General features: G+C 40.7%; 22 protein-coding genes, 9 long non-coding RNA genes, 2 other non-coding genes and 2 pseudogenes across 52 annotated transcripts; 16 read left to right on the forward strand and 19 right to left on the reverse strand.

Annotated features, from left to right (window-relative positions):
- The first annotated feature begins 3,381 nt into the window (after positions 1 to 3,381).
- On the forward strand, positions 3,382 to 26,440 carry LOC130701312 (uncharacterized). 2 transcript variants are annotated; one of them, XM_057523285.2, is made up of 9 exons: positions 3,382 to 3,492; positions 8,713 to 8,835; positions 21,229 to 21,282; positions 21,456 to 21,540; positions 22,274 to 22,533; positions 23,323 to 23,484; positions 23,632 to 23,766; positions 23,848 to 24,193; positions 24,824 to 26,440. In XM_057523285.2, exons 3-9 carry the CDS (start codon positions 21,274 to 21,276, stop codon positions 25,024 to 25,026), a joined length of 1,200 nt encoding a protein of 399 aa, XP_057379268.1. In that variant the 5' UTR covers positions 3,382 to 3,492; positions 8,713 to 8,835; positions 21,229 to 21,273; the 3' UTR covers positions 25,027 to 26,440. The 2 variants fall into 2 exon arrangements, with proteins under 2 accessions (XP_057379268.1, XP_057379267.1); XM_057523284.2 differs by lacking the exon at positions 3,382 to 3,492 and adding an exon at positions 4,017 to 4,150.
- Positions 26,441 to 32,617: 6,177 nt separating this feature from the next.
- On the reverse strand, positions 32,618 to 34,532 carry LOC130701322 (uncharacterized; annotated as a pseudogene).
- Positions 34,533 to 35,262: 730 nt separating this feature from the next.
- LOC130701328 (uncharacterized) lies at positions 35,263 to 40,182 on the forward strand. 4 transcript variants are annotated; one of them, XR_009421916.1, is made up of 8 exons: positions 35,263 to 35,945; positions 36,740 to 37,012; positions 37,086 to 37,212; positions 37,333 to 37,450; positions 37,563 to 37,725; positions 37,834 to 38,000; positions 38,091 to 38,953; positions 39,023 to 40,166. XR_009421916.1 is itself a non-coding variant. In XM_057523302.2 (4 exons), exons 1-4 carry the CDS (start codon positions 37,992 to 37,994, stop codon positions 39,214 to 39,216), a joined length of 408 nt encoding a protein of 135 aa, XP_057379285.1. In that variant the 5' UTR covers positions 37,877 to 37,991; the 3' UTR covers positions 39,217 to 40,182. The 4 variants fall into 4 exon arrangements, 1 of the variants encoding a protein (XP_057379285.1); XR_009421917.1 differs by lacking the exon at positions 35,263 to 35,945 and adding an exon at positions 36,558 to 36,665; XR_009421915.1 differs by lacking the exons at positions 35,263 to 35,945; positions 36,740 to 37,012 and having other exon boundaries at positions 37,077 to 37,212; positions 39,023 to 40,167.
- Positions 40,183 to 41,495: 1,313 nt separating this feature from the next.
- Positions 41,496 to 42,777, forward strand: LOC130701344 (uncharacterized). Of its 2 annotated transcripts, none has more exons than XR_009004003.2 (5): positions 41,496 to 41,633; positions 41,689 to 41,796; positions 41,859 to 41,951; positions 42,012 to 42,147; positions 42,214 to 42,777. It is a non-coding gene; the product is annotated as an uncharacterized LOC130701344 (long non-coding RNA). The 2 variants fall into 2 exon arrangements; XR_009004004.2 differs by having other exon boundaries at positions 41,698 to 41,796.
- A 1,779-nt stretch (positions 42,778 to 44,556) lies between these two features.
- Positions 44,557 to 45,272, reverse strand: LOC132088410 (uncharacterized). The gene is made up of 3 exons (XR_009421963.1): positions 45,090 to 45,272; positions 44,892 to 45,008; positions 44,557 to 44,814 (listed from the first exon to the last, which is right to left on the reverse strand). It is a non-coding gene; the product is annotated as an uncharacterized LOC132088410 (long non-coding RNA).
- Positions 45,273 to 46,503: 1,231 nt separating this feature from the next.
- Positions 46,504 to 47,007, reverse strand: LOC130701350 (uncharacterized). Its single transcript, XR_009004009.2, has 2 exons — positions 46,723 to 47,007; positions 46,504 to 46,643 (listed from the first exon to the last, which is right to left on the reverse strand). It is a non-coding gene; the product is annotated as an uncharacterized LOC130701350 (long non-coding RNA).
- A 116-nt stretch (positions 47,008 to 47,123) lies between these two features.
- Positions 47,124 to 65,331, reverse strand: LOC130701283 (serine-rich adhesin for platelets-like). The gene is given in 14 exon segments (XM_057523243.2): positions 47,124 to 48,726; positions 48,788 to 48,960; positions 49,049 to 49,152; positions 49,265 to 49,320; positions 49,423 to 49,579; positions 49,652 to 49,982; positions 49,985 to 50,033; positions 50,773 to 50,805; positions 51,267 to 51,486; positions 51,634 to 52,194; positions 52,723 to 54,021; positions 58,523 to 58,648; positions 58,949 to 59,158; positions 64,873 to 65,331. Coding segments are annotated over 14 exon segments (3,759 nt in total). The 5' UTR covers positions 65,300 to 65,331; the 3' UTR covers positions 47,124 to 48,713.
- Positions 65,332 to 72,668: 7,337 nt separating this feature from the next.
- LOC130701323 (calcium and integrin-binding family member 3-like) lies at positions 72,669 to 75,302 on the forward strand. Its single transcript, XM_057523297.2, has 5 exons — positions 72,669 to 73,283; positions 73,379 to 73,413; positions 73,541 to 73,658; positions 74,057 to 74,204; positions 74,610 to 75,302. The coding sequence occupies exons 1-5, from the start codon at positions 73,233 to 73,235 to the stop codon at positions 74,831 to 74,833; spliced, it is 576 nt and encodes a 191-aa protein (XP_057379280.1). The 5' UTR covers positions 72,669 to 73,232; the 3' UTR covers positions 74,834 to 75,302.
- Positions 74,943 to 79,910, reverse strand: LOC130701292 (mucosa-associated lymphoid tissue lymphoma translocation protein 1 homolog). Of its 2 annotated transcripts, XM_057523258.2 has the most exons (11): positions 78,759 to 79,910; positions 78,538 to 78,692; positions 78,305 to 78,456; positions 78,069 to 78,246; positions 77,745 to 78,003; positions 77,514 to 77,673; positions 77,247 to 77,439; positions 76,867 to 77,173; positions 76,569 to 76,776; positions 76,042 to 76,476; positions 74,943 to 75,980 (listed from the first exon to the last, which is right to left on the reverse strand). In XM_057523258.2, the coding sequence occupies exons 2-10, from the start codon at positions 78,681 to 78,683 to the stop codon at positions 76,073 to 76,075; spliced, it is 2,007 nt and encodes a 668-aa protein (XP_057379241.1). In that variant the 5' UTR covers positions 78,684 to 78,692; positions 78,759 to 79,910; the 3' UTR covers positions 74,943 to 75,980; positions 76,042 to 76,072. The 2 variants fall into 2 exon arrangements, with proteins under 2 accessions (XP_057379241.1, XP_057379242.1); XM_057523259.2 differs by lacking the exons at positions 74,943 to 75,980; positions 78,759 to 79,910 and having other exon boundaries at positions 76,026 to 76,476; positions 78,540 to 78,681.
- A 937-nt stretch (positions 79,911 to 80,847) lies between these two features.
- LOC130701287 (breast cancer anti-estrogen resistance protein 1-like) lies at positions 80,848 to 98,368 on the forward strand. 2 transcript variants are annotated; one of them, XM_057523248.2, is made up of 8 exons: positions 80,848 to 81,001; positions 93,445 to 93,588; positions 95,069 to 95,395; positions 95,695 to 95,978; positions 96,218 to 97,376; positions 97,581 to 97,802; positions 97,859 to 98,116; positions 98,194 to 98,368. In XM_057523248.2, exons 1-8 carry the CDS (start codon positions 80,906 to 80,908, stop codon positions 98,353 to 98,355), a joined length of 2,652 nt encoding a protein of 883 aa, XP_057379231.1. In that variant the 5' UTR covers positions 80,848 to 80,905; the 3' UTR covers positions 98,356 to 98,368. The 2 variants fall into 2 exon arrangements, with proteins under 2 accessions (XP_057379231.1, XP_057379232.1); XM_057523249.2 differs by lacking the exon at positions 80,848 to 81,001 and adding an exon at positions 88,110 to 88,545.
- On the reverse strand, positions 84,647 to 84,719 carry Trnar-ucg (transfer RNA arginine (anticodon UCG)). Its single transcript has one exon. It is a non-coding gene; the product is annotated as a tRNA-Arg (tRNA).
- Trnar-ucg (transfer RNA arginine (anticodon UCG)) lies at positions 84,828 to 84,900 on the reverse strand. Its single transcript has one exon. It is a non-coding gene; the product is annotated as a tRNA-Arg (tRNA).
- A 432-nt stretch (positions 98,369 to 98,800) lies between the features above and the next one.
- On the reverse strand, positions 98,801 to 102,160 carry LOC130701309 (zinc finger CCCH domain-containing protein 15 homolog). 3 transcript variants are annotated; one of them, XM_059497266.1, is made up of 7 exons: positions 102,020 to 102,160; positions 100,155 to 100,413; positions 99,887 to 100,086; positions 99,696 to 99,815; positions 99,420 to 99,626; positions 99,232 to 99,351; positions 98,801 to 99,171 (listed from the first exon to the last, which is right to left on the reverse strand). In XM_059497266.1, the coding sequence occupies exons 2-7, from the start codon at positions 100,243 to 100,245 to the stop codon at positions 98,926 to 98,928; spliced, it is 984 nt and encodes a 327-aa protein (XP_059353249.1). In that variant the 5' UTR covers positions 100,246 to 100,413; positions 102,020 to 102,160; the 3' UTR covers positions 98,801 to 98,925. The 3 variants fall into 3 exon arrangements, with proteins under 3 accessions (XP_059353249.1, XP_057379263.1, XP_057379262.1); XM_057523280.2 differs by lacking the exon at positions 102,020 to 102,160 and adding an exon at positions 100,616 to 100,802 and having other exon boundaries at positions 98,801 to 99,168; XM_057523279.2 differs by lacking the exon at positions 102,020 to 102,160 and adding an exon at positions 100,616 to 100,801.
- LOC130701291 (protein white-like) lies at positions 101,444 to 104,466 on the forward strand. Its single transcript, XM_057523255.2, has 9 exons — positions 101,444 to 101,592; positions 101,774 to 101,978; positions 102,041 to 102,453; positions 102,523 to 102,603; positions 102,666 to 103,154; positions 103,220 to 103,351; positions 103,422 to 103,650; positions 103,735 to 104,117; positions 104,193 to 104,466. The coding sequence occupies exons 1-9, from the start codon at positions 101,512 to 101,514 to the stop codon at positions 104,292 to 104,294; spliced, it is 2,115 nt and encodes a 704-aa protein (XP_057379238.1). The 5' UTR covers positions 101,444 to 101,511; the 3' UTR covers positions 104,295 to 104,466.
- Positions 104,467 to 104,762: 296 nt separating this feature from the next.
- LOC130701318 (dorsal-ventral patterning tolloid-like protein 1) lies at positions 104,763 to 106,689 on the reverse strand. The gene is made up of 6 exons (XM_057523292.2): positions 106,408 to 106,689; positions 106,112 to 106,317; positions 105,892 to 106,047; positions 105,650 to 105,826; positions 105,340 to 105,514; positions 104,763 to 105,274 (listed from the first exon to the last, which is right to left on the reverse strand). Exons 1-6 carry the CDS (start codon positions 106,511 to 106,513, stop codon positions 105,099 to 105,101), a joined length of 996 nt encoding a protein of 331 aa, XP_057379275.1. The 5' UTR covers positions 106,514 to 106,689; the 3' UTR covers positions 104,763 to 105,098.
- A 134-nt stretch (positions 106,690 to 106,823) lies between these two features.
- On the reverse strand, positions 106,824 to 109,201 carry LOC130701310 (uncharacterized). The gene is made up of 7 exons (XM_057523281.2): positions 109,002 to 109,201; positions 108,788 to 108,934; positions 108,626 to 108,721; positions 107,943 to 108,026; positions 107,604 to 107,857; positions 107,388 to 107,526; positions 106,824 to 107,326 (listed from the first exon to the last, which is right to left on the reverse strand). The coding sequence occupies exons 1-7, from the start codon at positions 109,089 to 109,091 to the stop codon at positions 106,913 to 106,915; spliced, it is 1,224 nt and encodes a 407-aa protein (XP_057379264.1). The 5' UTR covers positions 109,092 to 109,201; the 3' UTR covers positions 106,824 to 106,912.
- Positions 109,202 to 109,433: 232 nt separating this feature from the next.
- Positions 109,434 to 111,285, reverse strand: LOC130701305 (G2/mitotic-specific cyclin-B2-like). Of its 2 annotated transcripts, none has more exons than XM_057523272.2 (8): positions 111,101 to 111,285; positions 110,886 to 110,999; positions 110,566 to 110,814; positions 110,378 to 110,506; positions 110,164 to 110,316; positions 109,933 to 110,097; positions 109,646 to 109,864; positions 109,434 to 109,577 (listed from the first exon to the last, which is right to left on the reverse strand). In XM_057523272.2, the coding sequence occupies exons 1-8, from the start codon at positions 111,200 to 111,202 to the stop codon at positions 109,434 to 109,436; spliced, it is 1,275 nt and encodes a 424-aa protein (XP_057379255.1). In that variant the 5' UTR covers positions 111,203 to 111,285. The 2 variants fall into 2 exon arrangements, with proteins under 2 accessions (XP_057379255.1, XP_057379256.1); XM_057523273.2 differs by having other exon boundaries at positions 111,110 to 111,198.
- A 1,561-nt stretch (positions 111,286 to 112,846) lies between these two features.
- On the forward strand, positions 112,847 to 116,414 carry LOC130701290 (solute carrier family 15 member 1-like). Its single transcript, XM_057523254.2, has 16 exons — positions 112,847 to 113,011; positions 113,093 to 113,171; positions 113,244 to 113,385; positions 113,465 to 113,484; positions 113,559 to 113,622; positions 113,696 to 113,970; positions 114,066 to 114,148; positions 114,218 to 114,385; positions 114,445 to 114,690; positions 114,750 to 115,010; positions 115,075 to 115,178; positions 115,240 to 115,395; positions 115,463 to 115,604; positions 115,668 to 115,796; positions 115,860 to 115,967; positions 116,027 to 116,414. Exons 1-16 carry the CDS (start codon positions 112,979 to 112,981, stop codon positions 116,201 to 116,203), a joined length of 2,187 nt encoding a protein of 728 aa, XP_057379237.1. The 5' UTR covers positions 112,847 to 112,978; the 3' UTR covers positions 116,204 to 116,414.
- A 382-nt stretch (positions 116,415 to 116,796) lies between these two features.
- LOC130701289 (solute carrier family 15 member 1-like) lies at positions 116,797 to 122,499 on the forward strand. 4 transcript variants are annotated; one of them, XR_009421934.1, is made up of 17 exons: positions 116,800 to 116,974; positions 117,102 to 117,157; positions 118,307 to 118,385; positions 118,453 to 118,594; positions 118,660 to 118,743; positions 118,803 to 119,077; positions 119,182 to 119,264; positions 119,695 to 119,862; positions 119,936 to 120,181; positions 120,239 to 120,499; positions 120,569 to 120,672; positions 120,746 to 120,892; positions 120,948 to 121,089; positions 121,156 to 121,284; positions 121,348 to 121,455; positions 121,531 to 122,175; positions 122,239 to 122,499. XR_009421934.1 is itself a non-coding variant. In XM_059497247.1 (16 exons), the coding sequence occupies exons 1-16, from the start codon at positions 116,947 to 116,949 to the stop codon at positions 121,783 to 121,785; spliced, it is 2,307 nt and encodes a 768-aa protein (XP_059353230.1). In that variant the 5' UTR covers positions 116,797 to 116,946; the 3' UTR covers positions 121,786 to 122,499. The 4 variants fall into 4 exon arrangements, 3 of the variants coding, with proteins under 3 accessions (XP_059353230.1, XP_059353231.1, XP_057379236.1); XM_059497247.1 differs by lacking the exon at positions 119,182 to 119,264 and adding an exon at positions 119,495 to 119,577 and having other exon boundaries at positions 116,797 to 116,974; positions 121,531 to 122,499; XM_059497248.1 differs by having other exon boundaries at positions 121,531 to 122,499.
- Positions 122,500 to 122,576: 77 nt separating this feature from the next.
- On the forward strand, positions 122,577 to 125,624 carry LOC130701299 (glutamate receptor ionotropic, kainate 4-like). 3 transcript variants are annotated; one of them, XM_059497252.1, is made up of 12 exons: positions 122,577 to 122,682; positions 122,762 to 123,205; positions 123,351 to 123,440; positions 123,499 to 123,655; positions 123,716 to 123,822; positions 123,902 to 123,989; positions 124,058 to 124,216; positions 124,284 to 124,446; positions 124,513 to 124,742; positions 124,811 to 124,945; positions 125,013 to 125,161; positions 125,227 to 125,624. In XM_059497252.1, exons 4-12 carry the CDS (start codon positions 123,545 to 123,547, stop codon positions 125,504 to 125,506), a joined length of 1,422 nt encoding a protein of 473 aa, XP_059353235.1. In that variant the 5' UTR covers positions 122,577 to 122,682; positions 122,762 to 123,205; positions 123,351 to 123,440; positions 123,499 to 123,544; the 3' UTR covers positions 125,507 to 125,624. The 3 variants fall into 3 exon arrangements, with proteins under 3 accessions (XP_059353235.1, XP_059353236.1, XP_059353237.1); XM_059497253.1 differs by lacking the exon at positions 122,577 to 122,682 and having other exon boundaries at positions 123,040 to 123,056; positions 123,112 to 123,205; XM_059497254.1 differs by lacking the exons at positions 122,577 to 122,682; positions 122,762 to 123,205; positions 123,351 to 123,440; positions 123,499 to 123,655 and having other exon boundaries at positions 123,722 to 123,822; positions 123,884 to 123,989; positions 125,227 to 125,623.
- Positions 125,625 to 128,959: 3,335 nt separating this feature from the next.
- LOC132088394 (uncharacterized) lies at positions 128,960 to 133,378 on the forward strand. The gene is made up of 3 exons (XR_009421941.1): positions 128,960 to 129,075; positions 130,240 to 130,329; positions 133,355 to 133,378. It is a non-coding gene; the product is annotated as an uncharacterized LOC132088394 (long non-coding RNA).
- On the reverse strand, positions 130,424 to 166,495 carry LOC130701286 (hemicentin-1-like). 2 transcript variants are annotated; one of them, XM_057523246.1, is made up of 14 exons: positions 166,342 to 166,495; positions 148,978 to 149,110; positions 144,461 to 144,672; positions 144,252 to 144,362; positions 140,501 to 140,704; positions 136,924 to 137,075; positions 136,062 to 136,206; positions 135,797 to 135,927; positions 135,205 to 135,364; positions 132,480 to 132,782; positions 132,089 to 132,365; positions 131,646 to 132,019; positions 131,429 to 131,580; positions 130,424 to 131,336 (listed from the first exon to the last, which is right to left on the reverse strand). In XM_057523246.1, exons 1-14 carry the CDS (start codon positions 166,430 to 166,432, stop codon positions 130,947 to 130,949), a joined length of 2,835 nt encoding a protein of 944 aa, XP_057379229.1. In that variant the 5' UTR covers positions 166,433 to 166,495; the 3' UTR covers positions 130,424 to 130,946. The 2 variants fall into 2 exon arrangements, with proteins under 2 accessions (XP_057379229.1, XP_057379228.1); XM_057523245.2 differs by having other exon boundaries at positions 148,978 to 149,113; positions 166,342 to 166,491.
- LOC130701311 (alpha-(1,3)-fucosyltransferase C-like) lies at positions 141,654 to 144,022 on the forward strand. The gene is made up of 4 exons (XM_057523283.2): positions 141,654 to 141,865; positions 141,954 to 142,163; positions 142,229 to 142,357; positions 142,424 to 144,022. The coding sequence occupies exons 3-4, from the start codon at positions 142,244 to 142,246 to the stop codon at positions 143,525 to 143,527; spliced, it is 1,218 nt and encodes a 405-aa protein (XP_057379266.1). The 5' UTR covers positions 141,654 to 141,865; positions 141,954 to 142,163; positions 142,229 to 142,243; the 3' UTR covers positions 143,528 to 144,022.
- A 12,920-nt stretch (positions 166,496 to 179,415) lies between the features above and the next one.
- On the forward strand, positions 179,416 to 198,093 carry LOC130701335 (mitogen-activated protein kinase-binding protein 1-like). Its single transcript, XM_057523309.2, has 22 exons — positions 179,416 to 179,629; positions 185,648 to 185,739; positions 186,595 to 186,808; positions 187,480 to 187,695; positions 188,030 to 188,212; positions 188,383 to 188,679; positions 188,787 to 188,987; positions 189,369 to 189,550; positions 189,812 to 189,965; positions 190,140 to 190,274; positions 190,401 to 190,604; positions 190,712 to 191,336; positions 191,488 to 191,591; positions 191,814 to 191,885; positions 192,110 to 192,214; positions 192,324 to 192,439; positions 192,546 to 192,770; positions 192,844 to 193,147; positions 193,439 to 193,634; positions 195,360 to 195,479; positions 195,879 to 196,039; positions 196,110 to 198,093. Exons 1-22 carry the CDS (start codon positions 179,534 to 179,536, stop codon positions 197,067 to 197,069), a joined length of 4,962 nt encoding a protein of 1,653 aa, XP_057379292.1. The 5' UTR covers positions 179,416 to 179,533; the 3' UTR covers positions 197,070 to 198,093.
- Positions 197,954 to 199,116, reverse strand: LOC130701342 (troponin C-akin-1 protein-like; annotated as a pseudogene).
- Positions 199,117 to 199,392: 276 nt separating this feature from the next.
- Positions 199,393 to 200,053, forward strand: LOC130701332 (uncharacterized). The gene is made up of 3 exons (XR_009421964.1): positions 199,393 to 199,626; positions 199,697 to 199,879; positions 199,942 to 200,053. It is a non-coding gene; the product is annotated as an uncharacterized LOC130701332 (long non-coding RNA).
- A 3,517-nt stretch (positions 200,054 to 203,570) lies between these two features.
- LOC130701345 (uncharacterized) lies at positions 203,571 to 206,886 on the reverse strand. Of its 2 annotated transcripts, XR_009004005.2 has the most exons (4): positions 206,760 to 206,886; positions 204,581 to 206,684; positions 204,304 to 204,461; positions 203,571 to 204,225 (listed from the first exon to the last, which is right to left on the reverse strand). XR_009004005.2 is itself a non-coding variant. In XM_059497137.1 (2 exons), the coding sequence occupies exons 1-2, from the start codon at positions 206,793 to 206,795 to the stop codon at positions 206,346 to 206,348; spliced, it is 375 nt and encodes a 124-aa protein (XP_059353120.1). In that variant the 5' UTR covers positions 206,796 to 206,886; the 3' UTR covers positions 204,471 to 206,345. The 2 variants fall into 2 exon arrangements, 1 of the variants encoding a protein (XP_059353120.1); XM_059497137.1 differs by lacking the exons at positions 203,571 to 204,225; positions 204,304 to 204,461 and having other exon boundaries at positions 204,471 to 206,684.
- Positions 206,887 to 208,057: 1,171 nt separating this feature from the next.
- LOC130701343 (uncharacterized) lies at positions 208,058 to 211,218 on the reverse strand. Of its 3 annotated transcripts, none has more exons than XR_009004001.2 (9): positions 211,115 to 211,218; positions 210,262 to 210,326; positions 209,855 to 209,935; positions 209,616 to 209,783; positions 209,461 to 209,531; positions 209,068 to 209,351; positions 208,625 to 209,011; positions 208,247 to 208,505; positions 208,058 to 208,164 (listed from the first exon to the last, which is right to left on the reverse strand). It is a non-coding gene; the product is annotated as an uncharacterized LOC130701343 (long non-coding RNA). The 3 variants fall into 3 exon arrangements; XR_009421882.1 differs by having other exon boundaries at positions 209,068 to 209,221; positions 209,290 to 209,351; positions 209,855 to 210,326; XR_009421881.1 differs by having other exon boundaries at positions 209,855 to 210,326.
- Positions 211,219 to 211,782: 564 nt separating this feature from the next.
- LOC130701347 (uncharacterized) lies at positions 211,783 to 213,537 on the reverse strand. The gene is made up of 3 exons (XR_009004006.2): positions 213,373 to 213,537; positions 213,194 to 213,269; positions 211,783 to 212,522 (listed from the first exon to the last, which is right to left on the reverse strand). It is a non-coding gene; the product is annotated as an uncharacterized LOC130701347 (long non-coding RNA).
- A 60-nt stretch (positions 213,538 to 213,597) lies between these two features.
- Positions 213,598 to 214,374, forward strand: LOC130701374 (keratin-associated protein 6-2-like; the record flags this gene model as incomplete). The annotated part of the gene is made up of 2 exons (XM_057523331.2): positions 213,598 to 213,877; positions 213,941 to 214,374. Coding segments are annotated over 2 exons (714 nt in total), but the record flags the coding sequence as incomplete, so codon positions are not given.
- Positions 214,375 to 216,590: 2,216 nt separating this feature from the next.
- Positions 216,591 to 218,776, reverse strand: LOC132088378 (uncharacterized). The gene is made up of 5 exons (XR_009421907.1): positions 218,572 to 218,776; positions 218,375 to 218,509; positions 218,156 to 218,287; positions 216,758 to 216,912; positions 216,591 to 216,679 (listed from the first exon to the last, which is right to left on the reverse strand). It is a non-coding gene; the product is annotated as an uncharacterized LOC132088378 (long non-coding RNA).
- Positions 218,260 to 218,794, forward strand: LOC130701327 (protein suex-1-like). Its single transcript, XM_057523301.1, has 2 exons — positions 218,260 to 218,292; positions 218,362 to 218,794. Exons 1-2 carry the CDS (start codon positions 218,275 to 218,277, stop codon positions 218,755 to 218,757), a joined length of 414 nt encoding a protein of 137 aa, XP_057379284.1. The 5' UTR covers positions 218,260 to 218,274; the 3' UTR covers positions 218,758 to 218,794.
- Positions 218,795 to 219,691: 897 nt separating this feature from the next.
- On the reverse strand, positions 219,692 to 224,123 carry LOC130701315 (DNA repair protein RAD52 homolog). Its single transcript, XM_057523289.2, has 8 exons — positions 223,982 to 224,123; positions 223,871 to 223,920; positions 223,660 to 223,805; positions 223,449 to 223,600; positions 223,194 to 223,382; positions 222,721 to 223,129; positions 222,505 to 222,606; positions 219,692 to 219,741 (listed from the first exon to the last, which is right to left on the reverse strand). Exons 1-8 carry the CDS (start codon positions 224,006 to 224,008, stop codon positions 219,692 to 219,694), a joined length of 1,125 nt encoding a protein of 374 aa, XP_057379272.2. The 5' UTR covers positions 224,009 to 224,123.
- Positions 219,911 to 220,720, reverse strand: LOC132088387 (uncharacterized). Its single transcript, XR_009421928.1, has 4 exons — positions 220,561 to 220,720; positions 220,396 to 220,478; positions 220,067 to 220,351; positions 219,911 to 219,995 (listed from the first exon to the last, which is right to left on the reverse strand). It is a non-coding gene; the product is annotated as an uncharacterized LOC132088387 (long non-coding RNA).
- LOC130701331 (uncharacterized) lies at positions 221,774 to 222,390 on the forward strand. The gene is made up of 3 exons (XM_057523304.1): positions 221,774 to 221,826; positions 221,894 to 222,047; positions 222,114 to 222,390. Exons 1-3 carry the CDS (start codon positions 221,812 to 221,814, stop codon positions 222,290 to 222,292), a joined length of 348 nt encoding a protein of 115 aa, XP_057379287.1. The 5' UTR covers positions 221,774 to 221,811; the 3' UTR covers positions 222,293 to 222,390.
- Positions 224,124 to 224,415: the final 292 nt, after the last annotated feature.

The raw sequence follows: 224,415 nt of genomic DNA on the forward strand, positions 1-224,415 counted from the left end.
ATGTAGAATGTAATCCTCTTTTGTACAAAACGTCGACGACTATTTTCAGTGGAGAAAAAAACAAACATAGAGGGTCGTCGTTTTGGGATATTTGCTATAGGCTGACCTTCTCCATCGGGGACTTGGTTGATGTTGTGTGGGGGAGCTGGTTCGAAATAGCTGCTGGTACCATATAACTTTGTTTAGTTTCCTTCATTTTTTTTTTTTTTTTCATCAGTTTTTTTGGACGATGATGATTGCTATTTGATGGACCCAGTCCGACTTCTTATATCTATCCTGTTGTATGTTATCTTTTCAAGTATATATATATTTTTTTTCTTTCGGTATCCGGAAGATACAGCCCTTCAGGATGTCGTAAAAAAATGCGTGTAGGAAAGAAGAAGGAAGTAGTTTGCGCTATATCCTATGGGCCAAACACAGTGTACAATCATCTCTTTTGTTTCTTTTACTCGTCGTCGTCGACGACATCCGAATCATTCCGGATGGCCCGTTCTTGTTGATTCCATGGCCTTTTATTCAAATTGTTGATTTCTTCTTTTTTTTTGCCTCCATCAAGAAAGCTTTTTATATCTATACAACATCCATTTCAAAGTATTCCGAGAAAAGAAAGGTTTCAATCGAAAATATTTATTTATTTATTTTTTGCATAAATTTGAATCAAAAAAAAATATATGACGGCTATAAAGTACACATCGACGCGTCTGTAAGTTTGCGCGCTTCCAAGTCGGCAATATTTGTTTGCAAACTTTTGAGATTTGATGAGCGCCAACAGTCTGCCAAATGAAACTTGATAGATGAGGGCGGACGGGGGCGCCGATGCTTCATACACAATTGAAAAAAAGAAAGAAAAAGATTCGATTAACCCTCAGTAGATCGGTCATCTTACGTCCATACGTAATTAGAAGGACACAATGTTTCGAGTTGCGTGTTCGTTCGTAGTTAAAGTTACATGAAATAATTGAATGACGGCCCGTTTGGCGCTGGTTAATCAGAACAATCAGAGTCGCAATTGTAATGATTAGCCTTTTTAAAGATTGATGGGAGATCGTCTAAAAACAGCTACTTATCGTGTAGCAACTTTGGGTCTGGCCAGCGCAAGAGATAACTCGTCCAAAACTTGTAATTATTGGGTATCGTGTAATTGCCGAAATGTATCGATCTTGGGTTTAGGCCATGAAACAAGGAACAACGAACCAACCCTGTTTTAACGAGTTTGACCCGTTTGCTCGTTCGCCAGTGGTGACCTGAAGCTAAAATATCCGATTTCAAATGTAAATAAACGGGGATCACGTAAAGGTGTAATAGCCCCGTCATTTCTTTGCAAATCGTCGCTTTATTTTTTCTTCCAAATCCCAATGTTATTAAGCGTGACCTGAAATTGCATCGTAAGCCAATAGTTTCGTTTTGACGTTTTTTTTTAGCTCGTGTGTCTCACACAGTTTTTATGCATACGTAATTGGCCGTGTAAAAAAAAAAGGGCACATTCTTTTTCGTTCCTCGGCGTTAGTATTACGTTTTAAACGATTGCCGCTCACGAACGAGGTGCAACTGCATTAAATTGTACGCAAAGGCAAATGTCTATTGCGACGTTGGAACTGTCGTAATTTTGTTTTTCACTATGTAAACAGTGTCTGGCCAGTTGGCTGGAGGCATATTCCAATACGTCCGGCGTTTGAACGTTCGTCTGTTTGGCGTTCGGGACGTTATTATGCTTACCTTGTTGTTCATGTTCGTTCCTTTTCGCGCGTTTGCTATTCGTAATTGGCTACGTGCATAATACGTATTGTACTTCTCCTTGTGTTTTTTGAACGCGAGCAGCTGCCCTTTTTCGTGCATTCGTCTAACTGTTGATGATTTAACGCGAGTAATAAGAAAATCTTTTCGGGGAAACTTGGCGAAGTTCTCGGAATGGTTTTTTTTTTTTTTCATTCTACAGTCTCCTTCATGGCAATTAAGCCCTTGACGCATGTCGCTCAATTCTTTCGAGTAGGATTTGAATTCTTCTCATTTCAATCCTAAGCTTTTTGTTTGTTAAATATTAATAAAAAGAGAGGAGACTAGATTAAGTTCTGGCTTAATCAACATAGTCCCATTAATGCGCTCGCATCATCGGTCTTCATCAAATGTATTTTCTTTTTTTTTTGCCCGTCCCAAAAAGTTGTGTGCGTACAGTGATGCGCTGTAATAACGTAGCATCTACCTGGATATTGCATGCACAGGGGGTTCTCCATCCCATGTCCAAAGAAAAACTCTTTTTTTTTTTTTTTTTTTTTTTTTTTTTTTCTTTCCAAACATCTACAGAGATATATTATTTATACGATCAATCAAACTCTGCTGTATATGAATGTCATGCGTCTGGACATTCTCTCGTTTTATGCACCGGCCGGATCGTTTCTATTCAACGTCCGTGTTTTGTGTGTGTCTAGTACATAAATAGTATTGCTATTTAGAACGTATATGCACACCTTAAAAAAAATAAATAAATAAAATAAAAGAACGTACAATTTTTTTTTCTTTTTTCGGGATACGTCGTATTGCGGAACCGGTTGACGTCAAACTGTTTTTTGTTTTCTTTTTTGGGTAGTGGGGGGTTACCGTGTCTCGAAGCCACAAACAATTTTCGTGCAGCGCTTTATGTTCTTGCGGTCGATTTTTATTTTTCGCCCACGTTAAGACAAATTCCGGTCACAAAAGTCCATTGCTGGCAGGTTTTATCCTTGAAATTGGAGAACACCATCAAATGACTAGGTGGACACGTAGCTCAACTTTTCATGAGACGCACATCGATTTCCAATGCAACATTTTGATGCCAAGTCATCCCGATAAGAAATAACTCATTCATCTAATGACAAAAAGAAAAATTCTATTTAAGATGATTGGATTTGTTTTTTCTATTGTTGGCTAAATCGCCCTGAAGGCGAAAGTTTTTCGTGTTGACTCGATTTAGCGAGTCGGACTCACCACCAGATTTTTTTTTCTTCTTTCTTTCTTAAGGAGCGACATTGCCACTCGTCAATATTGACATTCGCTTTAGAAACTGTTTAGTATTGGGCTCTTGTTGTTGCTCTCGAGAAAACGCTGTTTTATTTTCGTGTGTGCAGTCGGAAGTCGTTGAGTGTACCGGACTCACTTGGCTAATCTCGGTGGCACCAATCATTTTTTTTTTTTTTTTTTTCTTATCGTTTTTTCGGTTTAAATTCAATTTTCTAAACTTGAATGCTAGCTTTTAATACATGTGTTATTGATTAATTTAACAATGATTTTTTTGACGAACCTTTCTAAATAGTTTTGTATTTTTTTTTTCCCTTTTTCTTAGGACCGAAGTTCATTTTTCCTGGTCAAATATTGAAACGAGAGACACGCCAATAAACGAAGAAACATAAACGCTGGGATTTACGGAGAATCAAGAAATGCCTAAATCAACAGCATCCAATTCCAAATGTTCCAACATCCAGATGCGGTTTTCATAAAAAGAAAAATGAAAAATAAAAGGTGAGTCTGCGCACAAACGCGCAATTTTCTTTTTTTTTTTTTTTTTTTTTTTTTTTCCTCCCCTCTACGTTTGCGGAGATAGGCACAAGGCCACGAAAATGTTGGCCGGGACGATGTTGATCATCCACCCGGCCCTGCCCCCTTTCTCTAATTCTTTGCGTCCTTCCTCCACCTTTTTTTTTTTCTTTCTTTCTTTCCCGTTCAGACACACGTGGGGGGAGGGATGTATCCGACTTTGGGACTTGTAGTAAGGGGGTGGGGTGAGAAAACGATGTACTACGAGACAGTCGAAGGGATCACCAGTCGCTTCGTGACTCTTGTGCATAACACAACGTCCCGCAAAAGTTTTCTTTTATTTGTTTTGTTTGTTTCTTTCCTATTTAAAGACGACGGATTTTTGCGCCGGATGTCTACCAACTTTATTTATTGATCAATTTAAAAAAAAAAAATAAATAAATACCCGCATCTTTCGAGAACCTCTTAATGTGCGCGTGTGTGTCTTCGTTCGTTGTGGCTTTGCAGAGCTAAAAAAAAAAAAAGAAAATTTATCGACGGACTTTCGGATGAGTCGGACGTTAAGTGCTGGCCATTTGACAGCAGTACCTTGTCAACGAATTGTGTTTTTTTTTTGTTGTTGCTTTTGGATTGTCCTTAACAGGTCAGAGAAACTTTTTATTATTTTCGAATGTAAGGGGAAATGTTGAATAGAACAAGGAAGTTTGCGACATGTCAAGACGTCAGAGAGATAAATAACAAAGCAATTTCCATTTGAAAAGTTTTTGTTTTTCTTTCTGGGGAGGGAGAAAAGTCTATTGGCTCTTGTGATGACAACTCGACTTTTGATTTTCGAAAAGCAAACTCTTTTCCTGTTTTCCTCCGTTTTTCTTAATTTTGCCATAACTGTCAGTTTGTTTAATTAGGAACTGTAGGCTGTTTAGTTTTCATTTCCTTTCTTTTTTTTTCAAGATATCTGTCCTTTCTTGGCTTATTATAACGGCGTGACGTGTAACTTTGGAAACGTGTTAACACGCTTGTTACCCCCTTATAATGAACTGGAACTGCAAATCAATCGTTCAACGTTTTCTTCCACTCAATGGACGATATTCTTCCCACCCCCACCCCCCTTTTTTTTTAAATCCAATCTTTCAAGTAAAACATTTTTTATTTTCTCGACTTGTTGAACGCTTCATTGATTTGCAAATATTCGAACCTCTTTTCGATGAATGTATCATTGTTCGTTCGAGGGATTCACGTCATAACAAACAAATAATCGGGGCTGTATGTTTTCTAGAGACGGTTGAAACTTAACCAATCCACTTGATGTTTATTTTGCCCTTTATTATAACGAGCGTCGTTGTAACATCAGCCAAGTAAATCAGCTTTTCCCGCACACGACAATGAACGAGAACTTGCCTTGTACGGCCATCATTGTAGGCTCCCGCGTTCAATTTTTATTTTATTTTTTTCGCCATCGGCTTGGGCTTTGTTTGTTTCTTAAAATCCTTTCATGCCTCGAAGGGTTTACACGTTCGCGCATCACGCGAATAATTTTTAAAAATAAAAAAAAAAAAGAAAAGAGTGGGGAGGAGGTTCATCCGCATTCGTATTCCTTACCGCAACTAACGTAACGCTCTTGCCACATTAGCAGTAAGGGGTAGGGAAAAAAAGAAATGAGTTACAAGTGCTCCCCGAAGAAGAAGAATAGTTGCTTGTTATAAAAGTACTAGAGGTCGTGTTTCAGATGCTCCAATTGTACTTTTTTTTTATTATTATTTGTTTCTTTATTATTCAATAAGAGGAACGGGGGAAGATTCTATTGATTCGATTTTGTTTCGTAACTTTTGACGGGTAGATGTGTTCACAGTTTTAAAATGTGGCATGTATAGTCAGAGGGAAACCGCGCAATGCGCATTTTGATTTTCTTGTTTGGACTGATGACTATACCTGGACATTCTCTTTTTTTTTTGCCCTGGACACCCTTCAAGTGCACGCCCAAATTAAGCCCTCATTCCTTTGTTGTGCGGGTATGTGCTGGGATTTGCTCGGTGTCTGTTTAGACATTGCGGATATTATGCGCTCAGCTGTTGGGAAAACAAACTCGCGCTAAATAGCTACACGCGAAAGAGTTTGTTCATTCTTTCTCCATTGCGAAATGGATTAATTCGCCATTTTGAGAAAAAAAGACGTAGGAGAAAAGAAAATTGAATCTACAACAATTTGAATTTCTCGCTTATTAGCTGTTCACCTTGATAGGGGGGGGGGCAAGTTTTGAGAAATTCAATCGTGCAATTCACTTCGTCTCTTGTGTTTGTGTCGTCTTCGCTTTGATTTCACTAGAAACGTCGTTTGATCGCGCAAATCACGGAGCCCACTTAGCACCGTCTACCTTCCATCCTCGCACTAATGGCAATTAATCGTCATCTGCTTGTTGTTTATTCTACCCCCCCCCCCCCCGCCTCAAGCCGAAGTCTCTCGGATCTTCTTGGTTTCTTTCCCCGAGAAAAACATCAGAGACATTGTTAGCATAGAGTCACCTGGATCAATATGGCTCACGGTTCAACTCCTGAACGGGATGGTCTATAGATTTTTTTTTTTTTTTTTTTTTTCAAAAACTTTTTTCCCGCTCTTCGTGCAAGTTGACCAGGTAAATAGAGGTGCGGTCGTTAATCAAATGGCGCGCATGGGCGGATGTACTTGATTCTTTAAAAAAAAAAGAAAATTTGGGCCAAACAAAAAAAAATGTTTTTTGGTTAAATTTTTTTTTTTTTTTTGAGTCAGCGTGAACCACATATGTCACTCTCTTTTCATAACGTGAGAAATAGGGAGGGCAAAAAAATGTTATTTTCAATTGACGTTGGATGACAGCAGAGAAATGGAAAGCTTTTTTTTTGTGTTTGTGTGTGTGTGTTCAACCCTCACGCGGGATTTTCTTTTTTTTGTGTGTGTGTGTACATATGTATAGGGGCGTGGGTGAAAGAAACTTGCGTGCGGCTTTTGTTTCCACAACCACACCTATATAAAACACGTAAGGTGGTGTTGGGGAAACAACAAAAAAAAAACAACAACAACGAATTGGATATGCGTGACCGTGATTTTTTTTTTGTTATGCCGGTCAAAGAAATGTAACGCTATCATTTGTTTTTTGTTTTTTGTTTTCGTTTTTCTTTGGCCAGTTTGATTTTTTGATGATTACGAAGTTCAACTGTCACGAATGGCAAAGTTTTCTTTTTTTGCTATGCAAAAGCCGATTATCGAGTTATTTGAACGATAATTGGTTCTTGCTGTTAAGGGCCGCTTTTTATTACCCACCGTGTTGCTCGGCTGTCCTTTTTTTTTGTTGAATTCTTCTATTGAATAGGCAAATGTGTTGGCCTACTATAAGATGAATCGAATTTTTAATTATATATATTGTCTGATTGTATTGTGGGGGGAGTTGGGGGGGGGGGGGTTATCCGTGGAATTGATAATGAAAATGGGACGAGCGCTCAGTTTCTCGAAACTGCTCTTGTATACACGAGATCAGCATACCAAACGAGGCTTCATTAATATTTTAATAAAGCCAATCTATTTTCCAGGAAGAGGGGAATCTATTTTGTTGCATTAAGAAGAAAGATAGACAAATATTTTAATTGAAAAATTGCCACACATTTTCTATTGCGGACATTTTATATTCACATTTATATGACATTGAGAAAATTGCGCAAAATCAAACAGATTATATATACGCTTCGCACATAAAAAAGAGGGGCGACATTCCAAACAGCTTTTATTGACACTTGTCAATACTTTATTTCGACCTATATATATATATATATATATTTGTTGTACACATTTTTCGTTCCACTTCGGGATTCGGATTTATTTATCAAGTCAAATGCACTGTACATGTAACTGGCATGCGACTTCTTATATATTTTTTTTTTAAACCTCTCTTTCTCACTTTTTATCTGTTATTTTAAAGTTATTTTTGAAATCCCCGCGCTATCTATCACTATTCCGAACGTGTTCCATATTGTATCCATTTTTTGTGTGTGTGTGAAGGGGGTGACATTCGCTGGTGCCATGCGTTGGTGTGGATTTTTATCGCATATAGAGAGAGACACACACACACACACACGCACATACATACGTTGTGATAAATCCCTTTGGTAGGGACGCTGTCAGATTTAGAACAAGGCTTCCGCTTCTTATTTTTCATTCTTTTAAACCTTTTCTGGTTTAGAGGCTGCATATGGTAAACGTGGTGCGTATACCTGGAACTGGGTCGCTCCTAGCGAGAGGTAGACTGAGTATCAATGTCGCTGTTGGTCGACATCAATCACGCACAAACTGTCAACGTTCTGCGCAAAAAGATGCAGCCAGGCGGAAGGCCCCCCTTCCCTTATTTTATTTTATTTTATTTTTTTTGTAATGATTACCGACTTGATTTCGTACAATTCGTCTTCCTATTTATTTTCTACATTTTTCCACTCGTGCAGTTGTTTTTAGCTGCTTGCCAACGAGTTTAACTGTTGTCGTGAATGGAACACTCCAACGCATCTTGTATTACGTGTCGCAACTGAACCGACATCGGGGATTTTGTTCGTTTCTTTCAGACAAAAACGATGATTGAGACTTGACGATGAAAATGTTTTAACCGCTTTCTTTTTGATCGCCTTTTAAAATGTCGAGGTTTGCAACGTCCTTTTCGAAACGAGTGGAATGAAGCGAAATATTTAAAGAAAAAGAGGGAGGGGCGGATTAAGATGACCTGTTTAGTGGCGCCATCGTGATTTTATTGATGTTTCTTTTTTATTTGTTGTTCGTTCTTTTGCTGCGTTTCATCTCTTTCTGGCAGTGACATCTTGATGACGTAGCGTCTCGTACACAGACACAAACACACACACACACACACAAACACCACTCTGTTTGATTGCAGGGTCGTTGGGACAGTTGGCCGATTTTTTCCAGACACGCCATTCACATGCTTTTAGATTGACTCCTATTTCTCTGATGTATACATGTAATCTAGGCATCGTTTGTTGGGCTAGTGCGTTTCCTTGCCCAGCGTGTATGGCGTATTGGGGTACATATGAATTAGTAGCGATTTGGCCTCAACAATTATCAACGATTCAATGCTCACGTGCGTTTGCCCAATGAATAGTCACCACGATACATGATTTTTATTTATTTATTTATTTGATTTTATTCTAATTGCTTGTTTGTTTTTGATTGCATTAGGTCGGACCAGTGAACCGTTCAAAAGAGATCTCAACAGCGGCCGTTCATCAAGACGTTTCGACGAATCGGAGAGCTTCAATCGCCTAGCGGATGCGTCCGCTTCTGGCTGATTATCGGGACCAAGTAAGTGTCAATAGTTGACTATGAATATTTCATTTGGCTTCATTCACATTGCGGACGTTTCCCCCGAATTCCTGCAATCGAAAACATATGTTGTAATCATCATACCATCAATTTGGTGAAAGCAATGTTGCCGTCCATTTTTTTTTTTTTTTTTTTTTTTTTTTTTAATCGTCCGAAATCGGAACAATGTACCGCAAGCATTCAGGGCCTTTTCTTTCACAGTCTGACGAATGGTCAGTTTCTTTTGATATACAGTATATATACAGTATATATATATTTTTTTCTGCTATCATTCGAGCTTATTAAAATAGGGTTTCCAGTCTAGTCACGAAAATGAGATTGGCCTTCAATTTCGTACCGGCGTTGCATTTACTCGACGACCGATTTTCCTTGTTGAACATTTCTAATCCTTTCGATATACATATATCTACCTCCTATTCATACTCGGTATACATGCACTACACGTACATCTTTTTCCAGGGTTTTTAATCCTATTACCCGATGGAGGTTACAGCTTACTCGCGTTTTATTTCTCTTTCCTAAAGTCTCTTCATTTTCTTTTTTTTTTTTTTTTTTTTTTTTTTTTTTTTTTTTGTTTGTTTGGAGTGGGGGCAGCAGTTTCTTGAAGTCTTTTCGCTTATTATAGAACAGACATCTCTGGAGGGCGGCCGAGAAATCTTGGGGGTCCCCATTATTGGCGGGTACGTCGGTTGCTTCCCAACATCATCATAGGCCGACAATCAATCAATACACTTGAGAGGCACATACACGTACAGAGGGCGCGATGTACGTGGACGAGCAAGACGGAACAAGAGCAGAAGGGAGGGGAGGGGGGGGGGGGAATAAGAGGAAGAATCCCAATTAGTCTTTTGATGATGTGTCTTCGTGCAACTTGCTCTTCTATTTATTCCGCTCGGCCTGGTCGTCAGATTCTAGCGCCGTATTTTTTATTTATTTTTTTTTTTTGATTTCTTTTGTTACGTGGAAGGGGGAGGTACATCTTCGGAGACGTGACATAGTCGTCGTTTGTTTTCCGTCTAACTTCTCCAGCGAAAATGATGAGAGAATTCTTTTTGTTCTCGTTAGTGATGGGGTTCTTCATTTGCGTATTGGATTTTGCCTTTGGAAATGCTTTTGTTAATGGCGAAAAGATTTTTGCGGGGCTATTTTCATTGCGATTTCTGAGGTTCAAGCTGAGCGTACACGCGCGCATTCGAATGGGAAACAGGTTTTTGCGATCCAGCGTTCTAAGTAAGATCTCCCCCTTTTTGCCGTCTGTCTTCATTTTGAATCAAACGCAAGTTTACGACGCCGCCCAAATGGAAGCAGTTGTGCGCATTGAAACTCCATTAGTGTCAGACCTTTCCGCAGCTCGGCGCCTGGGATGCACGACGCATTTCGTAAATGTAGAGTGGATTATCTCATATGTACGGTCGCCTTGTTGTTTGCTATTATTATTATTAAAAAGAGCTGCACGACCGGGAGATGAATAGAGCTGGCGAAATTTCTCGCTTCCAACCCATCTGCATTCCCGCGGGTTGGGTTGGATTTAAAATTAAATGAGGCTAGTCACGCCAACTACGAGTCCTTTGGTTTCGCCTGCGTGAGTCGAGTCCATTTTTTTTTTTTCCACAATGAAAATTCTTTGCACGTGTTATCGAATTCAGTTTGATGTGGAAAGGCCCTTTTTTTTTTTTAACCGTAATTGCTTCATAGTGTAGGCAAAGTTTTGCACGTTTTTAAATTTAAATGATTTTTTTTTTCTAAAAGGCGAACGCATTTTAAAAATACCGAGAAAAAAAAACCCAGGAAAACGTGCAGAGCGTGGCATTTCCTTTATTTTTTTTTTTTTTTTTTGTCTGGCCTCTTATGTGACGCCTTCATCTTTTTTTTTTTTTCTTTGCTTCTTCGTGTCTTCAATAATGGCGTTGATGATTGCAAGCAACCCTCACTTCCCCCTGTCTATTTGCTTAGCGACAATAGGTCTTAACTGATGCGGAAATGGGGAAAGGGAGAGCCGGCTGCCAAAAGATTCCCTTCGATTTTCTACTGCACTAGATCGATTCAAGTCGAGTGTATTTACCTCCCAACTTCTCTTTCCTATATTTTTTCCCAAACTCGTTTTCAATTTGATTTTTTTGCTTTCAAAAAATCCTTGCCACGCTTCATTTTCGCCCATCATCGCAACTACGTGATTCACAGATAATAATTCAGGGCGTCCAGTTGATGGAATTTGTGTCCGATTCTGCATAGTAATCGTCGAGTTTCACGTTAATTCGTGTTAACTATTGCCAGTTACAGCATTTCGTTGGGTATACAAACGTTGTTGGGGGGGGGGGGGGGGGTTTCAAATACTGCGGCGTGCTGGGGTTTACCTATAGCCGGATTGGGAATATAAACCAACCTGTCTTTTCAGTTCTCCCTTGACAGCATTAAAATGAGACTCACGCGACACCGTTGCGTGATGATATAGTCTCTCCTTGTGCCTCTCTTGCTTTTCTTTTTCGGGACGAATGAGAAACCGTCGTGCATCGCCGGTTTAACTTGGTAAAATAAAGGGGGGAGAAGTGACGTTCAAAAAAAAAAAAAGATAGAGACTCGGCACGAGGCAACAACAGAGACACGTCAGAAAACCATCGGCACAGTAGGATGATGATGACCCCTTCTCTCTCTCTCTCTTTAAAAAAAAAATTCTTTCGTTAACTCTGTGATGTCTTTGTAAAAGTCTTTTACAATTCAAAGTCTTGCCATTTGATGAAAGAGCTGTAGAATGAAGGCTGTCCCTTTTTCCCTTTTTTTTTTTTTTTGATCACATCTAGTGCATTAGCTTGATGTTGTTCCGTAAGTTCGGCCGTAAAGCTGGCCCTTAAAACCGAGGTCGCCTTTTTGAAATAGCCAACAGGCCAACTATCACGCACAACACGTCGTCCCGCATTCAAATGCGGGAGCCTCATTACATTATCCGCAAGCCTTTTCTGGGAGGGGAGGGGGTTAGGTACTTCTGTCTTGCAAAAGTTGGACCGTCGCTGTTGTATCCATTAGTTGATCTTGTCTAATGTGTTTAGAGTCTCTCCTTTTGCCAGCTGAAAAAATGTAGGCTTTTGTTCATCAAAGTCGGCTCAGATTTCTAACTACACAGCTCGTCAAATGTCAAATACGTATCATGTGACCTTTTGCAAATGGCCCTCTCCTTCCTCGAGAAAAAAAAATGAGTTCTATTACGAAACGAACGAAGAACTGAGTGAGGGGGGTGGAGTGTACATGTTTATTCCTTCCTTCTGAAAAAGAGGGTTACTTTATTTTTGAGATTTTTGATGCTCAGTGCAGTAGAACTGGATGGAGGCAAAGGGAGAAACGTGACGTCTGAAAAAAAAACACACACGCTCTTGGCTGCGTGTATATCTAGTACGTGACGCGTGTACCAAACGGATGTTTTACTACGTCCAACTTTGTGCGAATGGTCTTTTTTTTTTCTGAGGCTGAAAGGACGACTAGATCATTTAAAAAAATTCTATTGAATTGCAGAGATTCTAACCGAATCGACTTGCATTGGTGGCATGTCAAATACTACTAACGCACCTTTTCTTTTTGCTTTATATTGGGAAAGAGAAGAAGCTCATTAGAGACTAATTGAATATTTTCATCTTACCTGGGGCAAATAAAAAAAAAAGAAAGCGAACCATTAAAGGGTGAACAATTATCAAAATGGGGTGCGCCCGTATAGTGCGCATTTCGTTTGTTTTCTTTTTTTTTCAATGCGGCGATGCTTCTTTTTTTTTTGTGTTACCTACAAAAAATGAAGAGAGAGAGAGAGAGAGAGATAATGCGTACAGCTATTCAAAAGCTCGTAACGCACATTGTACGCGCATTAAAATGACGACGTCTATATACAACATGGCATCGCATTAACTGTACCGACATATAGAGAGATAGAGGGAGAGAGAGAGAGAGAGACTCCACCTGAAAAGGTGCGCCACTAACCTTCGCGTACTTTGACGTTACCCTTCCGCCGCTTCGGGTATAATTGATTACACGCGGCACATCTTTTGTGTTGTGCTTGTTTCCCTTTTCTTCAATGGCAACGGATGCGTATAATAATCAAACTCGAATCAAAGCTTTTCCTTCATAGCCCGTGGCTCCCCCCCTCATTTTGTTTTGCTTTTATACCTGGCGCACGAAGAGATGCGTGAAAGAAAAGAAGACAATGTTGCAGCGTATAGATAGAGAGAAACAATTGAATTAGCTACCGGGGCATTAGGTATTATTGACCATGATACGCAGTGTCATTACATCCGTTAGCATATCCGTTTGTTTCTATTATAATCCTAATTCGTAAAGCTGCTGCCACTGTTTGTTTGTTTTTTTCTGTGGCCCGTCCCCTCTGTACATTTGTACACGCTCCCGCTCGAGGTGTCGTCCCTACTTTATCGATCGTTTTATCCTCCCTACTTGCCTCTTTTTTTTTTTTTTTTTTTTTTTTTTACATTGCATCTTATAAATAACAAAATATTCAATACTTTATCCTCGTCATCGGATATGCAAAAGAATTTTCTCGGAATTTTATTCGATTTTATTTGCATTTGAAACAAAACAAAAACACGTCGTGTTGTTATTTTTTTTTTATTTGGAATTTGTTTTTCGTTTTATGTTGAAGTCAGTTTATTAAAGTGGGGCGAAAAAAAAAAAAATTTAGGACCGGATGATGTCGGAAACAGGCGCGTCTAATAACCGTCAGAATTCATCGGCCATTGAGTAGACAATTGGAACTTTTAGAACTGAGCCTCCCAACACTAGACGATAAAAACAAAAGAGTCCAACGTTATACCCTTTGAATTTATGCACGTTAAAAAAAAAGGGAGGGGGAGGGTAACGACCGTGACGGGCGCTGTCCGCTGAGCGTGAGTCTATTGGGGAACTGCATTGCGACGGCCATCTCTCTTTTCACATTGTCCATAGATTTTTTTTTTTTTTTTCCGAGGCAAGGGGGGCGGGGGGAAATAGCATCAATTGAAAATAGCTTTTCAGATAGTCGGAGGCTCAGCAGCCTCCACTTGTACATCCACTGGGTTCGATTGAAGTTTGATTGAATGTACAGTATGTCAGTTTGTTCGACATCTATTCTTTTGCAATGAGGTCGCTATACGTAGCGACGGTGATGCGCTCTGAATTCAAAATAGGCCCCGCCACTTCCAGAAACCGATGGAGACGGTGGGCCCCGCATTTCGAATCGTCTGACGAGATGCTATCGAGACCTAACGGGCCAATCTATAGCCACAAGGGAAACTTTTCTCGCTCTCCTTTTGATGTTATTCACTATAAATATATATATATATATATATATATGTATACGCAGCTAGCACCTACATGTAGACATTGGCTGATGTTATCATCGACGTTCATCACACGCCCCGAAGTTTCCCCCTTTTTCTTTTTCGCTCGTCTTGCCGAATCGTGCCCGATTGTATAAAGATGTTATTTTGCTACGTTTTTTTTTTTTTGTGTGTGTGTGTATGTGCGCGGCGTGGAAAGATGAATGGCATTTGTTGAACAGTTGTTTTTATTAAGGCAAAAAAGAAAATGAAATTTTCTAGGCACGTGTTAAGGTTATTATTATTGCATTTGGATGAGAGACAAAGACAGATTGACTAGCAGTTTGTACTATCGCCATATTTTTTCTATTTCATTTCGTTATCTTTTTTCGTGTTATCGTTCAGTTTTTTTTTTGTTTTTTTTTGTTTTTTTTCAAACGAAATGTCTGGAATGTCAGAGAATAAGCAAATGCCATTGGTTCTTCTTTCAGCTGCCAATCGCAGCGCGCGACAGATTCATCCGGAAGCATGTTATGCGATTCATAACAACTTCTTTCTTTCTTTTTTTTTTTATTTTGAAAAAAAAAAGAAAGAAAGAAATTCCTTTGCCTTTTTTTTTGTGTGCCTGTCACTGTCGTAATAACGTGGATACTTTCAAGCTTTACCGAATCCGATTGTCAAAGACGAGCACATTTAGTCAAAACGAAGTTGAATCGATTGAGACGGCTGAGACGGGCGCAAAATAGCGTCAGAATAGCATAAAGATTGTGGGTGTATCAAAAGCGACATTTTAATGCCCTTTTTTTTTTTTTCTTTTGCTTCAGTTTTTTTTTATTTATTTATTTTTTTTTTTTTGCCTTCTTCTTGACGAGAGATGTGAGAGTATGGGGCAATATCAGTTGCAGCAGAAGAGGGAGGAGTTGCATAAAATGCTTCAGTTCCCGCTAGGCAGTAAATAGAGCCTGGCCCGCGTCACGCACAACACGCGCTGTTTAATAGGTACACACACACACACACACACACACACACATCGATGCAGCAACGGTTTCGTCTATTCTTGGTAAGCGTGCTCGGGTATGGGGCGAAATGCATAACAAAGTAGGGGATGAAGCAGCCGACGTTGCAACGAGATCTGACAGATGCGTGAACCGAAGGGAGAGTGGAGGGCGAGAGAGCAGTGAGCACAAGGAGTGTGGGTGTGCAGCCATAGGCATTTCCACACGAATTTATTTACTGCCCAATTTGGAAGCTGCCATTTTCAATCAAGTAGTTTTCATTTTGAAACGCAGCCAAAACTTTTCTTTGTTTTATCCGTCCCCATCGTTTCTCTTCTTTTTTAAATATAAATTTCGGGAAGGGAACATGATTTAGATGAAAACGGGGGCGTTTATGTGGGATTGACGAACGTTTCGTGAATTGATTTGCGTCTCAGATTGATCGTTTTAGTCAAGTATTATTTTCTTTCATATTGATTTGTTTCGCTTTGTTTTTCTTTTCCTCACTTTTCTCTCTACGTCTCTCTCTCTCTCAAAAATACGCACATGGCTCTGTAATAAAATCGAAAAAAAAAAAGTGAATGGGGGCAATGAAAAATTCGTTTTTTTTTTTTTACGAGGCCATTACAGAGCTTGGGCGTTCCGGGGCCAATCGTCTACGAAATGGAATGACGATGACGGGCAGAAGAAGATAAAAAAAAAAAAAAAGTATTTTTTGAAGACATAGACCAATTTTCTCCATTGGGGTAATGACATCCATTCCGATGATTTAAGAGCAACACACGCGATGATTTCTTTTTTTTTTTCGTTGGGGGGAGGGTGGGTGACCTCTGTCTCGGCTTTTTGGGGAAAGAAAACTGCTATTTATAATGACGCCATACCTTTGATACAAACGGATGAGAGCTGATAAATTTCGAAGCGTAGGCCCCCACCGCTTCTTGTCAATGCAATTTGTCATAGACAGCGACGAGATACCGTGTCCTCCTGTGGTTGTTATTTCTCTAATCAATTGATTCATTGCGAAAAAAAAAAAAAAAGAAATGCAATGAAAAAATTGCTCTTTTTCTTTGCGTCGTTTGTACGATTTAGCGTTACGATAAGAGCGTCAAGATCTAAATCGTCGTTGAGGGGGAGCTCATCCTATTGTTTCGTTTGACAGTCCCACAAGACGATCTTAAATAGAGAAACTTTATTTATTTATTTTATTTATTTTTTTTTCTTATTTGAAAATTTTGGATTTTTGACGCGTTGATTTCGCTATCGTTATACGCTCGCGTACTCAAATAGTGTTGTTGGAAACAATTGGATCAAACGGGGAAACGACCGAAGGCTGTTGTGCACGTTCTTCGTTGTGCCTATGGCTCCCCGTACGTTTGTTTAGAGATTGGCGATGGGTGTGAGCCGATGAAAAACGAAAATCAAAGAGACAAGGGTTCGCGCCCGGAAGGGTGCCAAAGCGGATGGATACACATCGATGAAACTACTGGAGGTGGGGTTGGATGGGGGGGGGGTTGGGAGTACGAGAGGAAAAAGAACGGAAACTATTCATCACGGGATGGGCTCCAAACGTCCCTCGAGTAGGTACAGAAAAGGCCGATATATCCCAACAGCCTCATAGAGACAGGGTGTGGCGTCGTCGTCACGATGAGGATCTTGATGTAAGACGTTTGGATTTTTCCTTTTTCTGAATGGGACTATAGAGGCCTGGAAAAAAAAAAAAAAAGTCGGCCGGAATCGAATCGCTAGAACACCCGAGGCAAAAGGAAGCGGATCCGCTTGATTGGATCGGGCCGATCGTCTGATCTACTGGATAGAAAAAGCCTTTCGATTCCGCCTCTGCTTCTTAACTGGTTAATGTTAAATGGATATTTATATATATCTATATATGTATAAAGAAAGAAATCATTTTGATTTCTTATTTTTTTTTTATTGGGTTTTAAACGTTATGTCTATTCACGGATTAACCCTTTACATAGTATATACATCCCGAGTTCTGCTAACTAATTTTTTGTGTGTGTGTGTGTGTGTGTGTGTGTTGGCAACACAATTTGAGATTGCATCTTCTTTTATAGATGCACGTCTATAATGCATCCTGCATGCTGTTTCACATTGATTTTCACTGTTGGGCGTTCGATCTTTCCCGTCGGATGGTTAGCATCTAAAGGTTACACAAAATCGAACACGGCGCATCAAAACGCACCCCCCCCTTTTTTGCGTGTGTTTATAATTGGCTAAAAAACAAACAAACAAGTTCAGTCGATTTTCTGTAGTATATCGGAAATAAGAGAACTGCAAAATAGAAGGAAACAAGTAAAAATGCAAGACGCCGATCGTCGGAGAGCATACACATTGGCTAGTGTACGTGTACATAGTAACCTTTAAACAGAATGAAATTGGCTATTTATCGCGCACGCACTGCATATCAACGCCCGATTTGAATTGCGCAATCTAATTCTCGAGTCGCCAAATTGTTTGTCTCAACAGCCCCGTTACGCTGTACGCACTTCAAAGTTTCAATCTTTAGTGCTGGATTAGCTCTTTGAAAAAAAAAAATGCGTCCAGCTTTTTACCCTACGCGTCCAAAGTTCATCTCATTCATTATGCAACACGGGCCAGTCTATTTTTACGTACCCGACTTCCTCGTTTTGTCGACTCCATTCCCCCCCCCCCCCCCTTTTACATTATTCAATGCGAATTGTCTGCATTTTGTGTAGCTAGATCGTACCTTCTTCTTTTCAATCAGAGAGATCTTGGAGACAACTCCCCGTTATAAATCTGGGATTGCATCGAAAAGCATGTTTTATTGATTCACTTGGCTAGGAAATTGATGCCAAGAGACTTAATCAATTTTCTATAGGTCATGGCCTACGTAAAAGGCAAATAGATAGGGGTATATATATATAGCTGTTTTTATAGGGAGGGAAGGGGGGAAGCATTTACGAGAAATCAATCGTTCTTTATCTCTCGTGGAGTTGAGGTGCATTTCGAACAACAACTTTCAACTTTGCTCGCAACGAAGCCATTTTCTTAAACATTGTTCGCTTTTTTTTTTTTTTTTCTTTCCCCTTCTTATTTCGGCCTGGTCGTTCTTTTGCCCCCATTTTTCTACCTGGATACACTTCAACGACACGCAAGCGGGCCATATGCGTATCAAAAAGACACAGATGGGGCAACATTTCGATAATTGGTTTATTTTCTCTGGCGAAAAAGAAAAAAAAAGGGGGAAGAGCTGCCAAGGGCCATGGGCTATCAGCTGCTTCCCTCGTTCACTCTAACGCTTTACAGTAATTTGATTTACTTTTCAAAAAAAAAAAAAAAAAAAAAAAAATCGAGAGAAATGCCAAATAATGATTTAAACGTTGTGTAATTTTACTTGAATCATTTTCTGCTGGATGTGGTCTATTGATAAACAGAATGGAGATTTGCCGAGTTCTTTGCTTTCTCTTCTGCAGGCCCGGTCTGCGAATAATGACCTGCAATAAGAGGCGTGTATTCTATAGGCCCCCGTGAACAACAATGGGCTATGTCTGACATTCAAATAATGTTGGAAAACCCATTTCCATCCGGAGAGTAGTCTTCGTTTTTTTTTTTTTTCCTTCTTTTCATCATTTTTTTTTTCTCCCTCCATTCTTTTTTTTTTCCTATTCCCTATTTACTGTCTGCCTACTTGATATGTAGTCTTGATTACATTTATATACGAATACGCCAAGACGTTGGGAACGCTGTTTTATTTGCAGCCTGTGCCTTTTGCGGAGTCTAGAACGTAGACCTTCTTTAAAAAAAAAAAAAAAAAAAAGAAAGAAAAACACATGAATAGATTTTGCAGCTATACGAACGTCGTATCATAGCGAATGTTTTCGAAAACAACGATAAGGGAAGCTCGTACGAAGGTAAAGGATGTTTTTTTGTTTTTTTTTGCGAAAGATATAGTGGAAGATGGGTTTATTAACAATTTCGTGGGATCGTTGTGGACTAGCTGAATATCCATAAAGCATTTGAAACTGTTGCAATGCGTACATGGGGTTTGTTTCCTAGTATGGCGTACGTGTGCATGAAATTCAAATGCAATGGAACTGCCCGTTTTAAATACGACGTTGCATCATCTGAAGAAACAAAAACAACAATACAAAAAAAAAAAAAATAGTCCGTCGTGCGTTCGATAGATTTCACCGAGTCGCCAGGTTGGCTATTTTGAAAAGACCCGAATGGAAACAGAATTGCAATTTCACGGCTTTAATGAAACAAGTAGCGAATTGTCATTAGGGGTCGCAAAGGATATGTCTCTGTGCTCGTGGGTGTATGTTGAATTTGAAATATTAACAAGAAACGCTAATGAAACAATCCAGTTCCAACATTTCCCTTCGTTTCTATTTTGGATCCGAAATTGCACAGCTCTTGTGGCATTGATGGTTTAAATTTGTAAGAAGTATCGATGCGCAATGTCCTTGCCAACAGCGAAAATGTGCTCACCCCCCTCACGTCCAGCAGACTGGACAATGTTCCTATTTTTAGATCGAGGTAATAAATTCAATCTTTTTTCTTTTTTTATTTCCTTTCCCGATCACGACATTATCATATCGTTCGTTCACTGTAAAAAGAAAAGAAGCTCTGCCGCTTATTTCGTATGGATCGTAGAGTTTAAATGGAATATTCAATTTTTCTCATACGCGTACCACAATTCTATGGCGCATAAGAATCGACATTCAACAGTCACCATTCAAATTTCCGGTCCCCTTTTTTTTTTTTTTTTTTTTTTCTTTTTTCGTTTGATGTGTGGTTTCCTTTTGGTGTGTATGTGTGTGTGTGTGTGTGTGTGTGTGTAGAGGATTTCAAAAGGAGGAAGGCTCTAGTCAAACGACATATCCGATATGGAAATCGGACCAACAAAAAAAAAATTGTTTATGCATATCTCTTTTTTTTTTTATTTTGTGTGGCTTTTTCAACGTGAAAAATTGGATTTCAACCAATGGTCTCGCTAACATGTGGGTGGAGATTCAAGGGGAAGAAAATGGGGCGTTGTTGCATGGGTCCTTTTGCTTCTGGCACAGCAGGTATACATAGAAGTACACTGAAGCTTTTTCCCTTTTTTTTCCCCCCTTTTCGGTACCATGGTTACTGAGTGTAAACTGACTTTGTTCTTCTTTTGTTTCGGTGGTAGGTGAACGGATGGGTCGCTTTATTTATTTTTTTGTTTTTCGTCCATTGGCGGACCGAGATAAGCTTTTACACTGCGTATATAAATGCTGGTGTGCTGGGTATAAACAAGAGCAACAGCTAAAAACATAAAAAGAAACCTTCTTTCTCGTATAATCCTGTTGCTCTGGCGCATTGTATCAAATCTTTTTGTGTTATCCAGCGGCGGAGGGGGTTTGGCGATATGCGGCCAACATCGTTCCCCGTCTTTTGACCGCATTCACGCTTGCATTAGTGGCTGGCTTCTATTTCTTCGTGATGCCTTTTGTTTCGCTTAGATACAAGGTCTCCTCTTTTTGTTTTTCACCTAATATCGTAGTCTTTTCTATTAAGTAATAAGGATTGGGAGTGGAGGGGGGGGCGGGAGATGACAGGCGGGCAGGGGATCGTGAACAAAAGGCAGGTGAACGAAATTGAAATACGCCCTGCAAGAAAAAATCTTAAATTCTTTTCCGGAGGCATTTTTTATTTATTTATTTTTTGAGGGTAGAAGGTTCGTTTGAAATTGTTTGTTGGCTTTCTGGCGGATGAATAGAAGAGATGATCAAATTTGGATGATGATCAGCAAGACAAAATGTTGGGTTCTTGATTTTGTATTTTACCGTGGCATTTAACGGTCGTGTTTATTTGACGGAAACGATATAGGCTAGTACAATGTCAGGCCATCATTATTGTAAATAACTGAAATCAAACGTTCCTATTCGCTGTTTATATTTATATCGGTTATATTGCTTTTGCGATTTGATTCCCGTGATTGGGATTGCGCTGAACCGTCGGCAATTTCGCAGAGTGCATTTTTATGTGCATTTATGTCTCTGAAATTTCAATGCCATTACTAAAGCATTTTGCATTGCTTTTTTTTTTTTTAATCTAAAATTTCTCTTTTTTTTTCGCAGACGGTCGTGGATGGATTGTGACGCGGACGACAACCAACAACCACAATGAACCAGGTAACGTATCCAATGCCCTCCTCTTTTACGTTATTTATCTTCTTTAAAAAAAAAAAAAGGATTTCTGTTGCGTAGACTTTGAAAAACGTCCAAACATTAGTGAATTAAATCAGTGCAAAAAAAGTCATTTCCTCATTTGTTCAATATCCCCCCTTTTTATTTCGACTTGGCAGCGGTTCCCGATCCGACGGTTGTTTACGATGCCGTGGCTCCTGATGGCGCTCGCTTTTCTTCTAGTGGCCACCGCTTCCAATCGCGGTGAGTACGGCCTATTTTGTATAGCAACTAACTACGTGATTAGGAGCTAGTTATGTTTTTCCTTTAAATGTCGCATGTAACGCGTACCGCGACTGTGTCATAAACAGCTGCCTTAACGACTTGTACGGCTGCCCTGGAAAGTTTCTTTTTTTTTTTTTTTTTTTTTTTTTTCGGCTAGACCTATCGGACGTGATGTCATGGAGGCTCAGACGAGGGGAAATAAACCCCAAATCTACAGCTGATGACATGAAAGGTCCGGCCTCGGTGACTGTATGGTTCACCAATGGGCAAGGGCTTTTCGTCTTTTTTTTTTTTTTTTTTGGCAATAGGCTCAGATGAGCAGGAAAGATTTCCTGCCCAGCTTGTTACGTGTTAGAAAAAAAAAAAATGCTCATTCGTGACATGTTGCTCCGCAGTGGACTTTCATAACGACCTGAGGCAAAAAAAAACAAACATAGACACAAAGTTCTTTTGATCACCTAAAGAGGCCGAATTCTGTTCCTTTTTTTTTTTTTTAGCGTAGCAACGGCAATAGAAGAGTTTGGCCTTCGGTCCGGTTGTGCCTATTTGTATCTCTTCGTTAGTTTTAACCTTTTTTTTTTGCCCCTCTGTTTTGTTTTTGTTTTTTGTAGCCAATCTATGTCAATTTAGCTTTACTTTATCCTTGATTGCAAGGGACAATTTTCGCGTGTAAGCTTTTATTTCATCTGATTTGCGTTCTGTTTTGAAATAGAACGAAGTGGCACGCATCAGCAGATCGTTCGCAATAATCATCACCACAAACGGAACGGCAATTCCACGTCGAGAAATGCCAGCGTGAAACGGTCTGCTGTGCAAGCAGGGACGATGATGAAATCCATGTCACCAGTCGCCGACTCGGCGCCGTACCTCGCCAGCGACGACGTACCCCCAAAGGCGATGATCTCCGTTCAGACGTCGCTCAACGGCAACATCTTTATGCATTGCCTAGTGGACACTAGCGAGGACTTTCAGGTTGGGGTCTCTTTCATTTATTTTCTTTTTATTTATTTATTTATTTTTTATTTTATTTATTTTTTTTTTTGGCAAGTTGGAAACGTATACCTTGCGGATCGTAAAAGCTTTTTGGGAGGGAGTGTAGTCCATCGTTTGTTCGCCGATAAAGTAATTGGATTGCGTTCTACCTTCGGTCGTGTCTTGTGTGCGCGTTGCTTGTTAACGTCAGTCGCATCTGTAAATGCAATCCGAAAGGCAAAAGTGCAACTTTACAGAGATAGTCTGAAAGTAAAAGAGATGACGTTAGATCCTTGCCCCTTTTATATATATATATATATATATATATTTTTGGAAACAGAGAGCGGCGAGGGACCAGCTGTTGGGATACAATTAGACAATATGGGCCTTGTAAAATAATACAACCGTGGTCGAATTGGCCATCAAATGTCTCGAGAGGACTGTCACGGTGTCAAGTGGTAGAAGTTTTATTTTATTTTTATTTTATTTTATTTTTTATTTTTTTGCTACGAAAAGATCTAAAACAAAAATCGATGTTGATGTAACGTCACATAACATTACGTTGCATCTATGTTTGGGTTATCCATCCATGCTGATTTTCGATGCGATATTTGCATGCGTGCGCGCTTGCAAGACGGACTCGCAGGATGTATTCGATTTTAAGTGAATTTAAAATTTAATGGCGCTATAAGAAAGCGTTCGATTTCGATTTGTGTTGCGTTGTCTGCTTTCTTGCATCACGGTTCAATGGATAAAACGTTTCACCGTTGATTCTAATTTGTTGTTTAGGTCTCGTGGGTGAGGTTGCCCGACTGGCGAATCGTGGCTTCTGGCCGGCACATCTACAACAAGGACGAGCGGTTCCGAGTTTTGCACGCAGAAGGGACAGGCGAATGGACCTTGCAGATCAAGTACGCCGCCCTCATCGATCAAGGCCTCTACGAATGTCAGGTAGGTTTTTGTGCACGTAAATACCAACCGATAATCAACGATTTCGCTCCAACATTGCCAACGTTTGCGGCGAAATGTGTTGCAATTTTTAAGTGTTGTCGAAAGCGGATTCAAATGTCAATCATCAAATGATCAACGAACTTTAAGGTATCGACCGAAACGGGCATCAGGATTTTTTACTACAATGTCAGTGTCATCGTACCGGACACGTCCATCGTCGGTGGCAGTGAATATCACGTCGACATGGGCAGCGCCATCCAGTTGACGTGCATCATCAGAAATGTAAAAAATAGATACATCGCCCATGACGTTCTTATTCATTGGCCCATTTTATTTGATGTTTTTTTTTAAACCATCGTTTAGATTCCTCAGGAGCCACAGTTTGTCTTTTGGTATCACAATGATCGGATGATCAATTATGACTCGATGGCTGACAGCAGCAGCAGTTCCAAAACAGCGATGGACGCTGCTAGCAGCAGTTCGCCGTCCAGCAGCCGGACAAAAGCCAGGGCTCGTCCTCGAGTCGAGGTCGTCACCGAGATTGAAAGCAACTTGATGATGAACGGCGGCGAGCAACAGGAAGATGCAGCGGATCGAACCGTCACGAGCCAGTTGACAATACGAGACGTAACGGACGCCGACTCGGGCAACTACACGTGCTCTCCCTCTAACGCCGAGCCGGCCAGCACCATGGTCTACGTTTCAGAAGGTAATACTTATCGAAGTGATTGATGTGTTTCATTCTATAGAGACAACGCGCATTCAGATTGTTACGTACAGCCAGGCGTTGAGTTTAAAAAAAAAAAAAACGTCGTATCGCACGCATGAAATGGTCACAGTTCTAGCAATCTTGGACATTGGAGGTGGGCAACTGTAAAACAAAAAGCCGGGCTTTTTTATTTATTTTTTTTTTTTAAGGATTTAAACCTTTTTTTTTTTTTGGAAGGCCGCGTGCATATCGAAGAGATGTAGATCCGCGTCCACTATGTACATTTACAAGTTAGTCGCCCAGCTCTTTTGAAGCGCATCAACAATTAAGCCCCGCGAATGAACTAGTAGACGACAACACAACGCCCGAAATATTCTAATGGACGAGTTTTGCCATCCTCGTGTAGCGAGGCTTAGTCGAATACTGTGAAAGCTATTTTCAAGTTGTGATGCGTGGTAGAAGTGGTTGGAAACGGGCGTGAAAAAAAAAACAACAACAACAAAATATAGTGGTTGGAAGGGGGGGGGGAGTTCATCCATGCATGATGCGAAACAGTCACGGTCGATTTTGTCTCTCTCTCGCCGTTGTTGTTGATTTGTTTTGGTTGTGCTTTTGTCGGAAAACGCGCAGGAGATGATGCTGCTGCCGCTATTCAAGTGAGTGTCGGAGAAACGACTAACGTCAGCGATGTTGTTCCAGCTAATTCAGCCGTTTCAGCGGCTTCGTCGCCCATTTCTACGGCGTCTGCCGCCACCTCGTCCGTCACGTCGTCGCTTGCCGTTCTCGTTTTTTGCTGCCTGACGTTGGCCAATTGTCACATCGGCCGAAGATGATTCCCTTTATTTTTGGCTTCCGAAAGGATGGAAACGATGGAAGATAATACCGTACCAAAAACGTCACACACACACACACAAAAAAAAAAACAAAAAAAACAAGTAGAAAATATTGAAGAAAAAAGATTGAAATTCAATATTTTCCCGCTTGGCGGTGGTTTTCCCGGGCGAGGGAAAAGAAGATTGAAGACAAAAGAATAGCCTACCGGGTAAACATACAATTACAATCGAGGGATTTTATTGTATGTGTGGATTTTGATCGTCCATTCGAATATCGGACTCTCGGGCTGTCTTGAATGCCAGTCTTCTCCTCTAATTGATTTCAAAGAGATATTTATAAACAAGTATATTACATAATTATTCATTATAATGCAAGTAGCATGGGGTTGCGATCCCTCTGCTGGTACATGTACAATCTGGTGTTGATAGACTCAACATTTCCTTTCAGTTGCATGTCAAAACCAAAACTCACTGCTGTTCCCATTCGTTCTGATTTGTCATCAATGCTGAATCCCTTTTTGTTGTTCCCCACTAATTGGGATTCCATTTATGATATTTGTTTGTCTTAATCTTTTTCGAAAGATAGATCCACAAAATATGTTGGTTGACTGATTGGGGTGATGTGTGCAATGTTTCATGAATCAGGTAATTTTATTTTAACCTTTATTTCTTTTATGTCGTTGTGGTTTTTCTTTTCTGTTTTGTTTTGTTTTTACAAAAGAGAAAAGAAAAGAAACAAACAATGTATTATTCGAGCTCAGAGCTATTGTAGTAAAGCATGACATTTTGTTTACCCCTCCTAAATGATGGGTAGGTAAAATAGTCTGTAACTAACTACTTTAGTACCTGAGGCAACTGCAAAAAAAAATACTCGTGTTCAAAGATGGCTGAAACACTTGCGTATTGTAAATTGACAAATACTTTGTTTTCGTAACGTCGTTAATTAAAAAGAATGGACCGGCTTTTTTTTTTTTTTTTTTCACTTCATCCAAAGTGACTATATTCAATTTGTTTCAGTTTTCAAATTCACTGATTGAATTGTGCTGATTTAACATACAAAACTATAAGGATTATAAACATATATATTTTGCTTTCTCCAATCTTTGATTTCCATGTAAACAGTTCACTACCCCTTCCCTGCTGTTTCCGAGACGTTTGTAATTTCTATTTTTTTTTTCTCGTTTTTATCACATGTTCATATTTTCATATATTCATTTCTGTTCATTTTATTTCATTTATTTACTTAAATTTTTTTTTCCTTTTTTAAGTTTGCCCTAAAAAAATGTGAAGACCCGATCACACGTCTCAACAGCGCGCATAATCGTCATTATCTGTGTATCTGCTGCGTGACGGTTGTCAAGTGCGGAGCAACAGCCAATACATTCTGACGTTTAAAAAGAAGAACAAAAGAAAACCTGTTGAAGATGCAAAAAGAGAATCTAAAAAGGCCTTCGGGTTTTTTTGTATTGCGGAGGACACGTCATCTAACGTTTAGTTTAAATTGGCCCCCGGAAATTCTGACCATCGGCGAATTCGATAGGAAATGGGGTAAGTTTGAAATTTTTTTATTTATATTATTTTTGGCTTGGTGAAACAACAGCTGATGGGGCAACGAACCTGTTTGCCTCTTTTGCCGTGGGATATGTCGAATTCATTCTGGCCATGTTTTTATTTGTTTTTCTTGGTCCGGCGAAAGGGTTTTTGCGTTGGATCGATATCTGCGTGCTATACCAATGCCGGAAAGGGATTTCATGTCCAGCTGTTTTCCTTTTTACTTGCCTGTCTTTTCCTCTCTGTCGTGCACACATTTTGAAGTTATTCAGGCGCTTCCATATTTTATTCTTTTGCCCATCAACAAAAAAAAAAGATTGAAGTTTGAGAGCGAACCGAGTCTTCTATTTTCCTATTTGATCGATATTCCGGTAAAGCATCTAGTATTCAAAGTTCCCATCGTTACTGAAGAATGCTGAGATACTTGCTGAGAAGAATAACCGGTAACGAGGCATGACAGGCTTTTACTCTCAAAAAAAAAGGGGGGCAAAAGAATATGAAGGCGCGTACGTTATAGACGTTGCCCCCGTGCAATCGTGAGATAGCTATAGCGCGATGGATAACAATTCATCAAAGACAGGTTACCGTGTCCGTTTTCATTTGATGCAGTTTAAGGTTTTTAACGCTTCGTGCGTGAGAATTGCTCCCTTCAAACCCGAGGAATTTATTGAGCCGTATTGAGAAATTAAATTTTTTTTTTTTTGGCATCTTTGAATGGCCCTGCAATTTTCATTTTTCGCTAGGTGATAGCAAACATTGAAAACGATTTGATTCTGTTGCCTGTTTTCGATCTCGTGCGGATTCTATTTCTTAGAATAGAGCGAGTGGTTAGCACATTTTGTTTTGTCTTTCGATCAATAGCGCACTAGCAGATGTTGAGTGTGGTGCTGAACCAATTTTTTTTTTTTTCCTCCTTCTTCTCTTGTCTCTTTCTCTTTGTTTTCTCGACGTTGCGCAAATGGATGGATAGCGATAGCGCTGTTGCTTTTCTTTAAATTGAAAGCAGAGGAACAAGAACTTGTCGGGATCGATATGTAATCCGCAATAGCGCGGAATAATGGCGAGGCAAAGGCGAGGCAATGAAAGAACGAGAAGGATTAACTTTGCAGCCAAACGAACCTTTCGCTCTAAACATTGATTTACACATTGCTTGCAGAGTTTGTATTTCCGCGAACGAATATTTTCATGCGGATGTATTTGCGGGGGGGGGGGGGGGGATGGGCGATCGAACCAGATGACGTAAGAAAAAGAAAAAGGAATGACATTGACGTAAAGAAAAGGGGGGGGGGCAGGAATCCGTCATCTTATATTCAACGCAAACTGCTGGATTGAGTGCGGCCGGGATTGGATTGCCTAGCAGTTGCCGCGGTGTGATTCACCAGTATGGACGCCCCAGATTTGTATTACATGGTCAACAATAAAAGTCAGACAGTGAAAGGAGGAATAGCTCAGAAATGGAGGAACCACTTTTCCTTTTTCTTTTTCCTTAATTTTTCTTTTTATTTTTTTTTTTTTTCAAGCGAAGAGAGTCGCAGCAGCGTTCTGTTCTTCACGCGACTCGCCGTGACGAAGCGGTACTTTTATACGCTATAGCTCTCCCCTAATCTTTCACCTCTCCCTCCGACCGGATTGAAACTATTGGCCACGGCTATAATATGTAAGGAGGCCGAGGTAGAAAGAAGCACATCCGTTGTTCGCTTTCGCATCTGTAGAGATCAAAGACGCTATATATATACACATACACACACGGTAGCATTGATATATAAAGGCTGCATAGAGGACAGGATATAGTCACAAAAAGTCTTACATATCCTGCCCCCCCCCTTTCTATCTTCTCCGGTGCACAGAGTTGGGTAGTAGACGGAAGAGCCAACAGAAGCAGAATAAGTTGTGTCACCGCCGTCGAGTGAAAAACGAAAAAGAAGAAATCAGATCTTTATACTTGAGCTTATTAACTGAATGGATCGATTCGGGCTTTTCAGACCTCTTTTCTTTTTTCCTTTTCCATCTATGTATGGCCGTAGATGTACAAGGTACGTACTCCTAGCCTCGATTCTATTAGACATCTAGCTGGTCTGTCTCCACTCTTCTTGTTGTCGTGCTCCGTATTACATTAGGTTCGACGTAGGCCAACTACAATGCCTTTGTAATATGGAGCTACTGATCAAAACTCTATTGCGGAGCACTCGTGACGCAATCAGTGCAAGCGGAGCCTTCACTTTCTCCTCATTTTGAATTCCCTATTTGTAATAAAAGTATGAAATTAATTGCCGTGCGGAGAAAGAAAAACATTTTTTAAAGCTTTTAGTGTTTGGCAAAAAAAAAAAAATGCTCTTAAAAATAAAAAAAAAAGGAAAACACGATTATTGCCTAATGTCAACCGCATTTTTAGTTTTTCTTGATGGGTTTATTTCAGTTAATTGTCATTAGAGAGGAAAGCGTGCGGGGTCACGGTGTCACCCTTTTTTTTTCACGACTTGATTTTTCGTTTTTGACTGCGTCGAATGCACGTGTTCCCTGCTTTATTTAAAAAAAAAAAATTCCCTTTTTCACCAATTAATCTTCTATTGGAGTCGACAGAAAAGCTAGTAGCCTCATCGGGGACAGCGAGATCAAAAGGGTGACTTGACTTAATAGCCGTCTCTATACGGCGGCGTTTCGCGTGTTGCAGACACCGTGACCCGAACGTGGGAAACGCGCACGTCAATCAGAAAATGGGGGAAGCAAAGATTCTTTTACTTGCCTTTCATGTGTTTTCATTAAAGCGATTTTCGAATTTGCAGAGTCCTACCTTTACACGCCAAGTAGATTTACTCTCAACGCGCAAAATTGGAAGCGAAATGTTCCGTTGAACTTACGCCCCCCCCCCCCAAAAAAAAAAAAGAATGCTTTGATAACCAACGAAAAGCTACGTTTGTCTCTTGTCTGTTTTCGTTGTAGCGATTTCATCCAACTAAAGTACATGCAACTTGTTGTGTTTAGTTTTTGGGATCAAACAAACTTTTGGGAGGGAGGCGCCCAGATTTAAATGGAAAAAAAAAATTGAAATGTAACGCACGCGTCGGTACGAACTCGCATCCCAATTGGGTCAGCAACTTCGCTTACTGTCCAAATTTTCGTTATTATTATTTTTTTTAACTATTAGAAAAAGGGGAACGCTAGGGAGGGTCAATTAGATAGTTATGTATCTACGTGTTGTTATCCCATCGTGATTTCAGCCAATTATGCTGTTAATAATCCGATGAAACATTGTCCCTTTGTACCTAACGCCAGTTCATTAGTCCGTACACGTAATCGAAGCGGACTAAATTTGTGCGTGGCCGTGAGAGGCCGATCATACCAAACATTCCAAGTCGATTGCAAGTGGACGCATAGGATGCGCACCGCCTTCCATCGATTAGATTCCTTGCGACGTATCTTACGTAGGTATTTGCCAGAGAGGCACGCCAGACCAGTCTTCGTTGTATGTAAAATATGCGGGTTTTATTTATTTATTTTTCTTTTTTTTATTGGAAGCTGTTTTCGCGTTCGGTGTCCTTGTGCCGTCAGAGACACCATCCATAAGTAAATCGATAAAAAAAAAAAAAAAAGTGGAATGACGTTTTAGTAGAATCACCAAGTTGCATGTCGTCAGCAAAGAGTCAAAGTTGGAAACAATCAAAAGACTTTTGTGTGTCTGCCACTGCTTGGGGTGGACGCAGTTCGTGCTTACTCGTAAGGTCATCAATGGTTTTTTGTTTGTTGTAAATTGAAATTTTATTGGGCCGTAAGGGATCGTCCTCTTTTTTCCTTTAAACATACTCAAATTCTTACGAACTCGTATTGAAGCATACACGTCACAGCAATTACTGTAATCAAGAATTTTAGAAAAAAGAATGTTTAAAAGCGGCACATGCGCGTTACAATTTGGATTGCGTCCCTTAATTGCTCTGGCGCTTTTCATCAGATGCACAATCATTACTGACTGATGCTTTCTGCCTTCACGAAGTAATAACGGATGGGAAAAAAAAAAGTTGTCCGTCTTTCGTGTTATGTAGGTCAGCGATCTATTACGTTTATTAGCTTCATTGCAAGCGCATCTTTATTGAGTCTACAAGCGTAAATACTTCATAACTACGGCCTTTTTTAATTTTATTACAAAGTACAGACGCAATGGTTCATTACCTTTTGTCTAAAAAAAATATATTTTTTTTTCTTTCTTTAAAGAAAAAAAGAAAATTTCCGTATGTTTTTGACTTGCAGTCGATCGATCTCTATCCCGCCCAGTCATCTTGATAGGCCATTGCTGGCCAGCCCATCAGTAACATTGACTTTTAGGGCTGGGTCTAAACACTGAAAGTCTGGTTGTAAATGGTCCCTATTAAAATGGGGAAACGCATTAGTGTGTACAAATAAGCGTGAAATAATTAGAATTTCGGCGCCTCTGTTAGCGAAGTTACAGGAAAATGTCAATATGTAAACACAGCGGCCTACTTCGTCCAAATTCAACCCCACATATTGAATTTCCCACGCCTTGTCCGGGACCACCACATTTCACGAGGGGTGTTTGTTACACAATGCGCAACAAACAAAAAAAAAAAAAAAGGGAACATGACACACGGGCAGTAATGGCATCCATTATGCTGTTGAGCCGTTTCCCTTCCACCCCTCCCTTTTTTATTTTAAAGCGGATTTCCTACTTTCGGAGATTTTTTTTTTTTTTATCCGTTAGATTGCACAACAGTCGCTAGTGATGGGCCTGTGCGTGCGATTGAATAACGCGCGCATTATCGCGGCGTACGCAACGATTAAATCGAGTTGAGAGACCGTGAAAGGCGCAGCTGTTCCGATGTGATCGGTTCCGAGAAATCGAATCAGTTGCATTCCCTTGCATTTTTTTTAATTTAAAAGAAAAGAAAAAAAAAACTGACGACATCGAGCCATTGTTCGTCTCCGTAAGCCCTTCCGTGTTCTTTAACATTTTGATGACTGACTAACAAAGTGGGCCGTCCCCGGCCCCGTCTGTGCGTTTTCGCACGGATCAGCAGGTAGTCCGCTGTTGTTTGGACAGTTTGTTTAAGTGAAGGATAGGCCAATCATGATGATGACAGCAGCCGCCAGCTTAGTTTAGTTAAAGGGCATAAAGGCAACGCAAAAAGAAAAAGGGTAGATGCGGGAGAAAAAGAACATCCGTCACGGTCGGGTTTAACGAAAAGAAACAACACGCACACGCAAACCGGACACGGTAAATAAGGAAGCCTTGTGTCCCCCCGCAAAAAAAAAAAAAAAAATGAAAGCCCCGAAGGGAAAGTAATTTTCTATGGGAAAAAGAAAAAGCTAGAGGAGATTTGTCATTATGCGAAATTATTCTGCAGACTTGGAAGTTTAAATATTTGAAAAAGCGGAAAAAAAAAAGAAGGAAACGCGAATGGATGGATGAATTATTCGGCTTGTATTAGCGCGTATAGTTTTTTTGCATAGTGTATGCGATTGGGTTCTTTCCTTTTTTCGCTTTTTTTTTTTCTTCTTCTTCTCGAATTCACTGCGCCATTTCCGAGCCGTGACGTGATCGTAGGACGAACGTTCAACGGTTTTGAACAGAGGCCACGCTGAACTTCCTTCCATATCTTATTACCATATTTAAAAAATAAAACTAAAATGCATCGAAATAGGAGCAACGGTTGTCGTGACGGGGAAATCGAGTGTGTGTTTCACGTTTTGATTCTTTCCATGGCGACATGGCGATGACGCGATGTCGTGCCTCTCCCCTTGAATGTCGTTACTTCTCTTGATTATTTTCACTTATGCATTTGTCACTCGACCTCTAGTGAACTAGCCGAACGAAAAAAAAAATCGACACGCGTCGTTTTTTTTTTTTTTTTTTTTTTTTTTGGATTGAGGCATTGTATTTTTTCCAATTGAAAATGTTCTTTTTATTTATGTATATATTTTACGTGTAGCAAAATGATGTTAACAGCCATCTTTACGGTTATTCGGACTGTGTTTTTCTCCCTCTACGCTTTTACCGTTGAGTGGACGCTCGATTAGAGAGAGAGCGATGTTCTACTATAATCGCAACATGGATCATTGAGTCTGACAAGAAAAGTAAATCATACAAACACAAGAAATGGGCGAATATAATGCACGTTGTTATGTAGGCAGTTGCATCTTTAGAATCGCTTCACTTGGCGATTTAAAGAATAAAAGATAAAAAAAAAAAAAAAAAAGAATTGGGAGAACTTAGTAGAGCCATCGTCTCACTCGGCAGTTTGTTCAATCCATTTTGTTTTCTCGACGTCGCAGTGACATAATCTTTCTCCATGCCAATCCCCCCCCCCCCCCTTTTTTTTTTTTTTCTCTTTAAACGGCTGTAAAAATGGGGCTTGTCATATTTGCATACAAGTATTTACGTGGCGTAGCTCAGAACGACTTGGCCAATAGCCAACGATGGAACTCGACGCAGACTAATGCTGACATTATCGATATAAAAACGGGATGAATCGTTCCAACTGCGCCCATTTCGCTATTCTCTTGCGTTTCCGGTTTCCCGTCGACGCACGTTAAGTGTTCCATGACAGTATCGATAGCGCCCTGGAAGACGTCGACGCCGTTCTTCGAGCAGTTTTGAAGAGTCCCAACTGCGCAATTCGTGTGGTTCCTCAGTGACCTTTAAAAGAAACGAAAGAAAAAAAAAATCAGGTCGCGTTCATTGTTGTTTTCTCTTGATGAGTTCATAAAGATGTTGATGACTAACAGGCAATTGCGCGCGTTAAAGAAATCATTTTCCTCTCCGATATTCCCCAGTAATTAATATTTCGATGAGTGTCGGACGCCTGTCCGCTAGCCCGTCCAGGGAAGCATCGTGCCAAAAGCCTTCCGGGTCGTCTGATAAAACATTGAGGGAATCCTTGTTTGAAAAATTCTTGACATTCAAAACAGCAGAACAAAAAGAAATGCAATTATTGATCATGCCGTGAATGCGAACGTGTGTTGCCTCACCGCTCAATTTGGAGCCGCTGTCCTTACAAAAATATTCGAGTCCGGCGTTCAATCCCGCACCGACTGCATTAATATTTTTCTTTTGAATTTCTCGACTGCCGCCGCCGCTGCACGATTCCACGGCTCTGATTACTGATTCAAAGCATTTGCCAACAGCCGAGAGGTCACTGTACATCCAGTATTAACAAACGTTATTGATTGTCATCCAAACTCGCGACATATTTTTTTTTTTTTTCAAAAATTCTAGGCACAAGAAAGACCGGGGGCACGGTGCATCACCGGAAAGTAAGGGCATTTGTTTTTTTGTTTTTTTTCTTATCGGACTTATCGGTTGGTCGTCAAGTGGTAATACGTACTCGCATATCTGTTTGACGTAGGCGATATCCGGAGAAGCGGGGCTGAACCGTTCATAAGATAAATTTCGATCGGTGATGCAGTCGGCAGTTCTCTGCGCGGATCGTGGAAAAGGGCAACACGCGTTCGATTTCGAGTCAATAGCAAGCAACAGTATCAGGTTATGATTCATGCACGTATCATCTACTGTGTACAGATAAAGCTGACCTTGAGCGATGTAGAGGCATCGGGGCAATTGTTGATCAGTTCGGTAAATTCGTCCTGGACAACAGCACCAAACAACTTCTCGATTACGTCTGCCAACACTTCATCTGTCGGCCAAGATCAAACGCCATTATCAATTCACGCCAAGTCGTGTAGTAGTCAATGCGAAGTTCGAGAGTTGATAGAGGACACGCCAAATAAAATGATTTACCGAGATAGAGTTTAGTTGAATCCAATCCAGGTGTCAGCAAGGCGAGCAGCACGAACAGGGCGTGGAAAACATCGAATCCGCACTTCATGTTGCGATCACAGTGTTCGTAATAATGTGGGAACCAACTAACCAAACTGAACAATCCAACTCTTTGTTTTTTTTAGTATTAATTAGTTTTACTGGCGTGCATCGGAGCTGAACGGCGGTTTCACTCTGCTGACTGGTTCGGTTTCTACTTGGGTCGGGTTTGGCTCGGAAAAAAAAAAACAAATAAGGATGCAGTTTTTCGTCTCTGGTTCCTTAATCTCCGCCCCTCCGCCGCCTTGTTTGTTACTTAAAAAAAAAATTTTCGTGTATATATTTTTTTAACCGCACCTTTGCGTTACCCATCGTTTCGTTTGCTATCTTACTAGGAACGCTATCATAAAGCCGCCATTTCCTGATGACGTTATTTTTTTTTTTTTTGTAGCCAATTGTGATGAATGCTTCATCACGGCCGTTTGTTGGGCGCTTCGATTTTGTTTAGTAAAAACAACATCATTTGGGTTTCGAGCATCCCACGGATATGCGCGATGGATCTCGAGAGATTTCTCCTGAAACTTGCCACTAAAGACTCGTATTTACATGTTCTTATCATTTCCTGTCGGTTCTTTAGTGACAACCTATCATTCTCTCGCATCTCCAAACGGGGATTGTTCGCGTTTCTTTTTATACAAAGAGGAGAGTCAAATGTAAATCCAGACGTGGTCGCACTGTTAATGGCGATACCATAGCGTGTTGGAGATGCGTTTTGGCAAGACATCGCTGCTGTTTCGCTCGTTTCAACATTATTCTAGAGGCGCCTCAGTCAAATTAAAGGCTGAAAAAATATCCCCTTTTTTTTTTTTCTTTTTTTTTTTTTTGTGTTTGTGTGTGTGTGTGTGTGTGTGTGTGTGTGTGTGTGTGTGTGTGTGTGTGTGTCCCCCCGTTCGGGTGTGATATTGATGGCTTTATTGCACGGAAGAGAAGGGCGATCCGTTGTTTGTCGCGACACAGGCAACATCGTAACATTCAGCGACCTCCTGTTTCTGACCTGCTTTTCTTGCTTCATCCAAATCAATTTTGGAAACCGTCCCAAAAATGTTTCAAAAGTCCGTTTTTATCGTTTCTCAACAGTCGACTCGAGTGCCCTGGCAACGGTTTAAGTTATAAAATTGAAGCGGGGAGGAACGATTGGTTCGTGTGAACCAAAGAATAGGGATGATGTACTTGTACAGTCGATTGCAGTTTAATTTTAGCGCAAACTTCATTTTGTATACGTCTCGTCCCCCGAAAGTCTGGTCGACTATCCTTGTTAATATTAAACTGTCGCCCTGACTCGTTCACCGCCCATCCCATAAGTCTGCGTATACGCGGACCTGGTGATGATGGCCATACCATCACCGAATTAGACTGCACGCACTGTGTGGGTGGTATGTTTCATTCAGCACGCGACCGCTGGGGAAATCTGGAAAGCAGATGAAGTTGTTCCACGCGTAAAGAACAAGGTAGACAGATTCGATTTTTGCGCAGTAATGGCCGTCGAAGATGGAGATATCGTCATCGTCCCGATGACTGAAAAATGAGCCCATGAGTCACACGCGTACGTAATTCCAAAAGCCTTCTTTTTGTATAGGGGAGGGTGGGCGCAATTGGAACACGCGGCAATTGAAACAAAAATTCTACCACTTAAAGTATGTAAGAGATTTTGTTTAAAAAATTTGAACTAACGGGAATTAGGGTTCTACATTTTTAGAAAAAATTGGAGGCTTTAGAATCTAAAAGTTTTCGAATTATCCCAGAAAATTGTTTTTTGACTGTCCATTTGTTGTTTTTTTGCAGACAATTTTTTCGTTTTCACACTGAAAACGATGGAGAAAATCATTAAAAAAGGTCTCCAATCATTCGTCATTCATTAAGCTATAAGTTGATCACATTAATTTTTTTCTAGCTTAACTTTATCATCTATAAAAATTAAAACTCCGAGAAGACCCATGGTCGGAGCAATTGGAACACCCTATTCCAATGAATGAGTATCCCTGATTCTGAGATATCGTCATTTTAGTTTTTTCCTAAAACGCGGGAGCTCTCTTATGGGAAAACCCACGTTTCAATTGCCCAGACGCCCTGTTTCAATTGCCGAGTAGAATTGGCAATTGAAACAACTTGGGGTACCTCCGGTTTTTTACTCATAGCACATATTAAACTTTGCCGAACCCACCCAAAAAAAAATACTGTTATGTAGCTGAGATAACTGGCTACAAATCTATATATTTTTTACTTTACTTTGACGATTTTTGTAATCGTACGGATCAAAAATAAGGTTTGTGTTCCAACCACGCCCACCCTCCCCTACTTAACAATAAATAAAAACAAGTTTAACGTTAACATTTACAGGACCCGAATTACACGAACAAATGATGACATGCAAACTAGTATGCAAAGTAGCAGTACTACGAAGTTATTGTTGTAGCTTGCCGAAGGCCCGCTCTCATTAACGGTGTGGATCTTACTGCCACATTTGGTTTCATTCATGATGGTGTTTAATAATCCTCGAACGATATCTTTGACGGTGCTCCAAGGGTTGGTGCACTGCTCAAACACTCGGACGATGCACTTGTTACTGTCTTCATGAATCCTTTGCACATAGCACCCCGTTAAAAAAAGATGGTAAGTGTGATATTGATTAGTTTTTTTTTTTTTTACTCTAATTTGTACCTGCAATACTCGTTCTGAAAAATAGAGTCATTTCCTTGCAGTAGAGTGAGGAAAGAATGTCGCAGTTGAAAGCAATCAAGGATGTCCGTGTCGTGCGGTTCCTTTAGACACTCGGTGCCGCCCCCAGCAACGAACGCTAGTGATGCAAATGGGTAAGAGCTTTCAATAAGAGGTGAAGACGAAAAAAAAAGTCTGTGTTTTAAACATTTGCTACGTGCGAACGAAGAGCCAAAATGTACTTACTAACGATGCGATCTCCGTCGTCTTGGCAGGCGTAGTTCAGCGCGCCTGACAACGCGTATCCAAGCGATTGTAAATCGTGATCGCCCTGGACGGCCGTACAGCCTTTGAGTGCCACAATGAACGACTGAATGCATTGCTCAATGTCTGGTATGTGACTGTTTATATATATATAGCAAGGACACATTTATTTCGACCAGTTCCATGTACTTTATGGAGCCCATATCTAACTCTATATGTGATCTGAATACTTATTGCATAGGCTCGTAATGGGCGCATCATTCATGTGCGTTGTCGTCCTATTGCCGGACAGAATGCGAATCAGCAGGTCATCGCTCTGCTTCTCGATCTGATCGGCGAAAAAAATCCTCTCCAAACAGACGCCGGTCTGGGCCCATTGATCCTGCGACCATGACACAGTAGCTGTATTATTTATTTCTTCCTTTTATTTGTCGATATATGTATGCACACGTTAAAAAAAATTTTTTTTTTTTTCTTTCTACTGTGTGGTCAATGATGGTACCGGCAAGCAGAAGAGCCATAATCGAATAATGTAGTACCTTGACGCGGCGCACTGCCTTCGATCCGTAGTTTTGCATGCACCGACGTAGGAACGCATCAACGTCAGAATAACTTCCAAGCGGTTGCACGGAAGCGACCGAGTTATTATCCAACGTATCACCAACGCCTAATGTTAACCGTAAGGAAAATTTAATCTGTAAAATCGATCATCGCTCTCTCTCTACCTATTGAATGGTTTAACCGAAACTTTTTTTCTATGATTAAATAGGATTGCCCGTTGTTTGATGGAGGAAACCACAAAACTGGATACGTGCTGGCCTCTAGCGATGCCACTAACATCATCCCACAAGCCATTTGTTTTGCTCCAACCCAAAAGTTGGTTCAGTTGATTGCAGTTAACTTTCATTACTTGGTAATGAATTTCGTTATCGATTTCACGTCTAAAGTGAAAAGCAACAACAGCAACCAAAAAAAAAAAAAATAATGTTCTGACCGTGATTTGCAGCCGAAGCGAAACTGTTGAAAAGTAGAAAGTTCAATCCTAATGGCACGCACATTAATAATGAGCACGAGATGCGTCCCATGACGATCGGACAGCGAAAACAGTCGACTAACTGACTCGCTTGGCACTCCGTTCCCGACTAGTAATTGCGGCTTGACGTCAATTGAATTGTGCTGTGATGGCACTAATGCGGATTTGTTGTTCCGTACCTTGGTGCGGTGGTGGCCACTTCCTACCGGAAGACGAACTTTGTAACGTCAGAGCTGCTCCAACGATTCTTACAAAGAGGATATGGAGGATATTTTTCCGAACTATATCGGGTCTGCTTGCTACAGTTTCGAAAAATAAGCAATGCGGCGTTCTTACTTGCTTCTTGTTCGTGAATGGGTAAAACCAGGAGTTACGGATGCACGTCTTCCTGTTGAGTTTTTTTAGGGCATTGTTGTTTAATTGATGGGGCGAAAGAGAAGGACAAAATGAGTCTAGTTTTCCTTGAAACTTTGAGCATCAATAAGCGTCTGCATGACAATGTCTTAATGTTTTGTTTTGCAACTGTTTTGAATCCCAGGTCACACGATCCTTGGGTTCCCATGTTCCCTTTTTCGGAGTTCCGTTGTACCTTCAGAACAGTAAGTACATTGTCTTTGCAATAGATTCTTTAATTTTATAAGCCTAAAGTTTTCCATTGTAATGTTTAGTCTTGCGCATCCATGGCCTTTACCTACACCGAAGTCCTTCACCAAAAGAGGCTTTGAAATCATTGGCTTTGGGCAGTGCCCTTCGTTTTAAGTATCTTGACATGCTGCTCTTACTGGACGCCAAGACGAACAGAGTCCCCACGATTGATGCAGCTAGGTGCAGACGCCAATCTAAATATTTCCATGTACGTTAGATGGTCAGCCTGATGAATGAGTTTGCATCGAGGCAAAGTTTTATTTGGTTTTTAAAAACACACTTTCTAGTGCTCCAAAGTCCCAGCTGCAAGGGACGTGTCCAGTCCTTGTCGGATTATTTCTTACCAAAATGCGGAAAATCTTTCTAGAAAGCGACTCGACGTAGCTAGTGGCCCCATTTGCTAAGGTGTCAGTTTCACCTTGCTCTTTTGGTTTTCTATCTTAGTCTGCTATTGGTTTTTCTATTGTTGTTGTTCACCAGAATCCAAATGCTGCACTTCTTTTGTGTTACATTTCTCACATGTTCCATATTATTTCGGACGAAGGTAATTTTTCCCGGCTTGACGAATCGATATCAAACAGCTTGAAGCCAAGCGTGACACCTGTCTTCGCTGAAGGGTGTTTCTCGGATAGCAAACAACAAGTAACTCGCTGAATAGGAACAGTTTTGAACTTTGAAATTTAATCTAACTTAGACCGTACTTCAATATTATTACAAATGCGAAAAGATTGCCTTTAAATTACGAAGAAGTGCTGAATGTGGCACATGTACGAATCGTGAATTAAAAGGAGAGCGTCGACATGTGACGCTGAAACTCGCTCACTTCATTGACGTTATGGTGAACAGTCTACAAAGCGTATTATTAATTTACCGAAGACCACGTTACAATATTACTACAGGTGAACACAGGTAATCTTTAAACTACGAGGAAAAATAGAGAAAAATGTAGAATGGCTCCTGGCTCGACGGTTGAATGAAATGAATCAAATTACTATGTCTCTTATTTACAATTTTTCTTTTAGCTCCGAGTCTAATTCAAATGCGTAGAATATGCATAGAATAGTACTAAGTGTTTCCCGTACTTTAATTTTTAAAAACTTGTACTGCCATTAGGGACAAATCTCCCTCCCGTAATTACGACATAAGCTCAAAAATTAAACGCTGGTTCTGAATAAAATATTAATTTTCCTATTATTTAAGCGGTTTTAAATTAAATCAAATCGCCTGGTTTCCCACATCCACCTTTAGTATGAATAACTCATAGCAATATATTGGTTTTTGAAAAAATAAATTTAAAAACAGGAAAAGTCGGGCTTATTTTGTCGTCCTTATTTTTAAACCTGTGTGGAAGGGCTTATTTTGTCGTAATAAACCTGTCTGAACTTTTTCTCGCTAGATGGCGATACGGGATCTATTGTTTTGCGAGAAAATTTCTCTTATGTTTGTGTTCCATAGCTGTGTGGCTGGAACGAAGGTTGATGGTACGAGAATTGGTGGGATCAAACCCTGAGTTGCCCTGGTGAAATCTTGGGCATCACCAGTAACGTTTTGGCTAAAATGAAGAAATCCGTTTCGATGTTGGCTTCGGTAAAAGCAAGACTTTTCAGGTTTCATATTTTAAAGTTTACTTTGATTTCGACCATTTCTTCGATGTATTTTAGTATGAGGGCGAAATCACTGGCGTAAGTGAGTTCATCATTATGAAAAAACCAATGTCGATTAGAACTCGAGTTACTTTATTACCACTTCAGCGCCACCTGATATCCATGGGGCAATAGCAAGTTTCGGCACTAGAGGACCGTGGCCTCCACAGGGTACTAGGCGTGAGTATATCTAGCGACTCATCCTGAGACTGTTTCTTCTATAATTATAAAAGACATCCTGTGCATCTCACCAATTGAATTCTGAAATTACCTAATAGATTAATATCTTCAAGCAAGGATCAGTTTCAGGATTTAAAGCCTTCAGCAATTACAACAATAAGCTCATATTTAAATTGTTGTCCAAAATTTCTACAACCATGACTTCTTCCTAAAACCTATGCAGTATGATATGCTTGACAGGTGAGTGTTACACCAACATCCCATATATACCAATTATCTGCCTTATTCCAATTTATTTCTTTTTTAGGGGACAAGCATAAACTATGCCATTTCCACATGTGAGACACATGGAAATGGCCTGGCAGAATGCATACACCATTGTGCTTGCTCATCTTGGCCTTCCCTTGTGTTGTCACCATAGACGAGTTGCCTTGCTTTAACAGTTGTACTGAAGAAGAATTATTAGGCAAAATATTAAAAGGTGATACCATATTGTGTATGCTCCTGTTGATATGTTTTAGAATGCTGATGCATAAGGAGAACTCTCTGGAATTTGTTATCAAGCTGGAAAGGTTTCAAAAAAAAGTTACATACAGGTAACAGCTCATTAATCACGTCAGTATGCTGGCCCAAAGTTAAATTAAGATTTAAATCCTATTATAGATTGTCACATCAGTGAGCAAGGTTCAGTTTAGGGATTGAGAGCCCTCAGCGACTATAACACCTAGCCCATATTCAAATTGTAGCACTTGATTGCTGCCACTGATTCTTCAAAATGCCTATCTTGTATGGAATGCTTGACAGCCAAATGGTACTCCGACGTCACATAAATATCAATTGTTTACTTTATTTACATTTATTAAAAGTTTTTGAAGGAATGATTTAAACAAATGCCAAAGGTGAGACATGCTGGAAAAGCTTGATATGAATGTGTAGACATAGTTTTGGAATTCAGAGGTGCAGCCGGCTGTTGGGTAAAACTTCATTTAAATTTTGTTTCAATTCAATATGTTTTAGTTACTATTTGTGTGATTAGGCAAAGGATTGCGCCATCCAGGCAATGTGGATATTCTGCCATGTACATGATAAACCAAGGATTCTTCGTCAACATGCAAGATGTTACTCCCTGGTAATGCTTTTCTGCTGAGTTTGCTTAGTTTTCTAATTTTAATTGTCAATGTTGTATTAGTAAACTACTGTTGGCAGAATAGCTGACACATTGGGAAAACGGTTATGGCAAGTGCGATGAATAAATCACCATAGGTCAGTTGTCTTGCCTTCACAATTGCAACGAAGATGAATCATGGAGTTAAAAACATTAAAAGGTGGTACTATTTTAAATTTTTTAATTTTTTAAATTGGTGTTTCGCTAAGTGCTGATACATGTGTAGAACATGCTGGAATTCATGTCATCCTGGAGAGGACTAAAAAAACGAGCTTTATCCACGAAGCAGCTCATTAATCATGTCCCAAACGATTGTCTGCGTCAGCCAGCAATCTTTCAATGGCTAACAAGCATTTAATAGTTTTGAAAATCGCGGTTTGCACTCCCTAAGGCGACATTCCTTAATCCCACCTGTCAAAAGATTTGAATGCAACCATTTTCTATTCTGAACTATCGCCTACGAAATTCTTTTTCCATAAAATGAGGTGATTTGAGGTTATAATGGAAATTGTCGTCAAGACTGCTGAGACCATGTACCTTCTTTACCTTCACGTTTAGTGATCAAAACAACCAACTATGTAACCTTTCTTTCTTTTTTAAGGTGCATGGAACGTCCAATCGGAAAGCCCATGGAAGGTCTCTGTGGCCAACACGAAAGGTTCTCCCAAACTTTCGTATTCAAGTTTTAGCTATGGTGATCATTTGCAACTGCATAGCCTTTTAGAAGCTCCTGCCAGGAAGCTACAGGAATATGGCAGATGATGAATTTATGTACCATGTAAGCGATATCAATAAGAACGTTTTATGCTTATCTATGTTTTATTTTCTTAATTTAGATTAATAGCAATAGTGAGCCTGCAAAGGTTTCTGGTTGGGATGTGATGACGAAAAGTTATAATAATTTAAAGTACGGAATTGAATTTCCCTCCATCAGTCGCCTGTGTATTCCCGCGTATTACGGTATTAATTATTTAAAAATTGAAGTGCATATCTGGGCTCCCTTCTTTTCTGAAGCCCCGTTTCCCCTTGACTCATAATAAGCCCGTAGGGGGTCATGCCCCTACTGTACGGTATATATAAAAACAACATATACCGAGGTTTGGAGGGCTCTGGCCGGAAAGGGGACGTGGGGTGCCGCTTCGTCCGATGATGTGTTCACGGAGGGTGACGTGGCTGCCCACAAATCCGAACTAAAGGTTAATCGCTCCTGTAAAAATGTTCCAAATCTTCAGCTCTTCTTCCGGCTTCTCTTAGCCAATCACCGGGTAATCTCCCCGGTGGGTCAACAAGGCAGTGTCTCCCCCTGCCTGGGTTGACGGCAACTTTTGAAAGGGCTATTGTGCCTTTTTAAAGTTGCAAAAATAATTGTGAAGTGCAGAGTATTGTCAATAAATTTTTTTTTATAAAATTTTTTTTGCAAAATTTGTTACTTTCGTTGTCTGTGTTAGCTGTGTTCACACATTACATTTATCAACTTTTTTCTTTGTGTTTTGCTTTATTTGTTTTTGTCACCTTTGATGGTAATCCTTGTTTCCATTGGTTTATCGTTTATCTGTAAGTATTCAATTATTATTTATTACACTCTTTGAATTCTTCAACTTAGATTCAAGGAACAACGTGTAACATCTGGATATTTTTTAAGGTAATTTTGTATTTTGTTTTACTCGTATGAGAACCGATCCCCAGACATTCAGCGTGCAACGCCGATGCTCAAACATTGAGCTACGAGATATATCTAAATATTTTATTATCGCATATCATATGTTATCGTCTAGGATGTTTATGCAGTCTTTCACAACTATATGTTTATCTTTCTATTGCTTTCATAAGGTTCATAGCTCTGTGGTAGAGCCTTTAGCTGGGTTACCTGTTACCCTGGGTTCAAACCTCAGTAGATGTGTAAAAATGAAGTAGAATAAATGTAGAAGAGTATATTGCAGAATTGCATTTCAGTTTTATTCTAAGTGTAAATGCAAGTCCACAAGTGACTAGAAAAAAAAGCCAACTTAAAATCATATGATTCGTGGCTCATTGGTAGAGCATCGGCGAGGTATGCCGAACATCCAGGGTTCGATCCGTGGATAATAATAGAATGCTTACAGATAAACGATAAACCAATACCCGTCACCTTACCATCAAATGTGACAAAAACCAATAAAGCAAAACAAAAAGAAAAAATTGATAAATGCTAACACAGACAATGAAAGAAACGAATTTTGCAAAAAAATTTTATAAAAACAATTTTATTGACAATTCTCTGCACATTACAATTATTTTTGCAACTTTAAAAAGGCACAATAGCCCTTTCAAAAGTTGCCGTCAACCCAGGCAGGGGGAGACACTGCCTTGTTGACCCACCGGGGAGATTACCCGGTGATTGGCTAAGAGAAGCCGGAAGAAGAGCTGAAGATTTGGAACATTTTTACAGGAGCGATTAACCTTTAGTTCGGATTTGTGGGCAGCCACGTCACCCTCCGTGAACACATCATCGGACGAAGCGGCACCCCACGTCCCCTTTCCGGCCAGAGCCCTCCAAACCTCGGTATATGTTGTTTTTATATATACCGTACAGTAGGGGCATGACCCCCTACGGGCTTATTACGAGTCAAGGGGAAACGGGGCTACGGAAAGGAAGGGAGCCCAGATATACACTTCAACTTTAGAAAAATTTAATACCGTTTTAAATGAGAATGTGAATAAGTATGGAAACTCCATGTAGTGTATCCAATCATTATACTTTGTTCCAGACATTCCCCCAAACAAGGAACCTTTTGAGTATGTAGGAGTTAACCTTGCTCAACTCCGTTTCGTTGTAGAGAAAGTTGCCCTTTAGAAGAACAATTCAAGAATTAAATGAACGCGTATTTTTTGGTACGACTTTTCAAATGTTATCCAAAATGTTACCTTAAGCTTTTGTCATATGGAATTCTCTGAACCTATGAAAGCGTATGGAAGTGGCTTCCTTTCATCACTGCCCTTGCTGCATTCTACAAGACAAGGTCTTCCAGATGAAATTGGAATCTGCACGGTTTTAAAAAAATAATAAACATTAGTTATATATCATCTACATATTCCCGCTGATGAACAGATATTCTTAATTACGATTGCTGCAGTGATTTTGCCGAAACTGGATGCTATTGAGCTGTTCTTCCGATTAAGCCGAAATCGTCGGTGAGATACATCGAGGAAGAAGCAGGAGCTCCAGAAAGCCCAACCTTATTGAAAATGTAAGCATTAATATTTCTGACAAAAAATTAAGCCTGTTATAGCTTTCCATTTCTGATAAGAGGCATTCCCAGTATGATCATAATCATTCCCTATTTAATGAAAATGTGTTACATAATTATATATAGTTAGAAAAAACTTAATTTTTACTTACAAATTCAATTGTAAAAAGATGAATCTGGTTTTGAAAGGTTAATGCATAAACCTTAAGACAATCCTGGAATAGTTAAAAGATTAATTTCGACGTTTTTAATTGAAATAAATTTAAAAACATGTTCCCAATTTTTTCTTCACAAAACTTTGCGTCGTTTACCGTTGCCTTAATAACTTGTCACCCTCTAAAAGCAAATAATACCTGGGCAGTTTCCTTGTATATTGATATTGATGACAGCTCGGCTAACAGTTGGTAAACCCTGAAGCAGGATGCAAGTTGAAAAGCAGTTATATTGCAGAAATTGTAAGAGTACCTTTTAGGACGACCATAGGCCACTGTTCCTTGAGGTTCCGCATCACACTATACATCAACGATTTTACATATAGGGTGGGTTTGACAATGATATCATTTCGCTAGTGCATTGTTAGAAACCAGTTTTTTTTTTTGTCTTTTAAAGTTTAGATGTAGAGGCAATTATTTGGTATGCATCAATACGAGATACTCTGGGACAGCATACTGACATGACTAATGAGCTATTACCTGTATGCAACTTTTTTTTGAAACCTTTTCAGCTTGATAACAGATTCCAGAGAGTTCTCCTTATGCATCAGCATTCTAAAACACATCAATAGGAGCATACACAATAGGGTATCACCTTTTAATATTTTTCCCAATGATTCTTCTTCAGTACAACTGGGAAAGCAGGGCAACTCATCTACGGTGACAGCACTAGAGAAGGCCAAGATGACAAATGAGAAAACCAGCAGTATCAGATTTCTATCAGTAGTCTTTTTCCTAAAACAACATGAATGATTAACATCAGGCAACTAAACAAACTCTGTGAAAAAGCATTAACAGATGTAAAATCTCTAAAGCCAATATAGAATCTGAGGTTCCTATGTAATAAAACTAGGCAAAAGAGTTTTCACATAGCCAGATGGCAAAATCCTGAAGCACAGTTACTTTAGAAACCTTATATATATTAAGTTCCAAATCTGTAAGCGAAATGGTATATGCATTCTGTCAGGCCATTTCCACACGTCTCACGTGTAGCATAGTTATGCTCATCCCCCCAAAAAGAAATAAATTGGAATAAGGCAGATAATTGGCATATATGGGATGTTTGAGTAACACTCACCTGTCCAGCACATCATACTGCATAGGTTTTAGGAAGAAGTCATGGTTGTAGAAATTTTGAACAACTTTTACTTTTTAGAACAATGGTTCAAATGATGTCCTGGGGAGGCAGCACAGGTATAGTAGTTTGTAACCTAAGTCTTAGTTTATGAACACGAATGAAATTTTGTCATTGCCAAGCAGATTAAACAGTAATTCAGGTATGAAGAAAAGCATTACCGTTCATTAAGTTGATTCCAACAACAACTATGACTTTTCACTATTAATTTTAATCCCTTATCATTCTTATTTGTCTGTCACACTTATAACAGCATACTTCACACGTGCAATCAATGCAAAAGATTTTCTGTACGCTCTAATTGATACTGGATTGATCTTTCTCTTGTTACCGGAATTCTGGTTCAAACAGTATTTATTTTTTTTTTTTCAAAGGTTCACCGTTACCTCGGAATACCGGCATTGTTTCACTAACAGCTGACACTAGAAAGAAGATGATGCACCAGAAGATCGTGCAACATTGCCATATCTCACAAAACACCGAAAATTAATTACAGTTCCCTACAAAAAACTGGCCCCCTGACCGGTTGGACTATCAATCCCTTGTTGCCGATTACAAGAACTCAATCGATAATTATTGTATTTCAATTTTTTCTTCTTTCGTATTAAAAAAAAAATTATTAAAAAAGAACACGATTCAATTTTCGCGCCGTAAACGGGCGTGATGGGGATCGGGGGTACTGTTGATTGGGCTGGCGACCGACATGTAGTAGAAACTTGGGTGAGTCACTTGAACACATCTACACGAGCGGAACAACAAAGCCAGCAAGAGCATTATTATTATTATTATTATTTTGTATAGAAAGGGAATCAAGAATAGTGGCGAGCCAAAACAAAAATTATATCGCGGGACTGGGGCAACTCGATGAAAAGGAACAGGCTAAACATAATACTATGCGGGTTTATCCATTTTGTTTTCAAAGTTTGGGATGGATGGGTTCATTCGTTCACGACTGCAGAGAAATTTTAGTAGGATGAATAAAGGAGGAGGGAATCAATAGGGAACGGGAGAAATAGACTACGACTTTGTACAATGATTGCGGTCATTCGGAGCGAAACAAACGTCTGTACAATCATTTGTAAAAAAAAAAAAAAATTATTTGAAAAAAAAAAGGAAGAGGAAAATCTAATCAAAATCGAAAGTGAATTCAGGTTTTCATTTTCCTGCATTTCCCCAATACAATCGCAAATATATATCTCTTTAATATAGATCAGGAGGATGGGACAAGGGGCAGGGAACACTCGTTGATCTCAAAACCCGAGTTTTCTAAATTTTGTTCTCTTTTTTGTTTTCTAGTTTTCGGCGAACTGAATTATTATTATTTTTTTTTGTTTGTTTGTTCCAACGCTAGGAGAAAGACAGAAATACAAGGGAAAGTGTAAAGTAATAGCAAAAAGGGTGTGGCAGCAGCAACAGCAGCAGCAACAACGAAAAAAAAAAAAAAATAAAACGAAAAATATCTCATAATGGAATGGAAAATGGCGTGTGCGTTTTCGCGTGCTTTTAACATTACGTCACCCCGTTTTCCATGGGAAGACGGGCGAAATTAAAAGCCACGAGAAAACAGCTGGCCTTCACGAAAGGAAAGGGAAAAAAAAAAAAAAAAAAACACAAAAATGAAGAATTGAAAACATTTGCCAAAAAAAAAAAAAAAAAAAAGACAAAATAATCAAAGAGGATCATCAGACGTGGCTTACACACCGCCGTTATGTTTTCTCAATTCCAACGTACGATAAGCAAAGTAAATATGCATCCGGTTTTGTTGAAGAATCCCAGGCACTTCGATATCATGTCATTTTGTAGTAGCCGTGCGCGAGCAAAATTCCATCAAAACATTCTTTGTAGGTCAACAAAAAAAAAAAAAAAAACGAGCATCTTCCGCGTGCTCAAAAAAAAAAAACATGACGGTCAATTTTGTTGCTAGAAATGAAGGGGAGCAAAAAAGAAATAGGCGAAACAATCGGACATACTCCTCCCCCCCCCCCGCCCTCCACGGCCTAAATAGAAGCGTACGCAACGTTCACAATCACTCTCTACCTCTCACACACACACACATACACAGGCACACAAACAAACACGGCATTAATATTTCTCCCATTTCGTCCAGTCTTATTTGCAAGTATCACAGAGTTCGTCAGGAGGATCGGACAACTCATTTGTGGAATCTGCGCATCAAGAAATCCATTTAGAATTCAAATTTAAAAGTTGGGTTTTGAACGTACTCACCTTATCATGTAAAGACTATCAACATGAACCATCATCTCGGTGCTCTTGAAGTCATTGAGCTCCTTGCGAATTGCGGCCTTCTCCTGGGGTGTAAGCCGTGTCCATGGCCGATCGGCTCTACGGTCATAATCCTGAGCGTCGGCCACTTCGACGTAGTCATTGAAGCGTATGATCTGTTTTGACAAGTCACATTCAACTTTGTTTTGCTGGGCAGCAACGACAACACATTTCTGATTAAAAAAAAAAACAAAAATTACATACCTTTCTAGCTTTGAGTTCTTCGACCGTTGGCCTGAAACTGAGTTTACGAAACAGGGTCATCTTCTTCTCTTCCCTTTCTTTCTTCTCCTCGGCCGGACTGGTTCCTGTTTCATTCCCGAAGACGAATGAAAAAAACAAACAAACAAACAAAACAAACAGCGTGTGCATCCATTAGATAATGTTTCGTTCAAAATTTACATGAAACAAGACACTTGCTTTTAAGGATGTTGCGCTCTTCCAGTTCCTCTTGCGTGGGTCGAAGACTCAGTCGCCTGTTTCAAAGACAAAAAAAAAAAAAAAAAAAAAAATAAATAAATAAATAAATAAAAATACAATACGAGAAGATAAATCATGAAACAAGACTGGGTTATTACCTAGTCAGACGGGCGCCGATAGTCTCACGCTGCATGTGTCGCTCCCTCTCGGTTTGTGCGTGCAAGATGCCTCTCTCGATCAACTCCTGGCGATCGGGTCTCATGGCCAACTTGAGCGCCAGACTGTCCTTCCGGGCTATCCGCGCATTCAGCTTGGCTGTGATCGTTTTCCGTGTCATGTCATAGTGTTGCGTTTTGCCAAAACAACTTGTTGTATCGTCTTTGTTACCTTCTTCTGACATGTTCTCTTCGTCGTCGTCGCGATAGAGGATCGGTCCGTCCGACTCATCTGAATCGTAGTCGCATTGAACGGGCGCCGTCACCGCTACGGGCAGGTAAGTCGGCCTCTGGCCTTTGGCCGGTGGTGGGGGAGGTGGCGGATGGTGATGGTGATGCGAGGCTGGCGGGTTATGATGGTGATGGCTGACCGCGTGGCCAGCGGCCGCCGACAGTTCTCGGTTATTGTTGTCCGACTTGAGCTGCATATTGTGATTGTGGTCGTGAGCTGAACCGCCATTAGAAGCCGCACCGTTGTTTGTCGTGCTATTACTGTTGCTATGCTGCTGCTGCTGCCACCACCCAGGCTGATGCCGAATCGTAGCGGTCGCGTGCTATTTTGTTCCACCAAAAACCGGCCCACAATGAAAGGGAAAAAAGAAAAGACAAAAGAAAAATGTGATCATTAGGACATAATTCATCGTTTCAGGAAAGACACCCACACAGCAAAAAGGAGAAAAAAAAAAAAAAAAAAAAAAAAAAAGGGCGTCAATAGCAAAATCCTTCCCCACAAAATGGTCGTAAAAGGAGACCAACAAAAGAAAGAAATAAAAGAAATACAAATTAAAATGTAAAAAAAAAAGAAATCTACTAAAATGGTGCACGTAACAAACGAAAAATGAAATTCGGCAGCAAGTAGAAGAACCGCGAGCAAAAATAAAAGATAATGGGAGCTCGGCCAAATCAGCACCGTCAGATGGTAACCCAACGTTAAAGGAAAAGAGGGAAAAGGAAACAAAAAAAAAAAAAACGTGCAGGTGGCCATGAAGTTGGCCAAAAACGGGCAATCCTCGACTAGAACGATGCGAAAACCCCCAGAAATAAAATATGAAATAAGACAAGATGGGGCCGTGAGTTGGCATGACGGGAGTTTGGGATAATTGCAATCAAAGCCAAAACTGAAGTGGGGGTTAAACACACACACACACGCAAAAAGAGAGAAACGAATAGGGTCGAAATAGATAGGAGGAAAAAAAATAAAAATAAAAAATAAAGAGTACCATAAAAAATAAATAAAATAAAATAAAAACAAGAAGAGATAAGTAGATGCTAGTCACGTGCAGGGTTAAATACCTGAACCGTATCCTCTGCCTTAGTGAGAGCCGCCTATTTACCGTTTCGTTTTTTTTTTTTTTTTTTTTTTTTTTTTGTTTGTTTGTTTGGTTATTAACACAATGTTTGTTTTTTTGTTTGTTTTTTAACGGTAGAGGAGTGAGGACAATGAGAAAAAAAAGGAGAGAAAGAAAAACCACGGGCATTAGTTTTGCATATCCAGTTAAAGACGAAAACATCGGAAGCACCAAGAGAACCGACGATACACACCACCACCACCACCACCACCACCACCAAACAAATACAACCATTTCTTTTTCAAAATTCGATATCAACATGAAAATAAATTTTAAAAAGAAAGGCGATGAAATTCTAGTTCATTACTGGAGAGAGAAAAATAAAACAGTTATTCTTTTCTTTTCTTTCTTTCTTTCTTTCTTTCTCTCTCCTTTCGTTTTGGATTTGTCCGACATTGTAAACATAAATTGCTGATGGTGAAGTCGTGTTTGTTTTACCTGGCTGGCGGCGGAGGTGGCGGGGGTTGATCTTGTTGCCAGGCGACACCTCGACCTCCGTGCGGAGACGAGTCCTGCGTCGGAGTGCCGCTCGTCGGCGTTGATGGCGTCGACGGTGAATTACTGACCGACGATCCCGAACCCGACGGCTTCTTCAGCGCCGATTTCAGTGGCTTGGCGTGAAGCGACGGCTCTTTAGGTCCCTGTGCTCTCACCCAATCTAATTGTAAAAGAAAAAAAAAAAAAAAAATACAATGATATAAAAGACACTGCACTCGTTCCGGTTCATATCCGATCAAAAAAAAAAAAATGTCCCATTGTCTAGTTGGACGAAAGAGGGGCTCTCAAATGTGGGCGATGTTCTTACTTGCTGCTGGCGGTACGCCTCGTTCACTATCACTATCGTCGACGCTCTCTTCTGGAACGTCGTCATCCTGGAGGTCGGAGAGATCGTGTCCGACGTTGGTCAAAAGGTTGGGCGAAGAAGAAGCCACAGCGGGTGGTGCTAGATGAGCCAGGTGGATGCCGTGGGTGGGCGGAGGAGCCGAATGAGCTCCACGAGGAGGTAGGACAGGACTTGGGGATGAAAACATTGGCGGCGGAGGAATAGGTCCGATCTCCGTGACGCCAATTGGAGGTTCTGGAAGGTCCGTCATCAGGGCTTGCACCGAGTGATGGCCGGCCGATTGCGACGCTTCGGCCGACGACGACGTGACGGCCGCCAGCTGAACGGTCATGGCGTTGACCGGAGATCGATTGGCCGGATGCGATCCGACCGTGATGGTCGTTGAAGTCGTCACCGTCGTGACACCCGACGCCGAGTTGGCCGACGTCGTTGTCGTCGTTGGCGACGCCGTTGCCACCGTGATTAACGGCAACGTTGCCGCCCTTCCAGGCAACTTGGACATGACAGATGGCGAACCGGAACCTGAATTTGTTTTTTGTTTTTTTTTTAATGTAAAAAAGAAACCAATTTAAGAGATGAGAAAAAAAAAAAGAAAGGAACAAAGAACAAAAGAAGGAAGAAAAACACAATGGGAATTTCGAGTGACGAGACACACAAGACACACGCGTTTAATAACGAGACGCTAAACGCGTAACGGTTTCGCCCTCATCTGTCGGCTAATTGGATATCACACAAAAACAAGCTCTTTCTTTTATTCTTTAGAAACATTAAAGAAAAATGCCAGTCCATAAATAAGAAAAAAAAAAAAAAACATTTTCGAAATGAAAAAAAAAAAAAAAGCGTTGAAGCTAATGTCTACAGGACAGGCTGATTGCATTCTTCTTCGAATTTTAATACAACAACAAAAAAAAAAAAAAAAATGAACGACCAAGTGGATTCTACGTTACCGTCTCTCGCAATCATCGCTTAACGACAATGGAATGCACCTAGCCGACGAATAAAAATAAAAAGAAGTGGGTGGGGGGGGGGGGAGGGAGGCCACACACTCACCTTGGAGATGCTGCGCTTGACTGTTGCGTTGAGCTATTGACGTGACGACTTGTGAATAAGCGGAAGACATGGACATGGTCGCTGCGGCAGAGGTCGTCGATGGGCCGCCGACCGACGTGGGGGCCGAACTGGACGACGTCGTTGTGGTCGTCGTCGATGCTGTCGCCGTCACGGCCGAAGCTGCCGGAGACGCCGACGAGGAGCTGCTGCTGCTGCTATTGAACATCATCTGCGTCGTCGTCGTCTGGCGCAGTTGCGTCGGCGGCGTACCGGCCGACGAGGAATGCCCCACCAGGGCCGAAAGGAGGCCGTGTCCGGGCGCCATTCCAGCCGGTAAGCTATTGGGCCGGTTGCTGCCCGATCCGGCTGCTGTTGCTGTTGCTGTTGCTGCAATTGGGAAGGTGGTGGTGGTGGTGGTGGTCATGGTGTTGGACGAAGAGGAAGAGGAAGGTGGAGCGGGAGGAGGAGGAGGAGGAGAAGAAGAAGAAGAAGTAGACGATGAATCGTACGATTGCGAATGATGGCCGATGGTGCCGGGCATCAGAGGTCCCGACGCCAGCGCGGCGTTCAGGCTGGCGGCGAACGATTGCGTAATGCATGCAGATGAGGCGCTGGACGTGCTGACGGCGCCACTCGTGCTGGTCGTGGACGTCGCCATCGTCTGGCTCGTGCTACTACTGTTACTATGGTTACCCGTCGTGCTGCCGGACAAAGCGCTAGCGGCCGAACTAACGGCTTGTTCGCCGGACGCGTGAGACGGGCTGGGCGGGGCGCTGCTGCTGCTTGCGTTGCTATCGACCGCGTCAGAGTTGGACGCGCTCGAAGCCGACGGATGATGGTAGGAGCGCAACCATCCGCGCGCTTTGGCCGCCCCGACCAGGCCCGTTCCACCTGTCCGTTTATTCCAAGCGTATGAAGAAGAAGAAGAAGAAGTGGAAATGGAAGTGGAAGTGGTTTTGGGCGAGGCATTGGATGATGCGGGAGGGGGGAGTGCGTTGGAAAGAGGCGAAGTGACATGCAACGAAAGCGGCCGCTGTTCGGACGACGAGCTGGACGTGCTGGACGTGGTGGATGCGGTGGCGCTAGGAAGGCAAGACATGGATGCAATAGCATTGGCAGGCAGCGATTGATCCGACTGCTGGCATGGCTCAAGTGCGCTAGAGGATTGCGAACACCTACTACTGGCCGCTTCGCTGCCGGACGCCGTCGTCGATCCAGCACCCGAGTAAGGCTGATAGCCACTGTCAATCGACGACGAATGGCTCTCCTCCTTCGTCCGCTCCTTGTCTCGTTTCGATTCTGTCGAAAACAAAATCAACACGTCAATTCAATTGAGCAATTGGCTAATGCAATAACAGGATAAAGCTGTGCGCCTCCTTCATCCTTTTCATTATTAGACTCTTTCTCAACATTCGACATCAAGGAAAATATTTGTTTGCTTCGTTTCCTCGCCTTCGGCGGCTCCTTCCGGCCGTTCACGACCCAACCGTACGACAGACAACGTTTGCGTCTAAGTAACTGGCAGATCAAACCGAGACACGCGTCCCGATTCACGTTACAACTTTCCTGTTTTAACGAATCTCTCGTCTGCCTTCGTTTGAAAGGGAACAAAACAAAACAAAAAAATGGCACGCATTAATAGCCAAGTTTTTACGCAAGCCATTCAATCATATTGTCCATTATTCATGAAAAATGAATAAATAAAGAGGAGAACGAACGAACAAACGAACGGAAAAAAAAAGGAAAGGGGGACATTGTTTCGTGCGTCTGGTCACACACAAACATACGCCGAAAGGCAGTTGGTGCTCGCACATCGTCATCGATTGTTTGCAAGTTAGATATTCTTACACACTGCCGAACCGGGATCGTGCCCGAGCATACGATTCCTCAGGGAAATACGGTTCTACGATACATTACTTAAAAAAAAAAAAAAAAAAAAAACCACACGCAACTGGCACATGCCCAGACAAAACTTAAAAGTGAAGACAACAAAAAAAAAAAAAAAAAAAAAAAAATTGACTTTGAAAAATCCTTTTCTGTGTATAAAAAAAAAAAAATGGAGCCCTAACATCAAGCGCAATTTTTTGAAAACTAAATAATAATAATACTCGACGTTTTGGATACTCGAAAGACAAAGGAAGCGTGAAATAATAACGAAGAAGAGGAAGCTCAAATACTTAAACAGTAATAACAATAATCGGTTGCAGAGTGATCGATGGTTGTCCGCCTTCAGAAAAAAGAAATTAGAAAAACAAAAATGCACGAGACTTGCAGCGTCGATATATGGCCGGTCTGGATGCACGCAGAACGCGTCTAGCCGTCGCAAATCGATATCGAATGACTTGGAGGAATGGCGGCGGCCATTGGGCCAACACCAACTTTCTCCTTTTTTATATTCAAAATAAAAGATCCAATTCTTCGCGCATACAAAAAACAAAAACGTTAAACGAATATTTTTCCAAGAAAAAAAAAAAAATTAAAAAACAAAACAAAAAAAAAAGGTTTGGCTCTTTTCGACGCCTTCTGCTCTCGTTGTGCGCTGGTCTCAAGTCATTTGGAACGAACTGAGCGGACTGGACCTCCCCCACCCGTCGTTAAATGTTTCCATTTGGAAAAAAAAAAAAAAAAAGAAAAAAAAAGAAAAAAAAGAAAACATCGTTCATCTTGATGTGCATCGGACTGGAGCCAATTTTTTTTTTGTTTTTTTCTTTCAAACGAGCTCCTGGCATTTAGGCCTTACATCAGCTATAACCGACATCAGTCCACCCATGTCGACACAAACCCGTTCCTAGTAAAAATAGGACCCGGGCTGGACTTCCCAGAGATCTCCCCGCTGGAGAATTCCGGTTGCACTGGAATATAATATGCTCACTTTTATATTTTTCATTCCCCCCCCCCCCCTCTGAAAAAAAAAAAAAAAACTTACATCATTCCTAAAATATTTTTTCTTTACAGTAAGTCACCAGAGGAAATTTTAAAAATAAAATGTCTCACTATTTCATTCGAAATAAAGTTGTTCCAGCAACTTTTGATATCGGCACAACTTTGAATCCCCGCCCCTTCCCCCCCTATCGTTTTTTCCTGTGTGTCAGTCATACTGGTTTAAAGTATTAAAACGTAAGGCTTAATGGATCGATGCATTAAGAGTATTGTGTGTTGCCTTTGTCACATTTGCTTTTTTTTCGTTTTTTTCACATCGAATCATGTCGTCGCAACTGTCAATGCCCTGGCTGACAAATTGAACATGAAAAAAAAACATGGAACGACAATAGTAGACGACGGATTTCTGTTTCCCTGAGAACGACATGACGGCCAGCAAAGCGAAAACAACAATTCACGCTAGGCTAATGAAGCGTTGCAAAGATGGCAGTGCAATCTCTTAAAAACATTCAAAATCCACGATCAGGTAAAAAAAAAAAAGATTTTCATTAAAATAGAAATCTGCTGCGCTATGAATCGTTTCTTTTTTTTTTTTTTTACGTTTTAAAACGGCCACCAGAGGAAGACAGCAAGTACAGCATTTGGGGCGACGTGGCAGCGCTGATGGCGGCGCACTCATCTGGGCTGCAGTTTGCCGGGCAGCCGGAGCCACACTAGCGACAGCTGGCCGTTCAAACTCGTTTTCACGGCTAGACAAATGCCACCACTTCATCGCAACGGGACGGAGAGCGGGGATGATGGACACACACACACACACACACACACACACAAAAACAGGACAAATCCGAAAAAATTAGAATTTTTTTATAACATCGAGCAGCTTCCCGACCGACGATGACATCCATGCAACACGCACAATGCGCATTGCTGGACGATGACGACGCTAAGGGATCACACACACACACACACACCCCTCCCCCGCAGACACTAGGACGGGGCCAATTGTTTCGTCGGTGTGTTCCTCTTGGCAAAAATGAATAGATGACGAAATTCAAAACAAAAAAAAAAAATCCACACACACACACACACACCGACTACCTTCCCTTTTGAAAATTATTGCCCGACACACTTTTTGATTTCGATTGGAATGACAACTATGAGAAGATGGTGAACATCAAATCACGATCTCTTTTTTTTTTTTTTTCTTCCAAATTGTCCAGCATCACCGCCCACTTTTGGCTAAAGAACTTGTTCGCGATGATTCAGTTTTTTTTTTTTTTTTTGTCGTTGTTGAGAGAGAGGGCAGGGGGAGGTAGAATTCTTGTCGGGGCGTCGTCACCCTGGCCGAAGAGAAGCGAAACCAAGCACAAAATAGCTGACTGTTTGACAGGCGTGTCGTTTTGGAACACAAAAGAAATTACATCCAGGAATAATTTTCTTTTTTGATGTGTGTGTGTGTGTGTGTGAAGTTGTTCAATCTGGGTCAAAAACACCAAGATCCAAGATATTTTCTTGTCTTCTTGAAAAAAAAAAAAAAAAAACAAAAAAACAAAAAAACAAGAAAGACGGACGGGAGGGTGGCCAAGGCACCGGTGCCCGTTATGATGCAAAGATGCAGAAGCAAAAAAAGGCAGCACTGCGGTAGCAAGTCACGTCCGAGCAAAGAACAGACTCTCAACTGGATGTATCCTGCGCTCTCCTTCTGCTCCCAACTTTTTATTCATTACTCTTCTTTTCCTCCCCTCTCTCTCTCTCACTCTCTGCCCGTCTTTCTCTCTTCCATCCGTTCGTCTCTTTCTCTCTCTCCTCCCAACATACAAAAAAAAAAAAAGAAAAAAAAAAAAGAACGAGCGCAAGCGCAGCAGATTGCCCTCCCGTTCGAATGGAAGCAACGGGAGCACACCCCTCCTCTCTTAACCAAGGCGATCAATCACGAACATCCTCTCTTTTATTTCAGTTAAAAGGAAAAAGAAAACGGGGCAACTACACAGCGCCAACCCCCCCCCCCCCCTCCATCCTTCCGCACACTCTTTTGTAATGTCTGTCTCTCTTTAAGTCAATTTCGATCGCGTTTGATCGACACAACGAATGAACCGAAACTCAAACAACCGCCCCTTCCCCCAAACCTTTGAAATAATCTAATTGCCCTCCCCCCATCAAATGAGCCCATTCTATCAAAACACAAGGGGGCGTTCAGGCGAAACCAATTTTCGTCCCAGCGTTCCAAAGTTTTTTGAGAAAAAAAAAAATAAAAGTTAACAATCGCTAATAAGTGGGACCGTCGTTTAGTTGGGTTCTCGTTAAGGGGTTCGTGAAAAGACAGGAAAACAAACGAGGGCGTCTTCTTTCGTCATTTTCTTTTGGGTTTTCGCGAGTTGGCCATGCGTTACGAGAACAAGCTATTGGGTCAGATTCCTCCTCCCTTCCTGCCCTTCCTTCGTCAAACGACGTAACAACAGTGAGGCACAATTGCGAGAGATTCCTTGCCTGCCCCTTTGGCAAATTGGCAAACGTTGTTGTTATGATAGCGAAATCAACTGCGCCCCCCCCCCCTCTCCCTCGATCAATAACTTGACTTCTAATTCGCAAGCAGCTAAAAGGGAATGAATCAGAGACCCAAACTGATTTTTCCCCCGATTGATGCGTTCCTATTGACGACCGTATTAAAACTTGGGAATCGAATTCGAGAATTATTCAAAAGCTTTCGCTCTCTCCTCTTTCTCAAAGAGCATAAAAAGCAGGATTTTGTGCGAATAGAAAAAGAGAAAGATTGGTATCTTAAGGGCGACATCATTCGTGACACAGAATACGCCAAGACGGGCACGCCCCAAAACGTCCCGAGGATATCCGGAGAAAAGGAAGTTCTTAAATAAATAAAAAAAAAAAAAAAAAAAAAAAGAATGTCGTTTCAATTTCTTACCGGCAATTGTAGAAAGTGTGTTGGATGCGTTGGTCGGAGATGTCGCATTAGCCAAATCCGGCAATAAAATGCCCTTTTGAATGAGTTCGTCGCGGTGAGCTCTCATCGACATTTTCCTTTCGAGCGCTGCCGGGCCAAAAAAAAAGACAAAAAAAGACAAAAAACAAACAAACAAATGAATTCAATTAAAATCATTAAAGTCTAGCGGGGATCGTGTGCAACGTGATTGGACACCTTAGATCATTGCCCTCTGTTCCAGGCTTTATGGCCCCCTTCAAAAAGAGGGAAAAGCCAATCAGCGAGCAACGATGCGTGCGTATATAATATCCACGACATCTTGGAAGCTGGGTAGGAGGGAAGGGAGGGATTTAAAAAAAAAAAAAAAAAAAAAAAAGGCAAAAGGCAAAACAAAAGAAAAACATATACTCTGCGAGACGCTCTCCAACTTGTCGGATTTTCGCCGGACGCGCCATTTCCACGGTTTGAAGAGGCGGGAGAGCGAGGCGAACTTGGACTTGCTCCGTTCCAGTGGCAGGTTGTTCCAGCTGTTGATGGGCGTCGGGACGGGCTGACCGCTGCCAATGCCCGTCACCCCGCCGACGCCGACGTGTGTCCCGTTGCTGTGAGAATGGCGACCTACCAACGGAAGGAAATAGAATTAGAATTGAATCATTTTTTTTTTCTTTTTTTTTTTTTTTTAAGCAACGACAATACAACACAAGATGGTTAACACATTGCGGCCAGACATTCCGGTCACGGACCAGCCGTTGTTTCTTTAAAAAAACAAACACAAAAAAAAAAAAAAAAAAAACATTACCATATAATTTATATCGACTTATGAAAAGAATGGGGCGAGAGTTGCGGGAGGGCGGGTTGCAATTGCCGACCATGGAACCAACAACAACAAAAAAAAATTGGACGGTGAGGACAACAACCGCCGATAACGGTGGATATATTTTAACGTCTTTCCCTTTCTGTGCTCGTGTGGGGTGTCTAGTCATTTCTTTTTTTCCTTTTGTTATACAAGTGGCCAAAAGAAAAAGAAAAAAAGAGAGCAATAACTGGACGGAGTCGTGTGAAAATGGCCTGTGGCTTTTTTCATCCCTCCATTTACTTGAATTCTCTTCGTCGGCCATTAAAAAAAAATGAACATTTTTATTTGGCCGCTAAAGCCGGACAGGAAGACGATCAAGAGGATTCACCACCAACATACCAAAAACATGGCAAAGGTTCTTACATCGCTATTTTAAGTTGTGCGCGCAAAAACGAAAGAAAGAAAACAAAAAAAAAAAATAAAAATAAATGCAGACAGAAATGCGATTTGGTTAGAGACGCACGAAAGAATTCAGCCAACATGAAAAGGAAAAGAAAATAAACAAATTTCATTTCTGTTTACAATCGGAAACGGCCAACTATTGGAATTGTTTTTGATTGTTTCTTTTCGAAGAGTATTAGGTTTTCCAGCATTGAATGAAAGCCGAGTCAGAGCCGTTTGTAAATCTACACGCAGCAAAAACAAATACGGGAGAAATATTCACGCACGACAAACACAGACGGGAAAAAAACAAATGCCGATCAAGCAAAAACCTATCAAATAGGGGGGTTTCTCATGTCAGGAAAGATCAACGGGGAATGCTTTTGAAAAATATGCGTGTGTCTATTTGACCTTTATTTCGGGGCTCAAATGCACACGCTTTATTATTACACAACCGGCAGGCATGCCACGCCCTAACAACCCGAATTTGAATGTCATACACGCTTAGTGCGTCACACCGGAATAGGATCTCCTGTTGTTGTTTTTTTTTAAATCCATATTTAAAAGCAAAACAAAAATAGAGTTCCAATCAAATGAGAGCATCGTTCATTTTTGTTTTTGATGAAGCCGAGTCAAACTCGGGTCACACGGCGCACGGAAGACGACATCTTTGAATTTTTACTGGAACGCAATGCCAACCGATGCCAATCGCCCCTTCCCCCCCCCAAAAAAAAGATGCCTGAATCATCAGACTACCATTTCCTTCTTTTTATTTTAATAAACAAAAACTGGTTGGTTGGATCTCTTATTTCGGTAGGTGGAACGAAGGGTGGCGTGTAAAAATGGGTCGAATTCAACGAGCTCTTTGTCAACTCCTCTTTAAAAAAAAAAAAAAAAAAAAAAAAAAACACACACACACAAAAAAAGTCGCACACTTTACGACATCTTCTATCGTGCGTGTTCTTTTTGTCGAAAAGATGGAAGCGCACCATAACGAGTTGGAATGCAAATTCAAACGCTTTGATAAGTAAAAACCGGCTCCGATTCAAGGTGGGAAAATAATTTTTTGTTTTTCTTCTTCTTTGAAATACAGAATTTCCTCACTATCCTGGCCAGCCAATAATAAAAATGATAACAAATGTCTAGTAAAAAAAAAAACAAAAGAAGGAAGCCATATTTTCGGTCATTGTTTTGATGCCAGGGTGAACGAAAGAACAATCGAGTTCGCTTCTGCTCCAATTATCCCATTCTTTGAAGAAAAAAAAAAAAAAGGCGTTTGTGTTTTGACCCCGTATTCTTTTCAATTGCCATCCATCCGACGGCTCATTAATATTTAATTACAATTGCGAGATGGCGACATCCAATCGGAAACAAGAGAAGGATGGCCACGAAAAAAAAACATCGATTGATCGAAAGACCCGAAACTAAAACAAACAGGGAGGAAAAAAAAATGCGCAGACGAACACGAAAAAAACAACAAAACAAACAAAAACAAGACAACCTTGGAATCAGCGAAACCAAACCGAAAGAAAGGCAACACGCACGAAACATCTTCACAAAAAAGAAAATAGAATGAATTGGCAAAAGAGAGAAACAAGATGAAACGGAGAGAGAAAAAGAAGGAGACTTGTTTCTCTTTTCAGAGATCAAGGTACAAAACCAGCAAAAAGAAAGAACACGGGGAGGTGAGAAAGGTGCGCCTCGTGACCCTGGCCTCCTCCTACTCGCCGAGCCCACTCACACATCACGTCACACACGAAATATCTTCACAACTAACAACAACAACAAAATGCAGATACGCAGCAGCAGCAGAGGAAGAAAAAGGGGGGGGGGGGGATTTTCATCTCGAAAAGACGAGGAAGAAGAAGGAAAAAAAAAAAAAAAAGGCCTCAGGTGATGTAATCGCTTCTTCCTGAAACAGATAGCCACGGAGGTCGATACGTCTACGATGAAGCAGAAAAAGGGGGACGTCCAAGACGACGTACACGCATAACTAGTCAAAATTCGTGAGTTACATCCAATGCGCGAGAGCGGGTCCGTGAAAAACCGTGAAAGGCTCATTTACTTGGGTCGGTAGGAAATCACGTGAACCGTCAAACGTTGACAGCATTTCGTAGTTGGATAAATCCCCCCCCCCCTCTCTCTCTCTTCGTGCAATCATTTGCATTTTTCAGTTGCTCTGACAATTTCGCACAGTCCTCGTTTTATCCGAACCTTTATTTTTTCACGAAAACTAAAAGCGCTTTCTTGCGTGAAACTCTTTATGTAAAAAACAAAACAAAAAAACAATCCAACAAGGCCCACATAAACGAACTGTCAAACAGGCAACCAGTTATTTTTTTTTTTACGAGACAGAACGAAACCTTGGAATTCCGATTGGTTAGATTACGTAATGAATCAATTGCATCTATCCCGTATAACGAGCGTCACGTGTTCTTATCGAACAAGACAAGACAGACAGACAAAAAAAAAAAAAAAAAACATACGATAGGTAAGAAACGGGCAATGGGTTGCCAGAGGTCGATCCCGCAAAAACAACAAATGAAAGTGGGTTTCGCTTAAAGGCCTCATTTCGCATGCATAAACGAAAGAAAGCGAAAAAAAAAAAAAAAAAAAAAAAACAACAACATGACGTCCTATTTCAAGTGAACACGATGAAATCACCTACTCGCGTTTATTCAGGAAAAGAAGTTCAAAAAAAAAAAAAAAACAAATCCCGGAAAGTTACGAAAGGTCCGCCTTTGCACGGACACGAAAAAAAAAAAAAAAAAAAAAAAAACAAATCCCGATTGATTTGTTGGGAAGAGGTACCAATGAACGAACGAGATGGTCCTCCCTTTTTGTTTCGTCGGGGCTTCTCTCCTTGGACAAACACTGGACAGCAGAGGAACAAGAAAAAGAAAAGGGCGAAATAACTGTGAAGGCACTGGCGATAACGCCAATCGATAAGTGGGCAGCTGTGCGCTCAATAAAAACGTCATTGTCGGAGATAAAAAAAAAAAAAAAAAAAGGGCAAGCCACGAAAAACAAACAGTAAATCGTGAGTTGAACGCGTTACTTCGAGGGGGTAAAAACAAATGAAACGCGACGGTATATAGCGAAAAGCAACGGTACAAAGAGAAAAGGTTTTGAAAAAAAAAAAAAAAGAAAAAAAAAAGAGAAGCTCCAGCTATGCACAATGTCTAGTTGTAGGAGGTACAGCCATGAGCCACTCCTTGTCCTAGGGTGTACGAGTCCATTAAAAAGTCGTACGGCTTTTTTTCTTTCTTTCATTAGTTATTATGATTACCATAATTCTATTCCGAAAAAAAATGAAAGCACACGCAAAAAAAGAGACACGCAAAAAAAATGAACTGACCACAAGATTATGCTCGTAACCTTCACGAGCTGAAACGTTGAAAAGCCATAAGATTTCCCTAAACATTTCAAATGTCTTTTAACCATTTACATCCAATTTGTTAATTTCTTTCTCATTTCACAATGTCGTCGCAATCAACATCGTGTCGTTGGCCATTCGACACAAAAAAAAAATAAAATAAAAGGTTGAACGAACCCGTATAATCCGGCAAACCTCAATTTTCTTCCAATAATAAAACAAGACAAAAAAAAAAAAGATCCCAAGAAAAAATAAAATGATCAAACAATAAAAAAACAAAATCGCCATTTATACACACACACACGGGTGGTATAACGTCATACGACCAAAGTATACATTTAAAAAAAAAAACAAAAAAAAACTCTTGACCAATAATATCCAACATCGTTTGAGGCCAACTGTTTTGCTACGTTCTGAACAATTTCGTATTCCAGTTCTTGCGTGAATGGCCAGTTGCTACTTGGATCTGCCGCAAGGCAATGAAATAATGTCTCAAGCCTCAAATGGTTAGATTTTTTTTTTTGTGTGTGTGTGTGTGCTCCCCCCCATTCCTCCATCGACATTCTAATTGACTACGCACATTAAAGGCTAACCACCAAAAGAGTCTGAGAGAAAAGAGGCAAAAGGAAAACGAACGATCCGTGACTCGAGAGTTGGAGGACCTCCACACACACACACACACACACCTGAATTACCACGAGAAAGTACACACACACACACACACATAAAACGATGACAACGGCGAGAACGACGCTTTTCATTTTCGGAGACAGAACGACTCGTTTAATCGCAGAGAAAATTTCGAAATTGAAAGTGAACTTTTTTTTTTCTTTCAAGAGGAAGGATCGCAGAATTCGACCTATTAAATATCGAAGAAAGTTTTGAATTTTTTTCTCCTCTACAACGAAAAGTGGGGGAAAAATTCGGTCGATTGGGTCACGTGGGGACGGCCAACAATAAACTTTGAGGAATCCATCCCAATAGCCTCGTTTTCAAATCCAAGAGAAAAGGCCTGAGATAAGACAAAAAAAAAAGGGGGGGGGGGGGGGGAAACAAAAAGAAAAATAAACGAATCGTCCGTAACGATGGCGTTTACTTGTTCAGTCACAAATAAAAGAGGGAGCCATTGCCAATGGTTAAAGTTATCGACCGATTACAACAGCACTCCCCCCCCCCCTTCTTTCTTTCTTTCTACACGATAACAGCTTTCAAACACAAAATTAAAAGTCTTGGAAAGTTTTCCTTTTTCTCTTCTACTAAATGGCCTTAGATTTTAAAACTTGCAAGGTCCATGTTTTCTCCGAAACTCCAGGTACAAATCACAGTGATTTTTTTTTTTTTTTCGTTCTCCCCCCCATCCGAAAACTACCCCCGAACGCCATCGGACATGTTTAGTCTTTCTCTTTAAAGGGCGGAACCGTCCCAAGTCCACAGGTTGACGGGAGGGTGGTAGACCAAACCGAATTTTCCAACGTGATTTACTGACATCCACCTAGACGGGCCCCTATAAAGTGAAGGGGGTCTAGGGCCTTTCTTCAACTAGACACGACGATCATTAAAAAAAAAAGGGGGAAAAAAAGAAGAGGGCCGTCTTTTGTCCAAAGTTTGTGTTTTCAAATCGATGGTCTGCCTCACCGTTGGAATCTCCCATTTTCTTCCCCTCTTTTTTTTTGTTTCTTTTTTTTGGTACTCCCTTCGATCTGCTGGTTGTGTATATACCTTTCACTTTGACGGGCGGGTGATGTAGGAAGTCGACTAGAGACAAGGAGGAGGCGATGATCTGACGCTTCTCCTCGAAATTGAGGTGCAAATAGTCGAGAGACTGCGAGTGCAGGTGCGAGTGATGGTGACTATTCGAATAGTGCTGATTGTTCGAAATGATCCGGCTCTTGTTCGATTTGACCGGAGACTGTTGGTCGTTGCCGGCCGGACTGCTGGACATGTTGTTGCCGTTGTTGGCGTTGCGTCCGCCAGCGCTGGGCAACTGCTGTTGCTGTCCGTGATGGACATAGTGGATGGGCTGAGGAGCCAAAGACGACGGCGGTGGGGGATGATGACGGGCTGCCCTGATGGTGGCTTTCATTTTGCCCGGACCTGGCCCGGCTGACGATGCCGAAAAGTAAACGCCCGTCACCTTCAGCGACATCCCATCCGCACACACGAAAACTTCTTCTTTTTTTTTTTTTTTCCAATAAAAAATGCGCACCAAAATATAAAAAAAAAAAGGGGGGGGGGGGGACACAAAACACGAAACGAAATAAGAAAAGGGAGAGGGCAATGCTCCAATCAAATTCCCAATCCGAAAGAATGAAATAATAAAAAAAAAAAAAAAAAAAAGTGTTCTCTTCTTGCCCGCTGGATGCGGTTGGAAATTGAAGAGCGTGAACGTGTGACGGCCTGACCGGCCGATTCCAATTGGCTAAACAAGATCCGAAAACAGACGGTTGAATTTTTTTTTTTTTTTGCGCACCCCAAACCGCAAATGCGGACTGTCCCAAACGAAATTCACTTCTATTCAATTAGGAAAAAATAAGATGAAGAGGCTATCGCTGGGCTGGGCAGTCGCACAATGTAAACATTTCCTCGCCCGTTATTCCAGTGTCAAATCAACTTCCTGCTTTCATCATTCTTTTTTTTTTGGGGGGGGGGGGGGGAGGGTATTCTTTTTCACACGAATCGCTCAACAAAATAATACACGTCCGTCAAAGAAATGCACCCACTTGAAAACGAAAAATGAGTCCGTCTGTTTGGCCGCTCTCTTGACGGTCAACTGAGGAGCGACGGCCCTACTCGTAGGCATTTTGATGCCAGAGCTTAAAGTTAGCACTACACACACACACACACACACACGACTTCCATGTATTACGGGGCGGCGACTACTCAACTCCTCCTACTACACACACATGCACGCGCGTAGCAAGACGCAAAAGAACAAGACGGAAAAAAAAAAGAGGAAAACATACGAGTGTGGAATTTCGAATTTTCTTCTCTTCCGAAAATAGAGACGAAAGAGAAAATGGATGAAACCGAGCAACGAAGAAGAAGACGAAGAAAGAAAAGAGATAGAAGAATGCGTTTTATTTCCCGCCAGGTTTTGTTGTTCCTATTCCATCCAGAAGGGGAGGGAGGAGGAGGCCAGTGGCTGAACCCTCCAGGTATATATACGAAACGCTCACCTGTTGCTTTAGCCTTTTTTTTTTCACTTGCGCATCCTCCTCCATACACTACTACTAGCTCACAACAACAACAACAAACCTCTTCTTTTTTTTTTTTTTTGAAATTTAGCTGATGTGGTGGCATGCGTCAATCTCTTAAAAAGACTGAAATATGTTACCATCATATACGATTTCTTTCGTTTAAAAAAAAAATAAATAAATAAATAAAATAGACCTACCCCCTACTATACTTTGCCTTTAGGGAAGACACTGGCGAGACTGAAAGAGAAGAGAAAATAGCTATACTTTCATTGACAAGACACACAAACCCCAACACTACCAACGCCCCAAAGGTCCATCAAAAACGGGAGAACTGGACTTGATTTCCTTACGCCTATTGCGCTATGTCTGACCGCTCTCCGTTATGACTGTTCTACTACCCAATCATCATTCGGAATAGGGAAAACAAAAATTGAACGCTTTAAACTTGTACATTTTTTTTTTCGTTTTCCTCCTCCGCTCGAAAATTAAAGGCCCCAAAGGCTCTGAAGAAAGAAAAAAAAAAAAGAGCGGACTAAAGAGAACGCCATTATCTTCGCAGCTTCGCGTTTTCATTTGGGACGGACATTCTTCTATTTTAAACTCGTCGATTTGATTATGCCATAAAAAAAAAAGAAGAAAATGCAGGGCCAAAAAAAAAAAAAAACAAAAACAACAAAAATGTCGGCCGCAAGTGACGACAACGCTTGCAGAAAAACATGGAGACGATATAACCTTCTGCTCTTTTCGTAAAGACGACGCAACTGCGGATCGAAAAAAACAGATAGAAAATGGACAAGGGAAATCACTCGCCCGGCCTTCCACGGTCAAGTGGCGCCAGGTAGGTAATGCCCACTCTAAAAAAAAACAAAAAAAACATGTCAGATTTGAACACGAAAATGCGATCCCCCAAAAAAAGAGTTCAGAGGATTCGAGATGTTTAGCTCTTACCCAAAACCAGCCGAATGCAAAATAGTTATTTACGACGCACGGTGCGTCCAAAGAGACGGGCAAACGTTTGAAAAGCAGCAAGATAAAGCGAAAAAGTTAAGTGAGGATTGAATGAATCGATGAATGAAAAGGGGGAATCAATGACGTAAAAAAAAAAGGCGAACGAGCAAATCCATTCGTTATGTGTTTTCGACACAGTCACCTGCTACGTAACCGAAGAGTGGCCCGCACTATGCCAAAACAATACGCAATCAGCATTCCTTTTTTTTTCCTCTTCTCAGAATAATAACAAACACAGCCACTCAAAAAAAAAAAAAAAAAAAAAAGGGTAATTGACGGCCACGACGGACAACGCCGGCCAGAGGGGAACGTTTTTAATAATCAAAGAAAATCACCATCATTTCGTTTCTTTTTATCTTTTACGCTTCTGGCATTTCTCAACATTTTTTATTTTTATTTTAAGGCAAGAAGAAAAAAAAAATAGGGGATCCAAAAATTGTTTGGCAGGTGGCCGGCAAAAGACGAGAAAACGTAGAGGAGGCAGGAGGCCGCCCTGGGGGCTCCTCTTTTTTTTTTTTTTGCTACTCCGGCTACTACGTGTAGATATACCTGGTAGGTGAATGTGTCTCATCAATCCAGAGGCTTCAGATCACTAAGAATCCGTAGGAAGGCCCCCATGAAGAGCAACGTATAGCCAACAGCACGAAAATTAGGAAGAGGAAGAAAAAAAAAAGGGCCTATTTCGGAAAGTCCGGCATCTGGCCAAATTCGAGTTTTAAAGCTATTCGAAATGTCAATTGAACGTAACGCACGAAAGTGAGTACGAACCGATGCGAAGGTTAAAAAACAAACCCCGTAGACGGTGATGTTTCAATTTCTTAGCTATTCGTTTTTTTTTGGTTTTTTTTTTTTATATTCTTGGCCATACACATCATAGCACTCCCGCCGGTACGCAGCAAAAACGGAGGATAAGAAAAGCAAGCCATCAAAGTACCAGCCCGATTTGTTCAGCGAGCAAAAATGTGCAAATCGGGAAGAGGGGGGAAGGGGCGCAGCCAACGTCGTCGTAGATATTGCGTACACTATTGTATTTTTCGTTCGTTTCGTAAATCACGCGCACGCCATAACGAATCGATTTCTTCTTCCCTTTTGTGGGGGGGGGGGGAAGGTAAGGTGGGAGGCCTTATTCCCTTTTTTGAATAACAAATTCCGGCAGTCGGTGGCGCGCACGTGAAAAAAGAAAAGAAACTGAACAAACTGCACGGACAAGAAAGAAAAAAAAAACCAAATAATAATAATAAAAAAAAAAAGAAAATACTTTGGATAGCGGCAACGTAACACAAGTTGGGGCCCATTGATTGCATGCGATACGGTAGCTCCGACATCATCAAAGGCGCTATGGCAACGTTATGCGCACCTCTTTAAATCCAAGAAAGCTAACAATAACCTCTTGGTAGATATAGAGAATTCAGCGGGGTCTTTCTACGTAATAACAATAACTAAGAAGTCAGAAACGACCACCAAGAAAAATGTTGTTTTAAACATGTTTTTAAAAAAAGCCACTTTTCAAAATTGAAAAAAAAAAAAAAAAAAAAAAGATTCCATTTCTTTGAAACATGTCAGAGAAAATGGTTACGAGTCAAACTTTCTCTCTCTATCTCGTGTGTACCTAATTTTTGTTGTTGTTGTTGTAGTCGTTCAAACAAAACCAAAATTCTTTTCAAATTAAAATCCAACACAAGAACGAAGAAGGGGGGGACTGGCGTTCTCTCTCCATTTCCCACCTCTCGGTCAAGTGAGCGCCGTGAGAGAATGCCACCTGAAAAGACGAAGAAAAAACCCTCTCTCTTTTGTTTTGTTTTTCTTTAAAGAAAATAAAAAAAAAAAATAAACATTGTATACACTGGCAAGAAAGTTGGAATGCTGATATCCAGTGACGTGCTCCGACTTCAGCTCATTCCATTCGCCCGACCCCCCTCTATTTTCCCCCCTTCTTTTTTTTTTTTTTCTGAACGAAACAACACTGTGAGAGCGAAACGAACTACAACATAGTCATTTTGTTGTCCGAAAAAAGATTTTTTTTTTCTTCTTCTTCTTCTTCTTTTCTTCCTTAACCAAAGAGTAACGAATCGGAAAAAATCCATTTTTTTTTCTTCTTCGCCCACCTCAACAACATGACACGACATTCTCGCCAGCGGGAGACACACTATACGTAGGAACGTACCATTCGACCGCTTTTGACTTCAGCGCTGGACAACCGGATTAACAAGGAAGAATTAGAAAAAGAAAAAAAAAAATGATGAACAAATGACTACTAACGTCCTACCAAATCTGCGTCATGCTTTCAAAGTGTTCGCTCCAAAAATAAAAACGAATCGGATTGAATAAATGAATGCGACAGTTTGTTCACTGGTTCAACCTCGGCATAATGGATCAAGAGGATTGAGTAGCGTGATGGGGGGAGGGGAACAACAATAAGAAAAAAAAAAACGCTTCATCAGAAAACAAGTCTGTTGACGTCAATCGAAACGAAAACACGGATGTCTTTTTTTAAACGCAAAAAAAAAGAGAGAGAGGAAAAAAAAAGGCTCCGAGCCATCGCAATGCCATCCGAGGCTCATTATTTATTCCACCTGAAACGGTACGAGATGGTAGCAAAAGTGACCAGTCGGGGTGGATGCAGATTTCGGTTATGCATAATCAAGCGTCTTAAAAAGAAAACAAAAATTTGATGGAAGTCAAACAAAAAATAAACTCCAGGTACAAGGTTAGATGTGCTGACCTGTCCTTCCGAATGGGACCTGAACGTTATCGAAATGATCTTCTAATTCTACAAGGGGGAGAGAGAGAGAGAGATGAGGCGATAAATTCGTTTTCTTTTTTTTTTTTTTTGTACCACTACCCCCCCCCCCCCATCCATTTTAATATGGTAAGTGCGTGCTGGTGCATGTATATCAGATAGCTTTTCTTTTTTGAGCGATTGAGACAAAGATGAACGAGGTAGACGCAAGTCCAGCGGAGCAGCAAATATTGCAGTTCTTTTTCCCTTTCTTTTTTTTCTTTTTGCCGATTGATTCCATGTCGTGTGGACTAATAGAGTGAAACCCAGAAGTTTAAGAAAGAAAAAGAAGGTCAGCTATTCCGCCTAGGAGGCGGATTCCGTTTCAATCGGTAACGGAAGTCCAACAACAAAGAGAAACTCGTTTGCAAGTATTTATGGCTGTCGTAGCAATTGAAACGAAAATAGGCCGGCTATCGCATAGTTCAAAATCAAACGGCGCGTATAGAAAAAGAAATAACCAGGTTACCTTATCGTTATCGAGTTACTTTAGAAATTTGTAGTGGAACGACGAAAAAAAAAAGGTGAACTCCTTCAGGCGGAAATCGAGAGAAGGAAAATGTTCGACATTATCGCACAACGGGACGCTTACGGTGTGAAAAAAAAAGGGGCAAATCCTTCTAAATAGAGGAAGGAAAACCGAGCAAGAAGGGAAGGACTTTCTTAAAGGATGGGCCCGAACCTAACACACACAAAATTTCACACGGTCCTGTGATTAACTGCCCAACAGCGGACCAGCGGAAGTGCAATTCTTTGGTTCTCGGTGGCATACACATCGTAACCCATCGCCGTTCTTGCAAGTGATACCGTTACAGTCCAGAAAAAGATTGTTGTCGAAAAAAAAAAAAAGGCACAGGTCGATATGAAAACAACAAGGTGGTCCGTTTTTAGCTCCTCGCGGTTGCATTTCATAAACAAATGGCTCTTGCCCTACGCTCATGCGAAAAAAAAAAGAAAGGCTTCCCAAGTTTCTGACAGCTCCCTCCTCCCGTTAACTCGGTATCGCTCATCGCCTGGTACCGGTTAAGTAAAACAAATAGAGCTCTCTTTTTGAAACTGATTTTTTCCACATGGACGGGCAAGCGGCCGCATTCCGTAACGTCAATGTCAAAAACTAAAAGGGACCCCACTCAAAGTCTAACTTTGGCTCTGCCAAGGGTAGAAAGCTGGACTGATATTTTCATTATTCAGAGTGGGCAGAGCTGCTTGGGTTTGGCAAGAGTGATATCAACTGGTCTCTAGTGGCTGTCTGACGTCGTAAACGGGCTGTGTGGCTAAGGTAGTGATAAGCACTCTCCCCCCCCACCCACCCAAAAAACAAACAAACAGAAAATCCGAGCAGTTACCTTGGCTGCCATAATTATATGATTCGGTACACTGAAGGACTGATAAGCTCTGTCTCAATGGCCCCACAGAGTAGTTTAAGAAGAGATTCAAGAAACTATTTCTGTTCCAAGGATGGATAGGGAAAAAAAAAAAAATGACGTCTGACCGGATTTCTTCTGATTGGAGCGCCTTCCCATTTTCTTTCCTTTAGTCACTTCTCTTTCTCCAGGTGCTGACAGTGTGTCTAATTGTGCACTTCCAACTGAATCTGCAAGAACAGGGATTGCAAAAAAAAAACAAAAAAAAACAAACAAAAACAAAATTTAAAAGCAAGTCGGAGCACATCTGACAATTCACGTGCTGACATCTAGTGAGTGCTTTGCTAAACAAAGATAGTGACAACAAAGCTAACCTGCCATAATATTTTCAACAACACACAACTTGATTTACTCGTTTTGAATTACAAATTGTATCAACACCAAATGAACGGCCTAACTCTAATCGACACCTGTCACCCAAAAGACGATCTACAACATGTTGTGCTGGTAAAGGCTAGGCAGAAACACACAACTGTTGTCTCTAGGGACTGACAACACAAGCCCAACATTCACTGCAACACAAAGACTAGTAGAAAACACACGAGTCAAATCGCAGGATGGAAGAAACTGATCTTAATCTTTTCTCCGACATGAAATATTTTCTATCTGCCGAGTTCTGAACACCCACCACCCTCCGCATTCAACGAGTTGCCACCCACTTGATTTGGAAACACTGTTGGATGACAATAGGGAAACGTCACTGGGGGCGCTTACTCATCCGTCCCATCGCCAAAACAGACACGACCAAAGCAAAATCAACAGAAATTATTTACCCAAACTTTCGTTGGAAGCTTGAAAAGTCATATTCTCGTCGTCCAACGAATTGGTTTCACTGTTGTGTGCGTTAGAATTGACGCCAGGAGACACACACGAAATAGCGTTCTCCACCTTCTCACTCTCGGCCATTTTGAACCTGCTGCGTTGCCATATCGTCTGAAAATCCAAACAAATCCATTGTTGCTATTTTTCCCTCCAATTTCTCTCTGTGAAAGTTGTGATTTGAATTGTAAAATAAAACACCAAATAGCCTTTAGCACCTAACAAATAAAAAAGAAGAATCAATACCAGTCACAAAAATAGAAGTTCTTGTAATGATACTGCTTTTTGGTACAATACTGACGATGTCACGGAATGGCTGTCCAGATGTTCTCTCGATCTTCGAAATCGTGCAGCACGATGGAGGCCGTCTGCAGTCATGTATTGATCCGCCAGTTTTCGATAGAAATTTTACGCTGCTAAATAGCACGTCATTCAGAAGTGAAAAGCAAAAGAAATTCTGCTGGTTCATCTACATTCATACGTTGAATTCTATTATCCATTGGCTGGGATAAAGTTCTGTTTCGAAACAAGATCACAACGTTCTATACGTCGAGGTTTGTGGGACACGAGCAGTCGAAGAGTTTATCGACGTCGTTGCTGGTAGTAGAGAGTGCGAGGTATCTGTCAGTTGTGCCTTTTGTGTCGTTTGGCTTCACAGGCGTGGTAGTAAGTTTTTTTTTGTCAATAAATGGCGAAATGACGTGGGGGACACACCCATTCAGGATTGGGGCTCGCCGATTTCAGTCCCACTTTTTCTAGTTTCGTTCACAAGTTGCATCCAAGCGAGCTGTTCTGCTGGTTTCAAGTTCTACATCTCGACGAGATCGTGCCTCTAACGTATCAGGACTGGTCATGGGTAACAAAGTGGCCACGTTCTCCGAGCAACAACTCGAGGATTATCAAGTAATTTCTTTGTTTTGCTTATTTAGATAACGTAATTCACAGCATGTGCTTTGCATTTTCATGTGTTTACTATGGCATTTGGCTGCAACCAAAAGGATACGACCTTTTTTAGCCGGAAGGAGATTTTAAGGTGAGCCTTTAGACTTAAAAAGTTTGCGACCTCGTTTATTTGTTTATATCCTCTCTGACCACATGGGGGGGCCTTCTGTTTTTTTGTTTTTTTTTGCGTGTGTGTGTGTGTGTCTTTGTTCGTACAGAGTGCACCGCCGCTTCCGGGAGTTGCAGCCGGAGTTGGTGCCGCGAACCATGTCGATGGAAGCCACCCGGGATCTACGATTGCCAAAGAGTTTGATCAACACATTACCCGAGCTAAAGGTTCCAAAAGCTCCCTTTTTTTTTCTTTTTTAGAATATTTATTTTTCTACTACGATGGCCATCAATAATCCGACAGCTTTGTTACCCGGCTTGCAGCTGGATACAAGTAAAAAATAAAGTGTGCACACCAAGTATCGATTTTAAGATAAGTCCCACGTTGGGTGCGGTCCTAACCGTCGGGGAAATCAGATTTCTCATTACTCTGTATATTGTTTGTGGCTACAACTAGAGGCTAGGTTATTCTTCTGGTTTGTTAGTCGATGTCACGTCAACGGCCCGCTCTTTCTGTCTTCATTTCAGCGAGACCATTCACTAGTGTTAGTGGCCTGTTCTTGATGGCCGCTAACCTCAATGAAGCTCGTTCCTTTTCATTATCATTTTCTCTTGTTGGGCGACAGGAAAATCCATTCCGTGACCGGATCCTAAAGGTGTTCTCGAGCAACGGATCGGGCGACTTGTCCTTTGATGATTTTCTCGACTTGCTTTCCGTCTTCAGTGAGCACGCACCAAGAGAGCTCAAACTCCATTACGCCTTCCGAATTTATGGTACGTCTCTTCTCTCGACTTTGGTTTACTCATAGGCTTATTGGACGTCTAAAGAGGCTTTCAATTGAGTAACGAGACAGACATCGACCATGTCGGCCATCTTTAGCCGATTCAAATGCGCATGCACCGCAACAAGCGGCGTCCAATAGCCAAAAAAAAAAAAAAAAGCAATGAAAAACGAGATTGTAGCGTGTCTACTTGAATTACACGTGCCGCAATTTACCTACTGGAACACGTAGGGGGAAAAAAAAAGCCGTTGAAATGTTGAGTACGCAATGCGCGTGAATGAATGAGAACCTGTTTAAAGCAAAGTGGAAAATCCACACGTATTTCGTAAAGTTGTTTTCTCAATCTGAAACTTAACGACGAATGAAATTCGTTGGCGGCAAATTCGTTCCACGACAGATATGGATGGCGACGGGGTGGTCGGACCTGGGGACCTTAAGGCGGTGATTGGTCGGCTGTGCCAGCACGAACGCGGACTGACACCCGCCGAAATAGATGCCGTCGTCGAACAAATTCTGGATGAAGCGGATGTCGACTGCGATGGCCACCTCACGGCTATGGAATTTAGTCACGTGGTGGCGCGGGCGCCTGACTTCGTCCAAACATTCCACATTCGTATATAATTTATTACGTCATCATCACTCAGCGGTCCATCTCCGATTACATTTGCAAATGAATCCGGATCTCGTCTTCTTTTTTTTTTTTTTTTTTTTTTTTTTATTGTCGCAAATATTTTTCTCTCCTCGTTCAAGTTTGCCATGTTTCTTGTTCTTTTTTTAATGTTTCAGCTTCGGCTGCAAAAACCTTTTGTAAAATTTCCTAAAATTTATGCACCGTTTCTTGTTTCGAAAAATTCCAGACGTTTTTTTTAGCTGCATTCTTTTTGAAATGGTCTTGTGAAACCAGGCACCGAAATTGACGAAGACGTTATCATCACATTTTATGGAAAATAGACCCAGAAATTTTTTTATTGTTAGATTCGTCCATTTCTTTTTTTTTTCTCATTCTCGGGAATGACGTCGTGCAGTATTTCCATCTCTCTTTCTTCTTTTTTCGTACCGCAAATCTGAAATACACTTTTCTTTTCCTGTCGTCTTTTGAAATTAAACGAGCTGGCAACGTACGTTATTTCCCGAAGAGGGCCTTTACCGATTGGCTTTTATCGGATCGGCGAGAGTTCAAAAATAAAATTTTTGATGCGTAATTATCGTGCGCCCTACACGGAGCGGCCATAAAGCGCAGTCAGCTACGACGCAATAACAACTTATAGATACCGACGGCACAGAAAGGATAACAAAAGAAAGAGAGAGAAAAAAAAAGCGCAGGGCGGCATCAGTTGCGGTTCCTTTTTTGACGAGATTCTATCAAATCACAGCCTAGCCGATGGGTTTGAAGTCATAGCCGCGACTTCCTCGAATTACTAGACCTGGCTCGTGTAAATAAAGCCGTGGCACACGCACGCCCCCTGTTCCGCGCCATGAAATCTACCGGGAAATGTGTGGGTTGCAGAGGCGTAGACGACACTACGCGTCCAACAACAACATTGGGTGTTGGACTGACTAATGGTGAACTATCACGCAAAAAAAAACAACACAGCCACCGCCACCCATTCCTCATCCAACGACCGGGCGGAAAAGAAAACATCATTCTACGCCAACGCGCACAAATTACTGACTGCCAAGGCGCGACAACGTGGCACGATCTTCGTTATGATTGGCAGTAAAGACTTGGAAGCGTCTTGTGCATCTTTCCACGAAATATATATTGGATCTGTATACAATAACAATATAAAGAAAATTAAATTCGTAACCTGAATATGAAAAAATAGTACTTAAAAACGTTTAAGGAATGGCTATGAACAATTATAAACTGTTCGTCGAAAGACGTGCTTTGGCAATAAGGGGCTGCCCCAGATGAACAACGATCCGTTCGTTAGGACATTCAGCAACCTGAAGGTAAATCCTGGCGTCTTCCTTTAACGTTTGCAACTTGTGAATCGTAATTGTGCACTTTCTTAGATCCATTTCGTGTTTCACTTCCAGTATTTCAAGCGTCGATGGATAAATGAACGGTTGAAAGGTGATCATTTCGTAGCCTTCTACTGCCAGTTCAATTTTCAGACCGTTGCTGAAGCAATCGTCCATCAAGCCGAAATGGATGTGGATGAGGACTACGTTGCAGTTGATGTAAACGGTTGCAATTTGTTTTTGTGGAAGCTCTAACCAACTTTTAGCCAGCAGCTGGCAATCATTCCAAAGGCTGCCCCCTGGTTAGAATAAGAAGATAAGAAGTTAAGCTATCAACCGTAGTGGGTAGAAGAAATTTAATTGTAAAAACATTTGAATTAAGACAGCTGACCGACAAGGCTGTCATCAATCGGATCATCAAGCGACAACGGTTCGGCTAAACTTGAAAAAATTACAGGCATTTGGTCCCTGGCTTCAATCGGTATCTCTAGTTTGGAATGTCGTTTGAGACGCTCGAGCATATCAGTTACCAATATATTTCTTTGTTCCATTTCTTTTTTCAAGTATGTCATAAATATTCCATTTTGCTCGTAGCCCATCTGTCCAAATAATTGTAGACAATGTGAACGTAGAATTAATAAAGGCAAAAATGAAAAGACAATTAAAATGAGAGATAAAGAATGTGATACCTCAAATGCATTGCTGTTTTCTGCTGTTGCCCAAGCCATCACTAAATTTGAACGCGAATCTCTAGGTACTTGCTGCGGTAACTCGGCTGTGATACGCGGATTTAAGCGTTGTTGAGGAATTGTGCGACACATGTCTAGAAGAACAACCAACAATTTGGGATTCTTTTGTTGGATTCGAGAGATTATCTCGTTCCCGTCAACCAAATCTTTTACGGAATAGTCGAAATCCATTTTTACGTCAACTGGCATCAGATAATCGAAAAAGTAATGGATTCCGTGACCGGCGAAATACACGACAACATAAGCACTATGGAAGAAGAATTTAATTTTATCAATGTCTAGCTCAGATAAAGAAAGTTGGGGTCACAATAAAAATTTACCCGGGTAAAAGTAGTTCGCACAGACGGTCGGCAGCATTAAGAATTTCAACCTTGCCGAGATTACACAGCGAGATAACCTCAAAATCCATTTTGTATAAAATGTCGTGTAAAGTTTTCACGTCAGCCCTTACTTTCCTAAGGCCATGACTATCGTATGTCCAGTTACCAATGAGTAGCGCTTGTTTCATTGATGCTGTTTGGTACCAAGAAAACAAATAATTTCAATGAAGTTTTTTTCGATTTAAAAAATGGGTTATTTCTTCATACCACTATGTCGTGGAGAATAATCCGTAAATGCTCCTGGATGGTACAGGGATGTTTGGGATGGTTTAATTTCGACACGTGCTTCCCTTGTTAGCGTTTTGCCTTCCGAATTTCTCGCCAAGCACCTATATACTCCGGAATGATGGAGCATTGTGGAACTTATCTATTAACACAAAGAGTGTTGAGTCCTGAAAGAAATACTACATCATACAAACAGGCTATGATTTTCATTACCTGTAAAGTACATGAAACTTCCTCATAAAGGGGAAAATCGTCCTTGTACCATTGAAAATCAGGAATTGGATTTCCTTCGATTCTGCATCTAAGTTCGAGGCATTCCCCTGCTTCTATCCAGCAATCCTGAGGCTCCGACACGACAAACGGCGCACAGTTTTCCAAACTCACCCTCGACGGAATGGTAGATACTGTTTGAAAAGAGCCATCTCTGCACCGTTGGGTAATTTCACATTTGTAGAATCCGACATCGGAATAGCTGTATTTTTTATTTGAGATAATATTTACTAGGTTATAACAACTTTTAGAAAAAAAAACTTAAACCTGAAATTGGGGATTACTAATAGGTTTAGCGTTGCACCATCTGATGACATTGGAGTATCATTGAAGAACCATTGGAATGTCGGTCTGGGAAATCCAGAGACTTCACAACCAAGTTTAACCATAGTGTTTATTTTCACCAAACTTTCCTGTGGTAACTGATTAACTATCTCAACTGGGACTAAATTCAAGGAAATCATTTATGTTTTTTGTCTGTAATTTTATAAGCAAATATATACCTCGATCTTTGAACAGGTAAAGTGGTTCATACATGTGACAACTCTCCAGAAAATAGGTGAGGATTTCAATAGTACACTTCAATCTGCTGAATTTAGAAAATAGCTGAGCACTGGTACAGTCTCGTTGATGGGTAATATAACCACCTGGATTCCTGAGGGCATTTCAGATGAAGCAAGAATTGGTTTTTTAATTAGTTTGATAACATATGGAATACTATTTGTGTTGAACAGACACTTTTGCCATGGCGAAATCCAGCAGTTCCCAGGAACGTCCTTCCCGATCCAACCATGAGCACAGCTGCTGATGAATCCCTGGATTCAATCTTTCAATTGGTAGCGAACCATCTGATGGTACAGGTGGTAGAGGAAACCGTAGCATTTTTCAAGTCTGTAACAATGTTTTAAAAAAATACTGCTATTAAATGGCTCACTTCTTTTTTACTAGTCCAAATACCTTATTGTCACCTGTTGCCTTGTTTTTTCTAAACTCAGATAACTAGTTACACCTGACCAAATACATAGAGGTCAATATTACTTTAGAATACATTAAAAGTAAAGTAACATGTGACATGGGGTCTCCTTTTTTAAAATTCCTTTTTAAGTCAATGGTCCAACAATACATAAATTGCCCTTCAAGTTTTATTTTGGCGATAAATAACACTGTAAAAAAAAACCTTTGATCAGCAATGACATCTGGTGATTAAGTATTGAAACCAAAATTCGTAATTCGATAGTGAAAAATGTGAATTTCTTGTAATAACATTTTGGCTTATTCAAAACAGGATGTCGGGTCAGCAACTAAATCAGTCGCAGGGTTAAGAGGACAAACAGATTTTATACGATGGCCATGCAACGAATGCATTCTGTCCATAGATTACAACCTTCTTGACTGTCGGCGACAGCTGCTGTTCTCATCGGCAGCATTATTTATTCACAAATTTTCTTTAAACAAAATAAAAGGAAAAAAAAAATGCATATGATATTACCCAAATAAGGTTCAGCATGGCGTCGCTTGGACGCTCTCATTCTACGGGTAAAAGCAGAAAACAAAAATTGGCAGCTAAAAAAACGGTCGTATAATCGCTGAGGCGTGGCAGATTACCAAGACGAGTGGGACGAAAGCTTTCACGATATACATTTCGAGATAGAAATAGCCAGCAAAGCCCGTTTCCTCGAATTCAACTCAACTTTTTGGAGGGAAGGAAGCTGATTGATTTAGAGCTTTTGACCATTTCGCCAAGAATTCCCAAGTCTTTCTTCTTTTTTTTGACGCATTCATTTAAAATAAAGCTGGCAAATGTTTGTCGAAAGAGAAAATAAATTTTCGGGACTCTGCGATCTGACGTTTGTCCAATCGGCTGGAATTCATAACGTCTATTTTCTTTTACATTTTGTTTATATTTTCGTTCCTTTCCAGTTACCACATGGTGATGAAAGCTTGTAAGCGGTTTTGGCGCCATTTGGAAAGTGCCGGGAATGTCTTCCATCTAAGCTGGGCAATTCATCATCTCTCGGTCATGGACTAACGTCAGCCAAAACGGACTCGGCGGACATGTCGGTCCTCGTGCGCACTCCATCGATGTTGGTGGCATCTGCGCGCATGTTTATAATCTTTTTCTTTTTTTTTTGTATGTCCTTCTTCCTAGTTATGTTTCTTTTTTGCCCACCGAAATTGGAGTTACCAACGACATTCTTACGTGTCACAAGAATCCACAAGTCGTTTGCAAAAGGCCATCCAGGCCCCACAGGATGAACGAGCTTAGTCTTGAGCTGCATGAACGTGAAAAGAAACCATAATGCTATCCCGACCTTGTGAACTTCAGACATCCACGACACTAAAGAGAAGTACCAGTGGTAGCAAACAAAAGCTTTTGCTTTGGATGAATCGTCAGACAAAATTCCATTCTACACGAACAGAGAGTTATTCCTCCTTTTGTTTTTATCTTTTCATTTTTTTTTTTCTTGCTTAAATACTAAAGGAGGAACAAAAAACAATCGCAGTCGTTGCCGATAAAGGAAAGCACCTTAATTAGCGAACACAACAACCTTGCGCGTTCTACCATCTTTTTTTTGTTTCTTCTTATTTCTCTTCTTGTTTTCGCCATGCTGGAGGTCTTAATAAGGACCGTACGACGTTGTCCATACTTAATGTTTAATAGAAAAAAAAAAAAAAATTCGTTGTGCTTATCTGATTTGATTCGCAATCAAAAAAGAAAAATTTCCAACTAAATTCAAATCCGGCAGAAGCCGGTCTCTTCAGTTCCGCATGGCTCCTACTATAGCGAAAAATGGAACCAAAAGAGGAAAAGAAAAAAAAGAATAAGAGAACCGATTTGTTCAAAAGCCAACTCCACTACCCATAGCTGCTTCACTCTTTTGAGAGAAGTCCATCCGGCAGTGATAAGACACCACTTCTTTTTTTTTTTTTATTCCGCGTACGTGATCGTGTACAAATAAAGTGATACACAAGCCAATTTTCTTATACAGAGTTAAAAAGAAGGAGAAAGAGAAAACATCGTCTCGTTTCAGTAAAAAAAAAAAGCTGGTTGGGAAAAAAGTTGAACCACTTCACATCGAGTGTAGAAAGCGAAACGAAAAATTATGTCTTTTATCGACGGAAGTGTCCAGACTGCTATAGCCAGAGGCCAACTGAGCGTCTCCAGCATACAGGAGCAACCAGCTGACTGGAAACGATTGGTAAACTTCAATTTTTTGTTCCTTCTAGCACAGTATTTTTAAGAAGAACATTTCAAAGAGGAAAAGATTGGGAATTGTTAACTATGTATACTACCTATAAGCAATATTCAAATACGAGGCATTCCTATACGGTCTCGTCAAAGAAACGCCTATTTTTTGTTGAATAATCCAAAAGATCCGGGCCATCAGTAGAAGGGGCGCGCTTTGCGGAGTAAAGTGAGAAGCTCTTCAAGTCTCAAGGTCTATCGTATCACTTCACTTTACTTGTATTTGTTTTTTTGTTTAATTCTACGCTGTGGTGTAAGTGTTGTTTTTTTCCCGTGGTTGTTGTATGATTCACGAGCCAGTTTGAATTACTTTGGGATCGGGGAACCAAACCCATCGATTATGCACGGGGCTGTGTTGCTTATAATCTTTTTAAAATCAACAGTTTCATAATTTTTTATGTAGTGTGTGTGTGTAAGGCAAATTTGACACTCGATCGTTTAGGCTACTAAACGCAGTTGTACAAAGCGAAAACATACGCACACGCACGCAATTTTTTGATACAATGCGTTACGATGATGACGCCTGACACTGCTGACACACCGACCGAAAGCTCGTGTTCTTACGTAATAAGGGAAGAAAGAATGAAGAGTAAAAAAAAAAAAAAAAAGATTTAAAAGACAAGAACAAGATGGAAAAGATGCAATGATAAGAGGAACGCGCTAGCGGGAAAGGAAAAAAAAAAATCTGTACGAGGCAAGTTTTGAACACGGGACCCCCAGACGGCGCCTTCTGCTCTCGCTAACTCATCATCTTGTTGTAATTTAAATAGTTTTCGATAGGATGATGAGGAACGTCTCGCCGGTAGGATGGAAAGAGAATTTTAAAATGGGAAACTTGGTGATTTGCGATACGAGTAGTTATTATCCAAATGTCTCGTCCATCAATTTAATGATGAAACAAATTCCGAATTTCTCAGCAGGTTAAAAAAGCGGCAGCTCGTCATGAATCGAGAAACAAAAAAAGTTGATTGTTCGACACGTTTAGTAAAACAGCTGGATGACACTTGAAATGGTTATTACACCTACGATCATCACTCAAGAACGTAACGAACCCAAAATAACCAGAGTTCCTTTCTTACGTAGCGTGCGTCAAAGTTAACACAATTCTTTCCTCATTAAATTGTTATCTTGGCGGCGCATTAGCCAAGCTCTGTTAAACCTGTTTCGTTTCCGCTCGACCTTAAGGTTTACCTGTATTGCGTCGTACATAATGATAACGTACTGAGCGCATTACAGACAGTGTCGCGCAGCGGCGCGTATATCTAAACGTACCCTTCTTTTGATGATAATATTATCTCGTTATGGGGCAACCGACTTGAAAAAAAAAAAAGAAAGGCAATTATGCGTATGATAAGCTTTCTTGACCATAAAAGTAGATCCGCATGCAAATCCTCAAAGCGGTAAATAATACAGTTTAATTTCTAGTTTGATATAAGTTACGTCGAGGGCAGCAATTTCAACCGAAAAAGCCGCGGATAATGATAATAATTTTTGTTTTGCTTCGTATTCATTTCAATATTTGTGTGTGTGTGTGTGTGTGTGTCGAGATCCGAAAGGATTAAAATATTTTACCTCCCCCTTTTTTTTTTTATGCCTATAAGTTATGCTGAATAAGGAAATGATTGAGAGCGGGTCGTTCAGTCTCTTTGGCAATGAGATTTCTTATGAATAGACACGCGTAAAAAAAAAAAAGAAAAATAAGAAACCGGACTTGCATCGATCAACCCGCAAAAAACAAACGGCAGACACAATCGCTGGTGAATGCGAAAAAGGACAAGGTGACATCGTTCCCCGCATGGACGGCATGCAGGAAAACATACGACGAGACACACACACACACACACAATACTCTTTACATTGTCAAACTGGCTTCCTTTCTTTTCATGTTTTTTATGGTATTCACTGGCGACACATGAACCGTCTTGTACCCGGAACTGATACCGACCCTGGTTGACTCTTTCCTAGTTTCTCTCTATAAGGTGTGACGTTGTATGCCCATTCTGTACTACGACTACTACAAGCGCGCTCACGCCGGATTATTATGCGCACATAAAGCCAAGAGACGGTCAAAAACGGATGGCGAAACTTGATTTGTATGGATTTATGATTGGTGACAAGCGCGCACAAACAACAACAAAAAATTGTGACAAGCTTATTATGAATAGAAAGAATGGTACACCTATTGTCGTGTTTTTGGAGTTTAAACTACTGCTTGACGAACTGCGATGGGTGCGAAATGTTGTAGTGGATTTAGAGAGGGGGAAAGTCAAGAGGTGGAGCTATTAGAGAAATTGCAGCTATATACAACAGCGGTAGGCTGGAGCCCTATTCCGCATGAATATAATGGACAGCAACATTGATCACGCAACTTTTAGGAACTGGACAGTGGCGCCATGACGCATTCCTCTGACCAAGGAGAACAAAAACAAATCTGTGTCGTTATTTGTTATTGTTGTTGTTGTTTCTTATAATAAGATTCTTTTGAGAGAGAGAGAGAACGGAAAAAGTAAAAGGAAAACAAATATTAAACTCGAATTTTGTTTTTCTTTTGTTTTTACGGGGTTATGTGTTTTCGGGGCCTCTTTCGGCATCGGTATTTTCTACAGAGAGAGAGAGAGAGAGAGAGAAAGTCAAGTTTTGTTTTCACGCTACCCTGGGATATTCAGCATTCAAGTGCTCTAATCGCAGATTGAAATAGACGGAGCGGAAGGGTGGGCGACGTCCGAGAGATGTCCGTAGGACGACGGCTCCATCGATTACAACTGGTTAGACACGCAAGACAATGACCAAACAGTGACAAAACTAAAATAAAAGAATTGACGACGACACACACACACACACACACACACACACAAAATCGTTTTGAAAAAATACTAAAGAATCACAGCAACTAAGACAAAATCAATTGGCTACCAGACGGGAACACCTGGTTTGATAACAAATCACGGCCAAACAAGTTTGACCAGATTTTTGTACAAAACAACAAAAGTAACAGTTGAGTGGCGGTTGATTCGCTGTCTCAACGTAGTCTACTAAAAATAAATAGGCTAAAGTCTCTCTGTTTGTTTTTAAACCTGAACTTTGTTTTCAAAAATTATCTTTATTTGAATAAAGTGGGAAACGTGGGCCAATTAGATTAATATTGTGATGTGAAATTGACGTACGCAGTGTACACATTAACGTCGAGATAAGGCACGAAGAAGGAAAAAAAAAACCTACGTTGAATTTTTGAACGCAAATCGATACACCTCAACAACACGAAAATTATCCTAATGATGGCAATTTTGAAAGAAAAAATTATAGCTTGTAAAAGAATCTTTCGGAATCTCGCTTTTATAAATATGCAAACAAAACATTTAAGAATGTAAAATAAAACAGCTGCCTCAGAAAAAATAGACCATGTTGGTATGCGAACCGACGGCCCTCTCTATTGTTAATTCGTTGAGGTTATTGGGCACGAATACAAAATTTAAAAAAATAGTAATTAAAAAATTGTTTAAAAAATTAACGTAATTAAGGAACTTTTAAAATATATCTAAATGTTTAAAATGTTGCATGAAATGATGAAACCGAAATGTAAAAAGATCAATAAACACTTCGACCGTGGCAGGACTCGAACCTGCAATCCCCAGATCCGAAGTCTGGTGCCTTATCCATTAGGCCACACGGTCATACACAAAACTTCCAACTACGGCAGGGAGTTCGAGTCCTTTAAACATGTTTGTTCAAAGCTAAACAATGGTAGAGAAGTGGAAAGGACTAAAAAGAAATCTGGCTATCGACCGTGGCAGGACTCGAACCTGCAATCCCCAGATCCGAAGTCTGGTGCCTTATCCATTAGGCCACACGGTCATACAACAATTTTGCTAAACTATTTCGACACTCAAGAACTCAATTTTTTAATTACTCCCTCATCTATTTAAAGTGTAGTAGAATGTTATAACAAGCAACAGGTTTGCAAAATGTGTGCCTAACAACCAGGCCAACTTTTCTCCTCACGTCATGGGTTGTTTGTTTAACAAAACAAGAAAAGAAACGGAAAAACGCCGACGATTTCCTTACGACTTTTCAACATTAAACAGAACGTCTGTTCACGATCCAAAAAGAGTGAGGACGATTGAGAATCAAGTCTAAAGAAATTCAACGAGTCACGGTGCCTGAAAATCTTGAGATAGGCTTCTACTAGATTCACCTTGGCAATTCAGTCGCCGTTGAGACGCCACTAGAAAAAGAAACGTTCGTACACTTTCATAAGAAACCATTTTTTATGCCCATTTTTTTTTTCACGACTGATACAGTGTTGCCCTTGTACTGCTGTTAGATACGTTTTTAACATTGAAAATGCGCATCCCCAGTCACAGAACGCAATTCTCGACATAACTCACGAACGAGGACGGCAGGAATCCCGACAGCCGACACTATTATCTACCTCCAAAAAGGGACTTTTCCTTTTACCCAAAGAACTTCCTTTATACGCGTTTTCAATGACTTGATGATGGAGTGATTTTTTTTTTTTTAAAGATGAAGAAAAAAAAAAATTAAAAAAGGACCCCGGGATTTTCGTGTCAATCAACAGAACGGACCCGTGATTTACCATCTGACGCAATTATTATTTTTTTTAAACCGTGAAATGAGTCGCCCTAAACAGAGTCACGTTCGGAACCAATTGGAATTGGTGACGGGCGGTCACATGCCGCCTTTTTTTTTGTTTTGTGTTCAACGAGGCCAAATGATGAAAAAAAAAAACAAAAACAAAAGAACATTCAAAACAAACGATACGTAACACTTTTTTTTTTCTTTTATAGAGCAATGAAAGTTCAGTATATCGAACGCCATTTTCCAATTAGCTCCGCACACAATGGGCGCGCTTCTCTTTTTTCACTTTGATCGACCTTAATTGAAAGTGATGACGGGCTCCTTTTGATCGCTTCATTTTTTTTTTTTTTTTCTGTTTCGCCTCTTTAGGAAAACGAAAGAAAAAAAAATCTTGTGCGTTTGTGTCGAGCAATTTGCAGCTGGGTCAAGTCTGGATAATTACCAATTCGTGTGTGTTGTGTGTATGTTGGTATTATACATTGTAAAGAATACCTGGCCTTCATTGCCTTTCTCTCGAGGCCGTTTTGACCACGCAAGCCATGCCCACCTATGGGCAATTCAAATAAAAACACAAGCCCAACAAGATGATGTACAAATAAAGAAAAAAAAAAGACGAGGAAAACAGATAAAAGAAAAAAAAAAGAAAATGGAGGGAGGGAAAAGAAAAAAAAAAAAAAAGAACGGGACCAGCAATGGACCTCCACATGTCGTGCATTATTTTTTCATAAAAGGCCTTCGCCCTGACCACTGATAGAATATGCATGTAGATATACATTTCTTCCTCACACATGCAAATCAGCTACGGCAAAGAAAAATAAACAACTGCTGCAATAAAATCTGATTTTTTTTTTCCTTTGAAAAAAAAAATTTTTTTTTCGGGGGGGGGGGGGGGGTGGAGGGAGAATAAGTTTTAAAAAGGAGCGTTTTGGGCAGGTCCCGATAGCTTCTTCGCGTGAGAAACTTATCTAGCGCCGTTTCTTTACCATGGAGAGCACGGAATGTCTTTCTAAAAGGTATTTCCAGTCAGAAGAAAAGCACCAACGGAACAAAACGGAGGGGGAAAACGAGGACAAAAATGCAAAAGATTGGGACCGACGTGCTGAAATACGAGACGAATTTTTCAGAGTAGGGACACTCTGTTCTTTAGCGAAACACTTGACTCTAGACGTTGTGTTTTCTGGGGGCAGAGCCTGACAGCGATGGCATTTCAATTTGGCGCATTTCTCTTGTCTTAAGTGGCTCTTCCCACGTCAAGGAGCTTTCTCCCGTCCAGTTCACAACTGGACAATTTCTTTTTTTTTTTTTTTTTTCTTTACGAGAACAAATCATAACGGGATGACACCCGACCAAAGAGGAGCATCGTCTTGATTACCAAAGAGAGAAGCAACGAAGCAAAATGCAATTCTTTAAGAAATCGGAGCTAGTAAAAAAAACAAAACAAAAATGAAAGACAACGAACTTTGAATGGTGTCATTTGTCTTTATAAAGGCCTTTTTTTTTTCTTTTCTTTTTAAGAAACTCCTCCCACATTTTTTCTGGTTAAGTACGGAGGCACCCGGGGAGTTCAGCAAAAGTCAGAAAAGGTCAACTAGACGATAGAGGGGGGTGACAACAATCCGGATGTTATCGCGTCTTTTGGGCCGATGCTTTTCCAAGAACATCTTTGGCATTTTTCAAACAATTTCTGATCGGAAAAAAGAAAAGAAACGTGTTTACATCCAAACACACACACAAAAAAATTGGGCGTAGAGGATTCTCTTTTAATTTTCTCTCCTTTCTCAAAACAACTTGATGGGTCGGACGCCAAGTGACCGACTCTCACGCAATCCTTTGACTGCGGGTGAAGCGAGCGGGTTTTTTTTTTTTTTTTTTTTTTTTTTTTTAAACACAATGTTATTACAGACAACTGGAACCGACAGAAGGACCCCTCTCTCATCAGACATGCATTGAAGTGGTCAGCACTGGAAGTGCGACGAAGCAAACGCTTTCGCCCCAAAGCTCTATTCTTATGAAGCTTGACGCCTTCGTAATTAAATCAACCGACATTTTTGTTTGGTTTTGTACGACCGAAAATTTCATACAAAACACGATCTGAGGATATCGTTAAACCTGCTCCGATTTGCGCTCGACTCCCAGTATAGGATACTCGGAGTCGAGCGCACAGATAGAGAACATGGGTAGTTTCCACATACATGAAGAAGAAGAATACCAGTTTCTTGCCGGCCTTTTTATAACTGGAACCCCAGTCGAGTCGCTGAAGCCGTGCTGTTCACACGGACTTTTTTTTTTACCTCTCTCGAATTTCCCCACTTTTTTTTTTTTTTTTTTACATAAAAGAAAAACTCAACAACAACAAAAAAAAAACTATTGTGCGTGTGTGTGTCTTTTCTCTTCAAGTGTCTACAATTACCTTTTAATGGATTTTTTTTAAGCCATTAAAATTAGACAAAAAAAAAAACGGGAAAACTGTTCATTTGAAAACGATAACGAGAGAACTGTGCTAATTTTAGTTTCTTTTTGTTTTCGCAAAGCGGATATTTCTAAACACAGTGAAGTGTTGCTTGTAGAGTCGAAAGAAAAAGGAACCAAAAAAATGGCACACGCAAACGTTCCGGAAGAGTGAAAATTCTCTTCCGTATCGATTTTTTTGTCCGTTCCGTCCTGCCCTGCCCACTACATCGAGTGAGTGTTTGTAGCGTGTGCGCGCGCACGCAAACAGAACACGTACCGGAATTGTGAAAAACAAAAACAAAAAAACATAAAACTCGGCGAGAAGATCCGTTTGACATCTTTCGGCACGTTAAAAAAAAGGGGGGAGAGTTCTCCTTGTTTATGAAAGACGTAGAACGGAGGAACCAGAGCATCATGATGTTTACCCATAGAACGGAGCATTTTGCAGGCGTAAGTATAAATAAAATTCCTTTTTTTTTTTTGCGCTGTATATACACACACCCAACCTAGTCCGTTTTGTACGCTACGTATTTATATAGTACTGGACATTGGGTCACACATCTGGCTCGCGCCATTTTCCTAAGTTCTGGTTTGCCGAATGAAGAACATGTTTTATTCTTCGAATCTCTTTATCATTTAAAGATACAAAAAAAAACTTGAAAACTGGGCGAAGAGAATGCGCTTTTCTTTGTCGTTTAGCCCCCCTCTTTGGCCGTGTAGCGTTACACCCACTTAACACACAACTAACGCCAGCGGGGACTTTGCCCGGCAAATGGCATTCCGTCATGCGATTTTCTACAGAATGCTTTTCTTTCTTGTTGATTTTTTCGAATAGCATTGAAAAAAAAAATATCATCCTCTTGAAACAAGTACAGGGAGAACACACATTTTTACTAACCTTTTAGCATGTCGTTGTGACACACGCAAAGCAAATCCTAGTGACTTGGCTAGTTCCGGTGCAAGGCAACAGGGTAGGACGATAACGCAGAAAAACTTTCCCCCCTTTTCTTCTCTTAGAAAAATTGTGACGTCACTTCCGTTTGCTGATTCCGCCCACCGATTGTTGTTGGGCTGGTTCTCTGAAATCCTGCCAAGTAAAAAAAAAAAAAAAAAAAAATCTTTAAATCATCATTCTCCTTTTTTTTTTTTAAATTAAAAATTTCTAATTTTAATTCTAGACGAGACATCTCTTGAATAACAATGAGATACCATTGGTCCCGAAAACTAGTTTTTCTTTTTGGAGGGAGAGGGGGGGGGAATGAAAGAGGTAACAACAAACCCGTGTTTTCCTACAGGGAATCCGCTATTGTAGCAGTTAATTCCTTTAAAAACGTTTCACGACTTCTTTCTTTAACAGCCATTGTGCTTATGGACCATGTCTATTTTGTTTTTTTAGTACGGTGTTGCGACAGACACGCAACGAGGGTGAAGGAAACGACCTGATAAATACCTGGATGCCTTATTTATTCCACGCCACCTGATCGCTCAACAATATGGAAGGGGAGGGATCAACTTTTTTTTTAAAAGAAAAAGAATTTCGTTTTTTTTTTTCTTTCAAAAATGGAAGCTTGTGGACATGTGTGAAGATGTTTGGACCACAGCCGGTCCCATTGAAAAGCTATAAAAAGAAAAAAAAAATATATATCCCTCTTCCTTTTTTTCTAAATAAATGTTCGCCTGGAGCGTGATAGTATTCAAAAGAAATTGGAATACAGTTTAGCATTCTACCTTCCGACACACGTCGGAGCAAAGTCGCAGAGAAATGACGTCAAAAATGTAGAAAAAGAAATAAAAAGAAAACTGAAAAGAGCTGCGTCGTTACCGCGTGATATCAAAGTGAAATGGTTGACCGTGAATAAGTGGAACACGTCCACAATCATAACAAAAAAAAAACTATGAAAATTTTCTTGAAGAATTAAATACAAATTCTTTTAATAGGATTGTAGAGAGACATGTTAAAAGATTGACTCGATTACAGTCAGGTTTCGGGACTCACGAAAAATCTGGGAAGCGAAAAAGTCGGTCAAACAACAACACCTTTAATTTTTGGCCAAGAGACCTTGCCGTCAGCTAGGTCTCGAGTGTTTGTTATCCTACTTTAAATAATGACGGGGGTCTTAACATTCACTTGGCACAGGGCAACACGCATTTCGTTTCTTTTATCTATCCAACCCCTTTCCCCATACGAACAAGTCCTTGTCCCAGCAAAATCACGGCAATGATGATGTTATTGTCGACCAAAGAGGTGGGTTGTCGAGTCATCAAATTTCTGTAAGAAAAACAAGATTCTTCATGTCCACCAGAAGGACACGAAACGTTAGGGGGGTTTCGGATGACAAAAGAGGGGGGGGGGGACCATTCCGCTGGATAAAACGAATCCATACAGCACACACACAAAAGGTACGTTATTTTGAAAAGAGAAGGGGGGGGGGGGGGGAGTTAAAAAAAAAAAAGTGCTTTCTTAACATAAAATTGTTGGAAGGCTAAGAAACTGTTGACCTTTTCCTTATGTTAGGCGGTTAAATTGACCCCATGGGTAATTTATTAGGATTCTCCGAATGTGAATTGTTCCAGCTGGGATCGTCAAAACAGATGACGGAGGGGTCACCCCAAACCTTTCTGATTAACAAAGAACATCCTCCTCCCTCTGTTGTAAATGTGTTGGTCAGAAAACGGAATGCCGACGACTTTTGGATGTTTTTCTCGTGGGAGCACATGCCGCCCTCTTTTAAGTTTACCTTTCGGTGGTAAATCTTTTGTGGATGCTGTGTGTGTGTATATATACAAATTTGAACGAGCCCCATGTTTTTTTTGGGGTGGGGATTCCGGAATGCGGACAGCAAATGAATTGGGAAGCCAAAGAGGGTCGTATTCAGTTGTGTCCGGGAACCGTATTTGTCAAAGCTTCGTTGTTCAATCAAAGTTTGAACGAACTTCTCTACTGAAACGGCCCTTTAAAGGCATTTCTATCCTTGTCTCATCATTTCAAATTATTGAATTTCTTTCGCGCTTGAAAAATTGTCTTTTCTCTTTTGGCTTGGATCCATCGCCGAGACACACAAGTGACGTCACTAAAGAAAAATCGACTCTGGAAAAAAAAAAAAAAATAGAGGGGGGAGTGTGTGTCGTGTCTCGTTTTTATCTTTAAAGTCGGAAGAAGAGAAGGACTGACTGAGATGAATGACCTGTTTGAATTTTTTTTTTCACCGCCAAAGTGTTGACCTCGTCTTCTTCTATGGAAACTGCCCATTTTTGCCTACGTGTCTATAAAATGTTTTTTTTTGTGTTTTTTTCCCCAAATTCTACTTATCTTTGGAACACTTTTCTGTTTTTACTGGTCACCGGGTTCTTGTCTTTAGAGCGAAGGCGAAAATGTACAAACAAAAGTTGTTGACTATCAAAGGTGCACAAGGATTTTGCCTTATCTATACGAATATAAGATAAGATCAATCGAGTCCAGTGGGGCGAGTTTAAGTGCTCCGGACGAGTTTTTTTTTATTATTTTCTTTTATCACCTTCACGTGACAATTTCTACACTATAAACCGTGGCCATTTTTTTTCACTTATCTCGTTCAATGTAACGATGATTTCATACCCTCTGTCACGGCTATTTGAACAAAGATGCAACGCTGTTTCTATGCGGAAAAGATTTTTTTAAATTCTTGAAACGGTGGGGGGGGGGGGGGGGGGAGAAGAAGGCGAGAAAAAGAAAATCAAAAAAAAATTTTCATGTAAAAGAATACGACGCTCATGGGACTTTGTTTGTAAAAACATTCCCAGCAAACACCCACCCGATTTTTGTTGGCCCCCGAAAGAAATGTTTTATACAGTAAGGGCTAAACGAACGGCGGTCCAGTGTTTGACCCCCCATCAAGAAAGATGAGCCTTTTCTTATTCCATCGGTGTCCTCTTGCACAAAGTCGGGTTCTTTTCCCTCTCCCTGTTCTTTTTTTTTTTTTTATTCCACCCACACTGAATTGCTTTTTGGTGTAGCCATAAATAAAAATTGTCCACGGGATAAAAAAATGAAATTATTGGAGGGCCCCTCTTTTTTTTTTTTTTCTAAAAGTTCACACTATTATACAACCGTGTACAAATTGTGGCCGCTTCACACGAATTGATTGGATGTCAGGGACCCGTTTCGAATTCTAAATAGAAATGACAAACATTTTAGAACGTGAGGGGGAGGGCGAAGGGAACTGAGGGGTTGAAACAAAAGAGCTTTCGGAAATCAAAAAAGGTAACCGCCATCAAGATTAGTGTTGTTTCTTGAATATTCATTGCAACAGACAAAAAGAAAACAAAAGCCCTCGCTTAATAACAGGGAAAGAAACGTTTTCTTGTCTTTTTGAAAACACAAAAATGTAGGAAGATTGAAATCGCCAGGGTAGTTGAATAGCACTAACATAAATCACCCAGGGTGCCTTTGAAATCGAAAACGGGCGATTTGATCTCTTTTTCCCCATACAAAAAAAGAAAACATCGTTCCACACAAGAATCTTTGCTCACGCCGTGAATCCTCTACACAATAATCGTGATCGTGTAATCCAATCATCCCACCCGAATACGATGATTTTTCTCTGTTTTTTTTTCAATAACATGGCATCCATTTGTTTTAAATCGTTTTTTGGGGTTTTTCGATCGAAAGTTATGCAAAACAGACGTGTAAACAAAAAATGGCCATGAAGTCGGAAATTCCCAGTCAAAAGGAATGAGATAATACACATGCTATCAATAGGTCAGCATTCACTCAACTGAACTGCCAACATGGCTGCCTCATCAAAGTCTAATTAAGGTAAAAAGAAAGGTAGACAGGGGGTTGTTTGCTGGCGCCTACACCTTATTTGGTTCGGTCTAAAAAAAAACGTGAATCGTTTTAACAGACTCGTGGTTTTTCTCAACCCTTCTCGTCAAATGGGAAAAAAATGGCTCCCGACAGGGGTTCCTTTGTCGTGGGGTTAAAATGGAGGGAAAACAAAGCCACCCCTGGGTTTTACATTATGTGGTCTTGTTTTTTTCTACTGGGTTTATCTTTTTCTCTCTGAATTTTGTTAAGTTTGTTTTACAAATCTTACCTCGTGATGGGGATGCTGCAACATCATCACCTTATACGATAGAGCACACTGAGAAAGACATGTGGCGTAGCAACACAGACATGGAGAAACATGTGATCGACGAGTTGTGTGCGATTGGCATCTTTACGACGAGAACGCCGTCAGAGTTGTCTATTCGTTTTTAAAGTTTTTGACTTTTATTTGGAATTCCCTTGAAAGACGATGATTTCCTTGAACACAAATAATAATAAAAATATTGATTATTTTCTTTTTGTTGTGGAATGTTTTGAAACAGAATTGCGTGGCGAGGGCCTTGTACGACAACATCGCCGAGACGCCCGACGAACTCGCCTTTCGCAAAGGAGACGTCCTGACCGTTTTGGAACAGAATACGAGCGGACTGGAGGGATGGTGGCTTTGCATGCTCAGAGGACGCCAGGTAAGAGAACAAAACTGAATTATCTCAGTAATTATAATTATCATAGTTCGGTGACTCACTGTTTAGCATTTGAGTTTGGAGAGGTCGAAACAATAACAACATGAATCAATTTTGAGATGACAATCTAATGGTTGGCGGTCTAATATGGTGTCGCATTTGTTTCATTAAGGTCATGTTTTGTTAAGTCCTTGCGTTTTTCGTTTCGTTGTTCTGCTGAACGGCACCAAATAGGATAGGAAAACTATCAGACGAGGGAAACCTATTGCGTAGAAAAAGAAACAAAGATTACCAGACGCAGTGAAACACAAAAACGAAACCTGTCTGTAAAAGTCTTTCGTGTCCGTCCGACAGTCGCCAACTGATTAATCACCACACGCTACACATGTGAAAAAGGAAAAGAAACGAAACAAAAAAGGGGCCAACCAAAGGCAAAGATCTCCTTCCTCTGTTTGTTTTTTAGGTCCATAAGAAGAAGCCAAAGGTGATGTCATTCACTCAGTCACTCTTTGTCTCTTTTGGGGTCTCCGTCCTTCTTTTATTTTTTTTTTCCCTTCTCAGAGTTCCAATTAAACGGCAGCTGGATCGCAGGTCATTCTTGAACATGATTCATTTCGACTTGAGAATCTGATGCGATCCCAGGGAAATCTTTCTTGCTCCATCACCCTGCTGCTCTTCTTTTGGCGTGTTAGATGCCCCCCGTGCATCGTGTCCCAGACAAATATACAGTGACTAAAGAATTCGAAACACTTCTGCCCGAAAAATTCGAGAAACAGGCACGTTCGCATTCAACTTTCTTCCCTCACAGATGAGCTTGTAAACGAGCAGAATTGTCAAGCTAAAACGGGAACGGCCTGCTCTGTCGGGGCTTCTTAAATAAAACCCACATAGAACAAAGGGAAATCAAAACTTTTAAAAACTAAAGTGAACTTTTGGGTTGTTAACGTTTTCCAACTCTTTTTTTTCTTCTTTCTTTATGTTAGCATGTGTTTGTTATAGGATTTCTACGTACTATGTACTTGTACCGTTAGGAAATAACTTATGGTGAAATGTCTCTCTTCTTGTGTCGACCCCTGCCGCTCAATTAAGAGAGGCAGCTACCATAAAAAATAGGAAAGGCGTTATATAGAGTTGTTGTTCTATACTCTACACCGATACTAGGAAGAGAGAGGGGACGAAAAGAGAAAACCATTCAATGATCGTTCGGGAACAATATGACAAGCCGCTTCCGTTAGCCATCAAGTCCGCCCCCAATAGTGTGGTAGATTAAAATTAATGGGCTCGCCCTACACTTAAATGGGCGAACACATCATCATCCGCATTGAATTCGAAGGGGGAGAAAATACAAACGTCAAAGCTTCCATTACAACTGGCATCCGTTCCAGCCGAATAGAATAAGAATTTACAGCAACGCTAAAAACCACAGAAATCTTATTATTTTTAATTGAATTTGTTCGCCTTGAAACATCTATGTGTCCAACAGGGAATTTGCCCAGCCAACCGGCTGCGTCTAATAGCCAGGGTGTACGACACTGGCGGCGGAGTATCCGGAGGAGTCATTGGGGATTTCAGCAATGTTTCTTATCCGGCCGCATCATCACCTGGGCTGAATAGTAGTGGTGGAAGCAGTTCGAGTAGCAGCTCTAGTTCCAGTAGTAGCAGCTCATCAAGTTCGAGCAGCTGCAGTAGTTCGTCCAGCATCGGCGGACGGATCCCTCAGCAACAAGCCAAAACAGGAATGCTGAGCGCTGCTGTCCGGGCCCAAAAACAAAAGCAACTGGACGCAGGCGATGAATTCCGCACTTCAAAGGTGATTTCTTTTTTTTTTAATTTCTTCTTTGGCATTAATTCGTTTTTATGGCGGCAGTTTGAAAGAAGCCTTTTTTTTTTTTACTGGATCGATTCGTTCCAGACTCCTTCTTTATCGTTGTGGACAGATGCATACAAATGTTTTACACACACAAAAAGAAAGCAAGGCGAATCAATACTGGCCGACGAACCGATGGGAATTTGAACAGCTGTGTCCTATTTCAGGCCAGCTGGGATAATTTTCATCAGGATACGTTGTAAAGATAAAAAATGATGCTAATTGCAGTTTTGTTTTTCAAGTCGGTGGCCTCCTTTGGTACACGTCCAGGAAATATCTTTGTCTATCCAACACCAGTCCAGCATCCAGATGCTTCACAGGATTGCTACGATATGCCCAGATCTTTACATCAAACATTAATCCGGCAAGAATCGTCCAACTACCAAGAGCCACGTTCACATCGTCCTTTGCTGTCTACACAATCGTCCGTACCAGATGCAGCCATGTTTGCTGATTACGACGTTCCACGACCACACAACCCCGTCAGTCGAATGGAGCCGCTTAGGACGTTATCCGTTGATAGCAGGTTTGTTTTTCCCCCCCTTTCTCTATCTCAAAGATTATGCCGTTCGTGACCAAAAGCATTTGAATAGACGTCCTTCGTTGCCCATTACGATCCATTGTTTTGCATGAATAGTTAATCGATGATGCTATTAAAATGTCTTAACGTCAAGTTTTTTAACGATCAAAGTACCAAATGGATTTTCTTTTCTAGATACTTACAAGTTAGAGAGATTCATTCTTGTTTCTTTTTTTTTCAATCAGCTGCGAATACGATGTACCTCGTCCGACTATGGAGACTTACGATACGCCGCGCTTGGTGGCAATCAGCAACAATGGCCCGTGTGGAGGGTCGTCCATCAGTCCCCCACCTTTGCCGTTATCATCGAGTAATACGGCAACAACACTGGGAGATGAATACGACATTCCCATCGCAGCTGGATCAGCAGCCGTAGCCACCCGTTTTCAGAATCGCAGTGGCAACAACAATCTGTCAGACAGGTCCAGCGGCGTATCGCTCTTCTCGTCTGGCAGCGGTTCCGACGGCTCCTCCGCCATTTCCAGTGCGAACCGATCCGTCAGCTCGGAATCGCTATCGTTGTCCAGCGCAGTGGGCCGCATTTCTGGCCGGTCTAGCCGTTCCAGCATCATTGATCAACAGCCACAATCATTTGAACTCTATGACGTCCCAACTTCCAACCACCAGGTAGTCAAAGAAGCACTTCCAGCCAGTCAAGCCATTCAGGAAGAGGTTTACGACGTGCCGAAACCGGCTGCGGCCGTCGTGCCAGACGAAACGCTTTACGACGTTCCACCACCAACAGTCACGTCCATCATGGAAGACAACAGCGGGCTCGTCTACGATGTTCCACCGCCTCGTACGATGGCTGCATCCCAAGAACACAACCGGATAATAAGTCACCCGACTCCTTCTGAACAAGGAGGTGATACTTATGATAGCCCAAAACCGTTATCAGCTGACGGGACGGATAAGGTGTCCAGCGCTCCCCTGCCGCTGCCATTAGACGCTGCGCTAGATACTCTTGGTAGGCTACACGCGGAAGTATCCAGTGCTATCACCAACTTGCAGAGCTTTAGTGAAGCGGCATCTGGTGGTGACTGGACTGAGTTGCAGCTGCGTGTGCTCCGGCTACGTACCTCCCTCAAGGAACTGTGCGATTTTGCACGTGGAACAATCGGAAATGCATCGCAACGAATCAAAAATGGACTCGGCGATGAAGGTGTCACCATCCGATTGATACGACTCATAAGGCCGCTTCAAGATGCCAACACCATCGTCCAGAAAAGTTCACAGAGTTGGACGGATCTCTTTACCACCCGGCTGGGAACCAATAACGAAAACGAAGCAGAACTTGACCAGCTGTTGGCTTGTTGCCGCAACTTGGGCGATGATATGCGACAGGTAATGATCGTTACCCATCAACTCGAGCGTGACTTGAGTTCTTAACATGGCCGTTGTTTCACAATCGTAAATGTTAGTTTGAAAGACAAGGCCCCACTAGGGGAAACGGAAATCGGTTTACGTTCAGAGAAGCAGAACCGACATTTCCTGTTTGGAATAATGGAATAATAATTTTCTTTTTTCTTGTTTCTTTTCTTCTCATAGGTCGTCGTGTTCATTCAAAGCAATGGCCATCTTCTCTTTGACAAAAATAAAGGACAGGCTGAAATAATAAATGATGACTATGATTACGTCAATCTTGAATCGAAAGCAAAAATCGATCAAGAAAACGAAGAGGTTAAACGTACCTTACCACACGAAATGAAAAGGGGTTTCGATGTCTTGGTTGCCCAGTCCGAAGATTTACCTGTGTTACCACACGATAAAGTATTACAACTCACCAGAAAAAAGCTATGAAAAAAACTTAATTTCTTTTTTTGTAGGTCAGCGATAATGACCGGAACGTGGTGGAATTCTATGGAACGCAAGCCGAGACATACGCCGTTTATCTGAGCAACGCCATCGATGCCTTTATTTTGACCATTGAGCACAATCAGCCTCCTAAAGTGTTTGTAGCTTATTCCAAATTCGTCATCCTCAATGCCCACAAGCTGCTCTGCATCGGCGATACCGTTCACAGGAACGTCGGCAACGCCAAACTCAAAGCCAGTGTCCTAGAACGATCCAACCAACTCTGCCAAGTTTGTGTTCAAACAACTTTCTCAAGTGTTGGCGCTAAATTTAACTTGTCCCTTTTTTTCTCCTCCTCGATTGGCAGGGATTACAAACGTGCGTTCAGAGCACAAAAAGGGCTGGCAAGGAGTTCCCAAGTGTTGCTGCCGTTCAAGGAATGCTTGACTCCATCGTGACCGTCTCCAAATTGGCGCAAAATCTTAAAACTTGTTTAGTTCAACCTACCATTCTAAATGGTTCAAAATGAACAAAATGCAAATTTACACATATAAAAAACAAAAACTTGTTGGAAAGGGAAAGAGAACAGGGCTTCCACTATGTTGGACCAGACCACACACATAGCACAACGTATCAAGTTATTCAAGTGACTGATGCAAACAGTCTGTCTTATAATCATTTTTTTTTTCCTTCTTTGTGTTCGCCAGGCAGCTCAATTATTATGTATGCAGTGACTCCGAATCTTTTTCATTATTGTACCATATAGTTTCAACACAATTGATAATATCTTTCTAGTCTGTTATTTGTTGGGTGGTCGACACATTTGCTGCTACATCGCGATTGAAGTGTGATTCGTTCAAATTAAGTTTTTCTTTATTCGTCCTTTTTTCTTACCAAATTTTGATTTGAAAAAGGAATGAAATATTTTACCTACCCATATTTTGTGTCTTAATCTTGTACAAGATAATAAATGGTGAGCTTGTCTTCACATGTATTGGAAAAGAAAAAAGAAAACAAAATTTTTTACTTCCCAATTACCGATTGTAAAATTAGTTTTCATTCCTGTTGCATGAAGGAATATGAAGAGTCTGTTGTATTTTTAGTCGTTGACGTCCAGTTCCTCCAGTTCATCTTCGAGGTCGTCAAGATCGTCTTCATCTGCAAACAGGTTTTCGTCAATAGGTACGCCACCCGCTGCTTCATCAAGACATTCGGCATCGCCATTTTTAGTCGACTCTTCAACATCCACGAGTTGATACTCACGGGAGGCAGGAGCCACTGTGCCTGAGCCATCAACGTCAGTGCCTACGCAGGCAAGAGCGTTCAGATCCAACTCACGGTACTGCTGTTAGATTTAGAGAACAATTAACACACCTGTTTACACAACAAAAATTAAACTCAATACCACTTCACTGTCTTCCTCCTCGTTGGGAAGATTAGCCGTATCAAAGGCTTCATCACCATCCTCCATATTGTCATCCCGGGCTAAATCGGGATTGAAGGTAAACATCTCGCGACCGGAAATCTATGAATGATAAACATTGACACGTCAGCTTAAAACGTTCTAGAACAGTAAAGAAAAACGCTACGTACACCAACAGATCTTCCGGCCTTGAAAGCTGCTTGCTTGCGAGTATTTTCCTTGTTACTGGACTCTTCACGTTCGCGTAATTTTCGTTTTTTCCACGCCAAGAAAGTCTCAAGCGTTACTTTGGTCTGCTTGGGTCCCAGAGCAGCACGTTCCTTTTCAATTAAGTCTTCTAGCGAAATTTCGTCTTTCTTCTCCTCTTTTTTCTTGTCCTGGTTATTAAATAAAAACATGCACATTAATTATTGTTCAACTTAAGTCTCCTAAACGACAGTATTAACCTTCTTCAAAACGAATCCGGGTGGAAGCGCGTGACGGTAAATGCAGGATTCGCCTGAAGGGCACTGCCAAAACCAACCGTATTTATTCTTCTCCACGGCGTCTAAGAAGTGCTTGCAAATCTGCATTCAAAGAAAAGCATGATACCGTTCAGAATTAAATATGCTCTCAAGCATACAGATTAATACATTACGATATCTGTTTTCGTCTTTTTCTTGTCGGCTTCAGCGTGTTTCTTCTCGACAACTTCTTTGAGTTTTTCTTCATCCCAATCCTCCGAAGTTCCGTCTTGACCATCATCTCGAACGTCGCAATACAAGCTTCTCTTTTCAGCTTTGCGTTCAATTTCCAAGTCGTGGGAAAACTTGCAACGATCACCTTTCCCACAAGTTCCTGGTAACAAGAATAAAAAATTATTAATGAGTTGTCAGGAAACCTTGTATAAAATTACAAAGCTTCACCTTGCTTGAAAAACGCACACAGAATCGATTTCGGATCTGCTCCTTTTTCCACTTTTTGTACAGGTTGCACAGGCTTGAAGAGATCTTGCATTTCCTTTTGTGCTTTCAATTCAGCCTCTTTCTTTTCCTTCTGCAACCTCTTTTCATCTTCAAGTTTTTTTGCTGCAGCAGTACCACCACTTTTCACTTGCTGTTGCACTTGGGCAATGAACTTTTGATTTTTTCCACCCTTCTTGTTTTTCAACCCAAATGTTTTATCCTGCCAAAATAATAGTTGAAACCAAATTCAATAACCTTGTCCTACTATATTTATGAACATACACAAGATGGTATCTAGACAACCAAAAAGTTTATATATGTTCATAAGCTCATATATCAAAACTGACAATGAAGCAAATGGAAACTATGTCGGCACGTATTAACCATGTTGTTAGGTATGAAACCTTTTACTGATGTCTTACCTCAATGATTTTTTCTTTTTTCTTGTTTTCAACTTTTGCTTTACTAGCGCCAGAGTTCGTTTTTGGCCCCATTGTATGTCAAAATGATTGGCACTACTTCGAAGACCAATAAATAGTGCAGTAAAAAAAGATTTCCACGAGAAATCAACCACACGGTTAGCAAAAGCAGACAAATGTCGGAAAGAATCACAGGGGAAATAGAGAACTAGCTGCCATCTTGCGGCCGTGATTTTAAAAACTTTAAAACGATTTCTTTTTGTCATTGAAAATTGTTTTAATGTTATATTCAAGAATAATTACGCTACCATTTGCATTTAACGGTATTTTAAATCACGCAAGTCATTACCAATAAACTGATACATTGAGAGGAAAAAAGTAATGTCAGCCCCCATAAAAATTTAGCATAGAGTTTATCCACGACGTTGCTTTTACGTTATATAATTAAGGTAAATTAGCGCCGAACGATATTGCCTCACCAGTTTTTTTCTGAATTTAACTACGTTTTCCGTAACATCTTAACGGTGCTATTTTACCATTAAAACCGTTGTAGCCATTTCTAACGCCATGCATTTATTGTTGCATTATGGCAAAGAAACGGGCTTTTGCTTACTGTGTGTAAAATACAAAATAATAACAGTTAAAAATACTGACCTAATAATTATCTTCGAAAACTCTCAAATCAAACCAACCTTGGGTTCTATAACAGTTTTATCAGTATCCATCAGTCAATAAAGAGATATCCAAAGCGGTGCATAGGAAGATAAGCGGCATGGGTTGCGTGTTCGGTAACGTGACTTCAGCATTCGCAAACGAGTTGCTGGTTCTTTCCGACTGCGAAATCTATTGTTAAGTAAACCTTCCAACAGAAAGGCCTATCAAGCTTTCCAAGCACAGAAATGCCTGAGAAATACAAAGTTACGTCTGACGAAACGAATTTTAGAATTCCCCACGATAATTTGGCTTATAATAAAGAAATGGTACGTAACATTATTTTGTCTAATTTTTTAAGGTTCCATTACAAAACAATAGCTTGTATCTACTCATTAACTTATGTAACCTATGACTAATGCATTTGTCTTCCCTTCACCACTCTGCTACACGATCCTTGCTCTCAAAGTATTTGAATATTTGTTTAAATATCAGACCTGTTCCAAATAGGATGAAATAAAAAATGACAAACAATTTGGGGTAGTCCCCACAGCCCCTAATGAGACATCCCTAGAATTTTCATCGCAACATATAAAAGGAGTTTTAACAAGTCAGCCGGTGACTTACATTTGGGAAAACATCGAAGCTGAAATTGATATCGTAGAAGGGCGCTGTCGTAAGAAGCAAACTACCCACAAGCGCATCCTCGATCACGGTAGAACGGTATACATTATGCGATTGCTCAACGTAACTGACCTTTAATCTTTTTTCGTCAAGTGACTGGCGCTGTTCAGCCGGGCGAGTTTCTGGCAATCATGGGAGCAAGTGGAGCAGGAAAGACCACACTTCTTAATTGCTTAACGTTCCGCAATACAGGTAAATTGAAGATCACTGGAACGAGACTCCTGAACGGCGCTCCAGTCAACACAGATGCTTTAGCTCGTATTTCCGGATACGTGCAACAGGATGATCTCTTCATTGGTACACTGAAAGTTGGAGAAATCTTGCGTTTCCAGGCTCTACTGCGAATGGATAAATATTTTAGCTACGAGGAAAGAATGGAAAGAGTTGAAGAAGTCATTCTGGAACTAGGACTTACCAAATGTCGCAACACGCTAGTCGGCAATCCCGAGAAAGGCATTAAAGGAATCTCGGGTGGCGAGAGGAAACGTTTGGCATTCGCTTGTGAGGTCAGCTAGCTGCAGAAAAACTGTTTAAACCTTCATATCCTGCAACTTAATTTGTCCGTTTTAATTTAGCTTCTTACGAATCCATCGCTGATGTTCTGTGATGAGCCTACGTCAGGTTTGGATTCATTTATGGCTCAGAACGTCGTCCAGGTAATTCATTTAGCTGTCAAATTAACAAATATGTGTTATCCTATTTCGAATGTTCTTTAAAGGCTTTGAAAAACCTGGCATCAGCTGGGAAAACAGTAATTTGCACAATCCATCAACCGTCTTCTGAAGTCTTTGCCATGTTTGATCGCATTCTGTTAATGGCGGAGGGACGAACGGCTTTCCTGGGACCAATCGATGATTGCCTTCGTTTCTTTTCCTGCCACGGCATGCCATGCCCGGCAAATTACAATCCAGCCGACTTTTACATATTCAGTTTGGCTACCGTACCTGGCAAAGAAAATGAGTCACGCAGTAAAATCAAGTATTTATGCGACGCTTACGATACTTCCGAAGCTGCAAGGCAGATCAAAGCAATTGTTCAAAAAGAAAACAGTCATTCGACAAGACAAAATATTAACGATTCGGAAAACATCAAAAGGTCACCTTACAAAGCAAATTGGTTTCAGCAATTTTCAGCCGTTATGTGGCGGTCCTTCTTATCGGTCCTCCGGGATCCTCAGATCCTGGCGGTCAAAGCGTCTTCGTCTATTGTAAGTCGATCGATATTACCGTCCAAAAAAACATAAAATAGCGTTCGTTTCTGATCTATTTACAGTTCATCGCTCTTCTGATTGCGCTTATTTACCAAGGCCAATCAATGGATGCCAGCAGTTCTTTGAATATTCAGGGGGTCCTTTTCCTGTTTTTGACGAATGCCACTTTCGAAAACGTCTTTGCTGTCATTAACGTACGTCGCTTTTTTCATTGAATAAGTGGGCAATTTTTCAGTAACAAATATGTGCTTCTCCCAAATTCAGACTTTCTCATTCGAACTGCCGATTTTCTTACGTGAGCACTTTAATGGCATGTACCGGACGGACGTCTACTTTTTGTCCAAAACATTCGCTGAACTGGCCATTTACATTTTCTTCCCATTCGTCGCCTTCGCCATTCCATACTACATAATCGGCTTGAATCCATTGGTAGAGCGCTTCTTTATTGGGGCTGGAATCATTATCCTCGTAACTAACGTTGCCACTTCTTTCGGTAAATTCAAATCACATTGTTATATTCCTCTCCGGTCAGCCAACACGTAACATGGACGTACGTTTTAAATATTTCACGATGCAGGCTACTTCGTTTCGTGCGTTGCTTCAACACCGCAAGTTGCACTGGCTATATCTGCACCAATGATTATTCCAGTGCTGCTTTTCGGTGGTTTTTTCTTGCAGAATGGCTCGGTTCCCGTTTACCTGGACTGGTTGCGTTACTTGTCTTGGTTCATGTACGGCAACGAAGCGTTATCCATTAACCAGTGGTATCACGTCGAATTCAACAATACAGATTGCCAATACGTTGGCTATAACGTCACTGCAATCAATGAGCTTGTCCCTGATGATGCTCCTGATGAAATTCTTAATTTTGTGGAAATCCTTACTGGTCTGTATACGGCTTACGAGAAAAACGTCGCATGTAGCGGAGAAGATATTCTGGAAATTTACAACTTCAAACCCGTAAGTGCCATTCACTCCTGAACAGTAAATTTGAAAACCTGCTAATTTTCTTCTCTCATCTGCGGTTACAAACAGGAATATTTCTATCGGGATATCGCCTGCCTCGGAGGTCTTATTCTCCTATTCCGTCTATGCGCATTTTTCGCTCTACTGGGGAAAACCTACAGGAAACAATAAAACTTTAATGTGGTGTGATAACTTAAAACAGTATTTTGTAGCTTATTCGTACTGCACTTGTTCAAGCGACACCAAATATGTGATTGCAAAATTTCTTGCAGCATCAAACGCTTCTTGCTATTTTCAAATGTGTACCTAGAAAGAAGATATTCAATAAAGGAATTGTGTCGACTTTATACTACTTATTAAGAGGGAAATGTTAGTTGGAATTGCTGGTTTGGCTTTCTTTCGACTCCTTTCCGTAGTCAACGATGTGAATGCACATTTAAAGCTATAAAACGTGTTTAGGTAGACTGTAACACTGTCAGTTTTGGAAGCTCATGTTGAAACTGTGCCAGTCAACCAAATTTGGAAGGCTAAGGACTTGCTGGTATTCCCCAGAATGGAGAACACCGTTTTTTTTGGGGGTCAATCTAGTGGAACAAAACCCCGTAAAAAAATTTGCCTCAAAAAATCAAAATCAAAATATAATAATTAAAACAAAATTTATGTAAACTACGCAGTGACATTCGTGACGAAGTGATAGTGAAGCTCTCCGTCAATTCGTTCAATATCACGAAATCGTATTGTACATGCAAATCTTATTTAAAAAATGTATGGTCTTCCTTGAATTACCTGTCAATGGGGTTACCTTAGTTGACCATATAATTCTTTACAAGGGAAACAGCACCAGCATAGCTAACGACTTTGTTGGAAATTCACAATGGTTACTATCGATCATTTGATTCAAATTAGTTTAAATAATTGTTTCGTCAATCCAAATGCAAGATATTGTGCTTCACAAAGATTGCTGATGACAAGGAGTTACTCTTTGTTAGTGATGTTGCTGGATTTAAGTCCTTCCTCATAAAACATCATCATGGCGTCGGCTATCATGGTTTTAATTTCTTGTCCGGCACTCTTTTCTTCCTCTGTTTCTGCGTTTACCTCCGAATCTTCAAAAAAATCAGGATACTCCTCCATAAAATACTGCATCAGATCTATTGTCAAAGAATAATTAGTACGGGAAAAACATTCTGCTTGTAACAGGAAATAGATACTTTACCAGCATGATTTCCAGCTGTAAACTTTGCGGCAAATCCGTTTTCAGAAATACTTCCATCGGTAGTGAAGCTAACCAATACGACGTTGGAAGTAGACACTTGGAAGAGAACGTCAGTCCGATGATCCCCACTGATTCTTTGGAGGAGTGGAGCTCCATCATTATCCCCATCGTAAATCTATCCATACAAATTAATATCCACTATTCAGAAACAAAGTAAACATCTGACACGATCCATTGGGGACACCCAATTTCCCTCAAAATTAGTTTTGAAGTTATTGTACCACACCATTTTAGATTTAATGTGACCTACCTGTATGACATCATAGTCTTTTTCGGTATTTACATCCAAGAATTCGAATAGAATTCTCTCTGAGTTACCCACGGTGATGAGCCATTCGCAACGCATATTGCTGTCGTAACTGAATGGGAAACTAGGAGATGCGATAAGGCCTGATGAGGATTGAATGGCATTGAAACATGATGAAACCTATGATAAGACGTAATAAAAAAAATAATTATTATGGTAGATATCTAAGCGAAAGTAAATTTTACAGCAAAGTAGTTGGCATGAAATCCTCTGCTAGTGCCCTTGTTATTCGTGACAAAGCGAACAAGCATTTTATTGTTAGTAGATCGAATAGGACGCGGTACAGAATTTCCGCTATGGACCAAAAGCACTGGATGTTCCGTACTGTCACCATCATGGACCTATTTCGAAACAGTTAGTTATTTTCTGATGAAATTTTTGATCAGGAAGTGAATAAGAACTTACAATGATGTAATCAAATCCAGTTTCAGTGTCGAAATCAATTAGAACTAATCTGACAGCCTTGGTGGGTTCCACTTTGATAAGCCAAACATAGTCCAATTTGTGGTTAGCTGTAGGATAGTTTGGCGACTCAAAGGAACCTGATTCTCCTGTTAGCAGCTCTCCAGATAGTATAGCCTCCACGTTAATATCCACGGATGGGGTAGACTCTTTTGGATTAGTTAACAAACAGATTAAATTGCGAAAGAGTATACTTACCTCGATCGCAATGGAAATTTCTTATTGGTTTAAAGTTCTACCTGACTCCTGAGTTGGTAATGCAGCCTCATCTTCAACAATATCCGAGTAGATTATCGCCACTCCTAGTAGTGACAGAGCGACGACCACGGCTCTCAGAGCGTCCATGTACAATTCACAGGTACTGCTAACTGTCGTTTAAAGTTTCACTGATTCGATTGCGCAGTCATTCGTCTCGATTCAAGAAGTAAGCCACGTAGAGATAAGGGATGACAATAGCATGCTGATTGGCTGCTCAAAATGGAACTAAAATCGACGCTTTATTCGGTATTCGACGACAAAATCCATCATGCTCGTTTTCTTCATGACCAGTTTTATCGCATATATTATGACGGCATCCAAGCTGCACAATTTATCTGCTATAATTGGTACTTGGAGTACGAGGACGCAAATAACCAGCTATAATCTAATTAAAATATTAATAAGAGCACACAATTTTTAATAGATAGAGATTTGGCACACGGACGAACAGGCGGAGAGGAAGAAACAGTAAAGAATGTGTGTAGATCAAACAAGTGTAAACAGGGAGGTCGAGGATCGGAGTTTAGGATGAGGAACAGGAATTTCGTCCACGCAAGAACAATGCTTAACCATTTCATGCGTCGGTGAACAGCAGAATTTTGGAGGACAGCAGTTCCAATGTGGGGGGGCTGAGGGTTGGTAATTTTGGAAGCGAGCTTTACAGCTTTGTACTTGTGTTTTTACTTCTAGGACATCCAGTTCCATTTGTCTAAGAGAATGATCTAACTGGAGTCTTTGCTGTCGCTCTTCGGCGATAGTGTTCCAAAAGCCTGTCAGATCGTCTGCCCGAATAACATTACCGTTCCTTGGATGTACCGTAGCTGTGTCACGGCCAGATCGTTCATCCGTCGATTGTAGAGGCTTTTGTATTTGACGGACTTCAGAAAGAAGGTCCTGAAACTGATGTGTCACAGGGTTCGGGAAATCCATAAGCTTTAGGGTAAATTTCGGAATAAGTTACCTGAGACCAAGGGAATTGCTGGCTATCAGGTTTAGATTCGACGTACCATCCTTGCTGGGCCGATTGTGACTTGCTTTGGGCAGATTTATGGTGAGTAAAGTGTGGCGAGCAGCTGTCAGCTCGGCCATCTATGGCATCACTGTGAAAGGATCACATATAACATCAATATCGCTATTAATAAAAAGAATATTTCGCTCGTCACAGAACGAAACCTACCCCAAAGAAGGTTGGGTATTTACACTGCGACAGTGATGGTGAAAAGGCGGTGGGGGACTAAATGGCGGTGGAGAACTTTTAAAAGAGCAATGAGTTTGTCTGTCATTTTTGTCGCCACAACTCTGAGGAATATCGGTTTGAGTTGCCGTAGTTTTTCCATTTTTACGCAACTTCTTTTCCAGCTGAGCAATTTTCTCAACGAGGACTGCATCATCGTCTCGTATTTCCGAAAGAACGCGATTTTGATTCATGATCTGTACACGTGGAATAAAACAAAACAATTAGTAGAAAATTCTAAGTCATAATACTTATTGTTTCAAAATGCGATCAAAAGACTACCTGTTGAATGCAATTGGCATATTGTTGCTGACAATCAATTAAATCCGTTTGCAGTATGTCAATCGTTTCGTTTTTGCAGGTTATCTGAGAGTACAAGTAGCAATAGCTTTAGATTTTGCCAAACGAATTCTTCTTTATTTAAACCATACCTCAAAGGAACAAGCACATATATCTGTTTTCGCATGCGCCATCCAACAGCTAGCTAGGCTAGGCCATATACTAGCCACATCAAACACCATTAGCATTTCAATAAATGAGTTAATGAATAAAAAGTTGATGCAGGCATAACGATACGAAATTCCCCATCAATGCATTCCAACATCCAAATGAAAAGACATTTGTAATATTAAAACTACATTGGGTGGTCGATTTAGCCGCATATAGAAATCCTTACATTATTCATTACGTTATACTGTGGATGAAATGTTATTTCAAAATCACCCTTCACGATCTAGCAACGTACATTTAGAAATGTCTTCAAATATTATTCATGCTAGCAAGCAATTTTTCCCTTTTTTTTCAATTTGAGATTCAAAAAGCTTGAGAAAACAGGTTCTTCTATAAATGTCTTCCTGACAACTTGTTATGTAGAGAAAAAATGTATCCCAACCTATCTCAAAATGAGATATTCATAACCCAGCAATATGTTCATGCGTAATGGGACGAAACATGCCTGCATATACCTCCACCTCTGAAGTTCTCTTTAGATCTTCTAATTCCTTTTGGTTTGCCTTTAAAGCATCTTGAAGCTGTTTGATAGTTACTTGTTGAGTTGATATCTGTCAAGAACAGTTTCAAGTGTCAATATGATTCCTGACATTTAATTATGAGTGTAATACTCATACAAGTCTATTCTTCTCAGCTAGTTGAGCACGAACTGTATCAAGTTCGTACTGCAACACAGATGTATGATCAAGATGTGTGTTTAGATGTTGATGAAGATTATCAGATATTTCCTCTAGACTTCCCATGCTTTCATCAATAGCGATCATCTAGACAAACAAATAATTATTTTATTTTCGAAAATGGTTTCATAATTAGGGATTGTAATGCTCTTACCGTACTACAAAGGCCACTTTCTTGAGAAGATGATTTTGACTCGCACCCTTCAAATAAATCATGCTCGTTCATACCAGCTGAATCGCTCATAATTTTCTTTACGTCTATGGTTTTTTTTTTGTCCCCACAACCACTAGCTTATTTTAAAAATCTAAAGTAGGATTGCAATTATTATTACACTAGCTAACATCTTAGCTAAGCAGCCATGCTTTTATTGTTGCAGCTGTAACTAACTGCCGCTAGGGGTTATTTGGCGGGAAACATAAAAAAAATGGAGACATCCGATGAGACATCTTTCTGTGAGACAATAAAACGTGTATTGTGGTAATTTGAAGAAAAATGAATAACAGCCTAGAGTGAATAAATAAAATCGATAGACTCTCTTGTGGGGGAATCAAAATACAAGTACTACTGCTAGATACTCTAGCTAAATTAACAACTAGAATTCGGAAGCATTCCAATCAGTTTGTTTAAATTAACAGAACTGAACTTCTCACTTTCACTTAGACCGTAAAATTGCTTGCGGTTCGCATACTTCTTGTAAGCCCCAGAATAGGTCGACTTTCCTTCGCTGGCCTAAAGCCAATTTAAGTCAAATATTAACATTTACAAAAGGCCCGTACGATTTTATCAAACAAAAATACCTCAAGTATGGCTCGAATCATTTTCTTCGCCAAGGGTTCAAGCTTCTTAGGTGATGGCAAGTGTCCTGTAGCATACCCAATCGGATATGGCCATCCCATGTGCCCATCAATCATTCGCCCAGCTAGGAGGGCAGCATTAGCCAACTCGGAGGCCGGGGTTTCCACCGTCGTGATGTCATGCAGGATAGCATCCATGCAGTATGTACAGGTGTTGTAAAACTATACAGATTATAACCGATACACACAGTGACAATGAGTGACAGGATATCATGTTTCAACGAATTTACCTCTTCGCTTTGACCGTTCTCGTCATAGAGCATCAATCGGTTAAGAAAGAAGATAGGATCGGCCACCTGAAGCTGAAAGTTAAGCATCTTTAATACGGTCTGCTCCATTCGAACGAGAATCGAAACATCTCCTTTATAACACATCAGATATAACAAATCCTGGGCCTGAAATTCAAATATCCAGAAGGTAACTATAAGAAAAAGTAAAGAATACAGCAGCAGAGGACTGACGTTAAGAGCTCTTGACTCAAGTTTTGTAGCAAGCCAGAAAACTGCCAAGCCACATAGCTGTAACCGATTCACGCCAACTTTGAAATGTTGCAAGGTTGCGTCCAATAGCCGAACAGCTGTATGCAATGTCTCTGGCTCTAGCTTCAGATGACCCTGTAATGTCAAATATCTTAGATTTGCAGACGATTGACGCGTAGTGACAACGAGATCTTACATGAATCTCGACTATCCAGTTAACTAATGTAGCTCGCATTTCGTTGGTAACTCGAGAGCCACAAACTGATAGATAATTTGGCGAGAAGCAATGTCGATTCTCTAGGCTCTTGGCGTACAAATACATATCCTAAAGGTAAATAAATTATGAATTCAAATCAAATAAATTATAAAATCAAAATGAGGTACATGAGCAACTGAAGGTTGGCATAGCCATAAATCCTCTGGCTTAATACCAACTAGATTTGGAACTAATCCGGAACTTGGAACTGGATCGTCGATATCGATCACAACACAGTCTGATTTTGTTCGTCTGACGTTGTTTGGCTTTTTGCATGTAGCCGAGTTAGACGAACTTGCACTTGTGGTCACTTTACGTCGACGTTGACAAGGCTTTTTACTGCTAATGACCTTGACATTTTTCTGAGTTATGGAAGCCTGAATTGTGACAAGATATATTACAAAAAGCAAACATAAAATTTGTTATAAACTATTGGTGCTGCATGTACCTTTGATTGTGTTGAGGTGGAGCTAGTGGAAGTATTTAGTTTTAAGACGCCATTAAGTCGATGTGATCGCCTCAGTGTATCTGGTATTTCTTTTAGGGGCACCCTATTAGACATCTACACGTGCATGAAACAGACGAAACAGATAGAACACGTTGCATGACAATCTGACAAAGCAACGAAAAAGGAAAACTTGAGACGATATCTTCATATCTTACCTTAAGTACGTACTTCGTATTTTTGGGGAAGAGCGAACCGCCAATTAAATTAAAATGTAGGTTGAAATTATAAAAAAAACATGGAGGCACACGTCTTTGCATCAATAGTTTGCAGGTTTTCCTTTACTTTTTTTAGAACAGCCAATGATATAATATTTTGGACCCTTTGCGTCTTGTGGAACTGCTCGAACTGTCACTTTCGAGCACATGGCCTAACTTTTATACTTGCTATTTGCTCATTGGTTATCTTTTGACTGAGGTTAAAGGTGGGGTATGACCCAAGGCATAATGGAGGACGTAAATTAGTCTCGTTTTCACCTTCCTGTTGCGTAACCCCATTTGAAATTGTTTCACATTTTATCCGCTCTGCATCAAATGCCGACACGAAAGGTGTGCTAGTGTGCAGTCAAAATGTTGCATGTTGAAGAAGGTGGTGGTGGCAGTATTTTGTATTTTGGTCGATCCAAGGAAAAGGTAAAGCTTCATGTTAGGCAATGCCCACCCGCTGTATCCTTTTTAAATCAACCAACTATTTTTTAAATTATTATTATTATTCTTATTGTTATATAATTTTTTTCTGGTATGATGATTGACGTAGCAGAATATGGATTGTGGTATTACGGAGAAGGTTCTTTGAAAATTTAAGGTAATTCTTTTCTCGAAAGTATTTTCAAATCCTGAGGTGACACCTGTACGGGAGTTACGACCGTCGAACTGTGAAAACTGGTGGTAAGACCTGACAAAAATTTGATAGTGTTTTCTAAGATATTCGAAACCAGATTTCAAAAGCATTCATACACAACAAAACAACTATTTAAAAACTTTTGTATGTCTGACAAAATCGAAACAACATTCCATTGTTGATCCTTCATCTTGCTAAACCAGACGTGGATAAACGTGATTCTCGAAAGAAGCCTTATCACTTGTAGGAAAACAACGTGATTGTTTTTGTCCTAGAAAAGGCATGACTAATGTACTCATTGTTCCTTGCATATCCTAATCACAGTATTGGTCATTAAACGGACGATAATAACTTTCGTGCAATCGAATCCATTGTAATTGACGACCACCGTTGGCTACAAAAACAGGCCTGTTTTGACAACTACTGTGGTTTTTACTAATAACTTTTTTTGCTCTTGGAAACCTCCAAAAAGACCATCTTGACCACAATTATTTTGTTTTCAGGTTTCTGTAGGTTACTTGGATTTACTAATTTTCCATTAAAAGAATGTTTGCTGGACAACAGTTTCGCAAGACTCTACAAAGACTATACAAGCTTTTCACCTCAACCACGGTAAAGTATAACTGTTGATAATCTATTCAGCAAACTTGCTTGAACAGCATCAGAAGTCCTTGAACCAGCTTTTGGATTGTGAAAGCATCACGAATTATTACCTGTCAGGCCGGTTGTACTTCTATGCAATGTCGATCATATAAATGTTTTTTATTTATTTATTTATTTTTTTGCCAGGTAAATAAGTTGTGCTTTTTTCTCTAAGAAATTTACTCTGATCCAGCTTCCCCTATGCCCACATACCTAGTCGTAGGACGAGAAAACATATCGAAACGCACGCAATCATTCTACGGCAACGTTTAATGTCGAAAGAAAAACGGTATGTTATTAATTTTATAATGGAGGTGTTTATTTCAGATTCAATTGAAAATTAGCATGATTGAATACTTCTCACTACGTTATCCGTTGGCAAAACAGGATGGCATCTAACTTGACCTACATTGACACCAAGACACTCTCTCCAGAGTGCGCCCTCCGGCCGGTGCTACTTTTTTGCAGCGAAGCTGAAAAACCTAAAAACTATGTTGCGAGTCGTAGTTGAGTGGGCCAGCAGAACGGTTGATTACCGTTGACCAACAAGAAAAATGGTTTCAAGGGATCCCGAAGATCAACTCAAGGTAAGCAATTTGTTCATTATATCTCATCAATAAGATTATTAATAGCAAGCTGTTTATTAATTATTAATATCAATCTCCCAGAAGCTCAAATATCCCAAAGCCGTATTTTTCATCATCGTCAATGAGTTTTGTGAACGTTTTAGCTACTATGGCATGAAAAGTCAGTGAAAAAAGTCTGTATAATATGACTATGAGGTTTACCTAATACGTTTACTATTACGTTCTCTTCCAGCTGTGCTCGGACTTTACTTCCGGAATATATTGCTTTATGATGAAAGCGAATCCACCGTCTACTACCATCTGTTTTCAATGCTGTGTTACTTCACTCCCGTTTTCGGAGCAATTTTGGCGGACACTTACCTCGGAAAATTCAAGTAAAAAGACTCAGACAAGTTTGAAAGACTAACACGCCATATACTGATGTGAAATACCTTTTTTCCATTCTAAATCTAGGACAATTCTTTACCTTTCAAGTATGTATACATGCCTTCTGGGTGTCTATTTAAGGTGCTGAATCAATTAAAAGAATTGTAAACGTTTGAAACAGTCCTCTACGCCTGCGGTAACATCATATTAAGCGTGGCCTCCATACCAAATACGCTGCCGCAAAAGTATAAGCATATAAATAAAGCCTTTAGTTAGAACTGTTCTAACGGAAGTGTACATCTTCTTTTCTTCAATTAGAGAATTTTCCCTTTTGGGATTGTTCATCATCGGTGTGGGCACGGGCGGTATCAAGCCATGCGTGTCGGCCTTTGGTGGCGAACAGTTTGTCCGTCCCCAGCAAGACAGACAACTCGAGCAATTCTTTTCGTACTTTTATATTTCGATTAATGCTGGATCACTCCTTTCGACTTTACTAACACCAATTCTTCGTGAGGATGTCCAGTGCTTTGGCCAGAATTCGTGCTTTCCGTTGGCCTTTGGCGTTCCGGCTATCCTGATGATCATCGCAATTGGTATTAAAATTTATTCGTACGTAATGTCCACTTCTATAATTTTTTAAATGTTGTATTGTTGGTCGATGGTTTTTGTTTTTCTGGTTTGGCTATAGCTGTTTTCGTTTTCGGCAAATGGAACTATAAGATGCGGCCCACTGAAGGAAACATTATGGTCGATGTTTCAAAATGTGTTGCCGTAATAATCAGCTCTATGAATTTTGCTTTACTTAATCTTTTTGTAAAAAATAAATTTTTCTACTTACAGCATGCAATTGGACGGAAGTTGAAAAGCGAAGAGGAAGCCCATGACCATTGGCTAGATTTTGCTTCAGATAAATTCGATAAGCAATTGATTAAAGACATCAAGCAAGTTCTTCATGTTTTAGTGCTTTATCTGCCCATTCCAATCTTTTGGGCTTTGTACGATCAACAGGTACATTTAAATTAACGTGTTAAATGTTTTTGTTCCTATACCGACCATTTGGCTTATAGGGTTCGCGGTGGTTGTTTCAAGCAACCAGAATGGACGGAAGTTTGGGTTTCATGTCCATCAAACCGGATCAAATTGGAATTGTGAATCCATTGTTGATTATAGCCATTACTCCCCTTTTCAACAGCTTGATTTATCCCTGTTTTAAAAAATGTGGATTGTTGACTCCACTCCAGAGAATTGGCACAGGTGGAATGCTCATCGGCATTTCCTTTGTGATTTCGGGAATTGTCGAACTCAACCTTGAGGTATATAGTGTCCTATACAATGTTTCTAACAGATTCTTTCATGACGATTGATCGCACAGAAAACGTATCCTCGTATTCCAGCTGCGGGATTAACTCAGTTGAATTTTGTGAATACTTTACCATGTCCAGTGGACATTTCGTACGTTCACGCCAACGGTCCGGAGAAGTGGTTCGAAATAAATGCCAAGAGTTTTACTTTTGAACGAGATCTCAGTGATGGACCTATTCAAGTGAAAGCCCATTTACTTTCTTCTACTTGTGCCAATGTAAACTTCTCAGCGCCTGAATGGATTGGTACTATCGATGGTGTTGGAACTAAAGTACGATTTTTATTGGACTATTACCGAATTCCATCTAATTTTTTTGTTTCGTTTCACGACAAAGGCATTCTCCGTCATTATTACTGGCCGGAATGGCACATTGGAAGTCGCTCGCATGAACACGGAAGAACCTTTGGATAAGGCAAATTCCGGACAACCTCGCGTTGGGTACATTCCCATTTTTCCCTAAATGTTTAAGCATATTCATGTTTTTTTTGCGACTTTCTAGGTTTATTTTTAATCTGCACGATGACCTAGTCGATCAGGGGAATATTACGCTGAAATCGAAAGATAGGATTATCCATTTCCCATTCCTCGCTTCGAACAACTCTTCGACGCTTGGTCGTGTTGTAAGCACAGATGTTTTAGAGGTAGTTGTAGGCACGTAAGTACAAAATGTTTTTCCTACCCCAGACGTACAGTAGTTGCATAATAATTCAAATTTGCTTTAGGTATGAGGTGTTCATCCCGAGGAAGGACGGTAGGATAAATACGGATGATCCTGCTGGAACTATAACTGTTTTACAAGGCGGTTGTTATACCATTATCGTTCAACGGTCACTGGACCCTTTATCTGCTCAAAACGAGGACGGCGTAAGATCCAAGATAGCACCTATTGTTATGCACAAGAGTAATACTTTCATGTAAATATCGCAGCTGGTAATGCAAATTGAAGTGACTCCGTATAGCTCGGTACATATGATGTGGCTGTTTCCCCAGTATTTTATTATAACTGCTGGCGAGGTCATGTTCTCCGTTACCGGACTACAATTTTCTTTCACTCAGGTATTTTAACTAAACAGTAGAACCACCACATTAATGGTTGTAATGCATGTTATTATTTTGCAGGCTCCAGAACGGATGCAGTCGGTGATGCAAGCTGCGTGGCTTTTGAATGTAGCCTTCGGAAATCTAATTGTTACGGTGGTAGCTAAAGCCAAGTTAATTCCTAGACAGGTATCTAATGTCATGTTGCAATTTTACATTGCGACATCTAACGTTTCGATTTTTCCAAGTCCATGGAGTTTTTCCTGTTTGCCGGACTAATTGCATTGGATATTATTTTGTTCGTGATCCTAGCATTACGCTATGACTACGTCGAAGATGAAAACGAGGACAAAGCAAAGTTGCCCACAGCTACACCCATTGAAGGAACAGATAATCAAGCATTTGCTTCCGAGACTGCGATATAAACGTCACTGTGGTATTTTATATAATTATTATTAAGTAAACAATGACATTATTTTTTAGATTTCTGGTGGATAGTTAAACATTTAAATAAATATGAAGTGCATTTATTTTGGAATGTGAAAACAGTTTGTTTCCAAAAATCTTCGTAAAAGCGAGTGAATTGCTCCTACAGTCGTACATGCGATACATAAATACAGCCAAAGTTTATCAACACTGTTTCCAACTGTCGTAAATAGATCGTTGTACATCCGGCGGATGCTAGCTAACCATTTGTAACAATCATTTCGTTGATACCTCCAGCAGTTCAGCTTTACAGTTACAGATTTTCCCATTAGAGCGGCATGTTGATAAAGGCATGTTTGACAACATCGTCTGCTATTCGTCAGTAATACGTGTAAATTGATTCCAGCAACACGTGTCTGGCTCGTTGCACACTTGTCGAAACAGCTGGCATTTCGATTGCTTTTTTTCCGTTTCCTCACAACGATAACCTTGTTATAACAAGCAAACAGTTCTCTTTGCAACAGCGCAGTTAAATTGACTGCGGGGTATTAGAAAATCGATATGTGATATTCTCCATGGTCGTCGCCACTGAAAAGCTCTTATCAATTATTCAACAGTCACAGTGTACCTTCAGGCCAAATACGGTGAAATTCAGAGCAAGTGCTATATCCATTTCTTGTTTTTATTTTTCTCACGTAAAAGCAACGCAGCAGATTTATTATCTCGACATTTCCCATATGGAATGGACTTATCATCGAGTAATTCGGAAAGTAAGTTGATCATTTCCTGTTCCCGTATTTGAAAATCTATTATTTCAGGTTGTTATTGTTCAATGAATGTCTGTTCCCAGATGCACTGTCCATTACCAGCTCGTAAAAGTTTTCTTTTTTTTCACAGCTCTTGCATTAATTGGAAGCTGCAAGAACAACACCGAAGGGAAAAACGATGCAAAGGTAACGATAAAAATTCCACGTGTAGGTAGTACTAGAGTCAGGTGATACACGCTATGAGCATTCGAGGCACGTTTAACGAACCGGAGAATCACACTTTTCCCTTTTCAAATTAAAAATAGACTGTGAAATTCATCTGGGAGTGTATAACGATAAGTAGGATATTGACCAACCATCATTGTAAAGGGAAGCCCTGAAAAGGTAATGGGAAAATCCACTGCGGACGAATTTACACAAGAGTGTGGCAAAGGTTAAAACTATGAGGAAAAAGGTGAAATGTATTTTGAAGAAGCACTTTCTCGTTATTCGCAAGCCAAATACGTAGCTGTTGTTGACCATCCGAAAACCTTCTTTTTAACTCTGCACCTGTCGTTTGTACCTGTGCGCTGTGTTTACCTCCATGGGAGCTTGCCCCCAGGGCTTCGTTTCCGCTACAGTATAGTCTATCTGAATTCCGTATGCTAGATGACTAGACCCCAACCACAGGTAGAACTCAACGTTCAGTCAGAAGACTCCCATTTGACCGACACGACCCATTTTCAAGGTTTCCTAGTTCATATTCGTGTTGGTTAAACAGAAAACTACAATCAACGCAGTGTCAGTGTAGGCGTCTGCGTGTCAAGTCACCAGATTTGTTTTTTTACTCGTGTATCGTGATTGACGCTAAGCGTCACACATTGTAAACATGAGTTCCAGCAACGACGCGGAAATTGCTCACGCACAGGTAAACGTTTAAAACACGAATGTTTTTAATTTGCTTCGTTTAACAATTGACCTGTCATGCTCAATGAACTTGGCATTTGATTACGGAATGCCACTGACGCGACATTACATGATGCTCGGCTTGTTGAATTCCAGAGCCCGGCAGACGCATTGTATCTCCGGCTATGCCAGCGGCCAGTTAAAAAAATTATTACGCGTGTTCACGTAGACCGCTCATAGTCGAGCTTATACTGTTGATCAACATTGCTGGTGGCGTTGTTGCGTTACAGACTCCACTATATTTTAAATATTTTTGTTGTTTTCCATTCCTCAGGGCTCTTTTCTGTTGTTTTTTTTATCATAATTCGACACGTTTCCAATTTACTTTGCCGTTATTAACATGATTACAATGCAATTCTTGATTTAGATTTTTTTTTACTATTGTTATAGAAACACAAGTATCCGGTAGCAGTTTTCTTCATCGTCGTAAACGAGTTTTGCGAAAGGTTCAGCTACTATGGCATGAAAAGTACTTGAATTTCCGTTACCAAAAATTTCAACAATCAATTGACATTCTTTTATCTTTTGTTGTTTAGCCGTTCTCACGCTCTATTTACGAGATGTCCTCTTATTTAATGAAAACGAGTCGACAGTATGGTACCACCTCTTTACCATGTTGTGCTTCGTCACTCCCATTTTTGGCGCTATCCTTGCTGATACGTACCTCGGCAAATTCAAGTACGATTTGCATTTCAGAATTTTTTTCTTGTAGTAAAAAGATTCATATTTTTTTTTGTTTCCAGGACCATTCTATACCTTTCGTGCCTTTACGCTTGTGGTAACGTTTTGCTCAGTGTGGCTTCTATACCAAACACGTTGCCGCAAAAGTGAGTGTCAGTTTACGCATTTTTATCTGAATACCTGAGATAATTCCTGTTTTTCGCAGAGAGTTTTCACTTTTGGGACTGTTCATCATTGCCCTGGGCACAGGTGGAATCAAGCCTTGTGTGTCAGCATTTGGTGGTGACCAATTTATTCGACCGCAACAGGATAAGCAACTGGAACAGTTCTTTTCCGTCTTCTATGTCGCTATCAATGCTGGATCGCTGATTTCCACATTCGTCACGCCCATCCTTCGCGAAGATGTCCAGTGCTTTGGGTCCAATTCCTGCTTTCCACTAGCCTTCGGCGTTCCAGCTCTTCTGATGATCATCGCTGTTGGTATGACGTAGCTAGTTTTGGGTTTTACCATGGATGCAGTAATTCGGCCGTTATACCATTCCAATACCGGTATGCGTAAACATGTTCTTGAATTGTTTGATTAGCTATTTTCTTCTCCGGAAAATGGAATTACAAGATGCGTCCAGCCGAAGGCAATGTCATGGTTGATGTTGCAAAATGCGTAGCTGTAAGTTATGGGACTTTGTATCCATTTCGGGAAAAATGCTTCTACTTCCATGTAGGGATCTAACGCTATAAGTTGAGGCACACCCTTCTAGTTCACTAGTGTGATGTAGAGATTTCAAAATTCTTCAAATGTTGGGAAAATATCCTACTGGCCTCCTCGGTTTATGCCGACATTTTTTTTTCTTTTCTGGCTTTGCATTATCCTCTTTTAATTTTTTTTTATCTATCCAGTTGTCTTTTTCGGTGGCAGAGGGTGTTATAAAATGAGAGAAACTTCCGGTAACGTTATGGTTGAGGTCGTCAAGTGCATGGCGGTACTTATGACTTTCATGCTTCTTTCCGTTCTATTTCTATAATTGCAACTAAAATTCAGCTTCCTTTCATGGCAAATTAAGTGTCTAGTTAATAATTTGAATCGTTTGATGTTACAGCATGCCGTCGTACGGAAAATTGAAAACAGAGAAGAAAAACACGAACATTGGCTGGATTTTGCGGGTGACAAATTCGATAGGCAACTCATCCAAGACATTAAACAGGTTCTAAGGGTCTTGCTCCTGTACGTGCCTATTCCGGTATTCTGGGCTTTATTTGATCAACAGGTAATTTTCATTTAAAATCTTTAAATCTATTGGGTAAACCGAATTATTGTGTTTTTGCGCCATTCATTCGAAGGGCTCCAGGTGGACGTTCCAAGCCACTCGAATGGATGGGACGTTAGGAGTAACTACTATTAAACCAGATCAGTTGCAGATTGTCAATCCTTTACTAATTCTGGCGTTAGTACCTGTTTTTGAGAGTGTGATTTACCCGTGTTTCAAAAAATGTGGATTACTTACCCCACTTCAACGAATCGGAACAGGCGGTTTGCTTGCTGGATTCGCCTTTGTCGTTTCGGGCATTGTCGAACTATATCTTGAGGTGAGAGAATTCAAACATTCAAAACAAGAAAAACTAACTTACAAATTGTGCCTCTAGCCTACCTATCCTAGCATTCCCGACGCTGGAATGACGCAGTTTAATTTCATCAACACTCTTCCATGCTCACTGAACATCAGTTATATCAATGACAACCAACTGAAATGGATTGAAATTAACGCAACGAGCTATTCGTTCGAAAGAAACCTGAATTATCAATCGATCGATATCACAGTACAACTAATCAGCAGTCCTGCATGTCAACAGATGAACTTTACTAATCCAACATGGACTGGTGCGATCAAAGGTGCCAGCACGAAGGTGAATGTCAATCGAATAAGGATAGAACTATCGACTTTTTAAATAACAGATCTCATGAAAAAATTATAGGCATTTTCTGTTATCGTTACTGGACATCGTGGTAAACTTGATGTGATGCGAATGGAAAACGAGGAGCCACTGGATAAATCCAGTACGGGCCAACCGCGGGTCGGGTAAGTACTTGATAACGATCCATTTCCTAATTATTTTCTCATCAGATTTTGCTTTGGTGTGAAAACAAATCAGGTTTATTTTCCGGCAGGATGATCAAGTTTCTAATCAAGGCAATATAACCCTTAAAGCAGGAGAGCAGATTGTTAGTTTCACTAGCAAACTTGTTGCCTCTTCATCGCCATTCATCCAGACTGATGTTCGAGAAATCGATGCTGGAACGTGAGTGACATGATCCCTTCCTAAATTTCTAATTATATTAACAATAAACATAAAGGTACGACGTGTTTATGGCTCTTCGAAATGGAGAGGTAACGGAAAATCCGATTGGAAAAGTCACTGTTCTCCAAGGTGGTTCTTACACAATTCTTGCACAGCAATCTCACTTTAATCCCCAACTCATGGATCTCAACAATAATGTATAATTTTTTTAATTATTTAAAAACATTCATATACAAATACTAATTTCCCTTTTAATCAAGCAGTTACTTTTACCGATTCAAGTGACGCCACCGAGTTCTGTCCACATGTTGTGGCTGGTGCCACAATATTTCGTCATGACAGTAGCTGAAGTCATGTTCTCTGTCACGGGATTACAATTTTCTTTTACTCAGGCATACTAAAAACAATTTAAATTTTTAAAATATATCTAAAAAAAAAGTTGCTATCACGTACAGGCTCCAGCTAGTATGCAGTCGGTCATGCAAGCTACTTGGCTTTTGACAATTGCATTTGGTAACCTCATTGTTATCATTGTCGCGGAAGCCAAGGGCATCCCTAGACAGGTGGGGCACTTAACCTTGCTTATTACAGAACAGTGTTAAATGGCTATGACGCAACTAATTTTCGGTTCTCACTAGTCGATGGAGTTCTTTTTGTTTGCTGGATTGATGGCCCTGGACATGCTTCTGTTTTTCTACTTGGCTGCTAATTACATGTACGTGAAAGTCGAAGAAAAAACCAAAGTCAATGAGCAGGGCGAAGCCGAAAATGATGAAGAAAAAGAAATCAAAGTACCTGATCGTTCTTTGTCCCCTACTAAACTTGACACAGAAAACTCCAAGAGGCCAACCGGAACGGAAAACAAAGGATTTTCCGATGACACTCCTATGTAAATCTTTCAACATAACTTTAAATTCAAATATCCGTAACGCTGTGCCTTCGGGTGAATTAACAAAAGAAAATACCGCAACGTCGATTTTTATTCGAAATTATTCAAACTTACGACGTATATTCTGTAGTCTCTCAAACTTGTTATTACACAACCGACAGCGCGGCCAACGCCATCTTTCTTTCCAGTCTTCCTGTAGAGTCGAGCGCCATGTTTGCTACTCAAGAATTCAATGGCTATTGTCCTACGAAGTGAGAAATAAGGATATTGTTTTCAAAAAGCTGCTTGAAATGCCTTTCTGGTGGCACAGATCATACTTGGGTAATACATTTAAATACATTTTAAATTAGAGAAAAATAGTGCTTTATAGGTATGTGTTCGATGCTGAAAAAAGGTATTACGGTTTTGGCTACAAAAGGTTAAAAAGTTTAATCATTCTTAAGCTTTTTTCATTAAGCTTGGGATTTATCGCCGCTAGCAGTGGTTGTTTTAAGGACCAAACTATAGATGGAAATTGTATGATTCGTTTGATTGACTAAATGGGGACCACTGTTAGTTTTAGTACTTTATATGGAAATTGCTTGAAAAAGTAATGTTTTAATGCTGCTAGTTAGTCTGTTTGAAAACATGCTCAAACACAAACGTTTGTTGTAACGAAAAAGACTAGCCAAAATAATGGATGTCAATCAATGTTTGGAAATACAGACAAGACTTACCAGTTGTTTGTGCCTATTGAACTAAGACATTGGTAACTTTGTTCTAAATTATGTAATATTCACTTTTCTATTAATTTTAGATCAGCTGGATATGAAAGAATACAAGCAAGAATAAATTTTGTTTGGTAATATGTTAATGTCAAGACAAAAAATTTTCAAAAATATGAGTCTTTTACATGCCAGAGGTAATATGTTCAATTCAAGGTTTAAAAATTTTTCACCAACTACATCTAATAGAAATCCATCGGTAACTGAATCCACAAGATACTGAAGTAGATGTAATGCCTTTTAGAACTTTGCCAAAATATGGTAGAGTACGCTAAGGAGTGGCATAGAAAAACCTTTCCAGATAAAGGAATATATTTGCAAATAAAACTTGAACAAACTCTTAGTATTGTAAAAAAAAATTATCTGTTTTTACATAGATACTATGATGGAATGTCACTACATGAGGCAATGCCATGGCAATCAACCATTTGTTCGAAGGAGTCAGTAAATCATAAAATATCACAGAATCATATCAAACTAGCTGAATGGAGTACAACAAGTCATGATCAAAGTTATTATTTTGTAAAAATTTTATAATAAGTAGTAGACAATTAATAAAAAATCAGGTAGCTGGAACGCCCTACCCATCGGACGAGAACGCTCTCTATCCTCTTGAATACAGCATTCGCTGGAATCGCATTTTTGCTGATAGTTTCCAAGGTAACTGTAGGACTATAATTACATGATACTCAGATAGTAATAGCTTTTTTTTTGTTGGTAATATTCCGAATGCTGTGCGTGCAACATTCGGGCAATAGCCATTTTTCTGCTGCCTATTATATCGTTGTTTCATTTATTATTGAAGGTTTTATTTTCCCATCGTCAGAACATTATTACCTACTCGCCCTATATTGCAGTCGGGTCGAAAAGACGCAGTTAGTTGGAGTTTATTAAGGTTGCATACCGAAAACATTCCAGTGGTTCACATTTCGGTATAAATGCTCGGTTTGCAGCGCATTGTCTGTTCGCCGGTGACTCTGAAGTCCGAAGGATCACAAGATGTTTGCCGCCTGGGCCCTTTTTTACACGATGGCGCAAGTCTTGGCAGAAATTCATTTCGAAAAAGTCGATCATTTATATGGGAAACACTTAATAGTTGCAACAGCTGATGTAAAGTATTCGCTATTCGACTTGAATTTCAAAAAAATTTATTTAACTATTCTCTTTTAGCTCAATCCATACATGTATGTTCATCACGATGAGAACGGTACTATTGACAGCGCTGACGGCATCGTCAATGAAATGATGCTTTGGTTGGCACAAAGATATCATTTCACGTAAATCGTGCTTAATTTATCCCAGACATTAATCAGAAAGTCAAGGGGAACTGATAGTTAGTATTTAATCTTTTTACAGATTTCATTACGTAGAATCATCTGATGGTTATTTTGGAGCATTTGTAAATGAAAGCTGGAACGGTATGGTAGGAATGGCTGTCAGAAAAGTAAGACTTTACACATTTTTTAAAGGTTTATTCAGCATTATCACATATTTATTGTGATCGTCATATAGGAAATTGACTTAATCGCAACGCAGTTGACAACAACTTATGCTCGTTCAAAAGTAATTGATTTTACCACGTCGTTCAGTAAAGATCCGATGAGTGCCATAATTCCTGCTCCCAAAGAAGATGGCTTTATGGCAGCTATAGTTAAACCCTTTCAGCCCGGAGTAATGTTACTATCTAATCACGTTAATTACGTTACATTTTCATGAGTATTCTTGTTTTCCTACAAAGGTATGGGCCTTGATAATGATCTCGATGTTTTCTGCAACATTAGTCACATTTACTTTCATGAAGCTGATACATAAGTACATGCCGGAATATTACGATGGTGGAATTTCAAATCTACAGTTTTGGGAGAATTTTATGTATTATTTTGGAATAATCAGTTCTCAAGGTAAAAGATCTTATTTTTACTCATGTTCTTATTTTAACTGAAAACTAAAAAGCTACGTCGACTTAGCCGGACGTACAATGCCGAGTGTTGGCCCGTTGGGGCATGCAACACGTCTGCTAGCCGCAACTTGGTGTCTCACCGCCGTTGTATTCATCTACCTCTACAGTGGATGCTTGACTTCTTTTATTACCATACCAAAACTACGTCCGCTCATTGAATCACTGGATGACCTAGCAACCAGCGTCGATTTGAAGCTCACTCTCTTGAAAAACTCTGTCTTTGAATCAATTATTTTGGTATACTTGTTACCTAACTCTGAGGCACTTTATAGGTAACAAAGTAACACGCAGCTTCGTTTGTCCAGGAAGCAACATCTGGAACTTACAAAGCTCTCGGTGATTCTTTGCGAAACAACCCAGAAAATCGGTTACCTAAAGATTTTTTGGAGCCCGAGATATTCCTTAAGCACGCATTAATCGGACGGTTCGCCATGGTTGATGTAAATATTGTATTATTACGACGCTGTTTATTAACCAATATTCACCGATGATTTTGAATTTCTAAAGCAAAAATCGTTTCTTGAATATGTTTTAAACCTCGCATTTAAAACATCGGGAAAATGTGACATAACTTTGATGAAACAAGAAGTTGTAACCTCGCTTGATTCGATGGCGGTTCAAAAGAATAGCATATATCTTGCTCAAATTGACCAAGGGTAGGTACAATCTAACCAGCTTATCATATCTGAGAAGATGTTAATGTCAAACTACTTTTTTTCAGATTTCAAACTATGGCTGCGCTGGGACTTCAGAACTATTGGGAAAAACGATTTTTGAAGGTACCAAAATGTGAAGGTAATCTTGAAAAAGGAGTGGCCAAGCCAAGGTTAACTTTGGCAAACCTATCTGGGGCATTTCTGTTCCTGTTGGTGGGCATTGGAATTTCTTTTGCAGTATTTCTTGTTGAAAATATGTGGTCCTGCATGCAAAAAGGTAAAGGCGTGATGGAGAGAAGTAAAAGCTTTAAAGTTGAAGCACATTCACGTATTTTACCATCATAATCAGCCCGTGTGGTTTAATAACTGCCGACGAAACAGCATGTACGTTTATCAAGGTTAAACTCGTGTATCACGACATGAGGTAGTAATCATTTGCTGAAGTTACCATAAATATTTTTAAGATGCATACCTTTTTATTTATACAAGGATATTAAATAGAAATGTAGTGCTGTGGTTTTTAAATTAAAGAAAATGTAGAACTTGTTATATGAATGAAGTTATATGAAGCATGGCTCAAAGGTTAAGTATCGGCATTGTATGTAGAAAGTAGAGGATTCGATTCCCATAAGGTACAAGAATCAGTGGGACAGTAAAATGTTATGTAAATGGAAGAATTATTATATTGCCTGTTCGTAAAACGACCACCACGTGACCATACGGAGAGGGGTATCTGGTTGGGAATCGATGCACAGACCGTGATTACTACCTTGAGGTGAACTTCGTCAGCTCTGCTGAAAGTGGTTTCCCAGTGCAGCTGAGCCAGGTCCTACAGGCCAACACATGCCCACCTCAACTAAGTCACATGACTCATGGCTGAGGCTGAGGCTCATGGTTGAGCGTTGGCATAGTACGCCAAAACTACGGGGTTCGATACCTGTAGGAGACAAATAACAATATGCATAATAAATGTGAGAAAATTATTATGCTGTCTCTTCCCATATATTACCATTACAAATACATGGCAGGCATCTAAGTGTGAAAACACCGTTAAAGGAGTTCACCCTGGTTCCTTGGCCACAGGCAGCTGAGCCAGGTTCTGCAAATTACCAAGTGGCCACTTGGAGGGGAGTACCTGACAGGGATTCAAGCGGCACACCAGGGCAGGTGAACCGGGTTCTGCAGACTACCATGTGGCCGCTTGGAAAGGGGAACTTGAGAAGGGCTCTGACAGATCCAATGTCAAGTTTCCAGGCTGTCGCCTGTCCGTTGAGCCATGATAGGCCCCAGCATCAAGAAATCGAGATTTTAAGAAAATTGATAGTATTTTGTGAATTTTACGTTATGATGAAGTGTATGAGTGGCAGCTCGTTGGAGAGTGAGGATGTGGTTCAATCTTTGGATTTACCCCTTTGCAAGCTGCAGGATGCATTGGAAATTGCGGATGAAAGTCATCCATTGGATTTACTTCTTTGCGAGCTGCAGGACGCATTGAAGGTGACGGATGTGACCCACCCTTTGGATTGTACTGTCCACGAGCTACCGGCTTCGTTGGGGAGTACGGATGTGGTCAATTCCCTGGATTTACTCCTTTGCGAACTGCAGGACGCATTGGAGATTGCGGATGATATCCATCCATTGGATTGACTAGTTGGCCTGTTTTAGTATTTTCCTAGTATGCAAGGGCTTCATTTTTTAGTGTGCGGGAGTTGTACAGGGGAAAGGGGTTTAAAAATTCAATTGATTCTTTGTGTAAAACATTCGCCTTTTCTTCACGTGGTTTCTTGTTACCGGGTGTTTCCTGGAAGTGACTAACATTTTTAGATTTTCAACAGTGCAGTGGGCTGTAAAATTTGGCAGCGTAGGTCTTTTTTGAGGTTTATTATACCATATTGATTGCTAACGATTTTCAATAACTTAGATTGAATATGATGTCGAAGAGCATCAAGTTTTACAGTTTACTCTTCGCAGGTAGTAATTATACCTTATTCTATCGTAGATACCTTATTGTGTTATCTAATGCAACAAACTGGCAGAGATCTTGCACCTGAAATGGTTAGTCAAAGGCACGGTCCTGGTGGTCAAAAGCTTGCATATATTGAGGGATGGAGGTTGATAGCTTTGGCAAATGAAGTGTTTGGATTTAATGGCTGGAGTCATGCAGTTGTTCAGCAAACAATTGGTAAACTTGTTTGCTATTACAGGAAGTGAAATTCATCTACATTTTAATCCATGGCTGGACTGTAGATCAGATTGAAGACAAGTTCTACGTAGGAGTGACTTCAACTGTGAGAATGGAACTGATAGATGGGGCTTTCCATGAAGACATTGGGTATGGTGTGTGAGGGCATGAAATCAAAGGCCTTGAGTTTGGAAAAGGCTAGAAAGGTTTGGTATTATCTAGTATTATATTCTGTCTGTGTCTATTTTTCAATGTGGATGATTTCCGATATACATCCACGACAAGACGTTAAAACATCTTTTGAATCACAGCTTAGATTATCGTGTTTGAAACATACTAAACAATGCATTTTCAACTCATGTGCAAGTAATAGATTTTAACTTTTAAAGACAAAGCAAAGGAAAACAGTCACATTAAATAACAGCTCGTTATTTCACTATAGCAAAGCATTTACTAACCCACTGTTTATTTTTTCATTCTGATTATTATCCAAAGTTAGCTTTGTCATCAGAATGAGTTCATAGATTGGTTGATTTTTGAAGGATAAGTTTTCTTATGCTTGTTTACTTGGTTTTATCCACAGGTGCACATTGCTGTTGTTAGAAATTTCTAAACTGTCATGTAGAACTTTTTCAATACATTCTAGTACGAAATATTTTGTAATTATTTGTTGAATTAATATTTGGAATGGTTTTATATTTAAAATTTTACCTAGAGTTTCCCCTTTTGCAAAATTTTCTTCCTATGGTTTTCCAGTCTCGGGATATTGGACAGTTTAAGCCCTGTCAAGTAGATTTCCACCCAGTCAACTTGTTAGCATTCCATTTTCTACAACCTAGAAGTTTATGAAGATATTTCCAAATAACATGCTATATTTGATGAAACTTTTAGAAGAAAAAAAGATGGTTACCAACTTTTTCCATGACTGAGCAACAATGTGCATTCTTGACTCACGTTTTAGTGAGTCAAAAATAAATTTCAATTCCCAGGTAACTACGTCTGTGATTAACGACAGCACAAAGCTGATTAGAACTATGTATTTCAAATAGATTTTACAGTATGCCTAATATTTACCTAATGAACATCTCAATATATTACAGCTAACCATTTCAAGCTGTTTCGATTCTTCGACTATTTCGAAGTCCCAGCCACTATCATTGAAAAGAAAATTCCTTTTTACCGTAGTGGCTAGATCTCATTGCTGTTGGCTTACCAGTTTTCTGGATCAGCCATCGTCAAAATCAACCATCTTGCTTCAGAAAGCGAGCAACGTTGGGAATTTGGTTTTTTAAGCTTCTTTATTTATTGAAAAAAAATATATTTGAAAATTCCATTTCTATTCGATGAAATTTTCTGTTGTTTTATTCCTTAGTATTTAAATTCGGCAACCCTTTTTTCCTTTCAGTTAGTTATATCCCATATTTCCCTATTGAATTTAATATAGCCACCAGATGTCCTATGTGCCGCTCAGTAGGGTGCACACGTGTCTCCAGTTCTCAACGTGCTCTGAAATCAGAGTAAAACCCTTTAGTTGTTTGTGACAATTTATTGTTGTAAGAATTGATCTGAATTTTAATTTTTGTGTATGACTTTTTTCCTTCACGGCGGCCATTAGTGTTTCTTCTTGTGGCGAAACTTTAACATTTTTTTGGCCGTGTGAAAAATGTGTTTGAGATTTTGAAGCTCGCCGTTCCATCGAATCAATCACCCCAAAAATCATCTTCTGACCTAGGTAAATACTATTTTTTACTATTTTCATCTCTTCAGGACTGCATCATTGATTTTGCGTCCATTGTCATGTCAGTGCAATCAACAATTGTCTATTTCCATTCCAAGATTTTCTTGTCTGACGATGTTTTGGCGCGTTGCTTTATTCATTTCATCATCCTTTGTGTTTGCCCCTTAGATCGCCATTCTTGACGCGCCATTTTTTTAAATTTTACTTTAACTATTTGCTCTGCAGATAATTCTTGCTTAACACCCATTGCATAAGTTTTACATGATTTGAGTAACTTTAACTCGTTTGATGGACCTTTTTTCCCTTAAAGGAAGAATTGGCCTTGTCTTGATTTAAGTCAGCTCATCACTGACTGATTATTAAGCTTCTGTGTAAATATTAAACTTGGGATTCAGTGACAAAATTGTGTTGCAAAAGTAATCAGCTTAAGTGGAGATGATAGAAAGTGAGGAAAAGCAAGAAAAGAAGCCTGTAATGTATTTCCAAATCGCGGTATGTCCCAAGTTCCCGCCATTTCCTTTGTCTCAATTCGTACGCCCTCTATTGTTTCTTCATTTTGTTAACAAGTAAAGTCCTAGGCAGTATTGTGTGGCTCCTCTGTTTTTGATCACAGATTGCGTGTCCTCTTTTGTATCCGGCTAGCTACGTCAACAATTCCACTTTGTTTACTTTCGACTATTGTCGAGTGTTTCCCTGTGTAATCCAGTTATACGATTCTACGTAGATTGAAAAGAAGAGGAAAGAAGGGGTATGTCATGGCGTCATCCTCCATCAAATGAAATACATACTCTCCTGGTAACTATGGACGGCTGTGTCGGACAGCACTCAAGTGGAATCTCTCAATTCCTGGCCATGTTGAGAGAACATGAATCGTTATACACATTCTAGCCAGCACGTCCTTTGTTTCCACGGCCGTTACTCTTCTATTATTTGTTCTATGTTGAAACAAACTGTCTGTGTTGACGTCAGATCTACCCTGATTTTCCCTTTTTGATTGTTTTATTGGCCATACGTGACCAAACCGATCGTCTAGAGATAAATACCGTCCTTGCTTTTTGAGCCCACCTTAATATATAAATACGCCTTTAATGTTTGATTAGCACTTATGTGATCGATCCAAACTTGATTGAACTGACCATCGAATGATATTTGTTACAGGAATTGATTTTACGGGGAGGACGATCTGCCGTTTGCCCATCGAGAAACTTGTTCTCCATTAAAAGTTTCAATTGGAGATGAACCCTCAAGGTAGGAAACTTCTCAGTTGTCTATTATACATTAGTGGCAGCAGTTGCCATCTGGCAAAGTTCACCAAGGGTTTTCGAGAAAAGGAAAGTGTTCTTTTTGATAGTTGTATTTGGTAAAATTTCCATTCAAACGCGAAGACCAAATGGTTCGTTTTTATTTGTAAAATGTGAAGAAGCGGACAAACGATAAGATCAATTAGCACCACCCTCCGTACTTCTCTGCGTGAATGTATTGATTTTTTTTTATTTTGAAAATCTCTGATTCAGGCGTATGTGAATGTATGTGTGTGTGTGTGTGTGTGTGTGTGTGATATGCCAATCAGGCGAGTAGATTTTCGCTCCATATAACGAATGATCTTCCCTCCTCCCTCTCGGGATGATGGAGTGTGTTCTAACGTATGAGAGGTTGCCTTTTGATTCCAGATATATCCCAAACTCCTTTCATCATTTAGAATCGCTAATGACGGGACGTACTACTACATAATTATAAAATAATGGCATTATTAAATCCATCGCGCTTATGTACATCTCGGATTATTATTTTTTGAGTTAAATGGATGAGTTTTTTTTTCTTTTCATTTTGCTTTTGCTTTTGAAAAAAGAAATTGTTGTCTGCGATTAGACGGCACTTTCCCGCGGATTGACGGCTCGCGGCGAAATGCTGCCAGTGCTGGACATGAGTGGAGTTGAAACTGTGCTCAACTCCTCTTCGATAACGGACACTGTCGCAAGGGGATGATGGTGGTGGTGCATATGATGACGATGGGAATGATGTCGGCCAGGAGAAACGATGACACCTTTTCCACTCGCATGACTACCCACCGTATACGTTCCGGCCACTGTAGTCGTTGGGTAATTGTCGAATTGATGTTTGGATGCATGTGAGGGTGGCAGGTGTGGGAGTTGTCCAGTCCTAGTAAGAGACGAGGTGGCCGAAGCGAAGCCGTCGCTCCGCATCATCGACATCATAGGAACGGTCACGTGGCTCAGCATGACGTCATGCTCAGTCTATCGGCGCGTGGGGAAAAATGTTTTAATTACTCACGTATTGAATTTTTTATTAGCGAACAAGGGCTTTCAATGAGAATGAAAATGTTTACCGAAGCGACGTATCCTAGATGAGATGGGGTATAGGCGGATGAAGTGTAACTTTGATTATTGCTACTCTGCTCTCCGGACGCAGTCGAATAATGAAGATTGATCTGTCCGGCCATGCTTATTGTACTAACTCCGACGTTTCTCGTATTTGAATCTAATACGCCCGTAATGAGAAACATTTGGTTTTAAATATCATTTGAATTTGATTTTCTGTTTTACCATTTTTGTTGGGAACGACGTCAGGGTTATGTTCGTCGTCGTGTTTCTGTTGAAGTAAAGCGTTTCCAACCGAATCTCTTTTGTTATTGGTTAACTGACTGCTGCTGCTAGCAGTGATGCTACCGGACTCTGCATTCAATTGACTTGTGCTTTTGCTTTGTGCTGTATTGACTGAAAGTTTGTTAGCCGAGCCGTTCGGCGTTCCTTCGTCCCTTTCTCTAGTCCTCACGATAAAGACAATAGCGACAGCGACGATAATGAGCGTAGCAACAATACCGATCAGAGCGCCCAGTATCGGTGTCATGTGGAACACAACGGCTTGGGTCGTTGGTCCAACCAATCCAGCGCGACGTTCCACAGCTTGACTGACACTCCTTGTTTAAAAAAAAAGAATCTTGATTTTTTCTTTCTTTCTTGTTTTTAAATCCTGGTTGATGACTTACGTTTCGGCCATGAGGACGACGGACGAACTTCGACCTTTAGCGTTTTCTGCCCAAATGTGCAACTCGTACGACGTGGCCGGCTCTAATGGAAAGACGTTGAAATCGCCAGATTGTACGCCAGTAGCGTTGAACACAACTCTGTTGTGTGCCTTTGCTTGAAGCACTTGCAAGTTGAAAAATTGAGTTAAACCGCCATCGTATCCTGCTAGACAGTTGATTGACAAGCCATTTGATGTGATGTTGTTAACGGTGCAATTGTATGGCGCTGAAGGCTCGCCTATAGATTTCCAACAAAAACCGATAAAAAAATCTCAATCGTAGCGGCGTAGGATGGAGGGAGCGTAGATCGATATCAATCGAATGTAACCGAGAAGTAGAAAACAAAACAAACCTGCTGGTTGGATGTTGAAAACGCAAGGCTCACGTTGTTCGCCGACAGCGTTGCGTGCCCAGCAAAGAAGAGTCCCATAATCCTGCTGTTCGTTTTGGTATATTCGATGTGTGACATTACTCTGCCATCCGGAAGATGAAATGGTGTTGTTGGCTACTTCTGTCACGGCCACCGTCGAGTTGAACATCCAGCGAAAGCTTAGATCAGTGGCTGGGTGGGCGTCCACGGCGCAGCGCACTGTTACCACTTCGTTGCGAGAAGCTCCGTAAGCCGTTTGTTGACCCGGTTGGCAATGCGGCCGAACTGTTTTTATTGTACATGGTAAACAAAAACAAAAAACGGAGGTACGATTATTTATAGATGTTTTTCGACAGATGGCTGACCCTCCTCATATATATGTAAGCAAGGCTTCCTGGCGGAATGATGTAGAAGGGATGTAAAAATGGATGCCAAGTTCTCATCATATAATGGATCTTCCGGGCGAAAGGATGAGAAGGAAAGAACGAGGCTGAGAAGTCAATCCAAGAGAATGTTCAGGGAGCTATTACATGCACGCGTCTACGCTTTGAGTGTACGTCTTTTATCATCGCCCTTTTCTTTTCTTTTTTTTTTTTGTGGGTGGGAAAAAAAGAGGTGGAGACGTCTAAGAAATAGCCCACGTCATTGACACTAGTGTTCACCTTCTGCTGACATGGCCTGCTTGTAATGGAGCGGCGTCTGTACGTGTATACAAGGCGGGGAAAATGTTCTATCAAAAGACTTTTTTTTATTTTTGCAACTGTCCGACATCTGCGCCATCTCTAGTATGCTATTACTGTTGTTCCACGTGACCCTTTGAGGTTCCATTTTTTCTTTTCTTTTTTGTATTTTTCTAGTAGTTAAACGAAAATGAGATTGACCATCCAAAAAGGAAAAACGAAGTAGTATACCCGGCTATATCTTTTGGTTATTCCGCCCAGCGTGTACGTGTTATTCACGCATACAGTAGACGAGCTGCTTCTCTCTTTGTTTGCAGCCGACTTTATTGAATCATCGCGTTGTCTCTTCTCCCTTTATTCTTTTCCTTTTGAGAATCGGATCAATGAAAATAACAAAAAAAAAAAAACTTCCCCCATCTTGGGATTCTCTTTCGCGCTAGGACAAAACGACGAGAGACGGAATTCATTTCTATTGTTTGCCGTGAAATTTTGTTTAGGAAATCGTGCAAGTTTGACTATGATGTTCGCGATTAACATTTTCTAACCTAAAAAAGAAAGGCCATTTTCAATCGCGATTTCAATTTTGCCATTTTTTTCTTCCCACGTTGATGTCGTTGAATGGCAAAATTGACAATTCAATCTTGTGATCTAGCGCAGTTCTCTTACGGTGTGTAATCGGGACGTAATCATCGTCTAACGCTTGGTAGGACGTGGGCAAGTAGTGCGGGGAAGACGTGTGTGTTACATACTCAGCCTAGATTGCGCATTCACATACAATTTTGAGTTCGTATTTTTTTTTTTTTTTCTCTTTCCGCCACGCGTCACATAGTCCGTCACAAAGAAAGGAAGGTCCATCTGAATGGATAAACGAGTACCGAGATTCCTGAAACTCGTCCCCAGTGCACTGAGCACTTGTCCCGCAACTTTATTTTTATTTCTTGATTCTGCTTTTTAATATGTTGCTTTTTTTTTCATTTCGACATTATTTGCTCCAAACTGTTGGTTTTCTATACTACGACTGGCTTGGCTGTCCAGCTAGGGTCTCGAAATAACTTGCATTGCTTTGAATGCATGATTGCCGAATGCTGTGCCGTGTGGGAAAGTTTTAGATTCCGTTTGAATGTTAGTCGATGGTGAAAAACAAGAGGTTTCGTATTTTTTACAAACTGAAGTTAATATCGGAGTTCGCGTACCGTTGGCTAACATTAGATCCTTCAGCCGTTTCACCAACTCGCTAATGGAGCTTGTATGAATGATTTTAGCCATTGTATTATCAACGATAGGATGGAGAGCAATTAAATTTTTAATGCTGGCAATACCTACTGAAAAGTTAACTTTTCTTTGTTCCTCGAACTGCACTGTAAAAATAAAGCCGTCACCACACTTTTCTAATAGGATCGGTTTACCACAGAACGTACTGCCCTCCACGAATTCGGGATTGTCTAATGCTCGCACTTCTTTGCTTGTCACGTCGTCGAGACCTACACCATTTTTATTCCATTTTTTATTTTTCTCACTCTGCTTCGTTGCTAATGGATCGCATAAGTCAGCAAAGCAACATAACGATTTTTATGGTGCCAATGTGCGTTGCGTAGTTGTGCGGACAGCTGACTTTTTTATGCGCACTTTTTGTCGCGTTCTTTTGTTGAAAAACGGGCCTGTTTTATATGAATTTAGATAAAGAAAAAACTTCGATGTTGCTCGTTTGTTTTATCTTCTTTCTCCTTGTTTGACGACAAACAAAACTATCTGTGCATTACTTACGTCACGTACGTACGTACGTACAGTTGCGTGAGTGTTGACTTTTTTCCCCTTGATGGGAGACAAAAAGAAATTGAAATTGATTTTTAAACGAGTAAAACCGTACTCGTACGAATTTCTTGTTGAGCCTCGAGTGTTGACATTACAGTTTATTCTAGGAAGTACTTTAATGTATACATCCTAGAATAAACTTTTTTTGTGCTCGATCTATCACTTTTTTGGGGGGAAGCGTAAGATTAAAGGGATAAAAAAAAATAGGGACTTACATTTGACAGGCAATGCCAAAGCATTGCTCTCGCCCTGTCCCTCGACGTTAGTGGCCAGGCAAGTGTAGATGCCGGCTGTCTGGCGATCGATCCGCTGCAGCACTAGACTCTGGTTGCTCATGATGATCCCGGCGCTGCTGTTCTGCTGCACGGCCCGACCCTGTGTATGATACCGCGTGACAAGTTTCATTAATTGACGAGTCTGTAGTTTTCATCCGACTACACGTCCCGATAGATACGGCAATTAATGTTTAGTAGCTATCGCATCGATTTCATATTTCATTGTAGCAGCCGAGACTTTGGCTAGTGCCCGACGATCGTGTTGTTTTTCTTGTTTTAATCCGCTTGCTGCTGCAGCAAAACTTGTTCATTAGCTTTTCGTCAAAACTCCGTATCTACCAGCTATTTATGCGTTTTGCATTTTGATGTCTGCGCGAGCTTGTGCTCGGTGGCTCGTGACCTTTCAATTTGGCGTCCGTGCCGTTTATTCCGTTTTGGGGGTTTGGTTCGCTGTCTATGCTGGTTGAATTTTCTTGTGGGTTGATAAGTGTATAATAGAAATGGCCAAGTGGTTGGTATCCACTATACTTACGTTGTGCTTCCATGTTACTTTGGTGACCCAAGGGTGTGCCCGGATATTGCACTCCATGTAGACATCGTCGCCTTCTTTGATGGCGGCCATTTGCAGTTTGCTGCCCAGCTCCAAATGGACGACTGGAACGTCTTGGGTTTGATGTTTCATGTAAATGAGAACAGCAAAAAAATGGAAGCCGTTGAAGAAAAGAAAAAAAATGAGGGTATGGGGGGGGGGGACTGAAAAAGAAGGAATTGTTTGAATTGTCTCGTAGGGCATTTACATTGAACGTCGAGTTTCAGAGTGTCCTCCATGACCGAAGCGGGTAGTTCGTGATTCTCAGCACGGCAGGTCAAGTACTGGCCACCATCTTCTGCAATGGCCACAAATGTCAAACTGCTGTAGCTGATGTTGCCGTCCGACGAAGTCTGTATATATTAAACAAGGACAAAATGTCCCGACCCCCCACACAAAAAAAGAAAACATTACATAGGGCAGAGCGTGACTGGCAGATAACAGTTTTCTTTTGGTGACGGAACTCTAGACTTTTCTAGGAATGGTTATTTTTACTATCTTGCCACTTGTGATATTTGGCGACCGTCTCTTGCATTTTGACCATTTTCATTTCTTTTCGTTGCATCATCTACGTACTCGAATTACAAGAATAGGACAAATAAAAGGGTGGGGTAGGGATAGCCACTATAACTGAAGATCTTCCCAGCAGATCGACTCTTGTAGAAATCAATCGGCAAAAAAAAAATAATAAATAGAATGGGTCTATTTCTTGGCCTTTTCTGTGTTTTTCTTTGTTGCGCTTTCACTAGGATAAGAACGTTTGGAATGGCAGGCATTTCCTCCACCCCATTTCAAGTCGATGCATTCTTTTCCGGTTACATCTTTGCAATCACTTTCCCTACTTCCGGGAATGCAAATTTTTGCCCAAATGTTTTTTTTTTTTCTACGTTTTTTTTTTTTTGGTTTTTGTTGAGATGACAGAAGTGAATGGTAAAAGTCAAGAATTCAGAAATGGAAGCGTGCTAATGTAGGAGGGACATTTCTAAAGCAGGAATGTTTAGGGAGTTATGATTGAAATTTGTAAAGATTGATGCACGAACTTGAATGTACATGAACGTAAGATTGCTTACCGTTTCGTGACTGGCCTGGAGACGGGCGCCAGCTTTCCACCAAGAGATGTGCGGCGGCGGACTGGAACCAACAGCTCGACACGTGACCTGTTGTGGTTTATTAGCCGACACTGCCCTGCTCTCCTTTTCGATTTTGACTTCCAACAAGGGCACTAGAAAATAAATTTAATCAATTAATCATTTGTTAGTGAATCAATCAATAAAACAATTGGCAATGTTTTATTGGGTTTTTGTTGATCTTCGGGTTTCTATGACTAACCCTAGAGGCCCATTTGTATAGTAGTCACCTTGCTTGCCCTTCTTGTTATTTGACATTACTTTTCTTTGCATTGTGAACCCTAGCTTTGTCGTACTTTGGTTTAGCATTTTTTCCACTATTTTTCACCAACACTGTTGGTGAACGTGTGTAAGTGGCCAACACTGTTGGTAAAAAATAATGATCTAGTAAGTCACCGACAATGACACATTGAACGTTTCTTGCTGACTCATTTGTCGATGGAGTCTGCAGAATGGAAGTGAACTCTATCTTTACAATTAATTTCGCAATAAGTTGGTTAAATGCATACCTTGAGTTTGACAATATTCTATTTTATTTTTTGCAGTTTGACCTCATCGTGACGCGTCAAAGGAGCTATTCTTGCTGCTGAATCGCCGAGGCATAAGGTAAGGTTATCTTTTCTCTTATTTTCTAGTTGACGTTTGCGTCTTTCTATCTCTGCGTTGCCATGGTGATATGAGAGCAACTAAAAACAGACGTTAAGCGTTCGTCACGTTTTCTCATGTGTTGTCCTAAGCCTATGTCGCGCCGTCCTATCTCTAGAATGCCAGGCCAAGAAGGGCCAAACGGGAAGTTTTTCTTTTTGTAGATTTTTTACTTGTATAAGTCGTAGTTGCGCCGTAGTTATCGTGAGGGTGAAAAGGTGGAAACGATTGCTGTCCGATGCGTCCCAACTTTACCTTGCCACCCCAAAAACTTGAAAGAGGCTAAATGATTATCTCCTTTTCTTTTCATGCCGAAACGAATGTTTTCAAGATTAACTCATAGGCTCGTTCACCTACGAGTCTCCTGAATTATACTCATTTCGATCCATCTCTGCGAACTTAATGTAAAACAAGTCAAGCGTGCAATGATATAGGACGTGGTGTTGACGAGAAACTTCCGTTTTTTTTTAAAATAGAACCTAACGAAGGGGAGACTTTTGGTTTTTCGCGGTTCAATTCCCAAACGTTTTTTTCTTTTCCTTTCCACCCATTGGTGGTACTACGTGTGGCGTCGCTGCGAATGGTGTACTAGGAACACGAACTTCGGCCTCGACTTGGTTCATCGTCGGCTCACTTCAAGCGTGTATTTAATTACCGGGACAGACGGGAAGGGAAAAAAGGGATCAGCAGTCTTCTCGTCGTTTGCGTTCGTGTTTGCCCAAAAAAGAAGCTTGCACAAGATGAGAAAACTGGAACCGTTAACTACCGACCGTTAAAAAAATATATATATATTCTTTCCTTAAACAGATTTCTGTTGATCGATATCGGCTGCTTTTGTTTTTCGCATATTCGAATGTTGGAAAACCTAAATTTGTTTTCCTCCACTTATTGCGCTGCAATAAGAGAGCCCTTTGAAATTGAATCGGTTCCTATTGATGTGGTGTGACGTGACTTGTTTGTGTTTTGTTTTCCATTGTTCTTATTTTGTAAGAATATCAGTATTCTAGCTTTAGAAAAAAAAATAATGTGGAAAGTTTGCGAACTAAACAGTGGCTTTAAAAAAATAGGCATATTGAAGCTTCGGGGCTCGAATAAGATTGGGTCGCATTAGATCCTGGGGGGAGGCAAATTATTTGATGGATACAAAGCAGGAAGGAATGGATAAGCAAAAAAAAAAAATAGAATCCTTTTTTTTTTTTTAAGCCTTTGGTTACGCACGCTTAAAAATACCGCGGCGCGGTTGGAATCTCGCATACGGACGCATTGATGTTTTTCCTTTCCTCCACTATGCGCTGTTTTTCTGGTGAGACGTCTTGTTTCGTTTTCTTTTAAAAAAGAAAAAGGCGAGAAGACGAGAGAAGACTTGGTGATGAAAGAAGTTCATTTGCTGGTGTCATTGACGTGCCATCGTAGCGCAGCAGTACAGACCGTGACTTGTGGTGGATTCACGTATCCCTTTTGTGCTGTAGATTCACATCATCCGCCCCATTCGCGTCGCAATTATTATTTCGAGTGGTTTCATTGTGTCCTGTCGGGATTACGCTTCTACTTTGATAGTTGAACAATCTAAATGATGCGCTCCGTCTCAAAAACGATCGTTACATAACGCGAAACGCTTTGACTTGTCGATTAAAACTGCAACTTTTTATTTTCTTATCTGACATTGTTTTTGATTTTAAAATTCATTTTTATCTGGTAAATTGGGATTTTATTTTCGAAAAGGTCACATAACAAGTGAGTGGCTACTAACTAGTTACTAGGGGTTCTCCTTTTTCTCTTTCAAGTATGTTGCAATACCGTAATTACGTTTTACCCATTGGCCTCTTGCGTCATAGCATCAAATACTTATACCTTTGAAATGAAAACAAATTTCGCTACTGATCCTTCTATAGTATGCAGGAGACGCAACTGAGCTTGGGCCTAAATGCATTACATAACGTCCATACATAACTAGAACTCGTGAGTCGGAATACGTTGTGCAAAATTGATCACGAGATTCATCCACTGTTTTTTTCCTTGACCGGATCCCTCTGTTGGCCAACAAATTGTTCTGTACGTTGCTCAGCTCTTTTGCTAAGTCGCCGGATGAAACAGCATGTCGCAAATCGAAACCAAACATGCAATTTTTTCCATGTAGACTTGATCTCTTTTTCTTTCGACGATCGATGTGCTTGCCAGTAGCGATTGCGTACCTAACACAAACAAGCCTCTTGATATCCAACCTTTTTCAGCTGTTTTGCGTTGGTCGGCGTGCTGCGTTCGTGTGCAGATGTGATCGACAGCTTTTCCTCCTTCTCTTGACGTCGTTCATGGAAACGGCGGTTTTCATTCTCGCGCTCGGCTTCGAGATCGCGATGTGTGGAATAACTTACGGAACGAGACAACTCAATTTTTGGTTGGCTTAAAAGTTTTGTTTTGATGTTAGGATATCCCCTCCCCGCCTACTCTTATACATAGTGGCATGGTAGACGATGTTTACTAATCAACTTGTAAACAAACAAGACTGGGAATTGAATTTTGCGGGTACGTGCTGAGACTTCAACTTTTATTCGACTATGCGCGGCCTCAAACTCTGTGTGTTTCTACTTTGTTGTTGTAGCTCTACGTCATCTTGCCCTTTTGTTTTCTCGTTTTCGTTTCACAGTCAAACGGCTCAACTTTGACGTGAATGCCTTGCACAGAAAAAAAAAAAAAAGAATGGATTTTGATTGAAAGTTGCATCGTTTGTCGTCGCCCGATGCTGACTTGCTTTTTTATCGATTACGCTGGTGCCGTTTATGCCCCAGATAGGGTACAACATATGCGTGCAGGATTTCAAAAAAAGAGAGGAATTGCTGCAAAGTTTTGAGGGTATAAATAGAAAAGAAATTCTTACGTCGCATAAGGATGGTGACGGCTGAAACGAGCGGCGGTAGGATGCGGCTGTTGGAAGCGGCGCAAGAATAGCGGACGTGATGGTTTGCCCGGCTCAATTCTGCGATGTGTAGCACATTACGAATTTGCTTGTTGGGCAGATATTCCAGCAGGCCTTCGACGGCCCGTCCATCTTCGTACCAGATAACGCGGGGTACAGGTTGACCTGCAGAAGAAAGATAACAGAGATGCGGATAATAAATACTGGGGAATGTGCAATTTGAGTAAAAGTAACATCATTCATTAGAAAAGTATGAAAACATGGAATTGAATTAGCTTGAAGATTAATGGATTTCGCTAGTTTTCCTCGGAATTATTATCCGCATCTGTCCGTAGTTTGAAATGGGGATTGCGCCAACCGCACGGATCCATTATCGTCTCAATTACAAAGGCATCAGTGCACGAGCCAAAATACACACCAGCGTACACACCACATACTTACAGTGGCCCTCTGGAGGACTGTATGTATCTAGGAAACGGCGGACGTCATCCAATCCGCTCGGAGAAAAAAAAACGTAGTGAAGGCCCCATTCTTAAAAAAAATATGTATTTTTGTAAGGTTCCTTTCTTTTATTACTGTTTATTGCAGCACTGTACAGTTGGTGATCCCATTTTCGCCGCCATTTTGCTTTCTTTGACTACACCTATCGGTTCGTCTAACTTCATTTAGGAAATGCACGAAAGCGCACGGGAGGGGGGCGTCGGTGGGACATGAACAAATCTTCATCACTAGTCGAGCGCATGTATTTAGGCCTGTATTCAGACGAGCAAACGATTATTGACTCCCTCTTTCCCTTTCTGTTTTTTATTGATGTTTATTTCGTATGAAAGATAGCGCGTCTACGAAATTCTATCAAATCTGCCGCAACGTGAAAATGTAATTGATGTCTTTTTCCTTATTCTTCTCTTGGCGTTCTGTTTTCTGAATGAATGAGTCACGTCGAAATTATCTAAAGGGCACACAGTTCTTTATCTTGCACATATTTTCACGTTGATTGATAGGTGTGACGTTAACACAGCCGATAAGGAACGTGATAAGAAAAGATAGTCGTGATTTGGACAAGACGTGGTTAGTCACACCGGTCACTTTTGTTTCAACGTCTCTGGACGTCTGAAAAGAGAGTTTTCATATTGGATTTGTGTTTATTGCTTTTGCCTTCACGATTAAATGTCAGCTGCCATTAGGGATCATTACGTGTACTCTATCAAGCTGACATGGTAATCTTTTACGAATGGCCGTGCCGTTTCTAATTTCGCTAACCTACCTCTTAACTGAGTAACGCATTTCGTGCGTATTAGTGCCACTCCACGAGAATTCCCGTTACTGGTAAAGGCATCGTTAAAAGGACATCTGATCGTCGACGTTGTACTGACCGTTTTCATTGAATTTCTTTTACTTTTTTTTTATTGTTTAGTTTTGTCTTAAATGGGAAGTTAACCAAATTCGTAAGAAACCGAGACGATATTTTCTGCTGCCGCGATCTCAAGTGTTTCCGACTGATTGTCTCTGTGACAATTAACGTTTCACTGCCTGTTTAAAAGCAACTCTTACCGCCCTCTTTCTCTAGACGATCTCTCATTTGATCGTAACTGACTCTTTTACGCAAAAGGACGAGGCCACTAAGGTATTCATGCATTCTGCGGAGTAAAAATTGTTTATTTTGTTGACACACTCTTGTTTTGACTAAAGGATTTGGTTGTCATCATGATAGACTTCAGGAAATATGTAGCTATACTTCTAGGAGTCGCTTTCTTCAGCATTTCTATGCTGTACTATTTCCCTCGCCAATTTCACGTAGTTTACAATCAAGCGGTGAAAGTAAAAACAAACGAATTATATTTTTTTTTTTTTAAGAGCTTTCATTTTAAATCTTTTAAAATCAAGGACGACTCGTCTCCGTCCATCGCCCCCGACATGGACTCGGAAACACACGATCTGATTGACTTCGGGAATTTCGATAATAAGTCAAAGACGATCTTATTCTGGACGACTTTTTACGGTGCAAACGTCTGGAGTAAAATACGAATGGATTTGAATGAAAGCTGTCCGGACAGCAATTGCCGAGTGACAACGGATCGACGCTTGCTGAACGAAAGCGACGCTCTTATTTTTCATTTTTGGCACGATGAATTAGATAGTCTACCGTCGTTTCGCAGGCCCGATCAACGCTATGTCTATTTGAATTTCGAATCGGGCCTTCGCAGTCGGGATTATTTTCCGTGGAAAAAAATTCCGCCTAACTTTTTTAATTGGACGGCCACTTATCGACTGGACTCTGATTTCTTTGGCAACATGTTTTACGGCTTTCGGTTTGAAAACAAAAGTTCAGTTGCAATGAGGCCAAACAATTTGACGAACCACTACGGCCTTAACATTACGTCCAAAACGAAAATGGCCGCTTGGTTTGTGAGCAATTGCCAAACGTCAATCAATCGCGAAGGTTACGTGCGTGAACTTTCACGTCACATTCAAGTGGACGTGTTTGGCAAGTGTCTGGAGAATCACAAATCTTGTCCCATACCGAGGAACCCTCAGAACCAGCCGCTGTATTACGAAAAAACGGATTGCGAGGGGATGCTCGAACGAGATTACCTGTTCTACCTGAGTTTTGAAAACTCATTTTGCCCTGATTATGCCTCTGAAAAGTTCTTTCGAGCCTTTCAATCGGGTATCGTGCCGGTTGTTTTTGGCGGAGCCAATTATTCGTTACTGGCTCCGCCGCATTCTTACATCAACGCGCGCGATTTTCAAACGCCTCAATTGCTGGCGGAATATTTAGTCAAATTGAGTCTGAATCTTGATCTTTATTCGCGCTTCTTTGATTGGAGGGGGGAATTCGATTTAAAGCGCGATTCCGGCTGGTGTAACTTGTGCAAAATGCTCAACGATCCGCACGCGGAAGCGAAAAGTTATCCAGTCATCGAGACGTGGTTTTTCGATAAATACCCGTGTGAAAATTACCGTTGGACGAACCCAACAACCAATTAGTTGTTCTTGTTCCGCCGCTTTCCGCTCGCGTTTTGCCATCAAATCATTTTTCTTTTTAAGTATCGATTGATTACACCCACTTTATTTTGTTTTTATTGGTTGGTTATTTACCGATGACGTCAAAATACTAATCGTAAAAAAAAATCGCTTTGCTCTTGTCGCCAATTGCATCGTTAAAGTTTAGGTTTACACCTTTGGTGCTAGCACGAATCGCTCGTTAAACGTTAACGTTCCCTGACTCTCTGTTGACCATTTTTCAATACGATCACATGTCGTCCACTTGTAATGTTCATGTTACGCCAATTCTCCACAGTTTTGTACTTGGGAAAAATCAATGTCGATGTCCAGTTAAATTTTGGTATGCAAAAAAAAAAAAAAAAAAAAAATGTTATGTTGCTCAAACGAAAATGTATTGAGCTGCGTTTGAAGCTGCCCGGCTTTTCGGTCGTTCACCGCTACTACCGCAATAAATATTTCAACGGGATAGAATTACGTCATCGTCTAAGTCGATTGCACCGACGTGTGCTTTAACAATTGTTTTTTTTTTTTTTTTACCCATTTGGGGAAGAAGGGTTATGACTTCATCTTGGACTTGGTCGTGCGGAAGCCATTCGCGCCAACCACCGTCCAAAATGAAGGGCTCAAAACATCGTGATTTTCACGGGGTAGTTTCAGTAACCAATTAAATGAGGTGGCCGCGAGTGATTGGGGCCTGACTATTTACCTTGCGTGACGGTACAGATGAGGGTGAGCGGAGTCCCGCGATCGTAGAGCCCGCTGACGTTCCTCATCTCAATCCCTTTTGAATCCGTAATGACTGGCTTGGAGGCTGGCGCTGTTTTTTTTTTGTTTTTTTTCGCCCACAAAAAAAAAAAAACAATCATAATTTTAATGACATCCAAAAATAAATCAGGGGGCCTGTGCTTTTTATACTTATGACGGCCAGGTGAATGCGGTAGTGTCTAGTCGGTGATTTCTTAAAGTCGACCCGGCATTTGTAGATGCCTTCGTCCTCGCGGAGCACCGGCTCCAGAACGAGGCGCACTTTATCGCTGTTGGCTTTGAGATGGGCACGGCCGTAGAGCATCATCTTGTCGTCCGACCAGTGCTGGGCGTCTTTCATGTATTTGCCCCTGGCGTCCACACTATTCCAGGAAGAAGAAGAAAACCAAAAAAAAAAAAAAAAAAAAAGAGAGATGTTAGTGAATGCACGGTAGTACTTATCTAATTTTCTCGAGATGATCGTTGATGCGATTGCCCCACGCATATCCATTCGTGTACAAATCAATTTGGTTACAATAGGCTCGTGCGTCATATGTACCATGGACGGCGGGTCGACCACATGTGGGCAGTTTTTTCCCGTTTTTTCTTTTTTTTTTTTTTTATTTATTTCTTGTAGTTGATTATCACTGACGCCCACCCAGATGTTTTTCGATCAATGTTCGAGAAAATAAAAAGCTTTATCCGTTTCTCGACGTTCCACTAGGCCAACATCGTTAGTTTCCTGTTTTTGTCCCGTTTCCGATAAGAAGAGGATATTTCTCTTTCTGCGTGATTGGCAAGAAAAATTGGATGGTGTCAGTGAGAGAGAGCGTCATCGATCCAATGTGTACAGCTGCGCCATCAGGTTAGCAACGTCATCTTGGCTCAGGAAAAAGAAAATCGATTGAAAGAATGGCCTGGACTGCGGGATATAGAGTGGGGGGAGTGGCGGGGTGAGAGAATGTGTGAAGGAAGATATACGTGTTTTCACTTCGTCAATAAACGCGAAATGCACGTTGCAATTCACCTCGTCGCTCCTAGGTATCAACCCGTGTCTAAAACATAGTCTTATGTATTATTACTTTCCCATGAAGGGTTTTGCGTTCGTTTGTCCTGCGCACATTTTGTCCCTCCTCGTCCGTTTTCACGATTGAATGCCATATTCTGCGCCAGACCACAAATCCATTAACGCCTTTGCTTTTATTTTTTGCTTGTCTTCAACAAACTTATTATTCATTTGCCAGCGGCGCTCATGGGGACTGTGCTACATCACCTGTGATGCGTCCCCGCTGTCGAGTTTTTTTTTTTTACACATTCGTAAAGCGTCAAGTTTGGAATTTATCTGCGTGCCATGTCTTATCGAACCGACTGTCGTCTTACGTTTTGCACCGAAATTTGTCATCAAGATGGATTGAATTACGGTTGATTATATAGGCCGTTATGGTGTTTCATTCGCCTTTATTTTGTTGTTTGCAGAAAAACAAAAACAAAATGAAGACGAAGAATTGCGTATCGTCAGTTATTTCCAGTCTAGTGTAAAACTATGTGGTAATAGGCAACCGTATTTAAGTCTATTGCTTTTTATTTCCGGTGGGAAGGAAGATCGCCTTGGCATTGGATTCCCGTCTGCAACTGATCTTCCTTAGAAATAGGGCGAATTCGTGCGGGCGCGAGGTTGGCATTCGTTCCAGCAGAAGAGGGAGCCTTTCATCCGTCGCAAAAAAAAAAAAAAAAAAAATTGCAAAAAGCTTCCATTATCTGATACGGATCAGTTGTTGCCGTGAGGTTAAACGGTGCCAGGTTTCCGTGTATAGCCCCGCGTATTCGCCATCTCCTTAAAGTCCTTCGTGAAATTTCTAGCTAAACCATCATCTGTTTACAGTTAGTTAATCAACTCTTACATTTTATGGCATTGAATTTTTTTTTTCCTACTCCTCCCTCCTCCTCCCCCTTTTTTTTTAAGTGAGAAAGGATGTGTAGCTTTGTCAGAAAGATTTTGAGCATTTTGCAAACATCCGGATCGAATCAAAGCTTATGCTGCCTTGATCTTTGTGTATGCATCCGCATCAATATCTGGACTGTACGTGCAAACAAGATGGCACATACGTTGGGGGCGGGAGGCTTCTTTGCCCATTTGAATAATCATGTTGTCAACTTGTCGTGTGTGTTGGATACAAAGTGCTCACGAAATCTCTTCATATATACATATACATCTCTACTACCCCCTCTCCCGGTCGTTCGGCAACGTTGCTTGCCGTCTGTAGGTCTTTTGCATTCGTATGGTGGCGAGAACGGGGAAATCGTGCGTCTTACAAAAAAAAAAAAAGGGGTGGCTTCTAAAATGCGATTTTAAAAATAACAAAGTAAAGAATTTGCAAAAATAAAAATGTTCGTTGCCATTTGCGTTACTGTCTTACGTGCCGGAAGTAAAAAGGATACAACAATAAAAAAAAAAAAGGGAATGCCTTAAGATGAAGAAGAGCATGGGAAAGGGGGGGCTTTTCTATAATAAAAGTTCTGTGTGCGGCAAATGTCCAAGAGTTCCGACTCTACACACACACACACACAAAGAGCTGTCCGGAATATATCTTCATTTCGATAATGGACCGTGGCAACTTGGAGGGAAAAAAAAATACCCCACTGTATACTGGCACACACAAGTCTAGACTAGAGCCCCAGCAGGCAATATTTATCTAAAGAGAAAAATGATGATCTTTGTGGCTTGTTCGTGCTTCTTTTTTTTTTTCCGTGAAAGAGGAGAGAGGGAGCGCTTTGACGTAATATATTTACCATGCCTGCGTATGCACGCAGTGAAATGGTGAAACAGTATCTTGCGGCGTATTTATGATAAGGAGATTTTTCGTTCCCCTATTATCAAAACATCGATGACTAAAAACATTGTGTTAAGGCCCTGTACTCGCTACAATGTCTGTACATTGTCAACGACAACGTGAATTTGGGTCTTTTTTTTTTTTTTTTTCTTTATTGCACTCGTGTTTTCTTGTTTTGTAGTACCACGTTCGGGTATTGTATTGACTTGAAAAGAAATCTCTGTTTCAAAGAATATATAGGCTGACTTGTATATGTACTTTAACAAGGTTAAGAATTGCCTTGTCTGCCTTCCTTTTTCTTTCTTGTTTTTGATCCTCCCCAAGCTTTCAGATCTCTCCTTCCTTTTCCTTTGTGTTTTGTCGACCTATAAGTGAAGAGACTGCACGAAAATCTCTTCGATTTATTGTTGCCCGTTTGTTTTTTTATTTGTTTTGTTTGAGTTTCGTCTTTTCTCGTGTCGGCATATGTGCGTCTTTTTTCTTGGTTTCTTTTGTTTACCTCGTCTGCCGAAGAAGAGCGAGTCGATATAATTTGGTACTCTAATCATTATTCTTCAGCTTTCTTTTTTTGTGTTTTTTTTTTTCGCTTGGCTCTTGATTTGATATTTGGACTCATCCGCGTTAGCAATGATTGCAGCTCGATACAAACTAGGGCAAAGACACAATTCGCCATTTCTTGTGTGTCCACTCCTTTTGTGTTTGTTTAAACGAAGGATCGGTGCCGTTGAACAAGGTTCATCCATCAGATTTCTCTCCTCCCCCTCCTTTTTTTTTCGGGCGTGAAAAAGGGGACGATGTACTTAAAAGAGCGGAATCAACTGTGACGGTAGCTCTGAAAACAGTGGGACGTTGACTAATGGATCATTAGATCTCTAGGCGATCGGTCACGATGGCAAGATGGCCGATTTCCTTAATTTGCTATTTGTCTCTTTCAATTCTTTTGTTTGCACTCCAATTTGGCTTCTAATCAGTCGCCGGAGTTCCACGTCTTTTGTGTGTTGTTACATCTCCTTTTTTGAGGGGGGGGGGGGGGCAGACGTAAAATATGACAGTATAAATAACGAAAGCAGCAGACTACGCTCTATCAAAGTAGTAGGGATACTGAAAATGGCCTCTAATCACGATTGTTGTTCTCTTGTTGGCTAGCAGATGAATGAAAATGCGCCGTGCTAGTCATCCGGTCGTTGCGCGTCATCATCGTCGAGGGTCCTAATTAGCCGACCATCAACTCAAGGAGATACACTTTGATGGCTCGGCTTGTTACGTACTTGACCTCGAACTCTCGTTTCTTTCTTTCATCAAAACAAACGTTGTTTGGAGCTGATGCGTCCCCGAAAATATTTTCTTTCGAACGAGTCAAAGCGGACGACCCCACAACTGAAATTTGTCTGATATCGTTCGTGTTGTCGTGCCCTTGTTTACTTTATTATCATCACAATTTTCGGAGGAGGACCCTGCGCGTTCCTCGCTGCACGGGAATTGTGTTCTATGTGCCTACGCGTATACATTTATTCAAATCCGCTGGGTTCGTTTGGGCTAAATGATAAAGACACACGCAATGTTTGAGAAAGTTAAACGACATATAATAACCCACGTCATCCTTGTCGCCATCGTTGCGTTCATGACTGACTTTTTTCTTGTTTCTTTCGCCCCGTCGCGCGCGCCCAATTATCATAATAGAGTCGTAGAATGCAGTTTTCGAGAAGATTTTCTCTTTTTTCTTAAGGGGGAGATAACACGAAATGCAACTTCATTTTAAGTTTTTCTGGTTTTTTTTTTTATGCCGTATGAGGCGCTTCTTGGATCGTTTCATAAATGTACATTTTTTTTTTGGAAGGGGGGGGGGGGGGTGCTTACCTGTAAAACGGCATCGTTTCTCCGTCTTTGTACCACAGGACGAGCAGGACGTAGTCACCAGGCACGGACGATTTCAGGTCGCAGGTTAACTCGGCCGTGTTTCCAATAATCACCTCCGAGTAGATGAGTGGAACTACTTTTGAGGGAAACAAAAAGAAAACATTATAAATTTACTGCCTAGAAATAGAACGTCAAGAGCAATCGTAAAGTAAAATTTCATCAAGTTTTCAAAGTTTGGGCTATAAACAAGAAAAAAGAAAAGTCCCCCTTCGAATCCGAGAATGCGGGGATGGTGGGAGAAAGTTATCGGTTACGCAGAGGCCTTTTTTTTTTTTTTTCGCCTAAATTTTAAAAGTTCATCTGGGCTTCTTGGAGTTCTTATTCATTCCCTGCTAGATTCACTGCCTATTGTTTGAGTTAGAAAAAGAAACGTGATCAGATTTTTTTTTCTTCTTCATTTTGCAGTAGTAGAATGAGCACATAGAAATAGAAAGAGTTGCAATCATAATTCTCAACAAAGTTCCAGCAAGCCTTCATACTGTTTTTTTTTTCTCGTGTTTTTACTTAAATGTTTATTCTGTTGCTGTGTGTTTTACTTGGATATTAATCATGAACGAAAAATGTCACGCATCCATTTTGAACTACAAACTCCTTCGCTAGAAAAAAAAAAGGCATTTTTTTAAAACGTATATTTTCGTTCGTGAGCGACGTGTACACACACCAACGTGAGAAGCTGTTTATAAAGCCAGTAAGTAATCTCGTTCCCCAACTGCTTGCAAATTCCGTGACATTCAAATGAGAGTGAATTCTTTATCATTTTTTTTTATTCCGTTGAACGCGGGACTAATGATCTCAGCCAGAAAGAATGCCCCCCCCCCGTTTTTTTTTTTTTAATTATTATTTTCTAATACAAAGATGAATCATCGGGCTCGTATTTGCCGGTTCCAACCAAAAGACTGGCGAGAGACGAAAACCAGTGAAATGAGACAAAATTTATTGATTACGCACGTGATAGAGTTTGGGGTACGGCCGTCTGTTTGTTTTTCCCTTTCGTTCGTTTCGAAAAAGACCCTCGTTTTTCTTTTGCTCATTTTGTTTGCACACGTCAACGGTTTTGTTTGAATTCGAGAATCCCCTGTTTTATTGCAACTTTAAATAGCAAGGATATGGCGTCTGCTTCGATTCCTAAAGCTGTGTCTGGTCGCGAAGAATTTTTTCTTGGCGACGTTCGAAAAGAAAAAGATGAAGCAAAAGATAAATAACAAGTACTTCTTTTGAAGCAGAAACGCGTATTGGATGTTTAGCTCTTTTTTTTTTTTTTTTTTGCGAAAATTCTTGTAAGTTAAGCCTTCGCCGAAAAAGTTCGTATGATATGATTTTTTTTTTTTCCCTTGACCTGGTTTTTCCAGCCACGAAGAATTTCCCGTTTTTTTTTTCCCCTCGAAAAATCGAGAAGAGGAAATATCTAAGAAATCCTATCTAGTAGGTTTTTGTGGCTCGTGGATCACAAATCGGATGATAAAGTGGAAAGTGACGGAGTGGAAAGTTCTTAAGCGATCGAGCAACGTGAATGCGACCATATCCTAAACGTCGAAATTGACAACAGGAAGAAAAAAAAAAAATGTGCATCAAACAACGATTAACAGACCCCACCTTTTTTTTTTTTTCAAACTGATTTGCCCACAATCTACGTGCCCGAAACGAGCAGCCTTTGGCGTTCCCGTAGATTGAATATCGATTTTCTGCCTATCCACCTTACATCCGAAAATCCTTTAATACGAATCGCTGTCTTAAAATAAAAACAGACGTTCATTTTACGTACACGAAAAACGGTTTATTAAAGGCTTTCACGTTCGTGCCCGTCTGCCGTTCGTTTTGCCCGTGTACTAATTATTGCTAGTGGCTTCTATGGAAGGATAGTTCATTACTGTTACATGGCTGGTTGTAACAGCGTGACGTCCGTTGCTCCATCAGCTAAACAAAAAATTTGTTCAGTTTGTGAACAATTTTTTTTTTTTTTTTTTCTGGAAGTTTTTTTTTTTTTTTATTCCGCTAGCCTTTTTTTTCTTTGTGCAGACTTTGATGTTTACCCACTTGCGCTGCGAGGACGAGCATAGTAACTGTAAACTGCGGACTGCGCTTCATCGTCAATTTATCAGGCCAAGAGAAATGGATGGATGGATCAGATAGGAAATACGAGGCAATACGTATACATGCCCCGTTCCACGATGTTTCTAGATCGATGGAGCCCCATATTGCTGCTAGGTATAGGGGGGAGCGAGAAGGGGGGGACGTTCGGTGGATTTCGTTCACGTCGGGTTGTGGAGATCTTACACGACGTATGCTAGGCTTGTTACAGATATTTCTGTTCGTGCACGGAGCAGGGCGCAGATTACGAGTCGACCAATAGCAGCCGACCTAATCAGATACGGACACAGCCAGGTGTACAATCTCGTCCCGTGCAATTGTGTGTATGACCTCTTGGAATTTCCTGGCCGTAAAAAAAAGAGAGCGAACACTTGGCGAGTGCCACTTTATTTTGAATTGGGTGTCAAGTCAAGGCGTTTTTTTTTTTTTTTTTTTTTTTTGTTGGTTTATATGTCTGGAACGTTTTCTTTTTCTCATTTCGGGAGGGGGAGGCGTGACGAATTGAAATTTTCACATTCTACGAGGTTCGGGAGAACTCCATCCCGAGTAGCCGTAGCAACCCGTATAATAAAGTTGAATACCAACAAAACAATCCGCTGGAACTCTTTGTTCGACAAAAGTTTTCTATTTGGAGAAAATCAGTCCCACTGTTTCCCTTTTCATCGGAAAAAATAAAAACGAACCGAGCCGATTCAGGAACTTCCCGCGTTTGAAACGCTCGAAATTTCAGTTCGTTTTTATCTATTTTCTGTTTTTATGCGTGCTTTATGCAAAACTCGCTCAAGACCCTTTTTCTTTCTTTTTTTTTCTTGAGTGGGGAGAGAAATTCATATGCATCTGTTATGGGATACTATAGCTGCTTCTCTTTATTACTTGGTAGCTACATAACCGTAAAGGTGCTGTTATCTTTCACATACTGCCGTGCGTCTATCTTTGCATTATTCAATTACGTTCAAGAGCGTGAAGCTGTAGGCCAATGGTGTAGATACACGCCCCTGACTGCATTAACGAGGCTCCGAACGATCGTGCATTCCTCGATGTAGAGGGAAAAATTTTTTTTTTTTTTTTTTTTCGTTTTGTTGATGTCAGACGGACCCACTACTGGGAAATGTAAAAAAAAAAAAAAAAAAATGCTTATTTTCTCATTCTATTTAATTTTTTCCTGCGCGTTTAGAATGTACGTTTTCTATATAATGTAAGGATAAAGTAAACATCGTAGGACGTTTCATATCCTTTCGGCCTTCGTCATTGATATTTTCAACTCTTATTCCTTCCCATTTTTTTTCCCTTGTTTTCGGGGGGGTTTTTTTCCCCCTTTTTGTATACATGTATAAATGTTAATCCGATTTGAAATTCTAATTTGAAATTGGAAATTTTCGGTCGACTTCCCGATCGTTTCGATTTTTCTGATGTTGAACGAAAGAAATTTAAATGGATGGGGTTTAAATCTTCCTGGGGTATCCGTTCCGCTCTCACGCCACGCCAGTTCTCAGGTGTCTAGCAGGATCCCTCCAACATATTTTCGATACGAAGGGATCTATCGCTTTACAGTCTCACTCGTTGTGTAAGCCTATCTTCTTTTCGAAAACGGACAAAGGCCGGGGGAATAAAAAAAAAAAATTAAAATTAATAATTGGGCCGACATGGAAATCGACAGGTCTTGCCTAACTAACTCGCCTCACTACGTTCGATAACATCCAATTTGACACAGAAAAACAACAGGGTGCACATGTCACGGCGAACGTTATTGCAACGTGATCTGTTTGTGTTGTTTGCCGGTGTTATTGTCGTCTGTTGATGATCGAATTACCTTATTAGTTGGCCCATTTTTTTTTTTTTTTTTTTTTTTTGCGAGATGGATGACTCGTGTTTTCCCCCCCTTTTCCGTGGCAATTCGTTGTTGCATAGCGCGACATGTGAAACGTAACGAATGCGTTGGAATACAGCGTACGTCATTGCTAATGAGAAGCGAAAAGTTTTTGCGAGAGAGTGGGTGTGTAATCAACTTCTCGTTTGACAGCTTTTCACGCTGCAGTGTCAGGAACGGAACGCAAATCTCAGCAGTTTTGGTTTGACGGGTCAAATTGGCCAAGCCATTGCGCCATCAGCAGATGTTATCCTATTCCTTTCTTCATTTTTTTAACGCGTCTTTGTCGTTCAGATTCCTGAACGATCAAGCACGAACCAATTCTACTACGGTGCGATAGTAAAAAGGGAGGCCACAGCGTCTCGCCAAGCGGAGCGTCAGGCCTCATAAATCTCTCGATGCGTATAGAAAGCGAGTTATTGATAAAGGGTCCATTTTGTGCGCGCTCTGCTTAACGGCCAATCTTCCCTTCCTTTTTTTTTTTTTTTTTTTTTTTTTTTTTTGTGAAGAAAATATTCGCTTGCTTCCATTACGTCTCAATGTGGACATTACACAGAACGAGGAACCCAATTACTCCCGTCCCAGGTTATGATGTAGCTTTCAAATCATGGGGCCATATTGGCAGGTCAATGCGAAGCGCGGAGAAATAAATAAAAAAACTGGGATGGCTGTGCTTTTTTCCTCGCCCCTTTGTACGCGCCAAATATTATCCAGCTCATTTTCTACATCGATTATCTCGAATGATTGATTGCGTTTTGGTTGGGGGATGAATAGCCCATTCGCATTGGTCTATTTCGCCAGAAAGATTTTGCCCTAATCGGTTGGTACAAGTTTGCAGATGCGAATTCAGTGGCATTGAATGTGGGAAAACGAGTATGTGGTCTTCCATCGACTAATCCGGCCGTCCCTGATCGTACTGTAGGCGTTGCAAAACGAATTGTACACGCGGCTTGCGAAAAGTTGATCGTTTCTATTCTATTACTTTTTCGGGTATAAGCTCCTCTCCCCTCCCCCACTCAGCTGTGTGTGTGTGTGGGTGTGTGTGTGTGTGTGTGTGTGTGTGCGACCGGCCTTTTGTTGCGGTACATTGTCCAAATAGCTACAAAAGCGAATGATATTAAGTGGTATGGCCGGTGCAATAATTGGGCTATTATTGACTTAAAATTGCTAGTTCCCTCGTCAGATGCTTCGCTTTACACCCATTGTAACGTAGTTGGGGGTCCGTGGAGAGGGCACCCGCCTTTTATAATTTTTGAGTCGACAACGGACAGCAGTTGCGATCCTGTGAGAATGTGCCGAGACTAAATAACGCGCAACTTGAATAATAATTAGGCCAAAAGGGATTTTAATATTTTCACAGTCTGCAGACTCGCTTCGCGGGTCCATTTTACAGTGCGTTTCTTGTACACGTATTAATCGAATTAAGAAGGCGAGAGAATTGGCCCATGCAAAATAATTAAAGCAACTGGTGGCCCCTTTTATTATTTTGCATGGGTCCCAAACGATGATGAAAACGGCTTCGCCAATTGGTTTGCGCCACTTTGAAATTCAATTCCAAAAAAAAAATAAATAAATAAAAAACTAGAATTGGCATATCCGTGAAGCAATTTCAACATCAAAAGTCAATTATGAAATATTTAATTAAATATAGCAAGGCGTCAGCTTTCAACGTCTCTCTCTCATCAATAAACGCAATACAAGCGATAGAATCTTGGCCGGCAAGCGTCGGTTGATTGAATGTACTTTATTAGTCAAGAGTTCGCTTCTCTCGACGTCTGTGCGTTCATTGCACGTCACGGCCTTACATCGATAGCGAAGGCAAGCCGATAGCACGAAACTCATACAGACATCAGCGTGTGAGACGTTCCATCAAGATGGCCGAAAACATGTCGCTCCTTACAAGGAACTGCTCTTTATTTTCACTCTCTTTTTTTTTTTTTGTTAGGTCGGTGTCACTGCGGATGTGACTAGCGCTCTTAATATATCGAAAGAGTGACGGGCAATCGTCGTATAACTACGCCACACACGCACGACGACGGCCCGCATTTTTTTTTTTTTTTTTTAAGGCCGGCCGTTTGCTCACCGTTTTTACTTTTTGTTGTTGTTGTTTAGTTTTTTTTTTTTTTTTTTTTTTTTGGTTCTTGATCTGTCAAACGTTTTCGGGTGCACTGCGGCAGATTGTCGTTCTCAGAACTTGGTCGCAGGCCGAACATTCGATTCGGTAAAAAGCAAAGGCAAAGAGGGGGGCAAAATAAATAGTGGAACGGAGGGCAGGAGAAAGAAAAGTGCGTCTTAACTTTCGTCAGAGCGGCTGATCTTGATGAATGCCCAACTGTCTGTTTTGTGCACATCGAAAACAACGAAGCGCTCAGACAAGCAAAACAAGTCCGTTTCCGCTTCTGCTTCCGTCGAGACAATCAAATTGTTCCTCTTTTTTTTTTATTTTTTTTTTTTAAAGTTCAACAAAGAAAACCGTAAAGATACGTACATGGAATTTGACGTCAAACGAAAGCTGAATATCGCAATTTCAAATTCAGTTGATGGTAAACAGCGATCTCTTTGTTTTCGTAAGAAATTTTAGTCGTTCTGATGCGGGGGAGTAAAGTTACAATGTCAATGGCCAATGGCAGCCTCCTTTTTTATTCGAAATCTTTCCCCTTTTTTTTTTTTTAATTACCTAACTCGAGTTGGGATACTATCGACCCGTGATTATAACAAAACTGGTAAAGCAAAGTGAGGGCTACATGTTGACGATGTTGGAGAGCAATCGATGGTCTCATTTGAATTGGTGAACTATGGGCCCGAAAATTGCCTGCGCGTTCTCCAGCGATGGATGGACGGCCAATCTGTTTAGCGTCCCCTGCATTCCGCCCTTGTTTCGCACAGGGTCCGGGGGAATGCGATGGAAGAGTTGGACGCAACTGCATTGAGTTACTGTTGAACGCGCGAGCGTTGATGGAAGTGATGAGTGGATCCCTTCCCAAATGCTGCGACCATCCCCATCTGTCTCGTTTTTGCCAATTCAAAAAGGCCTTAAAGGATTGCCCCGCCATCAAACAGCTTGCTGTGAAACGAAAAGAAAAAAATGTTCGTTTTCGTTTTTCTTTTGTCTCTCTATTTTTTCTGTTAGTTAATCGAAAATTCATGCTCGACTGGCTACCGTTTAAGTTCTATAAGCCCATTGCTCGGACATATGCCACGTCTTCGGTATACATTTCGCCCTTCCGCTTTTGACAGGATGTCGTCCTGCGGGTAAATCTAAAACTTTTCTTTTCTTTTTTTCTTTTTTTTTTTTTTTTTTTTATAATTATTTTCCCAATATCTTTTTTGGCGAAAAATTTTGAAAGCGGAGAGGCCAGACCGTAACCTTCAGATTAAATTGGAGGACGCAATCGTCGCCGATGCGGCTTGTCCTTTAATGAATTCATTACGTGTCCCGCTGCTGGCAGTGTCGCCTCGACTGTGCCATATCTCTATGCCGCTTGTGTGCACAGCTGGTGAAATTGAAATAGCAAAGCGAGACAGAACGAATTTCTAGTTAGTCCGGGGATACGATCATTTTATAGGCTTTGCAAAATTGTAGCACGCGCTGCACATTTTCGCATTTTGCAAAATTGCATTCCCAGTCTTTGACAAAGTTTTCCGCATTTGAGATTTTGTTTGCGTCAGCGTCTTGTTTTCATCGGTTGGCGTACAGGTAAAACAAACCTTCTGCATGTTGCTCTGCTTGATTGATAGGAATAAAACGGCATCCTATTCCGCGAAAGGGTTCAGTTTAATCTCTCTTTTCAAAAAAAAAGGAAAAAATACTTGGCTCATTCTGATTTGTTGCCGTGTGTGTAGGCCGATTATTTCGATCACTGAGTACGTCAACCAATCTTCCTTGACAACCGTCATTCATTTTCATTTGTTTTGTTTTTTTCCCTCTTTATGTCGCCGACAAAAACTGTCGTGGAACTGAATGCGACGCACTCGGGTTGTCAGAAAGCAAATAAGAGACGCGATGCGAACGAGTAATATGTGTCCTTTTGTGTGTGTGTGTGTGTGTGTGTATGTGTGTGTGACTTATCTTTTGCAGACTTTGCTTGGTTTGTGTTCTTTTGTTTCTAATCTTTGAGGTTTTTTTGCGGTTGCCTACAGAGTGGCAACTGTTATTTCGGTCGGTACGATCGATCGGCAGGATATTACACAGCCTTTAGATGTCGACTTCAGAGCGGTTGGCCAAGATGAAAGAGCAACACGGAAGGATTTAGAGGAACCTGTACGAACGTGTCTCCTCTATTATTATTTTTATTTTTATTTTTTTTTTTTTTCTTTTCGTTTCTCTTTTTTGTGCTATCGTTTTCAATTTCGAGGAAAGCTGTCACACACGGCAAGATGTTCAAAGGTTAGAACTAGAAGAAACGTTGGAGAATGGCAGACTTTTATTTTCTTCCTCTCATTTTTTTTTTTTTTTTTTTTTTTACATGTAGAGGCATGAGAACTTTGTCGGTTAACCCTTCCCAGGTTATCGGACGATCCCTAGTGTTTTTGTAGGGGCGACCCCACCCCTGATTGACACAGTAGTTCGATGTACGCGTGTGAGAACACACATTGAAGGGAGGAATCTAACAGCAACGTCGGCTTTCCCTGATGATGACCTTTAAACAAAAAAAAAGAAGGCAAGCGGAACGATGGGCGACCGGGGTTCCTGTTTTTTTTTTTCTGTTTGTTTTATATTGCTACTCTTATTCATTCATGTATTTGTGTTCCATGAAAACACGTCTACGGTTGTATAACTCTTACTCATGACCCTATGATCGCTATGAGGCCTACCAGCGGAACAGGAATACAAGGCGCGTAGGTTTGCGTTCATAGTTCAGTTGAAACGGGATCGAAAAAAGAAATCAAATCTTTTTCGTTTTTTCTTTTCTTCTCCTTTCGTGTGTTTTGTCTACCTTTTTATAGAATATTCGATTGATAAAAGCTTTTTCTTGGAATCGCTACATCTGCTGTTTTTGTTGGCACACAAGCGCCGTAGTTGCGGATGCGTGAAGGAAAAAGAAGAAGAAAAGGGGAAAGACAATCCATTTTCGTGTGATCCGTATGTTTCGTGGGTGTGCTATCGCGCCGCTGCCATACAAACACCTACGTCTTCCGGACGTGATAAGCGTTTCTATGATTTGCGTTTCGCTCACACACATCTACTGTATCTGGCAGAGGCGCTGCTGGGGGATCAATAGCGGATGGTTCTTCCCAGTCCATTTGATTTTCCCACAACAGAAAAGAAAAAAAACAAAAAACAAAAGAACTCGTTCCAAAAATATTACTGACCCATCTTGTTTCGATGTTTAAAAAAAATATCTACTTGCATTATTCCGATTTAGAAACAAAAAAATATATATACAGTATATTTAGTTCAATGGGAAAACGAAATTTATTTTGGGGCGCATTTTTTTCCCCATCCTATTTACCTGGTAGTGTCACTACAGGGAATTGGCTTCCTTTTTTTTTTTCTCTCATTTTTATGCCCCGTTTCTTCTTTGTTTTTTGTTTCTCGATATCAACTGGAAACCAAGCGCGAAGCGACATGAAAGGATTGCGAGGTGATGGCTTCTATCTTCCGCGACGCGACGGAATGGAACTCCGGAGCGGACGGAGCAGAAAAAAAAAAAAAAAAATAAGAGCTCAAAGTCAACGAGTTCTTTTGATGGATTTTTTTTTTTTTTTTTTTTCTCGTTTTTTTTTTTTTTTTTTTTTTTTTTCGTTATTGCCGCCATTTTAGGAGCTCTGTTTCGCTACTATCAACATCACTCTGCTCGCTCTATAGGACGTCATCGTCAATGAAACTGTAGGCATCTACGCCATCATGGCGAAGCTGTTAGCATTGACTTCCTTCGTCGAACGTGGCGTGAACGAGAGTTCGATTTGTATTTGTTATTTTTTTGGGGGGGGGGGGGGGGAATTGTGCGAACACACGCGAAGCAGAGTGCGCTGTTTCATTTCGGTATTTTTCGCGTTGAGTCTTTGAAGTTGGGCGATTGTCAGCTGCATCCGGTGACAAAGTGTCACCGAGAGCAAATGAGGAGCTACGTTTCGATTGAAAAAAAGAAAGGGGGGGGGGGGGTGTCACGTGGACGAAAGAAAATGACTACGTGACAACAGATTGGAATTTCAACTCGATGACGTCAAACACTGACATCGTTAGTCGACAGCAACTGGTGACATTCTCAAATTATTCAATTAAAATGTGTGCGAGTGAGAAAAAAAAAACTTTTATCTTTTTTGTTTTGCCCTTCGTGAGTAAAAGGAGAAGACTCACGCGTACTAAATATAGTGTGACGCGTGCAAAAGTCAATTCATCACAAGTTTCGGTTACTTGACTGACTGTGTCTAATAAAATATCGGGTTGCTTCTTTTGATGGGGATCTCTTCTTTCTTTTTGTGCCACTCATGGATTTGTTGCTACTCGTCACATGCTACTGTTACACAGCCGCTAGTTTTCTCTGGCATGTCTTTCTTTTATACTTGCGTGTGTCTTGATGAGCTATACAAACCCGATCTAGTTCGTCATCTAGCTATCTGTTATATGCCTTCTTAATTTCCTTTGATTATTTGGTGGGGTCGAGCAGGACGGATATGTCGAGCATTTGCGTACAAAGGCATCGGAAAAAGAATTTTCAATTTGATTTTCGGCTAGCCATTCTCGCATTCAGTTGTTTTCACTCATTTCCAAGAGCTTTCTCTCTTGAAAAGGGTGTTTTCCTTGCGTTGGAATTAAACATATTCCGATTTCAAATAACAAAAGCTCCACTTGTCGTTTGTCATCGACTTCTTCTTTCACCCCATTTTGTCCTCACTCCTCCCCCCACCCTTCTTTTTTTTTTTTTTTTTTTTTTTTTGTTAATAGACTGAAAAATAGAAGGAGACGTGTCTTTGGCGTCAAGAGCACACAGCCAGCAGAGCTCTCTATCATTTATTGTTCCCCCCCCCCCCCCTCTAAAGCCAGTAGCTCTTTTGTTTGTTGTCTTTTTTGTTCTCTCGTGTGAGTGATGGGAAATCTTGTCTTTATGCGCCTTTTTTCTTTCCCCTTCACTCCTTGATGATTGGATGGGACACAGGACGCGCTCGACGTCGGAAAAAAAGTAAGTCACAAAATAACGATTCAGGTTCAAGTTGAGTAACAGAGTCGAAGACAACGGTAGTCTCCCAAACTTTTGCCCCGTTCGCAACAACAAGCGCCCTGTCATTTTCCATCGCAGTTAAGAGGCGCCTCTTCTTACGTCTGCCTCATTTGGTTGGCGGGAGGGAGAAGGGGGGGGGGTGTTCTTTTCTATCTTAATAGCCCACAATAATGGCTGCGCATACTGTATTGTACAAGTGTATATACACGTCTCAATAGACGCAACGCATTGATAGGACACACCGTCACTTAAGTATACACCCCGTGAAAATGAGGATGTGTGTATAGGTAGGCTGATACACCAAAAATGACCCCCCTCATTACCAAGGCCAAACAAAAGGTAGCAACATAATATTTTTTTTTGGGGGGGGGGAGGAGGAGAAGGGAAACTGTTCTTTCTAGACTAAAACAGTTCTTTAAGTATTCTTTTTTAAATATTCGCATTGGCTTTTGTAACGTGCGAACGTCGTCTGCACGAACGAATAATGTAGGGGGAGAGAGAAGGAAAAATAAAATGGAAACTGAACAAATATTGATGTTGCCGAGGAAACATGTCACGTGTGGTGAAAAAGACTTTTCACGTCGGTGTGTGTTGTTTGTGTGTAGCGGATTTATTTATGGGGAAAAAAAAAAGGGGGGGGGGAGGGAGGATGGATAGATATGATGGAAGGCGGAGGGATGAACGAAGACAGATATGAAACCGTGTGTTAATCCTTCAAGCACACACATACTCGTCGTACTCGTCGATAGTTTTGTGATATAACTTTATTGCCACGCCCTAAATGATATTTTTATCATCTGTTTCAGACCATAGGCGTTTCTTTTTTCCTATGAACCACGTCAATCTTTCCGATAATAATAATGTATAAATAGATAAACCGTCTTTTTTGTGCGTGTGTGTTATTAGGCAATCATCTAAATATAAAATATTGAATCTTGATCGTATCTTTTGGCAAAAAATTCCATCTGCCAATGGCGACCTTTTTTCCCGCCGGAATTGTTTTAAAAAATTAATATCAGTGGGATTTTATTTTTATCTTTGATCCCTTTCTCTGTTCCTACCCTGTCTTTCCGCTCCCATCACTAGTGTCATCTGTTCGTGACATTGAAGCAGTCCTGATGATTGATGCAAATGACTCCGCCATTTTTTTTTCTTTTCTCCTCTCACTCTTTTAGTTTACATCTCATCCAACCGGAATATTTTGCTGGATCGGCGCGCACGTTATATATATGCCATCCGCATTGGCGAAAACTTGGCCAAGATCCTTCGCACACACAAGTCAGGGCGAGGTAGGGGAGAGGAGAGAACGAGAGGGATGGAATTTCAATCACGAAAATCAAACAATTGAGAGCGAGTTCGTTTAGGAACGCACCGCTATTATATGGCACCCAGCAGCGCATCGCTCTTGTGCATTATGGACTGATGAATAAGACAAGCATGAAAGGATCGAGAATCCCGCACCGCTTTCAAATTCACGAACGAATTCCTCCCGCTCGAATTCGATGATATTTTTTTCTTTCTCACTTTCGCTCAACCAAAATTAGAATATAATTTTTTTTTTTTTTTTTATCCATAACGTCTTTTAACTTTTGCCCAAAGTCTGTTGCGAACGAAAGCTCGGTAGGGTAGGTTGACTCATCAAATGAATCATCGAGGATATCGGTGATTTATCGGCGTGAAACGATTCACGAACCTCATACGTTTGGTCATCGTGCAAGTTTTGCGGTTGTGTGTGGGCGTGGGTACACAAGTTGCACATTTCCGGAGCACGCGAAAAGGAAAAAAAAAGGGAAATCAGAATTGTACGTGTTGAAAGGGCAGGGGAGAGAGAGAGAGAGAGAGAGAGTGCCGGACCGTGTTTTCACGTCACAGTAGAGAGTTTTCGGTACGGAGACCTGTTAGTTGTAGGTATATAATCACTGATTGATGAAGATGGGTTAAAGCCATTTCTTTTTTTGTTTTGTTTTTGTTTGTTTTTTTTTTGTTTTGTTTTTTCTTTGCTTTCAATTGCCTCATTTCCCCTCCAAGTAAATGTTGAAAAAGAAAAACCACAGGAAATCAAAGAAAAACCAAGGTTTTTAACGCCGAGGGGGATATTAATGTGATCTATTTTTTCGTTGTTTTTGGTTTTTAAAAGGACGTTTTCTAAATTTCCCGTAGGTTTTCAACTACAAACGATGTATGTTGAAATCACCTGGCCAGCGGCGGGCCATCCTTTCTTTTCATCCGTTTCAACACAAAGCGATAAAGAAAAAGCTTTCAGTTGACATTGGAAATTAAAAACACGATTTCCCGTCGAAGCGCAAGCGGGACATACGAAAAAAAAGTTTGGCAACTTGTTTCGAAGTCTGCGTGAAAGTCAACCTTACTCCCGATAAATGGTCGATCCCTCCACGCACACGAAAATTGGCTTAAAAAATAATTCTGTTTCCTTTGCACAAGTCACTCGGTATGAACGGCGACATCTTCCGGTTAGGCGTCTTCCGACAGCGGAACGCCTTGCGTGCGTGACGATATACGACAGGGTTCGTTCGTTTCTCCCATTGGTGTAACGGGAGCCCAGGTGTACTGGCCCCCTTTTTTTTTTTTTTTTTTTTTTTTTTTTACCTAATTTTTTTTTAACGTTAAGAAACAGCTCATCAAGGGGGAGGTAGGGTGTTCAGTTTCACCTGTACCCGCTTGCTCATTGACACTGATTCGCAGCGACATCCTCATTTTCGATGATGAACGAGGAAACGTCCATCGCGTGTCCCTTTTTTTTTTCCCCGTTTCCTTGTCGGGAATTGGCTTTTGAATTAAGCAATACGGACGTGTGTGTACGGACGTGTGTGTGTGTGTGTGTGTACATAGATATCTCCCTCTACTTCTGTTAGCTGAATCAGCTGATCGATACTATCGCTTGCTGTATGAGTTGGTGGCTGGTCCTGTCGTCGTTCGACGAGCCAACGCATCCGGAGAGACGTCCCAATTTTTTGACACGCCGACAGAGATACAATTCCCCCATCGAGAGAAATCGTTTTGCACTGCGGTTGTCGTAACGTGTCCAAAAAGGACGGCCATTGTATTCTTAGAAGAACGATGATGCAATTGCCGTAGCGACCAACTCACGTATCAAAAAGATAAAAAAGCGCGTAGTGACAAAAAAAGGAAAAAAGAAAAAACTATACTGTATTAAGGAAAAGCTTTTTAATAGGGCGATCGATAAGATGGCCAGTTATTGTGCGAGTAGACTCTTAACGATTATGGTGTTTGTGTCTTGTAAAAATGACTGGTCTTTTCTTTTTTTTTTGTGTGTGTGTGTGTGTGTGTGTGTGTGTGTGTTTATTGCGCCAAACATCTGGCGGTGGTGCCGCGTTTGATTACGAAGACGATTAAACCTGGCAAGAAGAAACGCATTATGACTAGCTAAAATATCATTACAATTTATCAAAAGGGGGATGGGTTATTTTGCAGATATGTTCGTCTCCCCAGTTATCATTAGCAGGAATGAACATCTCATCAAGAAAGTGCTCTAGATTTTTCTGCAATTTCGTACCGTGTGCACAGCTCCACGTGTCGAGATCAAGGAGGGAAGTCTTTCAGTTCCCGTTTTCTCTTTAAAAAAAAAAAAAAAAAAATGTGAAAGTGTGAAAGTGTGCACGTCAAAAAGGGAAGGAAACATATCGATCGAAAGGATCGTGTTACTTCCTTTTTGGCGGTTGTCTACTTCTTTCTTTTCTCCTAGCTATATATAAACATCCCTAATTAAAAGGCCCCCCCTACCTAAACTCGTACTCTTCGTCCTCATCATAATTAAGCCTCGTTTCTGTTACTGCATGTAAACACTAGGCCGCAACAAAAGAAATTTAGGCCTCCTCCCCCCCCCCCTCGAGCTGCGTTCAGGAGAAAAAAGTTTGTTGGTATCTAAGGAAAGCTTCTTCCTCTTTTTTTTTTTTTTAGCGTAATGCTTGCGGGGCTTGTACTTGACACGGGGGGGGGGGGGGGGGCGCAGGATGTATTTCTTTTTGAACGGTGTGTTTTTTTTTCAGTCATCAGTTCCATCGTTTGGTTAACGAGGCGAAAGCGCCAGCACGAGTTTTGAATGCCCCCCCCCCCCCCCCCCCCCCCCCCTGTTTATTTATTTTATTTTTTTTTTTTTTGACCTTTAACTTTTTTTCACGTCGTTTGTTTTGTTTTGACTTTGGCAGTTTTTTTCAAGTGATGTGGAGCGAAAGCCATTAACTCAGGTGGAAATTGTTGAGCTCGCTATTCAATAAATCTCGGGAGGGTTCACGTTTCTTCCATTTGCCATTCGAAGAGCTGGGAGAAATTTCATGCGCATTTATTTTAATTTCCATTTGGTGTGTTTTTTTTTTTTTGTCTTTCAGGTGAGTTGATGGCAGAGAAGGATGGCTACTCGCGTTTCCTCCTCGATGCCCTTAGCCTATGTCTAGCCGACGCCCTGTAGGCATCGTTGCATCACGTCCTGTCGTTATATTAGTCACAAACTGGAGAACACCGGCGGCGCAAATGGGACAAAAAAAAAAAAAGAAATAAGGAAACAAGGACATTATTCAACACTTGTGGGAGTTAAAGTGTTTCGGACGCAAGAGAGAAAAAAAAAAAGCGTTAAGGTAAGTGAAAACTTCATGATTTTTAAACGTAACTGTAACAGATTTTCTTGCGTGTGTGTGGGTTCGCGGGATGAAATCAAACTGAAGACGATCGATTCATCCAATTCTTTTTTTCTCTGGCCGTTCTTTTTTTGTGTGTGTGTGTGTGTGTGTGTGTGTTCGTTTTAACGATCGGCATTAATCTACTTTGGAGATGATGGATGTCAGATCTGAAACTGCCATTTCGCGGAAAAAGGGATGCATTCTTTGGCAAGAAATCGATACGGTACGAGACAATCATAATTTCGGTACCCCATTAAAAAAGCCCCAACCCACATAGATCTAAAATGTCGTAGGTTAAATATCCCTCACCCCCCTCCTTATTTTTATTATTATACGATAGCAAAAGGTTTGCGATCCACCATTTTTTGTCTTACGCCAGGGAACATCACACGTACACGCAGGAAAATAAAAGGGCCACTTTACTGCGTAACGGATTTTTTTTTTGTCTTTTTCATTTTCACTTGTTGTCAATTGGTCTTTGGTGTCGGGTTAACGACCCCGGCATTGACAATCGATTTATTTATTTTTTTTTTAACTTTAAAGAAAATAAAAAGAAGCCGACGGGATGTTTATGCAAAGGTCCTTTACAGTTGGTTGGACACCGCCATTTCTTTACTATTTTGTGTGTGACGAATGTAGTCCGACATAGTCAAAAAGAATTTCAATTGCAACCGAGAGAAACGTATTCTAAACGTTTGACAAATAGTCGTCACGCTTCGTGATGAGATGCCTATCCCTATTCAAGATTCTTTTTCTCTTTAACCTACATTTCCTTTTTTTCCTGTTATTTTGCATACGATTCATGTCTGACATCCGGCCCTGTCTCGCCACATTGGTCACTTTCTTTGAGCAAAGCAGTTTGTTTAGCGTCTTCTTTCTTTTAAGCCAAGCGCAGACATGACATATTGCTTAAAAAAAAAAGAAATCGACTGAGAGGAATAATCAAATTGTTGGAGGCATCAGACTTTGTTGTTTTCTATCAAAAACTTTTGTTAGACGTCGCAGCCAAAACGATCGTAGACCATATGAACCTTCTTTCCTATTTTCGCATTAAAAATTGGCTCGTTCAAACCAATCGATCACTTAAGACACGGTGAATAACGATAATCTCCAAAGTTTTTATTGCGTTTTTGGCTATTCGTGTTGAACTATCATTTTTCGTTTCCATCGATGTCCGGTCGTTTATCGTTTGGAACGGGTTTTTAAGGCAACGACTGACTTTGTTGGGAATCGGAGAAGAATGTTTGTCTAATCGGGTGAAAATTTAGCTGATTCAGCCCTTTCATACGGGCCCTTGTTGTGTACGGACGGATTTATGTAATGAACACTGTCCTAATCCTTCCGTGAGCCCATTCTGCTGATTGTAGTTTTGAGGGAAGGGAAGGAAGGAAAGAAAGAAAAGAAGGATGTTCTTTGCGCACGTTAAGCAATAATAATGATAGTTTTGTCCTCCGGGAAATGTAAACGAAACCTCCCCGGAAAATTGAAATTTCACGAAAGAAAAAAAAAAAATACATGTCTTAAACCTTACCGGGTTGTTCCGTTGTGGGTACGATGGATTTTGCCGCTCTAACAGTTAAGATAACAGCGAAAATCACGAACGAAAACGATGCAACCATCATGTTGGTGTACGTGAAGGATGACGACGTCGTGACGAATGCAAACTGGGGGGGGGGGGGGGGGGGGATGTGGAGGGCAGAGAAACAGTTTCGCGTATCTTCGGGATTGCCGGGCTATTATTTCCGTTTAATTTTTTTTTTTTTTTAGAAAGAAATCGAACGTTTTGAAAATTTGATTTGGTGTTAACGTTCCCGAGAGAGAAAAAAAGAAGAAGACCTTTCTTTTTTTTTTTCTTCTTCTATTATTTACTTAGATTCTCTCCACTTGCAACTGCCTAACGAAATATTCGATATATCCGCGACAGGCTGATACACTGGACACTGACGCTTTCCAATATCAGATATCGAGTATTTCTTCTTGTAACTTCTTTTCTTTCTCTTTGGATGATTGTCTTTTATTATTTTCTTCTACTGAGAAGCACTGAGAATGTCCTGCGTTGTTTTCCTACTTTTACCTTCTTCCCGAACCTTGCCGAAAAACGGGGATCGCTGTTGGAGTTGACGCACTAAAAAAAAAAAAAACCACTCATGTTGAATGAAATACGTATTTTAACGAAGCGCTAAAAAAATAATGCATTCGAAATCAAAAGGGCGCGCAAAAAAAAATGTTTCAATCGTCAAAAACACTTGAAACGGTGGCGCTCGCGTTCACCTTCGGCCATGGATATTGAGTTACAGAAAGTCCCGGGCAATTGCCAGGAGGAGGGAGCTACGGCACGAAACACACAACCGTAGAGGTGAGGCTCTAACCCTCGACTGGACTACTGGAGGGTACCCGACTGCTTCTTTATACGGTAACTGGTGGCATCTCATGCGCCCCTGTAGGGATACATTGCGTACGTCTACGCGCCGGATGTTACAAGGAGCTGGTGATTCAACTGCTCGCGGCACACACACACTCACGGCTATTATGTGTCGACTATATAGGCTACTTTTTTTTTATTATTATTATTATTATTTAAAAAGGAAAAAAAAAAAAAAGGGCGAAATCAAGAGCAAAAAAGGGAAAGAAACTTGAAAAGAAAAACAAGTCCCTTTTTTTTTATTTTTTTTTTTTTGGCTTGTGTTGTCGCTGTTGCGTGAGTCAACTGATTGAATCACTCGGGGACGTGTGTGTTAAATTCAGGCGATGCGTTGAAGGAGACGAAACATACAAGAAAGAAAGAGAGAGAGAGAGAGAGAGAACAAGACGGATTGCCTTAGAGGAATATTCCCGCACACCACTCCGGGACTTTTAGATGGAGAACATTCGGTCAAAAGTGTCCGTCATGGATGAAACAAACCGAAGTGGACGAATTCTTTTTTTTTTTTTTTCAGTTCCACTCAGAGCACAGGGTAAAAAGACTTTCTTCTTATTCCTGTTCAGCAATCCAGCAACGGAAATCAAATTTCGTTTTTTTTTTTTTTTTTCTTTATCCCCTTCCGCCGGCTGACGTCATCCTTCGTCATTTGCAGGTTTCTTAAAAATTCCAACTACCGTTGGATTCTGTTTTTTTTTTTTTTTTTTTTTAAATAACTACATCTGCTTAGCGCATTCTGTCGCTAAATTATTTACTGTGAAACACTTTTGGCTTTTGCGCGAGGAAATTCCACATGTGGGTTGGGTGTGACTCTCGTCCGCCGGTCGGTTTTCGGTGACAAAGGAAAAAAAAAAAAAAAGGGGGGCCAAAAGAAACGAACGTTAAAATGATTTCCTCTTGATTGAGCGTCGAAACGGTTACTTGTCTCCTATTTTATTGATGTGTTAACGACAATACTATACCGCCCCTTTTCTTTTCATATAAGTGCCGCCGCTGGTCTATAAATAACGAGAAGCCACTAGACGATAATGTCTTGTGTATGTCTCTCTTGTCTGCGAATAAAATAGCCGAACTGCGTGTAGGAGGACAAGTGGATGAAAGTCTAGCATTTATACATTCGTTCCTTTTTTCTTTTTCTCTCCTCTTCTCTTCGTACCAGTCAACTGCTTTTGGATTGTTGCCCAGGCAGCGCCTCGAATCAGTTTTTCTTTGCCTATCGTGAAGCGATGCCATTCTTCTATCCCGCATGATGCCTTCCATAGCGCATTAGCGGCCGCCATTTGGGGCAGGGGGGGGCACACAAAAACGATACCGGCCACCCATTCCGGGGGCAATCGATATTCACGCAGCCGCGCATCTCTCATTTTTTTTTTTTTTAAAGCTTTTTTTTTTTTTTTTTTTTTTCTTTTATAGATACATGTAGCTACTTTGATCAGCTCTCGGAAGTTCATATCGTTGATGAGAAAAACCCTTTTTTTGAGGGGGGTTGTGATGCATTGATAGTAGCGAAACATAAAAAAGGAATCCAATGCTTTTATTTTAGTTCTCTTTATCATTTCCCTACGTCGAGTTGATTGTAGGTAGGATGGACTTTGTTAAATATACTAGTCGATCGTTTTTTTTTTTTTTTTTTTTTTTTTGTATGCGGATGCAATGGAGATTATTTTCTGGAGCTTTTGATGTCGCCAAAGTCCTACTATACGACCCGGAAGAAACATTGAGGAAATCAGAAGAAAAAGATTCTTTTTAGGGGGGGGGGGGGGGATGGTTGGTTATGTGGGGATGGTGAAGACACAACAGCACCCCCACCCCCCCTCACATTTTTTTTTCCCGATCACATTCTTCTTCTTCTCTTCTTTTATCTTTCGGGACTTGTTTTCCGTTAGCCATTTTTGGCTCTCTCTCCTCGTGTCTTTCATTCGCCAATATACAGAATCACAAATAGAAGGGAAATGAAACGGAGAGGAAAAGGTCCATAAATTCGAAGACCCGATCGAAATCGATGGCAAGTCAATCATTTACTGACCTCAGCGCCTAACGTCTTATCCCATCGGCCGTTACTACGCGAACGTATTTGTTTTACCTTGCGTAATCTCCACTTGCCCTTTTAACATTTGAATTGGGCGTCGCACCCCCTTTTTGTTGAAGAAACGATGGTGTGCAATCACGCCACTTATCGATCGGTAAAATCTGAAGAGCTGACATGAATCTCAAGTAGACGGCCCATTTGCGTGGCTGGGAGTTTACTCTTCAATTAAAAAATCGACAACGCGCGATATTAGATTTTTTTTTTCTTTTTTTCAAGTATCAAAAATTGAATATAGAAAAATAATCAGCGGATATTGTAAAGAAATGCGGGGGATGAAAAGAAAGCGGAAGGAACAAGCGAGTTGTTCGGAAATGAGGCAATTGTTTTGGTGCACCATTTGTCGTTGCTTTCCCGACAACAACTGCGTTTTCGAAAACAAAAAGCGTTTGAAAATTGATGCAAGTCTGACATCATGCAAAGGCACTTGTCGTTCGGGCAAAAAAAAAAGAAGCATGATGATTTGGCCATTTTACGCTTGATCGAATGCAACGCTCTTGTTCAGCCGGTCTGGCCCACTTTTGTTTGAAAGGCAAAAATCTTGACGAAATCGTGAGTGCATCTAATAAAAAGTCGAGTACGCACAACTTACATTACGGTACAAACGTATTACATCAAATAAATAAAAAAGCATTGGCACTTGAAAACTAGAGAAACTGATGCAAATATGCAAATAGTCGTTCAACTATATGCAACCAGGGACTAAATAATTGTTACAGAAATACAAACCACTCCCAACAAACAAGAACCAAAAGGATTTTGTTTTTAAGAAGCTGAAAGAATCGTCAAAAATTCACAACAACATGTCGGAATTTCGTTTTTATTACCATCCAAATTTCTTCCTTCTGGGAAAAAAAGAAGGAAACAAATGGGAACGTTTGGCGTTGTGGCCAAGAAGGTCATCGTCATTGGATGCAGACATTAGATAGTTGCAGAGTCGCCCTATTGTCATATACAGTGCGGAATCAATTCCGTCAAAGTCAACGGGATTTCTCCAAGTCTCTGCTCAAGAGAGAGAAAAAAAAAAGGCAATTGGGGAAAAGACCAAAGAAGAAGAAAAAAGGAAGAAACAAATGCGATTTATTCCGGAATATAGTACAAACCCACAAGACAAGGGCGTGTATAATTAATCGTCTGTTTGCGGGACTGAGAGAGAGACGAGGGTATATGTTGCAGTCGAGATAAAAACGTGACAGCCGTACGGAACAGTATAATACAGCAGACAGCCTTTTCGTATAAATTTGTGTTAATAAAAAAAAAAAAAAACGGACTCGCGTTTTTTTTTTTTTCTTCTTCTTTTTTTTCCTCATTTGCGATGCGACCGTTACTCCACAATGAGCAAAGGCGCCAGACGCAAAACGGAGAATGGCGAACGGATGTGCAACAACAACGACGACGACGACGAAAACTGTATACATAAGAAGTTGAGCCACACAAACATCGATGTAGATGCGTGCGGAAAGAGGCGGTCTACGTACAAATGCAAAAGTCTTGTTTTTATTTTTTAGCAAAAAGGAAAAAAAGAAAAAAAAAAACAAATTAAAGAGGAAGAATCATCCGGTATAACGGTGTGCAGTCGTATATATTATGTATTTTTTTTTTTTTTTTTTTTCCTTCTTGGCTTTATTTATTTATAGCTTTCTTTGTTTGGTTTACGTCTTCTGATATTTCTTTTTCTGAACCTGATGTATTACATCGGTTGGCGGTTTTTGTGTATGGAAACTCGAGATAAAATATTATTAGGACAATTTTTTTTCGTTGCGAAGAGGGGCGGGATGTTTTTTTTTTTTTTTTTTTTTTTTTTTTTGGGTATACATATAGAGCAGATATTCCCAGCCAATACATTTAAATGTATGAATTCCCCAGACTGGGATTATACACAAGGCTGTATGTACAGTGTGTGTATAGATAAACGAATGAATATCAAATAGGGCTCGTTTCGTGGACATGTCGTTATTCACGATCGGCGCTCAACACGACAGGGAGGCAAATGCCCGACATCATTCGTTTTACTTTCGCCCTCTATTCACATCCTTTGAAATTTGACACTTTTAAAATTTGACCTTTTCAACACAACTGCGATTCGCAATATAGTCCTTCAAAGTCCAACCGATGAAAAACGAGAATGTAAAAAAAAAAAGAAGAAAAATAACGTAGTCCCAACAGCCTGGCCAATTTGTATTCGTTTCGTGATCTTTTGAATTGACCAAGCCGTCGAGACTGGGTGATTCACGACCGGACGTATAATACTATACAGGCTGATATTCTCCTTGTTAGTTACATACAACCGAGTCAATAAAGTAACACACAAAAAAGGGGGGAAAAAAAAAGGAAAAAATCATGCAACACCAAAGTGACGTGCATCTTACTATTACACGTAGTTTTGACTTTACCTGCAACATTTACGGTGTAGGAAAAGTCAACTGCACTTTGCGTATCCGTTTTCTTTCTTTTTTGTAGTCATCTTGTTTTTGTTTTCTTCCTTGCTGTTTGTGCTCGAGCTTGCGTGACGGGTGGCCCCTTCTTTTTGGAAAGAGACGTGACGGAAGTGACCTTTTACGAGTCTTTTTACTACCCCAGTACCAAGTCACCTTCTAGTAAAGGGTTGAGATTTTGTCCAAAAAAAAAAAAGCGGCACGCCAGAATCTTTTACCCGACTAACACGCAATATAACGGGCAATCGACAACTACACCGGCCTAATCTCGCATCGAAGGAAAGACGCTTTAAAAAACAAAACAAGGAACTCGCACGAGCAATTGCCCTTCAAAAAAGGGAGGACATTACAATCTTCTTTATAGCAAAGGACAACTGTAATTGTGGGATTTTCTAGACTTTACGATGAAACTTGCGACAATCAAAAACGATAGAGTGGTCCTCGAGTAGCAAAGGATTTTCGTATATTTTTAGCCAATCAGTTTTTGGAAGAGTTCAGTTCAGCGATGGGCATCACGCAGAAAACAAATAATCCGCCGACAAACTCAAATGGTTTCGTATTTTTTGTTTATCGAAAAAAGTATATATATACAAACATATAGTAAATAGTTTATGGTGTGTGTTGTAGCTTGAGAAGACTCGTATAAAAAGCACTTAACGATTGTTTTAACTTCTTTTGTTTATTCTTTTTTTTGTAGGAATCCGGATGTCCCGACATTTATCCGCACGGCCGTTGAATACAAGGAGGCAAGTTGTTGTGTAACTTGTTCATATCGATACTCCCCTTTGTTCTCTGCATCGAAAATCAAAGTTTGAATTGAACGGAGAATGAAAGACGCCAGTTCTAAAACGCGTTTATAGCCAACAAGTCAACTGCTCTTTTAAAATATTTTATTTATTCTACTCTTTCGTCTGTCGATGTATGCCTTTGCAGATGAGACCCGACCCGTCAAGTTACTTTCGGCCCGTTTGATCGTCCCCTTTTTTTTTTATATATATATATTTCCTCCGTCCTCCCCATTGAACAAACTATGAAGTGCATAGGGTGGTGTCTTATCCCTAATACATAGTCGTAAACGGACGCCTTCTGTTTTGTGCCTTTAGTGTCGTAAACGGGAGAACAGCGTGAAAAGAAGGAGAAAGGAAGAAGCAACTCTGCTGCACGCCAAAGGATATAAGGATCTATGCTGAACATGGGTAATATACTTAAAAGAAAAAAAAAAAAACAGAGAGGGCAAAAAGGCACTATCAGAGAAACATGGTGGTGGGTGGGCAATCCTGAAGGGAGGGGGGGGGCGGCGAGGTATAACACATAGGTAATGAAGACGAGAAAGGATATTCTACGAAACAAGGTTTGGCTTAAAGCCCCTTGACAAGAAGAAGATGCTGGATTTTCGGGCAAGCAAAATTAAGGAAATAAAAGATGCATTGAGTATGTACAAGACAAGAAAAGAAGGTGGCAGTGTTTTTGATTTGATTCCAGCCCAGAGGCATGCAGTCGCTTATAATTAAGAACGTTTTCTTTTGAAAAATTTGCTGCATCCGGAAGACTGACGTTAATTTAACAAATTGTTTGTTTTAAAAACAAATAGCCTAATACAAACTTACGGTTCCACGGTTAAAAACAATGTTGTCTATCGTTCTAATCCGCACAAATGGGGAAGGAAATTTCGCTGTGTTTGCGCCCATGATAATCAACTGATATTCATCACTGGCGCACAGACCAGCTGTGTCTGCAGCACTGCAACTCGCTTGGGTTTTGTTTTCGGTGGGATGTCTGCTGCAAATTAAAACCCAAGGCAAGGGTACCTTGCACGGCTGATGCAGACGGGACCCGGAGCGACTTCCTCGGCCTTGCTCTTTAAAACAGAGCCAACAAAAATGAGCGTCAAGCTCAATTTTGTTGTATATCACGCAAACGCACATAGTAAGTTTGGCATTGTTGTTGTGAGCGTAAAAATTGGAGTTTTTTACGTGACTATGTCTTTGCGGATTAAAACCAGCTGGCATCAGTTGTTTACCTCTTCAAACCTCCAGCCAACGGAGATTGGAAAAGCTTTAGGGGCCTATACTGCATTAACGTCACAAGTTCGGGGATAGAGGCTTCGCTATTTATACTGCAAAATTTAATACCCTTTTGTTGGTAGAAATTGTTAGTATTATTTTTTTTCATTTCCGAAAAGTTACCGCCTGTAATGGGATTTACCATCCAATCATCGAACGGTAACTGCCGCTGCCGCCGTTCACTGTTCAAGCTGCGTCGCGTTCAATTGTGTCGTCGAAACACCACGGCATGTTGTGTGGCGGTACTCATTAAGTGATGGCCTCAAGGTCCTTTATCCTTAGCAAAAGTTGGTGTTATTAACGAAATTGAAGTCAGTTTGTACATCAAATACACATACAAAGAAACTTTGGTTGAAAAGTGTAGTGCATTAAATTCTTTCTCCCCATAGACTTTTGAAAAGTTTAGAGATTTCAAAAATGTGCTGCATTCTTTTTTTCCTCATCGTCAAGTTGGCCATTATTATTTTTTTTTTCACCGAAAGTGATAAGTGTGCCTGAAAATTTTGCATTAGCGTCTGCACATTTTTTTTCTCAATTTATTCTCACATTATTTACCTTTTGTGGACACGTCTACCACTACGCCATCTTTGGGGTATATTTTGGACGAAGAAAAAAGCGTTAAATCGTTGCATTCTTTGATGTGAAATCCGAAATAAAAACTCTGGTGGATATCCTTACATTTATCCATTATCTTTAATAGGATTGACTCCTAAAAGTTTCTTAGTCGGTCGACGGTTAACAGAAGGATCGTCGATGGTTTTATGTAGAGTAAAACCCTGTATTACACATGATTCAAGAGTTGACTTTCTTACGATCTGGCTTTACAATCACATTGATTTGATAACGGCTTGTTAAATTTCCTTCAATGATTCATACTCTTCGTATACAACTGAAGCTCTGATAAACAACGGTCTACAGAAGTCACCCAATCAACTATTCCCTGCCGTTTTTTCCATTCACCAGTCGGCTAGGAGATTCGAAAAGTTATGCTCTAACTTTTACAGCAGACGGTTTTGGTAACTACTGAAACTAACCAGGAAGAAGAAATGTATCGTTTAAAAGTTTTATCTTATGACGTCCGGTGCCCGTAAATTACCATTACAGATCTAGACAGTGAAAAAACTCGAAATTTTATTGTATCATGAGAGAGAGTGGGTTGTAAACTAGTATATGTACGGTATATTACCTTATACATTTCGTGTCGAATTGTTATGAATTGTGTCTGTATCTAAATCGATTTGGTATCCCTAAAGATGACCTCCACGCCATCTTGTAGCCGAGTCCTTTTACTTCATTGTGCTGTTGCTCGTACTCGCTAGATGGCAGCGCGACCTTATCTGACTACTCGTAAATTCGTAACCGTCTTTGTAATGTAACCTTCTCTTTTTGTATTCTGCAGTGTTCGATAACCTTAAGTGATCAAACGTTCATTCAGTCGGCTTTGATCTACTTCTTCTTTATGTGATCGACTTTTTATGTTCTAGTTATTGTTAACATTTATCGTGTTCATTCCAAACGACTCAAAGGATTCCTCGTGTATATCTGACATGTCTTCTGTTTCATTCTGAAGGTAAATTATTGATACCGAATGTCGTAAAGAAGGCATTATCTGCATGTTGTCTGGTATTAAATTATTTTGCATGAAAATAATTTGAAATTAGAGAGGAATCTACGTTTTTTCTAATCTGGTTGTCAATTTTCATCCACCCTTTGCTGATTTTCAGGTGTCATCGTTGTGTGATCCATTCGTAGTGCCTAGGAAAGCTGAATTGTGATGGAGTTTGCAGGGAATCAAGAAGGGAAAGTGATAAGAGTTCCCCAACTCCGCAGGGGAAAAGAAGATGTTGCAGTTTCAGAGAGGGTAATTATGTTAGACATTCTCTTATTGAACAGTGACTGCCTATTCTGCTGAACTCGGGGGGCTCTCCCCTGGTTTTTTCGCTTAGTGGGTGTTTTGTGATCAGATGTATCAAGACACCTATACTTTTTTTGTTATTCATGTGGGTTTGTGTCCATTGTGAAGGAGATCTGTTTCAGATGGCTCGAATGTCATGTGAGTCATCTTCTTGCACTACTAAAGAAACATGCCTGCAAGGCATTCATAACTTGAACCACCGGTGTGGCATCCTTCCCTTTGTAAAAACTGCAATCTTCTTTTGAAACTTCTATTTATTCCCTCCATCTTCGTGCAGTTTTAATGTGAGACAGTAGTGTCCTAATTCCGGTAGATTGTCAACATACCCCTCATTAATTTATGCTAATCTAAGAATGGATTTTCGCATGTCTTTCATCGGTCCGTGTGAATGAAAGCGACAGGCCACCCTTTTTTCGAGTTGGTGGAAAAGGAAGTGAGAGGTGATGGATTGTGATCTATTCAAATCCACGAAGAAAAAAAAAAAGGCTCGTGAGATTCTTTTGGCTATCGCGGGCGGTCAAGGGAATCGCAGCGGCAATCCGAAAACAACGCCTCCATGTTTAAACTCGATACGAAGCCCGTATCCACCCAAACCTGAGCATTGCCCATATCTCGTTTGCTCATTTGTTTTTGTTTTTCTTACCGAAAGCGGCACCTGTCGGCTTTGCGTGCTGCAAAAACGCAACAGAGGATGGAATCCTTCCAAGTCGCCTTGATGTTTAAATTGTCCTGGACAAACCTTGCGGGCAAATTGATGTTTTCACAATATGGTCCCTCAGAATCCTCCATATCATTCGTAAACATAATATGAAGTCCAGCTACGAATGAGAAACAATCGGAATGTGGAAGGACCCTATTTTGCTGCACCCATTCCCAAGATGGTCTGACGCGATGTAAATTTTGAACGCGGTCTCCTTTTACGGCCAGAGCGCTGGTTCACTCTCTCTTTCTCCTTCTTTCAACAAGAAAGAAAAAAAAAACAAACTAAGAGTTCCGAAGTAATTAAACTAGTCGGCACTGGTTTACAAACTCGAAACGAGTTGTAAGGATTCTTCATACTGCACAACAACGTGACTATTTGGCTGTTGCTTTTCTGCTCCCCCGGTGTTTAGTGACCCGACTCGTGATCCCACTAGCTGCAGTTTTTGGGGCGAGAAACCTTGAGAATCGTAAGGTGGACCATTACGATAAACCATTCCCCGACTAGTCATTAATCAGTCGCTCCGAAGATGGCGTAGGATCCCTCTCGTTTTCCCGTCTACACTGGCCATTTTAGTCTTCTTTGGGTTTTCGTTTTTTTTTTGTTACTTGAAAATGACCACTAGCGAGAGTCCATCTTCAGCATTCAGATCACGTTCCAAACGAAAGAGAAAATGGTCAAGATTCTCCGAGAAACTATTACAATATTCACTTTGTTTTTCTTTCCATAAACGGCTATCTGATTATTCATACCATGACTTTGTTTATACGTGTGGGGCTGATTAAGCATTCCTGCTGCACTAGTCCCGCGGGTCGTCAAGGTCGTCTATACGTTTTTCGATCGACCGTCTTCTTCGTCGATACCCTTTTGTTTGTTTTTTTTCCACCTCCGGGTTTCCTTCTGTTTTTGCTCGTCGCTTTCAATAACAAACTGCGACGGGTCCCTAGTCTAACCTTATCCCCAAATGGAGAGTAAACAACAAGAGTGGCTGAAGAATAGGGACCTTGGGAAAACGTGGCATTGTCCCGAAATGGACGCATGCTGTAATAAAAGGAGACAAGCGCACCTGTCAAGTTCGAGCTCCCTCTTATGGCCGTCCTGAATTGCGGATGCTGTCGGAATTATTTTGTACTGACAGGTTGATAAGCGACCCCGGTTGACGACAAGGCGGACGTCGCTACGACTCTCTAACGCCCTTGTAGAAAAAGAGAAACATTTGAATAGTAAAATCATTCCGCCAATTATGATGGCGAAGAAAGAGAAAGTTCCGCACCGGGTCCTGATGGTTACATCCACTTGGTGTGTCTCTGTGTGTGTGTGTGTGTGTGTGTGTGTGTCTCCTCCCCATTGTTTGCGCGACGGATGGGAGTTTGAAATCAGAATAGGAGAAAAGTCTACAAGAGAGAACAAACCCGTCGTGTCAAGTGTTTTATCTTGATACAAAACAGCCGTTTTCTCTCTCGTTTGGGCCTCGTATATTGCCATGGCCTTGAGCGTTTTGAAATTTAATAGGTGAGACGTTTATCACCGACACCATCTTGCCACCTGGGTGTATCTTTCGGGGAATCGACCATTTGTTTTTTTGTTTTTTTGTTTTTTGAATAAGTGTTGTCAATCATCACGGTGCCTGCACTTGCACAAGCGAGGGATTATGAAAACCAGGCCCCTACGCCCACGTCCTATATTGTTGATAAGGCATCGTGATCAATTGAAAAGCGCCCCTTCACCCCATAACAGTTATTTCGTGAGCAGATGGCCATGTCTGATAAGAGCCGTGACTCTTTTGTACATCTCTCTCGCTCTTTCTCCCTTCATTCTCGCCAGGGGTTATTACCTCGTGACTGAAATTACCACAAATGAATATGAATGTCCCGGTCGTTCCTAGTAGTATACCTTGGCTCGTTTCTGCTTTCAACTTTACCTTTATTGTCTTCCTTCAATTTGCTTCCTCTGTCAGGTTAAAACAAAAAAAATGGCTGCATTTTTGTTTTTCTCTTGATTTGTTCTTTGGATTTTAAATCATTTGGAGCAGACGTATGAAAGGCACGAATGTTGAAAACCCTATGCCACACATGTACGCAATTCTGATTAGGTAGAAAGGCAGTCCCGATGTGGGGCTTCCAATTGTCTTTTGTCTACCATTTCTTTTCTTTTTTTTTCTATTTGCGCTTGGTTGCTCTTTTTTGTTCAATATCTCGTTTTTCCGATTGCAAGTTCAAGGCGTGCGAAAGAGAAACCCGTCCATCATACCAATGATATCTCTACTACCTTCATCATTATTTTTTTTTTAAACAATGCTAAAAAAAAAACGATAACAGTGGCAAACAGCAGCGTGTTTTACAAATCAGGGGGACTACTGGGTCGAGGTCAGTCGGATGTTTCCTCTTGTTTTGCAGCCGAACATCACGACCGAGAAAAATAAATAAATAAATATTCGTCCTTAATGGCTCGTGTTCTCGAACGGAAAGAGAAAGGGAAAAAACAACAAAAGGAAAAATGAAAAAAAAAAAAAAGAGAGAGAGAGAGAGAAGCCTTTTCCATTTTCTTTTTGTCTTCCCCTAGTCAGGTGCATACAGGTTCGGCGAATGAAGCTCTGTGTTCGGTGGGTGTGTTAGACACGAGTCTCTCTCTCTCTCTCTCTCTCCATCAGCGCGCTTGGGCATATGCTGTTTTCAAAAAATATTCTCCCCCCCCCGTCCGTCTACGGCCGCCCAGTCGAACGAGGTCGACTCTGTGACCACCGTCTGTGAGCGTCCAGTTTGTCCCGTGCCTGCGACCCGTTCACAGCGAACGCTTAGAGATTAAAAAAAAAAAAAAACGGTAGAGAAAAAGTCCACACGTCGGAAAACAGTTTCGTTTCGCAAAGTGATTGTTACCGTAAAACGCGATTCGGTGGCCCGCCAACGGTGTTTGCTGCTGTTGTTGTTTTCACGTTGTTTTACAGCGGCTTCAAAATATGAAGGCGATAAGCGAGTAGTGTTTTGTTTGTTTTGTTTTATTTTGCGTCGGACCTTGTTCTGTTGTTAAATTCGTCAGGACTAAAGTATTTGCATCGTAGAGTGATCGCTTATCAGAAGAGTGTAAAAAAAATACAAGGGCAGACAGATGATCCAGAAAAACGTTGTCATTAATGGGCGAGCGGCAGTACCTGGACCGAAAACAGCAGAGAATGAGGTCGCCGACAACAACATAAAGATGAGAGTAAGGCGAAAAATTAAAAAAAAAAAAAAATATTTGCGCGTGTTACGCCCTCATTGAAAATGCATTTTTGTTTTTTTATCTTTTGCATATTTGATTTCTTTCACCGTTTTGCCTTTTTCTTTCGGGGTTGGACGAGGTTTAAGAAAAACGGGAAGTCGAGAAAAGAAACGATCGATGTTGTCAACAAAAAAAAAAATAAGAAACCTTACATAACGTTTCATTCGATTCTGTTTTACACTCCACCCATGCCCTTATCTTTTTTGAAAATGGTGTGTGTCTGCGCATTCCATTTTTGGGGCTCTTTTTTTTTTTGTTGAGCCGAGCAGGTTCTTCTCTTTTCCCATTCCTACCTGTCTACCTGGACTTCTTTATCGAGAATTTGTATTTGAATATGCTGAACATGCGCGAGCGTCCCATTTTTCTTGAGCTCCACACTTGACTAGGGGACACACACACACACACAAATAAATAAACAAGCAATTGGCTTTCCAACTTGCAATGGCACCTTATCGACTTCCTGTGGATTTACCGAAGGCGGTACATAGAGAGCCGATTATTTTCGTTGATGTGTTTGTCGGTTCTCCGAACGACTTGCTGGTTTCCTTTTTCAATTGACATCTTATCACGAAAAAAAAAAAAAAAACAAAAAAAAAAAAAGAGAAAATGAAATGAAATGGCGAACTTTTATCGCTGAATGAGACAGGCTTTTTCTTTTCTTCTGCTTCTACGTCTCTCCATTATTTTCGGAGATTCGTTAATCGTGACTCGTGTTCAGTTCCACGTTGTTGCCCTCCCTTTGCGAAGTTGGCTGGAAATGGGGACATATTCCAGCCGTCGTAAGATGTCGTCATCACGATGTAAGACAAGACGAAAATTGGTTAAGAATGGGAAAAGCGAATGGGAAATGAAGATGGCCTGAATGTTTGCAACACTTAATTTTTTCGAGCTCTTTCAAAAGAAAAAGTGGGGCCAACAGGAATTGAAATACGACGAAAATAAAATGGCCTCTCTTTGTGAAATGACTTGGGCACGTCTACCGTTTGTTTTCGTCTTCTAAATTTTTTTTTTTTTTTTCTGCGCTTATTCGAATGGGCTCCGGTCGCGCCTCATTTCGTTCCAGTCGTCGCCATTTGTTTTTTAGTTACATTTAATTTAGTTTTTCTTTTTCTTTTTCTGAATTCGGCTGATTTACTGCTAGGAGGCATTGAACCAACTAATATCCTTTTCCGCCTAGTAGACTTACTTTAAACTCGCCGACTTTCTTGATTCATCGGAATCCCGATTATTCCGCCCTAAAAACTTTTTGAAAAAAAAAAAAACAAACAAAAAAACGTAATTGTTTCGGTTGTCTGAATAAAAAAAAGAATAACTTGGTATCATCACGCCTAAAAACTGGGAAGAGTATAAAAGAACCGACCATTAGATTAGTATCACTTGTTTGTCAAACTCCCCCAATTTTCTCTCGCTATGTAACAATTATGTGAGCGGAGGAATGTGGAACAAGGTGACATGCAATCACCTTCTTTTTTTTTTTTTCCACCTGTGAATGCGGGTGTGCATCCGATCGTTGTTATTGGCTTTGATGATTTGTCTAGTTGTTTGGTCGGCAGAGAGAGAGAGAGAAGGGGAGGTTGTTAGATTTCCTGCCGTCACGGTTGAGAGTGTAATTTTGGAACGCTAGAGAAACTGTGTCGCCCAAACTGAGAGACACACACACACACCGCAATAACCGCACGGACGTCTAGTCCAGGGAGCCCTATGTATTGCATTTTGAAAGAAATAACAAAACCCATTTTAGTTTTTTTTCCCAGCTTCCCTTATGCTCCGGCACGTTTCGAATTCCCCCTCTCTATCTTGTTGTTGCGCGTGTAAGTGGAGCCCGACACCCAACCTTTGATTTTCCCTTTCCTTATTGAATTTCATAACACGCTGTATTGTACATACTATTATAAGATTTTTTCTTTTGTGTCTGCTTTGTTTCGAAAAAAAAAAAAAAAAAAATCTTGCTGGTGGAACCGCCCTCCATATCCGACCAGGGGTTGCTAATAGCTTTATTGTAAGGTGTATATGATATGTTGAGTGTGATCAGTAGTCCGTTCCCATTTTTTTTTTTTTATATTTTGGTTTTGAATTTTTTTATTCGTTTTTACTTTTACCTTGTTGGAAAAAAAAATCGTCGGCTGTGCAGCACACGATTTTCTTTTTTTTTTTTTTTTTTTTTTTGTGAAATAAGAATGGCCAAAACAAACAAAAATCTGACTCACACACACACGTACATAGGGCCAGTCGTGAGGAACCGAGAGTTTCCGGGACCACGCTTTCGATGTGAAATGGCAAAATCGATTATAGCGATTGGGGTTGTGTTCATTCACGGTCTTTAATTTCGTCCTCCCCCCCCCCCTCTCTCTCTCTCTCTCTGCCGAAAATCTAAAACAAAAAAAAAACAAAAAAAAAACATTAAACAAACAAAAACAAAACAGACGGCGTCCCGAAAATTGTTCTTTCGGTTGAAACCGATTTGATTTGACCACCTCCGCTACATTTTATTTTTGTTTGTTTTTATTTTCGTCCGTTGTTTCATGTTGGCATTGCCTCGTATCACGCCACCGGCACATCATTGAATAATCTATAGCCACGTCATGATAGACAAGCGTCTATCTCTCTTATTGACTGAGCACGGGGGAAAAAAAAAATGAAACTCTGATGTTAAATCAAGCCCGTCGGTTACACACAAAGAAGCCCTTTTAACTTTACGTGCCCGCATTATTATTTTTTTCTGTAGATAATGCGAAAAAAAAAAAAAAGAAGATGGTAGCATATGGCTTGTTGCATATGTGTGTGTGTGTGTGTGAAAAGCCCCTCTCCACCTGTTGGCTGTTTTTCTACCTTACCGATCACGGGTCTGTCCCGACGTCATCTGTATGGTACCATGTTACCGTTAAGTCCCGACATCGTTCGCTTAGTCGAAAAATTTGTTGTTTTTTTTTTTTAAATTTATTCTTTGCGCCCCCTACTTTTTGTTTCAGCTCTTCCCTGCCTAGTAGAACAAGATAACGATGGTCTATTTTTCATGTTCTTTTTTAGACACAATGTTTATGAAGGTCTAATCAGCCGAGTTTTTCCGTTTTAATTTCCATTTTTATGTTCTTAAAAAAAAAAATGTTTTAAGCGAAGAAAAAGGTTTACGGTGTAACAGGGAATGTTACATTCTATTACTCAAAAAAGAAGAAGACGAAGAAGAATGGGAAAAAAATTGAAATCAGGAAAAATGACTTCCCTTTTTTGTTCTTTAACATTGTGTTGCAGCAGGTTTTTTTTGTTTTTGTCTCGACAGGTAGTGTCTACTAGACACGATGACGGAAAGCTTTCAACATTTTCTTTTGAGATGGTATTGAGGGAGAGGGGGGGAGAGAGAGAGAGAGAGAAGAGAATTTCAGGGTAGAGAGGATTGGACCCTGAAAGAATCCGTGACTGTTATTTGGTTGTGTTATTGCTTGTTTGTGTGTCCCGAACGCAAACCCACGGCGGGAGGGCGTACATCTAACCCCTTTGGCTTCGTAGGACAACGAACAGAAAAACAAATTGTAAACGTCTGATGGCCACATCTTTTTTTGGCGAATTTTTTTTTTTTTTTTCATTAATAATCCCGGATTTCTCTTTTCTTTTGTCTTATTTTTGGCTATTTTTTTTTTTTTTTTTTAAACCTGTTTTTGTTCGGTTAAGCAAATAGTTTTCTCCGCACCGTTTCATTGAACCGTAGACGTATCCATCATGATCTGTCGAGATATCGATACAATGGCTTTGTCTCTTCAGCGTCGCAGCTGCGGAGAAAATAACTCTGCGTTTGACCCAGAATATAAATGCGACTCGCTCTGATTTAATTTTTGAATTTCAAAAGGAAATTTTCACTTTGACTTGCGCTCGCCCAAACGCCACTCCTTTTTGCAACAGTTTTCTTCTCATTTTCCCTTTTTTTTTTCTTTTTTTTTTCTTGAGTGGGCGTCGACTGTTTCTGCGCTCGACTTGCCGCGCATTTGGAATACAATTTTCGTGATCGCCTAGTCGTCAAAAAAAAAAAAAAAGGAGAAAATAAAAAGGACTCCCTTTTTTGTTGTTGTTGTTGTGAAGACGCAAATGAGAACCGCAAGTCCGCAGTGGAACGAGCGCGAAGGAGAGAGTCTTCTTCGTTGCTCCTTTCGCTGTTTGAATCGAAATAAACAAACCACTGCACTCTGGTTGTAAACGAGAGAAGGGGAAAAAAAAAAAAAAAAAAAAAAAAGAATGGGTTCAACTGACTCTCTGAAAACATTTTCTAACTTTTATTGAGGAGCGTACCTGTTGCTGCGTGGCTCAGTTTATCCGGCCGGATTTTATTTTCTCTCTTTCGTTCCTCAAACATTTCATTTTTTTTTTTTTTTTTTTTTTGAACAGATAATCTAGGACGACATCGGAATGTCCTTTTGTGTGTTTTGTGTGTCCAGTAAAAAAAAAAAAGAAAACAAAAAAATTGGAACCCGAAAATAGTCTAAAATAAAAACAGACATCAGAGGCGCGGACTGCATACTTAATGTGTAATAGGTGTGTGTAGAGCATGATGATTATCGCCCTCTAAAAAAAAAAAAAGAAAGGAGAAAGAAATATTAAAAAATATATTTTAAATGTTTCTTTTTTTTTTATCACGTCATCGAGTCCCTGGGTTGACGTCTTTGAATGTCGTCCTCGTAATCCCATTGCGGTCTTCAATTGTTCTTACCTCTTGAGGTAGTAACGTGGAATTGAGATCGTGGCTTCGTCATTTTGACTCTATTCTTTTCGACAACACGTGGAGGAATGAAAATGGAAGGAGCCTTTCATATCCGGAAATGACGGTCGACTGCTCAAGCTCATCGTCCATCATTTTTGCATTGTTGTTTGAATTATTATTTTTTTTTTTTTTTAATTTTTTCTAACGAGTGTGTTAATTTAGCTCATTTCCGCAGCGAATATCCGCAACCTTAACCCGTTTCCGAGGGTAGGATCACGTTCTGTTTGATCGGCGAACGGCGGAACGCGTCGTTAGCCTCGATTTCTTTTTCTTGCTTTTTTCACAAAAAAAAAAAATTCTCTACGTCTCCCTTTTGTCGTGGCATTCGCGCCTTATGGGCTCGTTTCTTGTTCGTGAGCGCCGTCCAGAGAAAGAAAAAGAACGGGATAAAAAAAAAACGAAGAGAAATGAAGAAGAACAGAAGAATGAACAACAAAAAAAAAAAAAATAGTAAAGACGAAAGGAACGAAGAAGAGAGAAAACGGCCGACGGGACTATGTCGCTGGCCTCAGCGTGAATACCACTCACTTTGAGTTGGTGGTTCGTGCAGGTCGGTACTCCCGAAGACGTCGGGACCGTTCCATTACACAAAAGCACAACGCAAAGCGGTGTCTGTTCCGTGTTCCGACAAACGCCTTTTCCCATCCGTTTCATTTAGTTTAAGTTTGTCTTGTTGTTTTTTTTTTGTTGTTGTTGTTGACAAGTGCGTACGCTGTGTGTGTGTGTGTGTGTGTGTTTTGGTTACGGATGTGTCCAGCATGGCGCCCGTAGCCTTCTCTTCGTCCAACAATGACGAGTCGCTTCATCATCCCGTGGCCGATAAGGAAGTGGCCTGGCACGGCCAGGTGAGAAGAGACAAAAAATGGAGTGAATTAGTTCTATATTTACTCTTTATTTCTTTTCTTTTTTTTTTTTTTTCCTGTTCCTCCATGTTGGGTGTGTGTGTGTGTGTGTGTGTTGGCACCTTTGCGGGATGTGTTGTCTTTTTGACTCTTGGAAAGAAATAGGAAAAAAAAAAAAAATAAAAAAAAAAAGTCCGTGCGAAAGAGGACATACTTTTGGTTTGCGCCGTTGGGATGACCCCCCACCGGTCGCGCCCTTCCATTGTTTCTGTGTCCTTTTGTGTTTTTCCTTAAACAGTGTAATATTTCATTTTTTTCTCATGTTTCTTTCTTTTTGTCTTTTTTTTTTTGGGGGGGGGGGGGGAAACGTAGGTGAAGCTGGAACGCGTCCTCGGCTTGACCGTCACGTCAAATGCGGCTCTGGCCTGTGATCACAATACTGGAACCATCGCCTATCCTGCAGGGTATGTTACGTAGTCCACTAACGTCACCTCTCGCTCCTAGCGTGTTCACCTTCTTTATGTGAAATTTTTTTTTTTTTTTTTTTTTTTTTTTTTTGCCATTGCCAAGTTGTTGAACGATGATCCATCACGTTTTCTTCACCTATTTTATTTATTTATTTTTTTTATCCTCGTCGTTTTGATTTTGAATTGCAAACGCTTGCACCTTTCGCTTCGTTACTTTAAAGAAAAATTAATCTTTAATGGGAGGTTCGCGTGTCCGTGTCAAAGCTTTAAATCATAAAAAAAAAGAAGGAAGATTCAAAGAGAAAAACGTCGAAAATTCTTAAGCAAACAAAATATGTTTCGTGAACTAAATGGAGGCAGTCGTGAATCTTTTATAGATAGCAATAAAATGTTGGTCACTTCCATAACGTCACCTTTCAAGAGAGAGAGAGAGAAAAAAAAAAACCTTGGCGTTGCCATTAGATTTTTAGCAGTTGCTGAATCATTTGGTCATGGTTGTGTCTCTCCACTCTCTCTTTTATCTCTAAAAACTCCGGCTATGCACACATTCCCATCTCCTTGAAGGCATTTTTTCGGGTGGGTCTCTGCGTTACGTTCGCCAATGATGAATCGGCCTAGTCCGCACTGAAAAAAAAACAAAAAACTATCGTCTCTTCATCGTTGATTGATTTCGTGATGGATGACGTACGTTACGAAACGGCCCTCGTATTCCCCGTTTTCTCTTTTTTTTTCTGTGTGTTCCAGCCGCTTACTGGACTTTGAAATGTCTCACCTCGCGCCGAGTCGGTTGTGATTTTCATTAATTTTTTATTTTTTATTTTTTTTTTATTTTTTCATTTTTATTTTGGACAGATGTTCCGTGGTGTTGTTCCACCCGCGCAAGAACCGCCAAACTCACATTGTCAACCCGTCGCGGAAGACGCTAACGGCGGTGGCCTTTTCGGCTGATGGCAAATACCTAGTGACGGGCGAGTGCGGTCACCAGCCGTCCGTCCGCATCTGGGACCTGGCCGACAGGAGCCAGGTGGCCGAATTTGCTGGGCACAAGTTCGGCGTTGTATGCGCGGTACGTTCATTTTTATTTTTTATTTTTTTATTTTCTTTTCTTTTCTTTTTCCCCCCTCCTTTTTGTCGTGTTCGCGGTTCGTCCACTTAATATTTTTACTAGGGAGACTTTGCTCTATTATTCGTGGAAAAAAAAACAAACTAATTTTAAAAGGCAAAAAGAATTTTGGTTTTTAGATTAATTCGGTTCAGCGATGCGGCGTCAAGTCACGGGAAAAAAAAAGAAACAAAAAAAAAAATCTGATTTAACTGTGAATGGATTTTTACCTGCTATATCGGGACCTGCAAAGTAATAATAATAACGTGGCGCCTCTCGGCCCGCAATCAAAAGAGCTGAAGCCATTCTTATCCTTTAGACATTCCGATGTCAAACTTGTTCCTTTTTTTTTTTTTTTTTTTTTTTTTTTATGTATAAAGGTGTTGCGCTAACACACCGGTCCCCCCCCCCCCCCTTTTTTTTTTTAATTGGGCAAACATTCTTTCGAGCTCTTTGAGTTCTTGATGAATTTTATTTTGACAGTGTCTCCTCTTTTTTTTTTTTTTTTTTTTTGTTGTTGTTGTTTTGTTTTGTGCTATATTTTTTTTTTTTTTTTTGTGTTTGTTTGGGTTGTTTTTAATTGTTTTGGTTTCTTTTGTCTGGTGGGGTTTGATGTTTCCGCACGAAATGTTTAGGCTTTTTCGCCGAACCACAAGTACGTGGTGTCGGTCGGATCGCAGCACGACATGATCGTCAACGTGTGGGACTGGCGAAGCGGCGTCAAAGTGGCCTCAAACAAAGTGTCGTCCAAGGTGAAGGCCGTTTCCTTCGCCGAAAACGGATCCTATTTCGTGACGGTGGGCAATCGGCACGTCAAATTTTGGTACCTGGAATATTCCCGTTCGGCCAAGGTTCGCATCGCTTCCTTTTTTTTTTATTTATTTCTTTTTATTTCTTTTTTTTTCTTTTTTTTTTTTTTTTTTTTTTTCATATTCACGATTTTAATAGTCATGTTCGTTCTACCTGTTTTGTAACATCATTCCCTCTTTGATTTCGCTATCTCGATTGATTGATGCTAATGGTCACGCTCTTTTCCAATTCTTGTTTTTTTCTTTTTTTTTTCTCTTTTATTTTTTATTGTTCATCTCATCCCGGCTGGACGGGATTTGTTTTCCTCCCATCATCCAAAAACTCGGGGCAAAATAACGTGTGTGCGTGTGTGTGCGTGTGTGTGGGTTTTTGCAGTATAAGGAGCCTGTGCCGTTGATGGGCCGTTCGGCCATATTGGGCGAACAGCGCAACAACTATTTCTGCGACGTCGGATGCGGTCGAGGCGAGATGGGAGACTCGACGTACGCCATTACCAAGACGGGACTCCTCTGTGAATTCAACAACCGTCGGCTGCTGGACAAATGGGTCGAATTGAGGGTAAAAGAAACGAAGCAAACTGTTTCACCGTTATGTCGTGACCACCTTTTCCCTTTGTGATTGATGATATCTGTGTGTTTCATCTCATCTCATCCCATTTTTTTTTTTTTTTTTTTTCTTTTATTTATTTATTTCATTTGTTTTATTATTGAACCGTTGGTTGCGTGTAGACGTCAAGTGCCAATTGTTTAGTGGTGGGCGAGCAGCACATCTTTGTCGGCTGCGCTGACGGCATCGTCCGCTGTTTCAGTCCGTTCACGCTGCAGTTTGTGACGACCCTGCCGAGGACGCACTACCTCGGCGTCGACGTGGCCAAAGGTCTCTCCATCAGTCACATGGCCTCGCATCCGGCCAATGCCAAATATCCGGACACGGTGGCGCTCACCTATGACGAGACAAACCACAAGGTGGCTTGCGTCTACAGCGATCGCAGCCTCTATTTGTGGGACGTCACCGATATCCGCAAGGTACCATATTTATGTCCATTTTTTTTTTGTTTTGTTTTTTTGTTCTTCTCTTGTCTGCTGGGTCAATCGTTTTTTTTTTTTTTTTTTTTTTTTTTTCTTTATGATAGGTTGGCAAATCGCATTCGTTTTTGTACCACGCTGCGTGCATCTGGGGCGTCGAGTCGTACCCCTCGTCCAAAGAAGGCATGAAGGGCGTTCTGCCCACTGGCTCGTTCGTGACCTGCTCCAGCGACGATACCATCCGCGTCTGGAATCTCGACCCCAACATGGGCACCAACACCATCTACCGGCGCAACATTTACAGCAACGTGAGTGTTTGAAAAAGGAAAAGACGATTCTTATTAACAATAACAAATGGCTCAGACCAAGTTTAGACTGGAAGATGGCAAAGATGGCAGGGGTGTTTAGACTTAACGTTAAGCTTCGCATGAATGTTATCTCTGGCAGACTATCATGCTGCCAAATGAAATACGAGATGGGATTATTCAATCCTTAACCTACTTAGTTTTTATGTCTCACTTGTATACGTCAAACGAGAGTCGAAAGTCCAAGGGCTTCGCACGGTTTTTTAAAAGAGACAACAACAAAAAAGAAATAAGCGTGTGTGCGTTCAACGTGTAATTTCTCATTCTTTTATTTGTTTCTTTCGTAAAAAAAAAAAAAAAAAAAAAAAAAAAAATAAAATAAAGGATCTACTCAAGACCTTGTACGTGGATCAAGACTTGGCCTTCCTGAAGGATCAAGATCTGGCGGCAGGCGGATCGGCCGACAAAACCGATTCGACTTATGACGCCCGCAACGGAGTCCGATGTATCCGGATCAGTCCGGATGGCAAACACCTGGCTTCGGGTGACCGAGCCGGTAACATTCGGTAAGTCCTTTGTTTATCACGTGGGAAAACGAGCGGATATTTTTTTTTTTTTGTTTTTTTGTTTTTTTTTTTTTTTTGCTTCTTTCATTTCATCCAACGTGCGTATTTTGTACAGCTGTAACGGATTTCCGTAATTACGCGCTGCGGTGATCCGATGAATTGTTAAGGGAAAAGACACTTTGTATAATTGCGCCTCCCTTCTTTTTTTTTTTTTTTTTTTTTTTTTCTATGTCTTTCGTGACCTTTACACGATTTCATTAGGATTCACGACATGCAATTCATGGATCAACTCTACAAAATCGAAGCCCACGACGCAGAAGTGTTGAGCTTGGAATATTCACGACCCGAATCGGGCTTGAGACTTTTGGCTTCCGCTTCGCGCGATCGTCTCATTCACATCTTTAGCGTCGATCAGGTAAAATAGATAACAAAAGAAAAAAAAAAAAACCACTTGCCGTGAAGAAGAAGAAGAAGAAGATAAAGAAATAAGAACACAACGGATGTTACCGCTAGTAGCGCCGCTCTTTGATGTACTCGTTCTATTTAATCGGATCGTTTGTGTCTCTCTTTTTCCGCCCCGTTACGACAGGGCTACAGTTTCGTCCAGACGCTGGACGACCATTCATCGTCGATCACTTCTGTGCGTTTCGTTTTGAGTCATGGACTCTTTCAGATGGTCTCTTGCGGTGCCGACAAGTCGCTCATATTCCGCCAGCTGCAACAAGTAACACTGTTTTCATTCTTCTTTTTGTTCAAATAATGGCTCTTCAATAATGCAAAGTCGTAAAAAAAAAGAAAAAAAAAAAAAAAGAAATACAAATAAAAACGATGACTATCTATTTTGGAACAGGCGAATGGCAACAGCCAGGTGCAGTTTGCCCGAGGACACAATATCGTTGGAAAGACTACCTTTTATGATATGGAATCGGACCAGAGCCAGAAACACATTTTGACGGCCTGCCAGGATCGCAGCGTGCGCGTCTACAACACCTCGACGGGCAAACACAGCAAAACGTTTAAAGGATCGACCAGCGACGACGGAACTCTTATCAAAGTATTTCTTCTTTTTTTTTTTTTCTTTTTTTTTTTTTTGAAAAGAAATTGGATGGTTTAAAAAGAAAGGTCGGATAATCTAATTTGTTTTGTTTTTTTTGCCAATAGCTCTGCCTGGACAACAGCGGACTTTACGTCGCCACTAGTTGCACGGACAAAACACTGGCCGTGTACGATTACTACTCGGGTGAATGCATGGCTACCATGTACGGCCATTCGGAGCTTGTAACCGGATTACGCTTTACCAACGACGGCAAACACCTCGTCAGCGTGTCTGGCGACGGCTGCGTCTTCATCTGGAAATTGCCGCACGATATGACGGTGACGGTCCAAGCCCGACTTGCCCAGCAGACGGCTAGAGCGGCCAAGGAGAGCCGGCGTGCCACGTACAACGCTCACGGAGGCAGCGGAAGTGGTGGGCCACTTTCACCGGAACTGAAAACCGACAATGAAGAGTTCGGCTCTCCGCCACCGGAACTGTTCGATCCCAACGCCAACGCTCATCAGCAGGGGATGGAAGAGGATTATCGCTTCAGCGTCGGCCAGCTGCCGCACTGGGCCAAGAAGCAAATCGGTGAAAACAATCCGGCCAAGCCAGGAAGCAATGCCAAAGGAGGAGTCGACTTGCCGAAAGGTCGCTGGGCCCAGCGGATGGACACGACCAACGCATCCGGCATCACCGTCAAATCCTTTTACCAAGGCGACAGTGTCATTCCCTTTCCTCCATCTCAGAGTGAGTTTTCTTTTTTTTTTTTTGTTTTTTTTTGTTTTAAATAAATTTCATCCGTTCGTCTAAGAAATAAAAGTCACAATTTCTGGTTGGCAACTGGCTGGAACTAAAACGTGGATTTTATTAATTTTTTTTTTTGGGCTTATCTGCGCAGTGGAAAAGGGAAACCTGGCCGACTCCGACGGTTCCAAGGACAGTTCGCTGGAGAGTAACGAATTCCGCAGCTACGGCCGTAACGATGGAACGTTTCTTAAGGAGGTAAAAGGAGACTATTGTTTGACGTTCCGCTTTTATTATTTTTTGTATTTTTTGTGGGGCGTACGTGAGTGTTATCGTAACCTGAATTACTGGCTAGAGTCGTAACCTGCTTGTCCTTGTTTTTGATATGCCTGCCGTTCTCGATGAATGGGTAGCGTTCTCGGTTTGCTAATCCTGTAGGCTTCGTTTCTCATCTCTTTTTGTCTGTATTCATGACTTCAGAACGGGCCTGACGAATTTGTCCCTTGTCCCGCGAGCCTTGATGAAATTGAGCGCGCTTCTCTCGCTTTCCAGGTACAAACTTATACGCCTGACAGCTTAGCTCTATTTTCGTAATGTGTAGAATTAATTTAGTTAGGAGAAAAAAAAAAAAAAAAAAAAACCTGGAACTTTTTCTTTCTTTCTTTTTTTTTTTTTTTTTTTTATCCTCGTCCCCTTCCCATATTTATCAGATACGATCCCCTTATCATTACTTATCAGATAACGTAAGATTAACACTAATAAAATTTATGAAAAAGATCCCGACGTCGAAAATCACGCGACGAGGTGGCGAAAGTTCTGCAGAAAGCGGACGTGGGCGAACGCTGACGGACGATAGCAGCGCCAGCAGTTTAAAAATGGAGGTACATTTCTTAGAAAATATGAATAGATCTAATATGGAAAAAGAATAAATAAATGAATCAAAAAAAAAAAAGAAAGAAAAAGCGTGTACTAATCTTTTTGTGATTCAAGGATTTCGAGGGCACCGAGCACGATGGTGATGTCGAGGATTATTCGGACAACGAGTCAACCGAGCCCGAACAAACGGAAAAGCTTATGTATTATCCTCAAAACGAGGAGACTAGCAGGTACTTTTGATTGATTTTAGTCCTAAAAAAAAAAAAAAATAGAACATATTTTTTTTTTTGGTTTAAATTTATTATTTGGGGTATCTCACTTTCCTTGTTCGCGTAGTGATTACACCGTCAACGCCATGGATGTGGAAGAATTGCGTCGATCGCAGCGCCGCATGAAGAAACCGCGATCGACCGCCTCTGAGCTCGGTATGGGTTATTTGAACCCGCCGAGTAGCACCGTGTCCGTCTCGGGATCCCAAGATTCTGACGAAGACGATGACGAGGTGTCCACTCCTAGCGGCGAGCTTGCCGAGAGAAATCTACTTTCTCTTCTGTCCGTTAGGTACAGTACTTAATTTTTACCCCGGAAATTTGATTTTGAATGTAATGCATTCTTTCGTGTTTTGTTTTGACAGTTCTGAAAGTCTGGATCGAGTTGGCCGTCGCGAGACTTACCTGAAAAACAATTTCGAGTCGCTTGGAGAGCAAAACGATAACCAAAACAACTTGGATATGACGGTCGTCTCTGCCGAGACGGAGGACGTTTCCTCGCTCAACAAGACGAATATGAGCAGTTTGACTTCGAAATTTTTGACGAAAACCAACAGCAACGCGGACATGATCAGCGCATTAAAGGCGACCCAGCGTGATCCGGAGGCCGTCCGAAAGCGCGAAGAACTTCAACGCAGAATCGAGGAGACGCGGCGCAAGTTGCAAAGCGTACGCGTAACAAATCCAATTACTCTAAACAATTCATTTCGTATTTTTAAAGTCTATATTACGTCTGATTTGACGCCGCAAATTCCATTAACGATAACCAACAAATGTGTTAACGATTCACCACCTTAACAGCCAAAATGCACGCGCGCGCCATTTGCTATCGACTCACAATAGGATTTGTGAAAGACGGGGTGGCTTGTGCCGTTTTGTTGTTCTTGACCATGCCATTCTATGTTTTCTTTCTTCTATTTTGTTTTTTTGTTTTTTTTTTGTTTTTTTTTACTTGATTAGATTGGTTACAAGTCCAACTTAAGGAACAGTCAGAGTATCACCGATCTTCGAGAAAGTGGACCTGCCTCGCTGACGGCCTCGCCAACTCCGAACGTGACGTCATCGGCCGCCGGGTTGGGAGGCGCTGGAATGTTGGACTCGTCGTCGTCGTCGTCGTCGATGGGTGGCCGCACTTGGGGATCGGCCAAGGATCGAGGTAAGCTACGTCTGCTGCAGTCGCACCATCTCTTCCGCTCGCTAGACGTCACCACCGTTTCAAGCGCTACTAACCCACCTGTCCAAGTTGCCCGTTTGACCGATTTCCCCTCGCCTAACGCACCGATATCCCAGCGGTGGAGCGAACCCGCCGCCGCTTACCATTCACTGCCGCACCCAAGCTTGTGGTCGACGGCCATGGAAGACGACGAGGCCAGTCTCAGTTGCGACTCGCTCGATCCGTCCTCGACTCGCGCCGCAAACCACGTTCCTAGGGCCTCTTCCCCAAGCCCTCCACCGTGCCCGACTCCTCGTAAGCGATGGCAAAGTCCAGCCCCGACGTCGCGCCCCGATCATTTGCTGCAATCTGTCGAGCCACTTGATTTTTTAAATGTCCAGCATCATCAACGGCGACAGGAAGAAGAAGAGTTTCATCCGCGTTTCGTCAGTTGGGAGCTTCCGTTCAATTCGCAGCGCTCTGGCCACTGCAAGCTGGCCAAACCCTGGGTCAGAGTTCAGCCTCGAATGCGATCCGAAGTCAACCCACCTGCTGCTCACAAATGCGATTTGAAAGCGCATCGTCGTTGCAAGCAGCGATCTCGCCCGTCCAGCCGGGAAAGGACTCCCGCGCACGATGGAGGAAGTGTCGGCAGCGGACCGGATTCTGTCCCACCGGATGCGGCCAATCGTCCCAATGCCAAATCGAAATGGACGCGCCGCGTAGGCGTTCAGCAGCTACTGCCGTCTAAAACGCGCTTCTCGTCCTCGTCCTCTTCCTCGCTGGACATCAGAGCCGATGCCCAATGTGGGCGAGGTACTCGATCGTACACTGATTGCATGATTTTCCCAATGCAAACACAGTAAAAAAAAAAAAAAAAAAAAAAAAAAAAAAACCAAACAAAATGGCGTTGAGAGGGGAATGAACCTGGAATTACGCAAAAAGAATGAATTTTTTTTTATTTTTTTTTTTTAAATTTACCTTCGGGGCAAATCAGGGCCGGTCTTCTGTTGGAATGATAATCGACGTTCTTTGTCAGCCCCGTTTTACTTTTATTTGAGCTGTTGCACTGGCCGAATTTAATTATTTTGGTTATCATTAATGTCAGGCAATGTTTTTAACTAACGCACTAGTCACCCACTGTCACGTTTTGAGTACGAATGTACCTAAGTAGCACTGATCTCTGAATCGCACCACTCCTAACTGTCCAATCCCAAACACGCGAAGCCCATCTCACTTATCGGAAGCACGCTCTTTCAAACCATCATCTCCTGTTTTTTTTTGTTTGTTTTTTTTTCGCCCTCGTTCTCTCTTCCATCGGTCAAACAGCTACTTGGATCGCATGCCCCATTCACAATCGCTTATTCATTGCCAATTTTGGCAATCGTATTCGAGTAGCTTCCGGCCTCGCTGGGTTTTAATGTGCCGGCCTCGTAATGGCCGATACGAAACATGCCTGCCGCACCCACTTGCATTGCACCCATCGTAACTCATCTAATTATGGCTGATGATTTTAAGCTTTTTCTGGTGCTTTATCGTGTTTGTTTTTTTGTTTTTTTTGCGTCTTATTTTGATGTGCATGTTTTGGTTACGCCAATTCAACATTTTGACAATTTTTTTTTTTTTATCTTTTTGTTCGGTTTTTTTTTGGGGGGGGGATTGTCCAACTGCTTTTTCTGTCTTGCCTTTTGGTTGGTGCCCGCCGCTTCGTGTTCTTTCGTCGACCAGTTGCCAACGATGGGGAAGCTGATGGTGAGAACGGCAACGGTGGTCTGCGTCGGGCCTGCTCGTTGAGCGACCTCTCGAAGCCTTCGCCACGTAGACTCTTGCCCTCTCCACCCAACAATGGTATATACTGTCGATTCAGTTTTTTCTTTTTGTTTGTATCTTTCCTTCTTTAGTATTATTATTATTATTATTTTAGCTTTTCGCGTTTTTCTTAGATTTTTTTTGTGTTTTTTTTTGTTTTTTTTTGGTTAAAATTGAATTGGTGAGAAAAGAAAAGAAGTGTTACGGTCTCGTGGAAACATCTGGAGTTTTGTGTAGTGTCGTTTTTTTCTCTTCTTTCTTTTCCTGAATACTTTGTGTCTGCTTTGGCGTGTCGCAGAGTCCAGTCGGCCGACTTTGAATTGTTTGATGCCAGTCGATAACTGAAAGGCTTCCCGACAACTGTCCTTTTTTTTTCTTTTTTAAACTCTCTAAATAGATTTCTTTTGTCATTCGCTTGTTTTTGTTTTGCTTCACCAGTGTCGGGGAAAGTGTCGCGACCAATGGCCACCACTCCACAGGCCCAGCCACAACCTCAGAAAGCCAGGCAGTTTGTTCAAACTCAGCCTGTCAAGCGGACGTCCCTCAGACCCGTGTCGGCCGATCTGACTCGTAGCTCTTCTATGGGATTTCTCAATCAGGTGAGAAGAGCTTTGTCTTATTTGAAAAGCGATGTGAATAACTAATTGATTTGCTTTCGATTCCGATCAGGCCAACGATTCCGACAGTGAACTCAAGCGACCGCAATCGAGCGCATCTGGTTCGACCAGTCACATCCATTCCAATCGTGCAAACCTAACAGTCGCTTCTGGCGTTTCGAAATCGCCTTCGTTTGGGTCCATTTCGCGGCCGTTGTCTAACCAGTCGGCCATGCGACCGACCATCAGCTCGGCCAACAAAGTGGCCGCCTCTGGGGTTGGCAAAGTCGGTCCAGGTGGAGGCGGCAACGCGGGCACTCCGATGAAATCATTGCAACCCGTTCGCCGCATTTCTTCAGCCGTGTCAACTGGCGACATCCAACAGGCGTTGCATGACTCATCCAGCTCGGAGGATACTGGCGCAACCGAGCCAAAAACCAACGTCAAGGCTAGGGTGATGAGCTTCGAGAAAACGGTGGGCGGACGCAACGAGAAAGCCCGTTCGCTTCTTCTCACTCCGCCTGCCAAGACCAATCCGGCCCGCCGCAGTCTTTTCAACAGTCCAGTCACACCTACGTCATCTACTTCGGGCATTGGCGCACCCCGATCGGTACCGGCCACTACCCTCGCCGAAAGCGGCCATCAACATGATGCCAACAAAGTGCTGTCACGGGCCTCGTGCGAATTGGCTATCGAGGCCATGAAAGCGTCGACCGAACAGCTCCTGCTTTTACAGCGCCGATTGGCGGGCGGGACTGGATCATCGGAAGGTTCCGAATCGAATCTGTCTGATCGAGAACGCGCCGAATTGCTTCAATTGCTCTCCACGGCTTCTGTGCCCATAATCCAAAGTCTGAAAACACTGCAATTTCCGCCAGCGGGCATCGAGCTGGACCGGCTGGCCAATGCAACGTCGCCGCAACCGAGCGAAAACAACCCGTTAATGGTCCAAATGATGCAGCAGTACTCTGATATGCTGCTCTCGATGATTCACCAAAGGATGGGCGTACCAGCTCCACCTTCTCCTAGATAGTTCCCGAGTCTCAACAGCCATAGAAGAGAAAAGAAATGAAAAGAAAAAGACGCCCTTAATAGCTGTAATCCAGTCAGGCGTTGTTAATTGCCACACATCACGAGATGTATATTCCTGAACGAGAAATCCTTCAATGACCCCCTTCCCTCTCCCTTCTTCGCTGTATTCTCAGTTGCTAAACGGAAGTTAGAGGCCATGTAAAAGGGTCCGCCAGTCGAGCTCTCTTTCCCTCTTTTTTTTTTTTTTTCCTTTCTCTTTTGGAAGCCCCGTCCATCTTATATACGATGTGCGAAGCCGTCGGTGCCATTTCCGTCATTCTCTACTTCCGTGTTTGAATATTTTTTTTTTTTTCACAATCTTTTAAACTCTCCAACAGGGTTTCATTGTCTGAAATAATCCATCAACTCCAGTTATTGTACCATTGCGGCGGGAACGGTAACATTCCTGTCTCTTTTTGGTTCCGTCGATTAACGTGTTATTTGCGATATTTAGTAAGGGCTTCTATGGTTTATTTGCCAATCAAATTTTTTTTTTTTACATACAAAAAGACTGAGACTAATTAACTACAACATTTCCATTCATTCCAACCCAATCGCTTTCGACGCGGTCAAATTTTCAAATCGGTCAGAAATTTTTCAATCATTTTTTGTTTGTTTTTTAAGATTATCACGAAGTACGATGCAGCGCGTAGAATAAGCCACCCCCCATCCCCTCAGCACTGTACATTATATCTGTAACATAGTTATTAAAAGAAATGAAAGGAAATGGAGGAGTTTCCGTGCCATATTGAGACGTTGGAGGCCACTTCATATTCCGTCAATGTCTCACTATTCGATTGGCATGTTGGAAACCGTCTGCATCCACCATGAGCCAAGCCTTTTCTGGGAAATTAAGTTGCCCTATGATGCATGATTTTCTTCTGTAGACCATACTTCCATCAGTAAAAGTTCCAGGTTCAACATTTTTTCGGCATTGCATTGCTAACAAAATGAGCGAAATAAACATACTTTGAAAATTGTAAAAATGAGTCTGTTTACATTTGTGCATCTTTGCATTTGTCGTCATCTGGTTTAGTTAGGTCATCATTGTGAAACAGCTTGCAATTGTGGTAAGTTTATTGTCAATGTCATTTATTTGCTAATTTCAGTTTTGAGTCACAAATGTAACTTACCACATATTGCTTCTTATGTTTGCCTTCAGTAAAATAGGATTCGTAAAATTCAAGTTCAAGCACTTCTGACTTGTACTTTAAAAGCTGATAAACACATCCTTCAACAATGTTGCCATCAGCAGTTTCCAAACTCTGCACTTGACAGACAAACAAAGAAGAACGGTTCTCAAGTTTGTCTCAATTTGGCATGGTTTCTTCATCAACCTCAAACAGCTCTCTTCATTCTCTGCACAAAACCAAGGGTAACATTTAGACAATTTTTATTGATACTAATACTATCGATTTTATTAATACAAAGCCAGATCCAGGTTTCTCGATAGCAAATGGAATGTTGTATTTTGCAGCTATAACCAACGGGAATTGTCTCACAACAAGTAGCTTCTGTGATTGATTTTGCACTTGATAAGTAAGGGTGATCTGGTTGGTTCTTTTCAAAGCTATGTAAACGAAAACTGTGTACGACTGATCCATGATTTCCTGAAAGGGATTCCGTCAGAAAATTCTACCACAGTTATGACCTTTACAGCTAGAAATGTAATCGACATTTGTGAATTCTATCTGAAATACTTGCCTATCTTCTTTTAAATGTGCAACACTGCAAAGTTGCATGCAACTGTCAGACGTCAATCAAATGAAATAAATCGCCCTGTCTCGGTTACAGTCGTACCTTTTCGCACTGTGTGTAGTTAAAATGCTTAGAATATGCTTAGAATAGTAGGAACGTCATTTGACCCCCTTTTATTAACAACCCTTGTACTCTGATTTATTATTGTTTCCAGTATTTTAATAAGGAATTTGCACTGCCATCTACTGGCTACGCGTAATTACTATGGCAACCCGTTTTACGCAAAAAAAAAAAAATTTCGCAAAAGAGAAAAAAAAAATCACACTTTTTTCTTTTTTTCCGACACGTAGCCATCTACCGCTCAGACTCGTTATTACTGGCGTAGGCAATTTCAGTCCATTGGATGCCATTCGCAGTTAGTTCAGTAGCGTGGATGGAGAATAACGCGTGGTTGGAGGAACAATTGAAAAATGGATAAGATAATACAACAAAAGGATGGTAAGTATAAACATTATTATATTGGTTTTCAATTATTAATTATTTTTTATTAGATCAAATTATGAAGCTGCAGGCCCATTTATTGGAACAACACAAAATATTAGATAACAGCAAAGCTAAGGATGGTAAGGCCTAATACGTAATGATTCTATTTATTTGCTTTTATTCATTTGTGTTTTGTAGCTCAAATTTTGAGTCTACAAGCTCAGCTAGGGGAAAAGAACAAATTGGAACGGAACAGTTTCCAAACAGTGAAGGAGGTTTTTCCAAACTCATCCCTAACTGAACATGAGGATGAATTGGCATTAGGTGAACACAGTCAGGTACCTAAACTTTTCAAATAAGAATTCAAAATAAGTATAGAATTTTAAAAAACAATTATTTATTGTTTAGTTATTCAGTCTACCACCTGACAGTGTGTTAAAGTTAAATTCTGTTAGTGCTGCACTAAAAGAATTGTTAGTAATAAGTCCATGCAGCAAAGGAAGTGAACAATTGTGGGACCGTATTTGGGCTGAAAATGGGTGTGGTACGTAAACCCAGAAATAGCATGTGTTCAACATAAACATGAATTAGGTACTTTTCGGTTTTTTGTCTATCGAAAAAGTATTTTTAATGCTATTATTTTGCATTCACAGAATTTTAGCAGGGGATCAAGTCAAGTCTGGAAGTGTTACAGGATGGAAGAGTGAGCCTACAGTTGAAAAACACTGAAATTGCATTACCATTAAGGTATGAGGTAAAGTAATAGAGTATGCAAATTGTCTAATGAGAAGTACCATCTTGTGTGAATGAATCCTGTGTAACAGCAATCCTTTATAGTTCTGTCACAGCTAGAAGCCTCAAATAATTCTGCTTCTCTTGCTAAATAACAACTTGTCCTTTACGTTCAGAGTGTTGGTGAAGCTGGGTACTTAAATGGCTCTAAAGATGTTTCATTTCGTTGGCATTGCAGCGATGAACATCATACATGGACTTTTTAGGTATGAAAGGAATTTTCTTGAAAATTTTTTGAATTTATGACAAAGCATTTCTCCTGCTTTTTGCCAACCATGTCTAATCTAAAAAAAAATTATCCAATAGGAAAGGATTTTCAGCATACTGGGAACACAACTATCAACAATGCAACATTCTAGGGGTGCTATTTTATCATTCAAGAGCCTTATACAATGATTTTCATCTGCAATTTGTATGGCCTTTCCCAAGCTTCTGCCAGAAGTTGAATCTATGAGTCATGTAAGTCACATGAGCAACAATTGAGATGCTTAATGGTGTTGTTTTTCTTTTCTCAGCATAGGTTAAAAGTAACATTGGATCTGAAAAGATTCTTGGTTGGGGCAAGACACTGAATAAATTGTAATGATTGAATGGATGACATGACATTTCTATACTTAATTTGGATTCCCGAGACGGTATTTTATATTTAAAAAATTGAAGTGCATATCTGGGCTCCCTTCCTTTCCGTAGCCCCGTTTCCCCTTGACTCGTAATAAGCCCGTAGGGGGTCATGCCCCTACTGTACGGTATATATAAAAACAACATATACCGAGGTTTGGAGGGCTCTGGCCGGAAAGGGGACGTGGGGTGCCGTTTAGTCCGATGATGTGTTCACGGAGGGCGATGTGGCTACCCACAAATCCGAACTAAAGGTTAATCGCTCCTGTAAAAATGTTCCAAATCTTCGGCTCTTCTTCCGGCTTCTCTTAGCCAATCACCGGGTAATCTCCCCGGTGGGTCAACAAGGCAGTGTCTCCCCCTGCCTGGGTTGACGGCAACTTTTGAAAGGGCTATTGTGCCTTTTTAAAGTTGCAAAAATAATTGTAAAGTGCAGAGAATTGTCAATAAAATTTTTTTTATAAAATATTTTTTGCAAAATTTTTTTCTTTCATTGTCTGCGTTCACACATTACATCAACTTTTTTTTTTGCTTTGCTTTATTTGTTTTTGTCACCTTTGATAGTAAGCATTGTTTCCATTGGTTTATCGTTTATCTGTAAGTATTCAATTATTATTTATTACACTCTTTGAATTCTTCAACTTAGATTCAAGGAACAACGTGTAATACCTGGATATTTTCTGAAGTAATTTTGTATTTTGTTTTACTCGTATGGGAACCGATCCCCAGACATTCAGCGTGCAACGCCGATGCTCTAACGTTGAGCCACGAGATATATCCAAGTATTTTATTATCGCATATCATATGTTATCGTCTAGGATGTTTATGCAGTCTTTCACAACTATATGTTTAATTTTCTATTGCTTTCATAAGGTTCATAGCACTGTGGTAGAGCCTTTAGCTGCGATACCTGTTACCCTGGGTTCAAACCTCAGTAGATGTGTTAAAACGAATTAGAATAAATGTAGAAGAGTATATTGTATTTCAGTTTTATTCTAAGTGTAAATGCAAGTCCACAAGTGACTAGAAAAAGCCTTGACATCATATGATTCATGGCTCATTGGTAGAGCATCGGCCCGGTATGCCGAACATCCAGGGTTCGATCCCTGGATAATAATAGAATGCTTACAGTTAAACGATAAACCAATGGAAACAATGCTTACTATCAAAGGTGACAAAAACAAATAAAGCAAAGCAAAAAAAAAAGTTGATGTAATGTGTGAACGCAGACAATGAAAGAAAAAAATTTTGCAAAAAATATTTTATAAAAAAAATTTTATTGACAATTCTCTGCACTTTACAATTATTTTTGCAACTTTAAAAAGGCACAATAGCCCTTTCAAAAGTTGCCGTCAACCCAGGCAGGGGGAGACACTGCCTTGTTGACCCACCGGGGAGATTACCCGGTGATTGGCTAAGAGAAGCCGGAAGAAGAGCCGAAGATTTGGAACATTTTTACAGGAGCGATTAACCTTTAGTTCGGATTTGTGGGTAGCCACATCGCCCTCCGTGAACACATCATCGGACTAAGCGGCACCCCACGTCCCCTTTCCGGCCAGAGCCCTCCAAACCTCGGTATATGTTGTTTTTATATATACCGTACAGTAGGGGCATGACCCCCTACGGGCTTATTACGAGTCAAGGGGAAACGGGGCTACGGAAAGGAAGGGAGCCCAGATATGCACTTCAATTTTTTAAATAGTAAATACCGTATGGGGAATCTGAACGAAGTATAGAAATTCCATGTCGTCCATATCATCACAATTTATTCAGTGTCTTTTACCCACACAAGAACATTTTCAGATCCAGTGTTACTATTAACCTATTTTAAGGAGAAAAAAAACTGTTAAGCATAAAAGGTTTTGCTCATGTGACTTACATAACTCAGATTCATTGTTTGGCAGACTCATATAAAACTTCTGGCAGACACTTGCGTGAGAACATACAAATTGAAAAGGAAACCATCACATAATGCTCTTCACAGTTAAACTAGCATGAGTAAGAAGTTGCATTCATGATAGATGTGTCCCCAGTATTATAAATTCCTTTCCTATTGAACAGAAAATTGTTATCTGGATAAGGTATTGTTAGCAAAAAGCTTGAAAATTGCTTCAGTTTTACTTACAAGTCGATTTCTAAGAAGATGATTTGAGGCTGTCAGTGCTTATAAATAGGCATCCACACAATCAATATAACATCTGCCACATCAACATTGAAGCTTATCCTGAAACTTAAATTTCAAACCCATAACCATATCACAAATGAAGAAGGAGGATAATGTCGGACATGATGTACATATGAATTTGGCGTAATCCAATGGTAACACAAATAAATTGATTTTGAACACATGCCAAACATTCAATTTTGACAAACCCAGTTAGCACCTCGAAGTCTGAACCAGATGAAAACTGGTCACCATATTACTTTACGCTGTACACTGAACTCCCTTGCCAATTTCCACCCATTATTTAAAATCAGCTACAAGAAACAGAACAAAACCCCAGGAAATTTTGGAGGTGGAGTGACTTGTACAGAAGCTGAAAGTTATAAAACAATTCAACCCCAAATTAGTTCTAGTCAGAACATTCTTATTTACATCCATAGCTAGGAAATTTGAGATAAATCTCTCGAAACGTCAGTGAAGTTGCCCAAGTGTCAATTGGTCGCTTTCTTGCGAACAGGGTTGCCAGTGCGCTTAAAGAAGTTTGCTTCTTGTTTTAATTATTTTTTTTAAATTTTAACTTATTATAGCAAAATATTCGTGATTCTGGTTCCAAATTGAACGAAGATAATGAAAAATTGTTTTATTTTGCCGTAATAATCATCAACAATACACTTAACCATAAAAACCGAAACCGGCGCAAAAGGCGTATCCCACTGTTTGTGGTTCAGCTGAGAGCAGGACCTGGGAGGGTTCATCAAACGTCCGCTACGAACGCCACGGGTAAGGCGGCCCATATCCATTCAATAATCCAAATGCGCGTTAAGCAAATGTTTCCAAGTTTGCACTGATTTCCGGAATCTTGAATTTACCTCATCTAACCCTAAACGTGATCTCAATAAGTAGTAGTGAAGCAATTGACCAAGAGATATTCAAGGTGAATAAAATACAGAATCGCTATCAGAAAATTGGCTTTTTTCGTTCTTAATTAATGAAGAATGGTTATTATTAACAAATGAAAAGCTTTTGATGTAAATCAAGCATCCGCGTATTCACATGAATAACATCTAATTTCGCCTGTCTGCAGTACTTGACCGTCGATAAACTATATTCGTACTTGGTTTGGTATACTTGGCGCTTTGCTTGAATTACCTTCAATTGTTCATCTCCGCTCGAAAACATCTACGTCTTTTTTTACCATTCAGTGGTCTTTCTTTTTCCTTCCTTGCAGCCCTATGAACGAGTATCGATGGTCAATGACCTGTTAGATTGTTTCTAGCCTGCCATCCTTCTTCCGGGTTGATGGGCCAGATATGTAGGAGCTGACCTTCCTCAATTCCGTTTTTTCTTTGCGGGGAAAGTTGCCCTTCAGAAAAATAATTCAAGAATTATAAGAATGACCATCTTTTGCTAATGATATGTCAACCTTATCTTGAAATCGTACCTTTCTCTTCTGTGACGTGACACAGAAACTTTCATGATGAGGGTTGATTTAGGACGAGAACCAAGTCATATGGAATTCTCTGAACCTATAAAAGCGCAAGAAGGTGGCTTCATTTCATCATTGCCCTTGCTGTATTCTTCAAGATAAGAACTGCCTTCCTAATGGAAATGAAATCGGTATGTTTTTGTTTTAACACTTAATACATTAATTAAGTATCATCTAAATATTCGCGCTCATAAACAGATATTCTTAATTACGATTGCTGCACTGATTTTACCGAAATCGGACGCTATGGCGCTCCCTGCTGTTTCTTCCGATGAACCTGACATCGTCGGCCAGACAAATCGAGGGTATTTCAACAGCGGCGGATTCGTCAATAACGGCGGAATTTCCAATGGCGCCGGAATTTCAAATAACGCCGCGATTTCAACTAACGGCGGAGTAGCATATTACTGCATGCCAATTTATCCTAACAATGGCGGTTTTAGTTACAGTGGAGGTTTGAATGTCGGCGGAGGTTATGTCATGTTCGGAGGGCAATCTAGTAGCGCAGGAGGTTCGGCTGGAAGCGGAAATGCTGGAATAGGTCAGTCTCCAGTCGGGCTAAATTATCCCTGTGGACCGGTCAACTCCGGAATCAATCAGGGCGGAGTTAATATTGGCACGGCTTCTTCCGGAAGTGGAAGTAGTTATTCAGCAGCTGGATCTTCAAGCAGTGTAGCAAATCATGCCGGTGTAAGTACGTCTGGAATCGGAGCTGCTAACAACGGAGGTTCTTTGGGATCTGGTACAATTAATGTTGGTGGAAGCACTTACGAAGGAGAAGGTTCATCAAGTGGCAGCGTGATTAACATTGGCGGAAGTTCGGCGGCAGGGAATTACGGCAATATTGGAGCGGCTAACGCGGGAGGACTTGCTCCCACAGGCAATTTTTATGGAGGCGGATTTAACGGATTCGGCCAATCCGAAAGCGGTGGAGCTTATCTCGGAGGAGGAACTCTCGGAATCAACACAGGTGGATTTAATATAGGAACAGCTTCATCTGGCAGTAATTACGCAGCAGCAGGTTCGTCTAACATTGCGGGTTCAGGTACGTCTGGAATCGGCAGCAATCAGGTTGGAGGTTCTTTGGGATCCGGTACAATTAACATTGATGGAAGCTCTTACGGAGGAGGAAGTTATTCAAGCGCCGGTCCAATCAACACAGGTGGAGGTCATGTAAACCTGGGCGGATCTTCAAGCATCGGTGTAACTGCCTTGTCCGGAAGTGGCAATGGCTATAATGGATTCGGACAGTCTCAATCCGGTGCACCTTACCCTGGCGGAAGCTTGTCTGGAATCAACCAAGGTGGAGTTAACATCGGCACAGCTACGTCAAACAGTAATTTCGCAGCCGCAAGTTCTTCGGCCAATCTTGCAAATCAGGTGAACGTAGGTACCTCAGGAATTGGCGCTGGCGGAGGCTCTTACCAAGGAGGATCTCTAAGCGGCAATACAATTAACACTGGCGGAAACTCGCAATCAGGTGAGTACATGGGAACTAGTGGAGAATCCGCAACCACTGAAAGTATTATCACTACAGGTGGCATCGGTTATGCTGGATTAGGTCAAACTCAAGTTGGCGCAGGATATTCAGGAGGAAATTTAAACGGAGTCAGCCAAAGTGGAAACAACTTTGGCATTACTTCGTCTGGGAGTGGCAGTAATTTTGCGGCAGCAGGATCTTCCAGCGCAGTAATAAATCATGCTAGTACGTCAGGAGTCGGCGTTAATCACGTTGGAGGTTCTTTGGGTTCCGGTACCATTAACGTTGGCGGAAGCTCTTATCAAGGAGGATCTTCAACTGGCAGTACAATCAGCAGTGAAGGAAGTTCGCAAACAGGAAATTTCGTAAATATTGGAGGACAATCGGCCAACATTGGAGGTGTTGTTAATGCCGGAGGTTCATCTGGAGGCGCCAGCGGTTATAATGGAGTCGACCAAACTGGAACTGGAATAGGTCATCTTGGAGGAAATTTGCCCGGAATCAGCACAGTTGGAATTCATGCTGGTGCAGCTATATTGGGAAGTAATTCCGCCGCCGCAAGTTCGTCGGCTGCCATCGCACAGGTCGGAAGTTCATCGGCATCCAGCAGTTCGTCGGCATCCAGCAGTTCGTCGGCTTCCAGCAGTTCATCGGCTTCCAGCAGTTCATCAGCTGCCAGTTCAATTAACATCGGCGGAGGTTCATTCCAAGGAGGAAGTTCATCAAGTGGCAGCGCAGTTAACATCGGCGGAAGTTCGCATGCGGCCAGCACGGGCGGAATCAACATTGGGGGTAGTTCTTCTGGGATGGTAACAGGCGAAAATACTATCAATATTGGCGGTTCGGTTATGGGTAACTAAAATTTGGAAAATGGATGTCATTAACTGACATCATTCAATACTTTTGCTTGGATAACATAAATCGTTAGTACCCTTTTCTCCAGCTGACGATGGACGTTTTCGCCCATTAATTATGCTGTATTCGTAACATAATTCTTCTTAGAATACACCATGAATTCTTCAGATAATAAAATACCTTTGCACCTTTGCAAACTTTCCTGCGAACAAAAAAACATAAGACATTAATAAAGAAATTTTGACACGATTGATCATAAAACGTTAATAATAATAGACTTTGAACGTAACTCAATGGTGTAAACTCCAAGTCAAGTGTTTGTTCCTGCATTCACGAATGAAACAGTCGTTGGACATGTGAGTACCATCAAACAGAATACTCCCACGCAGTACATATCGATGGTCTAAAGACAAAGATGTGTCCCTGACCTCGTCAACAAAGCCATCCTTATTTCCTTTTACTCATTATCAAATCTTAGATTACTTTTCTAGTTAAAAACGCGAGATTCCTCTCGGGTAATGCTCAGTCGCCACTGATCATCCCTTACTACTCCAAATTTTCGATTCTGTTGCAGGCTTCATCTCGTTTACAAACTATCTGATAAAGGTAAACATTTATATTAATGTTATTCTTACTTACCCAAAATATCTTTATCAAAATATCTTGTACAGATACACAACCATGTCGACTAAGATGGCGTTGATCTTCGTTGTTATTTCACTCATTGCGTTGACGATAGTGCCGGATTCAGCTGATGCAGCTTACTGTGGATCACATCGCGGATATTGCAAAGATGGAACTAGAGGAACTCCCTGCTGTGGCTACGGAAGATGCAACATATTTTGCCGTAACTGTGATGGTGGCTGCCGAACAGGAAGGTCAGACGTGGGCGACGATGGGATGGATAGCTTAGAGACTGTGTTGGCGACAGCAAATGATACGGATGGTAGCGGATTTTCAGGCGCAAGTATCAACCCCGTTGCACTACCAGCAGCAGAAGAAGCGCCTATAGCTCATAGTGATGAAACTGCCAACAATTAAGCATTTCCATTTTCAACTCCTTCTGTGCTGAATCGCTGATTTTTACTATTGTTGAGTAGCTGAAGTAAGTTCCTGGAATACACATTCGTCTACTGCTGATTAATCGACTATGTTCAGAAAAGAATTTCGTTTACGTATTAATTAAGTTAATGAAAAACTATACGAAGTTATTAAAATTTTGAATGGATTGCATAAGCCATACCAGTATAGTGTGTCGATCTAGAACTGTAGGGATATTTGCGAATCAAGTATTGCTGCCAGTTCTCGTTTGAGCTAAAGCAAATACACTGACTTTAATTAGAAAATTAAAGAAAATTCAAATAAGATACGTACTAGTAAAATGCTTGTGTGGCATCCTGCGAGAACGAATCCACCACGTGATGAGTTGATGGTCAATATTGACAGTTCAAAGTGCCATCGACCTTGTTTGCTCATGCGAGCTTAAACAGGAATCCTGTGTTATTATTATGTCCCTCTGAAGCTTAGACTTCCTTTCTCTAACATTATCTTGTGTTAGATTACCTTGTCACTTAAAAGAGGCCATCGCCCGTCTGAACTTCTCAGTTCATTTTAAAACGAGCTGTAGGTTACCAAGAATTGTTTTCTTGGAATCCTCTTTGCGTTATTTTCCATCATTGCAGGAGAATTATTCAACTGCAATTTGTGTAGCAACATCCTAGTTTTCTTAATTGTTTTAAGTTTGGCCCACATACCAAGAACGTAACATCATGCTGACGTGCATTCGTCTTTTGGTTGTTGTATGGTCTTCGATTTCTCTCTCCTATGGCGAAGAGATCGATGGCAATGAAGACGGAGTACATAACGTAACCGCAAATAAAATTATTGCTTTGTTAAATGTTTCAATGACAGAATCGAATGTAACTTCAGACGACGTATTACCCGGCTTCAATGTAGTTATCAACAATGGAGGATTCAGCCAAATTGGGGGGACGTCCATTGCTTCAGGTGTTTCAAGTGGTCCAGGTGATGGTAATAGCGGAGGTGGAAACGTTGTTGTTGGTGGAATCCCCCCAAATTTCGGGGAAGAATTTAACGATGGTGGGGGCGACGTTAAATGGCTCATGAACTGTGATTTCCCTGGCCATGACATTGGCCGTTTAGAAAGTTCTGGAGAAGAATGCGGAGGAATCTGCATTGCTAATATACAATGCACTCACTTCAGACACAGCAATGATGGATATTGCCACATGAAACGGGCACCATTGACTATTTCACGTACAACTAAGGACGGAAGTATGTGCGGTTTCATTCCATGGCGATTTGATGCTGGGAGAGGTAGAGTGTTTTAATAAGTGTAAAGTTTTATTAGCTATAATAATTACCGTTTGTGTTATCAGCGAATAAAAATTGGAACGATGGCGGGGGTGGTGTCAAATGGCTCCGCAATTGCGATTTCCCCGGCCACGATATAGGACGCCAAGTAGCCACTGCGGAAGAGTGCGGAGGTATTTGTGTTGCCAATTCACAATGTACTCACTTCCGTCGGCCAGATAATGAAGAATACTGTTACTTGAAAAATGCACCATCAATGACTTCACGATTACCGATCAATGGTGGCGTTTGTGGCATCATTCCCTGGCGATTGTGATCAATCATTCTGTTATATCTGTAAGAGGAAAATAATACATCATTAACTATGGAACAGCCCATATTCGTGTGATCTACATTGATTTCTCTGGCGTTCTAATGAAATGCGATATTTGTAGACTACTCACTGTAAAATTTCCTTAATTGCAATGACCTCCTTATCGCTGTCCAAGCCAACATTCGGTCAATGATCTTGCATCTGCTTGTTTTCCACAAATAGATAAAACGGAATTCGCCCATTCAAGCCATTCCCCTTTTCTTTTTAACTCTTCTGTTAGATTACCTTTCTGTTTTAAAGCAGGACCTCTATTTATTTGTCACAGTTTTCACTACTCCAACGTATTGCACTGTAAGCTGGTCCACGAAGCAGTTTTGGTGAGTCGATCCTTTGGTTTAAATTTCCTGTTTTGATTTCACAACTATTAAATGTTCAAATCAGACCACGAACCTGCTAAAATAAAATAATTACTATATTATTATTATTGAATAGACGACCTACGTACTTTAGAATGGCCTTGATACCTTTTTTACTCGTTACGTTGTCGGCAATCTCTAGTTGCCATGGAGGAAAAATCGGCTACAGGAAAGATGAACCAGTTAAACCTATGCCAATAACAGAATCAAACAGTGAATTATCGTCTGGTTTGGATATAATCATCAATAATGGAGGATTCAGTCAGCTCGGTGGAGCCTCATATGGCGGCGGAGTTTCAAACGGCCAAGGCAGTGGAAACATTGGAGGTGGAACAGCAAATTTTGGCGGAGAAACTTATGTTAATCTCGGTGAAAACGTTATCAGATTGATCCCAAATTGCGATTTTCCCGGACATGACATTGGGAATCAACCAAGTTTGGAAAGTCAATGCGGTAATCTTTGTATCGTCAACAATCGATGTAATGCCTTTAGTTGGCACGATGGAAATTGTTACCTGAAGAGCATACCATCAACGAATCTTAGCGTGCCAGCGGATGGTGGTCATTGCGGTTATCTCCCCTGGAAATTTTAAAAGATTAACTTTATGTCTATTCTTTTGTCAATAAATTTCATTAATGTTTACGTACTATTAATTCATTTTTATTTCCACATGGTTTTCTTTATCGAATTTCCACAAGGTACGCCTGACCCTGTGTTACGAAACCCCCCCGAAAATCCTCATCAACAAACATCGGCCATTTAAAGTTTGACCGCTGTGTAGAAAATTAAAGTTAAGAAAACCTGCTGCACTGACCTATCGTAAACATAATGCGGAAGTTTGGAAAAGTAGGACAAAAAAGACATTGACGTAATAAATTGAGGGAAACAAATGGCTGTTTTGACCTGCAGATTTTTCATTGAATGCGATACAAGAGAAAGCTAAAAGCAGGTAACAAGTCAAACATTGTTGCGAGTTAGTCGAAAGCCTAAAAGACTTTTTGAATTTTTAGGCATTCGAGGACCCCCCTTTCAAATAAATTACGTTACTTCCCCTCCTACAGGTAAAAAAAAGAAAGCGCTGACCTACGTCAATATATTTTTCTTTAAGCATCAAAAGGGGGGGGGGGAGGGGGGAAGCGGTAGCCAATCAAGCTGTATAACGTAATTTTAGGTCATCCATTAACGAAAATTACATCCCTTGTTGCTAAGCAAGCTCCGATCTCTCCTCCCTCAACAAAAAAGGATTTCCGTTTCTAAAATAAGCTAGTTAAAGTTTCGCTTTGATATAATCAAATCTTATGTGAATTAATCTATTTAGACAATTGCTTGCTATGGTTTAACGTTTAAGCATATTAAAATGAACTTACCAGGTTAATATTTGCCGTTATGAGTTTCCGTTGTTTCCCAAACACTGAATTTCTAAACGACCATGTTGGGGGCAGTCGATTACTACTGGAACATTAATATCTTTTGAAAAAAAAAAAAAGTTATTAAAATATGTAAATAAAACATGGATTTTCTTTCATGAATTACCTACATTTCTTAAGTTAATTTCCTTACAATTTTTATATGTTCTGGTTTGCGGCTGGGGCTTTAATTTTTCCCCAATCAAAGTCTATGGTCCTGTACGTTATTGTTATCAGGCCATCTGTTAATAATGATAAAACAATTGCCATTAATTTTCCTGGTTATGCCTCTCACTCTGCAGCGACAATGTTGTTTATAACAACTTGAAGGCCTTTACACTAACAGTACAACCAGTTAATAGCCATTATACTAAAAGTCATGCATCTTTTATTACTTACTCGAAAGAAATCGAACCGATCAACGTTAAACAAAAGCTATATTTTACCTGGATCTGCGATGAGTCCACTGTCGCCAAGGTAACAACGCTTGTAGAAAACGCGTAACTCTCGATTAACATTCAAATAACCTTGAAAATAAAAGAAAATAGAATTCGTATTAAGACACGAGGAAGAAAAACATGTTTTATTATGTGCATAAGAAAGTTACGACCCAATGGGGGCAATGAACTTTTGGCAAGTTTTTGTTGCTGCAGGTCAGAAACATCCCTTCCTACCTGTGCAGAAATAACCAATGGCAGTGAAATTGACGTTACACCACTAACTTTAAGCGTAACCAAAGTGCCTGCAAGTTTTCGTATATAAACCCCAACTGAACATTGGCATCAGCATTACTTTGGCAACGTTCGCTCTGTCAACATTCACAATGAACAAACTCACTTTCGTAAGTTCGTTATTGATAAGTAAACTCTTAAAAGCCTAGACCTTAACTTTAATTGTTGTTATTAAAGATTGCCTGCCTCGTCGTTTTCTTTGGTGCCGTCTCAGCAAATCCTGCTGTTCGAGAGAGCCGACATGCAGTTCCAGTTGGAATGGTCAATGGAATGGTCCTGGTTGACGACGATACGTCAGATACTCGCAACGTAATGTCTGATGAAACTGCCATTCCAACAGTCTTACGCAATCCAGCACCCGTTATCATTCCTCCATTTACTCCGGATCAGCAAATCGAACAACAGCGCCTTACCATTGCCTTGGGTGGACGTCCATACGGAGGATACTACGGCGGTCGTCCATGGGGCCCATACGGCCGTCCTTGGGGCCCGTACGGAAGGCCCTGGGGTCCATACACCCCTTACCGCCCATGGGGTCCTTATTAAACTTTTGTAGACTTTTGGTTATCAAACGTTAACTCAGCAAGTTCTTCAGCCTTTTTGATCAGTATTCTTCTTCAATTCATCTGTTCTCGAACCTGTTTTATGCGCAAAATACAAAAGTTTGCATTAATCTTTTTATATTGTGCTTATTCAAACAATTTCTTTCGGAGTTGCATAAGATAATGAGGTGACATCAGAAAATAGCATAGTTAAGAACTAATGCTAATAAACGAACAACTAATGAATCCCCAATAAGCCAGGGAGTCATTGATCGAAACTACGTCGTTTTACTAAAGACGCTAAAACAAATAGCGGTCAGGCAAACTTAAATTTTAACGAAAACTAAATAAACATTGATCCAATAATTGGGAAAAAAAAGTTATTAAAAATAATAAGAATGAATAAAGCAATATCTCTCCGGGAATTTTTCTATAAAAAAGTAAATATTTGAGATCTTTTTAAAAGTACTTCCAATTGCCGATACAATTTTCATTTTACTCAATTCTTAGCAATTTTGCTTATTATGGAAAACAGAGAAAGGAAAAACGAAGCATTGGAGTAGAATAAATCTCAAAATGTTCGCAAAACCCCAAGTTTTTGATCTAATAAATTTACATCTGGATCTAATATCCGAAGAGAGATATTGCTTTCAGCACTTCATGCCTTTTAACTTTAAAGAAGAAGCTACTTAAGCTAGAAGTAGGTTACGAATCCCAGTTTTCCATCGTAAGAATTTATCATTTAATAACAAAGAAATGGGGTTTACCAGAAGGATCGCTGCCCTTGACGACGGAAACTGCATCTCCTTTACATAACCTTGGAAAGGCGTAACGTAGCTTTACCTAACCGCACACGGAAGGAAAGCACACATTTTAGAAAGTTACCACCAGACAGAGGGCATCATTGTCTTTATTGCTATAGGTCAGAATATCCAAAACCTCAAACCTACCTGTCAACTGATCAACCAATAGCACTTCAGTTAGCCCCATTACTCTTCCTTTCTTGTGCAACGCCGTTGTATCGAAACTACCAATGGGCTTGGGTATATAAACATCAACAAACAGAACCCATTTTACCGACAACTTTGTACGGACTCATCATGAAGACCCTCGATCTGGTAAAATAAATCCTCTGTTAGTCATACCTTTTTACAATCCTAATTATTAATTCAATGTGCAGATTATTTGCCTCGTTGTGATCATCGGAGCTGCCCTGGCAGATTCTTCCGACCGGAAGAGTCGCCATGTTATTGGTGCAATTGATGACGGGTTGGTTCTAACAGAGGACGATGTGATCGTTGGCCCCGTTCCAGTGCCAAGCGATGAAGTTGCTATCCCAACAATCCTTACCTCAACCGGCCCTGCAGCCTTCCTGGGTGGACTTCCGGACCAGAAGACGGAAGAAATACGCTTGCAATACGGCGGCGGAGGATCTTACGGCCGTCCACAAAGTTCTCCATCCAATTTATCTATTAAAACTTAGGAGGTTAATTCAACGATTAAATTTTATTTAGGTTCATTGTATTACGGTCGTCCATATGGTGGAGGATATTATGGCCGTCCTAATGGATTTAATCGTCCCTTTGGCGGATTCAGTCGCCCATATGGCGCATACGGTCGACAATATACTCCCAACTTTGGAGGCTACAGCCAATTTGGCGGTCTATCCAATGCTGGCGGAGTATCGAATGGACAGGGTAACGGAAACAGCGGAGGTGGAACTGTTAACTTTGCTGGAGGATACGGATCCGGACTCGGGGGAGGATATGCAGGCGGATATGGCAGCGGTTACAATGCAGGGCTTGGTAGCGGGTACAACGTAGGACTTGGTAATGGCTACGCAGGAGGACTAGCCAGTAGCACCTACACCACCGGATATGGTAGTGGATTTGTTCCCGGCGTAGGCAGCGGATTTTCATTGCGCCCAAACTACAATTTCGGAAAATAGATCTTTTAACTCGCCTGTCGTATCAATGATAAACATCAAAATAATTTGCTTAGAATAATATTCTCTAACTGTTCTACGATTGAGTTTTGTTCTTGTGCAAATAAACTGACACTTTCATCGGTATCGCAAGCTACAAACATCTTTTTTCATTTCATAAAATTACAGCTATATCTACTAGTTTACGAAATAGACATCCTAGTAAAAGAAGGAAGATGATCACAAGATATAATAGGCTGAAAATTAGATGGGTAGTTAACTCTATCACGGCTGATTCAAACTGAAAAAGACAAATGCAGGGTGTTGGCTTTATGTAGACCCACTTATTAAACAAAATGAAATGTTTCTAGCATTTCCAGTCAAATGTCTTTAAAGGCAATTCATTCGAACAAAGCATGTTGAAGTGGCAAATGAAAATTCTAGGGAGATGGGCTTAAGTTAAGTTCTACACAATAACCTTTAGATAACCTTGGTGAAATGTTACAACTGAGGACAGGAAATACAAGCAAATCTTTAACGAAAGAGGGAAGAGAGGAATGAACTCTTCACTCTTTGTTGCTGTAGGTCAATTTCACCATAAAGAATCACTAGACTACCTGAATGTCAAAACCCGGAAGAATTTGCAGAAGAATGGTCTTACCTTTTTGTTCGTCAATATTGCCTACCCTTACGTTTAAAAGAGGCCCTCTCCACTCACATTTTTCAGTCGATGTTCGATAGTTGGTCATCGTCAGTAAAGCTCTCTGTAAGTTAAATAATTATTACAATTTCTATTAAGTTATTAAAATAATGCTTTACTTTTTTTTCAATATCTATAAAGATGATGCAGAAGATAACAATTCCATCCTTTTGCATTTTGTTCATTGCTCTTGCAATGAAAACAGATCAAGCAGACGCCGAACGATGTGTCCCTACCAAATACAGAATGATCCCAGTAATGAAAATATTAGGCTTGTGGCGGCCTATTGGATATTGCAATGATAATACCCGAGCAAATCCATGCTGCGGTAACGGCAAATGTGACGCATTTTGCCGCAATTGCGTTGGCGGATGTCGAAAGAAAAAGGCACAGGTGACAGGAGATGAAACGAAAAATCCGGCTACTACGGGAAATCGGCAGGTGATTTCAATAGAATCGATGGAAGACACGACGGACGGGAGCATCCTGGTCGCTGATACCTTTCATGAAGCCACAGTCAATGCGGGAATTAGAGTTATCCCTTTCACAACATCAGATCCACAAATTAAAATGAAACAAAGAACTTACGTCTCTCACCATTTATTCGGAAAACTGGGTAGCAGCCTTCGTCGTTTCGGTGGAGGATTCGGCCGTCCATATGGAATCGGATATGGCCGTCCGTACTTTAGCCGGCCGGCAGCAGCTTTTTGAATCTCCAACACAGACTGTTACTAAAAAAAAACGATAGTAATTAAAGCTTGGCTTTCTCATAGCTTAAACTGTGGTTTGTCATTACCTTTTGGAATCAGAGTACTTTGACTAATACATCAGTGATGGAAATACATATTTTGTTAGATGTTTCTAGTTTTAATTGTAAGCTATAATCGTCTTTTTTGGAGCTGACACATCCTGGCATTCAAAAATTGTTCTATTAAAGTTGATCTGGACACATAAATCAAATAGAGTTTGACAGAAAATACCTGAGTTTAAATAAATCCCCATCACGTCTATCAACTCTGGTATAAAACAGCTGCCACCTTAACGTTTCTAAAATTAGATTTAAAATAAAAGGAATTTAACTTTAAAGCTGTTATTACGGTAGGACTACGCTACCCTCTATCTTTATCTTTCTGCTGGAAAGGAAACGCATCAATATCCCCTTGGCTTTGTTCTTCTCTTACACGTTTCCCTTTTTCCATCAGAGCAACCATCTCGATATCGCTCTTCTTTGACATGACGTTGTTTCTGGAACGCGTTAGTTTCCCCGTAACCTCTAAGTTCCACATAACCTTGGCAAAAAGATAACATTTCCTTGTTAGAAACTGAAGACAAAGAAAGTCCACCTGTTAAGAGGGTTACTGAAAAAAAACGATGGATGAGAAAGAACGGGTCACACTCTTTGTTGTTACTGTAGGTCAAGCCTTATTCGACTACCTGTAGAGGGGGGAAAAAGAATAGCCAATAGCAATTTACTTTAGAGCATATAATGCCTTTTAAGTAATATGCAACCAAGTATTAAAGAACTTGCCAGTAGGGTTTACTTCGGTAGGCTATATAAGTTCAAAGTCCTTCTTCGTTTCCGTATCAGAATTCCGACAACCTTGACCGGATTCACCATGAACTATTTTACTTTGGTAACCGAATTTTCCCCTATATAATTTTTAAATCATGATAATTATCTGAATTAATCATTTCACCATAGATTACCTGTCTTGTTGTAGCCCTTCATACTGCTGCAGCCAATCCAGTAGGGGAAGACGAACGCCAGATGATTTACGTTGGCATGATGGACGGATTCATCGTGTTGGATGAAGATGAGATGAACAGCAATCACTCGAAGTTTCCCAAACCTATAGCATTAACTAATCAAAAATTACCACAATTAATCGACGGTAGCCGTCCAGAGATGCCCGAAGAAAAAATACCTCCCAGCCATTCGAAATTACCTGGACGCCCAGCTAAACCACCAATTATCAAACTACCTCCACTAACTTTCACACCCCAACCAGGTCCTTATCCTTATGAGTACTCAATACCTAAACCTTATACGGCTCCAGGTGGCTACGGATCGCATTTTGGTTATGGGCCTCAATATTACGGATTCCGCCCGAGTTATCCCATGATGCCACCCGCTCCTGCATATGAGTTCCGTCCAACCTACACCATGATGCCACCCCGCCCAAGCTACGGGTACCGTCCGAGCTATGCTGTATTGCCACCTCGTCCTATCTACGGATTCCGACCGTATAAAAAAGACGAAAGTAACACGTATGATGAAGATGCACTCTTACAATACGCTGTTTCTGATTGATCCCTAAAATCATTGAAATTCCGGATTGGGAAAGTACTTTCCCTAACATTTCCCGGGTCGAATTTAATTCTTGCAAGTTGTTTACCAATACAATTCTAAACGCAATCTGCCAAATAATTTGGTTATTTATGTGGCTGGTAAATTTAAGAAAGTGTCGTTATCAAGTTGCAATATAATACTAAAATAGCGTATTCTGATTCGAATTCGGCGAGTTAAGAGCCAAAAAACCATTTTAGAAATGCTAATTTGGACTTACAAATCAATCGCCATCGCATCGGTTAATACGATAAGGCGGTCCTTTTGAAAACTACACAACAGTCAAATGCGTAAACAGAGAATAGGTTTGCAAGCAGGTCGTTGAACTAACAAATCTATACTTCGTGTAGGAAGTTTGCAATTTATCTTTCAACAGACGTGACCCCGTTAAAAATTGACAACAATCTACCGGTTGAATAGATCGTAGAGTCCCTCATGATATAATACAGGAAGACCAGTGCGTTGGTTGACTAATATCGAAGACGTTCAAAGAGATGCTAGGGAAAGGGGGGAGGGGGACCCGGAATGACTCGATATAAAAAGCAGGTAACCTTTCAAGGTAACCTTGGCAAAAAGAAAAGCTTCCTTGCCATCCCCCCTCCAAAAAAAATGTGCCAAGCTGACAAAGTTACCTAACACCGATGGGGGGAATGAACTTTGCATCAAGTTTTTATCGTTTTGTTGTTGCAGGTCAGTACGAATGTTAGGGACTACCTGTTCAAAAGAGAAGGAAGGGCCAAAAAAGGCAATTCTCTTACCTTTGTGTAGAATTGGTTCCCAACGAAATTGCAGAAAAGCCTCGGTGGTATATAAGCTCAAGCTCTTCACTGGAGTCAGTATCAGAACTCTGACTAACGTCGTTGGTCAACATCTCAGAATGAACAGCTTAACTTTGGTAAGTAAATTTCTAAATTATAAGATTTCAAATAGAATTATTAAAAACAGAAATATTTGTTTCAATTAGACTGCTTGCCTACTTGTGACGCTCGGCGTTGCGTTCGCAAATCCCGCTGTTCGGGAAAGCCGCCATGCTGTTCCTATTGGGATGGTGGATGGGATGGTCTTGATGGATGACGACATGGTCAACGACGACAGCCATATCCAAGAAACCGCTTTTAATCCAATCATGATCAACCCACGCAATATTGGAGCCATGGCCCACATTGCTTCTGACCAACAAACCGAAGAACAGCGTTACGGATGGGGCGGCGGTCGTCCCTATGGAGGTGGATGGGGTGGCGGCTACGGTCGCCCCTACGGTGGCGGATGGGGTGGCGGTTACGGCCGCCCCTACGGCGGTGGATGGGGCCGTCCCTATGGTGGCGGATGGGGTCGTCCATACTACGGCGGCCGTTGGTAGAGCGGGAAAAAATTGTTGGCTAACGTGACAAGCTGCTTCGTACCATCAATGCAAACCTACAAGTTCCAAAAGAAAACATGTTGTGTTAATAACAATGCTCAAACAATGCTTCTGTAATTGAACTTGTTTTGTTTTCCTAAAAAAATAAAATAACATCTCTACAAAATTTAATTCTCAGTTGATATTGTAGTGTTATTTTCGTGCAACGCTAGCCATCTTCATTGATTCCCAACAAAGTTTTTGGCAAGAATATGGTTCCGTGAGGCACTACAAATCAATACAAACACAGAACGATCTTTCGACCTGAAATTCTCCTGGAACCGTATGTTAAATGATGAAGTACATCAAAACTAGGATAGGCGATGTCAAAATAATCTATGCTCATGCGAATTATTTTGAAATTATTAATCGCAATAGCTATTAGAAACCTTCATCAATAATAAATTAAATATAAAAAGCGACCTAATAGTTAAAATAAGTCGATAAAGAAGAGAAAACAGTGGAGGGCAAGTTCGGCGCAACTTGTACGTAGCTTCTCCATGTTTGCAAAGTCCCAAAAATGAAATGCTTTAAAAGAAAAGGAGAATGACCTAGTTAAGAATTATCTAATGTCATGCCAGGATCACTGACCTAGCCCAATAACGTGGGCTACAATAATAAATGTCTGCTTCTTTTGCCTATCTCACCCCCTCACCCTGCCAAAGACTACCTCAGGTAAAAAGTGCCACAGCCGTAGTTCAACGTAACAAAGACAGGTATCCCAAACAAGCGCTCGAACGTTCCAGCGGGGTAAGGGATAGTATAAAAGGTGCGAGTTCTTACTTCACTAGTACCAGAAGACAAAAAACTATAACGGAGGATGAAGGGTTTCTCTTTGGTAAAACAAAATTGACCTTACTTGTTTACAATTTAAAAGATCCTTTGTTTCGCTTTCCTAGATTATCGCATTCGCCATTCTGGGCACTGCTATAGCAGTTTTCTCTCCTATCCCAGAATTTTCAGAAGATGTGGCACATACGGAAGACGATGGAGAGGCATTCTCAACTACTCAAGCTACGGACCACATTGCAAGTGAACAACCGACTGAGAATGATGACTTCACCACAGAAAGGTAAGAATCAAATTTATACCTTAAATATATATGTCGATTACACCTGAATCTCGTGCAATCTTGGTCTAGTGAACCTCGTGAAGAAATTGAAACACGACTATCTCGGTCATCATTGGTCTCCGTGTACCTAAGAAAAACAAAATTGAATCCGCAATTAACAGGTAGTAACGCGACTGCTCCAAATAATTCTGTTGGTACCGCAGAGATTGCAATTAATCCAGCTGCAGAAATAACTCCAGCAAAGACACAGGAGGTCGGGAGTAGGGATGAAGTGTCTCGGCCAAATTATGCGCTTCTCATGGCGCCAGGACCATATTACGGTCCCATGCAACCGGGCCTGGAAATAAATCCAGAAGAGGAAGACAATAAATTTTTTAATCTTGCTCAAATGTTAAGCCCTCCTCGCAAACCTTACGTACCCGGAACTCTGCGGCCATATGCAAGACCTCGTCCGAATTACGTAAACTTCTTGGGAGCTCGGCCCTATGGATATCAAACCGGTTATGGAATTCAAACCGGTTACGGACCTCAGACAGGTTACGGGTTCCAATCGGCTTACGGACCTCCACCTGATGAGGGATACCGTTTGGCCAGCGGCTTGCCATACGGCCTAGAAGAAAATCCTGATGAAGAAGATAATAAATTTTTTAACCTTGCTGAAATGTTAAGCCCACCTAGACGACCATACGTACCCGGAAGTATCCGGCCTAATATGAGTCCTCGGCCAAATTACGCCAGTTTCTTGGGTCCCCGTCCAGCTTACGGTTACGGTCAAAGCGTCTACGGCATGCAGCCGAGCCCGTATCCATACTATGCAAGCTTCGACGAGAGCTTTTAACTTCTGCTTGAATACACACTAAAAGAGCCACTCTAATTCACAACAATTACGATCAATTCTTTTTTGGTTAAATCGCGTCGATGTTTCCATATCAATAAACATTTGAACTGAAAATTATTGCTGAAAACAAAACTGAAATGTCTACGTCAACACGTTAAAGAACGTTCAAATAACACACACATACACAAATCCTCTTTAGAAGTTAACCATAAATGGGTTTGTTTTTAACTAAACGAAAAATGCAGAGTACTTGTTATTTATCGTGGGAAAACGAGGGAAGAAGGAAAAACAAATGTAGACAAAGCCCGAAACGTTTGAAGAGCCGAATGATCACGACATGAATCGATCTCAGCCGACTTTGGAAAAAAACAGAAAGATATGAAATAAAAACCTACAAAGATTTAGAAAATTTAAGGGGAGAGCAAGAACATATCAATCTTCTCAAAAACTTTTAAAGGTCGGATTTTAAAGTATAAATTATTTTCAAAACCGAATCAAACCCTAAAACAACGTGAGTGTACAAATTCAGCGGAATTTAGACACTTGACTTTTCACAGTTAAAAAAAATCAAATTTAAATTCCCCTAAATTAAGGATATGTCTACGAGTGAAATATCGCGAAGCTGGCGAAAGCATCTTTACAAGTCACATCAGATTGCAAATCTTTTACGACTGATAAATGGGCTGTAAATCCGCTGCTTGTCATTCAAAAACACGAATACAAAAAATAGAAAAGCTACTTTTAGTTCCAAGATTAATGTTAACACTTACCCAGGTATAGTACAGTGAAACTCCTCAAGTTCCATCACTATCCAGGATAAAGTCATCGACCTTTTGACCGCCAACAACTTTACACCAACCTTGAAAACACTGTAGAACGTACATTTATCATACGAGGGGTAAACATATATCTAAGGGGGATGAAAAAAAACTACCCTATACTACCAAGGAAATCAAGGAAGGGCTGGATAGTTTTCAAACATTGAACTCCCCTCCCCTTTCGAATCCTTCTTCCGCCAGTAATACGGGTTTTCAACACAAACGCGAGTATAAAAAGGACCAACTTGCTTGCCTAATCCACAGAAGGGTGTAGGTTTGCATTCGAGATGAAACTAGCAACGGTAGATATTTTGCTTTGGACGATCTCAGCTTGGCAAGTTAAAAAACTGTTTGTTGTTGTTGTATTAGGTTGTTTTGTGTGCTCTTTCCATTGCAACAGTTTTTGCAAATGTTCCTAATCGAAATCGCAGAGGTTTACCTGGAGTGCTATTGAAAGATCCAAATCCAATTACATTCACTAACTTTAGACAACAATATTTCTACCCACGTCCTAACTGGGGAGGTAACAAATTTCAATACTTTAAGCAAATCACATGCATACGTTAATAAATGAATTGTTACCTAACAGGTTATGGTGGAAATTTTGGAAACGCTTACGGTATCAGCAGCTATGGCGTAGGAACATTTGGCGGATGGAATCATGGAGGAAATTATGGAAGCAACTACGTCGCCAGTAGCTATGCAGCAGGAACATACCCCAACGTGGCAAGTTCCAATTCAGGGTTCGCCGCAAGCGCTTATGGTTAACAATGATGTAGCCAATCGAAGATAGTCAGGGAACATCTATCAAGCAACCATTGTTTCAATACGGGAATTTTAAGTTAATACACACCTTAGAACAGAAAGCCACGAATCCAAATAAAATCGGCAGTTTCATTTTCTAAAATTATTTGACTTTGATCCACTATTCATCGTGTATGATGGTTTACAGGGCGCTGGATTTGCTGTCCTTTTTTCACTTATTCCATTGCCCAGTGGAACATCTTCATTGCCCCAGTCAATTTCGTTAACCAGGGCAAAAGATTCTGGATCTATTTCCCGCATCCATGTTTCAGTGTCATCTAAAGATCAAAGAAGTTTTAGATTTTTCAGATGGCTGACGGTTCATCTATAAGATTATTGCAAAACGTGAACATCACACTAGGTGATTAAACGAAATACCTCGAACAACATACCTTCAGGTATTGGTGATGATTGCTCTGCTTTAATATGAATAGGGGGGATCGATTTGTTATCGTCTGACTTATGACGTTTCATCTGTTGCTGAAGAAATTCCTCTTTTTTTTGTTGTTGTCTTCGTTTTCGCTCCAATTTGACAGGATCACTTTCATTCAAGAAATCGTCTTTAACTACGGAATTATTCTCACTCTTTTGACCTCCTGAAACATGAGATGGTTTAACTGTAGTAAACGAAGAATCTGATTTGGAAACTGGTTTAGGGTCTGTAGGTAACATAGGGCAATGAGGTGCAGGAAGCTTTTGCTTTGATGATTCTGGGGGCTCAGGAGTTTGTTTTTCTTCTCTGAGGATACTAGCCGGTAACTGAGGTACTTTTATTGCTTCAGTAGTGCGTTTTTTCCCCTCCTTCAAAAATGATCAGAATTTGCGAAAGGTTAGATGATTTAAACAAAATCCTATGCTGCAGTACCATTGCGTTATAGCGGCTTTTGTGGACATCTGGGGGAACTTCCAAAATTGTTTCATTTTTCTGTGGTTGAGCTGGAGTGGCAACAGGGAACTTGTTAGCCCATCTCAGGTAGTTTTTGTTGTTAAGACAGTTTCCCAAAACATTGCCAAAGCCTTTCAAGGCACGTTTAAGACCATCTGTTGCTGCTTCCTACATATAACCAAAGATTTATGCAATTATGCAAAAGACAGAATACAATGCAATATAATACCAAACCTTTCTAGCCTTTTCCAAACTCAAGGCCTTCGATTTCATGCCCTCACACACACCATACCCAATATCTTCATGGAAGGCCCCATCTTTCAGCTCCACTCTCACGGTTGAAGACACTCCTACATAGAACTTGTCTTCGATCTGATCTACACAGTCTAAGCCATGGATTCAAATGTAGGTTAATATCTCTTCCTGTAATAGCAAACAAGTTTACCAATTGTTTGTTGAACAACTGCATGACTCCAGCCATTAAATCCAAACACTTCATTTGCCAAAGCTATCAACCTCCATCCCTCAATATATGCAAGCTTTTGACCACCAGGACCATGCCTTTGACTAACCATTTCAGGTGCAAGATCTCTGCCAGTTTGTTGCATTAGATAACATAGTAAGGTATGTACGATAGGGTAAGGTATAACTACTACCTGCGAAGAGTAGACTGCAAAACTTGATGCTCTTCGACCTCATATTCAATCTAAGTTATTGAAAATCGTTAGCAATTAATATGGTATAATAAACCTCAATAAAAGACCTACCCTGCCAAATTTTACAGGTCGCTGCATTGTTGAAAAACTAAAAAGATTACTCACTTACAGGAAATACCCGTAAACACGAAACCACGTGAAAAAAAAGGCAAATGTTTTACACGAAGAATCAATTGAATTTTTAAACCCCTTTCCCGTGTACAACTACAGCACACTAAAAATTGAAGCCCTTGCATACTAGGAAATAGGAAAATATTAAAACAGGCGCCTTCGTCTTAGCTGCCTGCCTTGTCAACTTTTTCCACTCACAAATGAATCGGTTTAGGACCAAAATAGAATGGTTTAACAAGCCAAATGAAACTGAAATTGGGTTTAAAATTAAAGTGTAAAAATACCAAAATGTCACACCAATGTTAAGTGCCAGAACTAAATAAGAAATGAATGATTGAGTATGTTAAGCAAATATGTATTTACAAAATTTATAG

The sequence above is a fragment of the Daphnia carinata genome, chromosome 10 (genome assembly GCF_022539665.2).
Source record: "Daphnia carinata strain CSIRO-1 chromosome 10, CSIRO_AGI_Dcar_HiC_V3, whole genome shotgun sequence".
NCBI classification, from domain to species: domain Eukaryota; kingdom Metazoa; phylum Arthropoda; class Branchiopoda; order Diplostraca; family Daphniidae; genus Daphnia; species Daphnia carinata.

Coding starts and splice junctions, on each gene's coding strand:
- LOC130701289 (XM_059497247.1), top strand. CDS start 116,947: ATGGACTTATCATCGAGTAATTCGGAAA. Junction 117,158..118,306: donor AAGGGAAAAACGATGCAAAG/GTAACGATAAAA, acceptor CTATTGTTATAG/AAACACAAGTATCCGGTAGC. Junction 118,386..118,452: donor CAGCTACTATGGCATGAAAA/GTACTTGAATTT, acceptor TTTGTTGTTTAG/CCGTTCTCACGCTCTATTTA.
- LOC130701335 (XM_057523309.2), top strand. CDS start 179,534: ATGATCCAGAAAAACGTTGTCATTAATGGGCGAGCGGCAGTACCTGGA. Junction 191,592..191,813: donor ATGGAACGTTTCTTAAGGAG/GTAAAAGGAGAC, acceptor TCATGACTTCAG/AACGGGCCTGACGAATTTGT. Junction 192,771..192,843: donor CTTTCTCTTCTGTCCGTTAG/GTACAGTACTTA, acceptor TTGTTTTGACAG/TTCTGAAAGTCTGGATCGAG.
- LOC130701310 (XM_057523281.2), bottom strand. CDS start 109,091: ATGAGCGATTCAGCTGGTATGAACGAGCATGATTTATTTGAAGGGTGC. Junction 108,935..109,001: donor AAAGTGGCCTTTGTAGTACG/GTAAGAGCATTA, acceptor TTGTTTGTCTAG/ATGATCGCTATTGATGAAAG. Junction 107,327..107,387: donor AGCAATTCCCTTGGTCTCAG/GTAACTTATTCC, acceptor GTGACACATCAG/TTTCAGGACCTTCTTTCTGA.
- LOC130701290 (XM_057523254.2), top strand. CDS start 112,979: ATGGTTTCAAGGGATCCCGAAGATCAACTCAAG. Junction 115,797..115,859: donor TACAATTTTCTTTCACTCAG/GTATTTTAACTA, acceptor ATTATTTTGCAG/GCTCCAGAACGGATGCAGTC. Junction 115,968..116,026: donor CCAAGTTAATTCCTAGACAG/GTATCTAATGTC, acceptor GATTTTTCCAAG/TCCATGGAGTTTTTCCTGTT.
- LOC130701299 (XM_059497252.1), top strand. CDS start 123,545: ATGTTTGCCGCCTGGGCCCTTTTTTACACGATGGCGCAAGTCTTGGCA. Junction 123,656..123,715: donor TAATAGTTGCAACAGCTGAT/GTAAAGTATTCG, acceptor ATTCTCTTTTAG/CTCAATCCATACATGTATGT. Junction 124,946..125,012: donor GACGGTTCGCCATGGTTGAT/GTAAATATTGTA, acceptor GAATTTCTAAAG/CAAAAATCGTTTCTTGAATA.
- LOC130701286 (XM_057523245.2), bottom strand. CDS start 166,432: ATGATGGTTGCATCGTTTTCGTTCGTGATTTTCGCTGTTATCTTAACT. Junction 144,363..144,460: donor CATTCACCTGGCCGTCATAA/GTATAAAAAGCA, acceptor AAAAAAAAACAG/CGCCAGCCTCCAAGCCAGTC. Junction 137,076..140,500: donor CGTCACCATCCTTATGCGAC/GTAAGAATTTCT, acceptor TTTATTTTCTAG/TGCCCTTGTTGGAAGTCAAA.
- LOC130701312 (XM_057523285.2), top strand. Junction 21,541..22,273: donor GGCCACCGCTTCCAATCGCG/GTGAGTACGGCC, acceptor GTTTTGAAATAG/AACGAAGTGGCACGCATCAG. Junction 23,485..23,631: donor AAGGCCTCTACGAATGTCAG/GTAGGTTTTTGT, acceptor ACGAACTTTAAG/GTATCGACCGAAACGGGCAT.
- LOC130701305 (XM_057523272.2), bottom strand. CDS start 111,202: ATGCAAAGACGTGTGCCTCCATGTTTTTTTTATAATTTCAACCTACAT. Junction 111,000..111,100: donor ATACGAAGTACGTACTTAAG/GTAAGATATGAA, acceptor ATGCACGTGTAG/ATGTCTAATAGGGTGCCCCT. Junction 109,578..109,645: donor TGATTCGAGCCATACTTGAG/GTATTTTTGTTT, acceptor AATTGGCTTTAG/GCCAGCGAAGGAAAGTCGAC.
- LOC130701311 (XM_057523283.2), top strand. CDS start 142,244: ATGATAGACTTCAGGAAATATGTAGCTATACTTCTAGGAGTCGCTTTC. Junction 142,358..142,423: donor TTTACAATCAAGCGGTGAAA/GTAAAAACAAAC, acceptor TTTAAAATCAAG/GACGACTCGTCTCCGTCCAT.
- LOC130701318 (XM_057523292.2), bottom strand. CDS start 106,513: ATGGACGCTCTGAGAGCCGTGGTCGTCGCTCTGTCACTACTAGGAGTG. Junction 106,318..106,407: donor ATTACCAACTCAGGAGTCAG/GTAGAACTTTAA, acceptor CTAATCCAAAAG/AGTCTACCCCATCCGTGGAT. Junction 106,048..106,111: donor CTGGATTTGATTACATCATT/GTAAGTTCTTAT, acceptor GTTTCGAAATAG/GTCCATGATGGTGACAGTAC.
- LOC130701331 (XM_057523304.1), top strand. Junction 222,048..222,113: donor CCCACGTCCTAACTGGGGAG/GTAACAAATTTC, acceptor GTTACCTAACAG/GTTATGGTGGAAATTTTGGA.
- LOC130701291 (XM_057523255.2), top strand. CDS start 101,512: ATGCCTGAGAAATACAAAGTTACGTCTGACGAAACGAATTTTAGAATT. Junction 101,593..101,773: donor TGGCTTATAATAAAGAAATG/GTACGTAACATT, acceptor TGTTCCAAATAG/GATGAAATAAAAAATGACAA. Junction 103,155..103,219: donor TCAAAGCGTCTTCGTCTATT/GTAAGTCGATCG, acceptor ATCTATTTACAG/TTCATCGCTCTTCTGATTGC.
- LOC130701315 (XM_057523289.2), bottom strand. CDS start 224,008: ATGCAGCGACCTGTAAAATTTGGCAGG. Junction 223,921..223,981: donor GACCTGTAAAATTTGGCAGG/GTAGGTCTTTTA, acceptor TCAATAACTTAG/ATTGAATATGAGGTCGAAGA. Junction 219,742..222,504: donor TCCACTGGGCAATGGAATAA/GTGAAAAAAGGA, acceptor ATTCTGGGATAG/GAGAGAAAACTGCTATAGCA.
- LOC130701309 (XM_057523279.2), bottom strand. CDS start 100,687: ATGGGGCCAAAAACGAACTCTGGCGCTAGTAAAGCAAAAGTTGAAAAC. Junction 100,414..100,615: donor AAAAAGAAAAAATCATTGAG/GTAAGACATCAG, acceptor TTATTTTGGCAG/GATAAAACATTTGGGTTGAA. Junction 99,352..99,419: donor AGGCCGGAAGATCTGTTGGT/GTACGTAGCGTT, acceptor TATCATTCATAG/ATTTCCGGTCGCGAGATGTT.
- LOC130701345 (XM_059497137.1), bottom strand. CDS start 206,795: ATGGGCGAAAACGTCCATCGTCAGCTGGAGAAAAGG. Junction 206,685..206,759: donor ATCGTCAGCTGGAGAAAAGG/GTACTAACGATT, acceptor TCCAAATTTTAG/TTACCCATAACCGAACCGCC.
- LOC130701323 (XM_057523297.2), top strand. CDS start 73,233: ATGGGTAACAAAGTGGCCACGTTCTCCGAGCAACAACTCGAGGATTAT. Junction 73,414..73,540: donor AGCCGGAAGGAGATTTTAAG/GTGAGCCTTTAG, acceptor TTGTTCGTACAG/AGTGCACCGCCGCTTCCGGG. Junction 73,659..74,056: donor ACACATTACCCGAGCTAAAG/GTTCCAAAAGCT, acceptor GTTGGGCGACAG/GAAAATCCATTCCGTGACCG.
- LOC130701287 (XM_057523248.2), top strand. CDS start 80,906: ATGTCTTTTATCGACGGAAGTGTCCAGACTGCTATAGCCAGAGGCCAA. Junction 95,979..96,217: donor ACGTTATCCGTTGATAGCAG/GTTTGTTTTTCC, acceptor TTTTTCAATCAG/CTGCGAATACGATGTACCTC. Junction 98,117..98,193: donor GATCCAACCAACTCTGCCAA/GTTTGTGTTCAA, acceptor CTCGATTGGCAG/GGATTACAAACGTGCGTTCA.
- LOC130701292 (XM_057523258.2), bottom strand. CDS start 78,683: ATGCTACGGTTTCCTCTACCACCTGTACCATCAGATGGTTCGCTACCA. Junction 78,247..78,304: donor TTACCTGTTCAAAGATCGAG/GTATATATTTGC, acceptor CCTTGAATTTAG/TCCCAGTTGAGATAGTTAAT. Junction 78,004..78,068: donor TTAGTAATCCCCAATTTCAG/GTTTAAGTTTTT, acceptor TAAAAAATACAG/CTATTCCGATGTCGGATTCT.
- LOC130701328 (XM_057523302.2), top strand. Junction 38,235..38,892: donor CAGTTAACTTTCATTACTTG/GTAATGAATTTC, acceptor TTTGAATCCCAG/GTCACACGATCCTTGGGTTC. Junction 38,954..39,022: donor TCCGTTGTACCTTCAGAACA/GTAAGTACATTG, acceptor TGTAATGTTTAG/TCTTGCGCATCCATGGCCTT.